At 43.3% G+C, this 285,129-nt stretch overlaps 6 protein-coding genes and 2 long non-coding RNA genes across 12 annotated transcripts; 4 read left to right on the top strand and 4 right to left on the bottom strand.

The window, feature by feature from the left end:
* The first annotated feature begins 61,408 nt into the window (after positions 1-61,408).
* LOC123726138 (uncharacterized) lies at positions 61,409-61,771 on the top strand. Its single transcript, XR_006758455.1, has 2 exons — positions 61,409-61,550; positions 61,712-61,771. It is a non-coding gene; the product is annotated as an uncharacterized LOC123726138 (long non-coding RNA).
* Positions 61,772-66,746: 4,975 nt separating this feature from the next.
* On the bottom strand, positions 66,747-88,697 carry actr8 (actin related protein 8). The gene is given in 13 exon segments (NM_001140158.1): positions 66,747-67,228; positions 67,400-67,563; positions 67,809-68,082; positions 68,212-68,352; positions 70,044-70,139; positions 72,862-73,015; positions 76,781-76,913; positions 78,293-78,386; positions 82,293-82,466; positions 82,614-82,718; positions 83,571-83,681; positions 87,980-88,150; positions 88,524-88,697. Coding segments are annotated over 13 exon segments (1,899 nt in total). The 5' UTR covers positions 88,662-88,697; the 3' UTR covers positions 66,747-67,084.
* Positions 88,120-90,052, top strand: LOC106566683 (uncharacterized). Its single transcript, XR_001319925.3, has 2 exons — positions 88,120-88,329; positions 89,834-90,052. It is a non-coding gene; the product is annotated as an uncharacterized LOC106566683 (long non-coding RNA).
* A 6,599-nt stretch (positions 90,053-96,651) lies between these two features.
* il17rb (interleukin 17 receptor B) lies at positions 96,652-114,958 on the bottom strand. Of its 2 annotated transcripts, XM_014134958.3 has the most exons (9): positions 114,564-114,951; positions 114,459-114,486; positions 114,038-114,166; positions 113,832-113,938; positions 113,550-113,670; positions 99,941-99,958; positions 99,809-99,856; positions 97,705-97,809; positions 96,652-97,611 (listed from the first exon to the last, which is right to left on the bottom strand). In XM_014134958.3, exons 1-9 carry the CDS (start codon positions 114,624-114,626, stop codon positions 96,935-96,937), a joined length of 1,296 nt encoding a protein of 431 aa, XP_013990433.3. In that variant the 5' UTR covers positions 114,627-114,951; the 3' UTR covers positions 96,652-96,934. The 2 variants fall into 2 exon arrangements, with proteins under 2 accessions (XP_013990433.3, XP_013990434.3); XM_014134959.3 differs by lacking the exon at positions 99,941-99,958 and having other exon boundaries at positions 114,564-114,958.
* Positions 114,959-127,558: 12,600 nt separating this feature from the next.
* Positions 127,559-218,565, bottom strand: LOC106566685 (voltage-dependent L-type calcium channel subunit alpha-1D). The gene is made up of 48 exons (XM_082959939.1): positions 218,395-218,565; positions 216,919-217,273; positions 215,874-215,979; positions 180,872-181,011; positions 178,406-178,545; positions 177,317-177,469; positions 174,728-174,924; positions 171,690-171,793; positions 171,340-171,512; positions 163,133-163,220; positions 162,978-163,004; positions 162,463-162,623; positions 161,940-162,165; positions 161,491-161,698; positions 161,128-161,248; positions 160,682-160,796; positions 160,518-160,575; positions 160,269-160,323; positions 160,030-160,174; positions 156,584-156,713; positions 156,231-156,290; positions 154,694-154,800; positions 154,496-154,583; positions 154,207-154,314; positions 154,017-154,069; positions 153,739-153,885; positions 153,340-153,541; positions 151,968-152,126; positions 150,976-151,086; positions 150,048-150,131; positions 148,224-148,352; positions 145,463-145,528; positions 145,272-145,363; positions 145,000-145,159; positions 144,540-144,667; positions 144,128-144,224; positions 143,903-144,005; positions 143,371-143,472; positions 139,968-140,104; positions 139,209-139,325; positions 138,255-138,616; positions 137,437-137,463; positions 137,158-137,298; positions 134,099-134,259; positions 133,840-133,964; positions 133,509-133,643; positions 133,234-133,419; positions 127,559-133,152 (listed from the first exon to the last, which is right to left on the bottom strand). Exons 2-48 carry the CDS (start codon positions 217,107-217,109, stop codon positions 132,856-132,858), a joined length of 6,222 nt encoding a protein of 2,073 aa, XP_082816065.1. The 5' UTR covers positions 217,110-217,273; positions 218,395-218,565; the 3' UTR covers positions 127,559-132,855.
* A 1,519-nt stretch (positions 218,566-220,084) lies between these two features.
* LOC106566686 (mRNA-decapping enzyme 1A) lies at positions 220,085-239,776 on the top strand. Of its 3 annotated transcripts, none has more exons than XM_014134966.3 (10): positions 220,085-220,425; positions 232,073-232,113; positions 232,389-232,516; positions 236,582-236,648; positions 236,835-236,964; positions 237,267-237,383; positions 237,536-238,087; positions 238,165-238,224; positions 238,327-238,563; positions 238,857-239,776. In XM_014134966.3, exons 3-10 carry the CDS (start codon positions 232,420-232,422, stop codon positions 238,935-238,937), a joined length of 1,341 nt encoding a protein of 446 aa, XP_013990441.3. In that variant the 5' UTR covers positions 220,085-220,425; positions 232,073-232,113; positions 232,389-232,419; the 3' UTR covers positions 238,938-239,776. The 3 variants fall into 3 exon arrangements, with proteins under 3 accessions (XP_013990441.3, XP_013990439.3, XP_013990440.3); XM_014134964.3 differs by lacking the exon at positions 220,085-220,425 and adding an exon at positions 227,197-227,362; XM_014134965.3 differs by lacking the exons at positions 220,085-220,425; positions 232,073-232,113 and adding an exon at positions 227,212-227,362.
* A 3,775-nt stretch (positions 239,777-243,551) lies between these two features.
* On the top strand, positions 243,552-265,234 carry LOC106566687 (transketolase). The gene is made up of 14 exons (XM_014134967.3): positions 243,552-243,917; positions 245,726-245,843; positions 247,354-247,467; positions 249,658-249,755; positions 256,841-257,032; positions 257,156-257,274; positions 258,050-258,246; positions 258,445-258,609; positions 259,708-259,864; positions 260,488-260,618; positions 262,526-262,609; positions 262,762-262,855; positions 263,344-263,466; positions 264,618-265,234. The coding sequence occupies exons 1-14, from the start codon at positions 243,811-243,813 to the stop codon at positions 264,803-264,805; spliced, it is 1,887 nt and encodes a 628-aa protein (XP_013990442.1). The 5' UTR covers positions 243,552-243,810; the 3' UTR covers positions 264,806-265,234.
* Positions 265,235-270,348: 5,114 nt separating this feature from the next.
* On the bottom strand, positions 270,349-275,687 carry dkga (2,5-diketo-D-gluconic acid reductase A). 2 transcript variants are annotated; one of them, XM_014134947.3, is made up of 8 exons: positions 275,535-275,687; positions 275,158-275,269; positions 274,383-274,483; positions 273,536-273,622; positions 272,384-272,531; positions 272,156-272,235; positions 271,875-271,968; positions 270,349-271,057 (listed from the first exon to the last, which is right to left on the bottom strand). In XM_014134947.3, exons 2-8 carry the CDS (start codon positions 275,267-275,269, stop codon positions 270,651-270,653), a joined length of 1,029 nt encoding a protein of 342 aa, XP_013990422.1. In that variant the 5' UTR covers positions 275,535-275,687; the 3' UTR covers positions 270,349-270,650. The 2 variants fall into 2 exon arrangements, with proteins under 2 accessions (XP_013990422.1, NP_001133885.1); NM_001140413.1 differs by having other exon boundaries at positions 271,875-272,235; positions 275,535-275,597.
* Between the last annotated feature and the right edge of the window lie 9,442 nt (positions 275,688-285,129).

The raw sequence follows: 285,129 nt of genomic DNA, 5'->3' as shown, positions 1-285,129 counted from the left end.
ATTGTAGTAGTAAAATAAAAAGGGATACATTTTTTGGTGCCATTTAGGCGAAATGGAATTCTAAGTGTCACTTCCATTCATTTGTTATGGGCTCGCGCTAGTGTTCCAGCTTAGCCAACATTCTTTTGCCATTTTTTCACCTTGGGTGAATTTTGACTTGTTCTATTGTCCAGCCTAACACAAGCGTTTCGCTACACCCGCAATAACATCTCCTAAATACTGTATGTATATGCAACCAATAACATTTTATTATGTTTGATTTATTATGTTTGATTTAATTGAGTAAAGACAGTAATTCTGCTCATAGAATATGCATGCATGAACTACACATTGACACATCTAGCCCAAAGCAGGACGTTCAAAAATACTTAGTGGTCACAAAAGTTCCGGAGCATGTCTTTAAACCATTGGAGGCTCAGTAACATGATATCCTACTGGTATGTAACCTATGTATGCTCCTTTGCCTACAATCCATACAGTAGCATGCCTGCAGGCAGCCCTTCACCTCTCTGTGTTTTCTCCTCGGTCTCTCTGCAGCCTGTATATTAAACCACTCCTGTTACTCAACCAGCTCATTTCATCAGGGGGAAGAGGATACCAACCTGTCCTCCTTTACGTCCCATGTGGTACTGACAGGGCTATCAATCTCAGTGTGGACCTGGAGATGGGGGTGAAGGGAGAGAATGGGTTAGAGGAGGGTGGTGGAATGGTGGCTGGGGCTGACCTGGTTGTAGTAAGTTATTGTACTGTCCGACTCCTTCTGCATCATGTAGGCTAACTAAAGCATTGTACCACAAAAACACCAGTGGACAAACACGATTGTATCCCAATTAACATGTAACGTTCTGAGAACCATATGTTTCTCAGAGCTTGGTGAGATCATGGTTGTCCTATAGTTATTTTGCATACAACCTTTCCACAACTTTTTAGGAATGTTACAGGATAGATGCTTGGCTTTGGAACATTATCAGCACATTTTATGGAACTTGACAAAAAAAACAATATTATTGGTATTTCATTACTTTAACAGAACATTTCCTAAAAGTTCAAACATGGTTACATTTTATTTGTTCTAGGATTGTTCTCCAACTTGTTTGACATTGGGAATGTTCTCAAATAGTTCAGAGAATGTTAAGAAACAGCATTCTTCTGTGGGAATTTCAGTACTTCAGCATAACGTTTCCTACAGGTTTCCTTATGGTTCTATTTAAAGTCATGCTCTCAAATTGTTCCAAGAACGAGGGACATTTTCACTTCTGTTCTCAGAATATTAAAAAAAGTTGGCTTTGTTCCCACAACCAATGTGAAACCAAAAACATACATTCCCACAACTTCCAAGGAAACAAATGTGCTAGCTGGGATATGTCAGAGTTACATTGAAAATCTCAAAAGATTCCATACAGAAGTAAACAAATAAATAAATAAATATGCATTCACTGTGTACATGAATAAATACGCACACAGACAATCTTCATAGTTTTTTTAATCATCGAACTGGCGTCCATACTCTAAGAGGTGAGGGGTCAGGGGTGAGAGGTCAGAGTGAGCTGAGCTGGCACAAAACATGGACAGATCCATACAAGCCTGTAGTATGCCTCGGGGTGTGTTCAGAAGGTTTGTTTCCTTAACACACGCGCTCAGCTCTGACTAGAACACACTGCTCTCCAATACAGTAATCTAAATTACACCATTGAGAGGTGGGATAATTCTCTCTCTCTCCTTCTCTCTTTCATTACACTCATCCCTCAATACACCTACCGATCCCTGGCTTCTTCATCCTTTACCCTCCGTATCTTTTAACCCACCTTGGTTTTATGACTCACCTGAGGTCTAGGGAAAAGGGGGGGGGGGGGGGGCAAGTGAGAGAGAGAGAGAGAGTAAACGATGGCCTGGGAGTGTGCCTGCGGCTTCATGTTATTAGAACCTACCTGCAAGTAGTCATGGCCAAACTATGCTCTGGATATCTGACTGACGCATTAGTAAACAGCTTCCTAAAAACCTGCTGTCATATGCAGTATATTAAACACATTTGTCACACAGAACACACACACTCAGGTACACTAAGAAAGACATGTACAGCTGCTACAGTATAGGCATATGCACCATATCTCTTTAAAACCTAGACGGACAGATGGGCAGACGGATGGACAGACAGATACGCGCGCGCACACACACACACACACACACACACACACACACACACACACACACACACACACACACACACACACACACACACACACACACACACACACACACACACACACACACACACACACACACACACACACACACACACACACGTAAGTCTTTTGGAGAGGGTCAGAATGCATGAGAGGTGGTTGACCTTGTGCCTAGTGATGGGTCTAAAAACACTTAGAGAGAGATTATCATAACTAAATAAACAGAGCTGAGTGACAGACAGGTGAAGGTGTCGCCAGGAAGCTGACAGGCAATGACAGACACACAATGGGGAATGTGTGAATGGACTTAACCATGGAAAGAGCAGAGATTAATATTAACAGAGTCAGATTCAACACCTAAACCACAATCACCCATTCTGCCTGATAGCTGTTGCATTTGTAGGTCAGAGACTTCTAGTGAACTTCTGCACAACCTGGCACTGCTCCTTTTTTTACACTTGACAACAGTGTGTGTGCTAAAACAGGTGAGCCTGTTTTCAAAAGGGTGTGACTGACATCCCAAGTCCCATTCTATGATAAGGCCAACCCCAAAAACACACAAGCCATAACCTGGCTCATCTTCACAATACTGGTGCTCCTGACAAAACTAACCTAACACACCAAACTTAAGCATGCCTGACACACTCTGCTCTCCTTCCTCTAACTCACCTCTCCCTCTCACCCTCCTTCCCTCTCTAATTCCGTCTTTCCTTTCTGCTGAGGGAGAGGAATAATGTCCACAGAAAATAAAGAATTATTTGTTGGTGAAAATCCTTCACGTCTTAACTAATCCGGAGCATTTAAGTTGTACTAAACCCCCCAAAAGACTGAAGAGAATGAGACGAATGGCTTCGGGGAGGCGTGGTTAACACACCAGGCCACTCAGTGGAGGGCCAGTAGTGGCTTCATACCTTGTGGCTGGAGCTGACCAATGGGACAAAAGGTCATTACCTTTTTCTGTGTATTCCCACATTTGGTCCAGAGGGAAGGGGCGGGATGCAGAGTATGGGCTGATCCAATGAGCAGGAGGGGTGAGAGGGTAAAGGAGGTTGAGGACGGGGGCATAAAAACGTAGACAAACTGTATGACGGAGAAGTAAGCGGATTCCGTGGAGCTTAGGGGAATTTGTTCAGCGAAATTGTCTTATTATATTGTTATTATTATTATGTCTTTGTTTAGTAGATGCCCTTATCCCCTGCAATTTAGGGGGATTACTCCACACTCCCTTTGTAGGGGTGGAAACTTCTCAAGGGTAATTTAGGTTAAATGGCCTTTTCCATGCTATGGCTCCATCCAAAATGGCACCATATTCGAAATACAAATCAAATCAAAGTTTACTGGTCACGTAAACAGATATTTGGTTGTTATCGCAGGTGCAGCTAAATGCTTATGTTTCTAGCTCCAACAGAGCATTAATATCTAGCAATTCAATAACAATATACACATAATCCACACAAAAATAAATCTACATCTGGAATATCAGAACGGGAAGTATCAGAGTCCGGAATATAAATATTAAAATCAACTAGCTCTCACAGTCTCATGTCTGTTTATCCATGTTTCTTCAAAGTTACATTTTGAAGTTCTTCCAAACATTTCGAAGTGTTTAAGTTTAACCTCTCTAGGGTAGGTGGGACGAAATCGTCCCGCACTATTGAACAGCCAGTGACACATCAGAGCGGCAAATTTAAAACCACAAAATGTCATAATTCAAAGTTCTCAAACATAGGACTATTTTACACCATTTGAAAGATAAGACTCTCGTTAATCTAACCACATTGTCCGACTTCAAAAAGGCTTTACAGCGAAAGCAAAACATTAGATTATGTTAGGAGAGTACATAGCCAGAAATAACCACACAGCCATTTTCCAAGCAAGCATATATGTCACAAAAACCAAAGCCACAGCTAAATGCAGCACTAACCTGTTAGGGCTAGGGGGCAGTATTGACACGGCTGGATAAAAAACATACCCGATTTAATCTGGTTACCACTCCTACCCAGTAACTAGAATATGCATATACTTATTACATATGGATAGAAGACACCCTACATTTTCTAAAACTGTTTGAATGGTGTCTGTGAGTATAACAGAACTCAAATGGCAGGTCAAAACCTGAGAGATTCCTTTACAGGAAGTGGCCTGTCTGACCATTTGTTGAACTTCTTTTCCATCTCTATCATTTACTAAGGATCTCTGCTCTAACGTGACACTTCCCACGTCGTCCATAGGCGCTCAGAGCCCGGGAAAAAACAGAATGTCGTCATTCCAGCCCCAGGCTGAAACACATTATGGCCTTTCTCAAGTGGCCGATCAAGGGACACTGGCTTATGCGCGTGACCCCGACCGCCCCCGCCTTTGGGATTTTTTCCTCTGTTTGCCGAAAAGGAGATTCCCTGTCGGAATATTATCGCTTTTCTACGAGAAAAATGTCGTAAAAATTGATTTTAAACAGCGGTTGACATGCTTTGAAGTACGGTAATGGAATACTTAGAATTTTATTGTCACGAATTGCGCCATGCGCGTGACACTTCTTTACTATTTCGGATAGTGTCTGGAACGCACGAACAAAACGCCGCTATTCGGATATAACGATGGATTATTTTGGACCAAACCAACATTTGTTATTGAAGTAGCAGTCCTGGGTGTGTATTCTGACGAAGACAACAAAAGGTAATGAAACTTTTATAATAGTAAATATGATTATGGTGAGTGCTAAACTTGCCGGGTGTCTAAATAGCGAGCCCGTGATGCCTGGGCTATGTACTTAGAATATTGCAAAATGTGCTTTCACCAAAAAGCTATTTTAAAATCGGACATATCGAGTGCATAGAGGAGGTCTGTATCTATAATTCTTAAAATAATTGTTATGCTTTTTGTGAACGTTTATCGTGAGTAATTTAGTAAAATGTTAGCGAATTCCCCGGAAGTTTGCTGGGGTATGCTAGTTCTGAACGTCACATGCTAATGTAAAAAGCTGGTTTTTGATATAAATATGAACTTGATTGAACAAAACATGCATGTATTGTATAACATAATGTCCTAGGGTTGTCATCTGATGAAGATCATCAAAGGTGAGTGCTGCATTTAGCTGTCTTCTGGGTTTTGGTGACATTATATGCTGGCTTGAAAAATGGGTGTCTGATTATTTCTGGCTTGGTACTCTGCTGACATAATCTAATGTTTTGCTTTCGTTGTAAAGCCTTTTTGAAATCGGACAGTGTGGTTAGATTAACGAGAGTCTTGTCTTTAAATGGCTGTAAAATAGTCATATGTTTGAGAAATTGAAGTAATAGGATTTTTAAGGTTTTGAAAATCGCGCCACAGGATAGCAGTGGCTGTTACGTAGGTGGGACGAATTCGTCCCGCCTAGCCTAGAGAGGCTAACCTTCGATGATCTTCATCAGATGACACTCCTAGGACATTATGTTATACAATACATGCATGTTTTGTTCAATCAAGTTCATATTTATATCAAAAACCAGCTTTTTACATTAGCATGTGATGTTCAGAACTAGCAACTAGCATACACACCTCAAACTTCCGGTGAATTTAGTTAATTACTCGCGATTAACGTTCACAAAATACATAACAATTATTTTAAGAATTATAGATACAGAACTCCTTTATGCAATCGCGGTGTCAGATTTTAAAATAGCTTTTCGGCAAAAGCACATTTTGCAATATTCTGAGTACATAGCCCGGCCATCACGGCTAGCTAATTTGACACCCACTAAGTTTGGCCCTCACCAAACTCAGATTTACTATAAGAAAAATTGGATTACCTTTGCTGTTCTTCGTCAGAATGCACTCCCAGGACTTCTACTTCAACAACAAATGTTGTTTTGGTTAGAAATAATCGATAGTTATATTGAAATAGCTCCGTTTTGTTCGTGCGTTGAGGTCCCTATCCGAAGGGTGACGAGCGGGCGCATTTCGTGACAAAAAATGTCAAAATATTCCATTACCGTACTTCGAAGCATGTCAAAAGCTGTTTAAAATCATTTTTTATGCGATTTTTCTCGTAAATTAGCGATAATATTCCAACCGGGCGACGTTGTATTCATTCAAAGACTGAAAGAACAAAATGGAGAATTCACATGAACGCGCATCTCCAGTGTCACTGTCCCCAGGCAGGCCAGTAACAAACTCTGCTGCTGTTCTTTGCCCAGAAACTGCAGACATCTCATTACACTTTCTGGCGCCTTCTGAGAGCCAATGGAAGCCTTAGAAAATGTCACGTTACAGCACAGATGCTGTATTTTTGACAGAGAGACTACAGAAGGACAATAAATTGTCAGACAGGGCACTTCCTGTATGGAATCTTCTCAGGTTTTGGCCTGCCATATGAGTTCTGTTATACTCACAGACACCATTCAAACAGTTTTAGAAACTTTCGAGTGTTTTCTATCCAAATCTACTAATTATATGCATATTCTAGTTTCTGGGCAGGAGTAGTAACCATATTAAATCGGGTACATTTTTTATCCGGCCGTGCAAATACTGCCCCCTAGCCCCAACAGGTTAACAGTTAAAAGAAGGTGTTTACATCAAACAGATGTAACATCAAAATGCAAGCGTCCCACCTCGCCCAGGGAGGTTAAGGGTTTATGCCACACGGTCAAGGTTAGGCTTGCACATATCGGGAGGACCTCAGGAATGTTCCTGAGGTCGAATTGTGCTTCTAACCCTAACGGTTCTCTCGCTGTCACCCAAAAGCACCTGAAATTTAGGGCCAGGCTTCATTTTGGGCCTCCTTTTTATCACGGTCGCTGTTCTCAGACCGAGCGAGCTATGGTCAAGCGGGGCATCTCGTTGAAGTTGGCACAGCCTGGAGATTATGGTAATGCCATTGCAGGCTCTGTGTGTCTTTAAGCCCCGCACTGTGTCACTCCATCCTTGCTGTGTGTGTGTGTGAGAGAGCTTTTCTATGACATCTGTTGGGAGAAATGACTGATTTACAGTTCATGAGGGTTGCCTAGTCACACATATGAAGTTTTGGAAAGATGTGACCTTTTTAACCCTTCAAAACAGCCCCTATGACCCCAATTTAAGGTACTTCCGGTTGACACAGGAAGCTGAAAGTGAACACATATCCTCCTTGGGGTAGGCTCTTACAGAATCTTACAGAGTTTTAAGTCTTTACATTAAGAACTGACTTATTTATAGAGGGTTGAATGATTGAGTGTTATTTCAGAAAATCACAGAAAATCACAGAAATCACGTAGAGTTCCGAAACCAAACTTAACGGATTCGTCTGAACATGCCGCAACTGGATCTGTAACTTTTGGGGAAAAAAACTCATTTCTTTGAACATCACCAATTGTATATTGTACGATTTCTCTTAAATTACGATAGATAAATGTCTGGTTCTTTTATTCCTGACACCGTAGGTTTATGTACTTTGACGTGAAGTGGTCAAATTAGCGTTCTATTTTCATTTTTGACCTTTAATCCCAGAAAAATGGCCTTAACTCAAAAAGCGTTGAGGCCTCGACACCATCTTGTTCGGGGCTAACTGCCCATTATGCAAAACCTATGCTCACCAAGTTTCGTCTTCAAAGTATTTTCCATTTAGGAGAAAAGGCCATGAGTGATTGGTGATGTTTTGTACATTTGCAATATGATTACATTTGCCATCTGGTGCTATTTTCCGGGACAGTGGAAAAATGACCAAACTTTGAAAATTTTATAAAACGGAAACCGAATATCCGAGAGACTTCGTTCGATGACTTCCCAGAAGATCTGGCCCCGGTGCATGGCCCGCCGCCATCGGCGAATTTTACAAACATTCGCGGACGTCTAGGAAGGGACCGTACATTTGCAATATGGAGTTTCTCATCAACCATACAGCAAATGCCAAAATGTTCCCTTCATGTACGGAATTGTATTTTTTTTCTCTTTTTTTTAATAATCTTTACAGGAAAATGCCACGGCACCATCTGATGTGTGGGGCCATTTCACTGCAGCTAATGTAGCAGGAAAAGCTGTGTACATATGCAAATACTGTGCCAAATAATATGTGAAGAATGCAACAAAGAGGCAGAATCATCTGGCCAAGTGCATAAAGTTCCCTCAGCACTCACAACAAGCAACCTCTGACAAAAGTCCCTCTACTTCTATTCGAGGTGAAAATGATGAATCAGACACCTTATCGACGGCAACAGCTCATGGTGCTCCTGGAATCAGAAGTTGTTTTGACTCAGTAGAGGAATGTAGTCAGAGAAATGCTGATGAATGTCTTGCTCGAGCTGTGTATGCAACTGGTTCACCTCTGATGTTCACAGGCAATGTGTATTGGAAGAGATTTCTGAATGTTCTTTGCCCAGCATACACCACTCCAACCAGACATGCTTTATCTACTCATTTGCTGGATGCAGAGTTCCACAGAGTTGAAGGTCAAGCAAATCATAGAAAAAGCAGACTATATTGCAATCATCTCTGATGGGTGGTCAAACGTTCGTGGGCAAGGAATAATTAACTACATCATCTCCAACCCTCAGCCAGTATTCTACAAGAGCACAGACACAAGGGACAACAGACACACCGGTCTCTACATTACAGATGAGCTGAAGGCAGTCGTCAATTACCTTGGACAACAGAAGGTATTTGCACTGGTGACAGACAATGCTGTGAATATGAAGGCTACTTGGTCTAAAGTGGAAGAGTCTTACCCTCACATCCCACCCATTGGCTGTGCTGCTCATGCATTTAATCTGCTCCTCAATGACATCATGACACTGAAAACAATGGATACACTACAAGAGAACCAAGGAAATGGTTAGGTATGTGAAGGGTCATCAAGTTATAGCAGCAATCTACCTCACCATGCAAAGTGAGAAGAATAAGAGCACCACATTAAAGCTGCCCAGCAACACCCATTGGGGTGGTGTTGTCTTCATGTTTGACCTCCTGGAGGGGAAGGGGTCTCTCCAAGAAATGACCATATCACAGTCTGCCGATAGGGTCAGCCCCATCAAGAGGATCCTCCTGGATGATGTATTTTGGGAGAGAGTAGTTAGCAGCCTGAAACTCCTGAAACCTATAGCAGTAGCCATTGCACGGATTGAGGGAGACAATGCAATCCTGTCTGATGTTCAGACTCTGCTTGCAGATGTAAGAGAAGATATCCGTACTGCCCTGCCCACTTCACTATTGCTGCAATCAGAGGAATCTGCAGTTCTGAAATACATTAAAAAAGAATGAAGACTTCTGCCTGAAGTCCATACAGTATGTATGCTGGCGAGAGCATCCTGTCTGGTGCAGAGATCAACAAGGCCTATGGTGTCATCACTACCATGTCTCGCCACCTTGGCCTGGATGAGGGCAAGGTTCTTGGCAGTCTGGTGAAGTACACTTCCAAGCAAGGGCTTTGGGATGAAGATGCAATATGGCAGTCGTGCCAATATATATCATGAGCCACCTGGTGGAAAGGGCTTTGTGGATCTGAGGCTCTTTCCCCTGTTTCCTCCATCATCCTCCAAATCCCACCAACATCAGCCGCCTCAGAGCGCAACTGGTCCTTGTTTGGGAACGCCCACACCAAAGCACGGAACAGGCTGACCAATCAAGGGTTGAAAATTGGTGGCCATCTGGGCAAATTTGAGGCTTTTTGAGCCTGACAATGAGCCATCCTCAACAAGGTTGGAAAGTGACAGTGAAGATGAGGCCTCAGAGTCTGATGTTCAAGAGGTGGACATTGAGGAGGTCCATGGAGAAGACATGGAAGCCTGAGAGGAAGATAACCAAAGCTTTAGTTTCTAGACTATCATTTTACAGATGTATGTTGTAAACAGGGCTATATCTGTTCCTGGTTCTACATTTTTTGAATGGGGCATGCTTATTTAAGATGGTGAGGAAGGCTACAAGACCATGGTGCTTGCCTACGGAGCTGTGAGGGGAACGGCACCTCCGTACCTTCAGGCTCTGATCAGGCCCTACACCCAAACAAGGGCACTGCGTTCATCCACCTCTGGCCTGCTGGCCCCCCTACCTCTGCGGAAGCACAGTTCCCGCTCAGCCCAGTCAAAACTGTTCGCTGCTCTGGCACCCCTATGGTGGAACAAGCTCCCTCACGACGCCAGGACAGCGGAGTCAATCACCACCTTCCGTAGACACCTGAAACCCCACCTCTTTAAGGAATACCTGGGATAGGATATAGTAATACTTCTAACCCCCCCCCCCCCAAAAAAAAAATATATAGATGTACTATTGTAAAGTGGTTGTTCCACTGGATATCTTAAGGTGAATGCACCAATTTGTAAGTCGCTCTGGATAAGAGCGTCTGCTAAATGACGTAAATGTAAATGTAAATGAAGGCACTTTTAAAGAATAACCAGGCATCCTCTACTGACGGGATGAGGTCAATAGCCTTCCAGGATACCCTGGGCAGGTCGATTAGAAAGGCCTACTCGCTGAAGTGTTTTAGGGAGCGTTTGACAGTGATTTTGGGGTGGCAGGTAGCCTAGTGGTTAGAGCGTTGGACTAGTAACTGAAAGGTTGCAAGATGAAGTCCCCGAGCTGACAATGTAAAAATCTGTCATTCTGCCCCTGAACAAGGCAGGTAAACCATTGTTCCTAGGCCATCATTGTTAATAAGAATTTGTTCTTAACTGACTTGCCTAGTTAAATAAAGGTTAAATAAAATGAATAAATAAATGAGGGGTGGTCGTTTGACCGCAGACCCATTATGAATGCAGACAATGTGCCAGTGATCGCTGAGATCTTGGTTGAAGACAGCAGTGGTGTATTTGGAGGGCAAGTTGGTTAGGATGATATGTATGAGGGTGCCCGTGTTTACGGATTTGGGGTTGTACCTGGTAGGTTCATTGATAATTTGTGTGAGATTGAGTGCATCAAGCTCAGATTGTAAGATCGCCGGGGTGTTAAGCATGTCCCAGTATCAGCATGTGCTCTGAAGATAGATGGGGGCAATCAATTCACATATGGTGTCCAGGGCAGAGGATGGTCTCTAGCAAGTGGCAATGGTGAGAGACTTGTTTCTGGAAAGGTGGGTTTTTAGAAGTAGAAGCTCGAATTGTTTGGGCACAGACCTGGATATTATGGCAGGCTATCTCTGCAGCAGATTGTCACTCTGCCCCCTTTGGCAGTTCTATCTTGTCGGAAAATGTTATAGTTAGGGATGGACATTTCAGGGTTTTTGGTGGTCTTTATAAGCCAGGATTCAGACACGGCTAGGATATCTGGGTTGGCAGAGTGTGCTAAAGCAGTGAATAAAACAAACTTGGGGAGGAGGGTTCTAATGTTAACATGCATGAAACCAAGGCTTTTACGGTTACAGAAGTCAACAAATGAGAGCACCTGGGGAATGGGAGTGGAGCTAGGCACTGTAGGGCCTGGATTAACATCTACATCACCAGAGGAACAGAGGAGGAGTAGGTTAAGGGTACGGCTAAAGGCTATAAGAACTGGTCGTCTAGTATGTTCGGAACAGAGAGTAAAAGGAGACAGTTTCTGGGCGCGATAGAATAGATTCAAGGCATAATGTACAGACAAAGGTATGATAGGATGTGAATACAGTGGAGGTAAATCTAGGCATAGAGTGACGATGAGAGACATATTGTCTCTAGAAACATCATTTAAACCAGGTGATGTCACTGCATGTGTGGGAGGTATATTGAGCAGGTCTAGAGCAGGTCTAGAGGTCTAGAGGCTCTACAGTGAAAAAAGACAATAATCACTAACCAGAACAGCAATGGACAAGGCATATTGACATTAGGTAGAGGCATGCGTAGCCGAGTGATCATAGGGGTCCAGTGGGTAGTTAAGCTGGCTGGAGACACGGCGATTCAGACAGCTAGCGGGCCGGGGATAGCAAGCTAGCAGAAGGGCCTTAGAGGGACGTCGCAGCGGAAGAAGTCTGTTGTAGCCTCCTCGTGCGGCGCCTCCTCGTGCGGTTTCGTCGGCAGACCAGCCATGATGGATTAGTAGGGTTCCGTGTAGTAAAGGGGCCCAGTCCAATTGGCAAAATAGGTATAATGGCACAAGAAACTGGCCGATGGACCTATTCAGTTAACAGTCCGATATGCTCTAGACGGCTAGCAGGCTAGCAGATGGGCATTCAGGGGACATCGCGACAGAGGGGCCTGTTGGAAAAAGAACCCTCGGGCAGATTACATCGGTAGTCCAGTCGTGATGGATTAGCAGGGCTTCGTGTAGTAAAAGGGGTCCAGGCCAATTGGCAAAATAGGTATTGTAGTCCAAGGAGTGGCTGATGGACCTCTTCAGCTTGCCGGGAGATGAGCCTAGCATGAGCTAGCTCCAGGCTAATTGGTGCTTGCTTCGGGACAGAGACGGTAGCCAGGAGTAGCCACTCGGATTGCAGCTAGCTAGCTGTGATGATCCAGGTGAAAAGGTTCAGAGCTTGCGGTAGGAATCCGGGGATATGGAGAGAAAATAAGTCCGGTATGCTCTGGTTTGAATCGCGTTGTGCAAACTGGCGAGAGATTTCTGAGCTAGAGGTTAGCTGATGACCGCTAGCAGTGGTTAGCTGACTACTAGCTAGTAGCTAGTTAGCTGGCTAGCTTCTGTTGGGGGATTCCGGTTTGAAAGTAAAGAAAAATACTTTAGAAAACAGCAGATCCATACCACATTGGGTGAGGCAGGTTGCAGGAGAGTATTTTGAAGTTGAGGTTTAGAAAAATCTAAAAAAGATATCCAAAGAAAAAAGATATATACACGGGACACGACAAGACGAGGACAAAGACGTCTGACTGCTATGCCATCTTGGATGCTGATCGTAGTTGTAGTTGAACAAGTTGTACCTTGTATAGATTTTTTTTTACTTGACTTGAGACTTGACTTGAAAACTAAGGACTGGACTTGACTTGCTCTTAGAATGCACAACTTGGACTTGACTCAAGTCTTGACCCATTCTACTTGGGACCTTGTGACTTGAGACTTGCTAGTGATTTGGTCCCACCTCTGATACAGTCTATACACACCATTTATATCTGCCAGGTCACCCGTGATATAAGTCAGTACTCGACATCCATTCATGTCTGAGGTCGTCGGGACATGATGTGGAAACTATCCACTAGGGGCAACAGTGAGCGCTGTTACCTTCAAGTAGGTTTCAGTTTTGCTAGGACATTGTGGACGGGGATGGCGTCAAAAGTTGCATGTTCGAATCCGGAGATTTTTGTTTTAAGCCTATCCCAAACCTTAGCCCTTACATAGTTAAGCAGTTAGATTAAACAACTCCTTTGTAAGATAAATGTTTTAAAATTAAACATGTATGGAAACAGGTGAATTCACACTCCTCAGTTGGCAGGCTCAAGCAAGCTAAAACCCACATGGTAGCAAAAACTAACTAGCAGAAATTGTTAACAAGTTAGGAATGATTTAAACACATGTTGCTGTAGGCTACTATTTACTAGTTAACAAAAAATCATGTATGTCATATAAAATATATTCACCCTACCCAGTATTGTAATCAAAACTTACCAGAAAGCATGTAGGCTTGGCTCAGACAATGTAGTAGTGTGGGCTCAATAGTGTGCAAGATCTTGAGAATCAGCTGTACATGTGATGGAAGAGTGCACTGTACATGTGATGGAAGAATGTACTGTGCATGCAGAGGGTTGCGATTCCATTTAATTAGGGATAGTTTAACCAAAATATGCCACAATACCTAGAATTGCCTTATGTTTACATTTACATTTACATTTAAGTCATTTAGCAGACGCTCTTATCCAGAGCGACTTACAAATTGGTGCATTCACCTTATGATATCCAGTGGAACAACCACTTTACAATAGTGCATCTAAATATTTTAGGGGGGGGGATTAGAAGGATTACTTTATCCTATCCTAGGTATTCCTTAAAGAGGTGGGGTTTCAGGTGTCTCCGGAAGGTAGTGATTGACTCCGCTGTCCTGGCGTCGTGAGGGAGCTTGTTCCACCATAGGGGTGCCAGAGCAGCGAACAGTTTTGACTGGGCTGAGCGGGAACTGTGCTTCCTCAGAGGTAGGGGGCCAGCAGGCCAGCGGTGGATGAGCGCAGTGCCCTCGTTTGGGTGTAGGGACTGATCAGAGCCTGAAGGTACGGAGCTGCCGTTCCCCTCACGGCTCCGTAGGCAAGCACCATGGTCTTGTAGCAGAAAAAAGGTTCACTGTTACAAGCTAACTTTTTTGATAAATTTAAGCAAAATTCCCCAAATTCCCAGGCTTATCATCCCATGGAAAATTTTCGGGAAAATTCTGAAACGTTTCCCACCTTTTGCAACCCTAGTCGAAGGTGTCGGGTAAGGTGGAGGTTATATGATCTTTACCTAGCCTCTCAAAGCACTTGATGACAGAATGATGACAGAAGTGAGTGCTATGGAGCGGTAGTCATTTGGGTACAGGAACAATGGTGGACATCTTGAAGCAAGTGGGGACAACAGACTGGGATAAGGAGAGATTGCATATATATGTAAACACTCCAGCCAGCTGGTCTGCACATGCTCTGAGGATGACGCTTGGGATTCCGTCTGGGCAGACAGCCTTGCGAGGGTTAACACGCTTGAATGTCTTACTCACGATTGCCACAGAGATCGGGAGCACACAGTCCTCATGAGTGGCATTTTGGTGTTGTTTCCTCTAAGCAGGTGAAGAAGTTGTTTAGCTTGTCCGGGAGTGAGGCATCGGTGTCTGCGACATGGCTGGCTTTCCCTTTATAATTTGTGATGTTCTGGAGTCCCTGCAACATGCAATTCGTGTCTGAGCCGTTGAATTGCAACTCCACTTCGTCCCTGTACTGTAGTTTTGCCTCTTTGATTACACTACGGAGTTTATAGATGGTCTGTTTGTACACGTCCAGGTTCCTTGCCATGGTTAAATGAGGTGGTTCGCGCTTACAGTTTTGCGTGAATTCTGCCATCTATCCATGGTTTTTGGTTTGGATAAGTTCTAATCATCACAGTAGGAGCAAAATCCTCTATGCACTTCCAGATGAACCCAGACACCGAGTCAGTGTATACACATCGATACTATTCCTAGAGGCAACCCGGAACATTTCCCAGTCTGCATAATCAAACAGTCTTGAAGCATATATTCCGACTGGTCAGACCAATGTTGAACAGTCCTTACCATGGATACTTCCTATTTAAGTTTCTGTCTATAGGTAGGGAGGAGCAGGATGGAGGCGTGATCTGATTTGCTAAAGGGAGGGCAGAGGAGGGCCTTGTAGCCGTCCTGGAACGGAGAGTAACAATGGTCAAGTGTGTTCTCTCTGTGGTCCCTAGGGCTTGGGTCAAAAGTAGTGTACTATATAGGGAGCAGGGTGCATGGGGTCTGGATAAAAGTAGTGCACTACATAGGGAATAGGATGCCATTTAGGATACATGGTCACAAAGAATTGGTATAACTGAAACACAGACCTGATAGACCAAGGATCATTGTGATCATGCATCCACCCTGCTAACCCTGACACCACATACAGGGTCCATACCTCCTCCTATGTTTCAAAAAGGTATAAAATAGATTTAGAGTAGCAGCACTTTACATAGTTAGTTTCCTCTGGTTTGATCCTCCACCACCACCTGGTACGGGCATAGAGCCCCCAGACACACACACACCACAGGATATTGGTGGCACCTTAATTGAGGAGGATGGGCTCGTGGTAAAGTTTGGAGCGGTGGCAGTTGCATGGTATCAAATACATCAAACACATGGTTTACATGTGTTTTATGCCATTCCATTCGCTCCATTCTGGCCATTATTATGAGCTGTCCTCCCCGTAGCAGCCTCCTGTGACACACACACACACACACACACACACACACACACACACACACACACACACACACACACACACACACACACACACACACACACACACACACACACACACACACACACACACAATCCACACACACAGACACAACCCCCAGGAAACACATACAGACATGAGGCACTAACACTCTACTACATAGGTACTGACTACTGAGTAATATGGGAACACCCAATGACTATACTGTGAGCTATGCAGGAAGAGCACAGTCATACGTATTGGCAGCACCCTTATAGAAACACACACACACACACATTCTCAAAGCTCACATTCCATCAGATATTAGATCCAGCGACAATAATAAAAAAAATGAAAACACAAGAAAGAAATCCCATTATCCACTGGGGGATAATAGAGAGTCAATGAGGCCCAGCCAACCAATAGCAGGAGCTCTGGGTGGTAAACAAGACACGGGCAGTCATAAGCTCCTCAAGGACATTGTCAATTAGGATGAAAACAGATGCTGTCATAGACCCAGTCAGCCCCATTCACCTTCACCCCTTAACAACCTGCATATCCATTTGTCTTCAGATGGGTTTCAGGACAAATCTGTCCAGGCTAGTAGAACAAATCCAGGGCAGGTAAACATGTATTTAAACAGCTGTTCACTTTCTCCCTCTCACACACTCCATCTCTCCACGTGTCATTGTAACTCATACAGTGCCTTCGGAAAGTATTTAGACCCCTTGACTTTTTCAACATTTTGATACTTTACAGCCTTATTCTAAAATGAATTAAATAGTTTTTTCTCTCATCAATCTACACACCATACCCGATAATGACAAAGCAAAAACAGATTTTTCTAATTTTTTGCTAATTTATATACAGTGAGGGAAAAAAGTATTTCATCCCCTGCTGATTTTGTACGTTTGCCCACTGACAAAGAAATGATCAGTCTATAATTTTAATGGTAGGTTTATTTGAACAGTGAGAGACAGAATAACAACAACAAAAATCCAGAAAAACGCATGTCAAAAATGCTATAAAATGATTTGCATTTTAATGAGGGAAATAAGTATTTGACCACTCTGCAAAACATGACTTAGTACTTGGTGGCAAAACCCTTGTTGGCAATCACAGAGGTCAGATGTTTCTTGTAGTTGGCCACCAGGTTTGCACACATCTCAGGAGGGATTTTGTCCCACTCCTCTTTGCAGATCTTCTCCAAGTCATTAAGGTTTCGAGGCTGACGTTTGGCAACTCAAACCTTCAGCTCCCTCCACAGATTTTCTATGGGATTAAGGTCTGGAGACTGGCTAGGCCACTCCAGGACCTTAATGTGCTTCTTCTTGAGCCACTCCTTTGTTGCCTTGGCCGTGTGTTTTGGGTCATTGTTATGCTGGAATACGCATTCACAACCCATTTTCAATGCCCTGGCTAAGGGAAGGAGGTTCTCACCCAAGATTTGACGGTACATGGCCCCGTCCATCGTCCCTTTGATGCGGTGAAGTTGTCCTGTCCTCTTAGCAGAATAACACCCCAAAAGCATAATGTTTCCACCTCCATGTTTGACGGTGGGGATGGTGTTCTTGGGGTCATAGGCAGCATTCCTCCTCCTCCAAACACGGCGAGTTGAGTTGATGCCAAAGAGCTCCATTTTGGTCTCATCTGACCACAACATTTTCACCCAGTTGTCCTCTGAATCATTCAGAATTTCATTGGCAAACTTCAGACGGGCATGTATATGTGCTTTCTTGAGCAGAGGGACCTTGCGGGCGCTGCAGGATTTCAGTCCTTCACGGCGTAGTGTGTTACCAATTGTTTTCTTGGTGACTATGGTCCCAGCTGCCTTGAGATCATTAACAAGATCCTCCCGTGTAGTTCTGGGCTGATTCCTCACCGTTCTCATGATCATTGCAACTCCTCGAGGTGAGAGCTTGCATGGAGCCCCAGGCCAAGGGAGATTGACACTTCTTTTGTGTTTCTTCCATTTGCGAATAATCGCACCAACTGTTGTCACCTTCTCACCAAGCTGCTTGGTGATGGTCTTGTAGCCCATTCCAGCCTTGTGTAGGTCTACAATCTTGTCCCTGACATCCTTGGAGAGCTCTTTGGTCTTGGCCATGGTGGAGAGTTTGGAATCTGATTGATTGATTGCTTCTGTGGACAGGTGTCTTTTATACAGGTAAAAAGCTGAGATTCGGAGCACTCCCTTTAACCTCTTGTCGTTCGCCTAGGATAGGGTGCGCTACAGCGATTTTTGAAAAAAATGTGTGCCCATTTTAAACGGCCTCCAACTCAAACTCAGAAGCTATGCTATGCATATAATTAATACTTGTGGATAGAAAACACCCTAAAGTTTCTAAAACTGTTTGAATGGTGTCTGTGAGTATAACAGAACTCATATGGCAGTCAAAACCCCGAGACCGATCGTAACAGGAAGTGGAATTCTGAATTGCGGACTCAACTTCATCAGTTTGCCTGTAAATCACACAGTGAGCAATGGTTCATTGAGCACTTCCTATTGCTTCCACTAGATGTCCCCAGTCTTTACAAAGTGATTTGAGCCTTCTACTGTGAAAACTGAATGAATGAGACGCAGTGGAACGTGGTCACACGGAGAGGGCCATCACCATTATGACGCCGGTGCCCCTGGCTACCCTCCCCTTTCGAAACGTTTTGAAACACAATGCAATCGTCCCCCTTGAATCTTATTGGAGCTCTGGTTGAAAAAGGCCCTAAAGATTTATATTATACAACGTTTGACATGTTTGAACGAACCTAAGTAAAAAAAAATGCATTTTTCCGAAAGTGGAGTCCCGCGCACGACGGAACTTTTGGTGCAGCCTTCAGAACGCGCTAACAAGAACAAGCTATTGGAACATAAAGGATTAACTTTTTCGAACGAAAATACATTTGTCGTGGCTCTGGGATTCCTAGAAGTGCTTTCTGATGAAGATAATCAAAGGTAAGGGATTATTGACAATAGTATACAAGACTAGATTTGATATGCGATTGTTCCAAGATGGCGCTGACCTGTAACGGTAGCCTATTTTTCTGAGTATCGCATCCCCTTTTATCGCAAAGTGTGATTACCCAGTAAAGTTATTTTTAAATCTGGCATTACTTTTGCTTTCAAGAGATATTCATCTATAAATCTTAGAATGACAATATTACATTTTAAAAATGTTTTCGAATAGTAATTTAGTAAATTGTAGCGCTGTTTCACCGGATGCATTTGAGGGAAAATAGTTAGTCAACGTTACGCGCCGATGTAAAATGCTGTTTTTATATATAAATATGAACTTTATCGAACAAAAGAATGCATGTATTGTGTAACATGATGTCCTAGGGGTGTCATCTGATGAAGATTGTCAAAGGTTAGTGCTGCATTTAGCTGTTTTTTGGTTATTTGTGATGCATGTGGTTGGTTGGAAAATGGCTATGTGGCTACTTTTACGATATACTCCTCTAACATAATCTAATGTTTTGCTTTTGCTGTAAAGCCTTTTTGAAATCGGACAACGTGGTTCGATTCAGGAGAGGTGTATCTATAAAACGATATAACATAGTCCTATATTTGAAAAAAAAATATTACATTTCGTTATGCTAATGGCGATAGGATTTTTCGCTGGATGTCCGTCCCGTATGCACGACCAGGGGTTAACCTGTTGAGGACAGACGTTCCGCTAGCGGAAACCCGTTCCGCCTGCGGAACCCCTAGCCAACAGCCAATGGCATCGCACGGCACGAAATACAAAACCAACTAAAATACCACAATTCAATTTTCTCAAACAATCAACTATTTTACACCATTTTAAAGATAAGACTCTCGTTAATCTAACCACATTGTCCGATTTCAAAAAGGATTTACAGCGAAAGCAAAACATTAGATTATGTCAGGAGAGTACATAGCCACAAATAATCACACAGCCATTTTCCAAGCAAGCATATATGTCACATAAACCCAAACCACAGCTAAATGCAGCACTAACCTTTGATCATCTTCATCAGATGACACTCCTAGGACATTATGTTATACAATACATGCATGTTTTGTTCAATCAAGTTCATATTTATATCAAAAAACAGCTTTTTACATTAGCATGTGATGTTCAGAACTAGCATACCCACCGAAAACTTCCGGTGAATTTAATAAATTACTCATGATAAACGTTGACAAAATACATAACAATTATTTTAAGAATTATAGATACAGAACTCCTTTATGCAATCGCTATGTCCGATTTAAAAAAGCTTTTCGGCGAAAGCACATTTTGCAATATTCTGAGTACATAGCTCGGCCATCACGGCTAGCGATTTTGACATCCGCCAACTTCGGGGTCACCTAAACTCATTACTATTAGAAAAATTGGATTACCTTTGCTGTTCTTCGTCAGAATGCACTCCCAGGACTTCTACTTCAACAACAAATGTTGTTTTGGTTCCAAATAATCCATAGTTATATCCAAATACCTCCGTTTTGTTCGTGCGTTCAGGTCACTATCCGAAGGGTAACGTGCGAGCGCATTTCGTGACCAAAAAAGTCTAAATATGCCATTACCATACTTAGAAGCATGTCAAACGCTGTTTAAAATCAATTTTTATGCTATTTTTCTCGTAAAATAGTGATAATATTCCAACCGGGCAACATTGTATTCATTCAAAGAGAGAAAGAAAAACATTGCGAGTTCTCGTGACCGCGCATCTCCAGTCTCACTGTCCCCAGGCTGACCACTTACAAACTCTGCTCCTATACTTTTCCCAGAGACAGCAGACACCCCAATCCACTTTCTGGCGGCTTTAGAGAGCCAATGGAAGCCTTAGAAAGTGTCAAGTTACAGCACAGATGCTGTATTTTTGATAGAGATGCAACAGAAGGACAACAAATGGTCAGACAGGGCACTTCCTGCATGGAATCTTCTCAGGTTTTGGCCTGCCATATGAGTTCTGTTATATTCACAGACACCATTCAAACAGTTTTAGAAACTTTAGAGTGTTTTCTATCCAAATCTACTAATTATATGCATATTCTAGTTTCTGGGCAGGAGTAGTAACCAGATTAAATCCGGTACGTTTTTTATCCGGCCGTGAAAATACTGCCCCCTATCCCAAAGAAGTTAAGAGTGTGCTCCTAATCTCAGCTCGTTACCTGTATAAAAGACACCTGGGAGCCAGAAATCTTTCTGATTGAGAGGGGGTCAAATACTTATTTCCCTCATTAAAATGCAAATCAATTTATAACATTTTTGACATGCGTTTTTCTGGATTCTTATGGTGTTATTCTGTCTCTCACTGTTCAAATAAACCTACCATTAAAATTATAGACTGATCATTTCTTTGTCAGTGGGCAAACGTAAAAAATCAGCAGGGGATCAAATTCTTCTTTCCCTCACTGTATATTTTTTAAACAGAAAAATCACATTAATATTCAGTCACTTTAATCAGTACTTTGTTGAAGCACCTTTGGCAGTGATTACAACATCGAGTCTTCTTGGGTATGACGTTACAAGCTTGGCACACCTGTATTTGGGGAGTTTCTCCCATTCTTCTATGCAGACCCTCTCAAGTTCTGTCAGGTTGCTTGGGGAGCATTGCTGCACAGCTATTTCAGGTCTCTCCAGAGATGTTAGATCGGGTTCAAGTCTGTGCTCTGGCTGGGCCACTCAAGGACATTCAGAGTCTTGTCCCGAAGTCACTCCAGTGTTGTCTTGGCTGTGTGCTTAGGGTTGTTGTCCTGTTGGAAGGTGAACTTCACCCCAGTCTGAGGTTCTTTGCGCTCTGGAGGAGGTTTTCATCAAGGATCTGTCTGTACTTTGCTCTGTTCATCTTTGCCTCAAGCCTGACTAGTCTCCCAGTCCCTGCTGCTGAAAACATTCCCAAAGCATGATGCTGCCACCACCATGCTTCACCGTATGGATGGTGCTAGGTTTCCTCCAGACGTGACACTTGGCATTCAGGCCAAAGAGTTCAATCTTGATTTCATCAGACCAGAGAATCTTGTTTCTCATGGTCTGAGATTCTTTAGGTGCCTTTTGGCAAACTCCAAGTGGGCTGTTATGTTCCTTTTACTGAGGAGGGGCTTCCGTCTGGCCACTCTACCATAAAGGCCTGATTGGTTGAGTGCTGCAGAGATGGTTGTCCTTCTGGAAGGTCCTTCTGGAAGGTTCTCCCATCTCCAAAGAGGAACTCTAGAGCTCTGTCAGAGTGGCCATTGGGTTCTTGGTCACCTCCCTGACTAAGGCCCTTCTCCCCCGATTGCTCAATTTGGCCGGGCGGACAGCTCTAGGAAGAGTCTCTGTGGTTCCAAACTTCTTCCATTTAAGAAGAAGTTTGGACAGGTGTGTACCTTTCCAAATCATGTCCAATCAATAGAATTTACCACAGGTGGACTCCAATCAAATTGTAGAAACATCTTAAGGATAATCAATGGAAACAGGATGCACCTGAGATCAGTTTCGAGTCTCATAGCAAATAGTCTGAATACTTATGTAAATAAAGTATTTCTAAAAACCTGTTTTTGCTTTGTCATTATGGGGTATTATGTGTAGATTGCTCAGGATCAGTTTAAAAAAAATCAATTTTAGAATAAGCCTGTAAGGTAACAAAATGTGGAAAAGGTCAAGAGGTCTGAATACTTTCCGAAGGCACTGTATCTCAAGTATTTGATTATTTCTTGTTTCACTGAATGCCTGGGCGGACTTGTAGTGTGCATACACGGGCGCATACACACACACACACACACACACACACACACACACACACACACACATACACACACACATACACAGGAAACCAAGCACGACATTAACACAGTCCATGATATGCAACAGATACTAAACATAAAGTAGGGGTACTGATGATGGCAAATCCTTTCTCTCTGCTTTCTCTACACAGCCTTTGAACAAAGGTCATCTTTTCTTCAGACCGGATAGGAAACTCATTCAAAATGACTCACTATACATTTCCCTGTTGAGGCACCGCACACACACACACACACACACACACACACACACACACACACACACACACACACACACACACACACACACACACACACACACACACACACACACACACACTGTAATGAGACGCATGCCTCTTTAATCAACCCTTGTGCATCTGTCACCAGTGCTGTGAATACAAGTCTCTCCAAACACAAGCACCGCCATCCATCACTTAGATAGGACAAATAAAGTGGAACCTTTTAAAGATGCTATTTAACTAGGACACTTTCATCGGCTCGCAGCAGCACCTGGCTGGGGAGAGCCTGCACTAGAAAGTACTTCAATAATAACCCTACAGGACTGAGTGGAAAATACAAATACGCAGAGACAGGACACTATACACTGTTACATACAGACACAGACTATGCATGCAGGTGTTGTATATGTAAAAGTTAGCACATAGGTGCAAACACACACACACACACAAGTTTCTTTGGCAAACACACACACATACCAACAGACCTGCAGACAAGCTCTGATGTACGAGAGCAAAAAAAAAGATTATGAAAACTTGTACACGGCAATGAAAGGATAAAGTACCATGTTACGTTTGAGACATAATTCATTCATTTTGCTCTGATCAGAGGAATGAGTTAACATGGAGAGAGGGAAGAAAGAGAGGGAGGAACGATAGGTTGAAGGAGGAGAAGCTGCCATGCTGAAGACAGTCTTTGTTATATTTCATCAGTAACTGGGTCAAAGTCTTGATTTCAGTTCAGGAACACTCTCCGTAACATTGAGATTTGAGCTGTGATTATATGGGCAAGCTAGCTTGAGGTGTGTGTGTGTTTATGTGTTTTGATATGTGCATGTCTTTGTGTGCAGCAGGTCTGTATCCCCCTCTGAGGTAGGTAATGATGTGGGATAGAGGATTACCTGCATTACCTGTGACAGATCCCTGTCCTCATATGTTCCTGTGGAGGCCTTGACTACACTACCATCTTACTCTCCCTACTTCCATCTCCTCTGCATTACAGTACGCCACCAGGACTTATACAGATACATACAGAGACAAGTGTTGTTTCTCAAATGGCACCCTAGCTATTCCCTATATAGTGCACTACTTTTGACCAGGGCCCATAGGGAATAGGGTGCCATTTGGGAAGCATCAAAGGAGATTTAACAGCAGCCAATTCGATCTCTACATGAGTCAAGTGTTCCTATCAGGGTCACTCTGGCTCAATCTAATGATGATAAGTCTAGCTCTGCCCATGCTGGGGGAGGGGGGGGGGAATCTCAGTGTTATTATGGCAAAATGCTTGTGTTCCTAGCTCCAACAGTGCAGTAGTATCTAACAATTCACAACAATACACACAAATATAAAAGTAAAATATGAAATGTTAAATTGAGCAATGTCGGAGTGGCATTGATAAAATACAGTACAATACAATACAGTATATACATATGAGATGAGTAAAGCGGTATGTAAACATTATTCAAGTGACTAGTGTTCCATTATTAAAGTGTCCAGTGATTCCATATTTATGTACATAGGGCAGCAGCCTCTAAGGTGCAGGGTTACGTAACCCGATGGAAGCCGGCTTGTGATGGCTATTTAACAGTCTGATGGCCTTGCGATAGAAGCTGTTTTTCAGTCTCTCAGTCCCAGCTTTGATGCACCTGTACTGACCTTGCCTTCTGGATGATAGCAGGGGGAACAGGCAGTGGCTCGGGTAGCTGATGTCCTTGATTAACTTTTTGGCCTTCCTGTGACATCGGGTGCTGTAGGTGTCCTAGAGGGCAGGTAGTTTGCTCCCGGTGATATGTTGGGCAGATCGCACCACCCTCTGAAGAGCCCTGTGGTTGCGGGCGGTGCAGTTGCCATACCAGGCGGTGATACAGCCCGACAGGACGCTGTCAATTGTGCATCTGCAAAAGTTTGTGAGGGTTTTAGGGGTCAAGGCAAATTTCTTCAGCCTCCTGAGGTTGAAGAGGCGCTGTTGTGCCTTCTTCACCACATTGTCTGTGTGGGTGGACCATTTCAGATTATCAGTGATGTTTACGCTGAGGAACTTGAAGCTTTCCACCTTCTCCACTGTGGTCCCGTCAATGTGGATAGGGGCGTGCTTCCTCTGCTGTTTCCTGAAGTCCACGATCAGCTCCTTTGTTTTGTTGATGTTGAGTGAGAGGTTATTTTCCTAGCACCCTTTTCCCAGGGCCCTCACCTCTCCCTGTAGGCTGTCTCATCACTGCTTTGGGCATGTGTCAATGTGTAGTTTATACATGAATAATCTATGAGCAGAATTACTGTTTTACCTCAATAAGCCACGAAATCCCTAGTTTGAAAGCGTTTTCTGGAAGCTGTGTGGCGGCCATTTTCCCAACATTTACCCCCACGTGCCTCGCCATTTGAGTGACAATAGAGCGAGACAGAGAGAGCAATGACGTGGTGCATATATCTGCACATTTGTGATGTAGTACGCAATTTTCGGGAACCACTTTTGTCTCAGAACTACTGGCTAAAAAGTACACAAAGTACCGGAGAATATTTTTAATCTGTCCTCATATTTAATCTGTGCTCACATGGAATGGGCTACTTCCTGTCCTCCCTCATTCTCTCTCTCACACTCTCTCTCTCGTCTGATGAGGATGAAGGATTGCACCAGCTAGATAGACTAATGTCAAAAATACAGGAAGAGATGATTCAGAGTTGATCTCTCTCTCTCTCTTTCTCTCTCTCTCTCAAGTGTGTGTATTTATGCATGTATGGTCCTGGAAGAATTATACAGGGCAAATCGCCTTAGCATATAACCCCTTTTCTGTGATTTGTGATGGATAGTGAGAAGTAGGGATGGGAGATAAAACTCCTCACAAACATCAGAGGAGAGGAGCTGACTGCAGGCATGGAAAAACATGGGATTCCTGAGATTTTGTTGCTAGGAAAAGACAGCTGTTTTGAAAAACGCCTGGAATTTAAACGGCACAAAAAAATTGCTCAAAATGGTTGATATTGCTCAATGGTGGGTTGGTATAAACAGTTTGTAAGGATGTCGAGTGCTTTAACTTCAAAATCCCCTAGTACATAGGTTGGGGTATATGAGTATGTTTGTATGCATTTCACATATTGACTATATTATGCAGTGTGTGTGTGTGTGTGTGTGTGTGTGTGTGTGTGTGTGTGTGTGTGGGTGTGTGTGTGTGTGTGTGTGTGGGTGTGTGTGTGTGTGTGTGTGTGTGTGTGTGTGTGTGTGTGGGTGTGTGTGGGTGTGTGTGTGTGTGTGTGTGTGTATAAAGCTTACACATTCTCAAGACACCTCAGCACCTTATCAGTGCTAACTGTGCAATGGCAGAGGCACAGATCCATAGCAAGCACACAATCCTCCTGGCTCATACTGCTCTCTCCAGGGTAGAGGGGAGAGGACTGGGAGAGGAGGGGACTAGTAGAAGGGAGGGAGGGAAGGGGAGAGGAGAGAAGAGGAGAAGAGGAGAAAAGGGGATAGGAAGTGGGGGGTGAGTGGAGAGGAAGAGAGGAGAGATGGATGACAGCAGGATGGAGTTCTGTAATTATCCAGTAACTTCTGGGGGTTTGACCACCTCCATTTGCTGTGGTTCTTCTGACTGTAATCAGACCCTCTACTGGCTGACTGGCTTGGCTAGCCATGAGTGCTGGAGGGTCCCTTCAAGCACGCAAGCACACACACTCAACCGTTTAGCCTCTCAGGGCCGGCAACTGCACTAAGTCTTACACATGCAAACTTACAGAAAACGGTCACACACAAAAAAACTCAAATCTGTCACAGACACACACACACACACCACTCACACACACATTCTCCCTCTCTGCTCCATCTTGTGACCCTGAAACCACAACAAAGCATCCCAGTCCAGCACAGTTAATTCAAAACACTCCCCCCATTATCATGAACTCAGAGGCTGCTCTGCAATTTACCATTTACAATCATTACTCCTAACGCATAGCAGAAAGAGAGAGCTGAGTGTGGTGTGTGTGGCTGCTGCATCTTTTGTATATTGGCTTACTCAGAACTGTACAGTGTATGTGTTTGCAATTGAAAATGACTATTGGTGTCCATAAATATGTGAATCCATCTTGATCTGAATAATACTAGTGTGTGTTTAGCACATACAGCATCACTGAGGAGATCATAGCAAAATAACACAACGGAGACAGTTTAGATCTCAGATAACTGGCAGGTGACTGGCTCCCGAGTGGCGCAGGGGGATAAGGCACTGCATCTCGGGGATAGAGGCATCACTACAGACCCTGGTTCGAGCCGTGGTTCGATTCCAGGCTATATCACAACCGGCCGTGATTGGGAATCCCATAGGGCGGCGCACAATTGGCACAGCGTTGTCCGTGTTAGGGTTTGGATAGGGTAGGCTGTCATTGTAAATAAGAATTTGTTCTTAACTAATATGGATGCCACAGACTCCATCCAGTCTGCGGCATCCATATTAGGAAGTTTGAGTCAGATTTTTTTTCTAAAGACTTTTCCTCTGACAACTGAGGAGGTTTTGTATGACAACTGATGGGGTTTTGTCAGACGAACTGACTTCCTAATATGGATGCCGTACCACTCTCTGTATCCAGTACCTGAAGCACAGAGCACATTTGAAAGCAGACAGGAGCAGCAAGCCAGCCAGTAGGTTCCTTTCTAAATGTAATCCATTAGTTACTAGTTACCTGTCCAAAATTGTAATCATTAACATAACTTTAGGATTACCCTGTAACGGTCTGGGCGTAGTGGGTGCGGAGTCAGGCGCAGGAGACAGAACGTTCAGGTAGGCGCTTTATTTCGCACAAAGAACAAGCGTGCCGCGCACAAAATACAATGTCCAAAACAACAGGAGAATCCCACACAGAAACACAATGGGAAAATAAATGAAGCCTGCACAAAGAGCAGGCGGGCCTACCGGCTTAAATAGCCCAAATAACACACTAAACAAGAAGCAGGTGATACTGATTAGACAAAACAGAAAAGGAAAAAGGGATCGGTGGCAGCTAGTAGGCCGGTGACGACGACCTCCGAGCGCCACCCGGACAGGGAGAGGAGCCACCTTCGGTAGGAGTCGTGACATACCCAAACTAATGTAATCTGATTACATTCAGTTACTTACTTTCCCCTTAAAGGGCATTAGAAGAAGACAAAAATGTATGTTACCAATTGAACCAGATCTATTGCAGGATAAATCAATGTTAAAATTTTCGTAACTGGCCATATATGGATGTTAAATTTTACTTTATGGGTTGGTTATGTAGGCTCCTTCTAACCCATAGTTTTCTACTACATATACTAATACAATTAAATTATATCTTTACATTTACAACCAAAGTCTATCACAATTCCAGTCATTCCAATAAATGTTATACCCCTTGAACTTCAGGAATAGGACTTGGAAATATGGAAGATTAGCCAAATTGTTTTACCGGAGCGTAACCCCAAAACTAAGGACTTATTAGCCAGCCCTACTCTGTTGTTTATGATTTTGGTGTCATGGAGGACTGATTGGGCTCATTGATTCAAGTTGAAAAATAAATGCTGCTCTCATGGAATGGCATGCTTTGAGCCCTACTGAAAAGTGCTATATACATGTGAAAAACAAATGCCATATGCTGCATTTGCTATAGGCCTATTGTTTCACTTTTTGTTGGTGACACTTTGATATCTTGATAATATGCAGCTGTTTAAAGGCGCTGAAGCTCATTGGCTGAAACTCAAATTGCTAGGGGGCTGGCCCACGCAGGGGTAAATGTGGGGAAAACAGCTTCCAGAAAACAGTCTCTTTCAAACTAGGGATTTTGTGGCTTATTGAGGTAAGACAGTAATTCTGTTCATAGATTATGCATGTATAAACTACACATTGACACATCCAGCCCAAAGCAGTGATGAGCCAGCCTACAGGGAGGAGGTGAAAGCCCTGGGAGAGTGGTGCCAAGTTTCTTCAAGAATCAATGGATACATACACATACATACATACATACATACATACATACATACATACATACATACATACATACATACATACATACATACATACATACATACATACATACATACATACATACATACATACATACAGTGAGGGAAAGAAGTATTTCATCCCCTGCCGATTTTGACGGTTTGCCCACTGACAAAGAAATTATCAGTCTATAATTTTAATGGTAGGTTTATTTGAACAGTGAGAGACAGAATAACAACAAAAAAATCCAGAAAAACGCATGTCAAAAATGTTATAAAATGATTTGCATTTTAATGAGGGAAATAAGTATTTGACCCCTCTGCAAAACATGACTTAGTACTCGGTGGCAAAACCCTTGTTGGCAATCACAGAGGTCAGACGTTTCTTTTAGTTGGCCACCAGGTTTGCACACATCTCAGGAGGGATTTTGTCCCACTCCTCTTTGCAGATCTTCTCCAAGTCATTAAGGTTTCGAGGCTGACGTTTGGCAACTCGAACCTTCAGCTCCCTCCACAGATTTTCTATGGGATTAAGGTCTGGAGACTGGCTAGGCCACTCCAGGACCTTAATGTGCTTCTTCTTGAGCCGCTCCTTTGTTGCCTTGGCCGTGTGTTTTGGGTCATTGTCATGCTGGAATACCCATCCACGACCCATTTTCAATGCCCTGGCTGAGGGAAGGAGGTTCTCACCCAAGATTTGACGGGACATGGCCCCGTCCATCGTCCCTTTGATGCGGTGAAGTTGTCCTTTCCCCTTAGCAGAAAAACACCCCCAAAGCATAATGTTTCCAACTCCATGTTTGACGGTGGGGATGGTGTTCTTGGGGTCATAGGCAGCATTCCTCCTCCTCCAAACATGGCGAGTTGAGTTGATGCCAAAGAGCTCCATTTTGGTCTCATCTGACCACAACACTTTCACCAAGTTGTCCTCTGAATCATTCAGATATTCATTGGCAAACTTCAGACGGGCATGTATATGTGCTTTCTTGAGCAGGGGGACCTTGCGGGTGCTGCAGGATTTCTGCCCTTCACGGCGTAGTGTGTTACCAATTGTTTTCTTGGTGACTATGGTCCCAGCTACCTTGAGATCATTGACAAGATCCTCCCGTGTAGTTCTGGGCTGATTCCTCACCGTTCTCATGATCATTGCAACTCCACGAGGTGAGATCTTGCATGGAGCCCCAGGCCGAGGGATATTCAAATCAAATCAAATTTATTTTTATATAGCCCTTCGTACATCAGCTGATATTCTCAAAGTGCTGTACAGAAACCCAGCCTAAAACCCCAAACAGCAAGCAAAGCATGTGAAAGAAGCACGGTGGCTAGGAAAAACTCCCTAGGAAAAACTCCCTAGAAAGGCCAAAAACCTAGGAAGAAACCTAGAGAGGAACCAGGCTATGAGGGGTGGCCAGTCCTCTTCTGGCTGTGCAGGGTGGATATTAAAACAGAACATGGTCAAAATGTTAAAATGTTAAAATGTTCATAAATGACCAGCATGGTCAAATAATAATAATCATAGTAGTTGTCGAGGGTGCAACAAGCACGTCCGGTGAACAGGTCAGGGTTCCATAGCCGCAGGCAGAACAGTTGAAACTGGAGCAGCAGCACGGCCAGGTGGACTGGGGACAGCAAGGAGTCATCATACCAGGTAGTCCTGAGGCATGGTCCTAGGGCTCAGGTCCTCCGAGAGAAAGACAGAAAGAGAGAAAGAGAGAATTAGAGAGAGCATATTTAAATACACACAGGACACCGGATAAGACAAGAGAAATACTCCAGATGTAACAGACTGACCCTAGCCCCCCGACACATAAACTACTGCAGCATAAATACTGGAGGCTGAGACAGGAGGGATCAGAAGACACTGTGGCCCCATCCGATGATACCCCCGGACAGGGCCAAACAGGCAGGATATAACCCCACCCACTTTGCCAAAGCACAGCCCCCACACCACTAGAGGGATGTCTCCAACCACCAACTTACCGTCCTAAGACAAGGCCGAGTATAGCCCACAACGATCTCCGCCATGGCACAACCCAAGGGGGGGGGGGGGGGGGCGCCAACCCAGACAGGAAGACCACGTCAGTGACTCAACCCACTCAAGTGACGCACCCCTCCCATGGACGGCATGGAAGAACACCAGTAGGCCAGTGACTCAGCCTCTGTAAAAGGGTTAGAGGCAGAGAATCCCAGTGGAAAGAGGGGAACCGGCAAGGCAGAGACAGCAAGGGCGGTTCGTTGCTCCAGCCTTTCCGTTCACCTTCACACTCCTGGGCCAGACTATACTTAATCATAGGACCTACTGAAGAGATAAGTCTTCAGTAAAGACTTAAAGGTTGAGACTGAGTCTGCGTCTCTCACATTGGTAGGCAGACCATTCCATAAAAATGGAGCTCTATAGGAGAAAGCCCTACCTCCAGCCGTTTGCTTAGAAATTCTAGGGACAATTAGGAGGCCTGCGTCTTGTGACCGTAGCGTACGTGTAGGTATGTACGGCAGGACCAAATCGGAAAGATAGGTAGGAGCAAGCCCATGTAATGCTTTGTAGGTTAGCAGTAAAACCTTGAAATCAGCCCTTGCCTTAACAGGAAGCCAGTGTAGGGAGGCTAACACTGGAGTAATATGATCAAATTTTTTGGTTCTAGTCAGGATTCTAGCAGCCGTATTTAGCACTAACTGAAGTTTATTTAGTGCTTTATCCGGGTAGCCGGAAAGTAGAGCATTGCAGTAGTCCAGCCTAGAAGTAACAAAAGCATGGATTAATTTTTCTGCGTCATTTTTGGACAGAAAATTTCTGATTTTTGCAATGTTACGTAGATGGAAAAAAGCTGTCCTTGAAACAGTCTTGATATGTTCTTCAAAAGAGAGATCAGGGTCCAGAGTAACGCCGAGGTCCTTCACAGTTTTATTTGAGACGACTGTACAACCATCCAGATTAATTGTCAGATTCAACAGAAGATCTCTTTGTTTCTTGGGACCTAGAACAAGCATCTCTGTTTTGTCCGAGTTTAAAAGTAGAAAGTTTGCAGCCATCCACTTCTTTATGTCTGAAACACAGGCTTCTAGCGAGGGCAATTTTGGGGCTTCACCATGTTTCATTGAAATGTACAGCTGTGTGTCGTCTGCATAGCAGTGAAATTTAACATTATGTTTTCGAATGACATCCCCAAGAGGTAAAATATATAGTGAAAACAATAGTGGTCCTAAAACGGAACCTTGAGGAACACCGAAATTTACAATTGATTTGTCAGAGGACAAACCATTCACAGAGACAAACTGATATCTTTCCGACAGATAAGATCTAAACCAGGCCAGAACTTGTCCATGTAGACCAATTTGGGTTTCCAATCTCTCCAAAAGAATGTGGTGATCGATGGTATCAAAAGCGGCACTAAGATCTAGGAGCACGAGGACAAATGCAGAGCCTCGGTCTGACGTCATTAAAAGGTCATTTACCACCTTCACAAGTGCAGTCTCAGTGCTATGATGGGGTCTAAAACCAGACTGAAGCGTTTCGTATACATTGTTTGTCTTCAGGAAGGCAGTCAGTTGCTGTGCAACAGCTTTTTCTAAAATTTTGGAGAGGAATGGAAGATTCGATATAGGCCGATAGTTTTTTATAATTTCTGGATCAAGATTCGGCTTTTTCAAGAGAGGCTTTATTACTGCCACTTTTAGTGAGCTTGGTACACATCCGGTGGATAGAGAGCCGTTTATTATGTTCAACATAGGAGGGCCAAGCACAGGAAGCAGCTCTTTCAGTAGTTTAGTTGGAATAGGGTCCAGTATGCAGCTTGAGGGTTTGGAGGCCATGATTATTTTCATCATTGCGTCAAGAGATATAGTACTAAAACACTTTAGTATCTCCCTTGATCCTAGGTCCTGGCAGAGTTGTGCAGACTCAGGACAATGGAGCTTTGGAGGAATACCCAGATTTAAAGAGGAGTCTGTAATTTGCTTTCTAATGATCATGATCTTTTCCTCAAAGAAGTTCATAAATTTATTACTGCTGAAGTGAAAGCCATCCTCCATTTGCGAAGGCTGCTTTTTAGTTAGCTTTGCGACAGTATCAAAAAGAAATTTCGGATTGTTCTTATTTTCCTCAATTAAGTTGGAAAAATAGGATGATCGAGCAGCAGTAAGGGCTCTTCGATACTGCACGGTACTGTCTTTCCAAGCTAGTCGGAAGACTTCCAGTTTGGTGTGGCGCCATTTCCGTTCCAATTTTCTGGAAGCTTGCTTCAGAGCTCGTGTATTTTCTGTATACCAGGGAGCTAGTTTCTTATGACAGATGTTTTTAGTTTTTAGGGGTGCAACTGCATCTAGGGTATTGCGCAAGGTTAAATTGAGTTCCTCGGTTAGGTGGTTAACTGATTTTTGTCCTCTGACGTCCTTGGGTAGGCAGAGGCAGTCTGGAAGGGCATCAAGGAATCTTTGGGTTGTCTGAGAATTTATAGCACGACTTTTAATGCTCCTTGGTTGGGGTCTGAGCAGATTATTTGTTGCAATTGCAAACGTAATAAAATGGTGGTCCGATAGTCCAGGATTATGAGGAAAAACATTTAGATCCACAACATTTATTCCATGGGACAAAACTAGGTCCAGAGTATGACTGTGGCAGTGAGTAGGTCCAGAGACATGTTGGACAAAACCCACTGAGTCGATGATGGCTCCGAAAGCCTTTTGGAGTGGGTCTGTGGACTTTTCCATGTGAATGTTAAAGTCACCAAAAATTAGAATATTATCTGCTATGACTACAAGATCCGATAGGAATTCAGGGAACTCAGTGAGGAACACTGCATATGGCCCAGGAGGCCTATAAACAGTAGCTATAAAAAGTGAGTGAGTAGGCTGCATAGATTTCATGACTAGAAGCTCAAAAGACGAAAACGTCATTGTTGTTGTTTTTTTTGTAAATTGAAATTTGCTATCGTAAATGTTAGCAACACCTCCGCCTTTGCCGGATGCACGGGGGGTATGGTCACTAATGTAACCTGGGGGTGAGGCCTCATTTAACACAGTAAATTCATCAGGCTTAAGCCATGTTTCAGTCAGGCCAATCACATCAAGATTATTATCAGTGATTAGTTCATTGACTATAACTGCCTTGGAAGTGAGGGATCTAACATTAAGTAACCCAATTTTGAGATGTGAGGTATCACAATCTCTTTCAATAATGGCAGGAATGGAGGAGGTCTTTATACTAGTGAGATTGCTAAAGCGAACACCGCCATTTTTAATTTTGCCCAACCTAGATCGAGGCACAGACACGGTCTCAATGGGGGAAGCTGAGCTGACTACACTGACTGTGCTAGTGGCAGACTCCACTAAGCTGGCAGGCTGGCTAACAGCCTGCTGCCTGGCCTGCACCCTATTTCATTGTGGAGCTAGAGGAGTTAGAGCCCTGTCTATGTTCGTAGATAAGATGAGAGCACCCCTCCAGCTAGGATGGAGTCCGTCACTCCTCAACAGGCCAGGCTTGGTCCTGTTTGTGGGTGAGTCCCAGAAAGAGGGCCAATTATCTACAAATTCTATCTTTTGGGAGGGGCAGAAAACAGTTTTCAACCAGCGATTGAGTTGTGAGACTGCTGTAGAGCTCATCACTCCCCCTAACTGGGAGGGGGCCAGAGACAATTAATCGATGCCGACACATCTTTCTAGCTGATTTACACGCTGAAGCTATGTTGCGCTTGGTGACCTCTGACTGTTTCATCCTAACATCGTTGGTGCCGACGTGGATAACAATATCTCTATACTCTCTACACTCGCCAGTTTTAGCTTTAGCCAGCACCGTCTTTAGATTAGCCTTAACGTCGGTAGCCCTGCCCCCTGGTAAACAGTGTATGATCGCTGGATGATTAGTTTTAAGTCTAATACTGCGGGTAATGGAGTCGCCAATGACTAGGGTTTTCAATTTGTCAGAGCTAATGGTGGGAGCCGTCGGCGTCTCAGACCCCACAACGGGAGGAGTAGAGACCAGAGAAGTCTCGGCCTCCGACTCCGACTCGCTTAATGGGGAGAACCGGTTGAAAGTTTCTGTCGGCTGAATAAGCGACACCGGTTGAGCATTCCTACAGCGTTTCCCTCCAGAAGCCATGAGAAAGTTGTCCGGCTGCGGGGACCGTGCGAGGGGGTTTATACTAACGTTACTATCTGTACTTACTGGTGGCACAGACGCTGTTTCATCCTTTCCTACACTGAAATTACCCTTGCCTAACGATCGCGTCTGAAGCTGGGCTTGCAGCACAGCTATCCTTGCCGTAAGGCGATCGTTCTCCTGTATATTATAAGTACAACGACTGCAATTAGAAGGCATCATGTTAATGTTACTTAGCTTCGGCTGTTTGAAGTCCTGACGAACCATGTCCAGATAAAACCTCCGGGGATGAATGAAAAAAGTTGAGTGAGGAAAAAAGTTGAGTGAGGGAAAAAGTAAAAATATACGGTAATGAAAAAGTAAAAAACCGTCAGGTATCAAAGTAAGATCGGCAACAAAAACGCACAGCAGCGTAAACAAGTCTGCAAGTTGTGACCGGAAATATTGACAGTTCTTTTGTGTTTCTTCCATTTGCGAATAATCACACCAACTGTTGTCACCTTCTCACCAAGCTGCTTGGCGATGGTCTTGTAGCCCATTCCAGCCTTGTGTAGGTCTACAATCTTGTCCCTGACATCCTTGGAGAGCTCTTTGGTCTTGGCCATGGTGGAGAGTTTGGAATCTGATTGATTGATTGCTTCTGTGGACAGGTGTCTTTTATACAGGTAACAAACTGCATTTTTCTGGATTTTTGTGTTGTTATTCTGTCTCTCACTGTTCAAATAAACCTACCATTAAAATTATAGACTGATCATTTCTTTGTCAGTGAGCAAATGTACAAAATCAGCAGGGGATCAAATACTTTTTTCCTTCACTGTACATACATACATACATACATACATACATACATACATACATACATACATACATACATACATACATACATACATACATACATACATACATACATACATACATACATACATACATGCATACAGTGCCTTGCCAAAGTATTCATCCCCCTTGGCTTTTTTCCTATTTTGTTGCATTCCAACCTGTAATTTAAATTGATTTTTATTTGGATTTCATGTAATGGACATACACAAAATAGTCCAAATTGGTGAAATGAAAAAAATTAATTGTTTTAAAAATTCAAAACAACGTAAACCTGAAAAGTGGTGCATGCATATGTATTCACCCCCTTTGCTATAAGATCTTGTGCAAAGAATTACCTTCAGAAGTCACATTATTAGTTAAATAAAGTCCACTTGTGTGCCATCTAAGTGTCACATGATCTGTCAAAGAGTCCCCAGAGTCTGCAACACCACTAAGCAAGGGGCACCACCAAGCAAGCGGCACTATGAAGACCAAGGAGCTCTCCAAACAGGTCAGGGACAAAGTTGTGGAGAAGTACAGATCAGCGTTGGGTTATAAAAAAAATCTGAAACTTTGAATATCCCACAGAGCACCATTAAATCCAACAACACAACAAACCTGCCAAGAGAGGGCTGCCCAGCAAAACTCACGGACCAGGCAAGGAGGGCATTAATCAGAGAGGCAACAAAGAGACCAAAGATAACCCCGAAGGAGCTGCAAAGCGCCACAGTGGAGATTGGAGTATCTTTCCATAGGACCACTTTAAGCCGTACACTCCACAGAGCTGGGCTTTACGGAAGAGTGGCCAGAAAAAAAGCCATTGCTTAATTAAAGAAAAATATAAGCAAACATGTTTGGTGTTCGCCAAAAACGCATGTGGGAGACTCCCAAAACATATGGAAGAAGGTACTCTGGTCAGATGAGACTAATATTGAGCTTTTTGGCCATCAAGAAAAATGCTATGTCTGGCGCAAAGCCAACACCTCTCATCACCCCGAGAACACCATGGTGGTGGCAGCATTATGCAGTGGGGATGTTTTTCATCGGGCAGGGACTGGGAAACTGGTCAGAATTGAAGGAATGATGGATGGCACTAAATACAGGGAAATTCTTGAGGGAAACCTGTTTCAGTCTTTCAGAGATTTGTGACTAGGATGAAGGTTCACCTTAAGCATACTGCCAAAGCAACACTCGAGTGGTTTAAGGGAAAACATTTAAATTTATTGGAATGGCCTTGTCAAAGCCCAGACCTCAATCCAATTGAGAATCTGTGGTATAACTTAAAGATTGCTGTACACCAGCACCAGTACACCAACCCATCCAACTTGAAGGAGCTGGAGCAGTTTTGCCTTGAAGAATGGGCAAAAATACCAGTGGCTAGATGTGCCAAGCTTATAGAGACATACCCCAAGCGACTAGCAGCGGCAATTGCTGCAAAAGGTGGATCTACAAAGTATTGACTTTGGGGGGGGTGAATAGTTATGCATGCTCAAGTTTTCTGTTTTTTTTGTCTTATTTCTTGTTCGTTTCACGATAACAAATATTTTGCATCCTCAAAGTGGTAGGCATGTTGTGTAAATCAAATGATACAAACCCCCCAAAAATCCATTTTAATTCCAGGTTGTAAGGCAACAAAATAGGAGAAATTGCAAGGGGGTGAATACTTTCGCAAGCCACTGTATATACTACCGTTAAAAGTTTTGGGTCACTTAGAAATGTCCTTGTTTTTGAAAGAAAAGCACATTTTTGTCCATTAAAATAACATCAAATTGATCAGAAATACAGTGTAGTGTCACGTCCTGACCATAGAAAGCCTTTATTTTCTATGGTAGAGTAGGTCAGGGCGTGACTAGGGGTTTGTTCTAGTTTATATTTTCTATGTGGGGTTCTAGGTTTATTTTCTATGTTGGTGATTGGTATGATTCCCAATTAGAGGCAGCTGGTTATCGTTGTCTCTAATTGGGGATCATACTTAAGTAGCATTTTTTCCACCTGTGGGTTATGGGATATTGTTTATGTTTAGTTGCCTGTTAGCACTGCATTGTCATCACGGTTTGTTTATTTTTTATTGTTTTGTATTTTGTTAAGTTTCACTTTCTAATAAATTATGTGGAACGCTACTCACGCTGCGCCTTGGTCCGATCATTATTACAACAAACGTGACATGTAGACATTGTTAATGTTGTAAATGACTATTGTAGCTGGAAACGGCTGGGTTATAAAGCAAACACGTTTGGTGTTAATATAATATATATATCATTTATAAGTCCAAAAACGGCTGTAGGAGCTACAGATTGCCCCTTTAAGTCTATCAAAAGTGTGCAGTTTGAACGTGTCCATTAAGCATATAGATTTAATGTTTTTATCAGCATGAATTAGATTGAGCAATAAAAGCCCCACTTTTATTCCATAGATTGGTATCCGCACGATGATCTGTTGCAAGAGCATATTTTTCCACTGCCTGTCCACTGGTTTCAAAAAGAATGATTGACAGGCAGGTTAAACTTCTTGTATTCAACCATTATTGGGTTCAAATACACGTTTAGATTTATGAACAGCCATCCACAACTGCCACAATCCGTGAGGAGCAAATAGCTAAATGAGAGAGCAGCAGTGTGATTCACGTCAATGTGCTATGTAGATATCAATAATAAGTGATATCCATTTCGGTGTAGACTACACCACTGCTGTCATCCTTACCTCCAAGCGTTTATTCAAGTTGGAAACTATTTGAATGCCGACAGCAGTCGTACCATTGGAAGGCATAGCTTGGACTGTAGCCTACGAAAGCCTATTCCTGCTCTTTTCCCGCGATTCATCAAACCCATTTTGTATGTTATAGTATTCTCTGACTTGTGGTCAGACTCACTCAGTTGGAACAAACTTAAACTTGTTCCTTTTTCCAATGCTGATATGAATGTCCTTGAGAAACAGAGAAGTGTCAAAGATAGTTTTTTTGCGAACCTCCTTTCTGAATTTAAAAGTAATCCTCGAAGTAATCATCTAGTTTTTCAAAAGTATCTGTAATCTGATTACAATATTTTTCTTGGTAACGTAACGGATTACAGTTACCATTTTTTTGTAATCCGTTACTCCCCAACCCTGCCAGCCAGGCTGCCAGGACAGCCAGGGCTCTGGGCCTGAGGAATGTATCAGGACATGGGACACCGACCCTGATAGGATAGGAAGTAGAACTCATCATCTCATCATATAAATGCCAATGAGTACGAGGAGGAAAACAACTCACCACAGGCCTCTGTTCTAATGGTAAGTAAAACTATTGGTCTGGCCAGAGCTAGTGGGGTATATACCCATAGAAATAAACATTCCTAGATGGGCGACCCCATTCAGGTCACTGGGTGGCTGATGGGTAAACCGTTCTAGAAATACTATTATATGATTATAGCATTTCAGACCACAGAGCCCATGGTGTTAGAGAAAGGGAGGAGAGATGAAGGGATACTCTGTAACCAAGAGGAGGAGAGGAGAGAAACGTAGGAAAGGGAAACAGAAATGTAATTTGGTTAATGGTTCTAGAGAGGGAAAAAGACTAAAGCCATACAAACAGACGAGATGAAAATGTCAGTCCCAATGAGAAATTCTGTATTTCATATAAACTTGTAAAAAACATTCTTGCTTTACGTAATTGGAAACATCTAAACATCTAACGTCTTGCAGGGGAAGCGGGAAAAGGGAGCATGCATCTGGAAATAAATCTAATTATCATAAAATCGGACCATATGGTGACTTTAGCCATACCAGTTATCCTGATGCCTGAATGAAGGGTAATTGTGTGTGTGTGTGTGTGTGTGTGTGTGTGTGTGTGTGTGTGTGTGTGTGTGTGTGTGTGTGTGTGTGTGTGTGTGTGTGTGTGTGTGTGGCTAATCTACGGGACGTGTCTTTGTCAGCGTTTGTGTGCTTGCTCACCATGACGGCACCTTCATGAAATGTCTGCTGACTGATGATACAGGTCCTACCTCCCCAGCTGCCAGGGGCTGGCTGTGACCTCTGGGGCTTCACAGGGCCATTTATCAGAACTACAACAACCAGCAACCTGCAGGTAGAGTCTCACCCTGTAGGAGAAACAAGGGGAGGAGGAGGGAAGAGGACATGGGCAGAGGGGAGTGCAGAGAGCAGGGAAGTACGAGGCACGAATCAGAGACCTTCTCATACATCAAGATCATTCTGTCTTCATTAAGGTTACTTCAGATTCTCTACATGTGAAATCGTTTATCCTCTGATATTAATTTCCTTCTCCCTTCTCTGTGAAAAAAGTATAATTGCCATTTGCTTATAAACTTGATTATACACTGTGCTTTAGTTTGTTTTTCCTAATATGAAAATAATGAATACTTGGATTGAATTTAATAATGATAGTAGTAGAGTCGCTTGGCACAGCGTGTGTTACGGTACAAATTGTCCCTTCCAACCAGAAGTACATATAAGTAGCGAAGCCAAAATGTTTTCATTCAAGATTTTGCCTTGTGGGGTAAACTTGTGAAACGTGAGATAGTTAGATCATTATTTCAAACTCTTTCAGCCTAGCTCACACACACACACACACACACACACACACACACACACACACACACACACACACACACACACACACACACACACACACACACACCACGCTCATGCGCGTGCGCACACACAGACAGACAGACAGACAGACAGACAGACAGACAGACAGACAGACAGACAGACAGACAGACAGACAGACAGACAGACAGACAGACAGACAGACAGACAGACAGACAGACAGACAGACAGACACGGTAGCTGCTCTCCAGTCCCAACATCAACAGTGTGTCTGAGGCAGTTGCAGAAACACAACCCAGAGTGTGTCTGAAACAGAAGCCGTGAGTGGCTGCTGCACCCCTGTACCCCTCAGACCCCCCCACCTCCGTTTCCCCAAGCTGGGAAAGCCAAACAAAAAGATAACCCAAAATCCACAGGAGCCCTGCAAGTTCAGACACAGGGTGGGGAGGGTGAGCCCCACAGAGAGAGATTTGGTTTAGGCCCCTAATTCTGTTGCTCTGGCCTGTTGAACTACGCTGCCCCCCACCCCTCTCCCCCACTCTATTCCCCTGACACTCTAATTTAATCAAGAGCTCTATCAGCCAAACAAATTATCTGAGCGGCCCTAAGCACCTCCAAACAATCCTATCCATCACTCTGGCACACTGTCAGTGTGGTCAGCTTTTTAATGAAGCGCCCACACACACGTTCGCATGCTAGCATGCACACACATCAGGGTTGTGTCAGAGAGAGAAAGAGAGAGATAGAGGGAGAGAGAGAGAGCAGCTCTGAGGTCAGATCTATTAGGATGATCTTCCAGACAGACGCTGAGGCGTCCCCTACAGGAGCTCACCCTGGACCAGGTCTGCCTACCTAACTGACACCTGTCTGGCTTCCTCTGTCTGAGTGTCAAACAGAGATAGAGAGAGCAACAGAGTGAGAGAGAGCAAGAGAGTGCTAGAAAGCAAGAGAGTGATAGAGAGCGATAGAGAGCAAGAGAGTTATAGAGAGCAAGAGAGAGCAAGAGAGTGAGAGAGAGCAGGAGAGCAAGAGAGTGATAGAGAGCAAGAGAGTGATAGAGAGCAAGAGAGTGATAGAGAGCAAGAGAGTGAGAGAGAGCAAGAGAGTGAGAAAGAGCAAGAGAGCAAGAAAGTAAGAGAGAGCAAGAGAGTGAGAGAGCGCAAGAGAGTGAGAGAGAGCAAGAGAGTGCAAGAGAGTGATAGAGAGCAAGAGAGTGATAGAGAGCGAGAGAGCAAGAGAGTGATAAAGAGCAAGAGAGTGATAGAGAGCGAGAGAAGGAGAGAGAGTAAGAGAGTGATAGAGAGCAAGAGAGTGAGAGAGAGCAAGAGAGTGAGAGAGAGCAAGAGAGCAAGAGAGTAAGAGAGAGCAAGAGAGTAAGAGAGAGCAAGAGAGTGATAGAGAGCGAGAGAGCAAGAGAGTGATAGAGAGCGAGAGAGCAAGAGAGAGCAAGAAAGTGATAAAGAGCAAGAGAGTGATAGAGAGCGAGAGAGCAAGAGAGGGCAAGAGAGTGATAAAGAGCAAGAGAGTGATAGAGAGCAAGAGAGTGAGAGAGAGAGTAAGAGAGAGCAAGAGAGTGATAGAGAGCAAGAGAGCAAGAGAGTGAGAGAGCAAGAGAGTGAGAGAGAGCAAGAGAGTGAGAGAGAGCAAGAGAGTGAGAGAGAGCAAGAGAGCAAGGGAGTGATAGAGAGCAAGAGAGTGAGAGAGAGAGCAATAGAGTGAGAGAAAGCAAGAGAGTGAGAGAGCAACAGAGTGATAGAGAGCAAGAGAGTGAGAGAGAGCAAGAGAGTGAGAGAGAGCAAGAGAGCAAGGGAGTGATAGAGAGCAAGAGAGCAAGAGAGTGATAGAGAGCAAGAGAGTGAGAGAGAGAGAGCAATAGAGTGAGAGAGAGCAAGAGAGTGAGAGAGCAACAGAGTGATAGAGAGCAAGAGAGTGAGAGAGAGCAAGAGAGTGAGAGAGAGCAAGAGAGTGAGAGAGCAAGAGAGTGAGAGAGAGCAAGAGAGCAAGAGAGTGCTTGAGAGCAAGAGAGAGCAAGAGAGTGATAGAGAGCAAGAGAGTGATAGAGAGCAAGAGAGTGAGAGAGAGATAGAGAGCAAGAGAGTGATAGAGAGCAAGAGATTGAGAGAGAGCAAGAGAGTGAGAGAGAGCAAGAGAGAGCAAGAGAGTGATAGAGAGCAAGAGAGTGATAGTGAGTGAGAGAGAGCAATAGAGTGAGAGAGAGCAAGAGAGTGAGAGAGCAACAGAGTGATAGAGAGCAAGAGAGTGAGAGAGAGCAAGAGAGCAAGGGAGTGATAGAGAGCAAGAGAGCAAGAGAGTGATAGAGAGCAAGAGAGTGAGAGAGAGAGAGCAATAGAGTGAGAGAGAGCAAGAGAGTGAGAGAGCAACAGAGTGATAGAGAGCAAGAGAGTGAGAGAGAGCAAGAGAGTGAGAGAGAGCAAGAGAGTGAGAGAGAGCAAGAGAGCAAGAGAGTGCTAGAGAGCAAGAGAGAGCAAGAGAGTGATAGAGAGCAAGCGAGTGATAGAGAGCAAGAGAGTGAGAGAGATCAAGAGAGTGATAGAGAGCAAGAGAGCGAGAGAGAGTGAAAGAGTGAGAGAGAGCAAGAGAGTGAGAGAGAGCAAGAGAGTGCTAGAGAGCAAGAGAGTGAAAGAGAGCAAGAGAGAGATAGAGAGCAAGAGAGAGCAAGAGAGTGATAGAGAGCAAGAGATTGAGAGAGAGCAAGAGAGAGCAAGAGAGAGCAAGAGAGTGATAGAGAGCAAGAGAGTGATAGAGAGTGAGAGAGAGCAAGAGAGTGCAAGAGAGCAAGAGAGTGCGAGAGAGCAAGAGAGTGAGAGAGAGCAAGAATTTTAGAGAGAGCAAGAGAGTGAGAGAGAGCAAGAGAGTGAGAGAGAGCAAGAGAGTGAGAGAGAGCAGGAGAGTGATAGAGAGTGAGAGAGCAAGAGAGTGCTAGAGAGCAAGAGAGAGAAAGCGAGTGAGAGAGAGCAAGAGAGTGATAGAGAGCAAGAGAGTGAGAGAGATCAAGAGAGTGATAGAGAGCAAGAGAGCGAGAGAGAGTGAGAGAGTGAGAGAGAGCAAGAGAGTGAGAGAGAGCAAGAGAGTGCTAGAGAGCAAGAGAGTGAAAGAGAGCAAGAGAGAGATAGAGAGCAAGAGAGAGCAAGAGAGTGATAGAGAGCAAGAGATTGAGAGAGAGCAAGAGAGAGCAAGAGAGAGCAAGAGAGTGATAGAGAGCAAGAGAGTGATAGAGAGTGAGAGAGAGCAAGAGAGTGCAAGAGAGCAAGAGAGTGCGAGAGAGCAAGAGAGTGAGAGAGAGCAAGAATTTTAGAGAGAGCAAGAGAGTGAGAGAGAGCAAGAGAGTGAGAGAGAGCAAGAGAGTGATAGAGAGCAAGAGAGTTAGAGAGAGCAAGAGAGTGAGAGAGAGCAGGAGAGTGATAGAGAGTGAGAGAGCAAGAGAGTGATAGAGAGCAAGAGAGAGAAAGCGAGTGAGAGAGAGCAAGAGAGTGATAGAGAGTAAGAGAGTGATAGAGAGCGAGAGAGCAAGAGAGTGAGAGAGAGCAAGAGAGAGCAAGAGAGAGCAAGAGAGTGATAGAGAGCAAGAGAGTGAGAGAGAGAGAGCAAGAGAGTGATAGAGAGCAAGAGAGTGAGAGAGAGCAAGAGAGTGATAGAGAGCAAGAGAGTGATAGAGAGTGAGAGAGCAAGAGAGTGATAGAGAGCAAGAGAGAGAAAGCGAGTGAGAGAGAGCAAGAGAGTGATAGAGAGCAAGAGAGAGCAAGAGAGTGATTGAGAGCAAGAGAGTGAGAGAGAGAGCAAGAGAGTGAGAGACAGAGCAAGAGAGTGAGAGAGAGCAAGAGAGTGAGAGAGAGCAAGAGAGTGAGAGAGAGCAAGAGAGTGAGAGAGAGCAAGAGAGTGCTAGAGAGCAAGAGAGTGATAGAGAGCGAGAGAGGAAGAGAGTGATAGAGAGCAAGAGAGAGCAAGAGAGTGATTGAGAGCAAGAGAGTGAGAGAGAGAGCAAGAGAGAGAAAGCGAGTGAGAGAGAGCAAGAGAGTGATAGAGAGCAAGAGAGTGATAGAGAGCAATAGAGTGATAGAGAGCAAGAGAGTGATAGAGAGCGAGAGAGGAAGAGAGTGATAGAGAGCAAGAGAGAGCAAGAGAGTGATTGAGAGCAAGAGAGTGAGAGAGAGAGCAAGAAAGTGAGAGAGAGAGCAAGAGAGTGAGAGAGAGCAAGAGAGTGATAGAGAGCAAGAGAGTGAGAGAGAGCAAGAGAGTGAGAGAGAGCAAGAGATTGCTAGAGAGCAAGAGAATGAAAGAGAGCAAGAGAGTGATAGAGAGCAAGAGAGAGCAAGAGAGTGATAGAGAGCAAGAGAGTGAGAGAGAGCAAGAGAGAGCAAGAGAGTGATAGAGAGCAAGAGAGTGATAGAGAGTGAGAGAGAGCAAGAGAGTGCGAGAGAGCAAGAGAGAGCAAGAGAGAGCAAGAGAGAGAGAGCAAGAGAGTGATAGAGAGCAAGTGAGTGAGAGAGCAAGAGAGTGAGAGAGAGCAAGAGAGTGAGAGAGAGCAAGAGAGCAAGATAGTGATAGAGAGCAAGAGAGAGCAAGAGAGTGAGAGAGAGCAAGAGAGTGAGAGAGAGCAAGAGAGTGCTAGAGAGAAAGAGAGTGATAGAGAGCAAGAGAGTGATAGAGAGCAAGAGAGTGACCGAGTGCTAGAGAGCAAGAGAGTGATAGAGAGTAAGAGAGTGATAGAGCAAGAGAGAGAAAGAGAGTGATAGAGAGCAAGAGAGAGATAGAGAGCAAGAGAGAGAGAGCAAGAGAGTGAGAGAGAGATAATTGTCTAGAGGTGAGTGGTAAACGACTTGCGTAGTGATGGGAGATGCTATATGTATTGTAAGGTTTCTTCATAATGTTAGGGGTCGTGGTTCGAGGCCTGGCCAGGTTGTTGTGCTGTGGGACCCCAGGTCTGTGCTTCTGCTCAGTGGAAGCAGAAATGTTCAGTGGAGGAGCCACTCTAGGATGGAGAAGAAAGGAGGTCACACACATGCGCACACACGCACACACACTGACTCGCACAAACACACACACATACATTGACGCAGAAATGTTTTTAGAAATTCAGAACATACCCAATTAGCTGAGGGAATCAGCTCATAGGATGCTTCGAGTGCAGAAAAGTATCCACTGGGCGGGCGGGCGGGCTGGCTGGCTGCCTGGCTGCCTGCCTGCCTGCCTGCGTATCAGAGCTCTCTTCTGACTGCAGCTTCTTCCAGGTCTCTGGGGCTCAGTGATGAGATGCATCCCAACTAAAGACAGCACACACAGGGTACTGATTAGGAGAGGGAGCTGGATCATGGATGATGATACAGCATGACAACAGATTGGTATAACACTGTTTTACAACCTTATTCCAGTCCTTCTCCAGTTTATATTTACCTGCTATTTACTTTGTAACAATGTAGCTATACTATAATATCAATGCCTTGGTATTACTTGTGTACATTTAGGAAAATGACAATGATATCCAATCAAAAAGCAGTGGAGATCAGTTTGGGGATGTGATTGGCTGAGCCAGGAATGAGCTGGGGCAGATGAGGTTTACTGGTACAGGTGAGGTGTGGCTTGACTGAAGAGAAAGTTGATTGGTTCTGGGGCGTTGCTTGGCATTCCCTAGACTGGTGTGATGTGGGTACAGTGCGTGCCTCTGTCCCTGCCTCAAAGCCCACTAAAGAGAAGCAGGCCAGCAGGAAACCAGAGAAGGAGAAATACAGAGGAAGGAAGTGAAAGATTTCCTCCTCTTTACAGTTGCATAATACAGATAAGATGAGGAGGTTACTAAATGCGGAGGTGTGTTGAGAGTTTTTCATTGCTCAGCACTTCTGACTGATGTGGAGATCGGAGAGCACAAGGGGCCACAAAGTAACACAGCGCAGTTTCAAGAGCTCATGAAGAAACAGAGGTATGGTATGCATATAGGCATCCTACGCACTGGATAAACCATCCCCCAAAACACCTATGACACACATACTGAATCGACTTATTTAAAATACGCTTTGAAAAGGTAGGTTTTCAGACGTTTTTGAAAGACGGGCAGGGACGTTGCTGTCCTAGCTTCAGGGGGAAGCTGGTTTCAGCATTCGGGTGCCAGGACAGAGAAGATCTTTTCACACGCACAGTTATGGTGTTTCCGGCAGCTCAACTCCTCTGTGTTTGTCTTTGAACTGAGAAGGGAACCGGGGCAATTTATGAAAGACACACAGGGCCGTCCTCACACACCCTCGTTGTCCAAATGCTCCCGAGTCCACACACACCCACAAACACTCCCCGCTCACTCCCAACAGGGTCGGAGTGAATGGGGGCCAATTAGAAACAGTACAGCTAAAGCATTAAGGACTTCCCCCAATCAACGCAATACCCCCTAATCTCTACCACAGCCCAGACCGCACCACCCTCTGGAGAGCCTTGCGGTTGAGGGCGGAGCAGTTTCTGTACCAGGCTGTGATACAGGCTGTGCTCGTACCAGGCTGTGCTCTCAATTGTGGATCTGTAAAAATTAGTCAGGGTTTTGGGGACAAACCACATTTCTTCATCCTCCTGAGGTTGAAGAGGCGCTGTTGTGCCTTCTTCAATACACTGTCTGTGTGGGGTGGACCATTTCGGCCACGCAGTCGTGGGTGAACAGGGAGTACAGGAGGGGGCTGAGCATGCACCCTTGTGGGGCCCCAGTGTTGAGGGAGCGATTGGATATGTCCGTAAACACACCAGCCAGCTGGCCTGCGCATGCTCTGAGGACGCGGCTAGGGATGCCGTCTGGGACAGCAGCCTTGCGAGGGTTAACACGTTTAAATATTTTACTCACGTTGGCCACAGAGAAGGAGGTTGGCACAGTTAATGTTAGCGGGCCGCAACGGCGGCACTGTACTATCCTCAAAGCGGGCAAACAAGGTGTTTAGTTTGTCTGGAAGCGTGACGTCAGTGTCCGTGACGTGGCTGGTTTTCTATTTGTAGTCCGTGATTTCCTGTAGACCCTGCCACATATGTCTCGTGTCTGAGCCACTGAATTGTGTCTCCCCTTTGTCCCTGTACTGGCATTTCGCTTGTTTGACTGCCTTCCAGAGGGAATAACTACACTGTTTATATTCAGTCATATTCCCAGACCTCTTTCCATGGTTAAATGTGGTGGTTTGCGCTTTCAGTTTTGCGTGAATGCCGCCATCTATCCACTGTTTCTGGTTAGGGTAGGTTTTGATAGTCACAGTGGGTACAACATCTCCAATGCACTTCCTTATAAATTCACTCACCGAGTTAGCGTATAGGTCAATGTTATTCTCTGAGGTTGACTGGAAAATATACCAGTCCGCGTGATCAAAACTATCTTGAAGCGTGGATTCCGATTAGTCAGACCAGCGTTGAATGGTTTTAGTCACTGGTACATCCTGTTTGAGTTTCTGCCTATAAGACGGTAGGAGCAAGATGGCGTCGTGGTCGGATTTGCCGAAGGGAGGGCGGGGGAGGGCTTTGTACACAAGGCGGAAGTTAGAGCAGCAGTGGTTTAGTGTATTACCCCCACGCGTAGTGCAATCAATATGCTGGTAGAATTTAGATAGCCTTGTTCTCAGATTTTCTTAGTTAAAATCCCCAGCTACAATAGATGCAGCCTCAGGATATATGGTTTCCAGTTTACATAGAGTCCAATGAAGTTCCTTTAGGGCCATCTTGGTGTCTGCTTGAGGGGGAATGTACACAGCTGTGACGATAACTGACGAGAGTTCTCTTGGAAGGTAATATGGCCGGCATTTGATTGTGAGGAATTCTAGATCAGGTGAGCAGAAGGACTTGAGTTCAAATCAAATCAAATTTTATTGGTCACACACACATGGTTAGCAGATGTTAATGCGAGCGTAGCAAAATGCTTGTGCTTCTAGTTCCGACAATGCAGTAATATCTAACAAGTAAGCTAACAATTTCACAACAACTACCTTTTGCACACAAGTGTAAAGGAATGAATAAGAATATGTAAATGTAAATATATGGATGAGCGATGGCCGAACGGCATAGGCAAGATGCGGTAGATGGTATAGAGTACAGTATATACATATGAGATGAGTAATGTAGGGTATGTAAACATTATATAAAGTGGCATTGTTTAAAGTGACTAGTGATACATTTATTATATCAAATGTTTTATTATTAAAGTAGCTAGAGATTTGAGTCAATATGTTGGCAGCAGCCACTCAATGTTAGTGATGGCTGTTTAACAGTCTGATGGCCTTGAGATAGAAGCTGTTTTTCAGTCTCTTGGTCCCAGCTTTGATGCACCTGTACTGACCTCGCCTTCTGGATGATAGCGGGGTGAACAGGCAGTGGCTCAGGTGATTGTTGTCCTTGATGATCTTTTTGGCCTTCCTGTGACATCGGGTGGTGTAGGTATCCTGGAGGGCTGGTAGTTTGCCCCTGGTGATGCGTTGTGCCAATCTCACTACCCTCTGGGTAGCCTTACGGTTGTGGATGGAGCAGTTGCTGTACCAGGCGGTGATACAGCCCAACAGGATGCTCTCGATTGTGCATCTGTAAAGGTTTGTGAGTGTCTTTGGTGACAAGCCAAATTTCTTTAGCCTCCTGAGGTTGAAGAGGCGCTGTTGCGCCTTCTTCACCATGCTGTCTATGTGGGTGGACCATTTCAGTTTGTCCGTGATGTGTACGCCGAGGAACTTAAAACTTTCCACCTTCTCCACTACTGTGGAGTTCCTATATGTTGTTACGATTACACCATGAGTCGTTAATCATGAAGCACACACCCCCCACTCTTCCTCTTCCCAGAGAGTTGTTTATCTCTGTCGGCGCAATGCATGGAGAAGCCCGGTGTCTGAACCGATTCCGACAACATATCCTGAGAGAGCCATGTTTCCGTGAAACAGAGAATGCTACAATCTCAGATGTCTCTCTGGAAGGCAACCCTTGCTCGAATTTCACCTACCTTGTTGTCAAGAGACTGGACATTGGCAAGTAGTATACTCGGGAGCGGTGGATGATGTGCACATCTACAGAGCCTGACCAGGAGGCCACTCCGTCTGCCCCTTCTGCGGCGCCGTTGTCTTGGGTCAGCTTCTGGGATTTGATCCATTGTCCTGGGTGGTGGTCCAAAAACAGAGGATCCACTTCGGGAAATTCGTATTCCTGGTTGTAATGTTTGTAAGTTGACATTGCTCTTATATCCAATAGTTCTTCCCGGCTGTATGTAATAAGACTTAAGATGTCCTGGGGTAACAATGTAAAAAATAATACATAAAAACACAAAATACTGCATAGTTTATTAAGGATTCGAAGTGAGGTGACCATCTCTGTTGGCGCCATCAAACTACCTGCACTCCATGACACCTATAGCACCCGATGTCACAGGAAGGCAAAAAAGATCAAAGGCAACAACAACCCAAGCCCCTGCCTGATCACACCGCTATCATCCAGAAGGCGAGGTCAGTATAGGTGCATCAAAGCTGGGACTGAGAGACTGAAGAACATGCTTCTATCTCAAGGCCATCAGACTGCTAAATAGCAATTACTAACTCAGAGAGGCTGCTGCTTACATGGAGACCCAATCACTGGCCACTTTAACAAATGGATCACTAGTCACTTTAAACAATGCCACTTTAATAATGTTTACATATCTTACATTACTCATATCATATGTATAAACTGGATTATTGCAGCAGCAGCAGCCTCCATCTTCAGACAGAGAGACACAGAGACACACAGAGAGAAACAGAGAGCGAGAGAGAGAGAAACAGAGAAAGAGAGAGAGAAAGAGAGAGAGAAAGAGAGAGAAACACAGAGAGAGAGAGAAAAAAAAGGAGCGAGAGAAACAGAGAGAGAAACAGAGAGAGAGAGACAGAGAGAGAAACAGAGAGAGAGAGACAGAGAGAGAAACAGAGAGGGAGAGAAACAGAGAGAGAGAAAGGGAGAGAAACAGAGAGAGAGAAAGGGAGAGAAACAGAGAGAGAAAGAGTGAGAAAGAGAGAGAGAAACAGAGAGAGAGAGAGAGAGAGAGAGAGAGAGAGAGAGAGAAACAGAGAGAGAACCAGAGAGAGAGAGAAACAGAGAGAGAAACAGAGAGAGAGAAACAGAGAGAGAGAAACAGAGAGAGAACCAGAGAGAGAGAGAAACAGAGAGAGAGAGGAACAGAGAGAGGAACAGAGAGAGAGAGAGAACCAGAGAGAGAGATTAGACTGATGTATACGTTAAAGAACAGAAAGCTGTGCCCTCTGGGACAAAGTCATTAACTGTTCTATGCACTTTCTGTATAGAACATAAATTATCCAGGTTATACAGATTATAAAAAAGTGTCTTTAAAAACAGGCTTTTTTAATCAGAGTGAGAGTGTTCAGGCCAAGGACACTGTATGATTCATAACCATAACAGTACTGTACATCAATCACATTAGAGAAGGGGGTGGGAAATGGGACGGACATGGAGGCCATCACTCTTCATATTGGTTTGTCTAATAAAAGAGCCTCCTGTCTCTTAGCAATGAATTATGCATCGTACTTATGAAATGTCCCCTCATATGTTATACTGTAATGCACACACATGCATGATGCATGCATTCTTGTACACCTGCTTCAGTAGGGACCCGTTTCTCTCTGTCTTACACACCTGAACACATTAGCACAGGCATGCACAAACACGCACAGATGCAGGTACACGCACACACGCAAACATACACACATAGACATACATCCACACATGCAAGTACGCACACACAAAGAAGGTAAGATAGGCAGCAGAGATGAAAGGTGCTTGTAGTGATTGATTACTCTGTTCTTTCCTCTCACTCCTTCAATCACACAGATAAGTACTCTGTAGTGCGTGCCATACAGTGGGGCAGAGTGCTGTTCCATGGGAACAACAGAGCCCATTCTACCTCCTATATTTATCCTCTTACAGAAGAGCCTTCAGACTCTCCTCTCCCTCCTCTCCTTTCCTCCCCCTCTCACCCTCTCCTCACCCTCCTCTCTTCTCCTTCCTCTCCTACCCTCCTCTCCTCCTCAGCAGAAACTCCTCGCCTGGCTTAAGTGGTAGAAGTGTTTACGTCCGGTATGTTGAGAGCAGGCATATTTGAGGACACTCTGCATACCTTGGTACCACACAAAGTACTTTTCATATTGGGTAGAGGCAGAACTATCCCCTTACCTACTTGTTAACACTAAACTTGACTGTTCCCAGGACCAGAGTCTTATCAGACATCTCCATGTCAGGTTTCATCAGACAGTAGCTTAACTGCTCTTTACTTACCAAATCTTTTCACTCTATTTTCCATGGCACGAACAAAAACGCCCCGCCCTTCATCCAGCCCTATCACGGCACAGATCAATGCATCACCTGCCACTGTGCAAACGGCCGGCGGTAACCCTGGCAACCAGAAATATGGCTGGTCAATTATTCATTTGATCAGGGAAGTGGAAGTCATAAGAGCCCTGGTCTGTAGACAGACAGACAGACATACAGGCAGATGGACACGCCAGGCATGGTCAGTAATAGCCCTGTAGCATGCTGTTTACACACTAACACACTCAACACACTCACAGAGCTCAACACAGTTGAACGCAGTTCAAAGCCCTTAACCCTCAGGCCCTATGGCCGACATGGGAGTGCTATATGAATATCTGTCATCCAGACTCACAGAGATCACATTTTACAGCCCTGTACCACAACAGACTGACGCCAGTAGGGTGAAGGGCATGGCGGGGCATGGCGGGGCATGGTGGCGGTGGTGACGGCACTCTCTCAGAGGACTTTGAACCTGCTGTACAAAAGCCTGCCTCCCTGACCTGTACGGCACAGGACATCCATTATGCCATAACACCATAACACGGTATGACACCTGGAGCTGACACACAGGGAAAGGCTCTATGTCTCAGAGATACCGGAGGTTATGGATGGTGAGAGATCATGGCAGATTAGTTATGTTAGAGCCATGGGGTCACAAACAGACAGAAAGGAGGTGACTCCATCCACGTGATTGTTAAGGGGAGGGTGAAGAGGTTTCAAGTTTTAATGTCAAATGTACAAGTACGGTAAAATGCCTTTCTTGCTAGCTCTACATATTGTTGATCTCCAGTAACTACCTCATCTCTGAAGACAGAGAGACAACCTCTGGCTTTAACATACCTCTTCAATATCTTTAGAGTTTATTCAGTAATCCTAGCTCTCATTCTTTAGGAGCTAGCTATGCCCCCTAAGCCTCCCCCCAACCCCCCATGCCACTGCCCCTAAATTTTCCCCCTTATCAACAACCCACGGGGGGCCAGCACAGGAAAAAAATATAATAATAATAATAATAATAATAATAATAATAATAATAATAATAATAAATATATATATATATATATATATATATATATATATGAAATGTATGCATTCACTACTTTAAGTCGCTCTGGATAAGAGCGTCTGCTAAATGACTAAAATGTAAAATGTAAATGTAAACCCATTAGCTCCCTTAACATGAAGTAACCCAGGGGATGGCATGCCCTCATGTACAATCAGGTCAACTCAACAGCAGGAATGCAATGTAAACAAACACTGTAAACATCTCTGGAACACCATCAATCAACAGGTGTGAGATACATAACTACAGAGGAGCGTAATGGCTCCCGGGACAAACATAGCAATGGAAAAACAACAAGGCTAAATTGTAAATTGTCAACATGGGACGTTTTACAGCTTGGCGGAAAGAGATCCAAAAGGGGCCAAGACATACCGACCCAATATGGCACTGGTACAACTGGAACCCAAGCCACAGCTTGGAGAGGGCTAATCAACATGACAAAACAAAGATGCCTTGCCAGTTGGACTGAGAAAGTGGAACAACATGTGTGAAAGATGAAACCGTACTGGCTATGCAGGGTTTAACTGTGACGTGGGACAGGGTTCAGAATGCTCTCACAGGGAGTGAGAGAACAAAGATGTTTCAGATCATTCCAATGTTCTTCTTGTGCATCTTCAGAACAACTTGCTCTTCTGAAGAATGTCCCCACAACTCCTCTTGTCTTGTCTAATAAATGGTAACACACACACACATACAAAACACAATCCCAACCCATCCCTATGTTTCTTCCTTCCGTCTCCTTTTCTTCCTCCCACCCACCGCTTCTAGGAAGTATTACATGATTCATCCATCACTTTACAGTACTGTATTATTCCACTGATGACAACAGATCCACCTGTATTCAGCCACAAAGATGTAAGCAGACCCCCTGGAATCTATTGCTGCTCATTCATAGAATGGACTACAGAGACAATCCAACTGTCCTGCTGTTGTAATACATCCTCCCAGGACAAAAAGGCAGGGGCAGAGAAAGCAGCACTGTAAAGGTCACACTACAGAGAGCTCTCTTTACACAAACAAAGTTTGTTCAAACAACCTTTAACAGTGAAAGAATGAATCAAAAGAAAGTGGGTAAAAATTGGCTATGTTGTTAACTTTTTGTTCATTGGCTTATGAACAGCACTGTGCACACACACAATGTTAACTCTGGAGGAAGAAGGGAAGACAAAGACAAAGACAAATACAAAAGGGATAGAATAAAAGACAGGAAGAGCACAGGGAGACGGGACAGAATGAGCAGGATGCTGTAGTTTAAGCCTCGGCTTTATAGAAATGCCCACAATAACTCCACACCCCTCCCCACCATAGGCCATTCACCATACCCTCCCCCTCCCTATGCCATTCACCATCTCTGAAAGAATCACCATACCCCACCCACGCACACACACACACACACACACACACACACACAGACACATACATACACACTTCCTCTGTCCACCCCTCCCATTCTCATTCACTGTCTCTAAGAGTTTTGACACTGGACCAGTGGCGGGGGAGAGGGGATGCCAGGCAGGCAGAGGTCTAGGGGTGGAAGATGTTAAACAGTTCAGAGACTGCTGCTTTTCTGGGTATAAAACCAGTTAAAGGCCTCTAAATCTCACACAAGTATTACCCAATGTTTTCAACACAAGTCGTAAGTAACTCAATGGGAGCTCTGCGCTCAATGTAAGGGCCTCTGATGAGCTACATGTGCTCCAATGGGCTGCGTTGGTCAAGGTTTGATATTGATGGCGTAAACATCACGGAATTGACCACGGCACATCACTGGAGGCCTACTTGAGATGCACAAGTCACACTTCACAGCCTAGGCTGTAGCCCAGCTGTTACTCTGTGTAGATCTACGCTAGCCTAGGCTCCATATAATAGAGGAGGGCCCAGACCTGGTCTGTGTGAGGCCAGAGGGGAAGTAGAAGAACAAACCCACTTCAATGGCTCTTTGTGCGCCTGATAGAAAACACCCAGTGTCCTCCTGCTCACGTATAACATTACTAGGACAGAGAAGATCAATCAATCAAATGTATTTATAAAGCCCTTTTTACATCAGCAGATGTCACGCAGTGCTATACAGAAACCCAGCCTAAAACCCCAAACAGCAAGCAATGCAGATGTAGAAGCACGGTGGCTAGGAAAAACTCCCTAGAAAGGCAGAAACCAAGGAAGACACCTATAGAGGAACCAGGCTCTGAGGGGTGGCCAGTCCTCTCCTGGCTGTGCGGAGTGGAGATTATAAGAGTACATGGCCATTAAGGCCAGATTGTTCATAAAGATGTTCAAATGTTCATAGATGACCAGCAGGGTTGTAGAGGGTGCAACCGGTCAGTACCTCAGGAGTAAATTTCAGTTGGTTTTTCATAGTCGAGCATTCCGAGGTCGAGACAGCAGGTGCGGTAGAGAGGGAGAGAGAGAGAGAGAGAGAGGAAAACAGCAGGTCCGGGACAAGGTAGGACGTCTGGTGAACAGGTCAGGGTTCCATAGCTGCAGGCAGAACAGTTGAAACTGGAGCAACAGCATGACCAGGTGGACTGGGGACAGCCAGGAGTCATCAGGCCAGGTAATCTTGAGGCATGTCCTAGGGCTCAGGTCCTCTGGGAGGGAGAGAGGGATAATTAGAGGCAGCATACTTAAATTCACACATGACAAGAGATAAGACAGGAGAATTACACCAGATATAACAGACTGACCCTAGCCCCCCTGGCACATAGACTATTGTTGCATAGACACTGGTTTCCCCCACACTTGGCTCCTCCATTGTCTCTGACACCCAGCGCTCTGTGATGACCTCACACCACACCCACTTCACCAGTCAGCAACTGAACAGGCGTCAATGTGTTTCATGGGGGCTTATCATAGCTGTAAAAAAATATATTTTCTTCCCTGCTGGTGCCTAAATGGAAGTGTGTAGTTCTCTCGCTTTCCACGCCCTTCTCATTCCTTGAATTGCCTTGCTTCCTTTATCTACAAATGAGTCCCAAACAGAATTGCACAATTAGCCAAGCACAATGATGGTGTCTGTTTGTGGACATATGAAGACATCAATTCATAGAGAGAGCGTGGGTTGTGTTTTGTGTGAGAGGAAGAAAATGAGAAAGTGTGTAATGATGTGAATCTCTTGGAAGATTGAAAAGGCACCAAAGTTCATCAGAATGGTAATCATGATAATACTAATATCACCTATATCTCAGTAAAACATGGATTGATAGGATGGCTGTCTACCTGCAGAAGAGACATTTTTCCATCTCTAAGCAGCCACTTGACTCTACAGTGGGTAACATACAGAGGACCATCGATAGTAAAAAAAAGAACAGGCATGGACTGCCATCTACTGGACATTGACTGCTTTCAATACAGCCATAGGATACTTCACCAAATGTGAGAAACATTCAAATTATAATAAGAAAGCCTTTGTTGACATTGTTTTAAAAAGCCTATTTAAACATCCACAACCTTCTGTGCAAATACAAATGTCTCACTTGTAAGTAGGGGAACTTTAACAACAGTGCAACAAGCAATGATGTGAATACTGTACCATGTGACTTACAGACAGTGGTGCAAAGTGAGAAAGCAACTTCAAACATGACTTAGAAGGTAGGCCTATTCAGGTTCAGAAAACGTATAATAGATTTAGAAAACATATCTATGACGTATAGAATGTATCATAGTCTGACACGAAATATACACCACAAAAAGAGACATTTAAGATCATGCCTAATCATTGCCTGACAATTAGACTGTGATAGCTCTGGTTCACAGTCTGAGATTAATGCTATACATTTATTTGGAAAAATTCTTCTCACAAGCTCTAGAAGCCAAAATGTTTAATAAAATTATATTTTAACTTACTTTATCGTTTGTCCGTGTGGTTAGTCCTTTTTCAGGTAGGAATGTGAGACAATATATCCACAGGAAAGTATAATTACATCAACTTTTCAAAGTGCTGGTAGTGCTTTCCGATTTCTATCACTTGAAGCATGCACAGACAGCTACCTGGTGGATATTTGTACACCGCATGGGAGCGTGATTAGTCCTCTGTTGTTCTCAATCATGATCAATGATGTTTACTCTCAGGTACGGACGGATATTGGGAGGTAGTTATTTGCAGATGATGGGGCCTTATGGAAGAGGGTGTTAGGTTCTAATTATTAGAGTAAGAACTTGACGGACACTGTGAAAGCTTAAACCAAGTTTATTCTTCCCAAAGAATCGAACAGCTGAATGGACAAAAACATATTCACATGAGCACTAGTATTTAACCCTTTCTCCTATGCTGAGTCTCCTCCTACACATCTGAACAGCCAATGCATCTCTGTTGCTAGACAGAACCTTTAGTAATATCTGTTCTTCCTCACTTCATCTGACCTGAACTCTGCCCCAAAGTGCTCACTCCTCCCCATCTCACGGCTGTCATGGTGACTGGTACCAGACTGTGTCTCTTCTCCTCCCAGAGGATCCCTGATGGTTAACAATAACATATCCTGACATAATGTAAACGTTATACATTACCCTCTCTCCCTCAGTGACATGAATAAGTATATTTCCTATTCTCAGAACCCAGCAAGGGGAATAAATGTGCCCTACATAGTCAGGAAGGTACAGGAAGCAACTGAGGTAGAGCGGTGGGCATTCATGTGGGGATTCAGCAGCCGGGACCTCGTTGGAAAGGCTAGATGTCATACAGGGGCAAGGACTCAGAACATGTAGTGGGGCTTTTTGGACCTCTCCAGTAGCTGCACTACAGGTGGAGATGGGGGATATGCCATTGCAGATTACGAGACAGCAGCTGGCTAATCATTATTGGATCAACCTACAGGGACATGGGGTGTCTCATCCTGCGAAAGGGATTTTACAGGCATGCTGGGAATATGAGCAAGGACACAACACATGTTTTGGGCGGTGGGTAATAGCCAGGCGAGGGAGATAGGATTGTATGGAAGGGATTTTAGTCCAATGGTAGCTAATCCTGTAAATCCACCATGGCGACTCCCCCCCTCCAGTAGCTGATCTAGAAGTGTTGGAGAGACTAGGGAAAGATAGGGAGGATGTTGATCCATTTACACAGATGGTTCAATAGACCCACGGACAGGATATACTGGGTCAGCATTTGTAGTGCAGGAATGTGGAGTGACAGTCAGGAAACATATGACAAATCATATATACGGCAGAGCTGATGGGCACACTGTTGGCCTTGCAGTGGGCGGAGAAAGTATAGTCCAACAGAGTAGTTATTTGCTCTGATTCATGTGCAGTGTTGATGAGTCTGCAGTCCTTTAGCTCATGTAGCAGACAAAACCTGCTTTATGATGTACTACAAACCCATGGCAGGATTAGACAGATGGGTATACAGATAAGAGTTACTTGGGTCCCAGCCCATGTGGGGGTGGAGGGGAACGAGGCAGTTGATGTACTGGCTAAACAAGCACTTGGTAATGGGGATGTTGATGTTGTAGTTTCAATGAGCGAGGCAGAGGCAAAAAGCCTGATATGGACAGTGATGGTGCAGAGATGGCAGAAGCAGTGGAATAGAGATACTAAGGGCAGGCATGTATTCGAAGTACAGAGGAAAGTCAGGGAGGGGAGGACGGCAGGAAGGGACAGAAGAGAGGAGGCTATTTTTGCAAGATTGAATAAGACTTTAAATGTGATAGGAAAGCATCCAACAGGAAAGTGTGATTGTTGCCAGGAAACAGAGACAGTGGGGCATGTATTGATACAGTGTGTGCAGTATGAGAGGGAAAGAGGCTGAGATCTAGTATGAGTCAGTATATACAGGAAATGAGTTGAAAGAGTATATTGAGTAGAATGTCGTTAGTGTGATGGGAATCACATTCCTGAGTTCCCAGAGTGTCCTGTAAGGGGATGAAGTAGGCCGCAGTAGCTAGGATCAGGTTTATCCAGCAGGTCACCTATGTGGAGGCAGTGAAAATATCTGAAGGTGTGATTAGAGATGAGATGGTAGTGTATGTCCCACAGTCTGCAGTGAATGACATGCACTAACAGTGAAGAAGGTGGCATTCGTTGTGATTAATTGCGCTAATAAAACTATCAAAGAAGCTAAATGTCATTGTGAAGGTGGCAAATATATTTCTGGATCTCCAGGACTTTACAGCCAAAATGTTACAGAGAGTACTGAATGAAGAGGTTCCTGAGCATGTGTAGGGACCTGAATAGACATTTAAATACGACTGAAGGAATACCATTTTATTTTATTTATAGTAGTAGAGTTAATTTTGGTTCGTGTTTTTTGTTTTTGGCAGTTAGTATGAATTTGTTCATCCAAAACAGTTTTTGTTTTGGGGGATTTTTTCCTACCTCGTATAGTAGCTGGTGGCAATACACCTTATGAGTGTCTGCCAATAAACCTCAAAGAAGTACACCGGATGCGGCACTGCAGCAGTAAACAAATCAGTGGAAGCTGCAAAAATGGTGTATTCATCTAACCGTTAATCTTTTACAACTGTATGTGTTTGTATTTGTTTATTGTTTTATTAGAGTCGCTAATTGCCATACAAATCCATCGCTGCGGTCTCCCAATGTCTTCACCTTTTGACAGAAATGCAAAATGATGCAAGCAAGTTACGAGAGACCGCAATGACTATTATTAAATATTACGGTGTTTGAACGTTTTGGCCCTCTATGTGCTGTAGAGTGGATAATTCAATTGAGCCTGGCTATAATAGCTAGCTATGTTTATTGTGTGTGTTTGTCTCTCCATTTGATATTTGGGAGGTAACTAATGTAATGCAAGTGAAACACAGCCTCCTGCCTCCTGTTACACACAAGTGTTCGGAGCATGCTAGATGGCTAATTAGCAGTTGTCCCCTCCGTCTTCCATAAACAAGTGGGGTAGCATGGCGATATGGCCGTGTGGAACACTAACCCTATAAAAGGTGTGTATCAATGTAACCCAGTTTCTTGAAAATAATTTCTTGCTGATATGAAAGAAAAGGTCCTTATGCTTCCAAAACCGTACCGCAAACGATGGGAGTTAATGTTCAGACTGAGCGTCAGGGCTCTTAACAAAACTACTTCATACAGAAGAAGCCTTCATCCAATGACTTGTGTAATGTAATGGAACGGAGTCATGATCAGGGTCCCTTCCTAGTCCCTTGGTTCAAAACAGAGAGGCAGCTTACTTTCCCCTCATGTCAGGATGACGTGGCAGTCTCAAAACACTCCCAGTGCACATCTATCGTACAAAGCAGGGTTGAGGAGTTAGCGAGGTAACTTTGGTAAACTTAGTTCAACTCAGGATAACCGGTCATAAGAAAGTGTCTCACCTATTAGCCAGGTACATTCCTAGGGCAACGAATCCTTCAGAACTAACCTGCTCCGGGGCAGGCTAACTCCCCTTCCCTGAATGAAATGACAGAGCCACAAGTTGAAGACAAATCCAATTCCCTCACTCTAGCAAAGATTGTGTCATCCCCTTCATTTGAGGAAGATTACTAATTAAAAATGTTATTAATCAAATGTTTGTGTTATGTTAAAATATCACATTACACATTTAGTAATGACAGAATGCATTTTAAACTTCACACAATAACACGTATGAAAAAATAATGTGTGGGTAGAAAAGTGCTTGTGCATGGATAAGCCCAAAGACAGCATTAATGATAAGTAATAAAGACAGCACTTCTAAAAGCCTATTTCATACCATAACCTACTGAATTTGCAAGATAACTTTCCTTTAATTTAGATTTTGGAACAAATGAAAATGTGGCACTGACTCGCCAATGAATTGATGTTTCAGCATTGTCTCAATGAAGCGTTCGACTAGCCAGGTGCATCATGCACACGCAGTTCCAAGCTTGCTAGAGTTAGTGGCAGGCGGACGAGCAATATCCACCGTTGTAGTACAGATGAAGACTGAGCTGGAATATGAAGCTAACCAAAGCTGGTTAGCTTTAGAAAACCCTGAGTAGGGCTTTGTAGCAGTTAAGATGAATGACCTTATAAAGAATTAAGAGTGGCCAGACTTTTCCCCCCCAATCAAATTTTATTGGTCACATACACATGGTTAGCAGATGTTATTACGAGTGTAGCGGAATGCTTATGCTTCTAGATCCGACTGTGCAGCAGTATCTAACAGGTAATATCTCACAATTCCACAACAAAACCTAATATCTAACAAATTCCACAACAAAAATGTAGTAAAGGAATGGGATAAGAATATATATGTATAAAATATATGGATGAGCAATGACAGAGCAGCTAAGATGCAGTAGATAGTGAAGGATACAGTATACATTATATACATATGAGATGAGTAATGCAAGACATGTAAACATTCTTAAAGTGGCATTATTAAAGTGACTAGTGTTCCATTTAAAGTGGCCAATGATATCAATTCTGAAGGTAGGCAGCCGCCTCTCTGTGCTAGTGGTGGCTGTTTAACAATCTGATGGCCTTGAGATAAAAAAAAACAGCTTCTATCTCTCAGTCTCAGCTTTGATGCAGCTGTACTGACCTCGCCTTCTGGATGATAGCAGGGTGAACAGGCACAGGCTCAGGTGGTTATTGTCCTTGATGATCTTTTTTGCCTTCCTGTGACATCAGGTGTTGTAGAAGTCCTGTGCAGGTAGTCTGTGTAACAGACAATTAATCTGTAAGTCTATGTCGTAGTTTTTTTGTTTGAATTGTTTACGTGTTCGCTATGCGGGGGAAATGATAAGACAGGTGGTACTACGTGGCTAATAACTGTTGTAACGGGGATCATTATCGTAGCAACACATCTTTGGGGTGAATGCATTCCCGCGCGATGTTAGCTAAGTTTTCATGTTACCGGGTGTAGTTCGTAAAGGTTGATATGTGTATGTTAGGATGAAGCGTGAATTCATGCCAGGAATAATAAGTGTGAAGTTTGATTTCCTCCCTTCTGTAATAAGCAGCCAATGAGGTATTTTTTCCTTTATTCGTGTGTTCAATCTGATACTGTTATAGCTCCGGCTAAACTGTTTATGTATGTAAGCACTTCAGAGTTATACCAAGCTAATAAGTCACTCATAAGACAAGAAGGTGTAAGAGTGTGCTTAAACTGTATTTTCATTTACTTTATAGTTCTCACGGAAGGTGATAATTCTGACTAAACTACAGAATAAAGCCGCCAGTTAAAATCAAGGAACGGTTGTGCTCGTGGTTACTGGAAGGAGTTACAGTCTGCCCCCGGTGATGCGTTGTGCAGACCGCACCACCTTCTGGAGAGCCTTGCGGTTGTGGGCGGTGCAATTGCCGTACCAGGCGGCAACTGCCGTACCAGATGATCTCAATTGTGCACCTGTAAAAGTTAGTGAGGGTTTTCGGTGACAAGCCACATTTTTTCAGCCTCCTGAGGTTGAAGAGGCGCTGTTGCGCCTTCTTCACCACACTGTCTATGTGCGTGGACCATTTCAGTTTGTCGGTGATATGTACATCAAGGAACTTAAAACTTTCCACCTTCTCCACTGCTGTCCCGTCGATGTGGATAGGGGGGTGCTCCCTTTGCTGTTTCCTGAAGTCCACAATGATCTCTTTTGTTTTGCTGACATTGAGTGTGAGGTTGTTTTCCTGACACCACACTCCGAGGGCCCTCACCTCCTCCCTGTAGACCGTCTCGTTGTTGTTGGTAATCAACCCTACCACTGTTGTGTCGTCTGCAAACTTGATGATTGAGTTGGAGGCGTGCATGGCCATGCAGTCGTGGGTGAACAGAGAGTACAGGAGGGGGCTGAGAACGACGCTTGTGGGGTGTGGTGGTTAATTTCTTTACTATCAGATGAGGAGATAAACTCATCACACAAGTCAGTTATACTGAAACTATATCTTTATTCACTTATTAATAAGGGTGCAAGTCAATACAACAAACACATATAAAGTGAATCGATTGAGTGCTCTAGGATAATAATGGCTGCTCGACAAATCACCCTCTGATGACTCGTTGAGAGCCCCGAGACAAAAGTACAAAGGTATTTTATAGCCAAGATACACCCCCTTCAGTCTACATGACAAACAACAGATGTATGGGATGGGTCACAAGGTTAAGATTTGACAGTATCTGCTGTAAAAACAGATCTCTTTGTGTAGAGACCAAGGTCTGGCCCTGGGGTCATCTCTCCCTGGTACCTTACAGAACAGAAACATTAACTCATGCTCTGGAATGCGGTCCCTTTAGCTTATCAAAAGACATCGTAAATCTCCTGTCAGTCTTATCTCCCAGAGGCCCACTTTCAGTTCACACAGACACAATAGAGTTATAAGAACCCTCTATTCTGTTGCATAAAACATTATCGCTTTTTTATGAGAAAAATGGCATAAAAATTGATTTTAAACAGCGGTTGACATGCTTCGAAGTACGGTAATGGAATATTTAGAATTTTTTTGTCACGAATTGCGCCATGCTCGTCACCCTTATTTACCCTTTCAGATAGTGTCTTGAACGCACGAACAAAACGCCGCTATTTGGATATAACTATGGATTATTTTGAACCAAACCAACATTTGTTATTGAAGTAGAAGTCCTGGGAGTGCATTCTGACGAAGACAGCAAAGGTAATAACATTTTTCTTATAGTAAATCTGACTTTGGTGAGTGCTAAACTTGCTGGGTGTCTAAATAGCTAGCCCTGTGATGCCGGGCTATCTACTGAGAATATTGCAAAATGTGCTTTCACCGAAAAGCTATTTTAAAATCGGACATAGAGTGCATAGAGGAGTTCTGTATCTATAATTCTTTAAATAATTGTTATGCTTTTTGTGAACGTTTATCGTGAGTAATTTAGTAAATTCACCGGCAGTGTTCGGTGGGAATGCTAGTCACATGCTAGTCACATGCTAATGTAAAAAGCTGGTTTTTGATATAAATATGAACTTGATTGGACAAAACATGCATGTATTGTATAACATAATGTCCTAGGGTTGTCATCTGATGAAGATCAAAGGTTAGTGCTACATTTAGCTGTGGTTTGGGTTTATGTGACATTATATGCTAGCTTGAAAAATGGGTGTCTGATTATTTCTGGCTGGGTACTCTGCTGACATAATCTAATGTTTTGCTTTCGTTGTAAAGCCTTTTTTAAATCGGACAGTGTGGTTAGATTAACGAGAGTCTTGTCTTTAAAATGGTGTAAAATAGTCATATGTTTGAAAAATTGAAGTTTTTGCATTTGAGGAATTTGAATAACGCGCCACGGGATTACACTGGCTGTTGAGTAGGTGGGACGCAAGCGTCCCACCTAGCCCATAGAGGTTAACAATAAATTTGTGGTTGAAAAACGAGTGGTTGAAAAACGAGTTTTAATGACTCCTACCTAAGTCTCCTACCTATGTAAACTTCCGACTTCAACTGTATATGGTTTCCAGTTTGCGTAAAATCCAGTAAAGTTCCTTGATGGCTGTCTTGGTAGCCACTTGAAGGGGGGATATACACGGCTGTGACGATAACCGAGGAGAGTTCACTTGGGAGATAATACGGTCGGCATTTGATTGTGAGGAAGGTGAACAAAAGGACTTGACTTCCTGTATGTTGTTACAATTACACCATGAGTCGTTAATCATGAAACATCCACCCCCGCCCTTCTTCTTACCAGAGAGATGTTTATTCCTGTTAGCGCAATGCACTGAAAATCCCGTTGGTTGTATGGACTCCGACAGCATGTTCCCACCTAGCCATGTTTCCTTGAGACAGAGTATGTTACAATCCCGGATATCTCTTTGGAAAGCAACTCTTGCCCTGATTTTGTTACCTAGGGACTAGATAATAGCGAGTAATATAGTCAGAAGTGGTGGGTGGTGTGCGCGCATCCGAAGCCTCACTAGATGACCGCAACGGCACCCTCTCCTCCGACGGCATTGTTTTGGGTCGGCCTCTGGAATCAGTTCAAATGCTGTGGGAGGTGCAGACAAAGGATCTGCTTTGGGAAAGTCGTATTCCTGGTCGTAGTGCTGGTTGTGCTGGTAAGTTGACGTCTCTCTGATAGCCAATAGTTCTTCCTGGTTGTATGTAATAACACATACATAAAAAAACGAAATACTGCAGTTTCCTAAGGACTAGAATCGAAGCTGCCAGCTCCATCAGCACCATATTGCCATCTTTGGGCTAAGGGTAGGTGCTAGCTAGGGGTTGGGGCTAGACTTGTCATGTTGATGCAGAGCAAGGGTTGACGGATTTCATCAGTGGACAAATGTTCCAGTGTTCCAACACTCCCATGGCTGTCTGTCTCCCACCAGCCCCCCTGGCAGATGTGGAGGATAAACCACGGTGGGGGCCCCTCCCATGGGGGGAGGATGATGAAGCTGAGGTGCATCAAACTTCTGATTCCAGGGCACAGTTAGATCATATAATTCTACTGTGACTCATGTTTATCTGTGGTGGTGTAGAACATAACTACATTGTCTCGGCTTCTGTTCCTCTCCATAGGTAAACGCCTACACCTTTTGTGTAGGCATGGGGTGTGGCAAACTGGCTGTAGACGTGTAGCCTTATTTAGGCTGCAAATATATTCATGTGGGGCAACCCCTTCCTCTCTGGCTGCCTCTGCTCACCAGACTCCTGACGCTGCTTTGGGAATTCCTACATGTAGGGGCCAGGGTGGCCGATACGGCAGCTTTCCGTTTCTGACCCCTCTTCCTTTCCCATTGTAAATCATTTCACACCACTCTCCTGCCTCCTCTCCAAATCTGTTATTTTTTGTATCCCACTGTTCAATAAACTCCTGTGCTGTATACATGTCCTTTTTAAAGACATCAGTGCAATGTTACACTGTATATACAAAAGTAAGTGGACACCTTCAAATTAGTGGATTCGGCTCTTTCAGCCACATCCGTTGCTGACAGATGTGTAAAATTGAGCACACAGCCATGCAATTTCCATAGACAAACATTGGCAGTAGAATGTCCATACTGAGGAGCTCAGTGACTTTCAACATGGCAGTCATAGGATGCCAACTTTCCAACAAGTCAGTTCGTCCAATTTCTGCCCTGCTAGAGCTGCCCTGGTCAACTGTAAGTGCTGTTATTGTGAAGTGGAAACGTTTAGGAGCAACAACGGCTCAGCCGCGAAGTGGTAGGCCACACAAGCTCAAAGAACGGGACTGTTGAAGCGCGTAAAAAGCTTCTGTCCTCGGTGGCAACACTCACTACTGAGTTCCAAACTGACTCCGGAAGCAACATCAGCACAACTGTTCGTCTGGAGCTTCATGAAATTGGTTTCCATGGGCAAGCAGCCGCACCCAAGGCTAAGATCACCATGCACAATGCCAAGCATCGGCTGGAGTGGTGTAAAGCTCGCCGCCATTGGACTCTGGAGTGATGAATCCCGCTTCACCATCTGGTAATCCGACGTACGAATCAGGGTTTGGAAGATGCCATGAGAATGTTAACTGCCCCAATGCACAGTGTCAACTGTAAAGTTTGGTGGAGGAGGAATAATGGTCTGGGGCTGTTTTTTCATAGTTCAGACTAGGCCCCTTAGTTCCAGTGAAGGGAAATCTTAACGCTACAGCATACAATGACATTCTAGACGATTCTGTGCTTCCAACTTTGTGACAACAGTTTCAGCATGACAATGCCCCCATGCACAAAGCGAGGTCCATACACAAATGGTTTGTCAAGATTGGTGGGATGAATTGGAACACAGACTGCGAGCCAGGCCTAATCGCCCAACCTCACTAATAATCTTGTGGCTGAATGGAAGCAAGTCCCGCAGCAATGTTCCAACATCTAGTGGAAAGCCTTCCCAGAAGAGTGGATGCTGTTATAGCAGCAAAGAGGGGACCAACTCTATATTAATGCCCATGATTTTGTAATGAGATGTTCGACAAGCAGGTGTCCACATACTTTTGGTCATGTAGTGTATGTTGAAATCAGATTTGATTTACTAGGGGTGTGATGAATGACACTACAGGAGTTAGTCATAGCATTTTACTGTGTCACTGATCGTTTAAGTATAGCGTCCTTACTGGTGCTCGATCTCAGATCCTCTGCTTCGCAAACACACGTGACGTCTTAGTTAATTGTGAAGTAGGATAGGTACACATTCATAATATTTTACCGTTAAATATGCCTCGTATCAAATTTCTTACAATCTACAAATGGTCTATAAGAAATGTCAAAACAGTAAGTCCTTCAAGAAATAAGTATGTTTTTAATCAAATTTAACATCCACAATGCCAGAAGGAGGAAACTGGGAACAAAACAACTATTGAAAACATCTACCACACAGGCACCAGTTAAACTGTCAGAAAGACATGCAGTACACGTTACACTACACAATATAAGGTACCAAGAGAGAGATGTTTGAAGCCTATGAGGGTCAGTGCCCAGGTTAAGTATTTGCCTTATATTGTGTGTCTGGCAGTCTTTCTCTGTGAGTAGTACCTGTGCCAGTGTTTTACTGTCTAAAGTAATGGGCTTCTCCCTCTGTGCTCCCTTGTTCCAGTGGGATGTAGTCTGGGGTGGTTCACCAGACAAACGCAGCCCTCTCCCTCAGCATGCGCACACCAAAGCGCTGCCACTCCCTCTGGTGGATCCACATCTCCTGGGTGGTGTCCAGGCAGGCAAGCACCGCTCCTCCCTTCCACGAGATCAGGCGAGGGTCCATGTCCTGGAAAACACAGCCATTAAAACACCTCTGCTTGGAGCGTCACACAAACTCCTGCAAGATTGCATTTTATACCCACTGTGTTAGACTAGATATAAACACCTGGTCTTCTGCATACCTCAAGACCAAGTTAGTCCACTGTAAAGAAGCCAGTGTACGTAGAAGCCAGTGTACCTTGGGTCGTGTGATGACCTCCACGCTCTCCACCACCCTGCGGAAGGAGGGGGGCATCTTGTTGAGGATGCGGTGCTGCAGGAACTCCTGGGCCCTGTGAAACAGCAGGCCTCCCCCCACCACCAGGATAGAGCTGTACATCTTCCTCTTGGTCTCGTCAGATGCTGGGCACAAACAAAATACACACAAAACCTAACATTCCCCTATCAAAACATCCAACATTTGGAAACCACTGCTTAGAATTCACAATTTACCCTCACTTCATAACAGAATAATGAATATCATGTCCAATAATGTTTTATCAATATCTTATGTTTATTATTTAGTGTATATTACCTCGTGTTTATGGTAGAATAAAACAAGATACTGTATTATAGGACAGAGTTTTGAAGCAGGTTATTTTGCTTACCACAGCAATCGATGCTGTGCAGGATGGCTTTGTCCAAGCCTAGCGCTTTGCCCTCAAACTGGGTCATGGCAGTCTTCCTGGAGAGGAGTGCTGAGGGAGGCTCCTCCATCTCTGCTCCCCCCATCAGGCAGTCGTTCTGGGAGTGTCCCAGCTCCACATCCTGGCCATGGGCACCACCTCCACGTTCTGAGGGGTCCCCACCCTGGCTGCTCAACTCCCCCTCGAACCCAGGCGGCTTGGGAAGGGATTTACGCTCTGCTGAGGCTTTAGAGGACTGAGCATAATAATGGGAGAGGGAGGATGAGATGGAAAGAGGAGGAAAAGGGAGAGATGGAAACAGAGAGAGGGAGTATCAGCCAATCAGATAGTTCTAATAGGATGGAGTCAGGTGTTCCTAGACTACCTGGTCCTGCTTGCTCTGGGTTCCTAGTAGGTAGTGTTCATCATGTGGGTCCTCTGGGTCACCCTGAGATCTGTGCTGCAAGGAGGTCATCTTCTGGCCCACTATCCCAAATGTGGTGGGGTAGAACAGGGCCATAGGAGCCTGAGGTACACAAACAACACATTGTGAGAGCATTTATTATGTCATATTTATTAGTCATTATAGCATAGTCATTATAGGGCTTCAAAACCACAATCATCATCCGCTTTACCACTGACAGCCCTTCCCTGACTGGGTGTGTAGACATGAAAATAAAGGAGAGCCGCACACTCTAAGAGCTCAGATGCAAAAATGTAATGTCCAACGTTTCGACAGGCAAGCTGTCTTCATCAGGGTATAATCACAAACACTGCAGGGTGACTCGTTTTATATAGTGTCAAAAGACACACAGGTGTCTGTAATCATGGCCAAGTACAGCATAATATCATTGGTTAATTCTCAAATATTAAAATGACATACAAAGAACATACAAAAAACAAAATGGCTAGCATACGATCATAGATTCAATTTAGACTACATAAGCCTACAAACAATTACAATGGCAAAGTCACAATAGTCACAAGAATGGCTTCAGATCAAAGTCTACGCTGAGACCGAAGGGAGCAAGGGTCTTTAAATTAAAGATCCAGGCAGCCTCTCGTTTTAACAATAAATTATCGAGGTCACCCCCTCTCCTAGGGAGGGTGACATGTTCGATGCCAATATAACGTAGAGACGAAATCGAGGGGTTTGCTTCCAAAAAGTGGGCTGCAACTTTTTCAAGGTCAGTCTCGCAAAAATAAGCATTCTTGCGTTCTAACTACCCACTATTCAAAGTGCTCTGAACAAATTAAGGGAATCGTTCACAAACATTGGCACATTCTAAAATGCGATGATAGTCTCGGTAATGTGTTTTCGGACCTTCCCTTGGTCGTATTCTCGCGGGGCAGAAATCTCATTTACCACCCCAAGATCCCTGAACAACGTCTATTTGCGCCCCTACTGGATGGAAACTACAAGTGTAATGGCTGCTCAATGCAATGGCACTTATAAATGTTGATCCTTCAAACACCTCCAAACAGGGAAACAGATCCCAATCAAAGGTGTTATTACGTGCTCCACTAGGGCAGTTACTTATCTTATAACTTGTCCTTGTGGTAAAAATTATGTGGGTAAAACAAAGCGCAAATTAAAAGTACGAATCTCAGAGCATCGTAGCACCATTAGGTGCTTGGGAAGCGACTTACCCACTTTTTAGAAGCAAACCCCTCGATTTCGTCTCTACGTTATATTGGCATCGAACATGTCACCCTCCCTAGGAGAGGGGCTGACCTTGATAATTTATTGTTAAAACAAGAGGCTGCCTGGATCTTTAATTTAAAGACCCTTGCTCCCTTCGGTCTCAACGTAGACTTTGATCTGAAGCCATTCTTGTGACTATTGTGACTTTGCCATTGTAATTGTTTGTAGGCTTATGTAGTCTAAATTGAATCTATGATCGTATGCTAGCCATTTGTTTTTTGTATGTCATTTTAATATTTGAGAATTAACCAATGATATTAGGCCATACTTGGCCATGATTACAGACACCTGTGTGTCTTTTGACACTATATAAAACGAGTCACCCTGCAGTGTTTGTGATTATACCCTGATGAAGACAGCTTGCCTGTCGAAACGTTGGACATTACATTTTTGCATCTGAGCTCTTAGAGTGTGCGGCTCTCCTTTATTTTCAAGTTTCCCACTCCGCTAGCCAGCACCTCGCCTAAATAGGTGTGCGTTTCTTTTTCCTCTAGATGGGTGTGTATACATACCTGCAGTTTCTCATCCCCAAGTCGAACCTGGTAAAGAAGTGCAGGGGACTCTGGGAAACGGGTGCGGAACTCGTGGTCTTGAAGCCCAGAGATGTCCTGGAGAAAAAGGGGAAAGAGCTGAGCATGTAGAAAAGGGGTATCTATCACCTTTTATTCCTACGTCCCCCTTCTTCAGTAACACACCTTATTCAGCTATGGCCTTATAGCCCAGACGGAAGACCATGATTCATTAGTTGGCCATTTGAAACTGGCATGTTGTGATGGAATGATATAAAAGCCAGGACCATACAGTTCGCACTTCAAGACCAGGGTTGGAGAGTCCTTACGTTGAAAAGTGCACCAGGAACTTAGTTACTAGGGCACACCATAGCAGAAACGAAATCAAATTTATTTGTCACATGCGCCGAATACAACAGGTGTAGACCTTACAGTGAAATGCTTACTTACAAGCCCTTAACCAACGATGCAGTTAAGAAAATACCTAAAAAAGAATCGATAAGAAAATAATTAAAGAGCAGCAGTAAATAACAATAGCGGGGGTATATACAGGGTGTACCGGTACAGAGTCAATGTGTCAATGTGCGGGGGCACCGGTGTCGAGATAATTGAGATATGTACATGCAGGTAGGTTTGTTTAAGTGGCTATGCATAGAAAATAAATAGAGAGTAGAAGCAGGGTGGGTGCAAATAGTCTGGGTAGCCATTTGAGTAGCTGTTCGGGAGTGTTATGGCTTGGGGTAGAAGCTGTTTAGAAGCCTTTTGGACCTAGACTTGGCGCTCTGGTACCACTTCCTGTGCGGTAGCAGAGAGAAAAGTCTATGACTAGGGTGGCTGGAGTCTTTGACGATTTTTAGGGCCTTCCTCTGACACCGCCTGGTATAGAGGTCCTGGATGGCAGGAAGCTTGGCCCTGGTGACGTACTGGGCCGTACGCACCGAGCAGTTGCCATACCAGGCAGTGATACAACCCATCAGGATGCTCTCAATGGTGCAGCTGTAGAACCTTTTGGGGATCTCAGGATCATGCCAAATCTTTTCAGTCTCCTGAGAGGGAATAGGTTTTGTTGTGCCCCCTTCACGACTGTCTTGGTGTGCTTGGACCATGTTAGTTTGTTGGTGATGTGGACGCTCAACCTGCTCCACTACAGCCCCGTCGATGAGAATGGGGGCGTGCTCAGTCCTCTTTTTCCCTGTAGTCCACAATCAACTCCTTTGTCTTGCGCCACATGATCAGATCTCTGACCTCCTCCCTATAGGCTGTCTCATCGTTGTTGGTGATCAGGCCAACCACTGTTGTGTCATCAGCAAACTTAATGATGGTGTTGGAGTTGTGCCTGGCCGTGCAGTCATGAGTGAACAGGATGTACTGCAGGGGAATGAGCACGCACCCCTGAGGGGCCCCCGTGTTGAGGATCAGTGTGGCGGATGTGTTGTTACCTACCCTTACTACCTGGGGGCAGCCCGTCAGGAAGTCCAGGATCCAGTTGCAGAGGGAGCTGTTTAGTCCCAGGGTCCTTAGCTTAGTGAAGAGCTTTGAGGGCACTATGGTGTTGAACACTGAGCTGTAGTCAATGAATAGCATTCTCACATAGGTGTTCCTTTTGTCCAGGTGGGAAAGGGCAGTGTGGAGTGCAATAGAGATTGCATCATCTGTGGATCTGTCGTGGCAGTATGCAAATTGGAGTGGGTCTAGGGTTTCTGGGATAATGGTGTTGATGTGAACCATGACCAGTCTTTCAAAGCATTTCTTGGCTACAGACGTGAGTGCTACGGGTCGGTAGTCATTTAGGCAGGTTGCCTTAGTGTTCTTGGACACAGGGACTATGGTGGTCTGCTTGAAACATGTTGGTATTACAGACTCAGACAGGGAGAGGTTGAAAATGTCAGTGAAGATACTTGCTTGGTCAGCGAATGCTCGGAGTACACGTCCTGGTAATCCGTCTGGCCCAGCGGCCTTGTGAATGTTGACCTGTTTAAAGGTCTTACTCACATCGGCTGCGGAGAGCGTGATCACACAGTCATCCGGAACAGTTGATGCTCTCATGCATGTTTCAGCGTTACTTGCCTCGAAGCGAGCATAGAAGTTATTTAGCTCGTCTGGTAGGCTCGTGACACTGGGCAGCTCTCGGCTGTACCTCCCTTTGTAGTCTGCAATAGTTTGCAAGCCCTGCCACATCCGACGAGCGTAGTAGTACGATTCGGTCTTAGTCCTGTATTGACACTTTGCCTGTTTGATGGTTCGTCGGAGGGCATAAGCTTATAAGCTTCCGGGTTAGAGTCCCGCTCCTTGAAAGCGGCAGCTCTACCCTTTAGCTCAGTGCAAATGTTGCCTGTAATCCATGGATTCTGATTGGGGTATGTACGTACAGTCACTGTGGGGACATCGTCCTCTATGCACTTATTGATAAAGACAGTGACTGATGTGGTGTACTCCTCAATGCCATCGGAAGAATCCCGGAACATATCCCAGTCTGTGCTAGCAAAACAGTCCTGTAGTTTAGCATCTGCTTCATCTGACCACTTTTTTCTAGACCAAGTCACTGGTGCATCCTGCTTTAAATTTTGCTTGTAAGCAGGAATCAGGAGGATAGAGTTATGGTCAGATTTGCCAAATGGAGGGCGAGGGAGAGTTTTGTACACGTCTCTGTGTGTCAAGTAGAGGTGGTCTAGAATTGTTTTACCTCTGGTTGCACATTTAACATGTTGATAGAAATTCGGTAAACATAACTGTTTCTTACAATGGAGAAGTTAAAGAAGCTCCTCCCTATTTCAGGCTGTTTTCTTCCAATTGATGCCTTATGAATATGATGTTTAAGTACCTGGTCAAGGTGGCAGAAGGTCTCTTTGAGCTGCTGCAGCAGGATGCAGTCCACCCTGTTGGAGAGCTGACACTCCCTGTAGGGGAAGCCTGCCCTCTGCAGGAGCCAGAAGAAACAGCGGGTGACATCAGCGCCCCCGTATGCCAGACACAGCCTGCAGGAGGACAGACATGTACAGTCGTGGCCAAAAGTTTTGAGAATGACACAAATATTAATTTCCACAAAGTCTGCTGCCTCAGTGTCTTTAGATATTTTTGTCAGATGTTACTATGGAATACTGAAGTATAATTACAAGCATTTCATAAGTGTCAACGGCTTTTATTGACAATTACATGAAGTTGATGCAAAGAGTCAATATTTGCAGTGTTGACCCTTCTTTTTCAAGACCTCTGCAATCCGCCCTGGCATGCTGTCAATTACCTTCTGGGCCACATCCTGACTGATGGCAGCCCATTCTTGCATAATCAATGCTTGGAGTTGTCAGAATTTGTGGGGTTGTGTTTGTCCACCCGCCTCTTGAGGATTGACCACAAGTTCGCAATGTTATTAAGGTCTGGGGAGTTTCCTGGCCATGGACCCAAAATATTGATGTTTTGTTCCCCGAGCCACTTAGTTATCCATTTTGCCTTATGACAAGGTGCTCCATCATGCTGGAAAAGGCATTTCGTCACCAAACTGTTCCTGGATGGTTGGGAGAAGTTGCTCTCAGAGGATGTGTTGGTACCACTCTTTATTCATGGCTGTGTTCTTAGGCAAAACTGTGAGTGAGACCACTCCCTTGGCTGAGAAGCAACCCCACACATGAATGGTCTCAGGATGCTTTACTGTTGGCATGACACAGGACTGATGGTAGCGCTCACCTTGTCTTCTCTGGACAAGCTTTCGGAAAGGGGATTCATCAGAAAAAATTACTTTACCCCAGTCCTCAGCAGTCCAATCCCTGTACCTTTTGCAGAATATCAGTCTGTCCCTGATGTTTTTTCTGGAGAGAAGTGGCTTCTTTGCTGCCCTTCTTGACACCAGGCCATCCTCCAAAAGTCTTCGCCTCACTGTGCGTACAGATGCACTCACACCTGCCTGCTGCCATTCCTGAGCAAGCACTGTACTGGTGGTGCCCCGATCCCACAGCTGAATCAACTTTAGGAGACGGTCCTGGCGCTTGCTGGACTTTCTTGGGCGCTCTGAAGCCTTCTTCACAACAATTGAACTGCGCTCCTTGAAGTTCTTGATGATCCGATAAATGGCTGATTTAGGTGCAACCTTACTGGCAGCAATATCCTTGCCTGTGAAGCCCTTTTTGTGCAAAGCAATGATGACGGCACGTGTTTCCTTGGAGGTAACCATGATCGACAGAGGAAGAACAATGATTCCAAGCACCACCCTCCTTTTGAAGCTTCCAGTCTGTTATTCGAACTCAATCAGCATGACAGAGTGATCTCCAGCTTTGTCCTCGACAACACTCACACCTGTGTTAACGAGAGAATCACTGACATGATGTCAGCTGGTCCTTTTTTGGCAGGGCTGAAATGCAGTGGAAATGTTTTGGGGGGGATTCAGTTCATTTGCATGGCAAAGAGGGACTTTGCAATTAAGTGCAATTCATCTGATCACTCTTCATAACATTCTGGAGTATATGCAAATTGCCATCATATAAACTGAGGCAGCAGACTTTGTGAAAATTTATATTTGTGTCATTCTCAAAACTTTTGGCCACGACTGTACACAGAGCATCTTTATTACCAGACTGATAAGTTACAGATACATTTTTTACTTCCGATACACACCTACTGTGCACCCTTCAATTCCCCAGTGGAAAGTTCAAACCTAGTGTGTACACTTCAGTTCAAAACCTTCACAGACAACCAGGGAGGGAGTGCACACTTCTACTCAAATCAAATTTTATTGGTCACATACACGTGTTTAGCAGATGTTATTGCGGGTGTAGCGAAATGCTTGTGCTTCTAGCTCCGACAGTACAGTAATATCTAACAGTTTCACAACATATTCCCAAAATATACAAATCTAAGTAAGGAATGTATTAAGAATATATATATACATATATGTCAGAGTGGCATTGGACTAAGATACAGTGGCATAGTATAGAGTATAGAGGTCGAACGATTAATCGGAATGGCCGATTAATTAGGGCCGATTTCAAGTTTTCATAACAACCGGTAATCGGTATTTCTGGCCACCGATTTGCCGATTTAAAAAACAAAAAAAATATTTATTTTTTTAACTAGGCAAGTAACACATTCTTATTTTCAATGACGGCCTAGGAACGGTGGGTTAACTGCCTTGTTCAAGGGCAGAACCACAGATTTTTACCTTGTCAGCTTGGGGATTCAATCTTGCAACCTTACTGTTAACTAGTCCAACGCTCTAACCACCTGCTTTACATTGCACTCCACGAGGAGCCTGCCTGTTACGCGAATGCAGTAAGAAGCCAAGGTAAGTTGCTAGCTAGCATTAAACTTATCTTATAAAAAACAATCAATCATAATCACTAGTTAACTACACATGGTTGATGATGTTACTAGTTTGTCTAGCCTGTCCTGCGTTGCATATAATCGATGCGGTGCGCATTCGCGAAAAAGGACTGTCGTTGCCCCAACGTGTACCTAACCATAAACATCAGTCTTTCTTAAAATCAATACACAAGTATATATTTTTAAACCTGCATATTTAGTTAATATTGCCTGCTAACATGAATTTCTTTTAACTAGGGAAAATGTGTCACCTCTGCAACAGAGTCAGGGTATATGCAGCAGTTTGGGCCGCCTGGCTCGTTGCGAACTAATTTGCCAGAATTTTACGTAATTATGACATAACATTGAAGGTTGTGCAATGTAACAGGAATATTTAGACTTAGGGATGCCACCCGTTAGATAAAATACGGAACGGTTCCGTATTTCACTGAAAAAATAAACGTTTTGTTTTCGAGATGATAGTTTCCAGATTCGACCATATTAATGACCTAAGGCTCGTATTTCTGTGTGTTTATTATATTATAATTAAGTCTATGATTTGATATTTAATAGAGCAGTCTGACTGAGCGGTGGTAGGCACCAGCAGGCTCGTAAGCATTCATTCAAACAGCACTTTCGTGCGTTTTGCCAGCAGCCCTTGGCAATTCTTCAAGCATTGCGCTGTTTATGACTTCAAGCCTATCAACTCCCAAAATTAGGCTGGTGTAACCGATGTGAAATGGCTAGCTAGTTAGCCGGGTGCGCGCTAATAGCGTTTCAAACGTCACTCGCTCTGAGACTTGGAGTAGTTGTTCCCCTTGCTCTGCATGGGTAACGCTGCATCGAGGGTGGCTGTTGTGGATGTGTTCCTGGTTTGAGCCCAGGTAGGAGCGAGGAGAGGGACGGAAGCTATACTGTTACACTGGCAATACTAAAGTGCCTATAAGAACATCCAATAGTCAAAGGTATATGAAATACAAATCGTATTGAGAGAAATAGTCCTATAATAACTACAACCTAAAACTTCTTACCTGGGAATATTGAAGACTCATGTTAAAAGGAACCACCAGCTTTCATATGTTCTCATGTTCTGAGCAAGGAACTTAAACGTTAGCTTTTTTACATGGCACATATTGCACTTTTACTTTCTTCTCCAACACTTTGTTTTTGCATTATTAAAACCAAATTGAACATGTTTCATTATTTATTTGAAGCTAAATTGATAGTATTTATGTATTAAGTTAAAATAAGTGTTCATTCAGTATTGTTGTAATTGTCATTATTACAAATAAATAAATAAAATAAAGTAATAAATAAATAATAATCGGCCGATTAATTGGCATCAGCTTTTTTGGTCCTCCAATAATTGGTATCGGCTTTGAAAAATCATAATCGGTCGACCTCTAATAGAGTACAATATATACATGAGATGCAGGATGCCATATACACACCTGGAGTTGCGGTGAGACACCCCGTCCTCCACACAACACAGACTGGTCTTCTGGTCGCCCACGTCCACCACACAGGCACTGCTCAGGCCACTGCCGAAGGTAGCGCACACAGACTCCTGGTGGACTACGATCGCTGCAGACCAAGGAGTGACAATCAAGTTTCAATGTCACATACACAAGTACAAGTACAGCTAAATGCATTTCTGGCCAGCTCTAAACCCAACAATGCAATAATCAATAACAATGCTATACTAAACATAACAATGTAGAACACAAACACAAGAAATATGAATAAAAATAACAAAAAAAAGAAAGTAAGCAAGCACATTATATACAGGATCAGTTCCAGTACCATATTTACTAGGGGTGTGCCAAGTAGCCAGACAAAACAAGTATCCTAACAGATATGGGCAAATTTCTGGATAAAATTATGGTCCAAGTATTTTTTGTAATGATACATGATGTGAAAAATACATATTTTCTAGTGCCAGAACACATCTTTCTCATGTCAGTCAGTAATGTGAGAGGTTCTACGTGGTCTAAATAACTCCACTGGCTGTCTTTAAAGAGAAGGGCGGGCTGTACTTGATCCTGCTGCTCTGATTGGATAAGAGTGAAGCTGTATTTCTCCATCCACTCGGTTCATAATTTCACCAGATCAATTTTCCTTGCATGTTTTTGGTCTGATCATTCAGATTGCTGCTGCCTGGCTACTACTATGATAAATCACATTGCAATGCATAATATCTAACAAGCAAGCAAGGGTATGGAGAAAAACAATTAAACGCTGATGCGCATTCTGACTGAGTAACAGCAAACGTGGCTGCCTGTTGCAAGTTGAGGACACACAGACACACCTCTCTGCCCGCTGCTCCTAATCTGCAGCTTTTTTTACAGTGAGAACGTGCAGGGAGGTACATTGAACATGCAGGGAGGTACATTGAACGTGCAGGGAGGTACATTGCCAACATCTACTTAACACTTCATTTTTTTCAGATCACGAGTATCATCCGATCCGACTATTAAATGTCAACTTACGGATATGAGTGTGATAGAAGTAAATATGTATTTATTTTACCTTTATTTAACTAGGCAAGTCAGTTAAGAACAAATTCTTATTTTCAATGACGGCCTAGGTGGGTTAACAAATCTGTCGTTCAGGGGCAGAACGACAGATTTGTACCTTGTCAGCTCAGGGATTCGATCTTGCAACCTTTCGGTTACTAGTCCAACGCTCTAACCACTAGGCTACGCTGCCGCCCCAAAGGTAAAGGTGACTAGGCATCAGGATATATGATAAACAGCAGCGTATATGATGATTGAATTTGACTGGGTGTGTGTAAAGTCAGTATAAATGTATGTGCATATTATGTGTGTGAGCAAATTATGAAGTGAGTGTTTGTATGTGTGAAGGGCCCTGTAAGTGTGCATAGACAGTGCAACAACAAAAAAACATGAATAATACAAGGGTGAACTCAGGTAGTCCGTGTAGCCATTTAGTGTGTATTGTACCTGAAAAGCCCATGTTGAGCAGCAGCATGTTGACCAGTTCCTTGATGTGATGCCTGTTATAGATGTCAGGGACTAAAAGGATACATCTGTAATACTGCCAACCCAACAAACAAGAGGAGATTAGATCAGAATACAGAATAAAACTGACAGCTGATCACAACATTGTCTCTGCTACATGTTATGAGTTGTTAGGTTTAGTCAGGTAAAAAAAAAGTATTTACAGTACCAGTCAAAAGTTTGGACACCTACTCATTCAAGGGTTTTTCTTTAATTTTACTATTTTCTACATTGTAGAATAATAGTGAAGACATCAAATCTATGAAATAACACATGGAATCATGTAGTAACCAAATCAAAATATATTTTATATTTGAGATTCTTCACAGTAGCCACCCTTTGCCTTGATGGCAGCTTTGCACACTTTTGGCATTCTCTCAACCAGCTTCATGAGGTAGTCACCTGGAATGATTTAAATTAACAGGTGTGCCTTGTTCAAAGTTCATTTGTGGAATTTCTTTCCTTCTTAATGCATTTGAGCCAATCAGTTTTGTTGTGACAAGGTTGGGGTGGTATACAGAAGATTGCCATATTTATGGCAAGAACAGCTCAAATAAGCAAAGAGAAACAATATTCCATCATTACTTTAAGACATGAAGGTCAGTCAATCCAGAACATTTCAATAACTTTGAACGTTTCTTCAAGCGCAGCCGCAAAAACCATCAAGCACTATGAGGAAACTGGCTCTCATGATAGGGATATTGGTATAAATGGTTACAATGTGTATCACACTGATCGAGTTAAGAAAGGTGGGGGTGTGGCTATACATGTGAAGAATAAATTCCTTGTGAATGTGGCAATGTCTGAAACTATTTGTAAACAGTTGGAATTTCTTGCTTTGAATCTTGAGATTTCAAAGGGTCTCTCTATAACTGTGATTGGCTGTTATAGACCCCCCTCTGCTCTCTGTATAACTGTGATTGGCTGTAGACCCCCTCTGCTCTCGGTGATGCATTTTCTTCTCTGATGCACCTCATGTCTAAACTTCTTTACAGTGAAATGATCTTGATTGGTGATCTCAACTGGTGTTGGTTAAAGCCGGTGTCTGATGATTTATAAATGTTTTGTAATTCTATGAATCTTACCCAGTTGATTAACTCACTCACCCACCCACCCAAATCTCCAGAGAAATCTACCCTGATTGATTTTATATTGACAAATGTTCCACATAAATATTCTGTGGTTGGTGTTTTTTGTAATGATTTAAGTGACCATTGCGCTGTTGTTGCTTTTAGAAATCCTAAAGTTCCTAAGACAAACCCATGCTTTATTCGTAAGAGACATTTTAAGAGTTTAATAAGCCGGCTTTCTTTCGTGATTTGTTTTATTTTGACTGGAGCAAGATTGAGCTTATTCCTGTGGAAACCGCCTGGAAATTCTTTCATGATGTTTTCTTCCAAATAGGAAGCAAACATGCCCCATTCCACAGGTTCAGGGTTAAAGGGCGGGATAATCCATGGTTTTCTTCTGAGCTGTCTTGTATTATTCACAAACATAATCTAGCCTGGGCTAAAACAAGGAAAACATGTTCTGATGCTGATTAGCTTATTTTTGGGCAGCTACAAAACAAGTGTTATTTTCTTCTCAGGAAGGCCAAATCTGAATATTTTATGTCTGTTACCACTGATAGCCTTCTAAAACTTTCTAGGGTCATTCAGGTTATTAGGTCTATGTCTGGTAATGGTAATGTTAATGAATTACCGTCATGTGTATTGAAGGACTCAGTTGCTGTATATGACAAAACTGAAATGCTGAATTGTTTCAATGCGCACTTTGTATCATCTGGTAGGCTGTTTGATTCAGTATCCTCTGTCTCTGTACAACCCTGTGTGGATGAACCAGTGAGAGCTGGTCAAACTATTAGCTTTTCGCCATTCTCAGTGCAGGAGGTACATAAAGCCCTGAAATAATTAGATCAGAGAAAGCTTGCAGGCCCTGATCTTTTGGATCCCTGCTTTTTTTAAACTGGCAGCTGATTTCATAGCTGAACCACTTACATATCTGTTCAATTTAACTCTGGAATGTAATGAAATTCCAAAGATCTAGAAATCAGCATTTGTCCTACCACTTTTAAAAGGGGAAGATCAACTCTTAAATAATTATAGGTCAATCTCAAAGCGGTCACCCCTGGTGAAAATACATGATTTTATCAATGTATCAATCGGGCTTCAAGAAGAAGCATAGCACAATTACAGCAGCCATGGAAGTTTTAAATGATATCACTGAAGCCCTTGACAAAAAACAGCACTGTCTCACTTTTTATTGATCTCTAAGGCTTTTGATACAGTTGATCATGCTATACTGAGGCAGAGATTGTCGAGCGTTGGTCTTTCGGCGCATGCAGTTGCATGGTTTGCTAACTATCTGTATGATAGAACTCAGTGCAGTCAATTTGATGGGCTCATGTCTGTTAAATTGTCTGTCTGTAATGGTGTGCCCCAGGGCTCTGTACTTGGTCCCCTCTTATTCACTATTAATATAAATAATTTAGACAAAAATTTGCAAAATGAGGAAGTTCTCTTTTATACTGATGATACTGTTATTTATTGTTGTGCTTCGTCTTTCACAAAAGATTTCCAGAAGTTGCAAACTGCTTTTTATACTGTTCAATTGAAGCTTATCCTCACGCCTTACAAAATAATTTTAAACTGGAAGAACTTGTCCCGATTGGTGTTTTTAAATCATTGAAGGATTTTGAGGCCGATTCCCTGACCTGTCAATGTTTTTAATTTGCCGTTTTATGATTTTGTTATACTCATGTGAATGATGTGTTTTTTTTTTACTAGATTACCTGTAGTTTTTCTTGTTTCTTGTAATGACTTAGTGCTGCCTATCTTGGCCAGGATGCTCTTGAAAAAGAGATTTCAAATCTCAAATGAGCCCTTCCTGGTTAAATAAAGGTAAAAAAATCAAATAAAATGAGGACCGCCATAGGAAAGGAAGACCCAGAGTTACCTCTGCTGCAGAGGATAAGTTCATTACAGTTACCAGCCTCAGATTGCAGCCCAAATAAATGCTTCACAGAGTTCAAGTAACAGACATCTCAACATCAACCGTTCAGAGGACACCGCGTGAATCAGGCCTTCCTGGTTAAATTATGGCAAAGAAACCACTACTAAAGGACACCAATAATAAGAAGAGACTTGCCTGGGCCAGAAACACGAGCAATGGACATCAGACCGGTGGAAATCTGTCCTTTGGTTCCAACCGCCGTGTCTTTGTGAGACGCAGAGTAAGTGAACGGATGATCTCTGCATGTGTGGTTCCCACCATGAAGCATGGAGGAGGTGTGATGGTGCTTTGCTGGTGACACTGTCAGTGATTTATTTAGAATTCATGGCACTCTTAACCAGCATGGCTACCACAGCATTCTGCAGCGATACGTCATCCAATCTGGTTTGTGCTTAGTGGTACTATCATTTGTTTTTCAACAGGAAAATGATCCAACACACCTCCAGGCTGTGTAAGGGCTATTTGATCAAGAAGGAGAGTGATGGGCTAAGTCAGATGACCTGGCTTCCACAATCACTCGACCTCAACCCAATTGAGATGGTTTGGGATGAGTTGGACCACAGAGTGAAGGAAAAGTAGCCAACAAGTGCTCAGCATATATGGGAACTCCTTCAAGACTGTTGGAAAAGCATTCCAGGTGAAGCTGGTTGAGAGAATGCCAAGAGTGTGCAAAGCTGTCTTCAAGGCAAAGGGTGGCTACTTTGAAGAATCTCAAATAAAAAACATATATTTTGATTTGTGTAACACGTTTATGGTGTTACTACATGATTCCATGTGTTATTTCATAGTTTTGATGTCGTCACTATTATTCTACAATGTAGAAAAAAAGTAAAAAATAAATAAAACCCTTGAATTAGTAGGTGTGTCCAAACTTTTGACTGGTAATATTCAGGCACTGTAGTGTGAAGTGAGCCAATTGTCTGTCCTGTACCTTGAGGTCTTTTAGGGGGATTTCCAGTTGTTTCTGGATGACGTGGCTCCAGATGGCCTCCAGATCGGCCAGGACAGCAGTCAGAGAACCCCCTACACCGCCGTGCACGTTGAGCTGCCCCCTGCTGATGGGCCAGTGCACGTTGTAACAATCAGTGGGGTTTACATACAATGCCTGCCATTAGGACAGAGGGGAGAGAAAACAAAGCGGGAGAGGAGGGAGAAATCAATGATTGACAAATCGACAAAGGACTTATATACTAAAAACTATTTCTGAAAGTGACCTGCATGCATTGTGTCCAGATGTGCTGTACTCCCTCACCTCCTCTCCCACCAGGTGCTCTGGATGGTGTGCTGTGTTGGTCCACTTCATCCTGGAGCTAGTATCCAGACCTGCTGGTCGAATCAGTCTGTTATAAGACCTGGCCTGCAAGACAACACACCCAAAAACACCATCAAACTGTTGTTCACGAGCTGCCGATAGGGTGACCACATTTAAAACACCCAAATGCGGGACAACAGGATGATTTTGGCAGGACAGTATAGCCTACATGAATACAAATGTCATAAATGCTCAAAATTTGTACCGACATATGTTGCTTATTGAATATCATTACAGAATATACATCCTCAAATTGCAATGTTTGCCCACACATATTGTCTCAAGATTTTTTTTTATTTTTAATACCCGTCAAATACCCAGTTAGGCATACATACTCTCAAAATAGGCCATCACTACCGTCAATCGTGAATGATGATAATTATAAAAATAAATCCTAAAAATAAATGACTACGGTGGTGTTTTGGTATAACAATAATGTTACACTAGGCTATTTTTTGGGGTTATATGGAACACTAATTCATTTGTATGTGATATTCCAGGGCATTGATTTAGCTTGTGTAACTTTCCTAAACCAGCACCATTGTGAAGTGTCGGAGCAACGTTCTGGCAGCACTACACCCCTGTTCCCGTTGCACCGAACAAGCTAACTGAAGCACACTTATCCTACTTTTTTGCCATGAGCAAAATTTGGTGACGCAGAAACAGCGCAGTGACTGTAAGAGACAGGTTGGAATGTCAGACTGAAATACGGAACAAATCTACCTTTTTTTGTAAATTAGTGGTGTTTGAATTTGTTGATAAAATGCGGGACATGGTTGTTTGTAGAACAAAATCTGGGACTGTCCCGCATAATCAGGGACATGTAGTCACCTGATCGTGCTGCAGAACAGACATACACACAGGCTACATATTTTTTGCACATACAACTACACACACCTGTTCAGCAGACACCGGCGTCCTCCGTACGCCATTGGACATCTTCTTTGACCAGATCGCCTGGTCAACCATTTTGAGACCATTCTGCCTCTGTTCATTACTCTCTGGTTTCTTTGTAGAGAGAGAGTACACATTGGAGGATTATAAGGGCGACAGTGTGCATTTGTGTGTGTTGGTAGGGGGTCAATTTCACACCATATGTATTGAATTCAAAATAAAATAAATCGTGAACATGAAAAATAAAGTTGAGAATGTAAACATATACTCAATACTCAACATCATTATCTCACCCGTCCTCAAAAATATGTTTACATTCTCAACTTTATTTTTCATGTTCACGATTTATTTTATTTTGAATTCAATACATATGGTGTGAAATTGACCCCCTACCAACACACACATATTCACACTGTCGTCCTTATAATACTCCAAAAACAAAACAATTAAAAGTAAAATGTACAGAATTGTAAACAAAAAATAAGACATCAAAAGCAAAACCCAAAAACGTGTAAGCAAATCACTTAAAAGCGAGAGCAAAACTATGACAAATGATTTTATAACGAATGCAAAAATCGTTTTCGGTTAAACTTTCCAAGCAACCAATACTATTGAATACATTTTAGCTACACTCTTGACTGCATGTACTACCTTTTCGTTACGCTACTCGTATCTTTCCTTTTGATGTCTGTTTCTTTGCTATCACTGCCAGTCTTTTCAATTGCGAGTTTTGGCATTATTTTTCCGTGAAGGGCGGGGTATAGAGGGACAGGTAGACAATAAGTCTCCATTGGTCCACTAGTTTTGGAGTGACGGTTCGTCTTAATCCAATCAATGAACATGATAAGTAGGCAATAGAAAAAAAGCCTGTCTAAGTAGACGGTCTGAGTAGAGGTAAAAAATACTGCCTGCAGTCCTGACGGATCATAAAGTCATATGGTTGACTGTAAGAATGTGCAGTAATGATGGTAAGAAATACTCTGGTGGTTATTGGAAATTAAATAACTCATTGTTATTGCATGATGACTTAAAAAATTTGATTAAGAATCTAATTTATGTTTACTGGAGTTTAGCTACATCTAATGCAGAATATGGGAAATATTGGGAACTTCTGAAATGTAAAATCCGCTCAGCCTGTATTACTTATGGAAAACGGCTTGCTTTAAGAAGGAGAAGTGAGGTAGCTGAACTCTCTAAGACAATTGCGGATATCACAGAAATTGAGCATCTTGATCATAATGAGAAAGCTAAATTGAATGATTTACAGAATCAACTAGATACATTGTATGAGGAAAAGGCTAGAGGAGCTTTCATAAGATCCAGAAAACAATGGCTTGAAAAAGGTGAAAAGAACAGTAGATACTTTTTTAATTTGGAAAAGAGGAGAGGGGAACTCAACACACTTCGGAAATGTAAGATTAATGGGGTTACCACTGAGGATAGAGAGTTGTTAACAGACTTTACCACTAAGTTTTATGAGAATCTTTACTCCTTAGATAACAATTTGAGTGACTCTAAGGATCTCGTTGATTGTATAGAGAATGTTAATTCGGTTAGTGAAGAATTCAATCAGTCTTGTTGTCAAGATTTATCCATTATGGACATCCAGTACAGGGTTGCTCAGTTAAAAAATAACAAATCTCCAGGTTGTGATGGATTAACCTCTGAATTTTACAAAACCCTCTCTGAAGAAATAGCACCTTTTATACTTGAAACCTTTAAGGAGGCTATAAAGAAGGGAGAACTACCTGCCTCTCTGAAGCAAGGGGTTATTTCTCTTATACCTAAACCACACAAGGATCTCTTAAATATTGATAATCAGCGTCCAATCACACTCCTAAATAACGACTACAAAATTATAGCCTTAATCTTTGCAAAAAGGTTAAAGTCTTGCTTGAATGATCTGATTGATGAATGTCAATCAGGGTTTATGAAAGGGCGCCATATATCTAATAATCTGAAGCTGGTGTTAGACTTGGTTGAGTATTGTGATCTATTGGATGACTTCCCTGTTATCCTATTTTTGGATTTTCAGAAAGCATTTGATACAGTAAGTCACAATTTTATCTTTGATCGTCTTAAGCATTTGAAGTTTGGTAGTTTTGTTGTTGATGCTATTAGAACTCTGTATAATGGTGGCAATAGCTGTATCAAACTCTGTCATGGAACTTCCTCAAGGTTTAACATTTACAAAGGAATACGACAAGGTCTTCCTCCAATTTTATGCTCATTAGTTCATAAAAGTCCATTTGAAGGCATTACATTCCAGGCCAGAGAGATCAAGATATCCCAACTGGCGGCTGACACCTCACTTTTTTTGAAAAATGTGTCACAAGCTAGATTAGCATTGGATATCGTGAAGCAGTTCTCCAAAATCTCAGGTTTAGTATTAAATCTTTCCAAATGTGAGATGTTTGTTCTGAAAGGAGCTGTCAATCCAGCAGATTGTAACATCTCTGAAAAAGATACTGTAACCTACCTCAGTGTAAAGATCACCAAAAAATCTTAAGGCTGTGAATGACCTTAATTTGAACCCTGTAACTGAATCTGTCAACAACAAAAACATCCTCATGGTTAGGGAGGGATTTAAGTCTTAATGGAAGGGTGCTTTTATCCAAAGCTGAGGGGCTATCTTTTTTTCATCTATTGACATTCCCAAATCCACTTGCCGTACCTTAGATAGGCTATTGTACAACTTCATATGGAAAAACAAGCCACATAAGATAAAAAGAGATGTTATCACCAACAGGGTTTGTGATGGCGGTCTAAATGTATTAGACTTCACTCTCTTTATTCAGATATCAAAGGTTAACTGGATTAAAAGGTACATAAAAAAATACTCAGTTTCTGGAATATTATACCTCATTTTGTTTTTCAGAAGTTCGGAGGGATTAATTTTTTACTACAATGTCCATATATTGTGGGTAAACTTCCTGTGAAACTGGCAGCTTTTCACAAGCAGGCTTTAATGTGCTGGGCTTTGTTGTATAAACACTACTTTTCACCTCATAAATGTTTTATATGTAACAATGGGTCGATATTACATAGAAACAAGATGTTATTTTACCATTCTCGAAAAACATTGTCCTTGTCAGCCAATTAGTTAATATTCGTGGGAATCTATTTACGTGGAGAGAATTTATGGAAAGATACAACTTTGAGGTTTCAAGCAAGGAATATGACACTGTTATTAAAGCTATACCTAGTGGGATAAAAACTTTACTTCAGAATAATGCATATTTTGGAATATCTCTGATTGTAAGCGATATCCAGGTGAATGGCATAGGTCTACTAGATACGAAATTCAACAATCGTTTATTAAAGGATATTTCTACAGGAAGTCTATTCCCTCTGCGATATTGTGTTGGGCTTCATCGTTTGATGTAAACCGCCGCCGTGCTTGGCTCACTCCACACAAATGTATGGTGACCAATTAAGGAAAGGAGATCTCCTTTAAGATTATCCATAGATTCTATCCGTGTAATAGCTCGATTTCTAAATATATACCTGATGTTACCAGTGAATGCAGTTTTTGTGAACTACAAACTGAATCTATTGAACACTTATTATGTCATTGTTTATATAGTGAAGTGTTGTGGATTGATGTAAAACTATATCTTGGCCTCAAATTGCATACAACCATTGAAATTTCTAAGTTTGACATATTATTTTACTACACCGATTCCACAATTCAATGTGAGTATGTCATAAATCTATTTTATTAGGAAAAATGTTCATACACAAATCAAAATGTATGAAGAAAAAGCCCCTTTTCTTAATTTTTTTATTTGATTTGGAAAACTATTTAGAGTCATTAAAACGTATACAAAACAAAATGTCAAAAAAATGATTCGCTACACGTCTGTATTTGAATTGATATAATATAATGTGGATTCTTTTTTTTCTTTTTTTCTCATTTCTTTGTGGAATCCCTCTGGCTATTATGTTTTGCATGTTACAGTTAATAATAATAATAATATTATTAATATTATTATTATTATATTATTATTAACAAATAATAATAACAAAAATTAAACAAACATCAAATCATAAAAAATACAAACAAAAAAAGATAGCAAAGCAACAGACATAGAAAGAAATGTACGAGTAGCTTAACCAAAATGTAGTACATGCGTAGGCAAAATGTATTCAATAGGATTAGTTGCTGGGAAAGTTGAACCTAAAACTATTTTTGCATTCGTTTTCAAATATTTTTTCTTTAATAATTGTCAGAGTTTTGCTCTCGCTTTAAAATGATTTGCTTACAAGTTTTTAGGTTTTGATTTTCACCCGTCCTCAAAAATATGTTTACATTCTCAACTTTATTTTTCATGTTCACGATTTATTGTATTTTGAATTCAATACATATGGCGTGAAATTGACCCCATATATGTTGGTCATTTTTGACTCACATTCAGGCCTTCTCTCACCAGCCATCCATCCTCATAACGGGTCTGGCACGTTTGTTTATGTCTGCGGGCTATGACGTGTGGGACAGTCGCAGGAAGCGTGTCGGTTGCTCTACCAATTCTCAACGTTTTCGATCCAGGGTGTAACACAACGATGAAGTTGCTCTGAATTTGCTGTGAAGGGAGATGTTTATGAAGACATATTGTGACCTTACAAGGAAGCAAACAGTACGGGGACTTCAAGACAGAATAACATCGGCATTGTAGTGTGTAATTGTGGGCTATTCTTTGGGTTCTGAAATCAGTTTTTTTATTTAAAAAAATGTGACGTCGGAGTTCCAGTCCGCCAGCTAGTAAGTAGTGCCCACTCAACGCCTTCGTAAATCGTTGAGTCGGCAAGCTACTAGCTAGCTAACATTAGCCCATGTGTAGCTGCCATAGCAGTCTTTGTGCAAACTAAACAACATTATTCCCATATAATTATTTTATATGTTCGTATTCGAATCTCATAAATCCTAGGCCCTTTTAACGTTGCTTTGCAACTTACTTCTTGAAGAGGCTCTGGGATAACCGGTGGCGCGATTGGTCTTTTGATACCACGCTGTTCCTTTTCTTTCTCTTTCTCCTTCTCTCGCTCCTTTTCCTTTTCTTTGCCGTTTTCTTGCTCTCTCTCCGCTTGTGTCATTGTGGAGTGTCGTGGGCAATAAAGGTAAAACCAAATCTGTTTCTACATTAGTAGCTACTAAAATAACATCAGTTTGCTGGACAACCATGACTATTCCCATTGTTTTAATTTGGTGGCCGACCATAAAACGTAACAGGAAAAAGATCGTCCAATATCTACACGTAGCACACCAGAGAAATAATTAATGTAGTGTATCGACCCTGGGTTTATAAGCGCGGAGGCGATAGCAGGCTGGACTTCGGGTTAGAAGGGCGAGGGTTCGAGACCTGCTCCCTTGCCTGTTTCATTACACTGGTGTCAGAAGTGGGATTATATATATAGTATTCTAAATGGTATACAAGTGTGGATATTTGCCTATTAGTTCCAGGCCGCCGGAGTCTGGTCTGGAGCTTGAAGTCACGAGTTCTGCTAGTGCGCAGCAGCCTACCGGTGCCAAAAGCTCTGTGGTCTGCCCTAGAAAGCTATGTAAATTAACAAAATGTATTTATGGCTGTAAAATTAGTTTATTATGATCAAGTTCGATCCCCACAGTGAATTATTTTAAAGTTCGCTACAAATCGAAATATTTAGGGTGTGTTTGTCTATCTACTCTGATTTCAGAGCATTCTTGTCTGAGAGTGTCAGATAACTGATGAATTTACAAATGCACAACACCAGTTGAATATGACCACGTCAGTAAACGTTGGCAAAAAAACGTAATTCAATTGTTAAATAAATAGATTCAAAATAAATACATTTTAGAAGTAAAATAAATGTATTTAGTAACTTCTTATGGCCCCTTTAATGCAACAATACTTCTTCTATCACAATATCTATTTTCCTCTTGTGCTAATGATGAGTTCACACAGCAGCTCATCCTCGTTATTAAAGTCCAGACTATCAAACCTAGAATAAACTGTAAATAGGTCAGACTCTGCAAATACAATGCAATGCTTCTTTTAATTGAACATTGGGCTCAATGTCGTTGGTTGGTAGTCCAGAGAGGGATTTGTTCCCTACAATTTGCGATCCTCTTCAGTCCCATTTTGGGTCACTTTGGGTCCACTATTTTACAGTTATGCTCAGTTCTGACACTCTCCCTACATATTAATCACTATATTTGCCACAACTTTATCATTCATGTACTTTTTATATTATGTATATCCTAATATGCACTTTTGTCTCCCTTCCAGAAAACACAAACCTTCCTACCTACCACAGCCATCCTACAGGACTTGAAACAACTACTAAGCCTCCACTCCAATCCCTCCATTCAAACCCCTAATGTGCCTCTGTATTCCTGTTGTTTCTCAGTGTAGTAAATATCCAATACTGAAACCCTTTTGATTTCATTGCATTCTCACTGATGCAGTACTACCCTGAACCAATGAAATAAAACTAAGTGTACTGAAGTTGTTGCTATACTGCTAAATCTGTTCAGTCATAATTACCAGTGCTACTTTGTTTGCAGCCACTAGTCATACGTGAATAATGTATTCTGTAAAAATAATTACAATACGTAATGCACTTGCTCTTCAGTAAAGTTCTGGCAATCTTATGTTGGAAACCATATTCAAGGAAACCTAGTTGCACATTACTTATGTAAATTATAACCTGTTTCTTGAACACCAGTAATTTTGTAGGACAAGAATGACTGTGTAAGCTTTAGACAATGTCTCTGTCACAAGTTCCCGGGTTACAACATCACCTGTGATGGTTAAATGTTCAGAGTAATTGGTATGGCACAGGCATAAAAAAAAATCAATGAACCCTTAGTGGGCTTCATCCATCTCTGGAGATCACACAGTGGAGATACTCTGATTGGTGTAAAATGTGTGGAAGAGATGATGACTAGTTGTAAGTTGCATATTTTAGTGGACTAACTATATACCCAAGTCCTCTTAAAATTTGACAAAGATACAAATTGTTGATCAAGCTAAATTATACAGTAAACCGGGTTGCTAGCGGGTTCACAATACTAGCTGCCATCATATTTCAAGCTTTCGATTAAGCACAGTGCTTGCCCGATCTGTCTCCCCTTTTCCCGGGCACGAAGGTTACATACAGTAGCAGCCTAAAGTTTAGACACATCCATTCATTGAAGGGATTTTCTTTATTTTTTATATTTTTCTAAATTGTGGAATAATAGTGAAAACATCAAAACTATGAAATAACACATGGAATCATGTAGGAATCAAAAAAGTGTTAAACAAATAAAATATATTTTAGATTCTTCAAAGTAGCCATCCTTTTCCTTGATGACAGCTCTGCAGACTCTTGGCATTCTCTCAACCAGCTTCACATGGAATGCTTTTCCAACAGTCTTGAAGGAGTTCCCACATATGCTGAGCACTTGTTGGCTGCTTTTCCTTCACTCTGCGGTCCAACTTATACCAAACCATCTCAATTGGGTTGAGGTTGGGTGATTGTGGAGGCCAGGTCATCTGATGCAGCACTCCATCACTCTCCTTCTTGGTCAAATAGCCCTTACACAGCCTGGAGGTCTGTTAGGTCATTGGAAAACAAATGATAGTCCCACTAAGCGCAAACCAGATTTGATGGCGTATCGCTGCAGAATGAAGTGGTAGCCATGCTGGTTAAGTGTGCCTTGAATTCTAAATAACTCACTGACAGTGTCACCAGCAAAGCACCATCACACCTCCTCCTCCATGCTTCATGGTGGGAACCACACATGCAGCGATCATCCGTTCACCTACTCTGTGTCTCACAAAGACACGGCGGTTGGAACCAATTTGAACTCATCAGACCAAATGACAGATTTCCACCGGTCAAATGTCCATTGCTCGTGTTTCTTGGCCCAAGCAAGTCTCTTCTTATTGGTGTCCTTTACTAGTGGTTTCTTTGCAGAAATTTGATCACGAAGGCCTAATTCATGCAGTCTCCTCTGAACAGTCGCTGTTGAGATGTGAATGTTACCTGAACTCTGTGAAGCATTTATTTGGGCTGCAACTTCTGAGGCTGGTAACTCTAGTGATCTTATCCTCTGCAGCAGAGGTAACTCTGGGTCTTCCTTTCCTGTGGCCGTCCTCATGAGAGCCAGTTTCATCATAGTTTTTGCAACTGCACTTGAAGAAACTTTCAAAGTTCTTGAGATTTTCCGCATTGACTGACCTTCATGTCTTAAAGTAATGATGGACTGTTGTTTCTCTTTGCTTATTTGAATGTTTCTTGGCACAATATGAACTTGGTCTTTTACCAAATAGGGCTATCTTCTGTATACCACCCCTACCTTGTCACAACACAACTGATTGGCTCAAATGCATTAAGAAGGAAAGAAATTCCTTTGTTGAAGCACCTTTGGCAGCGATTACAGCATCGAGTCTTCTTGGGTATGACGCTACAAGCTCGGCATACCTGTATTTGTTGAGTTTCTCCCATTCTTCTCTGCAGATCTTCTCAAGCTCTGTCAGATTGGATGGAGAGCGTCGCTGCACAGCTATTTTCAGGCCTCTCCAGAAATGTTCGATCGGGTTCCAGTCTGGGCCACTCAAGGACATTCAGAGACTTGTCCGAAAGCCAGTCCTGCGTTGTCTTGGCTGTGTGCTTAGGGTCATTGTCCTGTTGGAAGGTGAACCTTCACCCCAGTCTGAGGTCCTGAGCACTCTGGAGCAGGTTTTCATCATGGATCTCTCTGTACTTTGCTCGATTCTGACTTGTCTACCAGTCCCTGCAGCTGAAAAACATCCCCACAGCATGATGCTGCCACCACCGTGCTTCAATGTAGGGAGGGCGCCAGGTGCGGCCAACTGGCCATATAGATAGGGCCGACTAGGTAGGTAGGTCAGTCCAGCCAGCCGGCCAGGTAGCTCGGTCTGGCCAGCGGGCCAGATAGGTAGGTCCGGCCAGCTGTCCAGATAGCTAGGTCCGACCAGGCAGGTAGGTAGGTCGGTCTGATGAACCACTGGACCATTGAGATGCAGCCTTAGCTTGGTAACATCAGGTGTATTCTGGGAACTGTAATCCTCTTATTTCACAAAAACACATGTATTTTAATTTTAAATTATTTTGTTGTTGAAGACTGATCATACAAAAAAAGACAGTGGTTCATCAGACTTTGGTGTAGGCTACAGTAAATTCTGACTCAGGTCCCCTTCCCGGTGGCTCAAGTTTGTTTCTAGGCCATAATATGTTCCCTAAACCTGAAAAGAAAACATGTAGAAAACATATAGTGCAAGATTGTAATGATGCTGTATCTGGTGTGTGCTCACCATCCTGACTTGTCCCCACTGAGTTAACGCTGCCTCTTGAGTGCATTGAAGTTCCAGTGCATCAGTACATACATGTATGAAATGTTTTTCATTTGCACTCAAATGGTTTGAGATGTGTCCTCTGCCTTCCAATAAATGACCATTTTATCTTTATGGCATTTTATACTTTAACTTTATTCTTAAAAAAATGTGTGGGTTGATCACATCAGAGCCAAAGCAAAGTAGCAGTTACTGGAATTCCCACTAGAGGATAAAGTGATTAACAGAAATGAAGCATGGGAAACATACAAGACATGAAATAAAACATTTTCATTCACACCCAACTGACATAACTGTAACTCTTGCGATCAACAGAGTTGATTGGAATTTGGTTCAGTGCACCTCATACAGACAAGACAGTAAAAACAGGATCACAAAATTGTTATGAATCCCTTTGGCCCTGCAGTCTAGGGGGGGGGGGGGATGGAAACGAGACCCGTAACATAAATCATGCAAATTATAATCGTGACAAGTACCAGTGAGAACAAAAACCACAGACAACTGAAATCTACCGTCAAACACTCAGGGTTTATTTTAAACACACGGTAATGGGGGTGTGAGAAAAGGGGCTGAGCTGGACCCAAGTAAAGAAACAATAATCCAAAACACCCCTAAACTAGCCTACTTCAAGAACAGTTAGCTAACTAACCGAGGGTGAGACCACAGAGGGTGGTCCGCCCAGTTCTAACTAGGGTACTTAGACACAGTATTCCTACGGGTAATGTATGCCCATGGGCGACTTGTCTTGGTAACCCCTTTTCCCACCAAACAAACAAACAGTCAAACGACAAAAACAATACTCACAGGATAACCAGGCAAATGTGACATGTAGTTGCAAAACAACAGAGATCATTACAGCGATATAGAGCTAGGGACACAGAGAGAGATTGAACACAAAGATTGATCTGGGGCGAAAACAACTGACTGGGTTTTTAAACCAAGGGAAAGGGGCTGTGATTGGTTGAGGGAAAAGGAACAGGTGTCTTCTGATTGGGGACTGATTGATGACTGATTGGGGGAATGATGATTGTCACCTGTGAGGGGAGAAGGAGAGAAAATAAATACAAATACACCACTACCTGTATCCGTAACAAAATAAAAAACATCCATAAAAGCATTCATATTTGATCAATACTAGCTCTCGAGAGCCTCTGTACATACTAGTGACAAGCACTAACCAGAATAGTTTTGTCCTCACGAAAGTGCCTGTGAAAGGAAGCTACTAGACTATTGAGACACAGATGCAGCCACAGTGTGTTTCCTTAAGGTGAACAGGTGTTGAAGGTGCTCCCCGGGGGTCGGCGGGAGGCGAAGAAGTCCTCCTGTGTGAACATGATGACGGCGCTTGGTTTTTGTAGTAACAAGAACTGCAAGAAGTCGCCCATCATGGCGTGGAGCTCTGGGTGTTGCCACAGGTACGAGGCATGTTCCACCTTCAACTCCTGTAACACACACACAGACGTCAGGTCATGTTGGAAACGTAGTGGTTTGTGTGTGTGTGTACTTGTGTATGTGTGTACTTGGGGTGGGACCAGCAAGAGCCTCGTGTTGACGGAGAGCCCACCTGCACTCAGCTGGCCTGGTGCCTAAACAGGAACACCATATGACATCACAAAGGGAGAAAGAGATGACAGTGGTGTTCTGTATGTATACTGAACAAAAATATATGTAAACATGTTTCATGAGCTGAAATAAAAGATTCCGGAAATGTTCCATACACACAAAAATCTTATTTCTCACAAATTTTGTGCACAAATTTGCTTATTCTTCTGTCAGTGAGCATTTCTCATTTTCCAAGATAATCCATCCACCTGACAGGCGTGGCATATCAAGAAGCTGATTAAACGCCATGATCATTCCATAGGTGCACCTTGTGCTGGGGGCTATAAATGGCCACTCTAAAATAACTCATTTTGTCATACAACATAGTGCCACAGATGTCTCAAGTTGAGTGAGCATGTTGCCAAATTTTCTCTGGCACCAGAGCTGTTGCCAGAGAATTTAATGCTAATTTCTCTACCATAAGCTGCCTCCAACATTGTTTTAGAATTTGGCAGTATGTCTAACCGGCCTCACAACTGCAGACCATGTGTATGGCGTCGTGTGGGCGAGCGGTTTGGTGATGTCAACGTTGTGAACAGAGTGCCCCATGGTGACGGTGGGGTTATGGTAGGGGCAGGCATAAGCTACGGACAATGAACCTAATTGCATTTTATCGATGGCAGTTTGAATGCACAAAAATACCGTGACAAAATCCTGAGGCCCATTTTTTTTTAAAGGTATCTGTGACCAACAGATGCATATTTGCCTTCCCAGTCATGAAATCCATAGATTATACCCTAATACTGCAAGGACAGACGAGAAGCAAGTACAGGGAGTGAATATTTTATGAATAAACAGACAGGAACCATAACACGAACAGTGTCTGTAAAAGGGACACATAACGACATTAATGCTGACTTGGGAAAGAAACTGAGACAGTGACAGATATAGGGGAGGTCATTAATAACGTGATGGAGTCCAGGTGAGTCTGATGAAGTGCTGATGCGCGTAATGATGGTGACAGGTGTGCATAATGATAAGCAGCCTGGCTACCTCGAGCACCAGAGAGGGGAAGCAGGAGCAGACGTGACAGTACCCCGCCCCAGGGGCGCCACCCGGCTTCCCACCTGAGCGAGCCTGACGGGCCGGCCAAGGCGCGGGAGCCGGATGAGCCAGCTGAGGCGCGGGAGCATGACGAGCCGGCTGAGCTGCGGGAGCCTGATGAGCCGGCTGAGGCATGGCGTGGGAGCCTGCCGAGCCAACCGAGGCACGGGAGCCTCTCGAGCCAGCTGAGGCACGGGAGCCAGCTGAGGCACGGGAGCCAGCTGAGGCACGGGAGCCAGCTGAGGCATCCCCGGTTGCTTCGGCGGCGTCACAACAAAAAACTCCGTGATGCTTACATTTTAGTCATTTAGCAGACGCTCTTATCCAGTAGTGAATGCATACATTTCTTGTACTGGCCCCCGGTGGGAATCAAACCCACAACCCTGGCGTTGCACACACCATGCTGGCGTTGCAAACACCATGCTCTACCAACTGAGCCACAGGGAAGGCTCATTTTGTAGAGCTTCAAATTGTGGAGTCAGCATTCTGTAAGGACAGACGCTGGGAGACGTGAAGCAAGTACAGAGAGTTAACATTTAATGAATAAACAGACAGGAACCAAAACACGAACAGTGTCTGTAAAAGGGACTCATAACGACATTAATGCTGACTTGGGAAAGAAACTGAGACAGTGACAGATATAGGGGAGGTAATTAATAACGTGATGGAGTCCAGGTGAGTCCGATGAAGCGCTGATGCGCGTAATGATGGTGACAGGTGTGATAAGCAGCCTGGCGACATCGAGCGCCAGAAGACGTGATTTCAATTGACTGATTTCCTCATATGAACTGTAACTTAGTAAAATCTTTGAAATTGCTGCATGTTGCATTTATATTTTTGTTCAGTAGAAATCAGGGGAAAAGTAATTCCGTAGTAAACAATTATAGACACATATTTATAAGCATGTGAAATCCATATGTTGTTTTTGAGTAAGATGAAGTGAAAAATATCACAAACCATGATAACCATGGTCTTTGATCTGATTTTCCAGTTAATTCAGTGTGTGAAAATGCGCATCTTATACAAAATATGGTACTACAAAGCTTTATAAAGAAAAAATAGTGTAATATTGTATACTCATTAAAGTTAGTCAATAATTAGATTAAAGTATTTATTTACATAAACAAAACATTCAATAAGTATATAAAAAATGTCAACGCCATAGAATACTTGTTTCATTTCCAAAACAGAAACATTTGATGAAAGATAACATATTAAACTATTTAAAAAGTAATCTTAAAGCTAAGTGAGAAAAGTTAGCATGCCCTCATTTTTGCAGTCCCATTGTTCTATAAGTGGTCAAAGAGAGTTTTTACTTAGATTATTTTCATATTACTATTTAAGCTCTGGGTTTGTCATCACACCAGGATCATCAGGTTCTTACAGTCTAGCTATCAATTTGGTCAAAGAAGCTCCCTCCCCTGCACCTCCTGGCTGAGAGCATTGCCATGCCTCTAACTGCTGCACAGCCTCCTTCAGCTTCCCTGTCGCCTTCTCCCCATAGGCCAACCCTGATCTGAACATTAACCCTGGTCTTCTGGAGCCCTGCTGATGCAAGTGTCTACAGAGTTTCTCCAAGTCCCTGTTCAGACTAAATTCCCTACAGGATGTCAATTCCACAGGTAGGCCGCTCCTCTCCGGGGCCTTGCCTAGGTGCACCAACCAGAACTTGGCCAGCTCCTTGGGGCTTTGAGCGTGGCTTGCCACCATATTGAGCACCAGAGGAAACAGGTCATGAGCCGCGGCTGGTACTGTGTGTTCCCCTGGGCCAGTGTGGCAGTGGTTGGGCTGCGGGCTTACAACCATCACCCTGGCTACGGATTTTGCTTGATCTGCTAGCCAGCGCATCGGGCCCTGCTCTGCCAGCCTGCCATGCTGCCACATGTCGATAGCCACCTGGCAGCCACCATGCCACTGGAGGAACTCAGCAAAAGCTAGCACAGCTCTCTGGAAGACAGGGTTTTCTGCAGGGTACACCACCAGCACCGACACAGTGACCTCAGTTGCCTTCGGCAGCTCAGTGAAGTGGGAATTTGAGTGCATTCCATACATTTGATCTGGAAAGGAAATGAGAGAGGAGATTGTTACTTCAAAACAAAGAGTTTGTTCAATGTTAATTCCTGAATTTAAAGAGATCCTGTTTAGCTTACACAGAGTGAGAGAGCAGGCCACCAGTGCCACGAGCCCAGCTAAGCATCCAAGATAGACTACTAGAAGGCTTGCTGGTTTCCCCTCATCATCATTACGGGTGGTAACTGTAATGCAAAAAACTCCAGAAGATTACATTTTACCCCAGGAGACCCATTACAGGTGGTAACTAATAAAACGACATTTTACCCCAGGAGACCCATTATGGGTGGTTACTGTAATAAGACTACATTTTACCCCAGGAGACCCATTACGGGTGGTAACTGTAATAACCCTACATTTTACCCCAGGAGACCCATTACGGGTGGTAACTGTAATAACCCTACATTTTACCCCAGGAGGCCCATTACGGGTGGTAACTGTAATAAGACTACATTTTACCCCAGGAGACCCATTACGGGTGGTAACTGTAATAACCCTACATTTTACCCCAGGAGACCCATTACGGGTGGTAACTGTAATAAGACTACATTTTACCCCAGGAGACCCTTTATGGGTGGTAACTGTAATAACCCTACATTTTACCCCAGGAGACCCATTACGGGTGGTAACTGTAATAACACTACATTTTACCCCAGGAGACCCATTGTGGGTGGTAACTGTAATAACCCTACATTTTACCCCAGGAGACCCATTATGGGTGGTAACTGTAATAAGATAACATTTTACCCCAGGAGACCCATTACGGGTGGTACCTGTAAATGACACGGTAGCTTTATTCACGTCAGAGGAATTTAGCGAGATCAAAGGATTTTCAGTGGGGCTCTATATGCCATATGATATGTAGGTACTGTATGTTCACTTCAGGGGATCTTAGCATTAATGTGGCTATGTTCATGTCAGGGGAACGGAGCCAGGAGTGAACTTCAATAACTCTACATGATTCATGAGACACTGCTATGTTCACATCAGGAGAACTGAGTAGTGAAAGTGTATGTCTTATTGTCAAGTTGTGTATGGTTCACACTGCAGCTCTTTGCCCAAACTTGAAAAAGGCCTTTAAGGACTGAAGGACGCAAGGGACAACTCAATTTTCTTCTGACTTCTTTTATTTATTTAGTCAGTTAGTTAATTAGTTAGTTAGGTTGAAAACCTTTAAAGGCAAAACACAAAAAGAAATATACATTACTTCAAGTAAGGTCATTTCAAATTAAATATATAATCTCAATGTAGTCATATTATCTAAATTATACTATATACTAAATTAGACAATTGGTCTCAAATCGCAACACAAATAAACACCTAACTGGCAACAATTTTACACAACAATATCCATGTGCCTACCGGTTGAGTCTCCAGAATCCTAAATAGGCTGAATGTGTATGAATGAGAGTCTCCTCTTCCATGAAGGACTTCCAGTGAAATGTTTTTTCACCAAACATTTCACCACCTGCTATCACAAAGGTGCATGTTCCCCAGGGAAACACAAGCTAATGATGGGTTCCACAATGCATACACTCTTTCGCCCCCTGCTGGTGTTTTATCTTTGAAATCAATTGAAAATGTGAATGCCTTGAATATGAATACCTGTCTTTTGACGCAACACATTTTACATTTACTTAGTTCCGTCCTTGAGCTGTTCTTGACTATTAATGTACTGTACTATGTCATGTTTTATGTTTTGTGTGGACCCCAGGAAGAGTGGCTACTGCTTTAACAGCAGCTAATGGATATCCTAATAAAATACTAAAAGCTAATCAATCTCATGGACAGAATCTCCCTATTTATCTACTTGGAGAGGTATATTAAAAGGGAACACAGTTCATGTCAAATACATTATGATAAATCATAGAAATTGTGGTTGTATAGACATAGCCATTTTGCAAATACATTTGTCACAAAGTGTTACAGAAACCCAGGCCTAAAGCTGCAAAGAGCAAGCAGAGGCAGTAGCAAGGAAAAGCTTCCAAGGTAGGCCTGGGAGGAACCTGACTGTCTGGCAGGGAAGACATTCAGAATGACAATCTAAGCAAGGCAGTTGGTCCAGGGCAGACCTTCAAAGCTTGTCCAACTAGGCATATTGTTGCCATCACAGAGTGATGGGAGGCACCAGCATGTCAAATAGATCACAGATGTTCAGACACTCAAAAGACTTAAAGATCTTACCAGAGTTGGGCATCACAGTGGGGTTTGAAGTAGGCCTTCTCAACTCAGCTTAAAATAAAAATAAACAAATACCACCTATCAAATACATACTGCACTTCAAATCAGATATGTCAAATGATTCAGATTGCTCACCTGTGTGGTCATTTGTCGCTGGCAAAAAATAGAATGGAAATGGTTAAACAAAGCCCAGCCACTTTAATAAACAAATATAGAAATTATTGAACATGAGGTGCTAGCTATAAAGAAAAACATCTCAGCACCATGATCTCAGGTATACACTGGCGTGGCACAAACAGCCACAGCCCCTGCAATGGGGACCCCCAACCTCCCCCCATTTTTCGGGGGGGGGTGATTGGGGTTCCCCCTGAGGTCGGTACATAGATAGCATATGCACACGTCATAAGCCATGTACACACTGGCAGAAGAGGCAATTAGGCAGAAGAGGCAATTGCCTCAGGCCTCACATCATCAAGGGGCCTCATGATCTGGGCATAAAAAAAACTAATCTCCGCTTGAGGCCCCCCCATGCTCCACTCTGTTTTTGTGTGTTTGTTGTCAATCCACCGCATCCGTCGTCACTAGTTACCACAGCCACAAAATCATAATTATGGCTAAACCCTGCCTATTTTTACAATTGATCTACTTAAAATCTGATTTTAAGCCTAACCCTGACCTTAACCCTAACCTTAACCAGACTGCTAACCTTATGCCTAACCCTAACCAAAAATACCAAAAAGCTAATTTTTGTTTTCATTCGTTTTTTTGACATAACCAATTTTGACTTTGTGGCTGTGTTAACTAGTGACAAAGGTGGAAGGTGGCAGAGCTACAGCAGTGTTTATCAGACATCCCCAAAATCGATGTTCTCACGAAAAAGTCTGTAGCGTCCGAACGGTTTCTGCTACACACTAATATGACCTCCCTACAGAAAGATTAGACTCATGATGTCACGTCCTGACCAGTATAGGGGTTATTTGTATTTGTAGGTTGGTCAGGACGTGGCAGAGGTTATTTGTTTTATGTGGTTCGGGGGTTATGTGTATTGTAGAGGGGTGTTTTATTTATGTATTACGGGGTTCTGGTGTATGTTCTGGGTTTTGTATTCTAGGTTGGTTTTCTAGTTTGTTTATTTCTGTGTGGTCTGTGTGGCTCCCGATCAGGACCAGCTGTACGTCGTTGTTCCTGATTGGGAGTCATATATTAGTTGCGTGTTTTTACCTGGGGATTGGTGGGTAGTTGTATTTCGCACTGCTAGTGATTATTGTAGCCTGTGAAACTGTCACCTGTCGTTCTTTGTTTATTGTTTTGTTTCGTGTCATCTTTATTCATTAAATATAATGATGAACATGCAACCCGCTGCGCCTTGGTCCTCTCTACATAACAACAGCCGTTACACATGAACACGTTGGTATTCTCTATTTTGCTCCACGACTCCCACAAGTTTCACGGGACTCGTCTGAAGGTAACCTGGTACCGGCTGAAAAATGTATTGAAGTGAATAGGGCATTTCCACATAAAAGGTATACGGGTAATTCCATTATAAAAATTATGTATTTATTTTTCTTATACAGTGCATTCGGAAAGAATTCAGACCCCTTCCATTTTTCCACATTTTGTTACGTGACAGCCTTATTCTAAAATTGATTAAATATTTTTTCCCCCTCATCAATCTACACACAATACCCCATAATGACGAAGCAGGTTTATTTATTTTTGCAAATATATTATAAATAAAAAACAGAAATACCTTAAATAAGTATTCAGACACTTTGCTATGACACTCGAAATTGAGCTCAGGTGCATCCTGTTTCCATCAATCATCCTTGAGATGTTTCTACAACTTGATTGGAGACCACCTGTGGTAAATTCAATTGACTGGACATGGAAAGGCACACACCTGTCTATATAGGGTCCCACAGTTGACAGTGCATGTCAGAGCAAAAACCAAGCCATGAGGTCGAAGGAATTGTCCGTAGAGTTCCGAGACAAGATTGTCCTTTCTTAAATGGAAGAAGTTTGGAACCACAAAGACTCTTCCTGGAGTTGACCGCCCGGCCAAACTGAGCAATCGGGGGAGAAGGGCCTTGGTCAGGGAGGTGACCAAGAACCCAATGGTCACTCTGACAGAGCTCCAGAGTTCCTCTGTGGAAATGGGAGAACCTTCCAGAAGGACAACCATCTCTGCAGCACTACACCAATAAGGCCTTTATGGTCGAGTTGCCAGACGGAAGCCACTCCTCAATAAAAGGGACGTGACATCCCGCTTTGAGTTTGCCAAAAGGCACCTAAAGGACTCTCAGACCATGAGAAACAAGATTTTCTGGTCTGATGAAACCAAGATTAAACTCTTTGGCCTGAATGCCAAACTTCACGTCTGGAGGAAACCTGGCACCATCCCTACGGTGAAACATGGTGGTGGCAGCATCATGATGTGGGGATGTTTTTCAGCAGCAGGGAGTGGGAGACTAGTCAGGATCGAGGGAAAGATGAACGGAGCAAAGTACAGAGAGATCCTTGATGAATACCTGCTCCAGTGCGGTCTGGGCATCAGACTAGGGCAAAGGTTCACCTTCCAACAGGACAATGACCCTAAGCACTGTGGTGGAAATGTAATATTCATTACATACTATACTGTTTAATTAGACCTACTATGCTGTTTTTACTTAGAGATTATATGTTAGTATTTTGCTGGTACAGGCTTGTCTTGTGTGACTTAGTCATAAGTCTGGGCATACAGATAAGAGCCGTGCGACTGCAGTATGTGACATCCTGTTTCACAATATACAGGAACTTAGATGTTCGGAAACATGCAGGAAGGAACAGACAATGGTGGGAACGTCAGCTATCTTAATCTGAACAGACAAGCTAAATCGTTTTTTACACATGTTCCGTCCCTGTTTCCACCCATCTGCTAAACTGTCACATAGACAAAATAGTTTGTACTTTTTCTATAAGAGTGGAGAGACAACTCCGTTCGTGGAACTTTCAACTCTGACTATTCTTACTGATGGTTGGTTGCTTCATTTTTGCAAATCTTATACAATTTTTGTTTGAAAAAATCTGCAGTCTCTCTTCCATTTGATTAGAATTTCTACAATAGCACACAGCCAAGACAATGCAGGAGTGGCTTCCAGACAAGTCTCTGAATGTCCTTGAGTTGCCCAGCCTGAGCCCGGACTTGAACATCTCTGGAGAGACCTGAAAATTGCTGTACAGCGACGCTCCCCATCCAACGTGACAGAGATTGAGAGGATCTGCAGAGAAGAATGGGAGAAACTCCCCAAATACAGGTGTGCCAAGCTTGTAGCGTCATAATCAAGAAGACTCAAGGCTGCAATTGCTGACAAAGGTGCTTCAAATAATTATTGAGTAAAGGGTCTGAATACTTATGTAAATGTGATATTTTCTAAAAACCTGTTTTTGCTTTGTCATTAGCGGCAGGGTATTGTGTGTAGATTGATGGGGAGGGGGACTATTTAATACATTTTAGAATAAGGCTGTAATGTAACAAAATTAGGAAAAAGTCAAGGGGTCTGATTTTAAGGCATTATTTGAGCTTAAAATGTACATTGAGGGGATTCTGATAAGGGAAAAGATTTGTTTTGGGAATTTTCTAAATACTTTCAATGTTTTTCATTTCCATGTCGGCTCTATGTCTGGAAACACTCTTGTCTGGAGCAAAGGATCCAAATTTCAAACTCTCCCCAAAAGTTTTTAAAATAAAAAAACTGCCAATATTAACTGAAAAAGTATATTATGTAGTTTCTTGCAATAGCCCTCTGTGACAGTAAAGAATATGTATCTCAAAACTGTGATTTCTAAAAGATGTCCCGAGCACTGGCGAACCGTCTTTCAGGCAGGTGGGGCTCCCCACCTGTTCAGCTTTTTGCTGTTGCCTGTTTTGAAAACAATGTAAAAAAAATAATAATAATTGAGTTAATAAAGCCGCCTACAAACAAGGTCTCTTTTTTGCTTTCTTGAGTAAGGCAGCTCCAAAATGCAAGTGTTTCAGCCTAGCTCCGTGCATTCTGTGGTGGTGGGGCAGCTAGTGGAAAATACGGAGCGTAGGGGTTGGTAATGTTCTCTAGTTGTGCTGTGATTGGCTCAGTGTTCTGGCACTCATGAGGACACTACGTCACCGCAAAAACTATGGAGAGAGCTCGAAAATTCAAGCCCCTTGGGTACTGCCATAGAGTTACATTAGAAGTGCCCATCCAAGAAAGCTCAAGGTCATTGGCCACAGATAACATGCCATCAAATCACGTTATATCTACCATAGCTTTGATTGGACTGATCATGTCAACATCATACTTACAAAATCTTATCTAGCAAGCTAGACAAGCAGTCATCATCATGAATAAAGTCAACAATCTACTGGCAAATCCTTTTCAATCTTTGTCATATGAAGAGAAATTATAGATAAAACGTATAGGTGCTCATCGGCTATTGGACATAAAGTAAATGAGGCTGAATGAACTGTTTTGCTGCCAGACAAGGCTCCGCTGATAGCCAGGTGTTGGGACAGCTTTATGTAGGCCCTAACAGTCTGTGGGCACCGATTGTCACCGTTATAGGGCAATTCATGTATTGTTTAGTGTTCCAAATCAAATCAAATCAAATTTTATTGGTCACATACAAATGGTTATCAGATGTTAAGGCAAGTGTAGCGGAAAACTTGTGCTTCTAGTTCTGACAGTGCAGTAATAACTAACAAGTAATCTAACAATTCCCCAACAACTACCTAATACACACAAATATAAAGGGGTGAATGAGAATATGTACATATAAGTACAGTGAGGGAAAAAAGTATTTGATCCCCTGCTGATTTTGTACGTTTGCCCACTGACAAAGAAATGATCAGTCTATAATTTTAATGGTAGGTTTATTTGAACAGTGAGAGACAGAATAACAACAAAAAAATCCAGAAAAACGCATGTCAAAAATGTTATACATTGATTTACATTTTAATGAGGGAAATAAGTATTTGACCCCCTCTCAATCAGAAAGATTTCTGGCTCCCAGGTGTCTTTTATACAGGTAACGAGCTGAGATTAGGAGCACACTCTTAAAGGGAGTGCTCCTAATCTCAGTTTGTTACCTGTATAAAAGACACCTGTCCACAGAAGCAATCAATCAGATTCCAAACTCTCCACCATGGCCAAGACCAAAGAGCTCTCCAAGGATGTCAGGAACAAGATTGTAGACCTACACAAGACCATCGCTAAGCAGCTTGGTGAGAAGGTGACAACAGTTGGTGTGATTATTCGCAAATGGAAGAAACACAAAAGAACTGTCAATCTCCCTCGGCCTGGGGCTCCATACAAGATCTCACCTCATGGAGTTGCAATGATCATGAGAACGGTGAGGAATCAGCCCAGAACTACACGGGAGAATCTTGTCAATGATCTCAAGGCAGCTGGGACCATAGTCACCAAGAAAACATTTGGTAACACACTACGCCGTGAAGGACTGAAATCCTGCAGCGCCCGCAAGGTCCCCCTGCTCAAGAAAGCACATATACATGCCCGTCTGAAGTTTGCCATTGAACATCTGAATGATTCAGAGGACAACTCGGTGAAAGTGTTGTGGTCAGATGAGACCAAAATGGAGCTCTTTGGCATCAACTCAACTCGCCGTGTTTGGAGGAGGAGGAATGCTGCCTATGTCCCCAAGAACACCATCCCCACCGTCAAACATGGAGGTGGAAACATTATGCTAAGGGGGTGTTTTTCTGCTAAGGGGGCAGGACAACTTCACCGCATCAAAGGGACGATGGACGGGGCCATGTACCGTCAAATCTTGGGTGAGAACCTCCTTCCCTCAGCCAGGGCATTGAAGATGGGTCGTGGATGGGTATTCCAGCATAACAATGACCCAAAACACATGGCCAAGGCAACAAAGGAGTGGCTCAAGAAGAAGCACATTAAGGTCCTGGAGTGGCCTAGCCAGTCTACAGACCTTAATCCCATAGAAAATCTGTGGAGGGAGCTGAAGGTTCGAGTTGCCAAACGTCAGCCTCAAAACCTTAATGACTTGGAGAAGATCTGCAAAGAGGAGTGGGACAAAATCCCTCATGAGATGTGTGCAAACCTGGTGGCCAACTACAAGGAACGTCTGACCTCTGTGATTGCCAACAAGGGTTTTGCCACCAAGTACTAAGTCATGTTTTGCAGAGGGGTCAAATACTTATTTCCCTCATTAAAATGCAAATACATTTTTACATTTTTGATAGGCTAATTGACATCATTTGAGTCAATTGTAGATGTAGCTGTGGATGTATTTCAAGGCCTACCTTCAAACTCAGTGCCTCTTTGCTTGACATCATGGGAAAATCAAAAGAAATCAGCAAAGACCTCAGAAAAAAAATTGTAGACCTCAACAAGTCTGGTTCATCCTTGGGAGCAATTTCCAAATGCCTGAAGGTACCACGTTCATCTGTACAAACAATAATATGCAAGTATAAACACCATGGGACCACGCAGCTGTCATACCGCTCAGGAAGGAGACGCGTTCTGTCTCCTAGAGATTAACGTACTTTGGTGCGAAAAGTGCAAATCAATCCCACAACAACAGCAAAGGACCTTGTGAAGATGCTGGAGGACACAGGTACAAAAGTATCTATATCCACAGTAAAACGAGTCCTATATCGACATAACCTGAAAGGGCGTTCAACAAGGAAGAAGCCACTGCTCCATAACCACCATAAAAAAGCCAGACTACGGTTTGCAACTGCACATGGGGACAAAGATTATTATTTTTGGAGAAATGTTCTCTGGTCTGATGAAACAAAAATAGAACTGTTTGGCCATAATGACCATTGTTATGTTTGGAGGAAAAAGGAGGATGCTTGCAAGCCGAAGAACACCATCCCAACCGTGATGCACGGGGTGGCAGCATCATGTTGTGGGGGTGCTTTGCTACAGGAGGGACTGGTGCTCTTCATAAAATAGATGGCATCAAGAGGATGGAAAATTAGGTGGATATACTGAAGCAACATCTCAAGACATCAGTCAGGAAGTTAAAGCTTGGTCGCAAATGCGTCTTCCAAATGGACAATGACCCCAAGCATACTTCCAAAGTTGTGGCAAAATGGCTTAAGGACAACAAAGTCAAGGTATTGGAGTGGTCATCACAAAGCCCTGACCTCAATCCTATAGAAAATTTGTGGGCAGAACTAAAAAAGCGTGTGTGAGCAAGGATGCCTACAAACCTGACTCAGTTACACCAGCTCTGTCAGGAGGAAGGGGCCAAAATTCACCCAACTTATTGTGGGGAGCTTGTGGAAGGCTACCCGAAACGTTTAACCCAAGTTAACCAATTGAAAGACAATGCTACCAAATACTAATTGAGTGTATGTAAACTTCTGAACCCACTGGGAATGTGATGAAAGAAATAAAAGCTGAAATAAATCATTCTCTCTACCATTATTCTGACATTTCACATTTTTAAAATTAAGTGGTGATCCTAACTGACCTAAGACAGGGAATTTTTACTCTGATCAAATGTCAGGAATCGTGAAAAACTGAGTTTAAATGTATTTGGCTAAGGTGTATGTAAACTTCCGACTTCAACTGTAGGTATTATTTTTGAACAGATGGGAAAGAGCAGTGTGCAGTGTGATGGCGATTGTGTCATCTGTATGCGGTATGCAAACTGAAGTGGGTCTATGGTTGCCGGTATGGTGGAGGTGATATGATCCTTGACTAGCCTCTCAAAGCACTTCATGATGACAGAAGTGAGTGCTACGGGACAGTAGTCATTTAGTTCAGTTATCTTTGCCTTCTTGGGTACAGGAACAATGGTAGCCATCTTGAAGCATGTGGGGACAATAGACTGGGATAGGGAGCGATTAAATATGTCCGTAAACACACCAGCAAGCTGTTCTGAGGATGCGGCTAGACAGTGGCACTGTATTGTCCTTAAAGCGGGCAAAGAAGGTGTTTAATTTGTTTGGAAGTGTGACGTCAGTGTCCGTGACGTGGCTGTTTTTATTTTTGTAGTCCGTGATTTCCTGTAGACCCTGCCACATACTTCTCGTGTCTGAGCCGTTGAATTACAACTCCACCAAGTCCCTGTACAGGCATTTTGCTTGTTTGATTGCCTTGCGGAGGGAATAACTACACTGTTTATATTCAGCCATATTTCCAGACCTCTTTCCATGGTTAAATGCGGTGGATCGCGCTTTCAGTTTTGCGCAAATTCCACCATCCAACCACGGTTTCTGGTTAGGGTAGGTTTTAATAGTCACAGTGGGTACAACATCTCCAATGCACTTCTTTATAAACTCACACACAGAGTCAGCGTATAGGTCGATGTTGTTCTCTGAGGCTGACCGGAACATATACCAGTCCGTGTGATCAAAACAATCTGAAGCGTGGTTTCCGATTGGTCAGACCAGCATTGAATGGTTCTCGTCACTGGTACATCCTGTTTGAGTTTCTGCCTATAAGACGGTACGAGTAAGATTGCATCGTGGTCGGATTTGCCGAAGGGTGGGTTGGGGAGGGCTTTGTATGCATCGCGGAAGTTAGAGTAGCAGTTGTCGAGAGTATTACCCCTGCGCATGGTGCAATCAATATGCTGATAGAATTTAGGTAGCCTTGTTCTCAAATTTGCTTTGTTAAAATCCCTAGCTACAATAAATGTAGCCTCCGTATATATTTTTTCCAGTTTACACAGTGAAGTTCCAAGAGGGCCGTCTTGGTGTCTGCTTGAGGGGGAATGTACACAGCTATGACTATAACTAACGAGAATTCTCTTGGTAGGTAAAATGGCTGGCATTTGATTGGAAGGAATTCTAGGTCGGGTGAGCAGAAGGACTTGAGTTACAGTATGTTGTTATGATTACACCATGAGTCATTAATAATGAAGCATACACCCCCGCCCTTCCTCTTCCCAGAGAGAGTGTGTGTCCAGTGTGTATCTCTGTTGGCGCGATGCATGGAGAAGCCCAGTGCCTGAACCAATTCCGACAACATATCCTGAGAGAGCTATGTTTCCGTGAAACAGAAAATGTTACAATCTCTGATGTCTCTCTGGAAGGCAACCCTTGCTCAAATGTTGTCTACCTTGTTGTCAAGAGACTGGACATTGGCGAGTAGTATACTCGGGAGCGGTGAGCAATGTGCACATCTATGGAGCCTGTCACGTCCTGACCATAGAGAGCTCGTATGTTTCTATAGTAGAGTAGGTCAGGGCGTGACTGGAGGGTTTTGTCTAGTTTATTTATTTCTATGTTTGGTTCTAGTTTCTTTTTTCTATGTTGTGGTTTTTGTCTAGTTTAAATTTTCTATGTTGTGTTCTAGGTTCTTTTTTCTATGTTGGGTTTTTTGTCTAGTTTACATTTTCTATGTTGTGTTCTAGGTTCTTTTTTCTAGGTTGGGATTTTCGTATGATTCCCAATTAGAGGCAGCTGGTCATCGTTGTCTCTAATTAGGGATCATATTTAAGTTGTTGTTTTTCCGACTAGTGTTTGTGGGAGATTATTTTGAGTTTATGCATGTAGCACCGCTTCGTCACGGTTTGTTGTTTTTAGTTTATTGTCTGTCTTGCATAGTTTCACATAGAAATAAAGATGTGGAACGATACGCACACTGCGCCTTGGTCTCTTTCATACGACAGCTGTGACAGAGCCTGACCAGAAGGCTGCTTGTTTCGGGTCGGCTACTGGGATTTGATCCATTGTCCTGGGTGGTGGTCTGAACATGGGAAGTTGTATTCCTGGTCGTAATGTTGGTATGTTGACATTGCTCTTATATCCAATAGTTCTTCCCAGCTGTATGTAATACGATTTAAGATATCCTGGGGTAACAACGTAAGAAATAATACATTTAAAAAAAAACGAAATGCTGCATAGGTTTCCTAAGAACTCGAAGTGAGGCAACCATCTCTGTCGGCACCATTTTGACCAGCCCTTATATCAGCCCTTATATCAGCCAGCCCTTATATTGTGTTGTGTAGTGGCTTTGCTGGCATGCATCTAAAACAAACAATGAGACAGACTATAGGGAGGAGGTCAGAGACCTGGCCATGTGGTGCCAGGACAACAACCTCTCCCTCAGCGTGATCAAGACAAAGGAGATGATTGTGGACTACAGGAAAAGGAGGACTGAGCACGCCCCCATTCTCATCGACGGGGCTGTAGTGGAGCAGGTTGGGAGCTTCAAGTTCCTTGGTGTCCACATCACCAACAAACTATCATGGTCCAAACACACCAAGGCAGTCGTGAAGAGGGCACGACAAAGCCTATTCCCCCTCAGGAGACTAAAAAGATTTGGCATGGGTCCTCAGACCCTCAAAGTTCTACAGCTGCACCACCGAGAGCATCCTGACTGGTTGCATCATTGTCTGGTATGGCAACTGCTCGGCCTCCGACCACAAGGCACTATAGAGGGTAGTGTGTACGACCCAGTACATCACTGGGGCGAAGCTTCCTGCTGTCCAGGACCTCTATACTAGGCAGTGTCAGAGGAAGGCCCTAAAAATAGGGCCAAAGACTCCAGCCACCCTAGTCATAGACTGTTCTCTCTACTACCGCACGACAAGTGGTACCAGAGCACCAAGTCTAGATCCAAAAGGCTTCTTAACAGCTTCTACGCCCAAGCAATAGGACTCCTGAACAGCTAATCAAATGGCTACCCAGACTATTTGCATTGCCCCCCCCCCCCCCCCTTTACGTTGCTGCTACTCTCTTTTTTATTATCAATGAATAGACATTTTAACTCTACCTACATGTACATATTACCTCAATTACCTCGACTAACCGGTGCCCCCGCACATTGACTCTGTACCGGTACCCCCTCTATATACAGTAGGCTCACTACAGTTATTTTACTGCTGCTCTTTAATTATTTGTTACTTTTATTTTTTACTTAACACTTTTTTTTTTCTTACAACTGCATTGTTGGTTAAGGGCTTGTAAGTAAGCATTTCACTGTAAGGTTTACACCTGTTGTATTCGGCGCATGTGACAAATACGATTTGATTTGAAATTGGGGGAGTTTGCCCCACCAAGATGTAAGTGCTATAATCGCCACTGGTCCTGAGATTTGGTCAACTCTGTCAGATTTGTCTAAAATTAATCAGGAATGAGCAGGGTCCACTCATGGTCTGTAAAGTTCTTTACTTTTGATAGATTTAAACAAACACTATTGGAATCACCATGGTCACAACCATAAACTGTCAGCTTCATCAGCCTGATATATTAAGATAGAATATGCTATATTAGATTTTAGTCATAAAGCAAATGAGGAAAAACACAATTGCTACTGTGTATACCACTTGAATGAAGAAGAAAAATTGCAATTTTGTCAACTCCGTTAAACATGAACTCAATCAGATTTGTGTCTAACGTCAACTCCGTAAGATTGCTGACAGATCTGATAGAATGTTCTGTTTTTATTGTGGATTTTCAAATGAATAATTTCCCAAATATTTGTGACAAACTTTTATTTTTAGAGGCAAAAATATGTGTTTTGAGTATCTGTTGTCAACTCCGTCAGTGGTTTGTAATATCTGTCATTGATGTTATGATCGATTTTTGTTTTGTCAATATTCTGAACAAATATTTTCATGACTGTGTTGCAACATATGCTTAAACAATTGAAGTATTTGCTGGACGTAAGGGGTAATGTTCACCGGACGTGCTTGTTGCACCCTCGACAACTACTATGATTATTATTATTTGACCATGCTGGTCATTTATTAACATTTTAACATCTTGACCATGTTCTGTTATAATATCCACCCTGCACAGCCAGAAGAGGACTGGCCACCCCTCATAGCCTGGTTTCTTCCTAGGTTTTTGGCCTTTCTAGGGAGTTTTTCCTAGGGAGTTTTTCCTAGCCACCGTGCTTCTTTCACATGCATTGCTTGCTGTTTGGGGTTTTAGGCTGGGTTTCTGTACAGCACTTTGAGATATCAGCTGATGTACGAAGGGCTATATAAATACATTTTTGATTTGAAATTTGATTTGATTTATAAATGTTATTTTATGTGCCAAATATTGATAAAAATGAAATTAGCCCTGGAGCATTGAATAGGGCTACAAAACAAAAATAAGTTGTTCCTTTACATGGTGCAATAGTTAATACTTTAGTCTATCAAAATATATATATTATTTTTTATATTAAGACAAATATTTGTGAAAAATAAGTTAAGACTGTTCTGTCTTTCAAGAATCCCTGAGCTCTAAAAGAGCAACATTTTCTCTCAGCCTAATGTCAAAATGTGTAAAATAGGATGAGTTTAGCTATACAACTCTCTCTGCCCCATGGGTTGGGGGGCCTTGCTCTGACCTTGCGGGGCCCCACAAATCTGCACTACGCCACTGCAGGTATAGTCTTATATACTAGAGTATAAATTTCAGCAAGATATGCTAACTATTCTTCTTTTTTATTTAACCTGTCTGGGCTAGGGGGCAGTATTTTCACGGGCGGATGAAAAACGTACCCAATATTAAACAGGTTACTACTCTGGCCCAGAAACTAGAATATGCATATTATTAGTAGATTTGGATAGAAAACTGAACTCTGAAGTTTGTAAAACTGTTTGAATGGTGTCTGAGTATAACAGAACTCATATGGCAGGCAAAAACCTGAGAAAAATCCAAGCAGGAAGTGAAGTCTGAGAATTGTAGTTCTTCTTTTGATTCTCTATCGAAGCTCCAGTGTCTGTGGGGTGACGTTGCACTTCCTAAGGCTTCCATTGGCTGTCAACAGCCTTCAGAAAGTGGTTTGAGCATTCTGTCACTGGGCAGAGTATAGGAGCTCAGTTACTGAGTGGTCTGCCTGGCAACAAAGGGATTGGATATGCTCGGTCCTGCGAGCGCGCCCCTCCTTTTTCTTCTTGAATGAATATGCTATTGTCCGGTTGGAATATTATCGCAATTTTACATTAAAAATACCATAAAGATTGATTTTAAACAGCGTTTGACATGCTTCTAAGTACGGTAATGGAACATTTTGACTTTTCGTCTCTCGTTCTGCGCTCAAGCGTTATGCCTTTGGATAAGTAATCTGTACACACGAACAAAACGGAGGTATTTGGACATAAATATGGATTATTTCGAACAAAAACAACATTTCTTGTGGAAGTAGCAGTCCTGGGAGTGCATTCTGACGAAGATCAGCAAAGGTAATACAATATTTCTAATACTAATTCTGAGTTTAGGTTGCCCAGAATATTGAAAAATGTGCTTTCTCCGTAAAGCTATTTTAAAATCTGACACAGCGGTTGCATAAAGGAGTAGTCTATCTATAACAATTATTTTAAGAATAATGTATTTTGTCAACGTTTATGATGAGTATATTTGTAAATTGATGTGCACATTCACCGGACGTTTTGGTGGGAATACATTTTCTGAATATCACGCGCCAATGTAAAATGCTGTTTTTGGATATAAATATGCACTTTATCGAACAAAACATACATGTATTGTGTAACATAATGTCCTAGTAGTGTCATCTGATGAAGGTTAGTGCTTCATTTCGCTGTGTTTTGGGTTTTATTGACATGTCCTTGCTTGGAAAATGGCTGTGTGATTATTTTTGTCTATGTACTCTCTTAACATAATCTAATGTTTTGCTTTCGCTGTAAAGCCTTTTTGATATCGGACAATGTGGTTAGATTAACGAGAAGTGTATCTTTAAAATGGTGTAACGCGTCCCACCTAGCCCATAGAAGTTAACTAATATCCCTATAAAAACATATCAATTCATTTTTATTTTTTTTACGTACTTACCATACGGTACATTACATGTCGTAAACTTGGAAAATTCGCCATCTGCCGGATTCGGAAGATTGTAAGCAGTGATGACCAGATGGAGCCCTGGCTCTGCAGGTGCAAGGTAATAGAACCACAGCTGTATGAAAAAGACATTATCTCAATGAGCCTTACCTGAATAATACAAAAAGAGTTAGACATTAGCAAATATACCTTTTTTAACTATGGCAATTATCAGCAATATAGCCCCTGATTGTGATTTGAAGTTTGTTGTAAAGGAAGAGGCTACAGTAGGCCCACCTGTTCAAGACCACTGAGGTCAACTTCTATGAAAGGTGGTTCATACCGACAGCGGTATGCATCATCATCTATAGTGATCCAAGTTCCTGTGAGATAGCGAATGCTTTCTGCAAAATATATGAAGTGTTGGTATTATATGCATCACTGTTATTTTTCCAAATCTATTTCTATTAACATGCAATTAATTCTGATAAGGCTTCCCCTACGGTCGATGTTGATGGCCCAACTTATATTCAGCCGAATAGCCCCAAAGTCTTCAGGCAGAACAGCAACTTTGAGTGCGAGCAGAAGAGAAGGACTGGCCTGAGGAATCTCTATCCATTCCGGTGGTATCACTTGGGGAAAAAATACCCCATCAATAAATGACAACATCCCACTCCTGACACCAATGTAGCAAACAGCAGCAGGTCTACAAAACACAAACTTGCTAACCACTGCTTTAATAGGAATAAGGTAACCCTCTTAAGGAAGATTGCAATGAGCATACCTTGGCACAGGTCATTAATATTATTTCTTTACCCTGAAAGCAGTCTGTGGATTAGTAGACTGATTTGTCACCATAATTCAAGGTAAGAAAACAAATAAATAACATTGTAATCTGAGTGAACCATCCCTGGGCTAACTCACCATCTTCTGATTCCTCACAGGTAACACTCTGTGGATAACATAATGAACAATTAAAAGGATTCATCTCCCAACTAAACAATTTTTATAGGCTAAATAAAAACTTACAATTGTGGGTGACGGCTGAGCAGTAAGTAATTTAGAGAATATAATCAACAGCAAGGTCCTCATGACTTAAAACAATTATCATATATCAATCTGTAGTTGCAAAATATCTGGTGAAAAGGTTTGCCCTATAATAAACTGTTGCGAACACCAAATCCGTCCGCCTACTGACGATCACTCTGAACCCCTTGGTTATATAGGTTGGATAGGCTACGTGCGCGTGGCACCCAGCGCGCTGGATTGTAGGTTGTCACGGTGAGACAGATCATTGTAGGACTCCTCCCACTCTGCTGCTCCCGGCGCGCACTGCAAACTAAATCCAGAGCTCCGTGGTTTGCTCTCTTTGTCTCTGCAGTGCGTGACAGAATTCAAAGATCGGTCGATGCGATCAAGAATAACGATAAGCAAACCCGTTTTTTAAAACTGTAATTTCCATGTAAAACCACATAATCTGATCGAAGTTGATTGTTTCGAAATTTGAAGCACAGTTCGAAGACCTCTACCATTTTCTGCATTGCCTACTGTGACTCCACTCCAGTTTTATATCGTGTTATTGCCTGTATTTAAAAAAAAATCATAACAGACACATTATCTATGTTTTCATAGACAGGTGAATTTAAAAGTTAAAAAAAATATATCACAGAAAATATAGATGATGTTGCAAACATTTCTCGCTTTTTTAAAAGGTTGAAATTGTTTGATCTGAAACTGAAACTCGAGAATGAAAGCGTTGACTCCCCTTATAGCCGCCTCCAAGTATAAGTGCATAAAGTCCATATAGGCTACATGATTCTCCTAGACTAGAAATGTATGATAGGCTACTATATTTATTTACCTTTATTTCAACAGAGAAGTCATATTGAGACTAGTCTCTTGCAAATGAGTCCTGCACAATACAAAAACAAACACATCAATAGACAAGTATAAACTTGCCTAGTTAAATAAAGTAAATACAAAATAAATATACACAAAATATACACATGAAATACACATTTAAGATACAAAACACTGTCAATTAAAACAAACACATTCTTCATTATAAAAATCCTGTCCGCTGTCTGGATTACCCTAGGGCCACCAAAGCATCCAATGGAAACATCTTTTGGAGATTATTCCAAACATTGGGTGCAAGGAAGTTAAAGGCTGATTTACTTAACTCTGTAGACGCCAAAGGAGTTTCCAGAGTTAACCAACCCTGTGAATGGGTTTGATAACTTGTCATTTTAACAGTGGAGTTAGGTAAATTGGAAGCTTGTGGAGCAGGGCTTTGTAAACAAAAATAGTGTAATGATGTGATCGACATGCTAACTAGAAAGAGGCAATCTGTTTATGTAGAAAAAGGCTGCTTTAAATCTTAGCTACTTAACAAGCTCATTCGTATGTTTTTTAAATGTTAAATCATTGTCAATCCAAATACCAAGGTATTTGTATGCAGGGACTTGTTCGATTATAGAACCATCCGATGAGTGAAGATGTAATCCATATGAGACAATTTTACGAGAACTTGAAAACAACATGTATTTAGTTTTGCCCGTATTAAGCACGAGTTATAAATCACTAAGGGCTTCCTGCACAGCTGCAAAATCGGACTGTAGCCTTGTCACATCCAGATACGCCATCGGGGCAATTGTGTACATACTGTAATTTTTTTTTTTAACAGATTAACCAATAGCATTTATATAAATAGTGAAAAGAGCAGGTCCTAGTATCGACCCCTGCGGAACACCTTTATGTAGTTTAAGAAATTCTTACTTAACCCCTTCAATCACAATGGCCTGAGTTCTGTCACTAAAATAACCATGAAACGATGAGCAGAACCTAGACAATTGAGGACAACTTCTTCAATAAAATAGCATGATCAACAGTATCAAACACTTTTGACAGGTCCACAAACAAAGCAGCCCAATTCATTTTAGCGTCTAAATCATTGACAACATAATTAACAACTAAAGTTGTTGCTGTGATAATGCTGTGCCCTGGCCTAAATCCAGATTGATTTATGTCAAAATACCATGCACAGATAAAAAGCAGTTGCTTATTACTGTCACACCCTGATTTGTTTTACCTGTCTTTGTGCTTGTCTCCACCCCCCTCCAGGTGTTTCCCATCTTCCCTATTATCCCCAGTGTATTTGTACCTGTGTTCTCTGTTTGTTACCAGTTCGTTTTGTTCATCAAGCCTACCAGCGTTTTTCCCCATGCTCCTGTCTTTTTCTAGTTCCTGTTTTCTAGTTTTTCCGGTTTTAACCATTCTGCCTGCCATGAGCCTGCCTGCCATTCTGTACCTTGTCACACCACCCTGGATTATTGACTTCTGCCTGCCCTGAACTGAGACTGCCTGCCGTTCTGTACCTTATGTGCTCCCGCGCTTCTACATCTGCATTGCTTGCTGTTTGGGGTTTTAGGCTGGGTTTCTGTACAGCACTTTGAGATCAGCTGATATAAAAAGGGCTTTATAAATACATTTGATTGATTGACTCTGATCTGGATTTTCTGACCTCTGCCTGCCCTTGACCTGTCGTTTGGCCTGCCCTCTGTTCTAGTAATAAACGTTTGTTACTTCGACACGATCTACATCTGGGCCCTGACTGACCCAGCAGACTCGGGACCAGTTCCGTAATGCCATCTCCTCCAAGGGGCCACCATTGGAAGGCACGAGGTGTTGCTTCGTGGTCTTATGGAAGGGTTCCAGACCTTGGCCGAACGCCATGACAGAGCGTTGAACACATTGCTGGAGCAATTCCGCGGGTTGTCTGTTTGGCAGCCTACCACGACGATAACTTCCCAGCCCCTCAGTAACCTGGCTGTTAGCAGCGCCACCTCCCCGGCCACCCCAATTTCCTGGGAACCCCGCTTACCTCCCCCGGAATGCTTCGATGGAGAGTCGGGCACCTGTCGGGCGTTTCTCGCTCAGTGTTCCCTCATCATCGAGCTGCAGCCCTCCTCCTTCCCCTTGGACTGCTCTAAGATGGTGTACCTCATCACGCTGATGTCCGGGAGGTCTCTCGCCTGGGCTACGGCAGTATGGGAACAACAGTCGGCTGTATGCTTCAGTCTGGAGAAGATTGTGGCGGAGGTGAAGAAAGTTCGATGCTCCATTGTCCGGGAGAGAAGCTGCACAGAAGTTACTCCAGCTTTGGCAAGACTCCCGCAGTGTGACAGATTATGCGGTGGATTTCTGCACGTTGGCAGCTAAGAGTGCCTGGAACCCGGAAGCGCTGTTCGACATGTTCCTGCACGGAGTATCGTGGAAGTATAGGATGAGCTTGGAGCCTGGGAACTACCAACGGATCTCGACTCACTCATCGCCTTGACCATTCGGATCGATGGGCGACTATGGGAGCGAAGGCAGGAGAGGAGGTTCGATTTCACTCACCCGCCCAAGGCTTCCACCTCGCCTCCGAGACATCCCGGAAGTCCCCGAGCTAGGCTGTCCCCAGCCAAATGGCTATACAGGCTTCACACTAAGAGTTGCCTATATTGCGGGACTACTGGTCATTTCGTCTCCACCTGTCCACTAAAAGACCAGGCTCACTGGTAGGAGTGAGTACTCTGATGGGCCATATGGAGAACTTTTCCTCTCCCCTCACTTGCACCCCTTTTCATGCCATCTTGCTGTGGGGGAACCAGTCTAAATCTCTTCGGGTACTCATCGACTCCGGGGCCAATGAGAGCTTTATGGACGCTACCCTGGACTCCGAGCTGGACATCTCTACGCTCTATTGGCCGGGTCACCGACAATGCTTATTAAGTCTCCTCAGGTTCCCGTGGTGTTGGGATTTTCAATCGTCTTATTGACTGGTCTGCTGGTGCCATTATGGGCTGGAGCCCATTCTGCCATGCTCATTGCCTGAAGTCAGATCAGCCTGCCCCGGGACGTATTCCTGGGGGCTCGGAAGTTGCCCCGGACCTCTCCGCCATTCCCACGGAGTACCAGGACCTACGGGAGGTGTTCAGTAAGGCCCGGGCCACTTTGCTTCCGCCGCACCAACCCTATGCCTGCGGGATCGACCTTCCCCCAGGCACCACTCCGCCCCAGGGACAACTGTACTCTCTGTCGGGTCTGGAGACCAAGGCTATGGAGACCTACATCACGGTGGTACAAAGGGAAGTACACACAGACTCCAATAGCTAGGTTTTAGCTAGTTGAAAAGCGATGCACATGTGTGTCAAGTACAGAAAATGCGCGCAAGACATCCGGCAAAACAAAACGCATGTGCATCTGGTGGACATCGGTCATTAGACGCTCTTTCAAAAAGATAGCCCACTGAAATACAATTATGATTAAATACATCAATAGCTAGGTTTCCATCCAATTGGGGATAGATTTTCATGTGAATATGAAGAAGAAGAAAAATCGGCATAATTTTTTCCCCCACAGTTGATAGTGGATGTCAGAGCAAAAACCAAGCCATGAGGTCGAAGGAATTGTCCGTAGAGCTCCGAGACAGGATTGTGTTGCGGCACAGATCTGGGGAAGGGTAACAAAACATTTCTGCAGCATTGAAGGTTGCCAAGAACACTGTGGCCTCCATCATTAATAAATGGAAGAAGTTTGGAACCACCAAGACTCTTCCTACAGCTGGCCACCCGTCCAAACTGATCAATCAGAGGAGAAGGGCCTTGGTCAGGGAGGTGACCAAGAACCCAATGGTCACTCTGACAGAGCTCCAGAGTTCCTCTGTGGAGATGGAAGAAACTTCAAGAAGAACAATCATCTCTGCAGCACTCCACCAATCAGGCCTTTATGGTAGAGCGGCCAGACGGAAGCCACTCCTCAGTAAAAGGCACATGATAGCCCACTTGGAGTTTGCCAAAATGCACCTAAAGGACTTTCAGACTATGAGAAACAAGATTCTCTGGTCTGATGAAACCAAAATTGAATGATTTGGCCTGAATGCCAAGTGTCATTTCTGGAAGGAACCTGGGCTCCCAAGTGGCGCAGCGGTCTAAGGCACTGCATCTAAGTGCTAGAGGCGTCACTGCAGACCCTGGTTCGATTCCAGGCAGTATCACAACTGTCCATGATTGGGAGTCCCATAGGGCAGTGCACAATTGGCCCAGCGTGCTCCAAAACCTGCTCCAGAGCACTCAGGACCTCAGACTGGGGCGACGGTTCACCTTCCAACAGGACAATGACCAGTGGCGTAAAGTACTTAAGTAAAAATACTTTGAAGTAGTTGTTTGGGAATTTTTTACTTTACCATTTATATTTTTTCAATACATTCCTAAAGAAAATAAGGTACTTTTTAGTCCATACATTTTCCCTGATACCCAAAAGTACTCGTTCAATTTTGAATATTTAGCAGGACTGGAAAATGGTCCAATTCACACGAGGTCATCCCTAATGCCTCTGATCCATGAAACACACATGCTTTGATTGTGAATGAAGTCTGAGTGTTGGAGTGTGCCCCTGGCTATCCATAATTGTAGTTTTTTTTAATTTATGCCGCCTGGTTTGCTTAATGTGAGCAATTTGAAATGATTTACACTTTTTTTAATTTGATTTTTGATACTTAAGTATATTTTTTCAATTACATTTACTTTTGATACTTAAGTATATTAAAAACCAAATAGTTTTAGACGTACGAACTCAAGTAGTATTTGTGACTTTCACTTTTACTTGAAGAAATGCAAAAAAGCAAAATTGCACTTGAATGATGTGATGACGTTCATAACTATGGTAACAATTGAAAGGGAACAGTTTGGAGATTATGAGGAAATTATTTGACCAAAGGTGAGGACACAACAGTTCACCTAACACAAGACTGAACCCAAACATTGTTTTTATGTGCATTTTTTTTATAGTTACTGTACTTTTCACATGTGCTGACAATGATATCTGAAAATACTCTGGATACATTCAGTGACATAATAAGAATATTCATGGACATTTGGGGTAGGTGCACAGACAAAACAATGACAAGTGTTTGACTGAGAGGTCTAACTGCTGTCTCCATGTTACCACACACCTCTCCAAATTGTGCACAGTTCGTACGTCCTTTTAATGCACTTTGATGACTTAAGGAAAGAGCCTTCAACTATAAGGTGCTTTTCTGAGCTTGTAGCTGTGCTGTTGAGGAAATGAAGCACCCGCACTTGTAGTTCTTTTGTTTGGACACAGCCCTCCGTCCCCACCGTCACACAATTACTGTTGCTGTTTACAAAATCCAAAAACGGTCCATTATGAATCGCAATCTGGGTCAGATGGGCATCATTTGAAAGCATATTCTATTGCAAACATGACTAGCTAAGTTATGAAATACAATCTTAGTGTTAGGGTTTCACAAGGCACTTCAGAAAACAGATTGTACTGTACTTTTGGAGCGCATAGAACATAGTCATTAGTGCATGTTCTGCAGCAAATTTTCTTCACAATACAACAAACATAGGCTTCCTGTGGCAGTTGATCCTCACATTTAGAACTACTGTCAGTTGAATCCCATACAGCGCTGTACAGCGGAGACCCTAAGCTACGATATCATGTACAGTCGTGGCCAAAAGTTTTGAGAATGACACAAATATTAATTTTCACAAAGTCTGCTGCCTCAGTTTGTATGATCGAAATTTGCATACACTCCAGAATGTTATGAAGAGTGATCAAATGAATTGCAAAGTCCCTCTTTGCCATGCAAATGAACTGAATCCCCAAAACATTTCCACTGCATTTCAGCCCTGCCACAAAAGAACCAGCTGACATCATGTCAGTGATTCTCTCATTAACACAGGTGTGAGTGTTGACGAGGATAAGGCTGGAGATCACTCTGTCATGCTGATTGAGTTCGAATAACAGACTGGAAGCTTCAAAAGGAGGGTGGTGCTTGGAATCATTGTTCTTCCTCTGTCAATCATGGTTATCTCTAAGGAAACACGTGCCGTCATCATTGCTTTGCACAAAAAGGGCTTCACAGGCAAGGATATTGCTGCCAGTAAGATTGCACCTAAATCAACCATTTATCGGATCATCAAGAACTTCAAGGAGAGCAGTTCAATTGTTGTGAAGAAGGCTTCAGGGCTCCCAAGAAAGTCCAGCAAGCGCCAGGACCATCTCCTAAAGTTGATTCAGCTGCGGGATCGGGGCACCACCAGTACAGAGTTGGCTCAGGAATGGCAGCAGGCAGGTGTGAGTGCATCTGCATGCACAGTGAGGTGAAGACTTTTGGAGGATGGCCTGGTGTCAAGGGCAGCAAAGAAGCCACTTCTCTCCAGGAAAAACATCAGGGACAGACTGATATTCTGCAAAAGGTACAGGGATTGGACTGCTGAGGACTGGGGTAAAGTCATTTTCTCTGAATCCCCTTTCCGATTGTTTGGGGCATCCGGAAAAAAGCTTGTCCGGAGAAGACAAGGTGAGCACTACCATCAGTCCTGTGTCATGCCAACAGTAAAGCATCCTGAGACCATTCATGTGTGGGGTTGCTTCTCAGCCAAGAATAAAGAATGTTACCAACACATCCTCCGAGAGCAACTTCTCCCAACCATCCAGGAACAGTTTGGTGACGAACAATGCCTTTTCCAGCATGATGGAGCACCTTGCCATAAGGCAAAAGTGACAACTAAGTGGCTCGGGAACAAAACATCGATATTTTGGGTCCATGGACAGGAAACTCCCCAGACCTTAATCCCATTGAGAACTTGAGGTGGGTGGACAAACTCCAAGCATTGATTATGCAAGAATGGGATGCCATCAGTCAGGATGTGGCCCAGAAGTTAATTGACAGCATGCCTGGGCGAATTGCAGAGGTCTTGGAAAAAGAAGGGTCAACACTGCAAATATTGACTCTTTGCATCAACTTCATGTAATTGTCAATAAAAGCCTTTGACACTTATGAAACGCTTGTAATTATACTTCAGTATTCCATAGTAACATCTGAAAAATATCTAAAGACACTGAGGTAGCAGACTTTGGGAAAATTAATATTTGTGTCATTCTCAACTTTTGGCCACGACTGTGTAGCATTTTACTGTACAGCCACTGCGTTCGAATTTAGGTGCTTATCAGTGTCTGCTATTCGCAACCGCATACGGGCTGGAGTGTAAAGGGCTACGAGTTTAACCCAAACGCTAGTTTACTATTTAGTAGAATAGGAATATAAAGGGCAAACCTATAAAAAAGCTCACAAATAAAACCTGTCGACAAAGGTGAGCCAGTGAAATGAATTAAAGCAGCTGTAGCAAAGCTCAAGGACACATGTCATGACTTCTACTGAAGTTGATGCCCCGCCTTGTTCGGGTGGTGTTCGGCGATCGAAGTCACCGGCCTTCTAGCCACCATTGATCAGTTTTTCATTTTCCATTGGTTTTGTCTGGTCTCTTTACACACCTGTTTCATATCCCAGTAATTATATGTTGTGTATTTAACCCTCTGCTTCCCCTCATTTCTCTGTCGGTGATTGTTTGTTATGTACGTGTTGCTTCTGTATCGGTGTGCGACGGGTTATTGTTTTACTTTATTAACAAACGTTGGCTTATAGTTTAGGGAGCCCTATTGTACCGGTGAAAGTACCTTTTCCCATTCACACCTTAGATAGTCGACCATTAGGGTCAGGGTTGATTAGGGAGGCCACGGCTCCATTGACTATGGTGACGCAGGGGGGTCACAAGGAGAAAATTAGTATTTTCCTTATCGACACTCCTGCGTATCTGGTGGTGCTGGGTCTTCCCTGGTTAACTAGTCATAACCCCACTTTTTCTTGGCCACAGAGGGCTCTTACGGGGTGGTCGCGAGAGTGCTCAGGTAGGTGTGTAGGGGTTTCCGTTGGTGCTACTACGGTGGAAAGTCCAGACCAGGTCTCCACCGTGCGCATTCCCCCTGAATATGCCGATTTTGCTCTCGCCTTGTGTAAAAAGAAGGCGACTCAATTACCACCTCATCGACAGGGGGATTGTGCGATAAATCTACTGGCAGACGCTGCACTTCCCAAGAGTCACGTGTATCCTCTGTCACAAGCGGAGACGGTGGCTATGGAGACATATGTTTCCGAATCCCTGCGTCAGGGATACATTAAGCCCTCCATCTCACCCGTCTCCTCGAGTTTCTTTTTTGTGAAGAAGGATGGGGGTCTGCGACCGTGCATTGATTATCAAGGTCTTAATAAAATTACAGTGGGGTACAGTTACCCGCTACCTCTGATCGCCCCGGTGATTGAATTAATGCACGGCGCGCGCTTCTTCACAAAACTGGATCTCAGGAGTGCGTACAACCTGGTGCGTATCCGAGATGGAGACGAGTGGAAGACAGCATTTAGTACCACTTCAGGGCATTATGAGTACCTTGTCATGCCGTATGGGTAAAAAAAATGCTCCATCAGTCTTCCAATCTTTTGTCGATGAGATTTTCAGGGACCTGCACAGGCAGGGTGTAGTGGTGTATATCGATGACATTCTGATTTACTCCGCTACACGCGCCGAGCATGTGTCCCTGGTGCGCAAAGTGCTTGGTCGCCTGTTGGAGCGTGACCTGTATGTCAAGGCTGAGAAATGCTTGTTCTTGAAACAGTCCGTCTCTTTCTTAGGATATCGGCCTATCTAAGTCAGGAGTGGAGATGGAGAGTGACCGTATTACAGCCGTGCGTAATTGGCCGACTCCCACCATGGTAAAGGAGGTGCAGCGATTTTTTTTTTGTTTTTTTTATTTTTTATTTTTATTTTTTTAGGGTTTGCCAATTACTACCGGAGATTTATCCGGGCTTTTGGTCAGATAGCTGCTCCCATTACCTCACTGCTGAAGGGGGGTCCGGTGTGCTTGCAGTGGTCAGCTCGGGTGGACAGGGCGTTTAGGAAACTGAAGGCTCTGTTTACCTCGGCTCCTGTGTTGGCTCATCCGGATCCCTCTCTGCAATTCATAGTGGAGGTGGACGCATCTGAGGCTGGGATAGGAGCTGTGCTCTCTCAGCGTTCAGGTACGCCACCTAAGCTCCGCCCCTGTGCCTTCTTCTCTAAGAAGCTCAGCCCGGCGGAGCAAAACTATGATGTGGGGGACAGGGAGCTGTTGGCTATCGTCAAGGCTCTGAAGGTGTGGAGACACTGGCTTGAGGGGGCTAAACACCCTTTTCTCATCTGGACTTAGTGGGAGATACTGGTGGCCCACCTTAGCTAAGGACGTGAGGGTTTATGTTTCCTCCTGCTCAGTGTGCGCCCAGTGCAAGGCTCCTAGACACCTACCCAGGGGTAAGTTACAACCCTTACCCGTTCCACAGCGGCCGTGGTCGCACTTGCCGGTGGATTTCATAACCGATCTTCCACCATCACAAGGTAACACCACGATCCTGGTCGTTGTGGATCGCTTTTCTAAGTCCTGTCGTCTCCTCCCTTTTCCCGGTCTCCCTACGGCCCTACAGACGGCGGAGGCTCTGTTTACACACATCTTTCGGCATTACGGGGTGCCTGAGGATATAGTGTCTGATCGAGGGCCCCAGTTCACGTCAAGGGTTTGGAAGGCGTTCATGGAACGTCCGGGGGTCTCGGTTAGCCTTACCTCGGGTTTTCACCCCGAAAGTAACGGGCAGGTGGAGAGAGTTAATCAGGATGTGGGTAGGTTTCTGAGGTCTTATTGCCAGGATCGGCCGGGGGAATGGGCGGAGTTTGTGCCCTGGGCAGAGATGGCTCAGAACTCGCTCCGCCACTCCTCCACTAACCTCACTCCGTTTCAGTGTGTGTTAGGTTATCAGCCGGTTCTGGCTGGGACGCAGCTGGGACGCAGCTCACGTCCGCCTTCAGCGCGCCGTATGACGTCAAAAAGCTGGTGCAGACCGTCGCCGCAGTGAGGCCCCGGTGTTTGCACCGGGGGACAGGGTCTGGCTCTCGACCCGAAACCTGCCCCTCCGCCTGCCCTGCCGGAAGCTGAGTCCGCGGTTTGTGGGGCCGTTTAAAGTCCTGAGGAGATTGAACGAGGTATGTTATAGGTTAAAGGTTCCCCCCCAATTACCGCATTAACCCCTCGTTCCATGTGTCTCTCCTCAGGCCGGTGGTGGTTGGCCCGCTCCAGGAGGCTGAGGTGCGGGAGGTTCCTCCGCCCCCTCTGGACATTGAGGGGGCCCCGGCGTACTCCGTTCGATCCATCCTGGATTCGAGACGTCGGGTGAGGGGTCTTCAGTACCTCGTGGACTGGGAGGGGTACGGTCCGGAGGAGAGATGCTGGGTTCCGGTGGAGGACGTGTTAGATCCTTCCATGCTGAGCGAGTTTCATCATCTCCATCCGGCTCGCCCTGCGCCTCGTCCTCCGGGTCGTCCCCGAGGCCGGTGTCGACCCCCTGCGGAGCCGCGCGTCGGGGGGGGGGGGGGGTACTGTCACGACTTCTACTGAAGTTGATGACCCTCCTTGTTCGGGTGGTGTTCGGCGATCGACGTCACCGGCCTTCTAGCCACCATTGATCAGTTTTTCTCTGACAACACAAAACGAATGATTAAATATAGTGTTCAAGTTGTGTTGTTCAGAAATTTAATGCATAATGTTGAACTTTGTGCATATGTGTGTTTTTATCTGTAGGACAGTAATCTTCAGGACCACCTGGAGCTGGATATTAAGCAGCAGTGCACTCAGCCCATCACCCTGTTCAAGGCCCAGAAGAATTTCCAGGTGGGATGACGTATCGCTGCAGAAAGCTGTGGTAGCCATGCTGGTTAAGTGTGCCTTGAATTCTAAATAAATCAGTTTCACCAGCAAAGCACCATCACACGTCCTGCTCCATGCTTCACGGTGGGAACTACACATGCGGAGATCATCCGTTCACCTACTCTGCGTCTCACAAAGACACGGCGGTTGGAACCAATAATGTAAAACTTGGACTCATCAGACCAAAGGAAAGATTTCCACCGGTCTAATGTCCGTTGCTTGGGTTTCTTGCCCCAAGCAAGTCTCTTCTTATTATTGGTGTCCTTTAGTAGTGGTTTCTTTGCAGCAATTCGACCATGAAGGCCTGATTCACGCAGGCTCCTCTGAACAGTTGATGTTGAGATGGATCTGTTACTTGAACTCCGTGACGCATTTATTTGTGCTGCAATTTCTGAGGCTGGTAACTGTAATGAACTTATCCTCTGCAGCACAGGTAACTCTGGGTCTTCCTTTCCTGTGGCGGTCCTCATGTGAGCCAACCCTAACCCCTAACTTGTCACAACACAACTGATTGGCTTAAACGCATTAAGGAAAGAAATTCCACAAATTAACTTTTAACAAGACACACCTGTTAATTGAAATGCATTCCAGGTGACTACCTCTTGGCGTTCTCTCAACCCGCTTCATGAGTGTGCAAAGCTGTCATGAAGGCAAATATTTGAAGAATCTCAAATATAAAATATATTTAGATTTGTTTAACACTTTTTTGGTTACTACATGATTCCATGTGTTATTTCATAGTTTTGATGTCTTCACTATTATTCTACAATGTAGGAAATAGTAAAAATAAAGATAAACCCTTGAATGAGTAAGGGGGGTCCAAACTTTTGACTGGTACTGCATATCACCAGCACTTACATTTTACTGAACCTTTTCTATCTGTCTTTTTACCTAATCCAATCCATTGTTTTGAATGGGGGTAACAACACATTGTTTGCATATCTCAATTCCTCTGATTTGATAGCTATTGTTCCTTTTATGACTTCTATGGAAATGTTGGTACTTAATCAACAGCTGCCAGCTAGCCAACCGTCATAATGGGCAATGTTCCAGTCACATTTGACGTTTCTAGAGAAATTCACTGTGGCTGTGCAACTGAGCCTAGATAAGACACAATGATCCCACACAAATGTACCCTCTAGTTTCTACACGTTCACAGTCACGTGTACAGTGCATCCGGAAAGTATTAACCACCATGTTAGTGTTAGCTTTTGACTACGTTTTAAATGAAGAATATTACCGAAGTCTTACATCGTCACTTTGCACGCTGCGTTTTACACACTCACTAATAGCTGTGATGGTTATTGTTTTAATCCTATGTAGAGTATTTTTTTGGTTTGGCAAAAATTCTGCTGCCGAGTACATATAACACAGACACTGTCATCTGGAGCCATTGAGTGACTTGGAGGGAGTTTATTCAGTTGTGATCATTACAAAATCATCAGCATTCCAGGCAAATATTCAAAAGAATAAAGGAACTGTACAAAAAAAGGGGTTTCAACAGTATAAAATCTGAAGGTAAAACTAATCTGCTACAAAGTGGAATCAGCTGTAACGTTAGCAGGTAGAAAGCAGGATTCTTCAAGTACAGTGAATCACTTTAACCTTCACATTCTGCACAGATTCTTACACAACAGAAGTAATACAAACAATTAAGCTGTGAATTACACAAGCTGTATAACAAACCTTTCCTTCCTCAATTTAGTTTTGGTTTTTCTCACTTGCAAACAGTATAAATAAAGATGATTCAATTTAGTGGAATATACCTTCACATATCACTTGGCAAATCTCTGACTCAAAGGTCTCTGTAACCATATACAGTTGAAGTGGGAAGTTTACATACACCTTAGCCAAATACATTTAAACTCAGTTTTTCACAATTCCTGACATTTAATCCGGGAAAAAATTCCCTGTCTTAGGTCACTTTATTTGAAGAATGTGAAATGTCAGAATAATAGTAGAGAGAATGATTTATTTCAGCTTTTATTTCTTTCATCACATTCCCAGTGGGTCAGAAGTTTACATACACTCAATAAGTATTTGGTAGCATTGCCTTTAAATTGTTTAACTTGGGTCAAACGTTTTGGGTAACTTTCCATAAGCTCACCACAATAAGTTGGGTGAATTTTGGCCATTTCCTCCTGACAGAGCTGGTTTACCTGAGTCAGGTATGTAGACCTCCTTGCGCGCACACACCTTTTCAGTTCTGCGCACACATTTTCTATAGGATTGAGGTCAGGGCTTTGTGATGGCCACTCCAATACCTTGACTTTGTTTTCCTTAAGCCATTTTACCACAACTTTGGAGGTATGCTTGGGGTCATTGCCCATTTGGAAGACCCATTTGCGACCAAGCTTTAACTTCCTGACTGATGTGTTGAGATGTTGCTTCAATATATCCACCTAATTTTCCTTCATTTCATCTGTTGTGAAGTGCACCAGTCCCTCCTGTAGCAAAGCACCCCCACAACATGATGCTGCCACTCCTGTGCTTCACGGTTGGGATAGTGTTCTTCGGCTTGCAAGCATCCCCCTTTATCCTCCAAACATAATGATGGTCATTATGGCCAAACAGTTCTATTTTTGTTTCATTAGACTAGAGGACATTTCTCCAAAAAGTACGATCTTTGTCCCCATGTGCAGTTGCAAACGGTAGTCTGGCTTTTTTATGGCGGTTTTGGAGCAGTGGCTTCCTCCTTGATGAGCGGCCTTTCAGGTTATGTCAAAATAGGACTCGTTTTACTGTGGATATAGATACTTTTGTACCTGTTTCCTCCAGCATCTTCACAAGGTCCTTTGCTGTTGTTCTGGGAATGATTTGCACTTTTCGCACCAAAGTACGTTCATCTCTAGGAGACAGAACGCGTCTCCTTCCTGAGCGGTATGACGGCTGCGTGGTCCCATGGTGTTTATACTTGTGTACTATTGTTTGTACAGATGAACGTGGTACCTTCAGGCATTTGGAAATTGCTCCCAAGAATGAACCAGAATTGTGGCGGTCTTAATTTGTGGCGGCCTTGGCTGATTTCTTTTAATTTTCCCATGATGTCAAGCAAAGAGACACTGAGTTTGAAGGTAGGCCTTGAAATACATCCACAGGTACACCTCCAATTGACTCAAATGATATCAATTAGCCTATCAGAAGCTTCTAAAGCCATGACATCATTTCCTGGAATTTTCCAAGGTGTTTAAAGGCACAGTCAACTTAGTGTATGTAAACTTCTGAACCACTGGAATTGTGATACAGTGAATTATAAGTGAAATAATCTGTCTGTAAACAAGTTTTGGAAAAATGACTTGTGTCATGCACAAAGTAGATGTCCTAACCGACTTGTCAAAACTATAGTTTGTTAACAAGAAATTTGTGGAGTGGTTGAAAAACGAGGTCTTCAACCTAAGTGTATGTAAACTTCTGACTTCAACTGTACATAGCCCCAGGAAAAGTACGGTCTCACCATCTCAAAGACATTTTGAGCCAATGATATAACCTCTGGTGCAGTAGGTATCATTACCGGTCCTGGAAGGCATGCATGCATACCGTTGTGTCAGGATTTGAACCCCACTGAGCCTAAACACTCACTGAGTGGTCATTTCTAGATGGGATACAACTTTTGTCAAATTGATGTCAAAGTTATTTTTAAAATTATTTTTAGCTAACCTTAACGCTTTTCCTAACCTTAACCTATTTCTCCTAACCTGCTATGTGAAAAGTACATTTTGACCAAAGCTGTATTATCCCTTCTAGATAAAACCCCACTGAGTGGCCATCACTATGCCATGTTTCAGTGTTGAACTGAGAGCGTTGTTCTGTGTCAAGAGAAAGATGGGAGTTATGCTGAGGAAACCCTAGTCGTTGTAAACACTATATTCCATTGTTAAGGAATTTACATTTCCTGACGCCATTTCACAAAGATCCCTGACATGACATGGGTTTATGTTGAACTTGACTTTACACGTTTGGAAAATGCATATTAGTCATACAGCTTTATTGGCCACAGCTATGTGTCTTCAAAGCATAGATTTTCCCTTTTGGTATTTTTTTGAAAGAGCCCTTTCATTGCACATACTGTAAAGGTTGACAGGACATGAACACATTTCCATGACAGTACCCAGTTGAAGAAGAAACACAGTAAACAGTTAAACTGCTCTAGTGCTGTACAATACACAATGAAAAACAGTTGTCCTCAATGTAACCTGAAACTATTTATCTCTGTTGGCAGTGAGCTAAGATGGTAAATGGCAAACCCTCCTTCTGTAGAGCCATACTGTACATATACTTCAGTGAAAGCAGCTCTTTTTGACATCATAGTCATTCTAAATCAACATTATCCTCCTTAAACTACTATGCTTAAACATAATGCATTCTAGCGGAAAAAAGGCGACAAGATTATAAAATATAATTTCATATTAATTCACAAATAAAACATAGGCATGGGGACGATATTGCTATACCTGTAACGATTCATAATTAACCAAATATAAAGCATCACTTTTCTATAGTTTATTTTTCTTACAGGGTTTAAAAAATATCTACAACTTAATAGCTTTTTCCTTCCACTAAAACAACATGGTTTCTAGTGTCTGTACCTGTACATGTGTCTATCGATCGGAACCCTGTCATCCCTGATTACTTGGGCAGGAATGAGTGTGTGATATTAGAATACACTGTTTTCTTGTATGTTGGTTGTTCACAGTTTCAAAAAGCGGTCTGTAAAATGGCCACTACACCTATGACTCACTATTCTCAGTATCTCTGTGCAGAGGGTAAGGCAAATGGGAGGCAGGGGGGGATATGCCTGAGGATTGGAACGTGATGTCACTGATATGTGATTTCTGTATGAAGTCATTGAGGCGGTGACACTAATCCTACTCATCCTGAGTGCACTGCAAACCTAGCATTACTGCATCCCCTAAGGGACAACCCCTACCTATATCTCACTCTCTGTTTCACTGGGTGTTGCCAGACAGAGAGAAAGAAAGGGGTGAAACTCCTCTGTAGTTGGATCCTTAGCGTGTCCCTCCATAACTCCACTCCTCTGTAGTTGGATCCTTAGCGTGTCCCTCCATAACTCCACTCCTCTGTAGTTGGATCCTTAGCATGTCCCTCCATAACTCCACTCCTCTGTCGTTGGATCCTTAGCGTGTCCCTCCATAACTCCACTCCTCTGTAGTTGGATCCTTAGCGTGTCCCTCCATAACTCCATTCCTCTGTAGTTGGATCCTTAGCATGTCCCTCCATAACTCCACTCCTCTGTAGTTGGATCCTTAGCATGTCCCTCCATAACTCCATTCTGTAGTTGGATCCTTAGCATGTCCCTCCATAACTCCATTCTGTAGTTGGATCCTTAGCGTGTCCGTCCATCTCTCCATTCTGTAGTTGGATCCTTAGCGTGTCCGTCCATCTCTCCATTCTGTAGTTGGATCCTTAGCGTATCCCTCCACTCCTCTGTAGTTGGATCCTTAGCGTGTCCCTCCATAACTCCACTCCTCTGTAGTTGGATCCTTAGCGTGTCCCTCCATAACTCCACTCCTCTGTAGTTGGATCCTTAGCGTGTCTCTCCATAACTCCACTCCTCTGTAGTTGGATCCTTAGCGTGTCCCTCCATCCCTCCACTCCTCTGTAGTTGGATCCTTAGCGTGTCCCTCCATCCCTCCACTCCTCTGTAGTTGGATCCTTAGCGTGTCCCTCCATCCCTCCACTCCTCTGTAGTTGGATCCTTAGCATGTCCCTCCATCCCTCCACTCCTCTGTAGTTGGATCCTTAGCATGTCCCTCCATAACTCCACTCCTCTGTAGTTGGATCCTTAGCGTGTCCCTCCATCTCTCCATTCTGTAGTTGGATCCTTAGCGTGTCCCTCCATCCCTCCACTCCTCTGTAGTTGGATCCTTAGCGTGTCCCTCCATCCCTCCACTCCTCTGTAGTTGGATCCTTAGCGTGTCCCTCCATAACTCCACTCCTCTGTAGTTGGATCCTTAGCGTGTCCCTCCATCCCTCCACTCCTCTGTAGTTGGATCCTTAGCGTGTCCCTCCATCCCTCCACTCCTCTGTAGTTGGATCCTTAGCGTGTCCCTCCATCCCTCCACTCCTCTGTAGTTGGATCCTTAGCATGTCCCTCCATCCCTCCACTCCTCTGTAGTTGGATCCTTAGCATGTCCCTCCATAACTCCACTCCTCTGTAGTTGGATCCTTAGCGTGTCCCTCCATCTCTCCATTCTGTAGTTGGATCCTTAGCGTGTCCCTCCATCCCTCCACTCCTCTGTAGTTTGATCCTTAGCGTGTCCCTCCATCCCTCCACTCCTCTGTAGTTGGATCCTTAGCGTGTCCCTCCATAACTCCACTCCTCTGTAGTTGGATCCTTAGCGTGTCCCGCCATCCCTCCACTCCTCTCCAGCGGGCAGTGTTTCCATCCATCTATTCCTTCCACAGAAAGAAAGGCACTCCAAAAGGCACATCTCTCCCTATATAGTGCACAAGTGCACTTCATACGGTATAGGGTGCCATGTCAGGCTGCCTATGTGACTGACTGCTATAGGGTGCCATGTCAGGCTGCCTATGTGACTGACTGCTATAGGGTGCCATGTCAGGCTGCCTATGTGACTGACTGCTATAGGGTGCCATGTCAGGCTGCCTATGTGACTGACTGCTATAGGGTGCCATGTCAGGCTGCCTATGTGACTGACTGCTATAGGGTGCTGATGCATATCATCTCATCAGTCAGATCCTCTTCACATTTCACACTCATGTCCGGCTCCTCATCACTGTAGTCATGGAGATTACGGTCCCTGAGGCTCGTGGCCGTCACTTTATCCGTGGCCCCCGTTGCCCCCGCTCCATTACCCATACTGCCATTCAGCAGGTTGCTGGCAGCACTCTCCATCTCGTCGATGGTCATTTCGCAGGCGTCCGCGATCTCATGCTTCGTCGCCGCCACAAATTTGGGGTCCTTGGCGTATTTCCCCAGTCCTTCTGAAATCAGCACCTGAAACAGGAAAAAGAGGGAAATCATTAAATCAATCAAAGTGTGTGTGTGTGTGTGTGTGTGTGTGTCAGGGCTACTCACTGCCTCCACTAGGCTGTTGGCACTGCCTATCTTCTGGTGGTACTGCCTGCGGTACTCTGGGGGGATCTGGAGCTGTGAGGGGGAGTAGGTGAGGCTCAAAGGGGCTTCCGGGGCATCAGTGTACCAGGAGCTTCTTCTCACAGAGCCAGGGGTGCTGCTCACACTGCCCGGACCACGCCAGTCCACCTGGATACCCACAAACACACACAGACACACAAAAATGTATCAACACATTTACATTCATAAATGCACACACACACACACACACACCGTACCTGGATGAGGGGGGTGTAGTAGGGGGAGTGGTCCCTGCTGATGGGGGAGGTGGGGGGCGTGGCCCAGGAACGTAGAGAGCGTGATGGAGAGAGACGCTGGACTCTGCTGGAGTCCAAGCCAGCCACTGCCATCACCTAGGCAACAGGAGAAGAGGAGGGGTCAAGGAGGTCAAACCACATAGACATACCTTTAATTCATTGCCTAAATTAAGACTCACACATGTTTGTGTGTATGTGCAGTGAGTTGTGTCAATATTTTGTAAGCTAATTGTGCGAGAGTAAGTCTTTCAGTGCATATGGGTAGCCATCAGTTTGGTTCAGTGGTACGCACCTGTTGCTGCATCAGATGCAGGGGTAGAGCTGTTCGATGGGGAACGGAAGGGGTCAAGGGGATGTCATCATCCTGACTGCTATGTCTCCGCAGACACTCAAAGTTGAAGGAGGGTCTGTGGGGCGCTGGAGGTTTAAACACAGGAGACACCTATCATTTACATCTATGGATCTCATTACAATGAGTGTTCCATCATCATCTTTATCAGCCAATCAGTGACACCCCTGATTTAATCACTATGGTAACCAAGGTACCTCACCCTGAGGTGTAGAGGGGAACAACCGTCGCTTTGGCGACCGCCCACCATCTTGGTAAATGGGTTGTTGGTCGTCGTCAAAGAGAATATCCAGTTGATGGTAACCCCTCGATGCATTTGTGTCCAAGTCAGTTTGAAGGTCTTGAAACTCCTTATGGGGCATCCTGAGCAACAACCAGACAACAGCATCAGTAAACAACCACCTTGTCAACAGCAGCCACATCTGGACAGGTACTGATAGAGTAGAGTGCAGTAGAGTAGAAGAGAAGAGAGGAGAAGAAAGGAGAGTACAATAGAGGAGAATAAAGGAGAGCATAATAGAGGAGAGTAGAGGATAATAGAAGAGAGGAGAGGAGAGTACAGTAAAGGAGAGCATAGTAGAGGGTAATAGAGGAAAGGATAATAGAGGAGAGCACAGTAGAGGAAAGCACAGTAGAGGAGAATATAGGAGAGTACAGTAGAGGAGAGTACAGTAGAGTAGAGGAGAGTAGAGGAGAATATAGGAGAGTACAATAGAGTACAGGAGAGGAGAGTACAGTAGAGTAGAGGAGGAGAGGAAAGGAGAGTACAGTAGAGGAGAGTACAGGAGAGGAGAATAGAGGAGAGTACAATAGAGGAGAGTACAGTAGAGTACAGTAGAGGAGAGTACAGTAGAGGGGAGTAGAGGAGAGGAGAGTACAGTACAGTAGAGTACAGTAGAGGAGAGGAGAGTACAGTAGAGGAGAATACACTAGATTAGAGGAGAGTACAGTAGATTAAAAGAGAGTACAGTAGAGAGTACAGTAGATTAAACGAGAGTACAGTAGAGGAGAAGAGAGTACAGTAGAGTAGAGGAGAATACAGTAGATTAGAGGAAAGTACAGTAGATTAAAGGAGAGTACAGTAGAGGAGAAGAGAGTACAGTAGAGGAGAAGAGTACAGTCGAGTAGAGGAGAATAGAGGCCAGTCGAGTAGAGGAGAATAGAGGCCAGTCGAGTAGAGGAGAATAGAGGCGAGTCGAGTAGAGGAGAATAGAGGCGAGTCGAGTAGAGGAGAATAGAGGCGAGTAGAGGAGAATAGAGGCGAGTAGAGGAGAATAGAGGCGAGTCGAGTAGAGGAGAATAGAGGCGAGTCGAGTAGAGGAGAATAGAGGCGAGTCGAGTAGAGGAGAATAGAGGCGAGTAGAGTAGAGGAGAATACAGTAGATTAGAGTACAGTACAGTAGAGTACAGTAGAGTAGAGTACAGTAGAGTAGAATTTATTATTATTATTAAACCTTTATTTAACCTGGAAGGGCTCATTGAGATTTAAAATCGCTTTTTCAAGAGCGCCCTGGCCAAGATAGGCAGCACCAAGTCATTACAAAAATTACAGACAAACAACATGAAAAACTACAAATAATCTAGTAAAAACCATAGAATTCACAAGAGTATAACAAAATCAAAAACTGCAAATTAAATACATTGACAGGTCAGGGAATCAGTCTCAAGATCATTCATCAGTGATTTAAAAATACCAATCGGGACAAGTTCTTCCAGTTTAAAAGTATTTTGTAAGGCATTCCAAGACGATGGTGCAGAGTACATAAAAGCCCTTCTACCAAATTCAGTTCGGACATTTGGAACAGTTAGCAGGATAAAGTCCAGCGAACGAAGAGAGTACCCACCACATTTCTGAACAATAGAAATGCCCAAATAAAATGGTAGTAAACCCAAAATGGCTTTGTAAATAAAAGTATACCAGTGACTGAGCCTACGAGTGACTAGAGAAGGCCAGCCAACCCTGGTATACAAAGTGCAGTGGTGCGTGAGGGTTTTGCGGTTTAGAATAAATCTCAATGCTCCACGGTAAAGGCTGTCAATTGATCTCAAACACTGAGCGGAAGCATTCATATATAAAATATCCCTATAGTCTAGTAAAGGCATAAATGTAGCTGATACTAGCCTCCTTCTGGCCTCAAAAGAAAAACAGGCCTTATTCCTAAAATAAAATCCCAATTTCAGCTTCAATTTTTTAGTAAGTTGTTGAATATGCAATTTAAGAGAGGCCGTCATCAATTAAAATTCCAAGATATTTATATGCGGTTACAGTCTCAATCTCAATGCCCTGACAGGTAGTAATAGGTGAAAAGTTCAGAGGTCTATTTCTTGCTTTAGAAAACACCATTAGTTTAGTTTTGTCAGTATTGAGGAGAGTAGAGGAGAATACAGTAGATTAGAGGAGAGTACAGTAGATTAGGAGAGTACAGTAGATTAGAGGAGAGTACAGTAGAGGAGAATACAGTAGATTAGAGGAGAGTACAGTAGAGGAGAATACAGTAGATTAGGAGAGTACAGTAGATTAGAGGAGAGTACAGTAGAGGAGAATACAGTAGATTAGGAGAGTACAGTAGATTAGAGGAGAGTACAGTAGATTAGAGAGTAGAGTAGATTAGAGAGTAGATTAGAGGAGAGTACAGTAGAGGAGAGTACAGTAGAGGAGAGTACAGTAGAGGAGAGCAGAGCAGAGTAGAGGAGACTAGAGTACAGTAGAGGAGAAGAGAGTAGAGGAGAGTACAGTAGAGGAGAGCAGAGTAGAGGAGACTAGAGTACAGTAGAGGACAGTAAAGGAGAGGAGAGTACAGTAAAGGAGAGGATAGTACAGTAGATTAGAGGAGAGTACAGTAGAGGAGAGTACAGTAGATTAGAGGAGAGTACAGTAGAGAAGAGGAGAATACAGTAGAGAAGAGTACAGTAAAGGAGAGGATAGTACAGTAGATTAAAGGAGAGTACAGTAGAGAGTACAGTAGAGGAGAATACAGTAGATTAGAGGAGAGTACAGTAGAGAAGAGGAGAATACAGTAGAGAAGAGTACAGTAAAGGAGAGGATAGTACAGTAGATTAGAGGAGAGTACAGTAGAGGAGAGTACAGTAGAGGAGAGTAGAGGAGAGTACAGTAGATGAGAGGAGAATACAGTAGATGAGAGGAGAATAGAGGAGAGGAGAGCACAGTAGAGAAGAGGAGAATACAGTAGAGGAGAGTACAGTAGATGAGAGGAGAATACGGTAGAGGAGAGCAGAGGAGAAGTGGTTTCCAGGTGATACCTGTCTTTGTGCAACATGATGTCATCCTCCTGGTACTCCTCGCCACTGAAGTATTCTCCTGAGCCCTTGTCATCATCACTGTCTGCTCCCCCTGGCTTCTCTCTACGGATGGTTGGGTACAGAACACCCCCTGATTCTGACCTGGGGTCAAAAGGTCAAAGTTCAACCATAAACCTTTTTAAGGGGTGATTGAGGTATAGTATATCAGTAAAGCAGATCATATTAACCAATGCGAGATTGGGGTCATTAAAGGGTGAAACAGTAGTTTCACAGACATACCTAATGTAGGTGTCATAGTAGAGCCTCCTGTCCAAGCAAGCACGTTGTGGTGAAGGAAATGTGTATTTGGGACAGGGGAAGGGAAGGGCATGCAATGACAAAGACAAGACACAATCTGTAATGTGAGACAAACAAAAATAATAATCCTGGTAATAAAATGAATGGGTCTGGAGTGTGTGTGTGTGTGTGTTACTGATAGATACACACAGTTCCAGGATTTCAACATAAAGATCTCTTAGTGGTGCAAGAATGAACGGTGCTGAAAAGATCCATTCTATGAAAGGCCAAGATATGTGAAAGACATAGCTATGGTAAGGATGTGATGGGGGCAACAACTTCAAAACCCAAACGCCCTATTCAGATCCGCATCTGTTGTCATGGGGTTCATCTCATTCAGCTCCACAGCTCCTAGACCTTACGCAAGCAAGTAACCATTGTTCTCATCACACATGAATTCAAACCTACAATAATCCCCTAGTTCATTACCACACTGTAAAAAAAGATGTTGATTCAACGTACAATTGTAAGGCAACCAGCTGCAATAGGATTGGCAGCTTACTCCAAATATATTGGTTGAGAAAATACATTTTTTTGTGTGAAAATGTTGTTGAGTGAACTCACTATCTTATTGCACCTTGTTGCCTTACAATTGTACGTTGAATCAACATCTTTTTTTACAGTGCATACATTCATTGACTACTGCATTAAAAATGGAGAGAACTATAATATTATGTAACCTTCAACCAGGAAGTCCCTTTGAGGTTAAGAGAGCTCTTTTACTAGGGAGACCTAGCCAAGAAAGCAGCATCCTAAGTTACCTTGCCGACTGGACCGTGGTGAGGGTGTCAAAGTCAACACTCTTGCGGTGTGAGCTGGAGGAGGGTGTCCCATTAGCGGACGAGTGCTCGCGGCGGAGGCAGCACCGCTGCCCCCCTTTGGTCAGGGAGGGCACAGTGGGGATGTTGGCGTTGTTGAGGTTGGCGTTGGAGGACATGGGGGATTTGGGGTAGTAGTGGTTGTAGGGGTGGGGGTCACCAGCCCCTTCCTCAGGGCCGACCTGAGAGGGCTCCACGAATGCGTGGCAGGAAGGAGGCGGGACCTGGAGGGGCCGCTGGGTGACAGAACCCCGGTGGTCCCCGTTAATGTGATTGGTGTGGTTGGCGAACAGCACGCCGTTCCTCTGTAGAGACAACACTCGGGTCAGTACAGGCGACCATAAAAACACAGTGACCAAACTTAACCACTGGCTTTGGGTCTGTCCTGGTGGTAAGGCACGGCCATTGAGGTTTTAATTACGATCTTCACTAAATGATGTTCAACAGATAACGAGGGTATTAAATTAAAAGTGCATTTAGTGAAGGTTTGTGTGCAAAACATTATATGTAAGTGGAGTAACTTTAAAACCACTGGGTTGAATAAGTATCATCTAGTGTGTGTTCTGGGTTTTCAGGAAATATGAGTATTATCATCTTTAAACTAGTCTAGACGAGACTTGATTCCTCTCTGTAATCATACAATGGAAATGACATTATTGTCAACATCTCAGAGTGAAATATCTGTTGTGACTGAGTCAATATGCAAGCAAGCTCTTCCCACTGGCCAAAGAGTGGACCAACAAAGTAACTGTTTTAATTGGGGCACTTGTTTTAGCTCAGCTAGCAACCACGTGAACTGAGTTTGGGACCATTCCATTGGCTGTAAAAAAACAAATTCTATGTGTCGGGTGAGTTAAATCAAGCGCATCTATTGAATGAACTGGGATAGTGATTTACCCTAGACACCTCATCATCTTCTTCTGCATTCATGTCTACAAGGCCCTCGTCTTGTAGGTCACATGATATGACTCGGCGAATTTCGGGCCCAATATCATGCAGTGTGCGGAGGCCAGCCTGCAACAACGACAAAAGAGCAGCTGAGAGCTGGCAGGAACACCTACACACAAACATGAACTGAAGCATAAGGTCAGACATCCAGTACAGTACACACAGACAAATCAGACTGAGGAGGTGCTTTGTTCATCAGGGTGAGTGTGCACAGCACTGCTAATCCAGAATTGATCAATCATTTCTGAGGAACAACATTCTCTTTATCTCTGATTGTTTCCAGAAGCAGATAAGAAAGGGTATAGTCTGCAGGTGTATGGCTAGAGGTGACATAGCAAAGTGCAGGCCAGGGAAGCAACATTGTGTTCAGGTGCAGTGGCCTGCTGATTTGCAGATGTCCAGCGGGGATTGGACAAAGCAGTCCTAGTGTGATTCAACCAATCGCTAACTAGCAGTTACATATTGTTTACCCATATTAATGTATTATCTTACTATATTAGCCACGTATTTTGGTTTGTAAATCCTATTAGTTAGTTTCAAAGGTTATTATCTTTTAAATTGTACAGGTATCTGCAGGTCAAATAAATTGACTTGTGTTACAGTGTACATAGATTGGCCTTAATAGTGTGAGTTTGGTAACTATTGACAACTCTAGAGGAGGTGGAATGGTACAGTCCAGTACAGAACAGTACAGCAGTTGAGACTCACCTGGAGGGCGATGGTGGAGTTCAGGCTGGAGAATGAGTGTCTTCCCACCAGGCCTTGCTCTTTGCGTTTCTTGAATTTCCTGAAGTAGTCCTGTATCAGGAAGGTGGCATAAAACTTCCCCACGGTTACCTCGTCATCTGAGTGAACAGACCACACAAACGTCTCCACTGTCAGCACCTCACCACGCCGCACAGCATCCTGGGAAATAACACTAGGCCCGAAGACACAATGGTACTCTACCTCTCCTATAGGAACTCTTCAGAGCACTCCAACAATCGGCTGAATACCATATACATGTATGCTGGCTTTATCATGAGTCTGTTTTGAATAACTGATATTCCGCAGAAACCCAACAACATTTTTTTAATATACAGTATACAGGACTAGTCAGAAGTTTGGACACACCTACTCATTCAAGGGTTTTTCTTTATTGTTACTATTTTCTACATTGTAAAATAATAGTGAAGACATCAAAACTATGAAATAACACATATGGAATCATGTAGTAACCAAAAAAGTGTGAAGAAAAAATCTAAATATATTTTATATTTGAGATTCTTCAAAGTAGCCACCGTTTGCCTTCATGACAGCTTTGCACACTCTTGGCATTCTCTCAACCAGCTTCATGAGGTAGTCACCTGGAATGCATTTCAATTAACAGGTGTGCCTTGTTCAAAGTTAATTTATGGAATTTCTTTCCTTCTTAATGCATTTGAGCCAATCAGTTGTGTTATGACAAGGTAGGAGTGGTATACAGAAGATAGTCCTATTTGGTAAAAGACCAAGTCCTTATTATGGCAAGACCAGCTCTAATAAGCAAAGAGAAATGACAGTCCATCATTACTTTAAGACATGAAGGTCAGTCAAAAACTTAGAAAGTTTCTTCATGGTCGAACTGCTGGAAAGAAACCACTACCAAAGGACACCAATAAGAAGAAGAGACTTGCTTGGGCCAAGAAACATGAACATTAGACCGGTAGAAATCTGTCCTTTGGTCTCATGAGTCCAAGTTTGAGATTTTTGGTTCCAACCGCCGTGTCTTTGTGAGACGCAGAGTAGGTGAATGGATGATCTCTACATGTGTGGTTCCCAACGTGAAGCATGGAGGAGGAGGGGGTGTGATGGTGTGGGGGTGCTTTGCTGGTGACACTGTCTGCTCAAGGCAGTAACCAGCATGGCTACCACAGCATTCTGCAGCGATACGCCATCCCATCTGGTTTGCTCTTAGTGGGACTATCATTTGTTTTTCAACAGGACAATGACTCAAAACACCTCCAGGCTGTGTAAGGGCTATTTGACCAAGAAGGGGAGTGATGGAGTGCTGCATCAGATGACCTTGCCTCCACAACCACCCGACCTCAACCCAATTAAGATGGTTTGTGATGAGTTGGACCGCAGAGCGAAGGAAAATCAGCCAACAAGTGCTCAGCATATGTGGGAACTCTTTCAAGACTGTTGGAAAAGCATTTCAGGTGAAGCTGTTTGAGAGAATGCCAAGAGTGTGCAAAGCTGTCATCAAGGCAAAGGGTGGCTACTTTGAAGGATCTCAAATATACAAATATTTTTGGTTACTACATGATTCCATATGTGTTATTTCATAGTTTTGATGTCTTCACTATTATGCTACAATGTAGAAAATAGTAAAAATAAAGAAAAACCCTTGAATGAGTAGGTGTGTCCAAACTTTTGACTGGTACTGTATATATGTATGTATGGATGTAGGTAAGCAGACCAGCTAGCCACTGCGGCTCCTCATGATGAGTTCAGATTTTTTGTGGACCCCACCCGATCAAAGTTGCCCATCCTTGCACTAGAGTATCTGGTATTATCAAAATATGAACAGTTCTGAAACATAGAATTGTAAACAGCCAAACAGACACTAGCCTCAACTCAATACAGCCATCGTACCACAAAATCATGACATGAAACAAGAAACGCTTGTTTTCTTTCAAACCAACACAACCACATCTTACTGAACATATGAGTCTATCAAACAGCTACACATCCACCTACAGTATCTAAGGGTTAGCTACAGTACAGGGATACTGCCACAGTTAGAAGCACCTAACAAGAAGACTACAGCAGAAAGAGAAGAATATCTAAACTGTTAAGAGACGAGCAGGCCAGGGAAGCAGTACAGAACAGGGAAGCAGCGATCTGTGTCACTCAGCTAGTTAGTAAGCAGACTGGGGACAGCTAGGGCACAGGAGAGAGAGGCAACTCTAGTTCCATGCCACCGGCCAAAAACAGAACTGCTGCAGGAAATTCCGGACGGCAGAGAGAAGGAGAGAGCAGAAGAGACTATGGAAGAGGGGAAAGAGGAGGAGGGAAAGCTGTGGAGGAGAGAAGCTTGGCCAGAGAGAGAGAGAGAGAGAGAGAGAGAGAGAGAGAAATCAAGAGGAGTTAGTAAACTATAGCAGAGCATGCAATGCTAGAACAAGCCAAGCATCGGAGCTAAAGCAGAAAGTATTGTGCAGCAAAGGATAAAAATGAAAATAAAATACCACAAATAATGTTTTCAGCAAACTATGGCACAGTGAAGAACACTACAGGTTGGTCATCATCAATCAGCATCGTACAACACAGCACAACACCACAGACTGTACAGGTCAGTATGGCTCAGGTCAACCAAGCAGTATACAGAACAACAGTTCAGCATGGCATTTCACAGAAACACATGGGTGCTGCGATATTCCCTTCCTATAGAGTACACTGCTTAGTGCACAATGAAGTGAATAGGGAGCCATATAAGATTGAGCCTGGCCTGAGTATCACTAGGAAACCCCAGAGTCAGGCTGTAATGAGCATGTGAGTACACTGTGGAGGGAAAAAGAAAGTGAGATAAGGTGAGTTTCGCCGAACTTAAGTGACAGTCTGCAGTTTCTGTCTCATCCCCTATCTGATCCTGCTCTTATCTGGAATCTAACAACTGGGACTTTTACAGCTATTCACACACAAAACAGGAAGTGAAGACTCAACTGTCTGTCAATAATTTGTCGGAGCAAACTGTTTCACAAGTTTAGTAAGGCCATGGATCACTAATGTCAATGAATTTGTGTATTTTCAAGGTGTGACTGCTGAGTATATGCTTTGAGTTCCATGTATTGATTCTGTGCAATACCACTGCTGAGGGAAAACATTGTTGAAGGTCAGCCTGGAGCGTAGGATCGCTACCGTGATTACACACACAGTACATAAGTAATAACACTGCTTAGCTATGTAGTTTTGCACAGCGCATTTGTATGTTTAAAGTGTACATAACAATTGAGCATGTGCGGGTATACAGGGCAGTCTGACATGAGGAAGTCTCTCTTTAGCCACGCTAGCCATGAGGTAGAATCTACTGTACAGTTACTGTTGACAGACACCACAGACACATGGAGGCGGGAGCCATTCTACTGACCGCCTGCAGGGGGCACCACTTGGTCCAACAGCTTCATGCTGGTCCTCTTCCAGATCTTCTTGATGACCGCTCGCAACTCCTCATTGGCCTGTTCCAAGTTGCCTAGGAAACCAACACTTGGTGAATGATTTGGACCAATCAAGACAGCTACAGAGCAGGCCACTGTATAAGACTATTTTGAGTATATTCATTGGGTGTTTCCATTACAGCACCAGTGTGTCGACAGTGATTATGGTAATGTGGGCTCTAATGTTATTTTTTGGGAACTGTGTTTCCATATAGCTAAGGCTGACACTGAGGACTTGTGAACCTTGGCTTTAAGTCAGAGCAGGTCTACTGAGGACATGGGCCAGTGAGAAACTGGAGCCAGGCCGTGGCGGTGGAAACACAGAAATCTGAGCGTTTTGGGTAAAACACTGGGGTAAGTCCTTAGTGGAAATACGCCATCAGAGATACTGTGTGATGATTCTGTCCGATAGACTTCATAGTATGTCCTCATTCAGACATCACTGTGTTAGCTCTCAGTGCTCACCTTCAGTTTTGATCTTCAGAGCAGTCCTCACCAAGGCAAACAGAGTGGCATTGAACATGACCGTGCCATCACTGTTCAGGGGCATGTTCATTGCAACCAGTCTCTAAAAGGAGTTACGGTCATGCAACATATGAGTTAACCAGGGCAAGATTGAGCTCACAATATGAACACCTTATGTAATATGTGTGTAATGTGTGTTTGTGCTGTTTGGGTGTTCAGACACACCTTGCAGGCCACTCTGTGTGGACACAGCTTGCCGAAGCCTAGAGGAGGCTGGATGCGTCTCAGCAAGGTCACCACATCCAGATGCTTTATCCTGCCCCTGAAAGAGACACAGTGACACAGACACTGAAACCAACACACTACTGAAAGAGACACAGTGACACACACACTGAAACCAACACACTACTGAAAGCAACACCAAATACAGAAACAACACACAGTGAGAACCAATGTAAATTAATGACTGCAGGTGTGTGTGTGTGTGTGTGTGTGTGTGTGTGTGTGTGTGTGTGTGTGTGTGTGTGTGTGTGTGTGTGTGTGTGTGTGTGTGTGTGTGTGTGTGTGTGTGTGTGTGTATTTGTGTGTATTTGTGTGTATTTGTGTACTCTATGTCCAGATGGTCATGCAGACTCACTTGGCCTCAGGGTCGTATTCAGACCAGATCCTTTTAAACTCATCCAGGTGGTGAGGGCCCAGAATGGACCAATCACGCGTCAGATAGTCAAAGTTATCCATGATGACAGCAACAAACAAGTTGATGATCTAAAACAGAGACATTGTGTCAGTAAGGGATCACCTTTCTGTTTTCTCAATGACATTCCATTCAGCATTGAAAAAAGGCACAAGTTTAAGTTTGTTCTATTCTACTACTTTGATGGACCCTTTTTGTCTTCTTCTAATGCCTCTTAAGAGGAAAGTAATCCAAAAGTAACTAATCAGATTACATTACTGAGTTTGGGAAATCCAAAAGTTACATTACTGAGTACAATTTTGGACAGGTAACTAGTAACTGTAATGGATTACATTTAGAAAGTGACCTACCTAACCCTGTGTGGGTGTGTGTACATGCTGTGATTATGTATGTGTGTGTATACCAGGAAGGCGCAGAGCATGTAGAAGCTGATGAAGTAGATAATGGCGAATCCGCTGCCACAGGTTTTCTCCTCTCCAGGGTTGTAGTCTGACTCCGAGTCACACAGCTTCCCTGGCAGACATGCCAGCATGATCTCCTGCCACGCCTCACCTGTAGCACACCTGAGAAGCATCAACAACAGTAATATTAGGACTACAATGACCACAACTTTTCACCGTCCATAATAATAAATCAACTAGTCACACACACACACACACACGTGCACACACATACCTGAAGAGCATCAGGACAGCTTGAGGAAAGGTCTGGAAGTTGTTGTTTCGGTTAATCTGTGTGTGGTCTACCAAGGCAATCTTTCCAAACACCTGAAACACAGCACAGTGTGTTATTGAAGAAATAAATGCTATTGGTAAGATAATCATATTGTAACTTCAACATTTCCAAAATAAATGTCTGTCAGTTACCTGCATTCCAATAACAGCATAGATGAAGAATAACATGGCTATCAGAAGGGCAACATAGGGAAGAGCCTAGGAATGCCAGAGAGAGAAAGATAGTTTTAGTAGATTGACTCAGTAAGGGAAGGTGCACCTTCACCTGTATGTTACACTCTGACCTGTATGGCTCCACTGTTACCCCAGTAGGGTTGCAGAGGGAGGGTATTACTGGAAACCTTCAAAGTTTACCAGTAAACTGACAGAATTTTGGTAACATTCAAGTTTCTTTTGGAACTGATGTCTGTGCACAGGGGGATGGAATAAAACTTTGAGGGAGTTTCTCCCTTCTACACTCCTCTGTGGTATTGTGCTACACATCCAGTCAAAAACAAGTTTCATTTAAGAAGGAGTTTGTAAGAAGGAGCTCTAATTTGTGCAACAACAAAAAATAATCCATAGACTTACTGGACATATGTTCAAACTCGCACACTTTTGATAGACTTAAGCAGCTGCAAATTATCGAGATAAAGTGTCACCACCAAAAAAAACGTAAACAATAGGCCTTTGCAAATGGGCCTTTAGCAAATGTAACATAGGACATTCATAGCACTTTTCAGTTGTACTCAAAGCATGGCATTCTATGAGAACAGCATTTAACAACAGAGTAGGCTAATAAGTCCTTGCTCAGCTAAAACTATTTGGCTAATCTATATTTCTATATTTCCAAGTCCTATTCTTGAAGATCAGGGGGTATTAAATTAATTGAAATGACTGGAAATCTGACAGACTTTGGTTTTTAATGTAAAGATGTAGCCTTATCATATTACTATCTGTATTGAAGTAGAAAGAACTGGGTTACAAGAAGCCTACGGTTAGAGCGTAGGCCAGTAATAAAAAGGTCGCTGGTTCGAATCCCCAAGCCAACTAGGTGAAGAATCTGTCGATGTGCCCTTAAGCAAGGCACTTAACCCTAATTGCTCCTGTAAATCGCTCTGGATAAGAACGTCTGCTATATGACTAAAATGTTAAATGTAAATGTAACCCATAAAGTAAAATGCAACATCTATTATGGCCAGCTAAGGAAACTATAACATTGTTTTATCTTGTATTACATGTCGTTCAATTGGTAATATACATGTTTGTCTTCTTCTAATGTCTCGTAAGAGGAAAGTAATCTAAAAGTAACTGAAAGTAATGGGCGTCACAATAGGCCTAAGGATTTCATCACGGTATTTTTGTGCATTCAAATTGCCATTGATAAAATGCAATTGTGTTCGTTGTCTGTAGCTTATGCCTGAACCATACCATAACCCCACCGCCACCATGGGGCACTGTGTTGAGGAAACCACTCGCCCACATGATGCCATACAAGCGGTACAGCGTGCCAGTGGCCATTGAAGGTGAGCATTTGCCCACTGAAGTCGGTTATGACGCCAAACTGCAGTCAGGTCAAGACCCTGAGGAGGACGACGAGCACGCAGATGAGCTTCCCTGAGATGGTTTCTGTCAGTTTGTGCAGAAATGTTCTGGTTGTGCAAACCCACAGTTTCCCCAGCTGTCCGGGTGGCTGGTGTCAGACGATCCCACAAGTGCAGAAGCCAGATGTGGAAGTCCTAGGCTGGCGTGGTCACAAGTGTTCTGTAGTTGTGAGGCCGGTTGGACGTACTGACAAATTCTCTAAAACGACATTTGAGGTGGCTTATGTTAGAGAAATTAACATTCAATTCTCTGGCAAAAGCTCTGGTGGACATTCCTGCAGTCAGCATGCCAATTCCACACTCCCTCAAAACAAACTTGAGACATCTGTGGCATTGTGTTATGTGACAAAACTGCACATTTTAGAGTGGCCTTTTATTGTCCCCAGCACAAGGTGCACATGTGTAATGATCATGCTGTTTAATCAGCTTCTTGATTGTGTGACAATAATGCTAGTACGAACTCAACCCCAGGTGCAGAGAAACACAGCAAGCAGAGGTAAGGCTTGATTATCCTGGCAAAGGAGAAATGCTCACTAACAGGGATGTAAACAAATTACATTTGTGCACAACATTTGAGAGAAATAAGCTTTTTTGTGGGTTTGGAACATTTCTGGGATCTTTTATTTCAGCTCATGAATCAAAATATTATCCTAAATATAAACCATCAACTTAGTGAATACCATTGGTGTATAATATGAGGGTTTCAGCATGAAATAGCTTTTTCATATATATATATATATATAAAAACATTTACAACCAAAACATATTGACATAATAAAATACATTTAAGTGTGTAAATGTTGTATTTTTTTTCATAAAATATATATATATATATTTATTTTTTATTTAAAAAAAAGACAAAATGTACACACTTAAATGTATTTTATTATGTCAATATGTTTTGGTTGTAAATGTTTTGGCATCAAACTGGTGGCAGTTGTGAAAAATGTTAATAGTTGGCAGAGTTTATTGAAAATAATAAGGTTGATTAGATGCTTTTTTCATTAATTAGGCAATTTTCCCTTGAACCATATGGTCGATCTACTAGAAACGCATGGACAAAATGACACAGATCTAAAAAAATACTGTATGAATATGAATTACTTTTAAAATATATATATATATATATATATATATTTATACTTGAATAACTTTTAAAATATATATATATATTTTAAAAATGATTCAAGTATAAATTACCAAAGTTATCATAAATGACCTGTTAATAACCAAAATTACCAAAGATTCTGGTAACTTTGGTAAATTACCGGTAGCTTGGCAACCCTATACCTGAGCATTTCTTCTCTCACCTGGAAGGACTTAATGAAGGTCCACAGGAGCGTTCGGATGCCCTCCCCTCTGCTGAGCAGCTTGACCAATCGCATGACTCGAAACAAACGGAAGAATGTGATGGAGATGCGAGCACTGTCCTCAGTGTTCTGAGAGAGAGAGGGAGAGAGATTGAGAGAGAGAGAGAGAGAGAGAGAGAGAGAGAGAGAGAGAGAGAGAGAGAGAGGTGGAACACCCACAGTGCTACTTTAACACACAGCTAGGAGCAGGCCAGAGATCAACACGCAGTGTGTGCATGTGTACGTACGTGCACGTGTGTGTTCAACCACCTCTGTGCATGTGTGTACACATTCAGGTAGAGGAACATGCAATAGTCCTTAACTTGTGTGAATGCGATGCAGACACGTCCCACACACATACAGTAGCTACACAAGACAAGTGTCCCCACTCCTAGGAGTCATACAGAGGCACTCCACTCCCATCTCCAGAATGTCCAGACACAAGCAAACCTGGATCCACAACATCCACAGTATGATCCAGGTCAAACATGAACAAAACAACACAGAAAAGACTGATAATGAGATGATGCTCAACACGCACAAGATCCCAAACCAGAACTGATCTTGTCCTTGGAACCAGCCCACAAAACAGGCAAGACAAAACCTCAACAAAGTATACGGTTTCAGAACAGGATATTTCATGCGAACAAACGTAACGACTGACAACGTAAACAGCTCTGTGCTGAGATGACGATGACGATGAGGAAGAGTGGTGTACTGGAAGGGGCTTCTTACCCCTGGGTCCACAATCACCTTCACCACTGGGATGGCCTTGAAACCAAAGGTGTGGGTTAACCACTAACAACTTCAATTCTTCGTCCCTCATATCATTGAAGTCAGCAATTAGTCATTGACATAGTTATTGACATAATTTCTTATCTTACAACTAGTTCAGAATGTCATTACATTTCTTTATTGTTGATTCAATCAACCGTCCATGGCATTATTGAAGCGTCTTCAACAAAAGGAATCAGAGAACAACCATAACATGTTACATGAGCAACCGTATTGACACTGAAGAGACGCCATCATCTGCCTTTTATGCAAAGCCCGACCACAGTAGCTTAGTACTGATTACCACACACTGTAGTACATTCAGTACATCAAACATGACGTACAATTCTACACGTGAAGATAGAAAACACCAATATAATGCAGTACAACTTTGATCAGCACCAGAAAATAAGGAGATCCCAGAAAGACAAACTTGGTTAAATTGATATCAAATAACTATGTATATTGTTACATGTAGTAAACTTGAAATATACCATGTTGTGAGACAATATCTGCATGTGTATGTGTGGAAGTCCATATGTCTGTTTAGATTTGTAATTCCAAAAAAGGCAAAAAACAGAGGCACACAAACTTCATGATGGCACAAAGTCACAGAACAGCACCAAGCATGGGATCACTAATCTGGACAACATATTGGAGGAAGGCCTTGCAATAACCCTGGGAGTGTTTTGAAACTGTCCTATCATTACAAAATCGTACAAATCTGGTAAAGACCTGACTCAGTTGTCATCATATTTATATAGATGTCACATGCCATTTGATCTCCAAGGCTCACCGGGTTGCATTCAAGATTACAACATTACTCCAACACGGTGGACGCTACTTAACAGCTAGATAGCTCCTTGGAAAGCTATTGCTCTAGCTAGCATGGTTAATGAACATGTTTGGGACATGAAAACATGTTGGGATCTTGAATGTAACCCTGATGTTATTGCAATGCATTCCCTCTGATAGTGCTAGAGAACAAGGAGCATGAAGATGGCTACTTACATTTATCTCTGTGATTGCAATGTCAACGACGCTACCAACAACAATTAAGGCATCAAATGTGTTCCATGCATCGGCGAAATAGTGCTGTAAGCGCCAGCCCAAGGACACAAAGAGACGGGAGAGAACAGAGGCAGAAAAAGAGAAAGAGAAGGATAGAGAGAGATGTGAAAACACAGACAAAACATGAAAATATACAGCAGGAAATAGAAAAAAGAGTGTGTGGCACTGTGTCTGGGAGAATACAAAATGTATGCATGCCTCTAAGTAGCCCAACTTTACATATGAAACAGTGAATAAAGTTCTGACTATGATCTGTTATGAACCCTCTACAACCCTCTACTGTATAAGGTGTTATAAGTCTCTCACTGATACAGTGCCTTCACAGTGCTGAGTAACTGGCCACCATAGACCTAGACCCAATACCAGTCCAGCATAGGTAATACATCATACCTATGGTGGCCAGCCCTGACAGAGGTCCCACAGTAGGACAAGGAGCCAACAGACTGGCTTTAGGACCAGAGAGGGGTTTGAGTGAGTCTAGAAAAAGGTGAGGGAAGGAAATAAGGAAGGAAGGGAGGGAGGAAGAGAGGAGGCAGGGATGAGGGCAGGTCTACTATAATACTCTACCTGAGTGAGAATGATGTCTACTACGCTGCCGATCACCACCAGGGCATCGAAGACGTTCCAGGCATCCCCAAAATACCCCTACAGGCCAGGGTACGGAGCCCAGCATGGGTGTGTGGGTGTGTGGGTGGGTGGGTGGGTGGGTGGGGTGGGGGGGTCAGTGGAGAGTAAGAAGTAGGGAGGGAAAGGGTGAGGAGGGAGTGTTAAGGTAATATTGCAGGGGAAGATACTTGGGAGTGGGGTGAGGGGGTGAGATAACTGGTCTATGGTGCGAGTTGAGAGGCAGGCAGACAGACTGACTCACCCTGGGTTTGAAGGCGATGAGTTTAAAGATCATCTCCACAGTGAAGACGCCAGTGAAGACCATGTTGAGGATGTCCATGGCATAGTTGAACAGGTGAGACTGGCCATAGTGCTGAGGAAATGGAGAGAGTGGGAGAGAGAAGAGGGAGAGAGAGGGTCGGAGAAAGAGAAAGGGGGAAGATAAGGGGCATAAGAAGAACAGAAAGAAGGATGAGGAGATAGACAGAAAAATAAATATACAGTTTACAAAATGCAGAACAGAGAGACAGAGAGGCATAGCGGGACAAAGAGATAGACTCAGATATAGAGACACAGAGAGAGACAGAGATAGACCCGGATACAGAGAGAGACGGAGATAGACCTGGATATAGAGACACAGAGAGAGACAGAGATAGACCCGGATATAGAGACATAGAGAGAGACAGAGATAGACCCGGATATAGAGACATAGAGAGAGACAGAGATAGACCCGGATATAGAGACATAGAGAGAGACAGAGATAGACCCGGATATAGAGACATAGAGAGAGACGGAGATAGACCCGGGTATAGAGACACAGAGAGAGACAGAGATAGACCCGGATATAGAGACACAGAGAGAGACAGAGATAGACCCGGATATAGAGACATAGAGAGAGACAGAGATAGACACAGATATAGAGACACAGAGAGAGACCCGGATATAGAGACATAGAGAGAGACAGAGATAGACCCAGATATAGAGACATAGAGAGAGACAGAGATAGACCCAGATATAGAGACACAGAGAGAGACAGAGATAGACCCAGATATAGAGACATAGAGAGAGACAGAGATAGACCCAGATATAGAGACATAGAGAGAGACAGAGATAGACCCGGATATAGAGACATAGAGAGAGACAGAGATAGACCCAGATATAGAGACATAGAGAGAGACAGAGATAGACCCAGATATAGAGACATAGAGAGAGACAGAGATAGGACTATACATGTATGGCAGGAAAGGGACTCACCTGGATGGCCAGACACAGTGTGTTGAGGATGATGAGGACGAACATGACGTACTCAAAGCCTGTGGAGTTGACCACATACCAGAACTTATACTGGTAGGGGTTCTTAGGGATGTACCTTCTCAGTGGACGAGCCTTCAGAGCATACTCCACACACTGACGCTAGAGAGGGGAGATAAAACACACAGTAATACACAGAAATACACACACATACACTGCTGTGCAAAAGTTTTATGCAGGTGTGACAAAATGCTGTAAAGTAAGAATGTTCATAGATTATATTGATCAATTAACTAAATGCAAAGTGAGTGAACTGAAGAAAAATCTACATCAAATCAATATTTGGTGTGACCACCCTTTGCCTTCAAAACAGCATCAATTCTTCTAGGTACACTTGTACACAGTATTTGAAGGAACTCAGCAGGTAGGATGGCCCAAACATCTTGGAGAACTAACCACAGTTCTTCTGTGGATTTAGGCAGCCTCAGGTGCTTCTCTCTCTTCATGTAATCCCAGACAGACTCGATGATGTTGAGGTCAGGGCTCTGTGGGGGCCAAACCATCACTTCCAGGACTCCTTGTTCTTGTTTACGCTGAAGATAGTTCTTAATGACTTTCGCTGTATGTTTGGGGTCGTTGGCATGCTGCAGAATAAATTTGGGGCCAATCAGATGCCTCTCTGATGGTATTGCATGATGGATAAGTATCTGCCTGTACTTCTCAGCATTGAGGATACCATTAATTCCGTCCAAATCAAACTCCATTTGCAGAAATGTAGCCCCTAACTTGCAAGGAACCTCCACAATACTCCACTGTTGCCTGCAGACACTCATTTGTGTACCGCTCTCCAGCCCTTCGGCGAACAAACTGCCTTCTGCTACAGACATATTTCAGTCCAGAGCACCTGCTGCCATTTTTCTGCACCCCAGTTCCTGTGTTTTCGTGCATAGTTGAGTCGCTTGGCCTTGTTCCCACATCAGAGTTAATGATTGTGTTTTAACCTTCATATTGAATTGATGATCATTAGCACCTGTGTGGTATAATTGTTTAATCATACACCTGACTATATGCCTGCAAAATCCCTGACTTTGTACAAGTGCACCTAGAAGATTTGATACTGTTTTGAAGGCAAAGGGTGGTCACACCAAATATGGATTTGACTTAGATTTAGCTTCAGTTCACTCACTTTGCATTTAGTTAATTGATAAATATAATCTATTAACATGTCTATTTTTGAAAGCATTCTTACTTAAAGCATTTTTTCACACCTGCCTAAAACTTTTGCACAGCACTGTACATATTTATGTTCACACACACACACAACACACATACACACATACACACACACACACACACACACTAACTAGGTTGTTACCTGGTTCTTGTCCAGCTCACAGTTCTTGTACTCTTTCTCTCCCTGCTCCTGGAAAGTGACGATGACGAAACCGACAAAGATGTTCATCATGAAGAAGGCGATGATGATGATGTAGATGATGAAGAAGATGGAGATCTCCACGCGGTAGTTGTAGATGGGACCCATATTCTCTCTGTTGGAGTCGATGGCCTTGTAGAGCAGACTGAGCCACAGAAACAAACGCACACTAATCAGTGAGATGGTTCGTCTGTCTGGATATGCATATGTGGGAGTGTGCATATTCACGTGTGCATTTGCTGTGTGTGTGAGTGCACGTGCATGAGTGTGTGTGTGTGTGTGTGTGTGTGTGTGTGTGTGTGTGTGTGTGTGTGTGTGTGTGCATATGTGAGAGGCTCTTACGCAGGCCAGCCTTCAAATGTAGAGACGGTGAACAGAGCCATCATGGCCATGAGGACGTTGTCAAAGTTGAAGTCACTGTTGTACCAGATCCTCTCCCTAACTGCAGGCAAGGCTGTGTCTCCATCCTTATACAGGATGTATGTGCCTCTACGAGAGAGAGAGAGGAGTTATACATCTAAATCCATGTATCTACATAATCATCTGTATATCCAAACAGACACATATCTGGGTCTCAGCACTCCAGTCCTTATGTTTGAACAAAGAGCGATCAAACTCACTTGCATTCCTCTGGGCTGGACTTGGCCTCGTCTGTGCAGCGATAGAACTTGCCCTGAGAGAACAGAACGTTTAACAGCTGCCCTTCTGTCACACATATTACACACACATAACCACACACATAACTACTGCATCATGCATAGACTACAGACAATACTTTATGAGTGTTAACACTGTAGTGGCGGTAGACACCTTGAATAGCTGCACTCCTATGCAGGCGAACATGAACTGTAACAGCGTGGTGACGATCATGATGTTGCCAATGGTCCTGATGGCCACAAATACACACTGGACCACATGCTGCAGGGTCAAGGGTCAAAAACAGAGGAGACAAGAGAGAAAAGGTCAGGGATGAATGACCTTATTGGACCCTGTACCCTTAACCTGATGATTTACAAACAGGCGACTTCAGTAGTCAGTTATCTTGAGGGTGTGTGGTTAAACAGTTGTTACACTGTGGCCCACTGGCCCCCCGTCTCACCTTGAGGCCCTTGGCTCTGTTGATGGCCCTCAGGGGCCGCAACACCCTCAACACACGCAAGATCTTGACCACAGAGATGGCAGATGACCTGAACACCAAACACAGACAGTTATGGCCACATCGCTGTCTGATTGAAAGATTGATCAATCCATCAAGCAAGAAATAAATCAATCAACCAATTGATTCATTTTTACGTACTGAATGCCAAAGGACACCAGAGAGACTCCAACCACCAGTAGGTCCAGCAGGTTGAAGTAGTTCCTGCAGAAGGCTCCTTTATGGAGGAAAGCCCCAAAAGCTGTCATCTGGAGAGCACAGGGAGACCGGCATCAGATATACTGACATATACACTAGGCCATCTCATACCAGACACACAACAGGTTCAGCTACAACTGTAGATGAGCTAGACATGTAGGATCTTCATTTGAGCCAGTTTGCTACAGCAGGATAATAATAACAGGAAATATGAATTATTATGGATTATAATTATTATGGATTATAATTAATGTACATTTTTGTGTGGTTTGATTCATTTTAAACCTCAAATACACTACAAGTTTTAAATGTCCTGCATTGCAGGAAGGTTCTCCTGCAACAGGATGATCAAGCTAAGATTCTACATCTGTTGACACAAGCTCTTTCTCAGAGCGGGCAGACAAACACACCTACACACACTGATACAGATCTAGTTCCTTCTAATCTTACTCAAACTCCTACACATTCTGCTCAATAAGACATGAAGTGTATTTCAATAGAACAAATACTGTTTTTTACAGCAACCAACAAACACAAAAAATAAAACATTATTTCAGAGATATGCTATTAATTTCCTGTAAAGATTAGAACAAGGCTCAACCCATTTTCCTTGAATCTACAGGTAATCTATTGGTTCTGTCAAGCCCAGGCTTAAAACACAAAACATGGGATTTGCATCAGTGGAGAGGTACAAAAGTGTATGAAAGCCTCCCAAACCAGAGAGAAGGGGAGGTTGCATTCAAAAGAGTAGAGTCTAATTGCTTCAGAGTCATTCATGTGTGTCATGGTTTCATGCATACTCTGTGGAAGTACTCAAAACAATCATACCAAAACAAGCGTATGACCGATTGAAATTGATGCAGATGTGAGCCCTCACATGAAGCAAAGAGAACACACAGGTGGGGGCTGAACAGCAGAAGAGAATTGGGTCTGGGAAGCATGTCAAGGATCTCCTAACCTGGTTGCCAGGTCTGTTTGTGCTTTAGCATAAGCCAAACTGACAATGACAAAGGAGTTGTTGGCTAAAGTACAAACAGACCAGGGTAAGGTTCACAAAGAGGTGACCTACTATGAACCCTCATCTTTACAGGGTGCAGTTAAAACTAGACACAATAACAAGGCAGTGATTCATGCTACTGGAGTGATCCATGCTACACTCAAAAACGTACAAATATACATATTGCCCCCTCTTTTGGCTCCAAATTGGTTTGTGGTTAAAAGAGGTTCCGTGATGGTTGCTGACAGACAAGCAGAAAAAAACAGGCGCCATTTAAAAACAGGCGACATACAGTAGACGGGGGAGTGCAGCAAGACGATGGTTGTCATAGAAACCTGGTTACCTTCAACAGGATCTCAAAGGTAAATATACTAGTGAAGACATAATCTGCATAGCCTAGGATCTGGAAAGCAACGAGAAGGTCTGAGCGTTACTACACAAGCACTAGAGCACAGCACACACACACAGGGGGAGAGCATTTACCTTCAATAGGATCTCAACAGTAAAGATTGCCGTGAAAGCATAGTCAAAATAACCAAGTATCTGCAAAAAGCAATGTGAAAGTTTAACAGGAGTTCAAGGCATCAACACATGACATGATATCAACAACTTCAGAACGCATCAACAGTCCTAAATTGATTACTACTGCTATTAAGTATAGGTTTGAGGTTTTTAGTTCTTTTTAACACAGATATTTCATACCACTATTAGACATTATCGTGACAGTGTCATTACTGTAAAATTACAGTCAAATTACTTTCATAGAAGTAAAGATTATCTTGATGCTATCAAATGTTATTTTTATGTAAGAGAAACGTCTGCTGCAGTAAACATACGATGTTGCGTGCGGAGAAGTTGCGTATGGGGTCCTCAGCAGCCAGAGACACAGAGCTCAGCATGATGAACACCAGGATGAGGTTGGTGAAGATGTGGTGATTGATCAGCTTGTGGCAGGCCACCCGGACCCTGAGAAAAAAAGCCATGAAATCACACATTATTTTTGAGTGCGTGGGTGTGCGTGCATTATAACATATATTTAGTACTGAGACCTTCAGTGCCTTGCAAAAGTATTCACCCCCCTTGGCGTTTCTCCTATTTTGTTGCACTACAACCTGTAATTTAAATGGATTTTTATTTGGATTTCATGTAATGGACATACACAAAATAGTCCAAATTGGTGAAGTGAAATGAAAAAAATAACTTGTTTAAAAAAATGTAAAGAATTGAAGAACTGAAAAGTGGTGGGTGTATATGTATTCACCCCTTTACTATGAAGCCCCTAAATAAGATCTGGTGCAACCAATCACCTTCAGAAGTCACATAATTATTTAAATAAAGTCCACCTGTGTGCATTCTAAGAGTGACATGATCTGTCACATGATCTCAGTATACAGTTGAAGTCGGAAGTTTACATACACCTTAGCCAAATACATTTCAACTCAGTTTTTCACAATTCCTGACATTTAATCCTAGTAAAAATTCCAAGTCTTAGGTCAGTTAGGATCACTTTATTTTAAGAATGTGAAATGTCAGAATAATAGTAGAGAGATTGATTTATTTCAGCTTGTATTTATTTCATCACATTCCCAGTGGGTCAGAAGTTTACATACACTCAATTAGTATTTGGTAGCATTGACTTTAAATTGTTTAACTTGGGTCAAACGTTTCGGGTAGCCTTCCACAAGCTTCCCACAAAAAGTTGGGTGAATTGTGGCCCATTCCTCCTGACAGAGCTGGTGTAACTGAGTCAGGTTTGTAGGCCTCCTTGCTCGCACACGCTTTTTCAGTTCTACCCACAAATGTTCTATGGGATTGAGATCAGGGCTTTGTGATGACCACTTCAATACCTTGACTTTGTTTTCCTTAAGCCATTTTGCCACAACTTTGGAGGTATGCTTGGGGTCATTGTCCATTTGGAAGACCCATTTGCGACCAAGCTTTAACTTCCTGACTGATGTCTTGAGATGTTGCTTCAATATATCCACATAATTTTCCTTCTCATGATGCCATCTATTTTGTGAAGTGCACCAGTCCCTCCCGCAGCAAAGCACCCCCACAACATGATGCTGCCACCCCCGTGCTTCATGGTTGGGATGGTGTTCTTTGGCTTGCAAGCCTCCCCCTTTTTCCTCCAAACATATTGATGGTCATTATGGCCAAACAGTTATATTTTTGTTTCATCAGACCAGAGGACATTTCTCCAAAAAAGTACAATCTTTGCCCCCATGTGCAGTTCCAAAGCGTAGTCTGCCTTTTAATGGCGATTTTGGAGCAGCGGCTTCTTCCTTGCTGAGCGGCCTTTCAGGTTATGTCGAGATAGGACTCATTTTACTGTGGATATAGATACTTTTGTACCTGTTTCCTCCAGCATCTTCACAAGGTCCTTTGCTGTTGTTCTGGGATTGATTCGCACTTTTCGCACCAAAGTACATTCATCTCTAGGAGACAGAACGTATCTCCTTCCTGAGCGGTATGACGGCTGCGTGGTCCCATGGTGTTTATACTTGTGTACTATTGTTTGTACAGATGAACGTGGTACCTTCAGGCATTTGGGAATTGCTCCCAAGGATGAACCAGACTTGTGGAGGTCTTACTTTTTATTCTGAGGTCTTGGCTGATTTCTTTAGATTTTCCCATGATGTCAAGCAAAGAGGCACTGAGTTTGAAGTTAGGCCTTGAAATACATCAACAGGTACACCTCAAATTTACTCAAATTATGTCAATTAGCCTATCAGAAGCTTCTAAAGCCATGACATAATTTTCTGGAATTTTCCCAGCTGTTTGAAGGCACAGTCAACTTAGTGAATGTAAACTTCTGACCCACTGGAATTGTGATACAGTGAATTATAAGTGAAATAATCTGTCTGTAAACAATTGTTAGAAAAATTACTTGTGTCATGAACAAAGTAGATGTCCTTACCGACTTGCCAAAACTATAGTTTGTTAAGAAGAAATTTGGGGAGTGGTTGAAAAACGAGTTTTAATGACTCCAACCTAAGTGTATGTAAACTTCCAACTTCAACTGTATATACACCTGTTCTGAAAGGCCCCAGAGTCTGCAACACCACTAAGCAAGGGGCAACACCAAGCAAGCGGCACCATGAAGACCAAGGAGCTCTCCAAACAGGTCAGGGACAAAGATGTGGAGAAGTACAGATCAGGGTTAGGTTATAAAAAATATATGAAAATTTGAACATCCCACGGAGCACCATTACATCTATTATTAAAAAATTGAAAGAATAGGGCACCACAACAAACCTGCCAAGAAAGAACCGCCCACCAAAACTCACGGACCAGGCAAGGAGGGCATTAATCAGAGAGGCAACAAAGTGACCAAAGATAACCCTGAAGGAGCTGCAAAGCTCCACAGGACCACTTTAAGCCATACACTCCACAGAGCTGGGCTTTACGGAAGAGTGGCCAGAAAAAAAGCCATTGCTTAAAGAAACAAATAAGCAAGCACGTCTGGTATTTGCCAAAAGACTCCCCAAACATATGGAAGAAGGTACCCTGGTAAGATGAGACTAAAATTGAGCTTTTTGGCCATCAAGGAAAACGCTATGTCTGGCGCAATCCCAACACCTCTCATCACCCCGAGAAAACCATCCCCACAGTGAAGCATGGTGGTGGCAGCATCATGCTGTGGGGATGTTTTCATCAGCAGGGACTGGGAAACTAGTCAGAATTGAAGGAATGATGGATGCCGCTAAATACAGGGAAATTCTTGAGGGAAACCTGTTTCAGTCTTCTAGAGATTTGAGACTGGGAGGAAGGTTCACCTTCCAGCAGGACAATGACCCTAAGCATACTGCCAAAGCAACACTCGAGTGGTTTAAGGGGAAACATTTAAATGTATTGGAATGGCCTAGTCAAAGCCAAGACCTCAATCCAATTGAGAATCTGTGGTATGACTTAAAGATTGCTGTACACCAGCGAACCCATCCAACTTGAAGGAGCTGGAGCAGTTTTGCCTTGAAGAATGGGCAAAAGTCCCAGTGGCTAGATGTGCCAAGTTTATAGAGAGACTTGCAGCTGTAATTGCTGCAAAAGATGGCTCTACAAAGTATTGACTTTGGGGGGGTGAATAGTTATGCACGCTCAAGTTTTCAGTTTTTTTGTCGCATTTCTTGTTTGTTTCACCATAAAAAATATTTTGCATCTTCAAAGTGGTAGGCATGTTGTGTAAATCAAATGATACAAACCCCCCAAAAATCGGTTGTAAGGCAACAAAATAGGAAAAACGCCAAGGGGGGTGAATACTTTCGCAAGCCAGTATACTTACGGGTTAGTGTTGCTGAAGATGAAGAAAGCACTGCCCTCAGGGATGGGCGGAGTCTTCTCCTTGATGCTGAGGTCTGACAGCCTTTGAGGGCGTGGCCCAACCGGAACCTCTGGCAGATTATCATCATCATTGTCATCATCACCAACTGGGGAAAACCAGGATCAGAGATAAGGCAGTGTCAGGCCATGGAAGCTATGGCAACAAAGTTAGGACACTGATCTCAGAACAGATTAGGTTACCTGGAGTGTCTGGAGTGGGATACGGCTCCTTCTCCTCTTCCTCCTCCAGTGGAACCTATATTCATCAAGACACAAATGACATATCAGCAGTGTATCAGTACTGTTATAAATGCCATATGGTTTTAACTCACTGTATTATTCTAAGTGGGCCACCATTCCAAAATCTTTTGTCTAATGGCGCCTCTGTGTGGTTATGGATTGCTCTTCTCTGACTTTCTAAAACCCCAATCTAAAAGCTACTCTGATTACCTTGAGATCCCCATCCTGGCCCTCAGGTTTCAGTTCCTCCATCTTATCAGTGTCATCTCTGGAAATAAAAGAGCCCAAACACAAGACAGCATCCCGACAGGTCAGGAGGAACAACAGAAAAACACAGACCATCCTCTATTTCAGTAAGGCAGTGCTGACATTACCTGGCACTCTTCTTCCTCTCCTTCTCCTCCTCTTCCTCCTTCTGGGCTGTGTTCAGGCTCTCTGCATCTGCCAGGTTGTCAACGGCGATGGCCAAGAAGACGTTCAGCAGGATGTCTGATTACAAACTGGACTTAAGGGCAACGGAGATACAACATCGACCTAGCGTTGGAGTGTAATGCACTGTTCTTCACTCCTGGTCCTGTGGGCTAGCAATGTGTACCGGCTATTGTTCCAGCTCAGAACTAACATATTTGATTCAACAAACAAAGAAACTACTCATCAAAAGCTACTCATGACTAGCTGAGTCAAATGTGTTAGTGCTGGGGTGGAACAAAAGCCTGCACATATTGCGTCTCTCTTGAACCAGTGGATAATACTGATCTAAATGCTATATGACTAGGGGCAGCTGAAGCCATGTGTTCTACATGTTTTAAAAACAGGATACAGTTTCCACAGACAAAGAGGATTATGAAGTAGATGCAGACGACCATGCCTGAGGAGAAGGGTCCACCGTACGCCATGATGCCGTCATACATCACAGCATTCCAATCCTCGCCTGTCAGGATCTGAGTCACACAACACAGTGTAACACAACGTCATCCCAACGTTAGTACAACGCCTTCACGACATTATTACAATATTATTATTACATTATTACAAGTCATCACAATGTTATTACAACATCATACCACAATGTTATTACAATGTCATATCACAACATTATTACAACGCCATTATAACGTCATCACATTTTCATGATGTCAATAATCATTGTGAGAGAAACCAGGAACAGGTAGAGTCGTCCTACCTGAAACACTGTGAGTAGTGCCTGGGGGAAGTTGTCGAAGGTGCTCCTCTTAGTTATCGTCTCGTCGAAGTTGAACTTGCCTCCGAAGAGCTGCATGCCCAACAGAGAGAAGATGATGATGAAGAGGAAGAGCAGGAGCAGGAGGGAGGCGATGGACTTCATGGAGTTGAGCAGCGATGCCACCAGGTTACTGAGAGATGCCCAGTGGCTACAGGGCAGAGAGAGAAAGAGAAGGTCAAGATGAATGCACAAACAACCCATACGCAAGCATGCAAGCACACATACCGAGAGACTGATAAACATTCTTCCAACAGTATATGATACATCAAAACCAGTGAGCAAAGAAAGAGATGTGACGTGAACGAATCACAGAGGTAAACATTTTGCCAAAAGTACACCTCCACCACGTCAGCCTATGTCCAGACTCTCCTGAAGTCTCCCAGTCTCACCGTGTGACCTTGAAGATGCGTAGCAGGCGGACACAACGAAACACAGAGATGCCCAGGGGAGACATGATGGCCAGCTCCACCAGGATGGTCTCCACGATGCCGCCACACACCACGAAGCAGTCGAAGCGATTGAACAGAGACACGAAGTAGGCCTGCAGGCCCAGACTATACATCTTCACCAGCATCTCACACGTAAACAGAGCCAGCAGAACCTTGTTGGCCACATCTGGAGAGCAGCGTACATCATCATATAGACATTACAGTACAACATTTTCCACTTATAAAGATCACTGCTATGGGGATCTGGTAGGAAGGGATACTGTATGCAGCAGATACAGTATCTGGGTAAGTCATAGGTATTGTCTGATTATCAAGGGCACTACTGTAGTATAATGACATTGTAGATTGTAAGATTCAAGGAGAACATAGTATGTATCCTGTGGGTTTCTGAGAAGGACACTGTAAAGTACACATTCTGCTAAAACTATGTGATTGGGAAATACCATTTTGACCCTCTACCCACCCTGGACGTCCGTGAGCCAGTTAGGCTGGTTGTAGTGCTCTGAGGAGATGGTGAGCGTGTTGAGAAACACCAGGATGATCACCAGCCAATAGAAAGACACCGACTTCACGGCAACACGACACTTCCTGCGGCAGAACCGGTTCCAGCGACGCCATCGCCGACTTCAAGAGAGAGGAAATTATGTCACGATCTGACTCGAATCAGGAAGTTGTGTTACATACTGGTTGATCATCAAAGGATTAAATGCACAGGTTAATTGTGAACTGTAATGAAATCATGCATGTTAGACAGAAGGTCTCAAACAATGTCAGGGTCACAGACTAAACAAAAGGCAGACATGGTGAGGATGATGAAGATGTGGTGATGATGAAGAGGACATAAGCAGGAGTGCAGTGACTGATCAGGATGGACAGTGTGTGTGGGGGAAAAACACAAGCGAGTGACGATGAATTTCCACAATGTGCATCAGGGCCATGCAAAAAAACAATGACACATAGTACTGACAGAGGACTGACCTGTACTTTGATTTTATAATTTTTTGACTGAAGAAATGAAGAATCATATTGTTAATATCCATTTGCATGAATGACGTATTACAGTAGCTTTTTAAGCCAATTGTCTATTCAGGTAGAAAGAAACCTTGAACCTTGACAGAGACAGACAGACTCACCAGAGTGGTCCACAGCAGTTAGCCTTATCGTCCTCTCCGTTGGGGTTGTCAGTGTTCACAGACTCTGTCTCGCTGGCGGGCTTGCTTGCTGTGACATAACACAAACACAGGAAGTACGTTGAGATCCAGTCGAACTATGGCTCTGACTTTCCAACCTAAAGAACCCTTATGATCAGGTTTGGGGAGAAACTGATTACATGTACATGTAATCTGATTTTAAAAAGACTATTACTGTAATCGGTTACATTACCAGCAAAAATATTGTAATCAGATTACAGATGCTTTTGAAAAACTAGATGATTACTTCTTGGATTACATTTAAATTCAGAAAGGATGTTTGTGAAAAAATACATTATGACACCTTTCTGTTTTCTCAATGACATTCAATTCAGCATTGAAAAAAGTTTGACCACAAGTCAGAGACCACTAGGATGACACGTCAAATGCGTTTGATGGATCCTTTTTGTCTCTCTCTAATGCCTTTTAAGGGCAAAGTAATCCAAAATTAACCGAAAGTTATCAGATTACGTTACTGAGTTTGAGTAATCCAAAAGTTACATTACTGATTACAATTTTGGACAGGTATCTAGTAACTGTAACAGATTACATTTAAAAAGTAACCAACCCAATCCTACTTATGGTTGAGTGTTTTGGGTAGTTTAAATCTAGTAAAGATGACATAATTTCATATCCTCATCATTCAGTATAGGGCTCTTTGAGGACCATCATTGACAGTCATAATACAGAGGGCTGATTGCAGCACCTGCACAGATCATCCATGCTGTTTAGTATGTGAATGGGATAACAATAGTGTGGTTTCTGATAGGCTTAGAAACGTTTTACTACTAGTGGATCTGTGCAGATGCTGTACAAACCTTATGAATAAGTAAGTAGAAGGTCAAAAATACTCCACAAAATATCTCAAGGAAAAATCAAAATCACAGTGCACAGAAATGGAGAAAAAAAAACAAGGCTTATAAAAATGAACAAAATAAAAGAAATGGCAATGAATGACTCAAAATGACCCCACAATGCATGTCTACAAGGTAATCTATCTATTTTGATTGTTTACAAATATGCATACCCTTTCCATAGTCAACATATCAATGTGTTCACATTTGCAGACAATATATCCCTTATTCACTTATGGTCCAGTTCCGGAGAATTCTAGGTTACAGTACAACATGCACATGACCTCTCGTAACCTCTAGAAGCCTTAAACCTGCTGGTTGTGTTTCAAAATACTGATGTTTGATTCACAAATCCACCCACTCACTGCTTGTCCTACTTTACCAAAGAGCCAGGACAAAATGAGGACACAGATCTAATGAAGAGTAGTAGTAGAGAGGATGGAACACAACAATTGGACAAGCGCACATCAAACTAGTAGCAAAGCACAAGCAAGCAAAGGAGGGAGGGCAAAACACACAAACACACAACCCAATTTACCCTGTGTCTCAGTGGACTGGCTGAACCAGCCAAACTTCCCTTTCTTCTTCTCCGTTAGGTCAGCCAGGGTCACGCCTTGGTGTTTTAAAGGCATGCAGTACATGCATTTAAACAGCAGAGGGAGCAGTGAGTCAGTAGAGAACAAGAGAGAACAGATATCTACTACTATATAAGCAGTTAGGAAGAGACTAGAGAAGCACTAAACAAAACATAAGAGACAAAAGAGAAGAGGAGCCAATAACTGGAAGGCATAAAAGAAGGAGAGAAGAAGAAGCAGTTGTAGAGCAGAGGAGAGAAGAAGAAGAAGAAGGACATCTATTAGTAGCAGCTAGTGGGCCACAGAGTTGAACTCTACGCAGAACAAAACATATACATTAAGGAAAGTATAGTACAGTATGGTACCTAGACACCACACATAGACAACTGACATAGAGGGGGCTAATAGTCTAACACAGTGCCAGATTATACACCACACAGATATGCACTAATAAAGCTTTCTGTGGAGACCTAAAACCAGTGGGTAGATGGATAGAGCTAGGGCTGCGGCAGTGCCAGGCAGAGCAGTGGGAGAGGCTTTTCCAGAAACAATCATACATTTTTTTTGGAGGGGTTGTATTTCTTTATTTATTACCACTTTTCTCCCCAATTTCATGGTATCCAATTGGTAGTTACAGTCTTGTCTCATCGCTGCAACTCCCGTACAGACTCGGGAGAGACGAAGGTCGAGAGCCATGCGTCCTCCGAAAGACAACCCAACCAAGCCGCACTGCCTCTTAACACAATGCCCACTTAACCCAGAAGCCAGCGGCACCAATGTGTCAGAGGAAACACACCGTACACCTGGCTACCGTGTCAGCATGCACTGCACCCGGCCCGCCATAGGAGTCGCTACTGCATGATGGGATAAGTACATCCCTGCAAACCCTCCCCTAACCCGGACCATGCTGGGCCAATTGTGCGCCGCCCCATGGGTCTCCCGGTCGCGGCCGGCTGCGACAGAGCCTGGACTCAAACCCAGAATCTCTAGTGGCAAGGCTAGCTCTGCGATGCAGTGTTTTAGACCACTGCGCCACTCGGGAGGCACAATCATCTCTTTTTAAACAGACTCACACAGACACCTCAAGGCCTCAAGGGATTCTACCACTGAGTCATGTTTGCCAAGAACCCCCATTCACAATCACAGCCTAACATTACTTTCACTGGCTGTAAGCCAAAGCATTTGCCACACTGCTACTGAACATGTATAAATACACTACCTGAAATTAAATGTTCAAATATAAACCTTACATTATTGAGGATGGAGTTGGTTTGGGTTATCCTGATCATGATAAGACACTGCTGTAGTATTTACTGCTTTTTGTTTACAATAGCAACCAGCTCAACTAATGTCCCACACAAAGTCAATGAGAAACAGTACATCAATACATAGCTACCATGTAGAGCCCAATAGTGAGAGTACTGCTGATACCGTAGATGAGGCACTCAATCCTACCAGCATGCATTAGTCTAACTCTCTAGATCTCCCAGGCTTTACAGTTAATGACGGGGGAGACAAAAATAGAACAATAGCATCACTGATGTGCCTATTATGTCTACTAAAAATTACCCAGATGAGATGGATACTACAGCCAATCTCTCTCTCTCTCTCTCTCTCTCTCTGCACACTAAAATGTGCATGCATGCATGCACACACAGTCAGTCAGTCAGTCAGTCAGTCAGTCAGTCAGTCAGTCAGTCAGTCAGTCAGTCAGTCTACATACACTATGATGGGCATTAATATGGAGTTGGTCCCCCTTTGCTGCTATAACAGCCTCAACTCTTCTGCGAAGGCTTTCCATGTTGGAACATTGCTGCGGGGACTTGCTTCCGTTCAGCCACAAGAGCATTAGTGAGGTCGGGCACTGATGTTGGGCAATTAGGACTGGCTTGCAGTCGGCGTTCCAATTCCTCCCAAAGGTGTTCGATGGGGTTGAGGTCAGGGCTCTCAAACCATTTCTGATTGGATCTCGCTTTGTGCACAGGGGCATTGTCATGCTGAAACAGGAAAGGGCCTTCCCCAAAATGTTCCCATAAAGTTGGAAGCACCGAATCGTCTAGAATGTCATTGTACGCTGTAGCGTTAAGATTTCCCTTCACTGGAACTAAGGGGCCCGAAACATGAAAAACAGCCCCAGACCATTATTCCTCCTCCACCAAACTTTACAGTTGGCACTATGTATTGGGGCAGGTAGTGTTGTCCTGGCATCCGCCAAATCCAGATTTGTCCGTCGGACTGCCAAATGGTGAAGCGTGATTCATCACTCCAGAGAACGTTTCCACTGCTCCAGAGTCCAATGGTGGCAAGCTTTACACCACTCTAGCATTGGCATTGCGCATGGTGATCTTAGGCTTGTGTGTGGCTGCTTGGCCATGGAAACCCATTTCATGAAGTTCCCGACAAACAGTTATTGTGCTGACGTTGGTTCCAGAGGCAGTTTGGAACTCGGCAGTGAGTGTTGCAACCGAGGACAGACGATTTATACACACTACGCGCTTCAGCATTCGGCAGTCCCATTCTGTGAGGTTGTGTGGCCTATCACTTTGCAGCTGAGCAGTCGTTGCTCCTAGACATTTCCACTTCACAATAACAGCACTTACAGTTGACCAGGGCAGCTCCAGCAGGGCAGAAATTTGGCGAACTGACTTGTTGGAAAGGTGGCATCCTATGACGGTGCCATGTTGAAAGTCACTGAGCTCTTCAGTAAGGCCATTCTACTGCCAATGTTTGTCTATGGAGATTGAATGGCTGTGTGCTTGATTTTATACACCTGTCAGCAACACGTGTGGCTGAAATAGCCGGATTCACTAATTTGAAGGGGTGTCCACATACTTCTGTATATATAGTGTACCTACAATAGCAAGTGTCTCATCCCAACAGGAAGCACTGTGTCATCATGCATCATGCTGCACACGCTTACATAAAGAGGATTTGGATTACTGTCTCTTTCTTCCACATAAGTCATATTATCATCATTCCTGTGTGTGTGTGTGTGTGTGTGTGTGTGTGTGTGTGTGTGTGTGTGTGTGTGTGTGTGTGTGTGTGTGTGTGTGTGTGTGTGTGTGTGTGTGTGTGTGTGTGTGTGTGTGTGTGTGTGTGTGTGTGTGTGTGTGTGTGTTACGGCTGAAGCAGCAGACATGACATTCACTTTCATTTGATTTACCCAGAATGATAACAATTTCTCAGGAAGTCCTGGGATCAATAGCAATATGATCCAGTGACATAACATTACAGGAACAGGTGGTAGAACCAACAGGGAACAAACACCCATTATTGCATTCCAAAAACAGATTTATTTAAAACCTGTTTAAAACCTAGACCTCTGTCTCTGTCTCTGAACCACACAGCTGGCCAGGTGCTGGTAACAGGGTAGAGTAGACTTTCAGCATGACTTTAGAGAAGAGCACTCAACATGCACTGCACTGACACAAATGACTGATGATTGGTTGAACATATAAGAAAGTTGTTCGAGCTGTACTGTTAGATTTCAGTGCAGCCTTTGATATTATTGACCATAACCTGTTGTTGAAAAAATGTATGTGTTATGGCTTTTCAACCTCTGCCAAATTTTGGATTCAAAGATATTTATTTAATAGAACACATAGGGTTTTCTTTAATGAAAGCTTCTCTAATGTTAAACATGTAAAGTGTGGTGTACCGCAGGGCAGCTCTCTTGGCCCTCTACTCTTTCTATTTTTCCCAATGACCTGCCACTGGCATAAAAACAAAGCCTGCGTGTCCATGTATGCTGATGATTCAACCCTATAAGCGTCAGCAAACACAGCTAGTGAAGTCACTGCAACTCTAAAGAAAGAGTTGCCGTCAGTTTTAGAATGGGTGGCCAGTAGGGTTGTCCCCAACTAACAAAACATCTTGGTAGACCGAGAGTCGTCCTGTTCTTTCGACCAATCGATTGGTCTAAATGTTTAAACTTATTTTTCCATATATAGACAGACACACCCTATCTGTTTCAATAAAATCAACTACATATTCACTGAGCTTGTCTGATGCTTTAAGCACACTGTTTGATTAAATAAAAGACACACAAATGACTCAAGAAAGAGCCAGATGGTCACACAGTGTTAAAAAATAACAGCATAGCAAGTGTTTATTGTGCTGTCATTGCTGAAGCTGCAACATCATTACAGCCATTTAGTTTCTGATTGAAAAGTTATTTTACCGAAATCCCTAATTTGTTTATTCCCTCAACTCTTGCTCTCTTTTACATGAAACATGTAAGCATCGCATGCATGTGACCAATAGGGCCTGACCTATAGCCTATCATAATCACATCAATAAATTGGTTATAACAAACTCCAAACACAATAATACGTGACAGCAAAATGGATGTGAAGGATGTGAAAAAGAAACTGGAAACGGTCTAATGTCTACTGGCTTCTCAGGAGGGAAAGGGGAAGTCAGATCTGTGGAAGACATTTGACTTGGTTGTGTAAACTACTGGAGATCCAGATAAAGGAGGGTATAGGAGCAAGCACTGCGTGAGTATTATGTATGCCAAACAGTTGCTGTTAAATTACAATATTATTTTCTGACCATTTGGAACAATGTAAACAACACAAAATAAGTAAGTATATCAAAGAGTCTGTTGTAACAAGAGAAAAATACAATATTATTTTTCTGCCTATTTGGAACAGTGTAAACAACACTAAATACATTATAAGTAATACCAGTCTGTTGTAACAATTTTTTAAGGCTTTATTACAGCATAGAAAATATTAAAAACAGCCGAATCTGTGAAATTGCTTTATCCGACATTTTGCCGTTGCATGAGGCTTGGTGCTCGCGGAATCAGCAGGCTATTAATTAAACAAATACTCAAACAGGCAACAGAAGCAAGATCTGTCTTATTGCTGTAGATACAGTATATATGGATGATTTATAAAGCCAGGCACATTTAACAGTTAGGCTATTGATTATAGACTTAATTAAGTTGGGGTTTCCTTTTTCCTCTCCTAATTTTCTTAGACAATTAGGCTAAGGCAAGGGCTGTTTCCTCGTCTCGGCTGCTGCTGCCTCTGCCGCATTGTTCGCCAATCCCAATATGCTGGTTAACTTTGCTATTATTATGCAGAACTGTGGACAGAGACTGTATCCAACTCAGGAGAAATCACAGTTGTTATAAATTAATATTAGATGTATTAGATTTGCACCATTATTTTTACATAATATAGCCATATACCGTTTCAGTATCACATGTCTTAGTGTGATGGACTGTACCATCCTCGTGGTCTCCGCAATGGATTACTCCACTGAGAATCAGACTGGTGTCTTGTGCACCATGAAAAAATAAGAAAATTGTGACTGCTCGACTAAAGAAATCTCGGTCGACCAACAGCCTATCGACCAAACAATCGACCAGTCGACTAAATGAGGTAAGCCCTAGTGGCCAGTAAAAAACTGGTCCCTGAACATCTCTAAAACTAAGAGCATTGTATTTGGTACAAATCATTCCTTAAGTTCTAGACCTCAGCTGAATCTGGTAATGAATGGTGTGGCTGTTGAGCAAGTTGAGACTAAATTACTTGGTTTGACCTTAGATTGCAAACTGTCATGGTCAAAGCATATAGGTTCAATGGTTGTAAAGATGGGGAGAGGTCTGTCTGTGATAAAGAGATGCTCTGCTTTTTTGACAGCACACTCCACAAAGCAAGTCCTGCATCACTTGTTGTTTTTATAAGAAACACGAATGTGCTGGAAATTCCAAATTGTTTGCGTAGTGAACTTACACACAGCACTGACACAAACACTTACCCCACCAGACATGCCACCAGGGGTCTTTTCACAGTCCCCAGGTACAGAACAAATTCAAGGAAACGTACAGTATTATACAGAGCAATGAGACATGGAACTCCCTTCCATCTTATACAGCGCAAGAGAACAGCAAACCTGGTTTAAAAAACAAATAAAGCAACACCTCACGGCACAACGCCTCTCCCCCATGTGACCTACTTGTTGTGTGTATGTACTGACATGTATGTGTAAGTGATAGACGCACACACACATACACATGTTATTTTTTTTTAATGTATGTCCATTGTAAAGTATTTTATTTGGTATGTCTTCTCCGCTATGCGTCAGACCCCAGTAAGACTAGCTGTCACCATTGGCGTCGGCTAATGGGGATCCTAATAACATCTCAACCTAAGTAGAACAGAGGGGAATGAGATGTCAAGGGGGTGGTGAGGTAGTAGAACAGAGGGGAATGAGATGTGAAGGGGGTGGTGAGGTAGTAGAACAGAGGGGAATGAGATGTGAAGGGGGTGGTGAGGTAGTAGAACAGAGGGGAATGAGATGTGAAGGGGGTGGTGAGGTAGTAGAACAGAGGGGAATGAGATGTGAAGGGGGTGGTGAGGTAGTAGAACAGAGGGGAATGAGATGTGAAGGGGGTGGTGAGGTAGTAGAACAGAGGGGAATGAGATGTGAAGGGGGTGGTGAGGTAGTAGAACAGAGGGGAATGAGATGTGAAGGGGGTGGTGAGGTAGTAGAACAGAGGGGAATGAGATGTGAAGGGGGTGGTGAGGTAGTAGAACAGAGGGGATGAGATGTGAAGGGGGTGGTGAGGTAGTAGAACAGAGGGGATGAGATGTGAAGAGGGTGGTGAGGTAGTAGAACAGAGGGGAATGAGATGTGAAGAGGGTGGTGAGGTAGTAGAACAGAGGGGAATGAGATGTGAAGAGGGTGGTGAGGTAGGAGGACTCACGGTTGCGTTTGCCCCCCTCCTCGTCCCCCTCCTCGTCATTCTCAGGGTCGATGTCCTCGGCCTGAGTGATCCAGTCCAGGTAGCCCTTCAGATCCTCCTCCAGCTGCTGCTTCTCTCTCAGCTTCTGGAAGTCTCCACGAGCCTTGGCCTTCTCTCTCTCCTTGGAAAACTCTCTGTGGACAGACACACAGACACACGCACGCACACACACAAAGAAAAAAACTCAGAAACCTGTTCCCTCTATGTGTGTATTTCTGTGTGTGCACTCTCGTGCGTGTGTATGTGTGCATTTGTGCGTGTGTACGTGCATATGTACAGTATATAGGACATTGATGAGTCTAATGTCTTACCCGCTTAACACTCCCAGAACCAGGTTGAGAACGAAGAAGGAGCCGAAGATGACCAGACTGACGAAGTAGACCCAGGGCAGCTCAAAGCCCATGGCATCATTCATCTGAAACAGAAACAGTCACAGTTCGCTTTAGAGGACAATCCAGAAGTTCCTGGGAAAACTAGATCAGCCTACCTACAGTTGAAGTTGGAAGTTTACATACACTTAGGTTGGAGTTATTAAAACTCGTTTTTCAACCACTCCACAAATGTCTTGTTAACAAACTATAGTTTTGTCAAGTCGGTTAGGACATCTACTTTGTGCGTGACACAAGTAATTTTTCCAACAATTATTTACAGACAGATTATTTCACTTATAATTCACTGCATCACAATTCCAGTGGGTCAGAAGTTTACATACACTAAGTTGTGTTATTTCCTCTTTTTAGTGACTCTCTCTCTTTAAGACTAGTGTGGGTGCAGGCTTTTGCTTCACCCAAAACAGTAACACAGCTCATTTGTTGATGAAGACTATGAATCAGGTTGTGTTACAGTTGGCTGGAGATTTTCCACCACTGCTATAAAGAATCTGTCTCTCAGGACACTTCACACAGGAGGGGTAGATGTGTGAGCAGACCATAGATAGAGGGGAGGTCAAATAACTGACAATCATCTCTCCATTCCTCCTCTGTGTTCAGCTCCCACTCCATCCCTTTCATGTCTGTTGAGTGGCTGCATCTCTCCTCCACTCGCATTGTCACCTTCACCCCATCCATGGCTTCATTAGCATCGCATCGCCATGGTAACTGGTACATGAACGAAAAAAAGAGAGGGCAGTACTGATAGAGCGGGAGGGAGAGTCAGTCAGAAGAGAAGAGAAAGCAAGAGAGCAAGAGGAAAGAAGAAATGGAGCAGGAATAGGGTTCAGGGTTCAGGGGTAGGGTTCAGGGACAGGAATAGGGTTCAGGGGTAGGGTTCAGGGACAGGGGTATGATTCAGGGACAGGAATAGGGTTCAGGGTTCAGGGGTAGGGTTCAGGGACAGGAATAGGGTTCAGGGGTAGGGTTCAGGGACAGGGGTATGATTCAGGGACAGGAATAGGGTTCAGGGACAGGGGTATGGTTCAGGGACAGGAATAGGGTTCAGGGTTCAGGGGTAGGGTTCAGGGACAGGGGTATGGTTCAGGGACAGGGGTATGATTCAGGGACAGGAATAGTGTTCAGGGACAGGGGTAGGGTTCAGGGAACGGAATAGGGTTCAGGGTTCAGGGGTAGGGTTCAGAGGTAGGGTTCAGGGACAGGGGTAGGGTTCAGGGTTCAGGGACAGGGGTAGGGTTCAGGGACAGGAATAGGGCTCAGGGACAGGAATAGGGTTCAGGGACAGGGGTAGGGTTCAGGGACAGGGGTATGGTTCAGGGACAGGAATAGGGTTCAGGGACACGGGTAGGGTTCAGGGACAGGGACAGGGGTATGGTTCAGGGACAGGGGTAGGGTTTAGAGACAGCGGTAGGGTTAGGGAACAGGGTTCAGGGACAAGGGTAGGGTTCAGGGACAGTGGTAGGGTTCAGAGTTCAGGGACAGGGGTATGGTTCAGGGCCAGGGATAGGGTTCAGGGACAGGGGTAGGGTTCAGGGGCAGCGGTAGGGTTAGGGGACAGGGTTCAGGGACAGGGGTAGGGTTCAGGGACAGTGGTAGGGTTCAGAGTTCAGGGACAGGGGTATGGTTCAGGGACAGGGATAGGGTTCAGGGTTCAGGGACAGCGGTAGGGTTAGGGGACAGGGTTCAGGGACAGGGGTATGGTTCGGGGACAGGGTTCAGGAACAGGGGTAGGATTTGGGGATAGGGTTCAGGGACAGGATTAGGGTTAGGGGACAGGGTTCAGGGCCAGGGGTATGGTTCAGGGAAAGGGGTAGGGTCCAGGGACATGGGGTAGGGTTCAGGGGTAGGGTTAGGGGATAGGGGTAGGATTCAGGGACAGAGAGAGGGAAGTATAGGGGAAGAAAGAGGGAGGTGAAAGAGAGAGGGGAGGGTGGACTATGTTTGTGTATGTCTGACATAGAGGTCTTCACCGATCCACCTGTACCCGAATACCCGAGACCCAATCCGGGAGCCGAGCGGGTCCGGATCAAGAATTCTAAACAATCTGATATGATTGTCACAGGTCTAGAGTATGTGTCATTTTAATTGGCTTGTTCGGATCCTTAACGTGACTGCTGTGAGAGAGAGGAGAGAGAGAGAGAGAGAGAGAGAGAGAGAGAGAGAGAGAGAGAGAGAGAGAGAGAGAGAAAAAGCGAGAGAGAGAAAGGAAGAGGGAGAGGGAGAAGGATAGGCTACAACAACCAAGAACAGGTAGGCTGCTACATTATATTCTGAATGGAGCTGATGTTTGTTTAAGTGTGTAGGACAAATGCATGCAGCCTCAATTAGCCTAGCTACCTAGCTAGCTAGCGTAACTAGCTTCTCCCAACTTGATACAGTCAAGACAGGTACTACGTAATCATAATTAATGATAAATTAGTATACTATAGCTATTAGTGCTATTAGTATACTATAGCACAAGCCGGCTTGGTTGATTGCTCTCTCGTCTCTCGCTCCCTCCTCCGTGTCACTCGCTCACATTCACAGTAGCCTACACACAGCACAGCCCCTGCTAGAGCGTCATCTCTATCTACCTCACACTTTATCAACTCTGGTTAATAAAGTAGCATAAACACTTTTCTGCTGTTTCCCTCACTCGGATTTGACCCGAGTCTGGATCCGACTAGGTCTGTACAAATCTAGTTGTCCTCGGGTCCGTTCGGAACGTGTTTCTATATTTTAAAATGTATTCATGCATATCGGGTGCGAATGGGAAAGCCCCAGGTTCATTTTGGTACGGGTCCAAAAAGTTGGAGACCTCTAGTCTGACATTTTATAGGTTCTATAGGTTGGATTTGATTGGAGCTCATCCAGTATTAGCGATGACGCTAAGCTAACCCTGTTGAAACCTCTGTGTTACTGTGAGTAGAGATGGCTAACTAGTTGCTAGCTGGGTGTGGTTCATAAAGCAGCAGCCTCACCCAGTAGAGAACATCAGTCCAGCCCTCCATGGTGATACATTGGAAAACAGTAAGCATGGCAAACAGGAAGTTGTCAAAGTTGGTGATGCCACCGTTGGGGCCATGCCATCCCTCTCTACACACAGTCCCATTCATCATGCACTGGCGCCCATGGCCTGACATTGCACACGGAACAGGCTCCTCCTCTGCCAGAATGCCTACAGGGATATAGAGAGAGGGGGGAGGGAAGGGAGAGATATGGGAGAAAGAGGAAAGGAGAAGAGTTAGAAGTTACTAAACATGGACATCAATAATGCACAGCATGGAATGCCTGACAACAGCTTAGTAAACAATGACACAAAACATCAGAGGGCAACGAGAATATGAAATACATTCAGTGGTGTGAAAAGACACTCGGACGCACAGAAAAGTGTGGCTTTATTACCTTATAAAGCAAACCATTTCGTCTAGTTTTGCTTACATACTCTTGTTTACAGATACACATTTCATATGTATACATGTATAGTGTACAGTACAGTGTTTATACATCATTCTTATAGCACACTAGCACATCAGAGGCTCTTTTTCTCTCACACACACACACACACACACACTGCACACATACACACGCACACCCTCAATCACACACCCTCAATCACACACCCTCAATCAGACAAGCATTCTCACTGTCCCTAACTCCCTGCTGATGTTGCATGTAAATTACATTCATAATCACACACACATTACATTCATAATCACACACACATTACATTCATAATCACACACACACATTACATTCATAATCACACATACACATTACATTCATAATCACACACACACACATTACATTCATAATCACACACACACACATTACATTCATAATCACACACACATTACATTCATAATCACACACACATTACATTCATAATCACACACACACACATTACATTCATAATCACACACACACACATTACATTCATAATCACACACACATTACATTCATAATCACACACACATTACATTCATAATCACACACACACATTACATTGATAATCACACACACACATTACATTGATAATCACACACACATTACATTGATAATCACACACACATTACATTGATAATCACACACACATTACATTGATAATCACACACACACATTACATTCATAATCACACACACACATTACATTCATAATCACACACACACACATTACATTCATAATCACACACACACACATTACATTCATAATCACACACACACACATTACATTCATAATCACACACACACACATTACATTCATAATCCACACACACACATTACATTCATAATCACACACACACATTACATTGATAATCACACACACACATTACATTGATAATCACACACACACATTACATTGATAATCACACACTCACATTACATTGATAATCACATACACATTACATTGATAATCACACACACATTACATTGATAATCACACACACACATTACATTCATAATCACACACACACATTACATTCATAATCACACACACATTACATTCATAATCACACACACATTACATTCATAATCACACACACATTACATTCATAAATTCACCACCTGCAGTTCCACTTCATCTGCTCAACTGACATGGCTTACATCTCCTTTCATCCATAATCGCTTCTAATAGCATGATGATGAGAAGGAGTCTGAGTCCCAGGTAAATGCCTTTCTCAAGGGCAAACATCAGCATAGAGCCCCGGATTACAGCTAGCAGAGATCTGGGTCTACTCAGCCCTGAACTGCCCTGTATTGCTGCTTCTGAACTACCACAGGGATGTAAACAATCAAGTAACAATGAGAGAGGGCAATACATACACACACGTTGCCCATAAACTCCTCACTATAAAACCAGATTATTGTAGCTGAGAAATGAAACCATGTCATCTAGCTTTCATATACATGTTTCATATAGCTCCCCCTGATTGACTGTAAGTAATATTCATTGTATATTCATTCATATTCAGGGACTGAGTGCTAGAATAAAGGTCATGATTGTCAGCAGATTAAATATTGAAACAAAGCCGATTCCAACTAGTGAGTGACTGAAGTCTTAGGGTTTGTACAGACAGATGATTCATCAGTCAAAAAAGGATTGAGCCTAGTGTTTTTCTACAGTATTGGTTATCAGTAATGCTGCGTTTAGATGCACGAGGTAGACGGCAAACCGGATGCCATTGGTTTCAATGAGAGAACGACGTAAATGCCTCCGAGGTCTGGCGGTGAATGCCTTCAGCCACCACGGTAGATGGGACTTGCCGCCAGAGTTAAAATATTTAAACTTTTACCATCTGCCATGGCATTGTTTTCTAACAGATGTTGATTTGCACTGATTGTTTACTGAAATCACCATAGCAACACATACCATTGTGCAGGCTTGCTTTTTCCGTCACCATCTTTCTTGCTTTCTTGTCCCGCTATTCCGACTGGTTCAACGTTTTTTTGCATCCATCATCTAAATGCAGCATAACTTTTGTCTGTCTTTTTATGTAGAGCTGCCATGCATCAACATCTGGAAAGATGGAGGAAGACTGAGATGGACAGATTACGGACGCAGGTCCTTACCGGTGCCCACCAGGTAGCAGGTGGCGTGCATCTTGCCGATGAAGAGTTCCAGGCCGATGATGGCATAGATGATGATGACGAAGAGGACTAGCAGAGCGATGTGGAGCAGAGGAACCATGGCTTTAATGATGGCGTTCAACACTACCTGTAAACCTGACAGAGACCGAGAGAGAGGGCTCAGATAAACACACACACACACACACACACACAGTATAATGCTATGAGGACATAGTGAACCTAATTCTAAACTATTTATTGATGTTTATGCGTATGGATTTCAGACTGTACACGGGTATCAATGAAAACATCATATTGAACTAGAGAAATATGAAGATTATAATTCCAAAATGCTATAATGCTATTCATTTTCAGAAATGCAGGTAAATGAGCTTTTATTGCTGAAAGAAATGATGAAAGAGAGAGTGAAAAAACACACCAATCTAATTATGTAACGGGGTTATTCAATGACAGACATGTATTTGTTTTAAGTCTATCACTTGATGGTTTCATTTCAGAGAGACAATTAATCATGTTTTTTCCAAAATGCGATATATCCACCTCACTCTGCTAGGTTTTACACAGTCAAATGTAACAAATAACTACATTTTAATAAAGCAATGTACAAATGATACATTTGTGACATCAATATATATATATATTTTTTTCTAATTATAATTCAGTACATTAATATGAGATCTGTATGTAAAACATTTGACATGTTAGTCATTTAGCAGAAGCTCTTATCCAGAGTGACTTCGAGTAAGTGCCTTCATCTTAAGATAACTAGGTGAGGCAAACGGCAAACAATTATCACAATCAAATATTCCATTCTAGCTAAACAATGGGTATATAGCATTTTGACCCCCAAAAACATTTTCATACACATCTAAAATCTATGAATTAATTATCTGAGAATAGTCATATTTTACACACACATGAATGTACCCATAAGCAATATTTTCAAAAGATGAAAAAACACAAATGTGAAAAATTGGTGTTTGGCGTTTTAGAAATAAAACTCTTCATATGGTATAAACATGGTAACATATCTCTATAGTGAAGACATGTTCTGGCGCAATGGCGACTCACTGGGTACTCCTGAGACAAGACGGAGGGGACGGAGTACACGGAACGCTCGGAGGGCCTTGACGTCAAAACCTCCTGGTTTACCCCCCTGAGCCCCCGCATCACCCTCTTTGGTTATCACCTCCAGAACTACACTGAATAACCTGTGGGGGAGGAGAGAGGGGAAAGAGAGATAAAGAGAAAGGGTGAGGGAAAGAGACAGATAGAGAGAGAGAGAGAGAGAGAGAGAGAGAGAGGGATAGAGAGATCACAAAGGTCAGACACACAGAGAAATAGATGACACCATTGTAACTGAGTCATAAGGCTTTCTGAGTATCAGGTGACAGAGCTTTGATTTATCTTAATGGTATTTTCTGGGCCATCTACTGTAGTGTGTATGGGTGCGTGTCTTTATTGTCACATAGACCAAACAGGTGCAGTGAAACGTGTTGTTTAATCCGCCTTTATCTCTCTATGTTTCCATTCAGTGTTTCACACCTCGTCCTCAGTTTACACTGGAGCCCCACGGGGAAGATGGGCAGGATATAAACGTCACCCTGACCACCACACAAGGTCTCTCTCTATATGTGTGTGTGTGTGTGTGTTTGTGTGTGTGTTTCCCATGATTAACACACCCCAGAGTCTGTCTGCCAACACACCCCTCAATATAATTATATATTTCTGTCAATAATGAGCGTATGAAAATATAATTAAAATGATATCAACTACCATTACAGGTAGCCACTAAAACGAGAGAAAATAGTGAGAAGAATACGCTTCAAAGAAGGCTCAGCTCTTCCCAGATATATGGTACCGGTCAAAAAATTGGACACGCCTACTCATTCAAGGGGTTTTCTTTATTTTTACTATTTTACTATTTTCTACATTGTAGAATAATAGTGAAGACATCAAAACTATTAAATAACATATATGGAATCATGTAGTAACCAAAAAACGGTTAAATCAAAATAGATTTTATATTTGAGATTCTTCAAAGTAGCCACCCCTTGCCTTGATGACAGCTTTGCACACTCTTGGCATTCTCTCAACCAGATTCACCTGGAATGCTTTTCCAACAGTCTTGAAGGAGTTCCCACATATGCTGAGCACTTGTTGGCTGCTGTTCCTTCACTCTGTGGTCCAACTCATCCCAACCATCTCAATTGGTTTGATCAATTGGCCAGGTCATCTGACTTACCCCATCACTCTCCTTCATGGTCAAATAGCCCTTACACAGCCTGGAGGTGTGTTGGGTCATTATCCTGTTGAAAAACTCATGACAGTCCCACTAAGTGCAAACCAGACGGGATGGCGTATCGCTGCAGAATGCTGTGGTAGCCATGCTGGTTAAGTGTGCCTTGAAGAAACGTTCTTGAAATGTTCTTGAAATGTTCTGCATTGACTGACCTTCATGTCTTAAAGTAATGATGGACTGTCGTTTCTCTTTGCTTATTTGAGCTGTTCTTGCCATAATATGGACTTGGTATTTTACCAAATAGGGCTATCTTCTGTATACCATCCCTACCTTGTCACAACACAACTGATTGGCTCAAATGCATTAAGAAGGAAAGAAATTCACTTTTAACAAGGCACACCTGTTAATTGAAATGTATTCCAGTTGACTACCTCATGAAACTGGTGAGAATGCCAAGAGTGTGCAAAGCTGTCATCACAAAGGGTGGCTACTTTGACGAATCTGAAATATAAAATCTATTTTGATTTGTTTAAGTTTTTTGATTACTACATGATTTCATGTGTTATTTCATAGTTTTGATGTCTTCACTTATATTCTACAGCGTAGAAAATAGTAAAAATAAAGAAAAACCTTTGAATGAGTATGTGTGTCCAAACTTTTGACTGGTACTGTATCATGGGATCCAACATTATGTACTAGGCTACACTAAGTATTTTTTTTCCCATTTCCTTTTTTAAAATCAGAAGCGAGTGTGTGGCTTCCTCCTGACCCGAATCCAAATCCTAAAACCACGTGACAGACGACAGGATCTCAGGTAATTCACAGAGGTACTACTGTGTGTGTGTGTGTGTGTGTGTGTGGTGTGTGTGTGTGTGTGTGTGTGTGTGTGTGTGTGTGTGTGTGTGTGTGTGTGTGTGTGTGTGGTGTGGGGGACTGGATGTGGTGAAGAGACTTAAGCCGATGATCCTTCTTGATCAAATAGAGACTGATACACAGGGAGGGTGCGTGTGTGTTTTCCCTCTGAATACGTTGCTGTGTGTTTGTGTGTTCTACAGTGTTTTTCATTACATAACGTCCTACAACATACTTGTGTTTATGTTCACATTTTTGTAACCTTTCAGTGCTCAGTGCTCATTCAGTGCTCCAGACTGGGCTTTATTTTGGGCCTTGGGCATCAACAGGAACTGACATAGTCATGTGTGTGTACATGCATGCGTGTGTGTGCGCCTGAGTGTGTGTGTGTGTGAGTACATGAATGTGTGTATGACTCTGCCTAGGAGGAACGTGGCACTTACCCTACTATGACAATGACAAAATCTAGCATGTTCCAGCCGTTCCTTACGTAGGAGTTCTGGTGCATGACTAAACCATACGCTATGATCTTCAGAAAGGTCTCTATCGTAAAGATGATCAGGAAGGCATATTCTACTGTTTCCTGTGGGGAGGGAGGGAAAGAGAGGGTGAGAAAAAGAAGAAGAAACAAAGACAGAGGGGCCATTAGACATCTAAGATGTGAATAATAAGTGTTTCCCTCTGATTTTCTTTCAGCAGCGGTGGCAGAGTTAGCGAAGGTGGGGTTGTGGTGAGCGGTTCGGGTCTTCCTGGGGTCTTCCTGGGGCATACACCTATACATCTACATTATAATTAAAATATATATATATTTGGAATGGGGCCATAATTTACAATATAGGGGAAACAGTGCATAAATAAAAACAACAAATACTCTTTAAAAGAAAGAAGTCTCATTGGTTCATTGTGCAGTAACCAGGAAGTAATGGTTGAACCAACAGGTTTAAACTGTACTGGGGAAGAGAGAGAGAGAACAGGTTTAAACTGTACTGGGGAAGAGAGAGAGAGAGACAGGTTTAAACTGTACTGGGGAAGAGAGAGAGAGAACAGGTTTAAACTGTACTGGGAAGAGAGAGAGAGAACAGGTTTAAACTGTACTGGGGAAGAGAGAGAGAGAGAGAACAGGTTTAAACTGTACTGGGGAAGAGAGAGGGAGAGAGAACAGGTTTAAACTGTACTGGGGAAGAGAGAGAGAGAACAGGTTTAAACTGTACTGGGGAAGAGAGGGAGAGAGAACAGGTTTAAACTGTACTGGGGAAGAGAGAGAGAGAGAGAACAGGTTTAAACTGTACTGGGGAAGAGAGAGAGAGAGAACAGGTTTAAACTGTACTGGGGAAGAGAAAGAGAGAGAACAGGTTTAAACTGTACTGGGGAAGAGAGAGAACAGGTTTAAACTGTACTGGGGAAGAGAGGGAGAGAGAACAGGTTTAAACTGTACTGGGGAAGAGAAAGAGAGAGAACAGGTTTAAACTGTACTGGGGAAGAGAGAGAACAGGTTTAAACTGTACTGGGGAAGAGAGGGAGAGAGAACAGGTTTAAACTGTACTGGGGAAGAGAGAGAGAGAGAACAGGTTTAAACTGTACTGGGGAAGAGAGAGAGAGAGAACAGGTTTAAACTGTACTGGGGAAGAGAAAGAGAGAGAACAGGTTTAAACTGTACTGGGGAAGAGAGAGAACAGGTTTAAACTGTATTGGGGAAGAGAGGGAGAGAGAACAGGTTTAAACTGTACTGGGGAAGAGAAAGAGAGAGAACAGGTTTAAACTGTACTGGGGAAGAGAGAGAACAGGTTTAAACTGTACTGGGGAAGAGAGGGAGAGAGAACAGGTTTAAACTGTACTGGGGAGAGAGAGAGAGAGAGAACAGGTTTAAACTGTACTGGGGAAGAGAGGGAGAGAGAACAGGTTTAAACTGTACTGGGGAAGAGAGAGAGAGAGAGAACAGGTTTAAACTGTACTGGGGAAGAGAGGGAGAGAGAACAGGTTTAAACTGTACTGGGGAAGAGAGGGAGAGAGAACAGGTTTAAACTGTACTGGGGAAGAGAGAGAGAGAGAACAGGTTTAAACTGTACTGGGGAAGAGAGAGAGAGAACAGGTTTAAATTGTACTGGGGAAGAGAGAGAGAACAGGTTTAAACTGTACTGGGGAAGAGAGAGAGAACAGGTTTAAACTGTACTGGGGAAGAGAGAGAGAGAGAGACAGAGAGAACAGGTTGTTAATGCAGTTAGACAGATAAAAGGTCTGTGAAAACAACATTAATGTAATTTATATGATGATCGATGATGATGGTGCAGAGCCACACAGAGAGATGATTGTTGGGTGACAGGACATGAGGTCTGGATTAGTGCTGCGGTAACAATATACTCAACAAAGCAGGATGGCTTGCACAAGACACCGGACAGAAATGACTGTCATTCTGTGACTTTTCAACACTATCGGCATAGCAACGCATTTCTCCACCACCAACCCACAACTCAGTGAAATCATCTAAGAGCACAAAGTCAACATCAGGAAAATGCAATCTCCCGTTTGTTGCGTAATCCAAATGTTATCGTGGTAACAGCATGAGTTTTACACTTACACAGTAATACTGGTCAGAGAGCATATCCCTTTATCTGTGAGAGATTTCCACATCATTCAAACCGTATGCTCTTATAATTCAACAGCAGATTTTAAAGTGACATAAAGCCAGCCAGGCAGCCTCTGCTTCTCTGCCTCAATGTTGATTCAGTACAGTACAGGACGTAATGCTACTGATATTCACAGAGCAATAAAAGGCAGGCAGCCAGACAGCAGACATTTTCACACAGGGATTAGCTAATGCAGAGTAATACAGAGATAGAGCAAATTAACCTGTGAGGCTGATAGGATGACAACAATGTGGGTAAATAATCTATTCATACGACGAATGGCTAAATCGCTGTTCCTTTTCCGTCATTGATAATAAGAATTTGTTCTTAACTGACTTGCCTAGTTAAACAAAAGTTAAATAAATAAAATAAATGGATGGCTAGAGGAAGCTGCTTTATAACAAAACAAGCATGCTTCACAGAGGAAACAAAAGAGGAATGACAAAGGACATGGAGAAAATGTGAAAATAGACAACCAGCTACATAAGTGTTATCCTCGTCCCCAAGAGAGAGCCGGCTGGTGGGTGAGATTACAGAAGTCTGGAAGAGGTGAGAAGCCTAACAAGTGTTTAGAAATAAACCTCAGCCACCACACATCCAGGACATAGGTTTTCAACAGACACACACAGTAGTCTCCAGTAGTCTGAAGACCTTGTGGGGTCAGAGACTAAGTCAGCACTAGCTGCTTCACACTCATAACAGCTCTGTCATTGTGCATTCATTTGGATTGTAAACATCTCTCACCACACAACCATTGATTCAAAATATATGTTTCTTGTAAAATGTAATGAGAACATTGGTTTAATCACTTTTCAATTTAGTTGTTTTAACTACCAGTTAATCGAATAGCAAACAATGCAAGATCTGTGTTTCAAATCCCCCTTAGAAGTGATGAAAGTAATATGCTACAGTAGTGTAAATTACATTACAGTTTTCACACTGGGCAATACACTTACATTACCCAACAAAATGTACAGAAAATCTATCCATTGAGAAATCAAAAGTGTGACCAATCATTCATGCAAAAAACATTTTTATTTTTCAGATATAATTGCAACATAGGTGTACTGTCTGTAATCAAATGCAAGAAATGTAATTAAACAAATTCAATTTAGCACATATTCATTTGAATCAAGCCTGTTGTACGCATTTATTTGGCCATAAATTCTCACCCACATCACAGTGAATGTCCTCATTGTTCATGCAGCGCAGGAAAAACCTTTTGGCATGGCGAATCCAAGCTTGACATGGTCCGCATTGATGTTGTCAAATGCCTCATCCATGGCCAGAAGGAGGGTGGTACGCTCAAGGGGGTGGTGATCATACCCCTTCCACCATGCTAAAAAAAATCCTCAATAGGGTTGAGGAAAGGAGAGTATGGGGGCAGGTATAGGGTCACAAATCGAGAATGGGCCCAAACCATGCCTGAACCACCTCTGCATGGTGGAACCTGGCATTGTCCCACACAATGACATAGGTGATCGCTTCACCTTGATAAGCCTGCTCAATTTCATTGAGAAACACAATAAGGTGTGCAGTGTTGTAGGATCCAAGTAATGGCCTACATCCCACCACACCATCTTCAAAGAGAGCTGCGGACTTGAAAATGCCCATGTCCACCTCTTTGATGGGGCCCATGCCCACCTCTCTGAAGGGCCCCTTCCTCATGAGCTCTTTGATTTCTTCCTATCCCTTGCTGTCTATCCTGCACCATGTTGAAATTACAAGCGTTCACACACACCCTTTTATACGGTGACCAATTGTGGTTACCACTATGTGAAATCGATTAGGAATAACGAGTAGTCCTTATGTATGGTTATCATGTATCATACATTTAGATGTTTATACTTTACAAACACACATTTTACTTCTGTAGTTCTCACAATCCATATATAGTAGACAAACCAGTTTAAAATCCATATATAGTAGACAAGACAGTTTAAAATCCATATATAGTAGACAAACCAGTTTAAAATCCATATATAGTAGACAAGACAGTTTAAAATCCATATATAGTAGACAAGACAGTTTAAAATCCATATATAGTAGACAAACCAGTTTAAAATCTATATATAGTAGACAAGACAGTTTAAAATCCATATATAGTAGACAAACCAGTTTAAAATCCATATATAGTAGACAAGACAGTTTAAAATCCATATATAGTAGACAAACCAGTTTAAAATCCATATATAGTAGACAAGACAGTTTAAAATCCATATATAGTAGACAAACCAGTTTAAAATCCATATATAAGTAGACAAACCAGTTTAAAATCTATAGGTTTACCAAACGGTTAAGTGATTAACCATTAAGCACAGTTGGATTAAGTGATGGTCAAATGGATTTAAACCAATGAGAAGAGAATCATATGAAAAGTATTGTGAGCATTGCATTGTGAAAGGCAATTACTTTATATCAAATGTATTTCTAGATAAAACACTGATTAGGTTTGGTGAAAAAGTTACTGTGTGATGTTGAACTTAGTAAATTGAAAATGTGCTTAAAGTTAGAAAAAAAATGCCTTTTTGATTATCTGTTTTGAGTCTTGTACTAAGAGTTGTGAAATTTACTACATACTTATGAAAATAGTACCAGAGGGATTAAAAAATCTGTAACTGCTCGAATGTGTGTCCCCTTCCTCACCCCTGTCCCCTGCATTTATTTTGGTCTGAAATGGCCCCTTTTGTTCTCTGTCAACAGCTGACAAAGCAGACCTGCCGACTACCTCTTTAATAATCACGTCTGAATGAAGGCACTTAGTAGAGCTCTGACGCTGTGGCAGCCACGTAGGCCAAATCCACCCTGCTGCTGCCTTTGTGGCCTTAAGTCACTGTGTGTGTGTGTGTGTGTGTGTGTGTGTGTGTGTGTGTGTGTGTGTGTGTGTGTGTGTGTGTGTGTGTGTGTGTGTGTGCGTCCGTGCACCTGCGTGCCTCCCTCCTACAACCACCTGCTTTGTAACAGAACAGACATGGAAGGGGAAGGGCCTGAAGAGGAGACATTACAGGTGACAAAAGAGACAGAAGGTGTAATCAGGAGTGGGAGGAGGGGAGCAGCATCTCTCACTAGAAAGCCATTGTGAACAGCCAGCCAACAGATGGAACATCAGTAAATACTACTGCTGAGATTTATAGAACATCAGTTAATAGTACCGAGAAGAGAAGAGCTCCAGTGTGAAAACAGCTCCAGTGTGAAAACAGATCCAGTGTGAAAACAGCTCCAGTGTGAAAACAGCTCCAGTGTGAAAACAGCTCCAGTGTGAAAACAGCTCCAGTGTGAAAACAGCTCCAGTGTGAAAACAGATCCAGTGTGAAAACAGCTCCAGTGTGAAAACAGCTCCAGGGTGAAAACAGATCCAGTGTGAAAACAGCTCCAGGGTGAAAACAGCTCCAGGGTGAAAACAGCTCCAGGGTGAAAACAGCTCCAGTGTGAAAACAGCTCCAGGGTGAAAACAGCTCCAGGGTGAAAACAGCTCCAGGGTGAAAACAGCTCCAGGGTGAAAACAGCTCCAGGGTGAAAACAGCTCCAGGGTGAAAACAGCTCCAGGGTGAAAACAGCTCCAGTGTGAAAACAGCTCCAGGGTGAAAACAGCTCCAGTGTGAAAACAGAGAGCCAAGTGATGATGGGGGGGTGCCAAGAGGTTGAACTCTTTATCCGTTGGTAGTGGATGAGGGGTTTCCCCTAATGTAAAGCACTTTAAGCACATCATTCAGTAGAGTAGTATCCTAAAATACTTCTGAAACAGTTCCCCAGTTCCACTGTGACTGGCCAAATCACAGGATGAGAGTGAGGCATGACCCAAACCGCTGCCAAAGGATTGCTTCATATTATTTAATTTTTTATTTAGCTGTAATTTATCTAGGCAAGTCAGTTAAGAACAAATTCTTATTTACAATGACGGCCTAGGAACAGTGGGTTAACTGCCTTGTTCAGGGGCAGAACAACAGACTTTTACCTTGACAGCTCAGGGATTCGATCTAGCAACTTTTCGGTTACTGGCCCAACGCTCTAACCACTAGGCTACCTGCCGCCCTATTGACTTTGGACTACTAGACCATAAGATTAAATACCCACATGTGGGTCCAACCCTAAAGTGACGTTTTTGGATCCAGTCCACTAATCAACATCTTTGTGGTGCTTTTGAATAGTCTGGCCGTCATCTGTCTGAATACATGGTAGGCTACGTTCTCCTTATTAAGGAATATACTAAACTCACTGAGGGTTGGCATTATGGGTTTGCATAGAGAAGACTCAAAATTGACTTATGTTTCAGTTTTGTCTCACAACGTAAACATTATTTTATTGAGTACATACAGTTGAAGTCGAAAGTTTACATACACTCAATTAGTATTTGGTAGCATTGCCTTTAAATTGTTTAACTTGGGTCAAACGTTTCGGGTAGCCTTCCACAAGCTTCCCACAATAAGTTGGGTGAACATTGGGCCATTCCTCCTGACAGAGCTGGTGTAACTGAGTCAGGTTTGTAGGCCTCCTTGCTCGCACACGCATTTTCAGTTCTGCCCACACATTTTCTATAGGATTGAGGTCAGGGCTTTGTGATGGCCACTCCAATACCTTGAGTTTGTTGTCCTTAAGCCATTTTGCCACAACTATGGAAGTATGCTTGGGGTCATTGTCCATTTGGAAGGCCCATTTGCGACCAAGCTTAAACTTCCTGACTGATGTCTTGAGATGTTGCTTCAATATATCCACATAATCATTTTCCTGCCTCATGATGCCATCTATTTTGTGAAGTGCACCAGTCCCTCCCGCAGCAAAGCACCCCCACAACATGATGCTGCAACCCCCGTGCTTCACGGTTGGGATGGTGTTCTTCGGCTTGCAAGCCTCCCCCTTTTTCTTCCAAACATAACGATGGTCATTATGGCCAAACAGTTATATTTTTGTTTCATCAGACCAGAGGACATTTCTCCAAAAAGTATGATCTTTGTCCCCATGTGCAGTTGCAAACCGTAGTATGTCTTTTTTATGGGGGTTTTGGAGCAGTGGCTTCTTCCTTGCTGAGCGGCCTTTCAGGTTATGTCGATATAGGACTCGTTTTACTGTGGATATAAATACTTTTGCACCTGTTTCCTCCAGCATCTTCAAAGGGTCCTTTGCTGTTGTTCTGGGATTGATTTGCACTTTTTGCACTAAAGTACGTTCATCTCTAGGAGACAGAACGCGTCTCCTTCCTGAGTCGTATGACTGCTGCATGGTCCCATGGTGCTTATACTTGCGTACTATTGTTTGTACAGATGAAAGTGGTACCTTCAGGCGTTTGGAAATTGCTCCCAAGGATGAACCAGACTTGTGGCGGTCTACAATTTATTTTCTGAGGTCTTGGCTGATTTCTTTGGATTTTCCCATGATGTCAAGCAAAGAGGCACTGAGTTTGAAGGTAGGCCTTGAAATACTTCCACAGGTACACCTCCAATTGATGCAAATTATGTCAATTAGCTTATCAGAAGCTTCTAAAGCCATGACATCATTTCTGGAATTTTCCAAGCTGTTTAAAGGCACAGTCAACTTAGTGTATGTAAACTTCTGACCCACTGGAATTGTGATACAGTGAATTATAAGTGAAATAATCTGTCTGTAAACAATGTTTGGAAAAATTACTTGTGTCATGCACAAAGTAGATGTCCTAAATGACTTGCCAAAACTATAGTTTGTTAACAAGAAATTTGTGGAGTGGTTGAAAAATTAGTTTTAATGACTCCAACCTAAGTGTATGTAAACTTCTGACTTCAACTGTACATGCAGCACACAAATATATACAGTACCAGTCAAAAGTGTGGACACACCTACCCATTCAGGGGTTTTTCTTTACTTTTACTATGTTCTACATAGTAGAATAATAGTGAAGACATCAAAACTATGAAATAACACATATGGAATCATGTAGTAAACAAAAAAGTATTTAACAAAAATATATTTTATATTTGAGATTCTTCAAAGTAGCCACAATTTGCCTTAATCACAGCTTTGCACACTCTTGGCATTCTCTCAACAAGCTTCATGAGGTAGTCACCTGGAATGATTTTCCAACCGTCTTTAAGGAGTTCCCCCACATGCTGAGCACTTGTTAGCTGTTTGTCCTTCACTCTGTGGTCCAACTCATCCCAAACCATCTCAATTTGGTTGAGGTCGGTTGATTGTGGAGGCCAGGCCATCTGATGCAGCACTCCATCACTCTCCTTGGTCAAATAGCCCTTACACAGCTTGGAGGTGTGTTTTGGGTCATTGTCCTGCTGAAAAACAAATGATAGTCCCACTAAGCGCAAACCAGATGGGATGGCGTATCGCTGCAGAATGCACACCATCACGCCTCCATATGTGTTATTTCATAGTTTTGATGTCTTTACTATTATTCTACAATGTAGAAAATAGTGAAAATAAAGAAAAACCATTGAATGAGTTGGCGTGTCTTTTGACTGGTACTGTATATATATCTTTTTTTAACTTGTTCATGAAACCTGGTGTTTGAGTTAGATTGAGTTAGAATCAAATAGTGTCTGTAGTCTTGATCTGACAGGTAGAGTCCTGAGGGTTTTACCCATGGGACATGGAAAAGGAACATAGAGCATGAATCTCTCAGTGAACTCTTTCTAAACCCAAACCCTACTTTCTGAGGCATCCAAATGAACCAATCTAAATTGAATTGAGGACTCAAATAAAACATCCAGTCCTTGCTACAACAAATGAATGATTGATGCTGTAACCAATTTATTTACACCGCCAGGACAGTGTCCTTTATCTCTTTAGTCTTGTTTGTTATCAGTGTAGAGTGTTTGTCTTTTGACAGGGAAGGAGAGGGAGCTCTCCTAATGTACAGTCCATAGCCCAGTGACCAATACAGGAGAAGGTATCTCTCCATCAATAAATGGCTGTCACAAGTGTCATTTTTCAAAAGCATGTGAGAGACTGAGGGAGAAAGTGCGAGACAAATATTTGTGTGAGAAAGAGAAATAAAGATAGAAGCGATAGAAAAAACGAAAGTGAATAAGAGATGGAGGAGAAAAACTGGAGGAGAGACACTGGAGGAGAGACATTGGAGGAGAGACACTGGAGGAGAGACACTGGAGGATAGACACTGTGTGAGACAGAGAGTGTGCTCCTCTCTTCACTGTAATCCTGTCTGTCACCCACTTCCCCTACCCTGGCCCCCAAGGCCTGAGCTGCTCAGATCACTCATCATAATCTAGCCATGTACACAGAACAATCTATCATCCCACCAAATAAACCAATAACTCAACATGGCAACATGGAGTTGACAGATTGATGCTTGTAATAATAATAATAATAATAATAATAATAATAATAATAATGTGGTGGGTGCGTATATTTGTTCAATTTCACACATGAATTAAAAATGTGTTTTTTTTGCATATCCCAAATCCAACCTCGGAGAGTTGGGTCATGGCCAGGGTTTCCCATTATCAACTTTGACCCTGGAGAAATTAGGTCTAAGCGTCAAATTGCTCCTAAGGGGACAGACAGATGTTTCACCTTGTCGGCTCAGGAATTGGAACTAACAAACTTTCGGGTTACTTGCCCAACACTCTAACCGCTAGGCTACCTGCTACCCTGTCTGTCTATTCAGGTGGACAGAGGTGGAGCCCCCTTCGATCCCAGGAATCAATCCAGAAAGTCAATTGAAATTCAACCTAAGAATGGATTGAATTGAAAACTGAATTGACCCAAATCCTGACAGGAAGTCTGGATTGGAAATATTTCAGTGTCCTCAAAGTATCTGAGGTATCCTCTGTTAAACTGTGGGTGTGTGGGCTAGAGGCAGGCAAATGTCTGTGCAATCTTTTATTCATTTCTTCGTTGTTTCAGCCATATCTAGCCTGAAGGGATAAAGTAACTCCCATTAGTCTATGTTCATTTCAAGAAGCTGTGATGTCTGTGAATAGAGGCAAATCTGTTTATCAAGGCATTCACATGGGATGAAGCCAATCAATTAGACAGTCTTTATTTCAGACGTCTGCTGCCTCCCCGCCACTGGCCTTCTCTCCTCGGTGCTTGGGCTGAGACGCTAGCTAGCTACGCTCGTGTTAGCATTAGCCTGAGGTATAGACCATGAGTCAGCAAGGCTTAGCCATGGCTTCACAGGCTTAGAAGGAACACATACGCATGCCCACAAATGCATACACACACACTTACATGTAAGACACACACACACACACACACACACACACACACACACACACACACACACACACACACACACACACACACACACGAGTGTGCATGCTCTGTAGGGGCATGGTGCTTCGTGAGATAGCATGAAAAAGGAGTGAGGACATTACTGCTGGATTAAGGCCTGACTCCATACAGCACACCACTGCTGCTGCTCACTGGCCCAAACAACCACTGCTTTTTAACAGCTCTAACCCAGTTCTGCCATTCATGTTGTATTCTCACTGTACAGAGAGATAGGGGCGGTAGAGAAAGCAGTAGAAGAGAGAAAGAGAAATAGAGTGGACGGAGCAGACAAAGCGAGAGAGAGCATGGGGGAGATGTTAATCGGACATAGAGAGATATGTTAATCGGACATAGAGAGATAAGTTAATCGGACATAGAGAGATACTGTGTACAGTATAATCAGTTGTATGTGCTGTGCTGCTACTTCTGCTGTGCAGCCGACATGGTACCGATCGCTGGGGGGGACAGGTCGTTGTGCTTTCTACTCAGTTGGTCTCTCTCTCTTTCCCTCCCTCTCTCGCTACTTTTCTGTGCGTTTTGGATTGATCGGATGGCAGGGTTGGATGGGCAGCCTCACGCATGTCCTGCTAGATGGATCAGCTGGGAACAGCAGTGGAGTGGTTGGTGTACCAGAGAGGGTTCATGACATGCCACCAGAGCAGCTGACGCTGATCAGAGTGGACAGACTCAATGCCGTTTGGATGAACACAAACCACAACAACCCCCACCTTGGGTCACATGGTCCCTACCTCCTGAGCTCCTATCCTCCCAGCATGCACTCTGTGTGACCAGGGCTAGGTGTTGTCACAATGGCAGAGAGACGGTGTCACATGATGACAACATGACGTTAGTAGCAGACCCAGCAAAACGGGAAAATGTTCATCCAACATTTACTAAAATGTTCCCAGCAAACCAAAATTGGTTCTGTGAAAGTTCCCAGAACGTTCGTTAAGTTGCGGCAAATTGTAACATAACACAAAAACTGTCCAGTCATGCTGATAATTACACAATGTTAGTATAAAACATTTGCCTGATGTTGCAAAACCATTCCCATATTATTTTTAGTCTGTTCTTTAAAGGTTACCCGAATGCTTCACTGGGCTGTGGGAACAGTCTGGTGGTGAACTGTCCAGTTGTGCAGATGATTAAACAATGTTTCTTTTAGGGTGCAAAAAACATTCACCTGATGTTACAAGAACGTTCGCAGAACACATTTTTCTGTTCTTTAAAAGTTCCTAAAACATTTATTTAGGTTGTGAGAACATTGTGGAGATATTACAAGAGATAGGTTCCCAAAACACAAAAACCGTCCAGTTGTGTTGACATTCAGATGTTTGTATCAGGGTGCACAAAACATTACTTTATTGTTGCAAGAATATTTACAGAACAGCCTTTGAGTTATTTAAAAATCCCCAGATCATGTAATTAGGTTGTGGGAACAGAGATAGGTTGTCAAAGCACAACATATGCTCAGTTGTGATGACATTCATACAATGTTTAAGTTAGGTTGCATAGGACATTCCCTTAATGTTGTAAGAATGTTGACAGAGCACCTAGTCTATGTTCTTTAAAGGTTCACAGAATATTGAATTCAGTTTTGGGAGTTGTCTGGGATGTTGCAAGCGTATTCTTGTGATATTCACATATTGTACTTAAGAGGTTGCAGAAAAAATTCCCACAATGTTGTACAATGTTCCACAATTTCCAAATAAGTCAGTTTATATGACATTCATCCAGATGTACGATCTTCATTTGATCACTATTTTGTTGCTGAGAATTTTCCTGCACAGTAGGAAATGCAAACTTGTCATGTATTCGAGGTTTAAAAATGCAAACTGACTCAAATTAAGATCCTACATCTGTCACATATTTATTTTACGTGTAACATAATTTTCCATTGATATTCACACAATATACATTTGACCTTGTCTTGGAGGTCCTCAGAACACTTCAAGAACTTTCTCAGCATGCAAATGTCTAGTTCCTTAAAGCATAAGAGTTCATTAAAGGTTTCAGAACATTTAATTAGGTTGTGGAAACAGTGTGGGTACATTACAAGAGATGCAGTGCCTTCAGAAAGTATTCACACTCCTTTTTCCACATACACAAAATTCGCTGTAATGTCAAAGTGGAAAGAAAATGTTACTTTTTTTTAATGGAAAATAAATCACTAATATATTTTGATTAGATAGTTATTCAACCCTATGAGTCAATACATGTTAGAATTACCTTAGGCAGCGATTACAGCTGAGAGTCATTCTTGGTAAATCTCTAAGAGCTTTGCAAACCTGGATATTTTCCCATTATTCTTAAAAAAATATTCAAGCTCTGTCAAGTTGGTTGATCAGCCATTTTCAAGTCTTGCCATCGATGTTTAAGCCGATTTAAGTCAAAACTGTATCTAGGCCACTCAGGAACATTGAATGTCTTGATAAGTACATGACCAAAGGTATGTGGACACCTGTGGTCTTAACTCTTCTGGGAAGGCTTTCCACTAGATGTTGCAACATTCCTGCGGGGACTTGCTTCCATTCATCCACAAGAGCATTAGTGAGTTTGGGCACTGATGTTGGGCAATTAGGCCTGGCTCGCAGTCAGCGTTCCAATGAATCACTGTCATACTGAAACAGGAAAGGGACTTCCCCGAACTGTTGACACAAAGTTGGAAGCACAGAATCATCATCTAGAATGTCATTGTATACTTTAGCATTAAGATTTCCCTTTACTCGAACTAAGGGGCCTAGTTCACTAAGGGGCCTAGTTCAGCCCAGACCATTATTCATCCTCAACCAAACTTTACAGTTGGCACTATGCATTGGGACAGGTAGGGTTCTCCTGGCATCCGCCAAACCTAGATTTGTCCGCCAGGACAGAGAACAGCGTTTCCACTGCTCCAGAGTCCAATGGCGGCGAGCTTTACGCCACTCAAGCCAACGCTTGGCATTGTGCATGGTGATCTTAGGCTTGAGTGCGACTGCTCGGCCATGGAAACCCCTTTCATGAAGCTCCTGACGAACAGTTCTTGTGCTAATGTTGGTTTCAGAGGCAGTTTGGAACTCGGTAGTGAGTGTTGCAACCAAGGACAGACGATTTATACGAGCTTCGCGCTTCAGCACTTGACGGTCCCATTCTGGGAGCTTATGTGACCTACCACTTCGTGGCTGAGCTGATGTGGCTCTTAGACGATTCCACTTCACAATAACAGCACTTACAGTTAACCAGGGCAGCTCTAGCAGGGCATACATTGGTTGAACTGACTTGTAGGAAAGGTAGCATCCTATGACGGTGGCACATTGAAAGTCCCTGAGCTCTTCAGTAAGGTCATTCTACTGCTGTGATGCTCGTCGTAAGGAGTAGACCAAGGTGCAGCGTGTTGAGCGCTCATGATAAATATTTATTTTAACTCAGAACACTATACAAAACAATAAACAAAGAAAAACGAACGTCACGTTCTGCAGGCTTCACTGAGCAATACAAAAACAAGATCCCACAACTGAAAGTGGAAAAAAAAAACTACTTGAGTATGATCTCCAATTAGAGACAACGAGGACCAGCTGCCTCTAATTAGAGATCATCCCAAAACAAACCAACATAGAAATACAAAAACTAGAACCTAACAACATAGAAATAGAAAACATAGAAATACAAAATCTAGAATGCCCACCCAAATCACACCTTGACCTAACCAAAAGAGAGAAAATAAACGGCAATCTAAGGTCAGGGCGTGACAGTACCCCCCCACCCCCCCCCCAAAGGTGCGGACTCCCGGCGCAAACCTGAACCTATAGGGGAGGGTCCGGGTGGGTACTTACTCTTGGCGGCGGCTCTGGTTCGGGGCATAGCCCCCACTCCGCCCGCTGATCCCTCCGCTTTTGTGTCTCCGGAGGAACCAGACCGTGGCTCATCACCGGAGGCTCAGAACTGGAAACCCCTGCTGGAGGTTCTGGACTGCCGACCGCCGCTGGAGACTCTGGGCTGCAGACCGTCTCAGGAGGTTCCGGGCTGCAGGCCATCTCAGGAGGTTCCGGGCTGCAGGCCGTCGCTACAGGCTCCATGCCATGGATCATCACTGCAGGCTCCGCGCCATGGATCACCACTGAAGGCTTTGTGCCATGGATCATCACTGGAGGCTCCGGGCCATGGATTATCACTGGAGGCTTCGTACGTGGAGCCGGAATAGGTCTCACTGGACTAGGGAACGTCGCTGGAGACTCTGGACTGGGGAACGTCGCTGAGAGTTCTGGACTAGGGAACGTCGCTGGAGGCCGGGTGAGCAGAGCAGGCACAGGGTATACTGGGCCTTGGAGGTGCACTGGAAGTCTGGAGCTTATGACTGGCACAACCTGTCCTGGCTGGATAATTATTTTAGTCCGGCAAGGGCGGGTCACTGGCACAGGACGAACTGGGCTGTGCGGGTGCACTGGCGACACAGTGCGTAGAACTGGCGCAGGATATACGGGGCCGTGGAGGCGCACTGGAGGTCTGAAGCTTATGACTGGCACAACCGTCCTGGCTGGATACCCCCGTAGCCCGGCAAGCGCGGGGCGTTGGAACAGGTCGCACAGGTTTGTGCTGGCGAACTGGGGATACCGTGTGTAGAGCTGGCGCAGGATAACCTGGACCGAAGAGACGGACCGGAGACCAGGAACGCTGAGCAGGCACAATCTTTCCTGGCTGAATGCCAACTCTAGCACGGCAACTGTGGGAAGCTTGCACCGAGTGCACCGGGCTGTAGCTGCGCACTGCATAACACGGTGTTTGCATGATCACTCGCTCCCCACGGTAAGCACGGGGAGTTGGCTGAGGTCTCCAACCTGACTCTGACAATCTCCCCGAGTGCCCCCAAAAAATATTTTTGGGAGAGCTGCCTCTCGCACTTGCCTCGTGGTTGGTAGAGGGCCTCATAATAACGCCGCTCTGCTCTTGCTGTCTCAATCTCCTCCCTCGGGCGGCGATACTCCCCAGCCTTACTCCAGGGTCCTTTCCCGTCCAGACTCTCCTCCCATGTCCAGTTGTCCTGTCCACGCTGCTCGGTCCTTTTGTGGTGGGATCTTCTGTGACGCTCATCGTAAGGAGTAGACCAAGGTGCAGCGTGTTGAGTGCTCATGATAAATATTTATTTTAACTCAGAACACTATACAAAACAATAAACAAAGAAACACAAACGTCACGTTCTGCAGGCTTCACTGAGCAATACAAAAACAAGATCCCACAACTGAAAGTGGAAAAAAAACCTACTTAAGTATGATCTCCAATTAGAGACAACGAGGACCAGCTGCCTCTAATTGGAGATCATCCCAAAACAAACCAACATATAAATACAAAACCTAGAACCTAACAACATAGAAATAGAAACATAGAATAAACATAGAAATACAAAATCTAGAATGCCCAACCAAATCACACCCTGACCTAACCAAAATAGAGAAAATAAACGGCAATCTAAGGTCAGGGCGTGACAACTGCCAATGTTTGTCTATGGAGATTGCATAGCTGTGTGCTCGATTTTATACACATCAGCAACTGGTGTGGCTGAAATAGCCGAATTGTCTAATTTGAAGGGGTGTCCACATGCTTTTGTATATATAGTGTAACTCCAGTGTATATTTGGCCCTTCATTCTAAGCTGTGCATAGCTCTATTATTTTACTTTTTATTTAAAAAAAAATCCCTAGTCTTTGCCGATGACAAGCATACCCAAAACATGATGCAACAAGCATGCTTGAAAATATGAAGAGTGGCATGGTGATGTGTTCAGTGGCGACCCGTCATTCAGGGCTCGTGGGGCAGAGGCCCACCTGTTTTGAGCCCCACATTTTTAGCAAAAGAAATACATTTTAAATATATATATATACATTTTAAATATATATATACATTTTATATATATATATATATATAAAAATAAATAAATAAAAATAAATAAATACATGTTTTGGGGCTTGCCTGTTTTGCATGTTATTTTGGCATTAATACATGTCAAAATAACATGCAAAACAGGCAAGACCCAAAACATGTGTATATATATATATATATATATATATATATAAATATATATATATACACACACACACACACACACACACGTCATATGTCAGTTTGCAAACAATGTAAAGAAATATATATATCATTGAGTTAATGAAGCCGCATACAAACATGGTCCCTTTTTTGTTTTCTTGAGTAAGGCAGCTCTAAAATGCAGGCGTTTCAGCCTAGCTCAGTGCTTTCTGTGGTGGTGGGGCGAGCCAGCAGAAAATAGGAGCATGGCGCCGTGATTGGCTCAGTGTTCTGTCACTCATGGGGACACTACCTCATTGCCAAGTTTAAGTCCTTAGTAAGGGTAGACATTCAAAATTTCAGCCCTTGAGTCCTGCCATAGAGTTATATTACAAGTGCCCTTCCAAGAAGGCTCAAGGTCATTGGCCACAGATAAAATGACGTCAAATCACATTATATTATATAGTAGCTTTGATTGGACTGATCATGTCAACATCTTACTTTCAAAGTCTTAGCTAGCAGTCATCATCATGAATCAAGTCGACAATCTACTGGCAAATCCATTTTAATCTTGTCATATGAAGAGAAATAATGAAGAGAAATTATAGATAAAAATGTATCGGTGCTCATCGGCCATGAAGATTACACAACAAGTTGGAAATCGCAAATTCAACAATGAGTGGTTTGTAAGGAATCCGTGGCTAACTGCAAGCATTGCAAAGCAACCACTAACATTCGCCTGCTATTCAATGAAGTGATAAATCCAGAGAATGCCAGACTTGATGACATGCTAAAATCACCAGTGGATGTGTTGTGCTGGATTTGATGCATGATTTGGAATATTTGTATTCTGTACATTTAGGTTAGTATTGTGGAGTAACTACAATGTTGTTCATCCATCCTCAGTTTTCTCCTATTACAGCCATTAAACTCTGTAACATGTTTAAATCACCACAGGCCTCATGGTGAAATCCCTGAGCAGCTTCCTTACTCTGTCAACTGAGTTAGGAAGGACACCTGTATCTTTGTAGTGACTGGGTGTACTGATACACCAGATCACTATGAGGCATGGGAATTGGTCATGTTAATTGTAGCTTTTGGTCTGATACCTGCCAGGGGGAGAATGAATAGTTCTCTTTCAGATAGCCTGTAATGTCTCTTCCATATAACCTGAAATAATATCTGTTAACCCAAATATTTCACTATTTAATTTCTGTTGTCATCAACCTACGAATTAAGCATATGGCCATGAACTGACAAAGGACACCAAGGAAGGTCTTGTTTTCTCCTTGGCATTATCTAGAAAAACCTGGAAGAAACACAACTAAGTTGAGTCTTCAGTTCCACATTACGCTAATAGAGATAAATTGCTGTCATTTATGTGATGAATTAACAGATTCATTTGGTGAAATTGTACTACCATGGCAATCATAGTAGCGTTGATACATAGCAAGCTATCTACCTCAGTGGTTGATAGTTGATTACTTTGCTTCACCACAAATTAATATCTAATTTATTTGCATTTACTTTCCACTCCAGGATTGGTCCAGCGGAGAGGCTACTGTTTACTCAGAGAGATGGTGGGTTGTGGTCACAAGCTCTTGACTGCAGAAGGAACGTTGGGCTAGATGTGTTCACGTAGCTAGCGTATCATGTGATGCACGGAATGGCAGCTAGCTAGCTAGCTCAATACATGTGTTTATCAAAATAACATTTGAACAATGTCAAATCAAATTAACTGTAGTGAAGATGTGGGTGAGAGGAGAGAGATTCAAACGAGCGCAGTGGAGCAGCCACAAGCTCAGCCATCTACACAGTGTTCACAACTAGCTACCTAACAGGCTAGCGGCTAAATCGCTATGCTAACTCATAAAGATTGAATTCTACAACACCAGAGCATGTGTGGACCAACTGGCAAGTGTCTTCATTGACATTTTCAACCTCTCTGACCGGGTCTGAAATACCTACATGTTTCAAGCAGACCACCATAGTCCCTGTGCCCAAAAACACTAAGGTAACCTGCCTAAATGACTACCGACCCGTAGCACGTCTGTAGCCATGAAGCGATTTGAAAGGCTGGTCATGGCTTACATCAACACCATCATCCCGGAAATCCTAGACCCACTCCAATTTGCATACTGCCCCAACCGATCCACAGATAACGCAATCTTAATCACACTCCACACTGCCCTTTCCCACCTGGACAAAAGGAACACCTATGTGAGAATGCTGTTCATTGACTACAGCTCAACGTTCAACACCATAGTGCCCTCAAAATTCTTGATTTTTTTTTTACATTTAGCTGGACATTCAATTACTTCACCAATCAGTGTGGATAGAGCAGCTTGCCAAGGAGCGGGCAAGCTATAGTTGGTTACATGCATTTGACAGACAAATGTAGGGCGCGAGATGCGACTGAAATTTTGCAGGTGGGGAGAGAGTGAGAGAGGTTGGAGGAGGAGGCTTGGCTTGAAGCGCTGGACATTTGAATTAGGCCAAAATAATTCTACAGTACCTACGGGGGAACAGGCAGATAGCCTACACAGGCACATCGCACACACACACTGGCAAAGATTTTCGGCTGCTGGGAACCTTTAAAGAATAGACAAAATGTGTTCTGGGAATATTCTTGCAACATCAGTTGAATGTTTTATACAAACATTGTATAATCATCCGCATGACTGGACAGTTTTTGTGTTATGAGAACATTTTCCGCAACCTAACAAATGTTCTGGGAACGTTCACAGAACCAATTTTGATTTGCTGGGGAGACACTCACTATTAGATCAAGTAGTCAATAGGCTTATGGTGATAGCATCTCGTTTATGGGTCATTGTGGACATTTGGTCTGAGGATGATAAATAATAGAGAGAGAGACAGAGACAGAGAGAGACAGAGATAGAGACAGAGACAGAGACCCTGATGTAGTCCAGTAGCAGGCCGTGGGGCTAATTAGGCCTTATTAGCTCTCCACTGACTGCCCTAATGAAATTAATAAGAGCCAGAATGGTGGACAGTGTGCTGCAGATTACAGCAGAACAGAGTAGGAAGAGAGAGACTGCTGAACAGACAAGCCCCACAGCTCCCCATTAACACCACTCCCATAGCTACTTACCTCCTACCTGCTATAAAACCTGCAAATCTAGAGAGTTATCTAAACCTCAATACAGGCAGATATGACACTGAACCACAGTTACAACACTCCCACATGAATGTTCTATGGAAGCTCAGACAATAAGCAAAGGATCTCTTCTAAAAAAGAAGGTTCAGGATTTCTGTTACCTCCCAAGCAGACTTGTTGTTTGTCAACAATGCTCTGGTCCTTGGAAAAGACTGAGATGGAGTAGATATGCATAAGATAAAAATCTGACATAGTCAAGGACTCTGCCTTCCTCCCCCTCATTGGCTAAGCACTCTGCACAGTAAACTTCTTAACCTATTCTCTACCAGCTGCAATACTGTACATCAGCCCAGCCCTATGTCTTCCCATACAGAGAGATGGAGAGTGGTAAGGAGAGAGAGAGGGAGAGAGGGAAAGTGAGAGACCAAGAAAGAGAGAGAGAGTGAAAGTGAGAGACCAAGAGAGAGAGAGAGTAAGAGAGAGAGAGAGAAAGAGCGCGCTGTGGGACTAAATGGGATCTTATCTATAAAATCTATCATAAGAGGCAGGGTTGATGGGATGTTGTGTTCCTCTGTTGGGAGTACAGTAGAGTACAGTAGGGTACAGTAGAGTACAGTAGGGTACAGTAGGGTACAGTAGAGTACAGTAGAGAACAGTAGAGTACAGTAGAGAACAGTAGAGAACAGTAGGGTACAGTAGAGTACAGTAGGGTACAGTAGAGAACAGTAGAGTACAGTAGAGAACAGTAGAGAACAGTAGGGTACAGTAGAGTACAGTAGGGTACAGTAGGGTACAGTAGAGAACAGTAGAGTACAGTAGAGCTCGCCCCGAGGAGAGCAAAGCTGAGGTCAATGCTGTTGATCTATGGGCACATCTTCAACTAGCAGCACCAGCACTGAAAACATACTTCATCAAGTCCAACCTAAAGGCAGACAGACATCTTCACAACTGTCTGGTGTGAGTAAGCTCATTTACCCAGACATATTGTTGTACCCAACCCTCAAGCTAAGAAAACAGAATGAGTACAAAGTCAGCACCCAATGTCTAAATGAGCTCGCCCTTTGAGCGAGCACACACACACACACACACACACACACACACACACACACACACACACACACACACACACACACCCTGTACCCCCAAAATACATTTTTGACAGGCAATCGGTCAGTCGCACACGCACACACACACACGTGCATGCATACAGTCAAACACACTACCACCCCATAGAAAACACACCCGACACTCCTACATGCATGTAGTCCTTTCTGTGAGACCAGATGTTTTCTACAGCATCAGTCATTGACTGCCCTGCCCAACAGGAGAAATACGCCCTAAGACTCCATCCTGCCAGCCGTTCCATCCCCTACAACCAGAGGTAAACCAAACAGGATTTATTATCTACTTGTGGCAACGAAACAAAACGAAGCGGATTTAACTTCCTTAGGAAAACAGCCCTAATGTTGGAAACAAACATCATTATGTTTTCATCCAGAGTCACATATATTTATTTTCCAAGCTATAGCACACAATATTTTACATACAGCATGTAACGGTTTATATTGTTTCGATTTTTGCCATGAAAAAAATATTGCGATACTGGTATCGTGCTGGCCCTACTATCTATCGTATAAGATCAGCAAAATATGAATTTGACCTCAGGTGACACACAGACCAGCCAGGGTCACCATCATGATAAGTTCCACAGGCCTGCCCTGTCTCCTAGGCTCACACAGCAGCTGTTTAAAGAGACTACCATCACGATCAACAACAACAACTCAGAACAACACAACAGAATGCAGATTGGGATCATCTCAGCATCTTACTATGTCTTTAACCACAAAGTGAAACTGGGACTGTTACACCCAGAAGTGATGAGAGGATATGGTTTGGTTTGAGTCTCTTCTCTGTGGTTCAGCTACAATGAGCCACACCAGGGTTCAAATACTATTTGAAATCTTTCAAATACTTTGAGCGTTCGCTCTAGCCTCCCTGGAGTGCCAGATTTGGGACTATTCAATTGATCGATTAAACCAGCCAAGCTCAATCAAGCACAGATAAAGTATTAGAAATGATTTCAAATAGTATTTGAACCCAGATGTGCAGTGAGCTGACTAGTGATATCAGCTGAGAGGGGTTCTAGCAGAGCCCTGAGATGAGGAGAAGAACCAGTATTATGACTGAACATCATCCAGCTCAGATCTGTGTAATTGTATTAATGAACTGGGCAATTTGATCCATTCATCCAAATGGATCAAGACTAATAATACAATAATTTGTTAACTTGGATTAATCTGAATTATTAAGCACAGTGACAAAAGATAAATAAGATATTAAAATGAAAAACAGATAAAGATTACATTGTTTCTGCTAACAAACCCCTTGCAGTGATTGTGAACATGGTGGTCCTTTACAGTGAATAACAGGCTTGGTTATATTATGATTACTAATAACAGATAGTTTGATTATATCATATAATGAAAGAGAACAGGCAGAAAGATGAGTGGGTCAGAGTTATGGTGATGTGCTGTGAAGTACAGTCACTGAGGGTTAACCAATCCTGAGGCAGAACTGAAGATCCATCTATTGTCACGTACGTGTGTGTGTGTGAGAGAGAGAGAGAGAAAGAAAGAAAGAAAGAAAGAAAGAAAGAAAGAAAGAAAGAAAGAAAGAAAGAAAGAAAGAAAGAAAGAAAGAAAGAAAGAAAGAAAGAAAGAAAGAAAGAAAGAAAGAAAGAAAGAAAGAAAGAAAGAAAGAAAGAAAGAAAGAAAGAAAGAAAGAAAGAGACAAATTGGGAAGAGGGAGGGAGGTTGACCCAATTCAAATGACCCCAAAAAATAAACTTGAAATAAAAGAAATTACAGAAACGGTATAGCTGAATCTCCTCAATCAATCCATAAGAATTGTGTAGGGCAGGGTTTCCCAACAAGCTGATTAAACGGAATGATCATTACACAGGTGCACCTTGTGCTGAGGACAATAAAAGGCCACTCTAAAATGCGCAGTTTTGTCACACAACACAATGTCACAGATGTCTCAAGTTTTGAGGCAGTGTGCAATTGGCATGTTGACTGCAAGAATGTCCACCAGAGCTGTTGCCAGATAATTTAATGTTTATTTCTATAACATAAGCCACCTCCAACATCGTTTTAGAGAATTTGGCAGTACGTCCAACCAGCCTCACAACGGCAGACCACGTGTAACCATGCCAGCCCAGGACCTCCCCATCCAGCTTCTTCACCTGCAGGATAGCCAACCGGACAACTGATGAAACTGTTTGTTTGCACAACCAAACATTTCTGCACAAACCATCTCAGGGAAGCTCATCTGCGTGCTCGTCAATCTCACCAGGGTCTTGACCAGTCTGCAGATGGGCGTCGTAATCGACTTCAGTGGGCAAATGCTCCCCTTTGATGACCACTGGCACACTGGAAAAGTGCGCTCTTCACAGATGAATCCCAGTTTCAATTGATGGCTGTTAGCGTGTATGGCATCGTGCGGGCAAGCAGTTTGCTAATGTCAAGGTTGTGAACAGAGTCTCCCATGGTGGTGGTGGGGTTATGGTATGGGCAGGCATAAGTTATGGACAATGAACACAATTGCATTTTATCGATGGCAATTTGAATGCACAGAGATACCGTGACGAGATCCTGAGACCCATTGTTGTGCCATTCATCTGCCGCAATCACCTAATGTTTCAGCATGATAATGCATGGCCCCATGTCACAAGGATCTGTACACAATTCCTGGAAACTGAAAATGTCCCAGTTCTTACATGGCCTGCATACTTACCAGACATGTGCATGTTTGGGATGCTCTGGATCGACGTTCCCGCCAATATCCAGGAACTTCGCACAGCCATTATAGAGGAGTGGGACAACATTCCACAGGACACAATCAACAGCCTGATCAACTTCATGCGAAGGAGATGTGTCGCGCTGCATGAGGCAAATGGTGGTCACACCAGATACTGACTGGTTTTCTGATCCACGCCCCTAACTTTTATTAAAGTAACTGTGAACAACAGATGCACGCTATATTACCAGTCATGTGATATCCATAGGTTAGGGGCTAATACATGTACTTAAATTGACTGATTTCCAGGAACTCAATAAAATCTTAGAATTTGTTGCATGTTGCGTTTATATTTTTGTTCAGTGTATTTTTAGTGCTGGATTCACAATCCGCACAATGTCAACAGAGTACATTAATAAAATGATCTAAAAACATATTTGATCTTGGTCAAGCACCATAAGCCAAGACATTAATAACAGCATAAATAGAGTCACAGACAAACATCTTATATAGAGACATTTTATGTCTGCAAGCAAATGTCACGTTCAAGTGATGCACACGCATCCTCGCATCAAAAGGTTCTGTAGCAGAATAGCTAACGCTGATGTCGGGACATTGACAAACTTAACAGTGAGTGAGTGATTATCCTGAAAACATGCATGACTGATGGCTATAGCTATGTTCAACAAGTATATTATTGTTCTGGCTTTATCTAGCTCTATTTGTGATATTTGACCTTGCCTCGCCGGCTTTCTAGCTTCTAGGTAATCAATCATCCGATGACATCTGAACGTGTTTGTTAACTTGCATGAGCTGCATTTGAAGTTGGATGTTGTCATACTCACTGCAACGTAAACTAGTGTGCGTGGATTTCTTTACATTTTGTTTTTATATACAGTACCAGTCAAAAATTTGGACACACCTGCTCATTCAAGGGTTTTTCTTTATTTTTACTATTTTCTACATTGTAGAATAAAATGTCAATGTGGCCTGTCCTCTTTGACACCAAATTGCATGCATTTACACCAAACATAATTTGTTCAGTGGTGCATTTTGATATTGTACTAAATATAGTACAAGGACGTGAATGGGTTTTAAATCTCTATCCAATATAGTCAGAAAAGCAGAAGAGCACTGGCCACCCCTCGGAGCCTGGTTCCTCTCGTTTTATTCCTAGGTTCCTTCCTTCTAGGGAGTTTTTCCTAGCCACTGTGCTTCTGCATCTGCATTGCTTGCTCTTTGGGGTTTTAGGCTGGGTTTCTATAAAGCACTTTGTGACATTTGATTGATTCATTGATTCATATATTTATGCACCGGCACAGCCAGGTTATGTTGTGGAGAAGACAGTAGAGTGAGTGTGCAGGCAGGCGAGCAGCAGATAGAGCAGAGCAGAGCAGCTTCACTTCATCGCTCTTCCTGGTTAAAGAGAGTCTCAGAGGCAAGCACTTCCTCCCAGACACCCTCAAGTCTCCATGGACACAGTTGTCATGGTAGCAGGACACTTTATGTAAAATGAGAAGGAGCAACAGATGAATAAATACACAGTACACACACTTTCATAAACGCAGACGCGCATACACACCACACAGACACACACACAGAAGCTCAAAGCCAACACAGCACTGTGTTGTGTGGTGTGTGCGGTGTGTTTGTGTGTATGCGCATCTGTGTTTATGTAAGTCTGTGTACTGTGTGTTTATTCATCTGTAGCTCCTTCTCATTTTACATATTTTACAGTATGATCCTATGACATTGAGCCCTTCATCACAGAGATAAAATACTACAAGCAAGGGCAGATATCAACCAATACAAGCACCCCCTACAAAACTCCATTCTGATCCTTAACCACAGTAACTAAACCACTGCATTTACTTAAATCACATTGCTGTAAATACGGACGTTAATGTTATTAGTGTTAATGTTAATTTGGAAGACTGATATGTTTTATTTATAAACAATTTATTTAAAAAAAAAATCCTTTGAATGTTATTAGTGTTAATATTTATTTGGAAGACTGATATTATGTTTTATTTTGACCCAACTGATATGGACCATGATTCAATTTTAATTGTTAATTTTACTCTGAAAATAATTTATTCATAACCCTCTTTAAATTGTTTAACGTAGAGCTGAAACGATTGAAATGATCAGTAAATGTAAAACTTTTTGACAAATGTAAATTGTCTTTTGACATGTAATTCCCTCATCTAAATAACGTTAATGTACTATTTTCAATTGTTGATGTTACGTGGAAAATACAGGTTACATAACACCTCTGAGAAATGTGCCAGCCAGGTCCCAAAGAATGCCCACTGACTTGCTGTTGCAGTTTAACCCTAAACCTCTGTTGCTCGGGTGTCTGTGTGCCAACAGGGCATGACAACAGGGACAGGCTGGACAACCTGGTCGTGGCATCTGCTTCCTGGCCAGCCTGCGAGGACAGGGGTTAAGCCCTGCTCTTATTAAAGTCACATTCTGGTGTTTTAGTCCCAGACCCAAGGCCACCTAATGTCACAACATTACATCGGTTTGGCTGGTGACTGGGTGCGTTTGGGGAGCTGGTTTAAGACTGAAGGAGAGGAGAACGTGACTGTGACTGACCCTGTGTGGATGGCCTTATGTGGTTAACGACCAGAGAGGAGGAAAAACAAAAGCTATCTTCAGAAAGACAAATTCAACTCCATCTTTCATTGAATCAGATGGCTTCTTCATCACAAAAACATTTGATGTTGCCAATTATTTTAATGATTACTTAATTGGCAAAGTGGGTAAACTTACGCAGGAAATGCCAGCAACGAACAGTGAGCTATCGTACTCATGTATAAAAAAACTAATAATGAAAAAAAGCACTGCAAGTTTGAATTTTGTAAAGTTAGTGTAGGAGAGCTGGAAAAAGAATTGTTATCGATCAATAATGACACACCTCCTGGCATTGACAACTTAGATGGAAACCTACTGAGGATGGTAGCTGACTCTATAGCCACTCGTATCTGTCATATTTTTAATCTGAGCCTAGAGGAAAGTCTTTGTCCTCAGGCCTGGAAGGGAACCCAAGAGCGGTAAAGCGGCCTTTACTGGTTCTAACAGCAGACCTATCAGCTTGCTGCAAGCTCTTAGCAAACTTGGAAAAAAATGTGCTTGACCAACTACAATGCTATTTCTCTGTAAACAAATTAACAACAGACATTTGGCATGCTTATAGAGACGGGCACTCAACATGTACCGCACTGACACAAATGACTGATGATTGGTTGAAAGAAATTCATAAAAATAAGATTGTGGGAGCTGTACTGTTAGATTTCAGTGCAGCCTTTGATATTATTGACCATAACCTTTTGTTGAGAAAACGTATGTGTTATGGCTTTTCAACCTCAGATCTGCCATATCCTGGATATGGCAGAGCTATCTAATACAACTCAGAGAGTGTTCTTTAATGGAAGCTTCTCTAATGTCAAACATGTAAAGTGTGGTGTACCGCAGGGCAGCTCTCTAGGCCCTCTACTCTTTTCTATTTTTACCAATTACCTGCCACTGGCATTAAACAAAGCATGTGTGTCCATGTATGCTGATGATTCAACCATATACCCATCAGCAAACATAGCTAATGAAGTCACTGAAACCCTTAACAAAGAGTTGCAGTCTGTTTTGCAATGGGGCGCCAGTAAAAAACTGGTCCTGAACATCTCTAAAACTAAGAGCATTGTATTTGGTACAAATCATTCCCTAAATTCTAAACCTCAGCTGTATCTGGTAATGAACAAGTTGAGGAGATTAAATGACTTGCCATTACCTTAGATTGTAAACTGTCATGGTCAAAACATATAGATTCAATGGTTGGGGAGATGGGGAGAGGTCTGTCCGTAATGAAGAGATGATCTGCTTTTTTGACACCACACTCCACAAAGCAAGTCCTGCAGGCTCTAGTTTTATCTTATCTTGATTATTGTCATCACATGGTCAAGTGCTGCAAAGAAAGACCTAGTTAAGCAGCAGCTGGTCAAGAACAGAGTGGCACGTCTTGCTCTTCAGGGCTAATATTAATACTATGCATGCCAGTCTGTTTTGGCTAAGAGTTGAGGAAACACTGACTGCATCACTTCTTGTTATTATAAGAAACATTCATGTGTTAGATATTCCAAATTGTTTGCATAGTCAACTTACATACATCAACACACACACTTACCCCACCAGACATGCCACCAGGGGTCTTTTCACAGTCCCCAGGTCCAGAACAAATTCAAGGAAACGTACAGTATTATACAGAGCAATGAGACATGGAACTCGCTTCCATCTTATACAGCGCAAGAGAACAGCAAACCTGGTTTAAAAAACAAATAAAGCAACACCTCACGGCACAACGCCTCTCCCCCATGTGACCTACTTGCTGTGTGTATGTACTGACATGTATGTAGAACTAATAGATACATTTAAAAACATGAACATGTAGTGTGTGTATGTAAATTGTAAAGTCTTGTCTGTAATGTATTTTTCAATATATATCGGGCCCCAGTAAGACTAGCTGTCTCCATTGGCGCCGGCTAATGGGGATCCTAATAAATCAAATCAAACCCTCCCGATCCTCAAGTCAAACCCATTCCAACCTAATCACTGCTCCCTCCATCCCTCTATCCCCATAACCCATTATCATGGGTCCAGAAAAGTGACTTTGTGATTGAGTGAGTGAGTGAGGAAACAGCTGAGAAAGGAAATGAGAGGATGACTCTCTGACAACAGAGAGAGATTGATGACAGAGGACATTTGATGACAAAATGGCGTAACAGGCATCAGGCTGCAGGCAGCCAGGCACGTTCCAGCTGCACAGGCATCAGGCTGCAGGCAGCCAGGCACGTTCCAGCTGCACAGGCATCAGGCTGCAGGCAGCCAGGCACGTTCCAGCTGCACAGGCATCAGGCTGCAGGCAGCCAGGCACGTTCCAGCTGCACAGGCATCAGGCTGCAGGCAGCCAGGCACGTTCCAGCTGCACAGGCATCAGGCTGCAGGCAGCCAGGCACGTTCCAGTTGCACAGGCATCAGGCTGCAGGCAGCCAGGCACGTTCCAGCTGCACAGGCATCAGGCTGCAGGCAGCCAGGCACGTTCCAGTTGCACAGGCATCAGGCTGCAGGCAGCCAGGCACGTTCCAGCTGCACAGGCATCAGGCTGCAGGCAGCCAGGCACGTTCCAGCTGCACAGGCATCAGGCTGCAGGCAGCCAGGCACGTTCCAGCTGCACAGGCATTAGGCTGCAGTAATCCGCTCTCACTGGGCTTTAGAAGGCAGGATTAAAACAGAGCTCTCTCACAGCTAGCACACTGTTTACAATCCTTCCATTCCATCATCGTCATCATCGTCACCATCAGCAGCAGAATTCTCATCCACATCATCACCCAACATCTCCGTCTTCATCATCATCCCTATCATTATCCCCCATCCCCATCTCACAAAGAGATAAAATGACCGAACCAGGGCCACTACATCCCCATCCACCAGAGAGATAAAATGACCGAACCAGGGCCACTACATCCCCATCCACCAGAGAGATAAAATGACTGAACCAGGGCCACTACATCCCCATCCACCAGAACATGACTATTGTCAGAGGAACTGAAACCATGAGGGCAGCTTGACCACATGGTCATGTGATGGATCTGACAAGTTTTTTTTGGGACTCTTAGGCAACAATAGGATAGAATATACACACACCCACGTATGTGACAATAAAACATCAAAAACACAGACCACTTTAGGGCCTGGACATACAGTGACTGCTACAGATCCTCCGTTGACATTTCACAAAACAAAATAAGTTACATGAGACTAACACGCGTGAAGCCAAATGCTGTTGACATTTCACAAGACCTAAAAGCACCAGCGACGAAAGATTGTTGACACCTCACCCAGACCAAAGACCCACTCTGCGGGACAAAATTCTATTGACTATCCACACACACACACACACACACACCTGCATGCGTGATCACAGTGTGAGGGTAATACTGTGGAAAACAGGAGGGAATGGAACAGTAAGTGCTGGTCCTCCTCTCGATTTCATCCAGATACACACAAGGATATGTGTTGACCTTGTAATTATTTAGAGCGTCAAAAGCCACACTGGAAAAAGGAGAACATTCTCACACAATTAAGTTGAAATGAATGATAATGTAAACAAGTTCTGCATGCAAACATTTGCTTCTGTTCTCCACAGCCCCGGGGAAGAGAGAAGCTGTCTTTGTGTTGTGTTGTACAGTGTGTTGTTGTCATTCATGTCTCTGACTGCTGACTGCTGGCTGTGAGCCCTGACCAGTCTGCTGTAAGACGCCTGCCCACACACTCCGCTGTGGTAACATTTAGGTTATCTAGTGAGGGGACTGAGAACAGTGTTTTCCTCTGGCGTGAGGGTAAATATATAGCATTCCCTAAACTATTAATATAGTGTCAAAGTGTGTGTACGTGCATGTGTGCTTAAGATGTAGGATTTGTGTACGTGTGTGTGTGTCCACATGGTGCACGTGTACTACATGTGTGTGTCCGCATGATGCACGTGTACTACATGTGTGTGTCCGCATGATGCACGTGTACTACGTGTGTGTCCGCATGATGCACGTGTACTACATGTGTGTCCGCATGATGCACGTGTACTACATGTGTGTGTCCGCATGGTGCACGTGTACTACATGTGTGTGTCCGCATGGTGCACGTGTACTACGTGTGAGTGTGTCTAATTTTAAAGCATCCAGGCTCAGTGTGTTGGTCTCGAAGCGGCCGGCTCCCCCCGAGGACAGCAGAGCAATTCCTGTTTGTAATGAGGCACAAGCTGAAATGAGGCTGTAATAATGCTGCCTGGGGTGCAGAGCCTCGCCCAGCCTCATACCCTGTCACGCACCACAGCTCTGGGAACACGATACAATCAATGGATATCTGCTCTCAGCACTGCCACCCTCCCAAGCCCCAGTTGAAACTGTACTGTACTATTATAGTGAACAACAATGAACATCAAGCTTCCTAATATTGAGTTGCACCCCTTTTTGCCCTCAGAAGAGCCTCACTTCGTTAGGACGGACTCTACAAGGTGTCAAAATCATTCCACAGGGATGCTGCCCCATGTTGACTCCAATACTTCCCTCATTTGTGTCAAGTTGGCTGGATGTCCTCTGGGTGGTGGACCATTCTTGATACACACGGGAAACTGTTGAGTGTGAAAAACCCAGCAGCGTTGCAGTTCTTGACATACTCAAACCGGTGCGCCTGGCACCTACTACCATACCCCGTTCAAAGGCACTTCAATCTTTTGTCTTGCCCATTCAACCTCTGAATGGCACACATACACAATCCATGTTTCAATTATCTCAAGGCTTAAACATCCTTCTCTAACATGTCTCCTCCCCTTCATCTACACTGATTGAAGTGGATTTAACAAGTGACATTAATAAGGGATCATAGCTTTCACCTGGATACACCTGGTCAGTCTGTCATGGAAAGAGCAGGTGTTCCTAATGTTTTGTACACTCGGTGTACGTGGTCTTAAATGGGGATAAGACCTTTCATACTAACACCTGTGTTCTTAGAGTAGCATTATAACCATGCACTTAACTATACTGTACTTATTTTGTAACTGTTGCTCTATTGAGAGGAGAGCTGACAAGTAAGCATTTCATTGTACTGAGTATACTATTCTGTAACCTGTGAGTTTGACAAATAAACTTTGATTTGAGTAACACAACCCAAACAGTGGAAAGTGGGAACCCCACCAAAATAATAGAACTCACCATCCTGGAGAAGTACTGTTCGTACACAAGCTGGCCACTGTAGCTCAGCCAACATTTCCATTTTTCAAATTAGATAGATTTTACAACCCAGTACTAAAGTTTTTAGTAGGTAGTCAATCTATCAGACTTCAAGAGAAAGAAAGAAACAGTGAGACAGGGAGTCTTACAGCGGAATAAAGAAATCCTCTTAACACATTCACCAAAAAAGTCTGCCTCTATCTTTCTATCTCGCTCTCGCTCTCACACACACGCACATGGCCAGTATGCTGTTTAGCCTGAGTCTCATTTCCTCTCCTTTCCGGCAAAACCTTTAATCCCTAACAGAGAGTAAGACGCAACCTGACATTTTCTTCGGGAATAACACACACACACACACACACACACACACACACACACACGATACATTTTGTCTGCACAGAATGCTGTTTGTTGAATATGTCATGTATAACACACACACATATTATACGGAAACACACACACACACACACACTTGGTTCTAAATGCAGTGAAGGCAAATTCTCCCGCTAAGACAGGACAACCTTTTAAAACAATAACATGGCTTTACGCCTTTTTCTCCAAGACAACGTCTGTTAGGCTCAGAATGGGAATGCAGCCCAAAACCCCTTACTTTTTATTTATTTACCTCGGCAAGTCAGATAAGAACAAATTCTTATTTACAATGACGGCCTACCCCGGACGACACTGGGCCAATTGTGCGCCACCCTATGGAACTCCCAATCACGGCCGGATGTGATACAGCCTGGTTTCGAACCAGGGACAGTAATGAAGCCTCTGCACTGAGCTGCAGTGTCTTAGACTGCTGTGCCACTCTCCCTTACAACTCATTGAGTGACAATAACATTTAAAAAAGCTTTATCTCAGATCCCAACTAACATACGGTCTAAATATTTGGTGATAGGATGGCTGAATCCGTCCAATCCTAAACTGAGACCTTGATAACACATAATCAAATAAACCACCCATAAACAATTGTTATCTACATGAAAAGTATCTCTGGGGAATAAAATCCCCAAACAGAGTAACACAAAGGACAGTAAACATCAGTCTTTGGTGGTTTTATTTGGATTGTCTTTCCAGTGTTATTGAACTGTTAAATTAAATGTTTATTTAAAAATGAATTAATGACATTTTATTTTTGTGTCAAATCGCCAGTTGGCAAAACATCCCTTATGGGATTAATTGACAAATAACCAAACATTACAATAATTCACTGCAATAATTCAGAGCTAATTCTTTTTCCGGTGTTCTCTGCAGTGCGCATCGCATAAAAAGTTTTTTAATAGATAAAAATCAATAATAAATAAGGTTATATCCCTAGAGCAGTAAAAAATATACATACATACAGTACATACATATACTGTTTGTTTCTGCTGTAACTGTTGGCTCCTGGCTCGCTCATTGGATTATGAATTCTATGAATTGGCCATGCAGTATGCTAGTGGTCAAAGGACATGTCATAAGTATAAGTACCCACCAAATCATAGCCAAGCCGAATATGATCCTAATCATCATTCAGCCACAGCCAGATCCACAGCAGGGGTCAGACCCAAACAGAGACAGTCACATTATCCACTGTTAAACCCTCCTTTATTCCACAGACCCACCTCCCACGCGCGACCTGCGGCCTACACCCTGCCTCCTCTCCCTCTCCTGGCCTACACCTTGCCCCCTCTCCCTCTCCTGGCCTACACCCTGCTCCCTCTCACCCTGCCCCCTCTCCCAGCCTAGACCCTGCCCACTCTCGCGGCCTACACCCTTCCCCTCTCCCTCTCTTTCTCTCCCCCTCCCTCTGCACAACCTCATCTACTGCCCACTAATCCACAGCACAGCTTAATCCTCCAAACCTGGCCACACACACAATCACAGAGACACACGTGTGAGCACGCACACACACACACACACACACACACTCAAACTAGGATATTCCTAGTTACTTGCACATATTCCCACAGATAAAGAGCCACACTGGCGTGAGTAGTCATGCTCAATGTTACACACTGAGAGGGAGAAGGTCTCAAGCCCCTAAGAGACCATCACACAGCAGGACACTCAATCCTCCTCAAGACACACACTCATTCATGCTCCCGATCTGAACTTCTACTGATCCATTACAGTGTTTGAATGTCAATTACCCCCTAAGACAGAGTGTATTCAAGGTTGACAGATTGGGACCTTTCACAGACACACACACACCTGTTGGTTTAGGTTTCATTCATGCTAGCATATTAATCACACACAGACACACCCCTCCCTGTTCAGTAATGTTATTGTGAGAGCAGACAAGGAAAGGCCATATGATGCAGGCTCCTCTGAGTTGATGCAACTGTCTGTCTGTCTGTCTGTCTGTCTGTCTGTCTGTCTGTCTGTCTGTCTGTCTGTCTGTCTGTCTGTCTGTCTGTCTGTCTGTCTGACACTGGAAAGTAGCTAACTCATGCCAACTCACACAACAGGTTCAAAGAAATCTAAAACCACATTTCCCAGAAAGACTTTAGATACCATAAACGATCTGCTTTAACAAAGACAGGAAGTTAACGTCCCAATCACCAGAATCTCTACGGTTTCACAGTAGAAATCCTCAGATGTTGATAGGTCAAATATTTCTAAAATTATACTAACTACTGTCCTAAGGGAAAACCAATCAGTGACTCAGTTCACTCTAGCTTTCACTTCAATAATAACCATGATGGCGGAATCAGCGTCTTCCACTGCCGACATAATACTGCCTACTGCTTCTATACAAGTCATACACAAGAAACAAGAGGCGGTGACGCTGTACAATTCTCTCTCAAAATGTCTTCAAAACAGACTTATACCACCAGGAATTTACAACATCAATAAATGATATGATTTCCTTCCTGCTTTTGTTTATTCTGACGAGAACTCAGAATAGTGAAAACCATCAAATGAAGGTTGGACATGAGATGCTGCTGACTAGAGACTTGGGGAGCGTTAATACTCTGTTTCCTCCATCTGTTTAGGGATCATGGGCATGTGTCTGGGCATGTGTCTTCCAGTATAAATCATCTAAAGAGGACGGACATCTTTTCACATTCTAACAGTTAGAGGCCTTGACGCTCAAATTGATTTGTAGTTTATTTCTAGAGACTGGCATGCCATCGGATATACAGTGCATGCTGGGAGATGGAATAGAACTGAGCTAGATGGTCAGTCTATCACACAAGTACACAGCTCTGTGTGTCAACATGGAATTGAATAAGACATTTGACAGGCACCTGTTACATCTCGTTAATTATCATCTGTTTTCTGATCCCTGTTAAAGACTGTTGATTGACATATAACTGGTCATAGAACTATCATTTTAATTCTAATTATAACTGCTCATTGTAAATAATTCTATTTCATCATTTTAAATGACTCGTTGCTGTTATGCTGCACTGCACACACAGTCTGTGTGTGTGATTATATCAGCACCATAAACAAACTGACAGGTTTCTCATCTCCAAGCCCTCACTACTGTATGTGGAAGAGACTGGGTGTGACACACAGGACAGATGACCTCCAGAACAGACTAGCGTAGCATACCGTTTATGTCAACAAAAGAAGCATGATACATTACCATATGGTGTCAGGAAACCCCTGACGCCATACAGACGCCATACAGGGTACAGAAGTAGAGAAGAGATTCAGAAACTCTTGGAGGACAATGGAATTAAATGAAAAGCTTCTTTATTATTAAAAGTAGAACCAACGCGTTTCAGCCATAAAACAGTGCAATTCCTGAATGTACCCTGCTTCCGCAGAAGTACTCTGATGAAGGTGTAACATGGTCCATCCATGCCATGGTCAATTCAGTATTCAATAGAAGAAGAAAAAAATTATCACAGAAATACAATAGACCCTTTTCACTTCCTGAAGCCCAGCTATACTGTAGACTTGAATAGACTACTCACCAGGTCGTGGTTGGTGGAGTTGGAGTCGTCCTCAGGGAAGGGGATGTAAACAGCTAAGGCCACACAGTTGGCAAAAATAGAGAGCAGTATAAAGATATCAAAGGGTCTGAGGCACACGGTCAAGGAACAATGTTCAAAGTACACAGTAAATACGTAAGCATAAATAGATAGAAGACATTGCAGTCATGTAAAGGTAGGGGGGAAATCCAGAAATTATCTTGGATCTTATGAAGTAAAAAAAACAATGATCAAAGCAAACATGTTTAAATACAGCCACATTATCATTTTGATATATGGTAGAGAAATTACTCATCATGGGATTGTCTTAATGCATCATCTTTAGAAAACACACTGGATACTTTCTGTGATGGCTGCATTCAGAACTAAACTCAAATTAACTCTTTAGACTGTTTCCACCTGGGTTCTGGTCTGATAGACTGTTTCCACCTGGGGTCTGGTCTGATAGACTGTTACCACCTGGGGTCTGGTCTGATAGACTGTTACCACCTGGGGTCTGGTCTGATAGACTGTTACCACCTGGGGTCTGGTCTGATAGACTGTTTCCACCTGGGGTCTGGTCTGATAGACTGTTTCCACCTGGGGTCTGGTCTGATAGACTGTTACCACCTGGGGTCTGGTCTGATAGACTGTTACCACCTGGGGTCTGGTCTGATAGACTGTTTCCACCTGGGGTCTGGTCTGATAGACTGTTTCCACCTGGGGTCTGGTCTGATAGACTGTTACCACCTGGGGTCTGGTCTGATAGACTGTTACCACCTGGGGTCTGGTCTGATAGACTGTTTTCAGCTGAAGAAGAGAAAAGACTTACTATGGAGACTGCAACATAAATGATTTTGTTACTGAAAGCTTGTTTGTTTGTTGCTTGGAAGGGGCCTGATGCTAACTATCGGGGATGAAACTTGGCATAATTACTATTATGAACTGCTTTCGCCTGTAAACTAATAGTCCAACGTCAACAGGTGTTTTCCATGTGTGGACACAGAGAGTCCCTGTATATCTCCATTGAGAGCCCCAGAAAGGATACTTCCACTCCACGAGGCTGATGCAGGCTCTGCGGATGGGATTGTTGAGGGTGAGGCAGAACAGGGCCCTGGGCGGCCTGCTGTTGGTGGAGCCGCCCTGCTTCTTGCTCTTGGCGTACTGTTGCCTCTTCCTCTGTGACAACGAGCCTACCGGTGCAGGCGTGGCCCCAGGGACAGAGTTGCGGGCGCTCATGCTCTGGGAGACGTCGCCCTGGGAGTTACGAGCAGCATGGATCTCGGCCTGCCAGGAGATAGTGCCGGTCTGGCGGCAGGACTCGGGCTGGGAGGGGTTTTCTGACCAGAGGGCCGGCGTATCACCAGGGGGAGGGGCTCTGGTGCTGCTGGCATATTGTGCCCCTGAGGAGAGAATGATAAGGGGGAGAGTGAGAGAGGAGGGGTCAGGGTAGAGAGAGGGGGTGAGCAGAGAAAGGTGTAAGCCAGAGAGTAAAGGGAAGGTGAAGGTGAGAGAATGGTGATTGAACCAGGGGAAAGAGAGAGGAAGGGAGAGAGGCATCAATACAAACTGTGTGACATTCAGTGACAGTGACCTCACCAGTCGATCTGTGCAGTGAATTTCAGTGCTCCAAACCTGCAGAACCCTCCTCTAGCCATGCTTTTAACCAACAAGTCGCCACGTGACACATAAATATTGAAATGAACCATTTAATGCCATTTGTTTTCATGCAGATCACAGGGAGACATTACAATGCCCACAAGTGTAGTGATTGTGCTTAATTTAGTGTGTATGCCTAGTTAGTGTTGTATCTAATTCTTCTTTTTTTTTTAAATGTAAGTCTCAGAAAACCACTAAATGTTATTTATATCGGCAAACATGAATTTTGAGGTGAGCTGATCAGAATGGCAAACTGTAATCAAAGCAATGAAATCCTTGGACAGGATAGTGATGTTGTTATTGTTTGATTGGGGGGTAAGCTGAACAGGGAGCATTCCCTTGACAACTAAGGAAAACACAAAAGATACAAGGGAAGGCTGGTCAGTGCTCAGTACACCATATGGATGCTACATAAAAGAGAAAATGATAGAAAAAAATGAAAATAATGTGGGGGAAAACAATTATTTCTGTTGTCACATGCTGTGAAATGTTTTACATAATCCTAACAACAAATGAATTGATCCAACATCTGTCGCGGATGCATGTGCACAAACTGTTGATGCAAAACTGAGTCAGTCTAGATTGTTTTAAATAAAATCCAATCGTAGACAACAGCTGTAGACTAACAGTGAAATGCTTAATTACGGTCCCTTTCCAACAATGCAGAGTAAAGATAAAGATTAAAATAACAAAATATCAAATGTACTGACAAATACAACTTAATTACTTATATGTACAGAATTCCACGCTTCCTCTCAACTAGACTAGAATTCATAGTCCAAATATCCATCAAATTAATCCACAAATAAACCTACCTTTTCTTACGACTAAGTTTAAGGGACAGATGATTTTTCAAATATATTACCTAGACATCAGTGAAGTATACTGCTAATAAAAAACAAGAACATTTGAGACGTTCTCAGCACAAAACAAATGGAAAGCATAGGACTCCAGGTCACACGAGACACATGCGATAACACCGACACAAGACGATAGAAGAGCGCACAAGCTTCTTCCCAACAGCGCAGCGCTCCAAAGAGACGAATTAGTCAAAAGCATCATAGGGCTGTATTTACCTTCGGGCTGTTCCTCTGCTTTTTGCATTCTCTTATCCACATTGAAACTCCGTTCTAAACCCAACACAATAGAAGTGGAATAATAGCCTAAACGTTCAATCAAAATTATTTTACTACATTTAATAAAGTACACATAACCTCAGAGATTTAGCCTACCACAAACATCCTTGAAATGCAACATCCGGGTGTTTCACATGATGGATCGTAGCTGGCTAAAATACAGACACCTACATTCTTTCCTGGATTAGTGGTCCATACAAGTCCAATTGATTGTTCAAGTTTTTTGTTTAGCCTACTGAAGCAACATGGCAACAGCTGTGTCCATCCTCTCAAGAACGAAGCGAAGATGTGATTTTGGACCCTGTGTCCAAGGTGTGCAAAGTGGCACTGTTCACTCTCTCATGGGCACGATTGGCATCCCACGCTAATCCGTTTAAAGACAGCATTTATACTATAGAATAGCCTTCTCCTGTACTCTGCCAGGGATGTGTGCTGTAAATAAGTCGGATTCGGAGTTGGGCCAATGAATTAAAATGACATAGTCACCATTGACCGATCTGACTTTCCTTTCCAACTAGGGCGACTGTCTCGAGACAAACAATCCAATATAGGCCATCCATAGCCTAATAACATATACAATTAACCCTAATAAATCAAACGAATAAGTCTAACTAATAAATGATGGCACTAACATTACTGTGACAACGATGTAATAACTTTATTAAACATGTGTAGGTTTAAGGTTAATCAATTTGTTGCTCAATAACTTCCCAGGGCAATCACAGAGGCAAATGTGCCTGTGGTAACGTAAATTACGCACACACACACACACACACACACACACACACGTACACCCACACACGATTATGAAACATGCATGATTTAGGATTAATAAGAGTCACTAACTGACAATAAATGTGTTATGAGCTTGATACAAATGTATTTCTATAACCCCAAAACGAATCACCTTTTGCTCGTGTTTAGGCTATAGTTTAAGGCAACTCTATGACGCTCTAAAATTATTACTTCTCTCTCTCACATAATTCAATTCCCTGCATGGATATGTCAGACATGAAGACCTGCATACACACCTTTCAAAATTCACATTTAACAGGTTACATTTCACCATTCTGTCACTCTCGTTCTATCACTTGGTATTCAAGAGTTGGCTTTCAAGAGGCTATAGCATTGTAAAACTTAAGTATTATAACTCAATAGTTTTCAGTCTAAAAAAACTACAAAGTATTATTATACACAGCTGGCGCTTAAAATAATAGTCCCCCTCCAAATAGGCCTGGGGCGACAAATCTGTCACATCTATTCCATTCTCAAATAACGTTAATATAGTAACGCACGCTCGTGGGGAGGACATCCGCTTTATGCACATACACAGTAGCCCTATATGACTAGAAACTAGCTCGTAGGTGAGACGTGCACTTTACTCATGCATTGTTGGCTGTTTTCTCTAACGGTGCCGGACGTCAGCATGAGGTCGTTAGGCAACATACATTGCGTAAACACTATCCCCATGAGGGACACACTCTTTTCACGCCACTTCGATACTAAGTCATTTTCGCTAACCCCTAAACCCTTTCCTAACCTTAACCTCCTAACCTGCTACGAAAAAAGTCACTTCGGTATCGAAGTGGCGTGAAAAGATTGTTTCCCTTCCCCATGACTTACCCCGGTGTCTTCGAACCCCGACGGTGAACGCCATATCATCTCCCTCTTCTTTGAGGCCACTCGACGCCGTTTAGTGTCCACATTCTACAACGAATCAACAGGAAATGTGTGTGTATTGAAAGTACGGCAGAAAGAAAGTAAGTAGTAAGTAAATTGCCTTGCACGAGCCTTGGTTTGTGTGAGCCGGAATTGCTCATAGGAGCAAGAGCCTGTCTCCCGTTTCAATGTATGTAGCGTGAGGCGTTGTACAGGTACACCACCTGGACAGGACGCTAGCCTTTCGCAGGGCTTGTTAGAATGTGTTGGAAGGTTACCGGTTATTGGATTAGCCTACATCTACCTGCAGCCGGATAACTGTTTCACAGCAGCTATAATCCCTCAATTATAATCCCTATGTTCCTCACTGAAGCAACTAATGTTGTTGGCCTAACTGGCATTATAGGCTACTTCAGCAAACGAAAGAAAGTTTCAATATCAATTTGATATGCTGGCCTAGCCTAGTGTTGGCCTAGCCTATGACCTATGGTTTTGGACGCCCATGTCACTCATCACTAATAACGGTATACCTATTTACAGATCAGGTAGGCCTATCTATTTTACTGAGAGTAGCCTAGGCCTTTGCCCAACCTCGCATTGAGGTGTTTAGTTTTTTTTTTTTAAATGTCTTCCCCTATACTGAGAGAGGTGTTAGATTTCACATGGTTGAGCTGTAGCTCCAAATTCCAAAAGTGTCGCCACACGGATTATGGGTGTCGTTGAAATATATTGCAGCAATGCCACCGTGTGGTGATTAGTAAATAATACAGTCTTCATAGGACTTGGCCCTGAGGGAAAAATTAAATGTATACTTTTAATTTTAAGAACTAATCCTTATTTACAATGACAGCCTACCGGGAACAGTGGCGGTGACAGATGGGGAATTCGATCCCCAACGCTCTAACCACTAGGCTACCTGCTGCCCCTGTCCGAAATTAATACTTCCACCCTAACACTTTTCCTAGGTCTGAAAGAAATTTATGAATTTGGTTGGTGTAGTCATTATTTTCATCTGACAGCAGGATAGGTGGTGTTTTTTAATCATTGTTTATGAAAAATTATTGCAGTATGATGCCTCAACACTGTCAATGTTGCTTTGTTTTGTTATTTTTGTTATTTATTTTATTATTTTGAATTATGTTTATTTAATTTGATCCCTTAGGTCCTCGGGTGGTGTGGGATTGGGGAGGGGGGTGTAACTTAATTTTGTATGTATGTATGCATGTTTTCTGACGATTATTATTTCTAATTAAAACCAGTGGTGTTAAAAGTACCTAATTTTTATATGTGAGTAAAAATAAAGATACCTTACTGGAAAATGACTCAAGTAAAATTGAAAGTCACCCAGTAAAATACTACTACTAGTCTAAAAGTATTTGGTTTTAAATATACTTAAGTATCAAAAGTAAATGTAATTGCTAAAAGTGCAAATAGTCTGGGTAGGCATTTGATTAGATGTTCAGGAGTCTTATGGCTTGGGGGTAGAAGCTGTTTAGAAGCCTCTTGGACCTAGACTTGGCGCTCAGGTACCGCTTGCCGTGCGGTAGCAGAGAGAACAGTCTATGACTAGGGTGGCTGGAGTCTGACAATTTTTAGGGCCTTCCTGACACCGCCTGGTATAGAGGTCCTGGATGGCAGGAAGCTTGGCCCCAGTGAGGCACTGGGCCATACGCACTACCCTCTGTAGTGCCTTGTTGTCGGAGGCTGAGCAGTTTCCATACCAGGCAGTGATGTAACCCGTCAGGATGCTCTCGATGGTGCAGCTGTAGAACCTTTTGAGGATCTGAGGACCCATGCCAAATCTTTTCAGTCTCCTGAGGGGCAATAGGTTTTATCATGCCCTCTTCACGACTGTCTTGGTGTGTTTGGACCATTCTAGTTTGTTGGTGATGTGGATGCCAAGGAACTTGAAGCTCTCAACCTGCTCCACTACAACCCTGTCGATAAGAATGGGGGCGTGCTCGGTCCTCCTTTTCCTGTAGCCCACAATCATCTCCTTTGTCTTGATCACGTTGACGGAGAGGTTGTTGTCCTTGCATCACATGGTCAGTTATCTGACCTCCTCCCTGTAGGATGTCTCATCGTTGTCGGTGATCAGGCCTACCACTGTTGTGTCATCTGCAAACTTAATGATGGTGCAGTCATGAGTGAACAGGGAGTACAGGAGGGGACTGAGCACGCACCCCTGAGGGGCCCCCGTATTGAGGATCAGTGTGGCGGATGTGTTGTTACCTACCCTTACCACCTGGGGGCGGCCCGTCAGGAAGTCCAGGATCCAGTTGTAGAGGGAGGTGTTTAGTCCCAGGGTCCTTAGCTTAGTGATGAGCATTGAGGGAACTATGGTGTTGAACGCTGAGCTGTAGTCAATAACTATCATTCACATGTAGGTGTTCCTTTTGTCCAGGTGTGAAAGGGGAGTGTGGAGTGCAATAGAGATTGCATCATCTTTGGATCTATTGGGGCGGTATGCAAATTGGAGTGGGTCTAGGGTTTCTGGAATAATGGTGTTGATGTGAGCCATGACCAGCCTTTCAAAGATACAGACGTGAGCTACATGGCTACAGACGTGAGTGCCATGGGTCGGTAGTTATTTAGGCAGGTTACCTTAGTGTTCTTGGGCACAGAGACTATGGTGGTCTGCTTGAAACATGATGGTATTACAGACTCAGACTGGGAGATGTTGAAAATGTCAGTGAAGACACTTGCCAGTTGGTCAGCGCATGCTCAGAGTACACATCCTGGCCTTGTGAAAGTTATTCACATCGGCTGCGGAGAGCGTGATCACACAGTCGTCCGGAACAGCTGATGCTCTCATGCATGTTTCAGTGTTACTTGCCTCAAAGCGAGCATAGAAGTAATTTAGCTCGTCTGGTAGGCTCGTGTCACTGGGCAGCTCTTGGCTGTGCTTCTCTTTGTAGTCTGTAATAGTTTGCAAGCCCTGCCACGTCCGACAAGCATCGGAGCAGGTGTAGTACGATTTGATCTTAGTCCTGTATTGATGCTTTGCCTGTTTGATGGTTCGGCATAGCAGGATTTCTTATAAGATTCCGGAATAGAGTCCCGCTCCTTGAAATCGGCAGCTCTACCCTTTAGCTCAGTTGCCTGTAATCCATGCCTTCTAGTTGGGGTATGTACGTACAGTCACTGTGGGGATAACGTCATCAATGCACTTATTGATGAAGCCAGTGACTGATGTGGTGTACTCCTCAATGCCATCGGAAGAATCCTGGAACATATTCCAGTATGTGCTAGCAAAACAGTCCTGTATCTTAGCATCTGCTTCATCTGACCACGTTATTGACCAAGTCACTGGTGCTTCCTGCTTTCATTTTTGCTTGTTACCGGGAATGAGGAGGATAGAATTATGATTAGATTTGTCAAATGGAGGGCGAGGGGCAACTTTGTACGCGTCTCGGTGTGTGGAGTTAAGGTGGTCTAATTTTTTCCCTCTGGTTGCACATTTATTAACATGCTGGTAGAGATGAGGTAAAACAGATTTAAGTTTCCCTGCATTAAAGTCCCCGGCCACTAGGAGCGCCACCTCTGGATGAGAGTTTCCCTGTTTGCTTATGGCGGTATACAGCTCATTGAGTGCGGTCTTATCGGTCTGTGGTGGTATGTAGAAAGCTACAAAAAATACAGATGAAAACTCTTTAGGTAGATAGTGTGGTCTACAGCTTATCATGAGATACTCTACCTCAGGCGAGCAAAACCTTGAGACTTCCTTAACTTCTTTGGGCTAGGGGGCAGTATTTTCACATCCGGATAACGTACCCGATTTAATCTGGTTACGACTCCTGCCCATTAACTAGAATATGCATATAATTATTGGCTTTGGATAGAAAACACCCTAAAGTTTCTAAAACTGTTTGAATGGTGTATGTGAGTATAACAGAACTCCTATGGCAGGCAAAAATCTGAGAAGGTTTCATGCAGGAAGTGGCCTGTCTGACAAGGTGTTGTTGTTCTTGCTTCTGTGTATTGAAGAGTCAGGATCTTAGCTGTAACGTGACATTTCCTAGGGCTCCAATAGGCTCTCAGAGTCCGGGAAAAACCTGAACGATGACGTGGCAGCCTCAGGCTGAAACACATTATCGCCTTTTCCAAGTGGCCCATCAGAGGACAATGGAATTAGGCGCGTGCCCGATTCGACCCCGTGCAGTATTTTCCTTCGGCTGTTTAGCTAATTGCAGATTCCCGGTCGGAATATTATCGCTTTTTTAAGAGAATAATGGCATAAAAATTGATTTTAAACAGCGGTTGACATGCTTCGAAGTACGGTAATGGAATATTTAGAATTTTTTTGTCACGAAATGCGCCATGCATGCGACCGTTATTTACCATTTCGGATAGTGTCTGGGACGCACGAACAAAACGCCGCTATTCGGATATAACGATGGATTATTTTGGACCAAACCAACATTTGTTATTGAAGTAGCAATCCTGGGAGTGCATTCTGACGAAGAACAGGAAAGGTAAGACCATTTTTGTTATAGTAAATGGGATTTTGGTGAAGGCTAAACTTGCCGGGTGTCTAAATAGCTAGCCCTGTGATGCCGGGCTATCTACTCAGAATATTGCAAAATGTGCTTCATCCGAAAAGCTATTTTAAAATCGGACATATCGAGTGCATAGAGGAGTAATGTATCTATAATTCTTAAAATAATTGTTATGCTTTTTGTGCATGTTTATCGTGAGTAATTTAGTGAATTGTTAGTGAATTCCCCGGAAGTTTGTGGGGGGTATGCTTTTTCTGAACGTCACATGCTAATGTAAAAAGCTGGTTTTTGATATAAATATGAACTTGATTGAACAAAAAATGCATGTTTTGTATAACATAATGTCCTAGGTGTGTCATCTGATAAAATCATCAAAGTTTAGTGCTGCATTTAGCAGTCTTCTGGGTTTTTCTGACATTATATGCTAGCTTGAAAAATGGGTGTCTGATTATTTCTGGCTGTGTACTCTGCTGACATAATCTAATGTTTTGCTTTCGCTGTAAAGCCTTTTTGAAATCGGACAGTGTGGTTAGATAAAGGAGAGTCTTGTCTTTAAATAGCTGTAAAATAGTCATATGTTTGAGAAATTGAAGTAATAGCATTTCAAAGGTTTTGAAAATCGCGCCACAGGATTCAACTGGCTGTTACGTAGGTGGGACGAATTCGTCCCGCCGGTCCCATAGAGGTTAAATATCATGCACCAGCCGTTGTTTACAAATATACATAGACCCTCACCCCTTAACTTACCAGAGGCTGCTGTTCTATCCTGCCGATACAGTGTATAACCCGCCAGCTGTATGTTATTCATGTCGTCGTTCAGCCACGACTCGGTGAAACGTATGATATTACAATTTTTTATGTCCTGTTGGTAGGACATACGTGCTTTTAGTTCTTCCAATTTATTATCCAGAGATTGTACGTTGGCTAATAGGACCAATGGCAAAGGCAGATTAGCCACAAGTCGTCGGATCCTGACAAGGTACCCCGATCTCCTTCCGCGATACCTCTTCCGTCTCTTTCTCTTGCAAATGGGTGTCTGGAGTAAATTGCTCTCGTTCGACTCATTAAAGAAAAAATATTAATCCAATTTAAAGTGAGTAATTGCTGTTCTGATGTCCAGAAGCTTTTTTCAGTCACACGAGACGGTAGCAGCAACTTTATGTACAAAATAAATTACAAACAATGCAAAAAAACAAACAAATAGCACGGTTGGTTAAGAGCCAATAAGACGGCAGCCATCCTCTCCGACCCCCAGTAGTGATGACCAGCGATGTTCTCTTGATAAGTGTGTGAATTAGACAGTTTTCCTGTCCTCCTTTGCATTCAAAATGTAATGAGTACTTTTGGGTGTCATGGAAAATGTATGGAGTAAAAACGACAATTTCCTTTAGGAATGTAGTGAAGTAAAAGATGTCAAAAATATAAACAGTAAAGCAAAGATACCCCAAAAAACTACTTTAGTAGTACTTTCAAGTATTTTTTTAGTACATTACACCACTGATTAAAACACATTTGATCACAAAAAAATTGAAATTGTGCTTATAGATCTAGGCTCAGCCTGAATGTCTCCCAGATGGGGCTTTATATTATTCATTACGTCGTTTGTCATGAATAATAGCGCCATCAGGCGGATATTTGGCCTGGGTCTAGGCTATGACAATCAAAGGCTTTTATGGGTTTGACTTTTTTTATCGTCAACTAATGGCAACTTTGATGGAGGTGGGGGCCACAAAAAAATGGAATTCAGGTGTACCCACATGCATACCCACCCCCCACCTTGCAAGCAAAACATTTTAGCAGCGTCCCTCATAACAGCAAAGAGAAAACATTTCAGTTATAAAGTTCATTTCCTGCAATTCTACACATTTTGCCATGGGCGGAGACAATATATTTTGCAATTGCATAACTCATTTCCAAAAATTCAACAAATTTTGCCATAGGGTGGAGGCAAATGTTGGCAGTTTTTAATATGATAATTAATGATCAATGGGCCCCACCCTGGTTGGTAATTCGACCATGCTTACTACAAGTTTAGATAGCTGGCTGCTAGACTCATTTTGCAAACCCCCAAAAATTGAGCTGACATGGGCTGATGCACAACCAAATTTCGAAATTGCACCATGTGTATCCTATTATTCCAACGCAACAGTAAGTTGAGACCCCGACTGAAGGGGGGCCACGGGCCGCCAGTTTCCCATCCCTGGCCTACATGGATAGACAGGACATAGCAAACTCTCAAATTCATTGTAACCTACACGTGAGCAAGCAATAATTATTCACTCCAAATAATTGCGAAACAAAAAGTGAGGCGGAACTATAAGGCATTCGGACCATGTCTTCCGACGTGCACCACCCGCGGACAGTGGAAATTGAGTGTTCATAGAAATTGGTCCGTGCGGTAAGCATTGTATTCAAGATGGAGACCGCCAGTAAAATGAGCCTAGCAGCTCTACAACAACAAGATCCGTATATCAACAAACTTCTCGATGTTACCGGACAGGTAGCACTGTACACCTTTAATTCCAAAGCAAATGAATGGGTAAGCTCGCCAAAGGAGTCGCTGGTTTCTTCTGTTTACTGAAGGTAGTTAGCAGCTACGTAACGTTAACTAGACAGCTAACTTTACCCTAGTTACCATATCTGATTTAGTTTCTCATTAGCAATCTAGTACAGTAGCATACTAGTTAGCGAGCTATATCAAGCGTGTCCCTGTGGGATTGTGTAGCAAAGATAGTTGCGAGTCCTAAAATAAAAATAAAAAATAGTATGCGAGTCTTTGGTTGTAACGTTAGTTGGATTACTAGCTAACACTTAGCAACATAACGTTCGTTACGTCGTTAGCATGCCACTTCAGCTAGTCATGTACTAGCAACACTGACCAAAAATATAAACGTAAAGTGTTGGTTTCATGAGCTGAAATAAAAGATGTTCCATAAGCACAAAAAGCTTATTTCTCTCAAATGTTGTGCACAAATTTGTTTGCATCCCTGTTAGTGAGCATTTCTCCTTTGCCAAGATAATCCATCCACCTGACAGGGGTGAGATATCAACGAGCTGATTAAACAGCATGATCATTACACATGTAGAGCTCCTACCAGAATATAACTGACGTCATGATTTGACCTCATACTTTTCCGAGTTACCAGTTGTCTTGAAAGCACCATGTGATCATTGATCTCCTGAAGAAGCTATCCCTTTTCCTTTCTTTCTGTGCCCCCAAATGTTTGGATATACTGGTAAAGTTGCCAGATTGTTAGCTAGCCAGCCAATGAGGTAATGTGACTGAACAAAGTGTTAACAACGAGTAGTTTTAGAACCGCCCAGACATAGGGCGGCGCACAACTGGCCCAGCGTCGTCCGGGTTTGGCCGGGGTAGGCCGTCATTGTAAATAAGAATGTATTTTTAACGGATTTGCCTAGCTAAATAAAGGTTAAATACATTTGAAAAAAATGTTTTATGAATGTAAAATGCAGTCGCGGTGAACCGTTATAGGAAGAAAAAAAGTGCGCCGGTAATATGGTTCATCTGTGTAAAAACGGCTAGCTGGAGCTCGTCTGAGCGGTCGGCTGTGAATGCCCTCACCAGCTAGTACTAAGATCTGCTCGCTATAGTGTTACAAACTTTGGTGGCAACGATTTAAAAGGAGCTATTTTTATTGATCAATCTCAACTCGTAATTAAAGCGCGCCTCCCATTCGGCTGCATAGGGTTGCACCCTTAGCCTGCCTACCGTTAACTATCAGCACGTCACCCACCACTTTACCACTTTGCAATGTGAGCTTGAGGCAGTAGAATTGTTTGAAACCTGAACGTTTTACTTTACTTCAAATAATGAGGCATGTCTTACCTTGCTTCAAAGGAACCTTGTGAAAATCCATCCATAGAAACTTGGAGGCAATTCATTTATAAAGACTTCCTCATGCAATTAATCAGCATTTCTCTCCTTTTCTATTGGTTTTCATATCAACTTACTCTCGTTGTCCGGAATCCAAAGGCATAATTCTAGTCATATTAGCAACCCAACATAGTTGTTGCTATTAGATTCCCCCTCTTTCTGAGTTTAACGGAGTGTTCATCTCTGTCACATATGGAACTGATCGTATTAGGTGTGCTGTTTAGAAGTGTTTTCCACGAATTGCATTTTGGTCAATTGAAAAATGATGTTTTATTAGCTGCTTCATTACAGGAGTTGCATGATCAATAATAGATCAATTACAGCCTTTTGGCTGTAAGATGATTGGCCTGCTATTGTTGCATGTTTCCATTAAGGACTTAATGAAAAATGTCTGGTCCATGTATGCATGCTTAGTATCAGAGAGGAAGAGGCGAAGCGGGAGGTTTCACTCTCACCAAAATCTGTCCAAAATAAGCCCAATGTGTTTCTATGGGCTGATTTTAGGCCTAAGCTTTTCGCCTGCCTTCCCGCCCTGGGACGACTCCCATTGTTAGGGCGGAAACATAAGCATCTCGTCATTATATAGTATTTTCTGTTGGTCACGTCATTTTACTGTTTGGATTTTTTTTTTACTGTTTGTTGACCGGTTAATGAGGGTCAGTTAGTGGGCAACAAAATTGGCAGAAATTTGCATTGCTAATACCAACTAAGGCAGATGGCTGCAATCCGAACTGGGCAGGAGACTGTAGACTTGCAAACGGGGCAGCTAACCCAGGATAGACTGGACCTTCCAGAAAGGCAGGGAACTCTAGACATACCGCGGGGGCCGGATACACTGAACCTACTTGAGGGGCAGGACACTCAAAGCCTGAACACTTTACACCTGCCAGGTAGGCAGGAAACTGAGACTCTGACCTCACCGGGAAGGGGACTCTGACCTTACCGGGAAGGGGATGGGACTCTGACCCTGAACTAGCATGGTGCTGGCAGGCAGGGCTGGAGAAGCCCCAACGTCCTGGCTACACTTGACATCTGCGGTATCTGCAGGCTGTTGCTCCATCCTAGGAGTGGTCGAAGAATCCACTGCTGCCTTCGTGGTAGAAGGTTCCAGGGCAGCAGACAGTCGGGGATCCCCACTGGGAGGACCGGACGACCCCACCACCAGAACGGGCCCTATGGCAGCGGCTGACTGTGGCTCCACAATTGGAGTGGGGGTCTCCTTAACAATGGCTAGTCAAAGGACTGGCTGAGGGGGGTGCAGACCTTGGTGTGCTGGTCTGTGCTCTCTGGAGTTGTCTTCATCTGATGGGGAGCTGGCCGCTCTGGAGAGCAGAAGCGGACCTAGCGCTCCTGTGCCTATTGCCGGGAGGGCCTAGAGTACACCCTCCTGATCTCTTCCCTCTCATAGAGCAGCTCCTCGTAGTCCCTCTGCAGCTCCCAACTGGAGAGGGTGTGGTCACTCCATGGCCACTGAGGAAGCCTGGAGCAGGGCTTGAAATATCTTGGATGAGAGAGGGGTGTAAGGCCTCGCAGCTCATCCTCGGGTGCGTGGCAGTTTTGTGTGGAGTTGTGGGCTGAGATGGGGTACCTTAACATCTCAGCTATAGCAGGCCAGAATCCGGGAGATACGAAGGACCATGTAAAAATGTCTATCCAGAACTCGTCTGAGTGGTCAGCTTTGAATTCCCTCACCCGCTAGTACCTAATGCTGATTCACTACGATCTGCCCACTATAGTGTTGTCCTATCAGAACTTCATGTTGAGGCCCATTACTATACACTTTGTCACCACCTTGTCAGCTCAGGGATTCGATCTAGCAACCTTTTGGTTACTGGCCCAACGCTCTAACCACTAGGCTACCTGTCGCCAATCATTAAGATTCAGTTAGAGTACACTAATAAATATACATGCAATACAACAATAAGCAGATAAGAAAACTGTCATAATATAAACATATCAATGAATACAATATTATAGCATCTACATGAAGAATATACAGCCAGAGAGGGAGAACTCTAACTTCTTACTTGGGGTACATTTAAATAAACAGTAGAGCTAACATTAGCCGAGCACTAGCAAACAATACTAACTTCTCACTTGCAAACGTATCTACACAGTTACGCTGCACAATAAGGTAACCATAACTCACTACTATTGCACCCCCTATTAGCACAATAACTTGCGCAGCACTCAATTGCCAATGGACGAACAGCACTTCAGTAGAAAGGCAGCATGGGAAGTCTGTCAGTATCAAACCGTTCTTCTTTCTAAAGACGGCAAAACACGCTTTAACATAAGGTGTGCAGGGTTGGAGCGTGTCCAAGTGCTCTGGTTGGTTGGAATGAGTGATTGATAGGTCTGAAAGCCAGTCCAATTGAAAGGAACAGAGTTTTTTTACAACCTGGTTGGGCTACAATCAAGCCGTTTTCGCTGTAGTAATGGTGCAACCATGACACTATCAAATCTGCACTCGCTTTTTTCTCTAGGGCACTCTGAAACAACGGTACAGCAAAGCCTTATCAACATTACAACAATTATTATAAAGTAGGTTGTTATCCTAGCTGCACAGTGCCCCCAAAATAAAACTCCTGGGTGCATAGCAACATCTTTTAGAGTCCTGGGTACCCCTAGTACTAACGCTGTAAACTAGCCAGCTAGACATCAGGGTTCAGCAGGACACAACGGTGTGCAACATTTGATTCCACGGAAACTGTGCTGTTCTGAACAACCAGTTTGTGTGGTCTCAAATACAAACGGTCACAACCCAAGAGCAGGGGCGCGTTGTTCTGTCCAGGCGTTGCTGACGCCTGCCGGATCTTACAACGCCTGGATAGGTATTTAACGCATCAGCTAACCACATATGTTATAGCAATCTGTCAGTCAATGACATGGCACGCATCCATTGGTTTATGCATGTAACGGCTGAGCAGGTGGACACGACCAATGATGGTGCCCAAAAGCCTGTTTTAGCATGGGCAGTGCCAATGAGGACTTTCACCTTTTTGAAGTAATCAACTGGGTGGGACTTCTTATTGGTTAAGGAAGGATCACATAATTCCATCCAGGTCATCTGGAGGGATCAGCCAATGAAATATACTCCTGAGCAAACATTCCATAATTGATTGTGGCAGTAAATCGGCAACCTTGGCTTTATACCTGTTCAAACAAAACCTTCCTGGTGGCAGTTTGCACCCTTTCAGCTTGTACCAACTCATAGAACGTTTAATGAACTGAAAGCACCCAGACCAAATGTCAACTAACTTTTGCATGTTGTGATTCTTCTTCTTTTGCCTGATGATCGATTCGTCTTCTGCAAGATAAAGTTGTAATTTTTCTGCATTATTTCCATTTCAGGAAAAGACCGAAATTGAAGGCACCTTATTTGTTTATGCCAGGTAATTTATTTTTATGGTGACCTTTTTTGAAGGGGACACATGTTGCAACGATACTTAGCTAGCTAACTAGAGCCTAACCCCCTTCTTAACCTGTGGTTGTTGTCTCACCATCTGTCCTCATGTCTAAGCATCCCTAATTGAGCTCTTCCTCACCTCCACCCGCTCTGTTGCTCTTTTCAACATCACCACTCTTTGCTTTTATTTCTTTCTTTTTTGTGACAAACACATTTAGCCTAATAGTCTTTCTCCATTGCTCTCCAATAACCTGTCCACAGGTGTGCATCCCCTCATCATGGCTTCACCATCATGAATCGCCTGAACACAGAGAATCTGGTGGAGCCCATCAACAAAGACCTTGAGTTTCAGCTCCAAGACCCCTTCCTGCTGTACAGGAATGCTAACTGTGAGTAGGCTATTCCATAATAATCCACTAGTCAGTCTGAGATTTCCACCCCATTGGCTGCTTTACAATAACTTAAAGATGGAGCAATTTCTTTTCTTGTTACTGTCCATACCATATAGCCTGCACTATGATGCGCAGGTTGACTCATAATCTGCAGTCCACGTGGTCATATCATGTGGCTGGAGGGAGGGAGGGCGGGAGGGAGGGAGGGCGGGCGGGCGGGTGGGTGGGTGGCAGGCGGGTTGACTAAAGAGAAACAATGCCTTAAATCCATAAATGTATAATTATTGTGCAATTTATATAGGCTACATTGTGTTTATTTATTGTCATTTTTTTTAGGCTGTCTGGTATTACTGTATAAACCTAAACTTTACGGTTTAACTGTACATGGCCCAAATAGCCTACAAAGCCAATCGCCAAATAATGCTTTTGGGAAGGGCAGAAAAAATGTGTGCAAAAAGGATATTGTCGAACTGTAATTCATTAAGACAAAAGTTGTGAAAGGAGAGTTGAAAATAAAGACAAGGGAGGGCCAGAAAAGTAATGTTTGGGAAAGATTTGGTGAAGTGCTAAAAGAGGATGATAGCCGTGTCAGCTATGTTATGTGTGATGATTGTGAGGCTCTATACAAATTTGACAGTGACAAGACGGGACTTCAAATAGACCTATGGCATGTCAAGGGAACTGTAGCCTACTGTTTAGATGAGTTAAAGGGAAACTGAAGTCTGGACATTGACTAACCAGAATAACCTACTGTTTTTTTGGCAAAGTCTTCTGTTAATACCAGTCCCGTGCGAATCGACATCCCTGTGTTTTGAGAGAAATGTCTGAGTTTGACAGGTGTTGCTTGCAGTTTGAGCAATAAAACAATAACTGATTCGATAAATTGAACGAAGTCCTGCGCATAGCTTACAGTGCATTCGGAAAGTATTCAGACCCCTTGACTTTTTCCACATTTTGTTACAATACAGACTTATTCTAAAATTGATAAAATAGGTTTTTTCCCCGTCATCAATCTACACACAATACCCCATAATGTCAAAGCTAAACCAGGATTTTAGAATTTTGGCACACCTGTATTTGGGGACTTTCTCCCATTCTTCTCTGCAGATTCTCTCAAGCTCTGTCAGGTTGGTTGGGTAGCATTAATGCACAGCTATTTTCAGATCTCTCCAGAGATGTTCGATCGGATTCAAGTCTGGGCTCTGGCTGGGCCACTCAAGGACATTCCAGAGACTTGTCTCGAAGCCATTCCTGCGTTGTCTTGGCTGTGTGCTTAGGGTCATTGTCCTGTTGGCAGGTGAACCTTCACCCCAGTCTGAGGTCCTGAGCGCTCTGGTGCAGGTTTTCATCAAGGATCTCTCTGTACTTTTCTCTGTTCATATTTTCCTCGATCCTGACTAGTCTCCCAGTCCCTGCCACTGAAAAACATCCCCACAGCATGTTGCTGCCACCACCATGCTTTTTCCGTGGGGATGGTTCCAGGTTTCCTCCAGACGTGACGCTTGACATTCAGGCCAAAGAGTTCAATCTTGGTTTCATCAGACCAGAGAATCTTGTTTCTCATGGTCTGAGAGTCTTTAGGTGCCTTTTGGCAAACTCCAAGCGGGCTGGCGTGCCTTTTACTGAGGAGTGGCTTACGTCTGGCCACTCTACCATAAAGGCCTGATTGGTGGAGTGCTGCGGAGATGGTTGTCCTTCTGGAAGGTTCTCCCATCTCCACTGAAGAACTCTGGAGTTCTGTCAGAGTGACCATCGGGTTCTTGGTCACCTCCCTGACCAAGGCCCTTCTCCCCCGAATGCTCAGTTTGGCCGGGCGGCCAGCTCTAGGAAGAGTCTTGGTGTTTCCAAACTTCTTCCATTTTTAAGAATGATGGATGCCACTGTGTTCTTGGGGGCCTTCAATGCTGCATAAATGTGTTGGTACCCTTCCCCAGATCTGTGCCTCGACACAATCCTGTCTAAGAATAAAACTAAAATCCTGCACATTTTTTCCCAGGAATTTTTATTTTATTTTTACTGTGTGAATTGTTCAAAGTAGTCATTGTATGGTTTGTTAAACTTATAAATCTATGTTTTTTGTTTGGCATACATTTTAAAGTGAGACATCAGAGATTCTGTTTTTGTGGAACTGCCCATAACTATATTTCCATTAAAAGAGCTGCGGGTATACATCTTATGTATTACTAGGCTAAATTTAGCATTGAATGTGCTATTTATGTAACTTTCCCCCAGATAAATAAGGAAGGTTGTCAATGTTTTCTAAACATATTTTTGGAATTAAGTTGCAAAGCACTGCTTGCACACAAGCATTAAAGATCTGTCAGTCCTCCCGTGTGGCACATGGGCCGCAGGCACACTAACGCGGTTCTACCCAGCACAGGAGCTCTGCATCGCAGTGCTAGAGGCATCAATACAGATCCGGGTTCGAGACCCATGAGGCGGCACAGTGTCATCCGGTTTAGGGGAGGATTTGCCCGGCCGGGATGTCCTTGTCCCATCACGCTCTATCGACTCCTGTGGCGGGCCGGGCGCATGCACGCTGACACGGTCGCCAGTTGTACAGTGTTCCCTCCGACACATTCGTGCGGCTGCCATTCGGGTTAAGTGAGCAGTGTGTCAAGAAGTAGTGCAGCTTGGCAGGGTCGTGTTTCGGAGGACGCATGGCTCTAAACCTTCACCTCTCCTGAGTCCGTACGAGAGTTGCAGCGATGGGACAAGACTGTAACTACCAATTGGCTATCATGAAATTGGGGATAAAAGAGGGTTAAAAGAACCCTCCCCACAAAAAATAAATAAAAATCTGTCAAACTGTGTGGAATTCAAAAGAGAACTTGAAAGCTTCCATACCCTTTGACCATTGGGTTACGTATTTTACTGCAATCCCTTCATACTATCTACCATTTCATTGTTCTGTTTAGTCCTATGGAAAAGAACACTACCCTGTCTGTGCAGCAGACACATACATCAAATGCATGCAGACATACAGGAAAATAACGTACATTTACACATGCCCCCTATAACATAATTCCACCACTTCATCCCCTTCCAGGCTGACCCCTGCAAAGATATACATGCATACACATTTACCAGGCAGACATTGACACACACTAAACACACTACCCCTCCAGTCAGACTTGCCTCTGAATGCACTCAGCAGACAACGTCCCAGGGTTCTCTGGAAGATGGCCTTTCCCTTGTGCCGGAGGTCACGCTGAGGCTGATGGGTCTCCTCCGCCCATGTCCTCACGCTAACTCGGTTATACCCAGCACAGGAGCTCAGTCTGAGGGAAAGTATGTCTCTCAGGCCCAAGGGCCTCTATTGCCCGGAGCTACCTGGAAACCACCTCATGGATGGGATGGATACAGCACGTCTGCTCTCAGTGGTAGTTCTGTAGGCGTCTGACCCAGTCATCCAGAGGAGCAGCGTTATCTGGAACCCTGTGACTCCTCCTCAGTCGTCTAGTGCCTGCAGGCCCCTGGGGAGGGAATCCAAGAATATCTTGGAAAGTGGGGTTCTTGGCTGTCTTTGAGACTCGTGAAGGGATGGTGACTTATTCTGTTTACCATGATTCCGAGGTTTGTGTCCTGCCTTCCCTTAGTGGAGGGTTGTATCAGTGCTTCAACAGGTTAGAGATTGTGAATGTGGTCTGTTTAGAGAGACATACCTGTTTATACGTCCCAGGGATCCCCAGGTAGAGCACGAAACACTACTGTTGCTAGGTTACCAGCCTCTGAGGGAAACTCTCCTGTCATACACTGTTTCCTCAGAAAGTCCTGTCTGGCTCAGTTGGTAGAGCATTAAGTCACCAGGGTGGTGGGTTCAATTCCCACAGTGGACCAGTTTGAAAAAAGTATGAAAATGTATGCATTCACTACTGTAAGTCGCTCTGGATGAGAGTGTCTCCTAAAGGACAACATAATAAATAAAAAATAGTTGCTGAACTCTTTCTTCAACTAAAATATCCCTCTTCCTAAGGGATGTGGCTGCAGTGATCCCTTCTACCTCCCATTATCTCTTCTAGTCAGTCATATTTCCCTCTCGTCTTGGTGTCCCTCCTACAGTGGGCATATACAGCATCTGGTTTTACGATAAGAAGGACTGCCAGCGCATCGCTCAGCTCATGGTGAAGTGAGTATGTCCCGGTGAAACACACAACCACTAACCCAGATATGAAAACCATTATCACCCACACCACTGGGGGAGCCATTTAGCACTTTACCAACGTGAGATTGTATTGTTTATTTGTGTTTTCCCACTGATTTGCTAGTGTGTATCTTCATTATGCGTTTCTTTTGGTGTGTGTCTGTCCTCCAGGATTGTGAAGCAGGAAGCCTTGCAGGCCCACCGGGGCTCCCCAGAGAGGGCTGACGTCCCTGGGAGGACCAATGGCTGCTCCATTGACATCCTGGAGCTCCTCAGCAAGGCCAAGGATGAGTTCCACAGGGTGAGAGACGGGAGCAGTCTTCACAATCAAGTCATCGCCCAGGACTCTGGCCACACACGGACACGTGACCACAGTCCAGAAAAAAACAACAAAAAAAGTGTTTCTCTTACTCGGTTAACATCTCACTGTCTGTCTTAGTTACTCTCTATTAATGTCACCCTCTTTCCTTAGATCTTAGTCCTGCTGCACAGTGTTTTTACTTTGTTTTAATTGCTGAGATTGCACACACCCCTCCCAATTTCCATTCGTCTGAACAGACTAGTAGGAATGTCAAAATAAAAATATGTCTGTGTGTTAACTAGACTCAGGCGGGGGAAACGGAGATGTCCGTTACTGCTGAACAGAGGGTGAACACCGAGACGCTGAAATCAGCCGGTGACACTACAGAGCACGCTCACAGCGCCTCACAGCCAGAACAGGTACGTACCACTCTAGTTGAAATGACTCCACTGTCTGATAACACACTGCCTGTAACAAGTGTTCTCTCACATGACTGAAATGACTGTTACTTGTCATTGAATGTTTACTGTATAAGTATGTTTCATATTGACTGTGGTAACTGTATTTGCAGAGCTCCCACTCTGGCCAGAGGCAGATCACTGTGGAGGAACTGTTTGGCAGTTCTCTACCGAAGGAGGCCAGCCTGCTGCCAGCCATGCCCACCCAGAGTTCCGCAGACCCTGCTGCCACGGTCCCCGTCAGCTTCCTCCAGGCCCAGAGCTACACTCCACCCATCCCTTTCCAGCCCTTACTGACCCCCCGCCTCACAGCAGACCCAGGGGGCAACAACCGGCACCTCACCCCTGGTCTGATCTCCCTGATGGAGGCCAGAGGGGGCCCTGGCCCAGGCTACACCCTCTACCCCGTGTTCCCTGGTGGACCTTCAGGGGACCCCCAACCCCAACACTCTGTGTCCCCACTGTTGGTGACGCCATCTGGGGTTGAGGCTTGCGGTCCTCCCACTGGCCATCTGTCGGCCTACCTGAAACCCAGCCCCTCTGATCTCCACAAACCCGCCCTCACACCTAGCGTCTTGCCCAGCCCGCTTGCCACACCCCAGAGCTTCAGAGAGCCAATCACCAAGCCCGCTGCCCTCGGCAGTATGCCCACAGGCCGTGTGCAGGTAACCAGCTGTTTGTTTTTTGTAATGCGTACTTAGTGTAATCTGTCATGTCTGAAGGACTCCCTTCTCTTTCTCAGCCGCAGAGTAAAGAAATGGATGTGTTCACTCAATCTCAGAAACTGTCAAAAACCCAAACAGTAAGTATGATTTTGTTATCACGATATAGATGGCTTTGATAGTTGAAATGAAATCTTACTATGTCATCTTCCTGCCCTCTCTCTTTCTCTCGACCATCCAAGGCTCTCCCTATGAAGGCGGGTCTTGTGGTACCGGGAGCGGGCACTTCACTTACGGGGGCAAAGCACTCCATTCTGCTCTCACCAAGTGCCTTTCAGCATTCTGTTGCCAAGACAACGGAACTGCAGCGGAAAGCTTCCCCTCCCTCCCCTCCGCCCACAGCCACAGGGGGGGTGGAGCTCCCCCAACCCTCCTACAACAGGATCCAGTTACAAGACACACTCATCCACCTCATCAAGGTAGAGAGAGAGAGCCTTTTCACCCCAGACCCTAGCCTTGGGTTTGAAGTCTTCGTCAAGTTCACGGTTTTATACTGCAGACTTCAACTTGCGGTTGTTGACATTTATAAAATGCTCATGAACTGGTTATGAAGTCCTTCTGTATGTGCCCTTCAAATGAAATGTTACCCAAACGTATTACTTAAAAGAGATCTGCAATGAACTGAAGAAGTTGTGTGAAGTCTGGAAACTTGTTTGCTACTGTTATGCAAAATTACTGGAAGATAATTCTTCTCTCTCCTGTGTTTGTGCAGAATGACCCAGCGTTTCTCAGTGCCATCCACGAGGCCTACCTCCACAGTCTCTCCAAGGACCTGAGCCACGTCAAGCTATAGTCTCAGTCCAAACCTGAGGCTGGGCCTGGACACGCCTGGACAGGGGCACCAGTCAGCCTTACCTACAGGTGCTGGACCACTGGGGGGGGTACTGCTGGCCATGTGCAGAGACACAAACACTCCTAACTGGCTCTGTACCTCTGGAGCAGCTATGGGACTGCAGGAGGAGGACAGGACTCGAATGTAGGGGGCTCACGTGGTTCTCCTACATGTGTGGAGGAGAAGGTGAATGGGGAGATGTTACACGTCACAGTAGTGTCAAATCAAGTACGCACTTTAGTAAGAAATATTGTTGATGAGAAATAAACCCCTGGGGAAGGAGGATGATGATAAGGGTAAACCATAAACCCTCATATGTCTTGGGAAAGAGCCTCCGGCCCTCTATGGCGGGTCAGTGCTTAGTGACTTGCTGTGCAAGCCAAACTTCATTCAACTCCAGGTCCACTTCCTTGTTCTTCCTCAGTACAGCTGGGATTCTACACACATGCTCTCTATCGTACCCCCTCTTTCTCAATCTCTCATGTTCCTTCTTTCTGTCATTCCCTCACCCCATTCATTACCAGCAGGCTCTGTCACTATGCCTGCTAAGGGATGTGTGCAATAGATTGCAATGCCTTTTGGGAGATTATAGTTTTTTTTATATAACCAGGCTTAAGTGTGTTTTTTCCCAAGGGTTTAGACAGAGAATTGTTGTATTCATTTAGGCCCTATTATGTGGGGTGAGGTAGTTAAAGCTACTGCAAGACTGTACCTGAGCTAACTGCATTCATCAAAAGGATCATCTTGTTTACTAAGGTTGATGTCCGCGCCCCCGTGGAAATCCAATTGGCATGAATTTATTTTTTAAAACATAAAAATCAGTCAGTTTAAGCTAGAGATCCACTGCATCAGCCTATATCGCACTTCCGCATCTGGTGAAAGGTGACAGAGCTAGAGCGGTGTTTGTCAGATCATGAGACATCCTGAAAATCAGTCTTCTCACAAAATGGTCTGCAGTGTCCGAACAGTGACCCCTCTATGGAAAGATGGAGACTCTCGCCAACACCATAGAGTTCTCCGTTTTGCCCTACACCCACCACACATGTCAAGAGACTTGTCTGAAGTCGGTACAGACGATCTGCCAACTTGTCTGTAGTGTCCCAACAGTTTGGGCTACACACTAATATGACCCCTCTATGGAAAGGTGAGACTCGCGAACATATACGGTACCAGTCAAAAGTTTGGACACACCTTTTCATTCAATAGTTTTTCTTTATTTTTACTATTTTCTACATTGTAGGATAATAGTGAAGACATCAACTATGAAATAACACATGGAATCATGTGGTAACCAAAAGTGTTAAGTGTTCAAAGTATGCACCCTTTGCCTTGATGACAGCTTTGCACATTCTTGGCATTCTCTCAACCAGCTTCTCTTGGTCATATTAATGTGAATGGAAGTATATATGGAGATTGTTTAACCAAATATATGGGGTTAAATAAGATATTTCTTATATCTCTCAGATATAGGAGAGGCACTTCAAAATAATCTTCCTTTTGATATTTTTGGGGGCCTATCTGTTGTTCTGTGTCCTGAATGTGTTATTCATTGTGTTTGTATGGGCTAATAGCAGTAAGACCCCAAAACATGTTCATCAAATATATATATATATATATATTTTTTTTTTTTTTTTTTTGATACTTCAAGGGGTCTTAAAATTCTAAATCAAATAGCTAAATTATCCTTGGTATGACCTTCTTAAAACAATTCCATATAGCTCAGTAGATCCCCCTCCCCCAGCTTAGGGACCTGTATATTAGACACAGTATATTCTCTCACGTTCTCTGTTCTCCACTCTGCAACCAACAGCTGAAAGGGACTAGTATGTCATGACAGGTTGAGTCAATGTGTATATCTTTGATCTTGCAAGTCAGTCAGTTTTGAATGTTTTTGCTAACGTCACCCTCCCTCTTACACATATCTGACCATGTGCCACACTGCCAATCTACACTGAGTGTACATAACATTAAGGACAGCTTCCTAATATTGAGTTGCCACCCCCTTTTGCCCTCAGAACAGCCTCAATTAGTCGGGGCATGGAAAACGTTCCACAGGGATGCTGGCCCATGTTGACTCCAGTACTTCCTACAGTTGTGTCAAGTTGGCTGGATGCCCTTTGGGTGGTGGACCATTCTGGATACAGATGGGAAATTGTTGTGTGTGAAAAACCCAGCAGCGTTGCAGTTCTTGACACAAACTGGTGTGACTGGTACCTACTACCATACCCGGTTCAAAGGCACTGAAATCTTTTGTCTTGCCCATTGAGGGAAAGTGTATGGAGTAAAAAGTACATTATTTTCTTTAGGAATGTAGTAAAGTAGAAATTGTCAAAAATATATATGGTAAGGTACAGATACCAAAAAAAACTGTACTTTAAATTATTTTTACTTAAGTACTTTGCCACTGATGGAAGAGCAGGTGTCAATAATTTGTACACTCAGTGTATGTTCACATGATTTGATCACGCACAGTATGTATTTCAGTTTGGCTGCACTCAATCACACATTTAATTTCGATTGACAGACTTAAAGAATGGTGGTGTTCAGCTATAAACAACGGAGGAAATTGAGAACCTCATCTAAACAAATAACTGATCAACACATTGTTGTCAAAGGAATTTTAGTTTTTGACCTCGTCTCTTGATTTCTTTCAGCCAGAAAGTACATGTAAGTTTCTTCGTAGTGTAAGAAGAGAACCTCTTACTTCATGCACATTGTTTTCACATAAAACCCCAGTCAGTAAAACCCCAGTCAATAAAAAGCAGTTCATGAGTAGTTTGTGACTCAATTTGGTTCCTCAATAATATGTTTTCTTCTTCTATAGCACCGTTTTATTGGCTCAATGATACATGTTGTTTGTTAGGTGTGGTTTCAGACAGGATATCAAAGTTTACTCCCCTGTGTTCATATTATTTAGTCACAGGCTCAATACTGGAGGAGAGAATAGATGAGGCCCTGAGATAAAAAAAAAGAATGTCTTTAAGATTATTTTACACTGTGTTAAAGTATGCCTCTTATTTGTCAGTGTCAGTTTAATGAGTTAACTTGTCTAATGAACCAGGTCATTTTTTTTGTTTTTTTCTGTCACTCTGCTTTTGTTTATTATAAATATGTTGTGATATTAAAGATTAAGTGAAGTTTTCTCTCAAACGATTTAAATTTCTTGCTGAAATTAGTTACTTTTCTTAATTTATTTAATGTTTTGGCTATTGCAGTCATTACACCCAGCAATGTCAAACTGAAAGGCAAACGCTATTACACCAGGGGTGCATCTCAATATTCCAAGGTGGTTTCTTCTCCTCGTTTCCTCTCCATTCGCTTTAATGTAACCAGTTTTTCATGTCAGTGAGAATGAAGGAAAGGAAACGAGAAGAAACCACCTTGGACTATTGAGATGCACCCCTGGTGTCATAGCATTTGGAGAGGTGGAGACAAGGAGAGGTGGCCATTTTGGATGATTGAGATGCAGCTCAAGGCATATCTTGAATAAGCCACTAGAGGGCAGCAAGGTTACTTTTTTTCTACTGCAATGTCTGTCCCAGTGCCAGATGCCAGTGTTCTTTACCGCACTACACACAGTACGCCCCATTCTTCCAGCCTTTGTTTTATACTGTATAGTAGTGGCCACATTTTCAATCAGCACATGGTGCCACTTTTGTTCACAGGTTTTTCCCCATTTCGCATAGCAAAAAGACTGAAGAGAGTGAGCATGGACATCCGGGGTGCCAGTTGGCAGATTTTGGTTATGGCTGGTGCAGTTGTGCAGTGTAGAGTATTTGAATGAGTCAGGTCAATGCTTTGGGAGCATAGATTATAATTATTTTAGATTAGTACAGTGTAATTTGTGAACCCTCCCCTATCCATCCTTAACAGCCTCAGCACTGCAGTTTTTTAATTATTTAACTACAATCCCATGATAGAATAGACCTAATGGACTTTATATACCACACAGCCCTGGAAAAAAAAAAACTTCTCCCCAGATGGCATCAAACATGTCATAAAAATAGAATGGCAAAATGTGTAGAATAGCAGGAAATTAGCATTAAAAGTGCACATTTTTATCTCTCCCTCATTGCTAAATGTGTAGAATAGCACGAGGTTAGCTATAAAATTGCACAATTTTCTCTCTGCCGCATGGCAATATGTATACAATTACAGGAAATGAGCTTTAAATCTGGAACATTTTCTCTCAGCCTCATGGCAAAATGTTTAGAATAGCATGAGATTATAAAATGTTTCTCTTTGCCCCTGGTCAAAATGTGTAGAGTTGTAGGAAGTTGGCTGTTTCCCCAACAACAACAAAATATTTCTGACTAATACTCTACCAATGGAGACCATATTATAGGTAATTACCTACAGTAGACCTGTATGCAATCATCCACTTTCCCCTGGTCTTTGACAGCACTAGCAGAGAGTAGCCTTCTACATCTCAACATGGCCGGCCCGCTGCTGTCCCCTGGCCCTGCGGTAGGAGCGACAGTGTGGAGAGGCCTGTGACGCGTAGTGGCGACGGGGGCGTGGCAGTTAAAGTCCAATCCACTTGGCCTTGGCAACTCCACCTCCCCATTTCGTCCATGCGTAACTGTTTGGGATGTAGCATACTTCGCAGTGCTACATACGCACCCTCCCTCTCCCTCTCTGTGTTCGTTGAGCCCGTGTGCTGTCAATCTTTTTGCTCTAGATTAGCCATATTCAATCATAGGTTTACTAACACGCCCCTCTCTCTGTCATTCTCTCTGACTCTATCCCCCGCACATATTTCCTAGTCTTGACCCTGATATTGTTCGTACAGTATTTAATTTTTTAAGTGTATTTTTGACAGAATTGCGCACAGATGGAGGACTATCACAAACCCGACCAGCAGACTCTGCAGGCACTTCGGAACGTCGCCAACCGGCTCAGGATCAACTCTATAAAGGCTACAACTGCTGCAGGCAGCGGGTAAGCGCCATGCTTCAATGCTTTAATGCTTTAAATTCAAAAGAAAAATACAGTTGTAATATGAGTTGTCCATCCGTGCAGGCTATGTGATGGGTTTACATGCGTAATAGCCATGGCTCGGACATTGTATGCCCATTTTATGCGCATATTACGCATTGTTCCAGAACAGGCTACTACTATTCTTAATTCTACCCTTTCAATGCCAACCATTTGACATTAATCACTGACATGTCTTAAATGTGGGATGTCAACCATGCAGATACCACATAGATAAAATATGCAGAGATAACATTGTGAACTTTTGTTAATAATGTCGTAGCCTCTTACGTTCAAATAGACTAGGCTACTCGAATCAGGTGCATTATTTCGATTGTACAGTATCTTAATGCCCATTTATTTTTTAATGCATTTTTTGAGAGCAAACCCATTCATTATGATTCAGTAAAGAATGGGTCGTTACGCGTGGTGGCGACGTGGGCTTTTGAGTATGTGGAATGGATCCGCGTCCGCCGCAACTAAAGAGACCGCGCTCGTTCCTGGTGCTCCTGAGTAAATTCAGCCTCCAGTGCCCATCCTCTTCGCAGAGCGAAACGTCAGGCTACCTCGACCAGGACAATCACTCCCCGGCCAATGCGCTCCCCTTTCAATTCATATTTTTCAGGCTTGTCCTTGGTATAGGGGTAGAATAAATGTTCTTTATATTTTGAGAGATTAATTCAGTTGTTTTTCTTATTTCTTTTTTTATTACAGTATAGTTAACAGCTCAAATAAAATATGCTATTGACGCATAATAACCACAATGTCTGAGGATACTTTTAATAAATATGTATACTTCCACCTCAACAAATAAGTCCAAGGCACAATTAAACTATACCTTTTTATGTGTTCATTCTTTCATCTGTTCATTGTTTATTTCATCCAATCAACATTTCGTTTATTTTTTGTGTCTTTTTTGACCACCTTTCCGTTTCAGGTTGATTTAAAACGTTTCCGTTTCTGGTGGGTACCAGGCACCTGTGTTATTGTGACATATTACAACAGGCATGCTCTGTTTGGAATCTCATATGTTATAGATTCTTTAAAAAAACGGTTTAAATATTGTTGTATTTTGCATTTAACCTCAAGCATGGAGTTTTGGCAATAAAGGAGAAAGGAGTGTATTTGTGGTCTGCTATAATACAACTTTAAAGTGCAATGGAATGATCACAATGCTGTCCTCCAGCTCATTGCTTGAGGAACTGTCTAACCTTGACTGAAGTATGGAAGAGGGTCTGCCTTATCTAACAGACAGCAGATTGATTGTTGTGAATTAATTCACTAATGGGAAGTCAAAGGCAAAAGAGGGAAAATAACACGTTTCACATGCATTGAGTGTTAAAGCTTTATCACAACATTAAGGTTACAGTTGGCAGACAGACTAATATAGGCTAGCCCCTGCACTAAATGAAGAGTGAATATCAGCGTTCAGGTCTGGATGATCAAGTTCCATTCAAGATGGATTTGTTTCCTATAATGACATCACAGGACAGTGTCTGTTCAGTACTTTGTGTGTGTGTGTGTGTGTGTGTGTGTGTGTGTGTGTGTGTGTGTGTGTGTGTGTGTGTGTGTGTGTGTGTGTGTCTGTGTGTGTGTACTGAATATATGGGAGGGCAATGAAATAGTCTATAGTAAACTGATTGTAGGTCATTTATGGTGAGTGTGTGTGTTTATACTTTCTTGCTCTACACTGCAGTGTCCTGAGCGCATGGTGTGTGTATGTGTCAGTCAGAGCCCTGGTCTGACTCCCTGTCCTGTCTTCTGCCTTCCAGACACCCCACATCATGCTGCAGTGTGGCAGAGATCATGTCTGTGCTCTTCTTCAACACCATGAAGTACCGCCCTGAGGACCCCCGCAACATCAACAATGACCGCTTCGTCCTCTCCAAGGTACCACTCTAACCCTGTCTAGAAATAGAATTATTATTGACTTGAATGGGGATTCTATTTCTATGGTCTAGAGACCAGAGGTATTCAACTCTTACCCTACGGGATCCGGAGCCTGCTGTTTTTCTGTTCTACCTGATAATGAATTGTACACACCTGGTGTCCCACGTCTAAATCAGTCCCTGATTAGAGGGGAACAATTTAAAAATGCAGTGGAACTGGCTTTGAGGTCCGAAGTTGAGTTTGAGGGGTCTAGACATACCAGTCTCATTCCCCTGCCTTAATCAGTCCTGTCAGCCAAATCCATGTTCACCTCTAAGGTCAGACCTACTGTAGCAGCCCTGCCTCTTCCCTAATGGCCTCATTGGCCTCAGATACAGTTTAATCAAGTTTGTCAGTCAATCAATCAAAAGCTCTTTTTACGTCAGCAGTTGTCACAAAGTGATTATACAGAAACCCAGTCTAAAACCCCAGAGAGCAAGTGACGGAGAAGCACAGTGGCTAGGAAAAACTCCTTAGAAAGGCTGGAATTTAGGAAGAATCCTAGAGGAACCAGGCTCTGAGGGGTGACCAGTCCTCTTCTGGCTGTGTCGACTGGAGATTATAAGAGTACATGGCCATTAAGGCCAGATCGTTCAGTAGATTGAGAGAGGGGTTAGGGCCCTTAGCAAGCACTAGGGCATTGTATCAAACTAATCCCATTTTCAAAAAACAACCTGATGAATGGATGGACAGTTGTATATTCATAGGATTTTAACCAGTCAGATTGCATTGGCCAGTCTGTGCTGGGAAGAGCCAGCCATATGATTAGAGTTCTTAAAGGCCCAATGTAGAGTAAGCCTGTAATCTGGGACCTGGGATCCTTTAGTACCACGCTTCCAAAACCTTTTCACTCATGCCCCCCTCATGCCCCCCTTTCATCATTGGGGAATATCCCGCATCAACGTTAGCTGAGCTAGATGGTCAACTGGACATTTCTGACAAGTTATAAATAGCTCTCTATGATTGACTTGACGAGGAATATTACTGTTGCACTAACCAATTTTGAAATTGCACCTTGTGCATTATATTATTACAACTTTCAAGAGTAAATTCAAAGCCTGACTGAGTTCCACAGTTTGGGAACCACTGCTTTAGGAGACAGACCAGGAGGCGTGAACGTAATCCTATTGAGACTACTGGAGTTGAATTCATTTGGAGGTATGGAAGGAAGAACCTTTGGGATGTTCCCAATCCCAGAACTGAAAGTGGTCCAGGCACAAAGTGTGATATTGTATGTGAGAGTGTAACATAGGGAATAACAGCTCTGCTATGAAAGGTGGTTGTAGTAAATGATTGAAGTGTGCTTGCATTAGCTAGCCTCGTTGTGTGTGTTCTGTCTGAATGTGGTCATGTCTGTGTGTGATGGTAACAAAGTCTCTTTCTACTTCTCAATGAAGTCTAAGAGTGACTTGTATCTGTGAGACCGTTCTCTCTCTCTAACTGTGTCCCTCTCGCTCTTTCTCTCCTCCAGGGTCATGCGGCCCCGGTGTTGTATGCAGTGTGGGCTGAGGCAGGCTACCTGAAGGACAGCGAGCTGCTCAACCTCCGTAAGGTCGACTCCATCCTGGAGGGACATCCTGTTCCGGTAAGAACAGGAATAGGAAGTGGCCTATCAATCCACAAGACACAACCCTGTTTGGTCCACAAATAACCTCTTAACTCCATTAACCCAGAGTGTCACTCTTCCACAAGCCTGGTTTATCTTTAGCCCTTTGTTCCTCACCAACCCGTTCATCCACTACCGCTTGCTACCTGTGGTCTCTTATGAACTACAACTAACAGGGTCAAATTTGTCCTCATTTCCAAAGCCAGACATGTCCCTTTTTCAGGGCACTGGTATTCCCTTGTTGGAGAGAGGAAGTCCGAGCACACAACACCCACTATGTACTGTGGTGTAGACTGTATGTCACAAAGATGTGTTTGTGTGACAGAGACAGGCGGTCCCAGGCCCTGTGTCTGAATGTACAGTAATTTCACTGTAATGCCATGCTCTGTTCACACACACAAGTAGCCCACTGATTCCCTCAACTAAGATTCAGTGCCTATTCACCTAATACTTACACATTGATTTGCCCTGTTGAGCAGTTACCATGAGCACTGAATTAATGTGTATGTTTAGGAAGTGTGTTTGAGAGGAAGTGTGTGTGTGTGTGTTTTGTGAAAAGTATCTACCTCAAATACCTTCCACCTCTACACATTGATCTGGTACTGGTACTCCTTGTATATAGCTCCACATTGATCTGGTACTGGTACTCCCTGTATATAGCTCCACATTGATCTGGTACTGGTACTCCCTGTATATAGCTCCACATTGATCTGGTACTGGTACTCCCTGTATATAGCTCCACATTGATCTGGTACCGGTACTCCCTGTATATAGCTCCACATTGATCTGGTACTGGTACTCCCTGTATATAGCTCCACATTGATCTGGTATTGGTACTCCCTGTATATAGCTCCACATTGATCTGGTACTCCCTGTATATAGCTCCACATTGATCTGGTACTGGTACTCCTTGTATATAGCTCCACATTGATCTGGTACTGGTACTCCCTGTATATAGCTCCACATTGATCTGGTACTGGTACTGCCTGTATATAGCTCCACATTGATCTGGTACTGGTACTCCTTGTATATAGCTCCACATTGATCTGGTACTGGTACTCCCTGTATATAGCTCCACATTGATCTGGTACTGGTACTCCCTGTATATAGCTCCACATTGATCTGGTACTGGTATTCCCTGTATATAGCTCCACATTGATCTGGTACTGGTACTCCCTGTATATAGCTCCACATTGATCTGGTACTGGTATTCCCTGTATATAGCTCCACATTGATCTGGTACTGGTACTCCCTGTATATAGCTCCACATTGATCTGGTACTGGTACTCCCTGTATATAGCTCCACATTGATCTGGTACTGGTACTCCCTGTATATAGCTCCACATTGATCTGGTACTGGTACTCCCTGTATATAGCTCCACATTGATCTGGTACCGGTACTCCCTGTATATAGCTCCACATTGATCTGGTACTGGTACTCCCTGTATATAGCTCCACATTGATCTGGTACTGGTACTCCCTGTATATAGCTCCACATTGATCTGGTACGGGTACTCCCTGTATATAGCTCCACATTGATCTGGTACTGGTACTCCCTGTATATAGCTCCACATTGATCTGGTACTGATACTCCCTGTATATAGCTCCACATTGATCTGGTACTGGTACTCCCTGTATATAGCTCCACATTGATCTGGTACTGGTACTCCCTGTATATAGCTCCACATTGATCTGGTACTGGTACTCCCTGTATATAGCTCCACATTGATCTGGTACTGGTACTCCCTGTATATAGCTCCACATTGATCTGGTACTGGTACTCCCTGTATATAGCTCCACATTGATCTGGTACTGGTACTCCCTGTATATAGTGTAGCTCCATTCTTGTGGATTTAATTGTATTCCTCTTGTGTTACTATTTTATTTTTTAGCATTTCACGGGATAGTCTACACCAGCTGTATTCGGTGCATGTGATGGTGATGGTCATGTGCGTGCCGGAGACTGAATGTGGGTGTGTTATGACTGAGTAGTTCATCTTTGTTCGCAAATAAATGTCTGTGCAATGTTTAACTGCATCATTTGTGTAATGTTTAATGAGTTTGTGTAATGTGTGTTTGATGGTGTAATGCATGTTTATGCATGTTGTGTGTACTGCGACGTGTTTGTGTAGTGTCTTAACATTTGTGTATGTTTACGTGTGTTAACAGAAGCAGCAGTTTGTGGATGTGGCCACCGGCTCTCTTGGACAGGGTCTGGGTGCTGCCTGTGGGATGGCCTACACTGGGAAATACTTTGACAAGGCCAGGTGAAATACCATTCTCTCACACACACACACACACACACACGCACGCGCGCACACACACGCACACACCTCGGTACATAATATGGAGTTTAGCACATGACTCCGTTAGATGCTTATCACCCTTCTAAGTTCATACTTTAGTTGTGTGATCATACGCTGTCTGGCTAAACCAGAACACAGGCAGATCGACCAACACAAAAACACAAATAATGACATGCATTGGGAATATACAAAGGGGAATATGCACAAGGAAATATGTGCAATTAGACAAATCAGACACACCTACTATGAACATACACAGTGATACTTTCCAACACATAGGCATAAAGAGACCCATTCATAGACAAAGCTTGCATGTACACAATACACACATTTATACTGATGGTGCACACTGCAAACAGTAAGTAGATCTGACGTTTCACCTCCTGTCAGGAGAGTAGATGCAGGCTGACAGCCATAGCTGATCTTGTATGTAGTGTCGTGGAGACAGGCTGGCTGGCTGTTTCATCACTGAATATGGTTTGGAAGCCAGCGTCTTTGTTGTGAGAAACGAGGTCTGTTCTAGAACGGCCACGTGGCAACACTGGCAAACAATGGAGCCTGGAATGCTGTCTATGGCAGTCTGCATATGACAAGCAGATTCACCTTCATATCTGAATAAATATACAAATCTATAACAGTAGAATAGCTGGGCTGTACTTTGGGGTTAGGGAAATACTTTAAAATGGTTTGTTAGAGATACTGTGATTTTTGTTGTTGCTATTCTCTGGTTTCATTTTTGGTCCGTATAACAGAGCAGTCTGACGTATAATGTATACGTGTGATGGGTTGGTTGCGCCTTCTCTGCATTTTGTGTTCAGTCAATTTTTCTGCTCTAATAATCAGGGCTGCGAGAGAGCCGCCATCTTCTCCCTCTCTTGCTCTTAACCTCACCTCTTCTTTTCTCTCACTACTTCCCCTTGCTCTCTCCCTCTCTCTTTTGCACTCTCTCTTCCTTGCACTCTCTCTCACTCGCACGCTCTCGCCTGCTCTCGCCTGCTCTCGCCCGCTCGCTCTCTCTCCCGCTCGCTCTCTCCTGCTCTCTCTCCCTCGCACTCACTCTCTCCCACTCTCTCCCTCACACTCACTCTCTCCCACTCTCTCCCTCACACTCACTCTCTCCCACTCGCTCCCTCACACTCACTCTCTCCCGCTCTCTCCCTCGCACTCACTCTCTCCCACTCTCTCCCTCACACTCACTCTCTCCCTCGCACTCACTCTCTCCCACTCTCTCCCTCACACTCACTCTCTCCCTCGCACTCACTCTCTCCCACTCTCTCCCTCACACTCACTCTCTCCCTCGCACTCACTCTCTCCCACTCTCTCCCTCACACTCACTCTCTCCCTCGCACTCACTCTCTCCCACTCTCTCCCTCACACTCACTCTCTCCCTCGCACTCACTCTCTCCCACTCTCTCCCTCACACTCACTCTCTCCCTCGCACTCACTCTCTCCCACTCTCTCCCTCACACTCACTCTCTCCCTCGCACTCACTCTCTCCCGCTCTCTCCCTCGCATTCTCTCTCCCACTCTCTCCCTCACACTCACTCTCTCCCTCGCACTCACTCTCTCCCACTCTCTCCCTCGCATTCTCTCTCCCACTCTCTCCCTCGCACTCACGCTCTCCCGCTCTCTCCCTAGCACTCACTCTCTCCCGCTCTCTCCCTCCCGCTCTCTCCCTTCTGCTCTCTCCCTCCCTCCCGCTCTCTCTCTCCCGCTCTCTCCCTCCTGCTCTCTCCCTCCTGCTCTCTCCCTCCCTCCCGCTCTCTCTCTCCCGCTCTCTCCCTCCTGCTCTCTCCCTCCTGCTCTCTCCCTCCCTCCCGCTCTCTCCCTCCTGCTCTCTCCCTCCTGCTCTCTCTCTCCCTCCCGCTCTCTCCCTCCTGCTCTCTCCCTCCCTCCCGCTCTCTCTCTCCCGCTCTCTCTCTCCCGCTCTCTCTCTCCCGCTCGCTCTTTCTCCCGCTCGCTCTCTTTGGCTCCCTTCTGCTCTCTCCCTCGCACTCACTCTCTCTCTCTCTCTCTCTCTCTCTCTCTCTCTCTCTCTCTCTCTCTCTCTCTCTCTCTCTCTCACGCTCGCTCAGTCTCTCACCATATCCCTCTCTCTCTCTCTCTCTCTCTCTCTCAATTCAATATCAATTCAATTTAAGGGGCTTTATTGGCATGGGAAACACGTTTACAAAGCAAGTGAAATAAACAATCAAAATGAACAGTAAACATTACACTCACAGAAGTTCCAAAAGAATAAAGACATTTCAAATGTCCTATTCGGTTTATATAGAGTGTTGTAACGATGTGCAAGTAGTTAAAGTACAAAAGGGAAAATAGATAAACATAAATATCAGTTGTATTTACAATGGTGGTTGCTTCATAAAACCATTTGTCATTGTTGTTAATTTTCTTCGGTTTTCTGTTTGTCATTTTTAGATTTGATTGGGAAGCTGAGAGGTCAAATATACTGTTTAGGTTTTCTATTGCCAAGTTTACACCTTCACTATTACAGTGAAATGTTTTGTCCAGGAAGTTGTCTAGAAGGGATTGAATTTGTTGTTGCTTAATTCTTTTTTGGTAGATTTCCATACTACTTTCCTTCCATCTATAGCATTTCTTAATATTATTCAGTTCCTTTGGCTTTGATGCATCATGATTGAGAATAGCTCTGTTCAAGTAGAGTGTGCTTTTGCTGTGATCTGATAGGGGTGTCAGTGGACTGACTGTAAACGTTCTGAGAGCGTAATACTCAGTCAGTTAGAAAAGCTAAGGATAGCTTTTTCAAACAGAAATTTGCTTCCTGCAGCACTAATTCCAAAAGGTTTTGGGCACTGTAAAGTCCATGGAGAATAAGAGCACCTCTTTCCAGCTGCCCACTGCACTGAGGATATGAAACACTGTCACCACCGATAAATCTATGATAATCGCTCATTTCAATAAGCATTTTTCCACGGCTGGCCATGTTTCCACCTGGCTACCCCTACCCTGGCCAGCATCTCAGCACCCCCCACTTCTTCTTCATCCAAATCCAGAGAGCTGATGTTCTGAAAGAACTGCAAAATCTGGATCCTACAAATCAGCTGGGCTAGACAATCTGGACCCTATTTCTAAAATTATCCACCTAAATTGTTGCAACCCCTATTACTAGCCTATTCAACCTCTCTTTCATATCGTGTGAGATACCCAAAGTTTGGAAAGCTGCCGCGGTCATACCCCTCTTCAAAGGGGGAGACACTCTAGACCCAAATGATCACAGACCATTTAGAATCCCACTGTACCTTCTCCACTCTGCAATCTGGTTTCTGGGCTGGTCATGGGTGCACCTCAGTCACGCTTAAGGTTCTAAACGATATCATAACCGCCATCGATAAAAGACAGAACTGAGCAGCCATCTTCATCGACCTGGCCAAGGCTTTCGACTGTCAATCACTGCATTCTCATCGGCAAACTCAATAGCCTTGCCTTATCAAATGACTGCCTCGCCTGGTTCACCAACTACTTCTCAGATAGAGCTCAGGAGAGTTGTATGGCATTGAAGCTCGTCTGGAGGTTAGTTAACACAGTGTCCAAAGAGGGGCCAGAAGTATGCAGAATGGTGTCGTCTGCGTAGAGTGGATTAGAGAATCACCAGCAGCAAGAGCAACATCATTGATGTATACAGAGAAGAGAGTCGGCCCGAGAATTGAACCCTGTGGCACACCCATAGAGACTGCCAGAGGTCCGGACAACAGGCCCTCCGATTTGACACACTGAACTCTATCAGAGAAGTAGTTGAGAAACCAAGGCTGTCGAGTCTGCCAATAAGAATGTGGTGATTGACAGAGTCGAAAGCCTTGGCCAGGTCGATGAATATGGCTGCACAGTAATGTCTCTTATCGATGGCGCTTATGATGTCGTTTAGGACCTTGAGCGTGTGTCTCAATACTGCCCCCGATCCCCAAAATAATGGTGTTCCAAAAAAGATCCAGTCGCCAGAACCACAAATACAAATTCCAGACACCATTGCCCTAGAGCACACAAAAAAAACTATACATACTTTGGCCTTAACATCAGCGCCACAGGTAACTTCCACAAAGCTATGAGTGATCTGAGAGACAAGGCAAGGAGGGCCTTTCTATGCCATCAAAAGGAACATAAAATTCGACATACCAATTAGGATCTGGAAAAAAATACTTGAATCAGTTATAGAACCCATTGCCCTTTATGGTTGTGAGGTCTAGGGTCCGCTCACCAACCAAGAATTCACAAAATGGGACAAACACCAAATAGAGACTCTGCAAAAATGTCCTCCGTGTACAATGTAAAACACCAAATAATGCATGCAGAGCAGAATTCGGCCGATACCCACTAATTATCAAAATCCAGAAAAGAGACATTAAATTCTACAACCACCTAAAAGGAAGCAATTCCCAAACCTTCCATAACAAAGCCATCACCTACAGAGAGATTAACCTGGAGAAGAATCTCCTAAGCAAGCTGGTCCTGGGGCTCTGTTCACAAACACAAACAGACCCCACAGAGCCCCAGGACAGCAACACAATTAGACCCAACAAAATCATGAGAAAACAAAAATATAATTACTTGACACATTGGAAAGAATGAACAAAAGAACAGAGCAAACTAGAATGCTATTTAGCCCTAAACAGAGAGTTCACAGTGGCAGAATACCTGACCACTTTAACTGACCCACACTTAAGGACAGCTTTGACTATGTACAGACTCATTGAGCATAGCCTTGCTATTGAGAAAGGCCACCGTGGGCAGACCTGGCTCTCAAGAGAAGACAGGCTATGTGCACACTACCCACAAAATGAGGTGGAAACTGACCTGCACTTCCTAACCTCCTGCCAAATGTATGGCCATATTAGAGATTACACAGATCCACAACGAATTTGAAAACAACCCCGATTTTGTGACCTGTTGCCACAAGAAAAGGGCAACCAGTGAAGAACAAACATCATTGTAAATACAACCCATATTTATGTTTATTTATTTTCCCTTTTGTACTTTAACCATTTGCACATCTTTACAACACTGTATATATACATAATATGACATTTGTAATGTCTTTATTCTTTTGGAACTTCTGTTGTTTACTGTTCATTTTTATTGTTTATTTCACTTTTGTATATTATCTACTTCACTTGCTTTGGCAATGTTAACATATGTTTCCCATGCCAATAAAGCTCCTTGAATTGAATTGAATTGAATTGAATTGAGTGTTTCTCTCTCTGGGAATGAGTAATTAGTGAGTGCGTGTGCTCCAGTGCTCAGAACAGCTTGTCAAAGTGAGCTACTGTAGCATCCAGCCCCAACCGTGACTTGTCTGTATGTATGACTGCTTTAATTAAAGCAATCTTCCTATTACAGTCTGTGACCCCAAAATCCACAGCCCTACATGCATTTGCCAGGGTCCCAGATAAAGAAACTGTTCTATCAGTCAAATGAGTGAATGTCAGATACACTTAGCAGGAGGATTAGCCAGTGAAAATGCCACATCATTACAGCTTTAAAGCCTCACGCTTACAGTACCCTGTTTAATTCACTGTTTATTTGATTTAGTAAATGGAGAGTTTCAATATGATTATCCATGCTTTAGCTAAAAAAAAATAAAGGAAGAACTTAAAACAATTTGGCGCAGGTTCAGGAGGGCGTTTTTTAAGACATTTCCCTTTCATTGGTTCTATGTAAGCCAGACCAGCCTGAGGGCTCAGTGTGAGGTGTCAGTATGATGTGTTCTCTTCTCACCTCTATAATATTCTTACCTGGCGAGAGGAGAGAGGGAATGAATGAATATTGGTTCATCTCAATTATGTACCTGTTTTAAATCGAAGCTTAAATTATAGGTTAAACTGCATGGTTATCCTGGCACATGTTGCGAGGGGCACCCAAACCCCGGCCTTATCCGGCCAGTGTTTTAGACCTGCAGCAGCCCAGTAATCCCTCAGAATGTGTAGGATACGTTCCCCAGTGTGTGTTGTTTTAAGCCACACACACACTCACTGATATGCACATTTGAAGGGTTACCTCAGATCCCCTCCTCCATCACAACTTTTGACTTAATAAATAGCACTTTAAACAGTGTCATTCCTCCACAACAATAGAACAGTCATTTATCCATTCATATTTACATTTTTACTTTTTCCCTTCATTACCGTCTAATTAATGAGCTATATAATCACCATTATCATCAACTCATGTTATAGCAAGCAGTCAGTCAACACACTAATATTGTATCATATAACATCATGTAGCCAATTAGATTGTGTTGATTTGATTCAAATTGAATTGCAGCTCAGAGGTTTAAACAGTGTGTTGGTGCAGGGAAGTCTGTCTTTGTGTAGTGAGAGGTGCTGCGGCGAGAATAACCGGGAGAGGGATGTTAAGTGGGATCTGGACCAGGTGTTTTGTGGATCCCTCTCTGGGCTCTGGAATGCTTTTTTCCCCCGGGCGGTCTGGCTCGGAATGCGTGCCATAATGTGCCATGTCTCAGTCTATCTTCTCGCTTTAATGACAATGTGTCTATTTGAGTGGAAAGCTGTCAGACCCTGTTACCATGCAGGATGATTGGAGCTCCGAGCCAAGGGTGGGGCCAACGGTTCCTGTTCGCTCTGTGCGGGGAGGGAGGCTCATTTTGAAGATGAAGGGAGGGGGTTGTGTGGAAAATGTTATTCTGCGAGGGGAGGCAATTGTGAGGGAGAGATTATTGTTCTGCTCTGTTGTGTTGCGTATCATCACGTTAGCCATTAGGTGGCAATCAAGTGGCAATGAATTGAAAGTTGTAGATTAGTCATTTATATTAGTCATAACTTTACTTGTTTATTACTTTTTATGAAAGCTTGGCAGCTGTGATGTTGCAAGCCTCTAATTGCCCCTGTCTGTCTGTCTGTCTGTCTGTCTGTCTGTCTGTCTGTCTGTCTGTCTGTCTGTCTGTCTGTCTGTCTGTCTGTCTGTCTGTCTGTCTGTCTGTCTGTCTGTCTGTCTGTCTGTCTGTCTGTCTGTCTGTCTGTCTGTCTGTCTGTCTGTCTGTCTGTTTTTCCCTCTGTCTGTTTGTCCTTCTGTAGCTACAATGTGTACTGCCTGCTGGGTGATGGGGAGATGTCTGAGGGCTCTGTGTGGGAGGCCATGTCCTTCGCCTCTTACTACCAGCTGGACAACCTAGTGGCCATCCTGGACATCAACCGTCTGGGTCAGAGTGACCCAGCTCCCCTGCAGCACCATGTGGATAAGTACCAGAAACGCTGCGAGGCTTTTGGGTGGGTACTGGGAGAAAGCCTAGAAAATGTGTGGACTAGAGACCATGATAGTGGGCCTGAGCGTGTAAATTACTCCCACCAGGTACTGGCACCAGTAAATTAAGTGTGTGTGTGTGTGTGTAGGTGGAATGCCATCATTGTGGACGGGCACAGTGTAGAGGAGCTGACCAAGGTTCTGAGCCAACCCCGTCACCAGCCCACCGCCATCATTGCCAAAACCATCAAGGGCAAGGGAATCTCAGGTACCTACAGAAACACACACACATTTCTACAGGTACCCAATCCCATGCTCCTCTATATGTACATGTACTGATACACTAGTACAGACAGGTACACCCAGAGACTAACCAAGCCCTAATACTATGCCAGCAGCAGCGCCTTTCATGCATACACAAATGTAGCTGCACAGCTTCATTGTGATACTGACAGACTCCCTTCTACCCTTCACATTCAAACATATCTGTAGTGCTCGGGAACTGCTTTGTCATGAATACCTACTACCAGACCACACTAATCCTAAAATCACAAAGGTTTAGTCTGTGCCTGTCCCTTAAAATGGGTAAAGTCTAATAGACCCAACTCAGCCCTCCTGTCTTTTCTATGAAGGGCACCTAAACCTGTGGTAATCTAGGCAGTGCTTTAGAGTGTCTGCTGCAGCAGCCTAGTAATCACTCAGAATGTGTAGTATATACTCAGATCACTGGCCTTTGTCTGCCTATTGTCATAAGCATATGGCTTTTGAAGTGGAACCCTGACCTGTAGAATGGTCTTTGATGGCCACACGTGTAAGGCTTTGTGATGAGAGAGAGGAGTGTTGAGCAGTATGTAACTTATGACATTTTGATACTGATATCATGTCAAATAGATATAAAACAAAAGCAGATTTCCTCCAATTTTTTCATTGCTGACATACTAAAGGCGTATTTGCTATGCGTGAGGTAGTGTGCCATCTCTGATAAATGTCTGTCTGTGTGTGTCTCTGTCTGTATTTCATCATGTTCTCTGTGTGTGTTGTAGCTGCAGAGGACAAGATGGGCTGGCATGGGAAGCCCCTGCCCAAGGAGATGGCTGAGGGGGTGATGAAGGACATCCAGGCGCGCATCATGAACACCACCAAGCGCCTGTACCCCGCTACGCCCACCGAGGACTCACCGCCAGTCAGCCTGCGCAACGTCCGCATGCCCAATGCACCCAACTACAAACTCGGAGAGAAGGTGTGTGTGCGCCCGTGCATGTGTGTACTTGACAGAAAGAACAAGAGCGTTTGAGAGAGATGCTTTAAGCCCTAGAACAAGACACGGAAAATGTATATTGACTTGCTCATGACCAAGACAGATGGCATGAATGGTGGTGGGCTGCTATATTGAACTGTGTTTTTAATGAACTAACCCATTGGTTGTGTTTGGCTGCAGATTGCCACGCGGAAGGCCTATGGCATGGCTCTTGCTAAGCTGGGCCGCTACAACGAGCATGTGGTGGCTCTGGATGGAGACACCAAGAACTCAACCTTCTCTGAGCTCTTTAAGAACGAGCACCCCGAACGCTACGTTGAGTGCTACATCGCTGAGCAGAACATGGTGAGCTCAGCTGACACCCAGTGGCACATATCTGACCTGAGTCTAGGTCTAGTAGGGTGAACAAAAGTGTACTGATCACAAAATCTTCAAAAAAAGTTTAAAAACAAAACAATTATAAGCTGTTGTTGATAGCACTATGTGACGTCAACCCAAAATGACCAAAGTTCCATCCAAACCATTCATACTGTAGGCCTTCGTCTTTGTATTTGAACGACTGTAGAATGACAAACACGCAATTCCACTTTATCCATCACTATAGTCTAAAGCGTCTTTTTCTGCTTCTTTCCACCCTCATATCTAAATGATTCACCTCGGACACACACAGTGTTACCCCCTCACTTCTAGGGCATGAATCCTTCTACTCCTCCTGCCTGGTTGCCTAAGAGACCAGGTACCGTATCCACAAAGTGTCTCAGAGTAGGAGTGCTGATTTAAGATCATTTTGGCCTTTTAGATCATAATGAATAAGATTGGACAGATCCTAGATCAGCATCTACTCTGAGACGCTTTGTGGATATGGGCCCTGACCTCCTCATCATTAGTAGTGTCTCTGCAGGATTCCAGTAGAAGTTCTTTGAGGCATCATTAGTAGGTTTAATGAAGCCGTATTGTGGCCTGTGACTCATTGTGACTCCCACACAGACAATGGAGGAGTCAAATATAGTTCTAATGTTATTTAGATGAATTAATTACCCAAGTCATGCTGTCACATCAGATATGGATATTGTTAAGGGATTGGAGCATTTAATGCTCTGTTGGCTTTCAAGTATCTTGTTTGTCAGTGACAACAATGATGCAACAATGATGCTCTAATGTATTTTATTGAGTAAAAACTCTCACTGACAATGATTGTTTTAAACTACTCACACAGGCCCCATCCCCTTAGCTGGGCCTCATGGGGAACAGGGGAAAGGGCTTTCTCAGGGCTAACAGGAAATGAAATGGCTCAAACATCATATTTCTCCCATATGAATTGAAAGATGATGGCTCCCTTCTTTTGTGTCTAAGGAATGTGAGACACTTTGGCCAGAATTTGAGAACACAAGTTACTCAGGCTTTTACTCTCCTTTACCTAACCTCTCTCTCCTCTTCTGTCAGGTGAGCATTGCGGTGGGCTGCGCCACGCGGGATCGTAACGTGGTGTTCGCCAGCACATTCGCCACCTTCTTCACACGTGCCTACGACCAGCTCCGCATGGCTGCCATCTCCGAGAGCAACATCAATCTGTGTGGCTCCCACTGTGGCGTGTCCATCGGTCAGTCTGCCCACTGACCTTTGACCACCCCCCCACCCCTGGTGACCTGTCTGTGTAGTGACCCGTGACTTCCTCACTGTGATCCTAACCTGACTTAGCTCTCAGCGCTTGTTCCTCTTGGACCGATTCAGCCCACTGCAGAAGACTTGTCTCACTGTCACACAGTGTTAACACAGTGCTTCCCATAACACTGTTTAGTCGAGGAAGGTCTTTGTCTTCAGTTGGTTTCGATTGCAAATTTTTGTAACACTCTTGTAGTGGGTTGAATCGTTTCCTTGTAGTTGGCCTCATGTCTTGTAATCCTGTATTATTTCCTGAATCCTGAATTTTGATTTTGTTTCTTCACATCTTCCGTCCATCTACTACTGTATCAGTGTGGCTCCGGCCAGCACTCGTTTCCTCCCTCCCCCTCTCTCTCTCTGTGTCATGGAAGTGGTGGTGGCAGGGCGGCCAGGTTTCCTTTTGGTTCCTCAGGTACATTGCATGCCCACGTCGACTCGCCCCACTGAACGCATGCCAGTCCTGTAGCTTTTACTTTTAGCCGCCCCATACACCCCAAATGCTATTGTTTGTGACTTGCATGCGTGTTTGTGTGTCTACGTGTGCATGTGTGTGTGTTCTAGGAGAGGATGGACCTTCTCAGATGGGCCTTGAAGATATTGCCATGTTCAGAGCCATTCCCACGGCAACTGTTTTCTACCCTAGCGACGGTGTCTCCACTGAGAAAGCTGTGGAGCTGGCTGCCAACACAAAGGTACCCAGCACACAGGTTGACATTTATTGTCATGAGTTTTGTCCTGGAGACAGAACTGAGTGATTTCCTCTTAGATAGGCCGGCAGCAAAACCTAAACCATATTGTAGTTATATTGTAAATTGCTATATTGTAAAAATTAATGAAAACAAATATGTGCATTTTGGTCTTAATTTAAGGTTAGGGTTAGACAGAGTTAGCAGTGTGGTTATGGTTTAATTTAAAATCTGATTTGATCAATTCCAATTTTATTTGTCACGTGTTGAATACAAATACTTAATTATGAGCCCTTAACCAACAATGCAGAGTTTTTGAAAAAGTAAGTAAGAAAAACTTGCTAAAAAAAATTAAGGAAATATAGTAACACATTAAAATAACAATAACGAGGCTATATACCAGGAGTACCGGTACCGGGTCAATGTGCAGGGGTAGGGGTTAGTCGAGGTAATTGAGGTAATATGTACATGTAGATAGGGGTAAAGTGACTATGCATAGATAATAAACAGAGAGTAGCAGCAGCGAGAGTGTGTGTGTGTGAAAATTGTTAGGGCCTGGTATAGAGGTCCTGGGTGGCAGGAAGCTTGGCCCCAGTGATGTACTGGGCCGTACGTACTACCCTCTATAGCATCTTGCAGTCGGATGCCAAGCAGTTGCCATACCAAGCGGTGACACAACCAGTCAGGATGCTCTCGATGGTGCAGCTGTATAACTTTTTGAGGGGCAATAGGTGTTGTCGTACCCTCTTCACAACTGTGTTGGTGTGTTTGGATCATAATAGTTCCTTAATGATGTGGACACCAAGGAACTTGAAGCTCTCTACCCGCTCCACTACAGCCCTGTCAATGTGAATGGGGGTGTGCTCAGCCCTCCTTTTCCTATAGTTCACGATCAGCTCATTTGTCTTGCTCATGTTGAAAGAGAGGTTGTTGTTGTCCTGGCACCACACTGCCAAGTCTCTGACCTCCTCCCTATAGGCTGTGTCATCGTCGTCGGTGATCAGGCCTACCACCGTTTTGTCATTTGCAAACTTAATGATGGTGTCGGAGATGTGCAGACAGGGGTGAACAGGGAGTGCAGAAGGGAGTGCAGAAGGGGACTAAGAACACAGCTGACTAAGAACACTGTCTGGCCCTCCAAACCTGCTTAATGGTCTTACTCACATCGGCTACATACAGTTATGATCACACAGTCTTCCAGAACAGCTGGTGCTCTCATGCATGGTTTCGTGTTGCTTGCACAGAAGCTAGCAGAGAAGGCATTTAGCTTGCCGGGGTTTCCATTTATAATTTGGGAAGTTTGCAAGCCCTTCCCCATCCTACGAGCATCAGAGCTGGTGTAGTAGGATTCAATCTTAGTCCTGTATTGACGCTTTGCCTGTTTGATGATTTGTCAGAGGGTTTATCAGGATTTCTTATAAGCATCCGGATTAGTGTCCCGCTCCTTGAAAGCGGCAGCTGTAGCTTTTAGCTCAGTGCAGATGTTTCCTGTAATCCATGGCTTCTGGTTGGGATTTGTACTGTACGTAGGTCACTGTGGGGACGACGTCGCCGATGCACTTATTAATGAAGCCGGTGACTGATGTTGTGTACTCCTCAACACTATCGCATGAATCCCGGAACATATTCCAGTCTGTACTAGCAAAACAGTCCTGTAGCTGTGACTTTGTGGCTGTGCCAGCTAGTAACCACTCTGCAGAGCTGCCTCCAGAACAATATTTGTGACAAAAAATACTAACCTGCACCCAGAACCCTCTCTATCACATCTGCCTCATGCTATGTGCTCACTTTACAATATCTTTGGTTCACACAGCTGCTGAGTATGGCTGAGTCGCTGTTTAATAAACCTGTCTGATAAATGACAAGGTAATGAAAGTCCAGAGGCTGAATGACATGTTTCATCTCTGTTTCAGGGTGTGTGTTTCATCAGAACCAGTCGCCCAGAGAACACCGTTCTTTACAACAGCAACGAAGACTTCCATGTGGGACAGGCAAAGGTATGGAGACAATGATATATGAGATGTACTATACACAATGACTAATGAAAGTCTTACAGTATATCACTTTCTTATAGTACTAACATGCTTGCTAAATCATTTGAAATAGAAATATGCCTAGATCATAGAAACCTCCATCCCATGTCCGTCAGGTTGTGTACAAGACCAACGATGATTATGTGACAGTGATCGGCGCAGGCGTGACCCTACATGAGGCACTGGCAGCTGCTGAAATGCTAAAGAAAGGTACAGAACAGTCATTACATAGATCCTTCACTGGAACTCAATATTCTATATTCTACGTTGGCTGCAAAGAATGTGCTCGTCACCCAGGGACTGATGGGCATCAACGTCCTCCGAGTAATGCACGCACACACATGCACACTCATACTGTGACTTTGTTGTAACGTCATCCGAATAACACACGCATGCACACACACATGCACACTCATACTGAGACTTTGTTGTGAGACTTGTCCCACTAAGACATTGGACCATTCATTATGATCTGGGGTTAAATGCCAAGAGTGGTGGCTGATGGTGGCACTCTATTAATAAGCATGTGCACCCCAACAACAGAGTTAGAGTACTTCTTGTGTCTGTCTCTAGCACTGTAGAAGTCTGTTGATTCATTTCTGTTTATCTGGTGTTGGCTGAATAGATGAAACACCATAGTTCGAACTGAATAAATTTGTACTACGAGTATTGTATAACATGCTCTGTTTCTCTCTCAGAGAGGATCAACATTCGAGTGATTGATCCTTTCACCATCAAGCCTCTGGACTCCAAGACCATCATCGAGCACGCCAAGGCCACCAGGGGCCGCATAGTCACAGTAGAGGACCACTACTATGAGGGTGGGTACTCTGCACACGCAGTCTGCTTTCTGAACTCAGGTTATCTTATTCCAGTGGAATACAATATATGAGGTATGAGTTTAGGGTATGCAGTTGAGGTATGCAGTTTTAGATAGTTATGCAGTTGCGAGACATTCATGTGATTTGTATCAGTTCTTAAATCTCTAAGCCTGCGGACTAATTAGTTCTCTGAAATTGCCAAGTGTCAAGACTGCAGTATTTGAGCATGTGCAGGAAGAGAAGAGACAATCAACCCTCAATGTTTTTTACTTTCAGCTCTGCTCTGGCCATTGGGCTTTCACTGACCTAGATAACAGCAAGTCCAAAAATGTGTGGGTGTTTATTTTGGCACAGTTGCCTTATTTGTCCCTTGGTATTTATACTGTCTGTTGACGGAACTAAACAAAGAAAAGAATAAGCACAGCCGTGCCACAGTCAGCATCTTAACATTAACTAACCTCCAACCAGCAGAAGCCATGCCCTGACAACCTCCAACCCCCACCCCCATTCCCTGTCTACACATGAGCATGAATAGTGCATTATGACAGGTGTGCATGCACGGGCGACGTGGGGGGGCTGGGCGTCCACTCAAAGCCATAGGGGGTGGGAAGACGGTGTGTGGGGGAGAGGAAGGGGGGAGGCTGTGATAGGGGGCTTAGAGGGGGCTATATGGAGAGGCCCAGTCTTCAAGGACCCCCATTGTGCAGATGGCTACTAAAGTAGAATGGGGGAATGCCCTCTCTCGCACCCGCCCCCCCTTCGCCACCGCCGGCCTGATGGTCAGTCAATGAGAAGGTGGTGGCAGGCCTGTCAGGGAGGATCAAGACTCAGTGGGCTGTGGAGGTGACAGTGTTACAGTGTCAGTGGGGTGGAAGACAAAGACGATGTATAGATCGGACTGACTGGCCAGCTACTGTACACTCTGTACAGCACAGTGGGGCTGAACTGCACAAACAAAGACAGCTCAGCAAGACAGGCTCAAAGGAGTTAGAGGAGGAGAGCGGATGTGACATATGGAGTCTTAGGACAAACTTCTGCACAAATACTAAGTCCCAGAAAATAGAACTCTGCACTCTTGCATTTCAGGTTTTATTTAGTTGTAAAAAGGCTATATAAATGTGATTGACTGACATGTGGTTGTAATTCTTTAGGTGGCCTGGGGGAGGCGGTGTGTTCTGCCGTGGTGAATGAGACCGGCTTCAACGTGCACCGTATGGCCGTGGCCCACGTCCCCCGCAGCGGCAAACCCACCGAGCTCCTCAAGATCTTTGGCATCGACCGTGACGCCATTGCACAGGCTGTCCGCAAGATGCTCAGCAGCTCCGCCAACGCCAAGTAGACCACTACCAACGCCACTGCAACATGCCATTGTCATGGAACCGTCAACCCGAGAGCACTTCTGGCAACACCCGCTCTCCGAGAATAAGAAGTATGAATCAAAGGATTCTAAAAAAGCAAATATGGTATTTCTGTTAACTGTCATTGATGTGGTTTTGACCCTTGACCCATTGAGTTGGCCCCTTGTAAGTTCAGTACCCCACTCCCCCACAATCGACACCATCCCAGAGAAAGTCATGAGTACTGCTGTAGTCTGAGTGAGGTGAATGTTTTTTTGAGAAAAAAAATTGTCTGATTCTCTCACATTTTGATGCGACACACCCTGTACCCCACGTGTGTGAGTGGACATGGGTCTGGTGTAGAGCACTGTTTTTAGCCCCTCATCCTGACTGGGACTTCACACCAATAAAGGAATGGTTTCTTCACACCCCTCCAGTCTGATAGTTGTTTCATACGTATTGACTTTCATGATTTCATGTCCATAATCAAATGCCATCATACACACACCTACAGAGCATAGCCTACATGGCAACACACAGACACAGAAGGAGACAGAATGCAATCTGACAGTCATCTATATGGCCGTCACATAACTCTTACAGAATTTCCACATGGACGGGGATATTGGAAATGTAGTCAAAGTCTACTGGAGGACAATTTATTCTTAACTAAGCCAAAATAATTTATAGCTGAATTGATCTATTACAAAAATAAAGCAAACTAAATGGAATATGGAGAAAAATGCACCACAATCTTCCTGAATCTCCAACACAGGAACGCTACCAAAAATAATTAGCAGAAACTCGTTACTAAAGAGAGTCATCCATGATTCTCCGAAAGATATTTTAAAAGAGGAAGCTAAATATTTTAAGCAGATGTTTTCTATTCGGTCTCATTCTCACCCTCAATGATGATTACTTTAAGGAATTATTTTCAAATAATACAAAAAATTAAAAATTAAAAAACGCACAAAAAGATCAGCGTGAAGGCCAAATTACAGAGGAAGAACTTTTTGAGGCTATTAAATCCTTTGTCTGGAATAACCTCAGGGCTTGATGGCAAATCAGGAGAGGTATATCAAGCCTTTTTTTATATTCTCAAAGCTTAATCATTAGCTTGTTTTACTACTCCTATAGAAATGGTAGTCTGTCATGTACTCAGCAGGAAGGTCTGATTGCACTATTATTAAAACAAGACCCAGATGGCAAATATAAAGATCCAGTCTATCTAAAAAACTGGAGGCCCCTTACACTTCAATGTTGTGATGCAAAAATTCTAGCGAAATGCATAGCACTCAGAATTATAAAGGTTTTACCAAGTATTGTTCATCCTGATCAGACCGTTTTTTACATGGACGATACATTGGAGATAATATACGACAACTACTAGAAATAATAGAACAGCATGAAACATCTAAGAAGTCAGGCTTGGTATTTATAGCGGATTTTGAAAAGGCCTTTGATAAATTAAGACTGGATTTTATTTATAAATGCCTGGATATTTTCTATTTCGGTGAGTCTCTTATTCAATGGGTAAAACTAATGTATAGCAACCCTAGAAGTTGTAAAATAGTCAATAGCGGGTTCTTCTCAGAGAGTTTTGAACTGTCGGAGTTAAACAAGGGTGTCCACACTCATCATATCTATTCATTATGGCCATCTAAATATTAGCTATTAAAACCTCTACGGGACCAGTGTCCCCCCCTGTGGGACGGTTGCGCTAACGTAGGCTAATGTGATTAGCATTAGGTTGTAAGTAACAAAAAAAATTCAGAGGACATAGACATATATGATATGAGCAGAAAGCTTAAATCCTTGTTAATCTAACTGCACTGTCCAATTTACAGTAGCTGTTACAGTGAAATAATACCATGCTATTGTTTCAGGAGAGTGCACAATTATGAACTTGAAAATGTATTGATAAACCAATTAGGAACATTTGGGCAGTCTTGATACAACATTTTGAACAGATATGATTCATTGGATCAGTCTAAAACGTTGCACATACACTGCTGCCATCTAGTGGCCAAAATGTAAATTGCGCCTGGGCTGAAATAATGCATTACGGCCTTCCTCTTGCGTTTCAAAATGATGGTACAAAAAAAAAATGTTTTCTTTGTGTTATCTTTTACCAGATCTAATGTGTTATATTCTTCTACATTCATTTTGCATTTCCACAAACTTAAGTGTTTCCATTGAAATGGTATCAAGAATATGCATATCCTTGCTTCAGGTCCTGAGCTACGGGCGAAAATTGAAAAAAAGGGTCGGATCCTAAAGAGGTATTAAAATCAGATCAAATAACAACATTAGAGGATTAGAAACCCAAGGCATAAAAACAAAGGTATCCATGTATTTAGTCCTCAAGCGAGATCCCTGCAATGTTTCATTGAAGATCTAGTTAACTTTTCTGGTCTCTCTGAACTTCAACCTAATTATGATGTGTACCATATTATGTATTGGATCTTTAGAAAATACAACTTTTACATTACCCTGCAGTTTACCTATAAAATGGGCTGATGGTGAAGTAGACATAATTAGATATTCATATAGCAAAATATATAAATGAGCTCTCCACAATGAATTTCATTAGAAAAATTGAAAAATAGACAAGATCCTGCAACCATGGAGAGATAAATAACGGTCTGTTTATGGAAAAATTACACTGATTATCTCCTTAGTCATATCTCAATTTACTTATGGCGCCTCCTACTCCTTATGATTTGTTTTTCAAAATTTATGAGGAAAAAAGATTTAGCTTTATCTGGAACGCTAAGCCAGACAACATAAAGCGTGCCTATCTATATAGTGAATATGAACTGGATGGTGTGAGATTAAATATAAAAGCACTAAACCTCTCTTTAAAAGCTTCACTTATACAAAAGTTTTACTTGAACCCAAAATGGTTCTCAAGTAGATTACTAAGAAAAGCTCATCCATTGTTTAAAAATGGCCTTTTTGCCTTTGTGTAGATTGCCATGTCTCATTTTTGATTAATTAGAACAAATATTACAACAAATATTATGGTTGAACTCAAATGTGGTGGTTGAAAATAGACCTGTATTTAAGGAAAATATGTTTGAAAAGGGTATTTTGTTTTAAATGATATTGTACATTGGAATGGTAGAGTTACAGTACCAGTCAAAAGTTTGGACACCTACTCATTCAAGGTTTTTCTTAATTTTTGTAATATTTTCTACATTGTAGAATAATAGTGAAGACATCTAAACTTTGACTGGTACTGTATGTCTTTCATGAAGTTATCAGATTTGTATGGGAAGGTCTGCTCAATCCAAGATTACAACCAATTAATTTACAAAAAAATGCCCCGAAAATGGAGGCAAGTGGCAGCAGGAGGAGGTAGGGAACTGGTCTGTCTGCCCAATATAAAGGATTAAAACTGGCAGAGGAATAAAAATTGCGAAAATAGAAAGTATACCGGTTTCATTTGAGGACCAGGATGTTGCCAGCTGTGCCATACAGACTGCAAAATAGCTGAGAATAGGTGTTTGATGTACTGATTCCATGGCACAGGGTGTATGAGTTGATATATAAAATGACGCAAGATTCAAGACTGTGCTTTTCAGCAAAAATGATTGTACAGATTTCTTTGGGGGTGGGGAGTGGAGGGAGTTTTTTGGGGGTGGTCTTGGATGGTCGAGGGACAGCTCTCGGGGAACTGTAGGGGGATCTTGGATGGTTGGTGGCCTGGCGGTTGGGAGATGGGCCGGTGGCCAATAGGTCGCTGATTCGGGTCCCCGATTTGACTTGGTGGGAGATCTGTCGACGTGCCCTTGGGTGGGTCGCTCTGCATGGGAGTCTGCTTGATAACTGAACGTAAATGTTGATTGGCTTCACTGCAGGTATATTGAATGTTTTAATATTCAATAAAAAAATACCAAATAAAACACAGACACACATTGACTTGAGCCACACCTGATCAAATCTGGTGCAGTGTGTCTGCTGATAGTCTGGACTATGGGCCCTGTATGCATGCTGCATTGAGAGCTGAACATACAAAGACATATCCACCACCCACCTCGTGCTGTGCATATTTCATGTGTTTTAATAATTAAAAAGCCTATTGAAAGATTCAAGGGTACATCAGCATGTGTGTGCATGAAACTGCAGACAGAGATGCTCTTTAAACATAGGGTCATCCAACAAGATGAGGACAGCTGATAGATACACAGTAGCCCACCACAGAAATATAACACCAACCACACATGGCTGCTGTCACACTAACCTGAAGACCACTGAGCTGGGGAAAACAAGGTGTTTAGGGCCTAGATTCAATCAGATCAAGTGTTAACTGACAATAGCGATGCGGATGTTTTGGCGGTGTAGGAGGTGGAACTGCGTTGAAGACGTCAAATCATTGTCACTAAGCCACACCCGCCCAACTCACAGAAGTTCAGAACGAGATAATTACGCTCAAATTGAAAAATCATTCAACTAAATAATGAGGATTTCTATCAGCCTAATGGACGTGTAGATTACATCTCACATTCCACTGTTTGAACTTGTAAACAAGGCTGCATGGGATTTCTGTTAATGCTGCTCTATGCAGGCAATGTCTGCTTTACTGTAGGTATAATTCCAGGAGTCACTTGTGGATTTGACAACTCTAATGTAGTTCCACCTCCGACATGCCAAAACAATGCGGATATTGGTTAAAGTGGATCTGATTGAATCGAGCCTTTAGTCTGAGGCACACTGAAACAGGCTAAACTCAGTCCCTTGGTGAGACGGTAGTTTTACTGGATGTCATAGTCCATGGTACTCACTGTACTCTACCCAGTGTGGGTTTCCCCATAGGGGAATACATGTGATCTTGTACCTGACCTTTAACCCCAGGCTGTGGGTACCCTCCCTGTGAGTTGCAGCAGCTGCGATAGTGGCAGTCTGGGGGAATCCTCATGGTCATTAGAGCATCTGTCTCTTGTACAGTATCAATGCCTCATTACCACGGTTACAAGAGATGGAGAAAATCAAAACGTAATACCCCTGCTCCTGCCCCCCAGCTGGCACCCACCCCCAATCTTCTAGCGTATCATCTAATTGCCCCTCACTGCTACCCCCACCCCAAATCTGCCTCTGACCCTTCCTGTTTGCATATATCCACACCCTTGAGTGAACAGCCGGTCAGCTAGCTCTGTCAGGGAACATCAGAGGACTCCATCATGATCTACTTCCCTAGTGAAACTGTTCCCACTGTTCCCCAGACAGGCCTACCCACATCTTCCAGCCTAGTAATCCTCAAACAAACACACACAACATCAGCATACTGCAAACAAAGGTCCACCACAGACCACCTCAAACACAGACATTTCCATCTTTTGAGTAAAATTAACAGAAATAAATATTTTCTCCTTGTCTGAAGGGATGTCATGAAAGAGTACAGGAAGAGGATTTTTACAAAAATATCAATAACTATTGTGCGTATTGTAAATTAAACAAGCTGCTTTAGGTCAATATCTTATTTTACATAAAAGCCCTTTCCATACACATAGAGACATAATGACGCTAATAATGACAATCTTAATTATATGGGTACAGGGTAACATTTATCACACGTTGACACTATTTTTTAAAATAAAAGTAAAAGGCTGTAAATCTGTGTGCCTTGTCATAGTTCATGCTGTCATTCCCCCTCATGCCCCTCCCATCTGTCATTTTCAGTTTCAGCCCCCCATGCCTTCTTTTCCCACCACATTTCCTTCTACTCCTGCCATCCTCTAACTTCCCACCATCATCTATACACACATTTATTCACACATTTACATGTTCTTCCTCCAGTACCCCATCTATACTTCCCTCTAACCCAGATGCTCTGGTCCATCTTCTCTAGTTCCTGTACTCGTCTCCACAATCGCCGATGAGGCTCATGAGGTCACGCGAGCGCTGCAGCACGCCGTCGATGGTGCGCAGGTCTTGCGCCGTGAGCTCCAACTCTGGGCTGCAGCTGTGCAGGCTGTCCTTGATGTGTTCCGCCCCAGCAACGCCGAGACGACAGCCCACGATGACTCCAGCCACTGCTGGCCGGTCCAGAATGTAGCGGGTTGCTACGTTGGCAATGGAGCAGCTGTGGCCCTGGGCAACACTGTCCAAGACAACAAGCAGCTCCTGGAACAAACCCCATCGTCCCCAGCCATCAATCACCTTCTTGTATTTACTGAGGGAGGCAGTGTTGAGCTCCACCCTGCTTGTAGGCTCCGCCTTCCCCAGATAGCGCTCTGAGAGTAGACCACCGGCTGAGAAATAGAGGGGGGACCGAGCGACGGAGGTTTAAAAATATGGAGGAGGGAGGGGTTGGATACAGAAAGAGAGACAGAGACAGGGTAAAGATGAGGAAGAGAGGGGATAGGGTGAAGAGGGGAGCAGAGAAATAGCAGAGACACATCGTGAGTTTGGACTCCATCTTAGATTGGCACCATTTTATATCCCTACACCCCACATGGCAAGAGTCAATCTGGAAAGGATTTCTAAAATCGCAAACACTATATTAAATAACATTAATTTCAGTAATACTAATAACCATAATGCATCAAAGCAAAGCATGCAGTATCTCACAGATATTTTTCCCAATATATCTGGCGAGAGTACGTTATGTTTTTCATTACGGACATATGCGAGAGAGTCAGTCATTTCCGGGCATTATCAGATCAGAATATCAAGTGGTCCATGACTAGAAGGAGCGCTTATGGGTCTGTCTAAAGTTATGTGATTTACGATGTGATTTGATTTCCGATATAATATCGTAAATCACATAACTTGCAAAAAACAGACCATAACCGGTCACTAAGGTTGCAACCGTAACTGTGAGCTAGCCTGGTGTAGATCTATAGGTCAGATGGGTAGGCTAAACCCCATACAGACCTGGGCCAGGCTAACTGGGACCTAATCCAACCCTTCACCACTGACTCTCTCAGTGCAGTGACATGAATGCTAGTGCTTCTTCATCCTCTTAAATGGCTAACCCCAATGATCTAGAGCAGCCAAATAGCAGCAGTAGGAGTAGAGCAGTGGCCGTGATGACTTAATCCCATATGACCTCAGACCGGTCCTCACCCAGAGTTCCATAGGTGAGGAGCTGGATGCCGTGAGACAGGCAGACCGCCTCCATCTTAGCAGCGGGCCGTTGGTCAATCAGAGAGTACTGCACCTGGAAGGAAACATCACTGGACACTAATACTGGACATACTGAACGCTGACGCAGACTAATGTACTGAACATGCACAGATTTCACAATACTCTATAAGGCACAAGGATATTGCCTCCCATTAAGCTAGTGAGAAAGCGAGAGAAAGATGGGGCAAACAAATGAGGGAATGAGGGAGCAGGCACTGTACCTGGTTACTGGAGATTCTGATCCCTTTGTTTGTGATCTCCTCAAGCCTCTGAGTGTCAAAGTTGGTGAGGGCCAGCTCTCCTGAAGAGTAAGAAAATAAGGAGTACATCTAAACTAGACAAACAGCCACAGCTCATCAACAAGTACACAAGGTACATGGCTGAACTGTGAATCTTAAAAAAGAGCTTGTGTGCATGGGAATAGTAAATGGTTATATAAGATGACCTACGTATGAGTCCATCCTGCTGCAGGTCAGACAGGTGCCCCAGGGCTTGCAGGTATCTATTATCGCTGTAGTCCCACCAGTGGAACTGCACACAGTCCAGAGAATCCACCTGCATACGGGCCATGGAACGCTGCAGCGCCTTCTCCACAACCTAGTGACGAGACATATTAAAGATGTCTACACCAGGCGTGAGTTATCTTACCCTGTTATGGCTGGTGAGGGTGCAGGCTTTTGTTGCAGCCAAGTGACATAGCTGAACCAGAACAGACACCTCAGAATAGAATCAGATAAGGGGAGTCTCACAGAGCTGAACCAGAACAGACACCTCAGAATAGAATCAGATAAGGGGAGTCTCACAGAGCTGAACCAGAACAGACACCTCAGAATAGAATCAGATAAGGGGAGTCTCACAGAGCTGAACCAGAACAGACACCTCAGAATAGAATCAGATAAGGGGAGTCTCACAGAGCTGAACCAGAACAGACACCTCAGAATAGAATCAGATAAGGGGAGTCTCACAGAGCTGAACCAGAACAGACACCTCAGAATAGAATCAGATAAGGGAGTCTCACAGAGCTGAACCAGAACAGACACCTCAGAATAGAATCAGATAAGGGGAGTCTCACAGAGCTGAACCAGAACAGACACCTCAGAATAGAATCAGATAAGGGGAGTCTCACAGAGCTGAACCAGAACAGACACCTCAGAATATAATCAGATAAGGGGAGTCTCACAGAGCTGAACCAGAACAGACACCTCAGAATAGAATCAGATAAGGGGAGTCTCACAGAGCTGAACCAGAACAGACACCTCAGAATAGAATCAGATAAGGGGAGTCTCACAGAGCTGAACCAGAACAGACACCTCAGAATAGAATCAGATAAGGGGAGTCTCACAGAGCTGAACCAGAACAGACACCTCAGAATAGAATCAGATAAGGGAGTCTCACAGAGCTGAACCAGAACAGACACCTCAGAATAGAATCAGATAAGGGAGTCTCTCACATAGCTGAAAGTTGTCCTGATACACTGCCCTCAAGCAGTTCTAATTGTTAATTGGTGGGTGTGATATTCAGTATTTAGCTTTCAGATTTTAATAGATGGTGGACAACTTGCAGGATGATTTTTCCCACACTAGTCTGTATTAAAGACTCACCTTGCGGTCCATTGGTCCAGGTCGTGGCACCCATTTGGTCAAACCCTGCAGGGGTGGTGCAGCATCACAGCTGGGTTTCGATTTCAGCTAGAAAACAGAATGCTACAATTATATTCCGTGCCATCTGTGAAAAGACACTGAAATGTATTCACAAAATGTACTCAGTCTGGTTGTGTACCACACTTTATATAGTAACACCCTCAGTCCACATAATCCCCTCAAAGATCTCAGACACTTTTCAGTCAGACGTGAGAGACCATATAAATCTCTCCGTTTCACACGTGAGAGCAGAGCAGATGTGTCTAGTTACAGACAGGTGATTCAACCTCAGAGAGGTTGGGAAGCATTTTCGGAGGACATTATTCCATGTGTCAAAACACATCCAAGTCAAAATCGTGTGAGATGCAGCGTGCCTGGGCACCGACAAGGTCTGAAATCCAAAGGAATCAATAAATGAAGATGCAAATAAAGTCTTCATATTAAAACCAATGTTAATGGTGAAGAAACAAAAGTGGGGGTGCAAGAGTGCATCTAACAATGTTTGTATGACTAAGGCTTGATGTGTAAGGGCTTTTTCATGTGTGTGTATAAGTGAGAGTGAGAGAATTTACTGATCTTCCATACACCATCTCTCCCCTGATTCTTGAGAGCGAGACTGAGCAGCCCAACCGTCGAATAGCAACTGTGCTACATTAGCTCCCTCCTGTGCCAATTCAGGGGTACTGCTCCACTTGCACACAGATCTGAGATCAATGTTCATACAATCTACAATATGTACATACACTTTCAATCCAACAGGTTCATAATCTGGAGTTTGTGTGGTGTAGGTCACAACAACAATTCATACCTGGCTGTTGAAGTGTCCGAAAATCTCCTCCGCTGGTCCATAGATATCTGCCATGTCAAAAGTTGTTAGGCCAGCATCAATATAAGCTTGCATTGCCTGCACTGGAACAGGAAAAGGGGGTTTGATATTAACTGTTAGGGAAATACATTTGTGGGTAAAAAATGCTATAATAGGCAGCATCATCATAAAACAAAAGTAATTATATAGTACCCATTTTTCCATTGATACTGTATGGAACTGATAGGCTATAGCCAGCAGCCTACTACCCTGCATCTCACTCCTGGCTTACTTCTGAAGCTAAGTAGGGTTGGTCCTGGTCAGACCCTGGATGGGAGACCAGATGCTGCTGGAAGTGGTGTTGGAGGGCCAGTAGGAGGCACCCTTTCCTCTGGTAAAAAAAAAACATCCCAATGCCCCAGGGCAGTGATTGGGAGCATTGCCCTGAGTAGGGTGCTGTCTTTTGGATGGGAAGTTAAACGGGTGTCCTGACTCTGTGGTCATTAAAGATCCCATGGCACTTATTGTAAGAATAGGGGTGTTAACCCTGGTGTCCTGGCTAAATTCCCAATCTGGCCCTCATACAGTCACCTAATCATCCCCCGTTTACAATTGGCTCAATCATCCTGTGACTGTTCCCCAGGTTGTTGCTGTAAACAGAATTTGTTCTCAGTTAAATAAACTGGATAAAATATTGTGTGGGGCACTCACTCATGTAAGACATTAGCTAGACACAAATTTGATTTTGGAGTGAACTTTTACCCTACTTTCAGTTTACCTGCTTTGGGATGATCCACCGGACCGTGAGCACCTGATACCTGCCACATGCCGTTCAGGATGCGGCAGATCTCCAAGCCCCCTGCCAGCCGAACTTTGGGCACTTGAGCCATCTTAAGAAATGCAGGACAGTAAACAGACTGCATTCCATTCTAAATTAAACCACTATCTAGATCAAATGCTTTTCAACATTTCGGGTTGTGTACTTATCTGTTGAACTGACATCATAACTAATACAGAAAGTAGCTGGTTCATTTAAACTCGACATTCATCGTACGGTTGTTGATATTTCCAGCAACTTAGCTGTTATCAAAGTTAACTCCTTCGACGAAATATATAACTGGGGTATGCAACATTTTGGACAAAAATATTATTTACCTTTCTTAGCGATGTAGTTACTGTGTAGATGGTTTACACAAGACAGCCTCGGAGTGTGTTTAGCTAACTACTGCTAACTGTAATAAAAAAAAAACATTACAAAACATGTTATGCAGTTTATGCAAGACTCTGTCGGTTCTTCGATGAGGTTCAACCGCGGTTGGCATCCAATAAATGTTGCATTACCGCCACCTACTAGACTGGAGTATAACTCCCTTAAATTTTGCTTAAAAAAATAAAATATATATATATATACAGTGAGGGAAAAAAGTATTTGATCCCCTGCTGATTTTGTACGTTTGCCCACTGACAAAGAAATGATCAGTCTATAATTTTAATGGTAGGTTTATTTGAACAGTGAGAGACAGAATAACAACAAAAATGTTATAAATTGACTTGCATTTTAATGAGGGATTGTGGAGGCCAGGTCATCTGATGCAGCACTCCATTACTCTCCTTCTTGGTCAAATAGCCCTTACACAGCCTGGAGGTGTGTTTTGGGTCATTATCCTGTTGAAAAACAGGCATAATGTCAGAAAAAAACATACTACTACAAGATATAGGCTAGGCCAACAAAAACACTAACTGCTCGACAGTTGAATACAGTATAGGTATCTTACCTTTTCATTATTCATCACTAGTTAACAGAAATTCTCCCCATAGGTTATCTGTACTGTACATTCAAGAGTGTGCAAAGCTGTCATCAAGGCAAAGGGTGGCTACTTTGAAGAATCTAAAATATATTTTGATTTGTTTTATACTTTTTTGGTTACTATATGATTCCATATGTGTTATTTCATCATTTTGATATCTTCACTATTATTCTACAATGTAGAAAATTGTAAAAATTAAAAATTAAAATAAAACTTTAATGAGTAGGTGGGTCCAAAATTTTGACGGGTAGTGTCTTCACTGCCTCATCATATGACAACTTCTGCAATACTCTAACCCTGGAAATCTCAACCTGTCTCTCTCGCACAGGACATTTCTGTTCCCCAGTCCCATGGGCACTCCTAAAATTAACACATACTGTACCACTACTTTCCCCAATGCTACACATTCCTTTGTCTCAAGCCCTTCTGCACACTTCTCACACCTAGGAACCTCCCTCCTACACACTGCTGCCACATGCCCATAAGCTTGACACCTGTAACAATGTAATTTATTAGGCACAAAAGCTCGTACAGGATCACTTTGTCTTGCAAAGACCCGGGATCTTCCCCTTCAGTTGGTCAGCTTTCACATTTACCACTACCCCAGTAATCACTCCTTTCAATGTCACCCTTTTCTTGAGAGCAAAACAATTCACATTTCTTGCCCCCATTCGTTTAACATGGAGAGCTCTGTTATTCTCAACCAATGGTTGGTTTACCAGCGTCTCGCCAGCAACATCAAAAAATTACTTAGGAAATGTTCAAAATAAAAGTCCACCATGTAGTAGTAGAAATGTGTCAATACCCTGTATTTATTCATAATATATGAAAAATAGTACATATTTGTTCATATTTAAGTGGCATTTGCATTAAATGTGGGTTCTACAATATGTTCCAATGTCAAATAATTGGCCACAATGCAAATCCCTGTATACTTCTTTATGAATGGACCGTCTCCCATTTTACCAGTTGTGGTTGTCTTAGCTAATTAGCTGTTGTTGTCTTAGCTAGCTCTCCCAATAAACACCTGTGATTGCTTTATGCCTCGCTTTGTCTCTCTCAAATGTCAATATGCCTTGTATACTGTTGTTTAGGATAGTTATCATTGTTTTAGTTTACTGCGGAGCCCCTAGTCCCACTCAACATGCCTCAGATACCTCCTTTCTCCCACCTCCCACACATGCGGTGACCTCATCCAGCATAACTGCGTTCAGAGATGCAACCTCTCTTATTGTCACTCACTGCCTGGGTTTACCTCCAATGTACCCGCACCCTACCATACCCCTGTCTGTACATTATGCCCTGAACCTATCCTACCACGCCCAGAAATCTGCTCCTTTTATTCTCTGTCCCTAACGCACTAGACGACCAGTTTTGATATCCTTTAGCCGTACCCTCATCCTACTCCTCCTCTGTTCCTCGGGTGATGTGGAGGTTAACCCAGGCCCTGCGTGTCCCCAGGTGCTCTCATTTGTTGATTTCTGTAACCGAAAAAGCCTTGGTTTCATGCATGTTAACATCAGAAGCCTCCTCTCTAAGTTTGTTTTACTCACTGCTTTAGCACACTCCGCCAACCCTGATGTCCTTGCCATGTCTGAATCCTGGCTTAGGAAGGCCACCAAAAATTCCGAGATTTCCATCCCTAACTACATCATTTTCCGTCAAGATAGAACTGCCAAAGAGGGAGGAGTTGCAGTCTACTGCAGAGATAGCCTGCAAAGTTCTGTCATACTTTACAGGTCTATGCCCAAACAGTTTGAGCTTCTAATTTTAAAAATGTATCTCTCCAGAAATAAGTCTCTCACTGTTGCCGCCTGTTATAAACCCCCCTCAGCTCCCAGCTGTGCCCTAGACACCATATGTGAATTGATTGCCCCCCATCTATCTTCAGAGTTCGTTCTGTTAGGTGACCTAAACTGGGATATGCTTAACACCCCGGCAGTCCTACAATCTAAGCTAGATGCCCTCAATCTCACACAAATTATCAAGGAACCCACCAGCTACAACCCTAAATCCGTAAACATGGGCACCCTCATAGATATTATCCTGACCAACTTGCCCTCCAAATACACCTCTGCTGTTTTCAATCAGGATCTCAGCAATCACTGCCATTGCCTGCATCCGCTATGGGTCCGCGGTCAAACGACCATCACTGTCAAACGCTCCCTAAAACACTTCTGCGAGCAGGCCTTTCTAATCGACCTGGCCGGGGTATCCTGGAAGGATATTGACCTCATCCCGTCAGTCGAGGATGCCTGGTCGTTCTTTAAAAGTAATTTCCTCACCATCTTAAATAAGCACGCCCCTTTCAAAAAATGTAGAACTAAGAACAGATATAGCCCTTGGTTCACTCCAGACCTGACTGCCCTCAACCAGCACAAAAACATCCTGTGGCGGACTGCACAAGCATCGAATAGTCCCTGCAATATGCAACTTTTCAGGGAAGTCAGGAACCAAGACACGCAGTCAGTCAGGAAAGCAAAGGCTAGCTTCTTCAAACAGAAATTTGCATCCCGTAGCTCTAACTCCAAAAAGTTTTGGGACACTGTAAAGTCCATGGAGAATAAGAGCACCTCCTCCCAGCTGCCAACTGCACTGAGGCTAGGTAACACTGTCACCACCGATAAATCCACAATAACTGAGAATTTCAATAAGCATTTCTCTACGGCTGGCCATGCTTTCCTCCTGGCTACCCCATCCCCGGCCAACAGCTCCGCACCCCCCGCAGCTACTTGCCCAAGCCTCCCCAGCTTCTCCTTCACCCAAATCCAGATAGCAGATGTTCTGAAAGAGCTGCAAAACGTGGACCCGTACAAATAAGCTGAGCTAGACAATCTGGACCCTCTCTTTCTAAAATTATCCGGCGCCATTGTTGCAACCCCTATTACCAGTCTGTTCAACCTCTCTTTCGTATCGTCCGAGATCCCTAAAGATTGGAAAGCTGCCGCGGTCATCCCCTATTCAAAGGGGGTGACATTCTAGACCCAAACTGTTACAGACCTATATCCATCCTGCCCTGCCTCTCTAAAGTCTTCGAAAGCCAAGTCAATAAACAGATCACGGACCATTTCAAATCCCACTGTACCTTCTCCGCTGTGCAATCCGGTTTCCGAGCTGGTCTTGGGTGCACCTCAGCCACGCTCAAGGTACTAAACGATATCATAACCGCCATCGATAAAAGACAGTACTGTGCAGCCGTCTTCATCGACCTGACCAAGGCTTTCGACTCTGTCAATCACCGCATTCTTATCAGCAGACTCAATAGCCTTGGTTTCTCAAATGACTGCCTCGCCTGGTTCACCAACTACTTCTCAGACAGAGTTCAGTGTGTCAAATCGGAGGGCCTGTTTTCCGGACCTCTAGCAGTCTCTATGGGGGTACTACAGGATTCAATTCTCGGGTCGACTATTTTCTCTGTATATATCAACGATGTCGCTCTTGCTGCGGGTGATTCCCTGATCCACCTATACGCAGACAACACCATTCTGTATACATCTGGCCCTTCTTTGGACACTGTGTTAAAAACTCCCAACGAGCTTCAATGCTATACACCACTCCTTCTGTGGCCTCCAACTGCTCTTAAACGCTAGTAAAACTAAATGCATGCTTTTCAACCATTCGCTGCTTGCACCCGCCCGCCCGACTAGCATCACTACTCTGGACGGTTCCGACTTAGAATATGTGGACAACTACAAATACCTAAGTGTCTGGCTAGACTGTAAACTCGCCTTCCAGACTCATATTAAACATCTCCAATCCAAAAATAAATCTAGAATCGGCTTCCTATTTCGTAACACAGCCTCCTTCACTCACACCGCCAAACATACCCTCGTAAAACTGACTATCCTACCGATCCTCGACTTCGGCGATATCATCTACAAAATAGCCTCCAACACTCTACTCTGCAAACTGGATGCAGTCTACCACAGTGCTATCCATTTTGTCACCAAAGCCCCATACACCATCCACCACTGTGACCTGTATGTTCTCGTCGGCCTGCCCTCGCTATATATTCGCCGCAAGACCCACTGGCTCCAGGTCATCTATAAGTCTTTGCTAGGTAAAACTCCGCCTTATCTCAGCTCACTGGTCACGATAACAACCTCCACCTGTAGCACGCGCTCCAGCAGGTATATCTCACTGGTCATCCCCAAAGCCAACAACTCCTTTGGCCGCCTATCCTTCCAGTTCTCTGCTGCCAATGACTGGAACGAATTCCAAAAATCGCTGAAGCTGGAGACTTATAATTCCCTTACTAACTTTAAACACCAGCTATCTGAGCAGATAACCGATCGCTGCAGCTGTACATAGCCCATCTGTAAATACCCCATCCAATCTACCTACCTCATCCCCATTGTTTTTATTTACTTTTCTGCTCTTTTGCACACCAGTATATCTGCTTGCACATCATCATCTGCACATCTATCACTCCAGTGTTAATTTGCTAAATTGTAATTACTTTGCTACTATGGCCTATTTATTGCCTTACCTACTCATGCCATTTGCATTTATTTTTTTCCATTGTGTTATTGACTGTACGTTTGTTTATTCCATGTGTAACTCTGTGTCGTTGTTTGTGTCACACTGCTTTGTTTTATCTTGGCCAGGTCGCAGTTGTAAATGAGAACGTGTTCTCAACTAGCCTACCTGGATCAAAAAAAAGGTGAAATAAAGAAAGTTAAAAAAAATTGTCACGAGTCAACGTAAACACACTATTATTTGGAGTGGTAAACCTCAACTTCCCAAAATTTGCATCATCTGACAAAACACACTTCAGTGTATCCTCACTGTTTTTGACGTCCAAATCTCCAGTTACATTTGAAGTCAGAAGTTTACATTCACTTAGGTTGGAGTCCTTAAAACTCGTTTTTCAACCACTCCACAAATTTCTTGTTAATAATCTAGTTTTGGAAAGTCGGTTAGGACATCTACTTTGTGCATGACACAAGTAATTTTTCCAACAATTGTTCACAGACAGATTATTTCACTTATAATTCACTGCATCACAATTCCAGTGGGTCAGAAGCTTACATACAATAAGTAGACTGTGCCTTTAAACAGCTTGGAAAATTCCAGGAAACGATGTCATGGCTTTAGAAGCTTCTGATAGCCTAATTGACATCATTTGAGTCAATTGGAGGTGTACCAGTGGATGTATTTCAAGGCCTACCTTCAAACTCAGTGCCTCTTTGCTTGACATAGGAAAATCAAAAGAAATCAACCAAGACCTCAGAAAAAAATTGTAGACCTCCACAAGTCTGGTTCATCCTTCGGAGCAATTTCCAAATGCCTGAAGGTACCACGTTCATCTGTACAAACAATACTACACAAGTATAAACCCCATGGGACCACGCAGCCGTCATACCACTCATGAAGGAGACGCGTTCTGTCTCCTAGAGATGAACGTACTTCGGTGCAACTAGTGCAAATCAATCCCAGAACAACAGCAAAGGACCTTGTGAAGATGCTGGAGGAAACAGGTACAAAAGTATCTATATCCACAGTAAAATGAGTCCTATATCGACATAACCTGAAAGACATTTTGGACAAATGTCCTCTGGTCTGATGAAACAAATATAGAACTGTTTGGCCATAATGACCATCGTTATGTTTGGAGGAAAAAGAGGGATGTGTACATGTTTCTCATCTGATTCAGTTTTCATAGAGCTTACAATTTCCTCATCTGATAAACCTCTACTACAACTTTATGTCTCTAAGAGGTAGTAATAATTTCCAATATCCTGGGTGTCTGAGATTTGATTGAGCTGCACCACTGACACTCCATCATATGAGATCATATGCATCACCAAGAGCAGGGCAGGCCAGGGCTATCCATTGCAGTGTGTAATGCAGTGTAGCCTAGTTTTATTCACATCGTCCCAGCACCGCAAAAAAAACTTGGGAATGAAGTTAATTTTCATACAAATATAACTTTGCCCTGTGGTTCTCCGAGCACGCACTACGTACAGCCTAGGCCTATAGCCTAGTATAAACTATGGGTAATTTGATTGAGACCACATTAAATATAGGCACACTTGATATTGCACATCCAGCAGGGAATCAGGTATGATGGGCAGCACACAAATCACCATACATCAATTTTGCTCCGGCACCTAGAATATTATTCTCTCTGTAATCCAATATGTAATTTATAGGCAGGCATGTAGTGTATTGCATTGGGACCAATGGAGTGGGTGGTGTTAGGGTTTGACCAACTATTTGTTTGCATAACCAATATAATACAACTATTTAAACCTATATAATAAAATTAGTTGTGGTGCATAACTTATGAATACTAATGCTAAACATAAGAGGTTTATATTGTATTAACATAGATTGAGCAACATATAGACATGACTAACTGGAGGGTTGCTGGCTAGTAGTGTAGGCTGAGTAGACTCGTGACACACACACACACAATGCCTGGTTGTGGGGCCGCTCAAGGACAGGTGTATGTGAGGAACTGATAGAGGGGAGAATGGCTGTGGCACAAGAACAGGCACTGTCCTTGGGTGTCTGACTCTCGGGTACACACACGAAGATAAGCTAGAAGACAACTATGCTTGGCAACAAAGATGCGTCTAGAGGCTGGGACCAGCCTGCACGCCAACGATAGGCTGGAGTAAGTCTAAACCACACCCAAGCCTCTACTATGACAGGCCCTCAGGGAGAGGGAACTACGTCTGTCAAGAAGTATTTAAGGAAGAACTTATGATGTCATTTCAGTTCTCTGTTTGCCCTGCGAGGTGTTACAGTGAACCTGTATATACGAAGATTGCATTTACCATTTATTCTGCTTGACTAATTCTATTAATAAACAGCTGAAAATATATTCAGTAGCCTAGTGTTAAATTTTGTTCTGATACCAGAATTGAATTGACGCAGCCTTTACAGTGTTGCTGCCATAACACTAATATGCTGACCAGACCACTCGTGTGCATGTTGATTCTGTCCACCCACACCAGACACAATCAGGACACGCAGGTTGAAATATCAAAACAAACCCTGAACCAACTATATTAATTTGGGACAGGTCGAAAAGCGTTAAACATTTATGGAAATTTAGCTAGCTAACCTTCTGTTGCTAGCTAATTTGTCCTGGGATATAATCATTGGGTTGTTATTTGACCTGAATTGCACAAGGTCCTCTACTCCGACAATTAATCCACAGATTAAAGCATAAATCGAGTTTGTTTCTAGTAATCTCTCCTCCTTCAGGCTTCTTCTTCGGACTTTATATGAAAGTTGGCAAACAACTTTAAGGTGCATTACCACCACCAACTGGACTGGAGTATGGACCTCAGTTCATCTTTCAATCACCCACGTTGATAAATGCTCCTAAAAAAACAATGAGATGGGAGAGGCAGGACTTGCAGTGAATCAAGCGTCACAAATAGAACCAAGGTCTATTTTAGGGCATGATTACGCAAATGCTTATTGACGTGCACGAGCAGTGTGGATGACTGAATAACATCTGTACAGCGGTGTACGTCCGAGGACTGTTCACAGCATGCGCGAGTGACTGCCCTCTGAAGGTTGATAGTAACCTAATCTCTCTTGGAGAGACTACGTAAACATAAATGGTAATCAAGCATTACACAAGACTTTAGTAATGGGTTAACCGAGATTAATAGTAACCTGTCAATAATTGTGTATTCGATGCTGTACACAACTTTTAGATGTGCGTTCATCAATAGGCCTATACATTGTCGTGTCTTTGGCATCATTAAAACTGAAGAACTATTTAACAAATAACTCTCTGTAATTATTATTACGCGATTAAACTGATTAACTAGGAAGTCAGGGCACCAAGGAAAATATTCAGATTACAAAGTTATCATTTTCCTAATATAACTTTCAGATATTTTAATATCTGATCAATTAGTCTTCAAATTAATGAATTATTATTTACCTCGTCAGTCTCATTCCAAACGTCGTAAATTGTTGGTTATCTGCACGAACCCAGTCTTCACTATGAGTCATCCATACATCAATTGTCTTAAAATAATTTATTTACTAAGTAATTCACAGAAATGCATAACAAACAGTAGATATCATTACAAAGAAATGATAGAGGAATGTGCCCTAGTGGGCTAAACCGGCATGGCGGCTTGTTAGACGAAAGGGGAGTGGGGGTCAGCTGAGAAGGCACTACAGAGTTGATAATTATAACAATTGAAATACTAATCCTTTGCACATGAACGCTCACTCATTCGGGAATAATTGCAATCAATATATATATTTATGCTCAGTGTGTCGTCGGGATCTCTGTTGAAAAGTTAGTTTCTGTTGGAGAATCTGTCCGCCCTTTCTGTCGTGGTTAGAATGGGTAGTTCAGAGTGATATTCATTAATGTCGTAATAGGAGAGATGTTTCGGCGGTTGTCGGTCTTCGCGTTCAATGATACCGAATTCCTAGCTGCAGACTAGTAATTAATATCAAAGATTTGTTCTTATTCTGTCGGTATCGATAGTCTAAGAGTTTAACCACGTGGTATGGTTAAAAGTTCAGCAAGAGGAAAGCTTGGTCTCCTCTCAAACCTTGGCCCTCTCGTTATCGAGGTAAGCTGGTCTGGTGATAGAAAACATAGGTGGGGGTTTTATTCAGAAGAGCAGAAAAAGGCTGTCTCATGACGCCAGGTCCTCTCTGTGTCCCTGGGGGCGTGCCAAGGACTTAGTGAAACTTTAAACAGAAATACAACTCTATCACATTAACATCATTACATAGCATCCCATCATCTCACAAATAGCTTCATCCTTATTCATTCATTTTATACAACCATTTAGATGTAAGTCTCATAGCTGAGGCTATTGTATAAACATGATTATGGTAATGTGGCCGTATTGTCTCTCATGAGTTTCACAAAATTGTACCAAACGGACCAGTTCATAACTGGATTCTTCACCGATCTTTTATACCTTCTCCAGAACCTGAATATTGTT

The sequence above is a fragment of the Salmo salar genome, chromosome 13 (genome assembly GCF_965601325.2).
Source record: "Salmo salar chromosome 13, fSalSal1, whole genome shotgun sequence".
NCBI lineage: Eukaryota > Metazoa > Chordata > Actinopteri > Salmoniformes > Salmonidae > Salmo > Salmo salar.
Note: the sequence above shows the minus strand (reverse complement) of the source record. Positions and strands in the feature narration are given on the sequence as shown.

Coding starts and splice junctions, on each gene's coding strand:
- il17rb (XM_014134958.3), bottom strand. CDS start 114,626: ATGAGGACCTTGCTGTTGATTATATTCTCTAAATTACTTACTGCTCAG. Junction 114,487..114,563: donor CTCAGCCGTCACCCACAATT/GTAAGTTTTTAT, acceptor TGTTATCCACAG/AGTGTTACCTGTGAGGAATC. Junction 97,612..97,704: donor GGCCTGCTCTCTCACTCTGT/GTAAGCTAAACA, acceptor TTTCCTTTCCAG/ATCAAATGTATGGAATGCAC.
- dkga (XM_014134947.3), bottom strand. CDS start 275,269: ATGGCTCAAGTGCCCAAAGTTCGGCTGGCAGGGGGCTTGGAGATCTGC. Junction 274,484..275,157: donor GGTGGATCATCCCAAAGCAG/GTAAACTGAAAG, acceptor TTCCTGTTCCAG/TGCAGGCAATGCAAGCTTAT. Junction 273,623..274,382: donor TCGGACACTTCAACAGCCAG/GTATGAATTGTT, acceptor TCTGTTTTCTAG/CTGAAATCGAAACCCAGCTG.
- LOC106566686 (XM_014134964.3), top strand. CDS start 227,240: ATGGAGACCGCCAGTAAAATGAGCCTAGCAGCTCTACAACAACAAGAT. Junction 227,363..232,072: donor ATTCCAAAGCAAATGAATGG/GTAAGCTCGCCA, acceptor TTTCCATTTCAG/GAAAAGACCGAAATTGAAGG. Junction 232,517..236,581: donor GCTGTACAGGAATGCTAACT/GTGAGTAGGCTA, acceptor TCCCTCCTACAG/TGGGCATATACAGCATCTGG.
- LOC106566685 (XM_082959939.1), bottom strand. CDS start 217,109: ATGAGCGCCCGCAACTCTGTCCCTGGGGCCACGCCTGCACCGGTAGGC. Junction 154,801..156,230: donor CTGTTGAGATCCTATTGAAG/GTAAATGCTCTC, acceptor TGTGCTCTCCAG/ATGACAGCTTTTGGGGCTTT. Junction 145,160..145,271: donor GCTGTCCTGATGCTCTTCAG/GTATGTGTGTGC, acceptor GATGCTTCTCAG/GTGTGCTACAGGTGAGGCGT.
- LOC106566687 (XM_014134967.3), top strand. CDS start 243,811: ATGGAGGACTATCACAAACCCGACCAGCAGACTCTGCAGGCACTTCGG. Junction 257,275..258,049: donor CAAGGGCAAGGGAATCTCAG/GTACCTACAGAA, acceptor TGTGTGTTGTAG/CTGCAGAGGACAAGATGGGC. Junction 258,610..259,707: donor ACATCGCTGAGCAGAACATG/GTGAGCTCAGCT, acceptor CTCTTCTGTCAG/GTGAGCATTGCGGTGGGCTG.